At 43.3% G+C, this 263,063-nt stretch overlaps 3 protein-coding genes across 9 annotated transcripts; all 3 read left to right on the top strand.

Moving 5' to 3' along the window:
- The first annotated feature begins 57,967 nt into the window (after positions 1-57,967).
- On the top strand, positions 57,968-73,927 carry onecut1 (one cut homeobox 1). 2 transcript variants are annotated; one of them, XM_078241384.1, is made up of 2 exons: positions 57,968-59,129; positions 70,187-73,927. In XM_078241384.1, the coding sequence occupies exons 1-2, from the start codon at positions 58,037-58,039 to the stop codon at positions 70,477-70,479; spliced, it is 1,386 nt and encodes a 461-aa protein (XP_078097510.1). In that variant the 5' UTR covers positions 57,968-58,036; the 3' UTR covers positions 70,480-73,927. The 2 variants fall into 2 exon arrangements, with proteins under 2 accessions (XP_078097510.1, XP_078097511.1); XM_078241385.1 differs by lacking the exon at positions 70,187-73,927 and adding an exon at positions 60,421-60,496.
- A 61,646-nt stretch (positions 73,928-135,573) lies between these two features.
- atosa (atos homolog A) lies at positions 135,574-243,099 on the top strand. Of its 6 annotated transcripts, none has more exons than XR_013500781.1 (12): positions 135,574-136,003; positions 201,065-201,249; positions 201,437-201,642; positions 204,532-204,657; positions 207,551-209,168; positions 215,719-215,847; positions 218,747-218,826; positions 219,997-220,102; positions 224,845-225,094; positions 225,243-225,311; positions 231,294-231,493; positions 240,334-240,979. XR_013500781.1 is itself a non-coding variant. In XM_078241372.1 (12 exons), the coding sequence occupies exons 1-12, from the start codon at positions 135,988-135,990 to the stop codon at positions 240,485-240,487; spliced, it is 3,048 nt and encodes a 1,015-aa protein (XP_078097498.1). In that variant the 5' UTR covers positions 135,574-135,987; the 3' UTR covers positions 240,488-243,099. The 6 variants fall into 6 exon arrangements, 5 of the variants coding, with proteins under 5 accessions (XP_078097498.1, XP_078097499.1, XP_078097501.1 ...); XM_078241372.1 differs by having other exon boundaries at positions 224,845-225,003; positions 240,334-243,099; XM_078241373.1 differs by having other exon boundaries at positions 135,576-136,003; positions 215,722-215,847; positions 224,845-225,003; positions 240,334-243,099.
- Positions 243,100-250,045: 6,946 nt separating this feature from the next.
- On the top strand, positions 250,046-262,791 carry LOC144511251 (cAMP-regulated phosphoprotein 19-like). Its single transcript, XM_078241371.1, has 3 exons — positions 250,046-250,176; positions 257,560-257,682; positions 261,857-262,791. The coding sequence occupies exons 1-3, from the start codon at positions 250,117-250,119 to the stop codon at positions 262,025-262,027; spliced, it is 354 nt and encodes a 117-aa protein (XP_078097497.1). The 5' UTR covers positions 250,046-250,116; the 3' UTR covers positions 262,028-262,791.
- The last annotated feature ends 272 nt before the right edge of the window (positions 262,792-263,063 follow it).

Genomic DNA, 263,063 nt, shown 5'->3' with positions numbered 1-263,063 from the left:
CCTACTTATTTTGCTTCCTTTACATTTCTACATCAAGGCCGGAATTCGCCAGATGTTCACCCCCCCCCCCCCCGCCCCGCCGCTGTCAGCGAGAATGGAGAATTTGACACTTAGCCAAATCTCTGTTCACTGCAGCGGAACTGTGAATCCAGTGTTTGCAGTAAAAGTTTCCTTGCATATCAAATTGTATTGTCCTTAAACATTAGATCCATATGGGTCTCTGTTTCCCAAAGGTTCTGTGTTTCCCTGCCTAGCCCCGGTGACTCTTGTCCATCATAAAGACGTCAGCAAGCACAGAATCATACAGCGTAGAAGAGGCCCTTCAGCCCATCCAGTCTGCACTGACACATGAGAATCACCTAATCTACCTATCTAATCCCATTTACCAGCATTTGGCCTATAGCCTTCAATGTGAACAGTAATGCTATGATTATGTAAAGATAAGTTTTGGGAGAATATTTATTTGTAATGAGTCACCTTCTTGTTCAGAGAAATGGAATGGGATTCTATCTATCACTTTCCAGTTGAATATAGCTTCATAATTTATTTTGTTAATATCATCCCGTGTTAATGCTAATTTTGAATCCGTCAGGATTTAATTACTGATATTGCCCAAAGAAATGATCTATGTATCCAAATAAATGAATTATGTGCCGTGGAATTTCTGTTGCAAACTCTATTGAGGGGAGGATCTTGTTATTCTCTGTAATTTTAAAACTTGGTCTATGTGTATTTTGTTGTATAATTTAAATTAGCACACTCACCTGTGATTCAGAATCTCCCAAGGAAAATATCAATTGTGCATTGTTTCATGTTCTCTGCACGCTGGCACCTCTTCCAAGTCCTGCCAGGTATATGTCCATTCTGTAATGCCTTGCATCAGATCTTACATAACTGTGACAAAGTTTATTCGAGTTAAAATAGTTCCAGTAAAAACCAGGACCTCAGAAACAGACACTGTGGACATAATAGTGTAGGCAAGCTAAGTCAGGATAATACCTACTGCTCTTACAATGTTGCTCTGGAGTGTATAATGAATATTCCCATTCCAGTTCACTGTCAGAAAATTTTCCAGCAAATACAAACCCTATTTGATTCGCTTCTGCAGCATTTCGCAAAATAACAACTGTTCGTCTGGTTAATTCTGTAGCTAATACTATGAAGTTCAAGTTAAAGAAGGGTTGCAGGCATATTACAGTTGACCTTTCCTGATAATATTCTCCCAATTACAGACTCTATAAGGTATATTTAGTTATTTTCCATATAGGTTCTGTATCAAAGGGAGATGGTGGCATAGTGCTAATGTCATAATCATAAAGGTCTACAGCACAGAAAAAGGCCCTTCGGCCCATTGCATCTGCACTGGTCAAAGTCAATACACCCAACTATTTTAATTCCATTTTCCAGCACTTGGTCCATCGTCTTGTATGCCTCGGCATCGCAGGTGCACATCTAAACATTTCTTAAATTTCTTTTTTTATTCATTCATGGGACATAGGCGTCGCTGGCTGGCCAGCATTTATTGCCCATCTCTAATTGTCTGAGGGCAGCTGAGAGTTAACCACATAGAGTCACATGTAGGCCAGATGAGGTAAGGATAGCAGATTTCCTTCCCTGAAGGATATTAGTGAACCAGATGGGTTTTTCCAACAATCAACGCTGGTTTCATGGTCATCAGTAAATTCTTAATTCCAGATATTTTTTATTGAATTCAAATTCAATCCCGCTGTGGCAGGACTCGAACCCAAGTCCCCAACACATTAGCTGAGTTTCTGGGTTAATAGTCTAGCAATAATACCACTAGGCCATCGTCTTCCCCCGGGTCTCTACTTCCATCACCCTTTCAGAGAATGAGTTCTAGACTCCCACCACCCTCTGAAAAGGTTTTTCCTCACATCCCCTCTAAAACTCCTGCCCCTTACGTTAAATCTAAGGTTGGTCATTGATCCCTCCATCAAGGGAAAACTGGACTAGTAATCTAGGGACCCAGGCTATGCCTCAAAGGATATGAGTTCAAATCCCACCATGGCAGCTGTGAAATTAAAATTCAATTAATAAAATCTGGAATGAAAGCTAGTCTCAGAAATGATGGCCATGAAACTATCATCAATTGTCGTAAAAACCCATCTGGTTCACAACGTCCTTAAGGGAAGGAAATCATAGAAACCCTACAGCGCAGAAGGAGGCCATTTGGCCCATTGAGTCTGCACCGACCACAAACAACCCCCGCCCAGGCCATATTCCCATAACCCCTCACATTTACCCTGCTAATCCTCCTGGCACAAGGGTTAATTTAGCATGGCCAATCAACCTAACCCGCACATCTTTGGACTGTGGGAGGAAACTGGAGCACCCGGAGGAAACCCACGCAGACACGGGGAGAATGTGCAAACTCCAGACCGGCAGTGACCCGAGGCCAGAATTGAACCCGGGTCCCTGGCACTGTGAGGCAGCAGTGCTAACCACTGTGCCACTGTAAAATCTGCTGTCCTTACCCGTCTGGCCTTCATGTGACTCCAGACTCATGGCAATGTGGTTGGCTCTTAAATGCCTTCTGAAGTGGCTTAGCAAGCCACTCAATTCAAGGGCAATTAGGGGTGGGCAACAAAGGCATGGCTTTGCCTGTCATGCTCTCATCCCAGCAAAGATTCAAAAAAGTAAATGGAAAATCTTGTAATTTCTCTGAAATTAATTCTTCCCACATTAATCTATTTATATATCCAAACTGAAAACTAATTTTAGATGTCTTAAATGTTCTGTCCTACATAAGGGATGAATTGAATCTCCAGCTACGTATAAGGATGGCAACATTTAAAAAGCAATGGCATAGTATGGATACAATAGCAACATTTAAAAAACATTTGGATAAGTACATGAATGAGAAAAGATTAGAGGGATATGGGCCAAATGTGGGCAATTGGGACTAGCTAGGAGGGCACCATGGACTGGTTGGGCCGAAGGGCCTGTTTCTGTGCTGTATTGCTCTATGACTCTATGCACAGTGCTATGGATGGTGCTTTGATTGATACCGGGTTGATTTGAGATCTGAATGTTGTTTAGCTTAGCCTCTGGTTTTCCTCCTACTCATTGATAGTATTTTTGATTTTGAAGGGAGGGCTCAAGTGGGATGACGGGGAAAAGCAATATTTCTTCATTACATCTGTCAAGAACCAAATCATGCAGCTGCAGGAATTGATAGAATCAGTGTGTAATAGCTGGCAGTAATTCTACAGCTGTTGAAACAAACCAAGGTATCTTCTTAGGAATAGGACTGCAAAGATTGATTCCCTTAGTTTTTCTCATGCACTGAACTGAATATCCTCTTCAGAGTGTGTCAAATTGGGAGGGGGTGGGGGAGCGGTGTTGGGAATAGATAGAGGTAATTATTCTGAAACTTTCTTCACTATATGTGAGACAAATATTGTGTGGCTCAGGAGGGAATCGGTCCCGGAAGACGAGACTATGAGGGGGTGAAATTTGGTCTGTGCCTGAAGTATGAAGGGGCTGGTAGTAAACGGGCACTCGATCTTTCACCACAACCAACCTTCTTCCTACTGAAGTTCACAATGATAGTCCCAGTCTCTTTCTAAAGACTCTTTCCTGGTCTTACTCTCGCCTTTACTTGGTCTAAGATTAAAAGTGTTGACAATATTTGTAAACAAAAGGGAGATAAAAACTGGCCAAGTGAAAATCTAGCTGCCCATTTTGCACTGCTGGCATAGATTAGTTTCACCCCTTTTTGTTTATATCCCCACAATAGACTCAATTCAAGTCTTAGCAGAGGCGTGGAATGAAACAACTTCCACAATGCTCAACAAACATGCCTTAACTTTGGCTCCAACCTCAGTGTGGCTGAAACATTCTCTACTACAATGATGTAAAATTTTCATTTTCCACCTCGTGGTGAATGAGAGACTGCCGGTTTATAAAAAGAAAAGCTTGCATTTGTATAGCACCTTTCACCACCATTGGGCATCCCAAAGCACCTTACAGCCAATGATATACTTTCTAAAAGATAGTCACTGTTGTAAGAAACGTGGCAGCCAATTTGTGTCGGACTTACTCCCACACATTGCTTTGTGATATTGAGCAGATAACCTGTTTTTTTGTGATGTTGACTGAGGGATAAATCTTGGCAGAGTACCTGGGAAAACTCCCCTGTTCCTCTTCGAAATAATATCATTGGATCTTTTACATTCACCTGAGATTTAATGCAGCCTGTAACAGCGGGAAACCAGCCTGGCGGCTGGGCCCACATAATGCGGGAGAGGCCCTGCGTCAGTTTCCTAGTTACGGTAGAACCTTACCTCGATTATATCGGAGGGCGGAAGGGACTGACGGGGAATTCTTAGCTGTCAGTGTTGATTACGCTCATTAATAAGCCAATTATCCCTGAACCCAGCACAATTTAGCGGGTTTGCCAGCAATCCCGCACGGGCATCCTCAATATCCGGCACTCAGGGAAAGGCGTGTGCTGCTGACAACCATCACCATGTCCCCGCCTGACCCTGCAATCCCCAAGCTGCCTTCGCTCACCTTTAGTCTGGGGTCCCACAATGATCCAAGGCTCCAGGAGGTTAGTGCTCCAGTTGGCACTGGTGGCATGAGGAGTTACTTATTTCTCATTGGCTGACAGCTCTCACCAAGCAGGACATCCACTGCTGGGGACCTCAATTGCGAGGGAAGCCCTGACAGTGGACACCTAAGTGCCTGAAAGGCATTTGACTCTGTCGGGCCTTTCCCATGGAGCTGACCTCGGGTAACCTGACTGGTGTGTAAGACCCCCATTGGCCCAAGAGAACTCTGGTCATTATCCCTCCCTTTGGTTTTTGTGCCATGAAACCTTTTATCATTTGACCTCTCTTGCCCTCCACCCTATCACAGACCTCCCCTTTTGTTCTTCACAACCTTTCCTGTCACCCTCTCCCCTTTCGCTTGCTCTGAATCTACTATACAACCATAGAATCCCTACAGTGCAGGAGGAGGCTATTCGGCCCAGTCTGCACCGACTCTCTGAAAGAGCATCTTACCCAGGCCCATGAAGTCAATTGCACCGACAGAGAGCCCACACAAGCACGATGGGCCAAATGGCCTCACTCTGTGATTCCGCAATTCGATCAATTAAAGGAAACTGATTCAAGTGGACCATTTAGAATCCATGCAGTCAAAGTCAGTTGAGAGAACATATTGCAGCAAAGTCTTCCTGCTCCAGCTTAGTATTTGAGAGGAGATATTGAAGATTCACAATTTTCAATGCATTTAGTTATGGGAGAGCCGGATGCAGTGAACAGAGATTTGGCTAGCCGCCAAGTTTTCCGACTTCGCTGCAGCGGGAGCGTGGCCTGAACGGCCAGTGAGATCGCGCCCCTGGAATTTCATTTGCAAACCTGCAAGGCTTCTCTGGGTGGCTTCCATGTACTTTGCAGGACGTCAGTCCACAGTGCAGTTTTACAGTAATCTTTCTTGTTACAGTTTATCCAGTAACGAGAAAGATTAGCATTAAGTGTGCAGGATTTTAAACCTTTCAGGGTTACAGCCAGGTTGATCTCACCAGGTGATTTGGCCACATTGCTGCCCTGAAAGTCACAACAGGAGAATGTTTGTAATAACTTGAACGGGATTCATCTGTTCTAATTGTTTGGTATTTGTGGTGATAGCAACTCAAGACAATAGAACATTTCATGTAACACAGAAACCATTCTACCATCTGACTGGAGGGTAGAAAACACAAGTGTCCTGGGAGCAGAGACAACTAGGCTATATCTCCACCTGCAATCTGTCCAGATCCCTGCACTTTTAACCGCTTTTTTGGCAGTACAGTGGTTAGCACTGCTGCCTCACAACGCTAGGGACCCGGGTTTGATTCTGGCCTTGGGTGACTGTCTGTGTGGAGTCTGCACGATTTCCCCGTGTCTGCGTGGGTTTCCTCCGGGTGCTCTGGTTTCCTCCCACAGTCTAAAGATGGGCAGGTTAGGTGGATTGGCCATGCTAAATTGCCCCTTCGTGTCTCCAGATATGTAGGCCAGTGGGATTAGCGGGGTAACTAACATGGTGAGGAGGTGATTCTCCCATCCTGCTGCGCTGATTTTTTAGTGCAGCAGAATGGGAGATTTCAGCAGGGCTGGGTTAGCACGATCCACGCTGGGCGTCCAACCCCGAGCGCATCTCCCAGTGCAGATTTCCGGCATCATCAGCTCCACGTCGGATGTAGACGTCGAGCTGCATAATTTATGTTAATTTGAATTTCAATGTAATTTAAATGCTATTAGCGGGCCCGGGGCTGAAACCTCCAGGCTGGCTAGCATCTTCGCCATCCTGACTTGGAAATGTACCACCGTTCCTTCAGGCTTAAAATCTTGGAACTCCCTCCCTAACAGCACTGTGGGAGTACCTACACCTCAGGAATTGCAACTGTTCAGAAAAGTGGCTCACTCCTGCCTTCTCGAGGGCAATTAGGGATGGGAAATAAATGCTTGCCTAGCCAGCGACACCCACATCCTGTGAAATAATTATTTTTTTAAATAAAGCAAAATACTGCGGATGCTGGAATCTGAAACAAAAACAGAAAATGCTGGAAAATCTCAGCAGGTCTGGCAGCATCTGTGGAGAGAGAATAGAGCCAACATTTTGAGTCTGGATGACCCTTCGTCAGAATTTAAAAGAACTTAGCAACATACTTCTATTGTATTTTCAACAATCTTCAGCCTTCATGGTTTTCTTTGAAACATCTAGAGTTTCAGAATTCTTAATAAAATATCTCTGCACCAAATTCTTCCTGGTTTCCATTCTCACATTCAGGAAACCTCCTCCATGCCAACTGCTGGTGTTATTCCTTTCTTTAAAGTTAAAGTTTATTTATTAGTCACAAGTAGGCTTACACCAATACTGCAATGAAGTTACTGTGAAAATCCCCTAGTCGCCACACTCCGGCACCTGTTCGGGTACACGGAGGGAGAATTTAGCATGACCAATGCACCTAACCAGCATGTCTTTCGGACTGTGGGAGGAAACCGGAGCACCCGGAGGAAACCCACGCAGACACGGGGAGAACGTGCAAACTCCACACACACGCAGTCACCCGAGGCTGGAATTGAACCCGAGCCTCTGGCGCTGTGAGGCAGCAGTGCTAACCATTGTGCCACCGTGCCACCCATGTGGGGTCCCCGTGGTTTCTTCACAGATCCAGGCTTGGTTCCTCTGGGCTGCAATGTGTAACACGTAGCAAACCGCCAAATAAGTGCGCACATTTAGCAATCAATCCACCTCTGCTCGTGTTATTAAGAGTTTCAGCATCCGCAATGTGATTTTTTTTTTCTATCTCTCCCTATGTCATTGCCGTCACAGCTTCTTACGTCTCATTAGAAGAACACCCTATTGGAGTTCATGGATAATACATGCACCAAGAGTCAGGATTTTAGAGTCCAGCTGTGTTAACTCAGAAACTCAACAATGGTGTCAATCAGTTATTTGAAAACACGTGTAATATGGATTGGCTGAAAATGAAAGCGTCACGCTTTGACTCTGCAAAATCACCGTTAAAAAAACAGGTCATATTTATTTATCCGGTTTCCTCCCACAATCCAAAGATGTGCTGGTGAGGTTGATTGGCCATACTAAATTGCCCCTTAGTGTAAGGGGATTAGCAGGGTAAATAAGTGGGGTTATGGGGATAAGGCCTGGGTGGCATTGTGATCAGTGCAGACTCAATGGGCCAAATGGGCTCTTTCTGCACTGTAGGGATTCTATGATTCTATGAAAGCATCACGTTTTCACTCTGAAAAATCACCGTTAAATCACCGTTGGTATTGTATATCGTCTACATGTTCATGAAATGTTGGCAGCTGTGAATTGATGGTGCCAACATTGTATTAGGCTACATAAATCTCTGTGAGTGCAGTTCACACCCTCAAATAACGCCCAGAATCACCTAAAACAATTGGGGTGTAACTTCCTGTTCCTCAAACTCTAGAGAAGGCACGAGGCCGGAGGCCCTAATTAGCCATGCGTCCCTGACCTCCCAGTTGTAGTTTATCATGGAGCACTCCAGTGCACTCGCCCTTGGTGACTGAAATGAACCTGTCATACGGAGATTCATGGCTGGAGTTATTTTCACGGCTACAGGTAATGCAGTGGGTATCAAAGAAGGTGATTCCAGGGCAGGGTGTAACAGACGATAGGTTATCAGCGCGGGCACTCCGGTGCTGAGGTGAAAGCAACACCGGCACTGCTGCCCAGTCTGTGCCACCTTGTTACTTCTTGTTTTTGGATGCCTAGCCAAAGGTTTGCTGGATCAATGCATCCCTCGTGTACCTGGCCCCCGAATGTTCATATCGTTCACCTCAAAGTCCTCACCTCGTGTGATCCCAGACTCAGACTCATCACTGGAGTCATCCTCCCTGGCCTGTGGTCCTGCCTCAATCTCCACTGGGTCGCCCCTTTTCAGAGTTAGATTGTGCAAAGCGCAGCATGTGATAACTGTGTGGAGACGCACTATGGTGAATATTGCAGTGATCGCCTAGATCAGTCAGGGCATCAGAAGCACATCTTGAACAGTCTGATGATCCTTTCCACCACCACTCTTGTAGATACGTGACTCCTGTTGAATCTCTCCTCTGCCTCAGTTCTTGAGTGATGGAGTGAGGTCATCAGCCACCTCTTCAAGGGGTAACCTGGGTCACCCAGGAGCCACCCATCCAATCCTGTAGGAGCCAGAAACAGCCTTGGTACCTGAGAGTGCCACAGGATGTATGAATCGTGTGAGCTCCCTGGGTGACCAGGCACATACTTGCAGAATCTGTGTCTTGTGATCACAGGGAATCTGCACGTTCATTGAGTGGTGCCCCTTCCTGTTGCTGAAAGCTCCCAGCTTTCCTGCTGGTGCCCTGATGGCCACCTTTGGCCAGGCATCCAAAAACATGGAAGCCGAATCAATCCAATGACAATGTCTCACTCAGAATAAAACTTTCCTAAAGGGCCCAACCCAGAAATGCTGCACCACACAAAGCCCTCAGCTTACAAAGCTGTACAACATCTGGCCAATATACAAAGCTGTACAACATCTGGCCAATGTACAAAGCTGTACAACATCTGGCCAATGTACAAAGCTAAGTCAAGAGCACCCTGGATATGAGCGAACCCAGCCATCACCATGAACCCTCATGCTCTCTCCGTCTGACCACCCCCATCTGTCCAGTAGTTGATGAAAGTGTAGCCAAGTCTGAAGATAGCATTGGTTACTCGTGACACAACTGTGTGTGGCTGATTGAGAGATGCCACACAGATCTCCCACTGAGCCCTGAAATGAACCGGATATGTAGACATTGAGGCCCCTCTGACCTTGAACGCCACTGGCAGGGAGTGACCCCCACGCCGTTGGAGGCGATTTTGGGACTTATCATGTCACAACCTGATGTCACTGTGTCCCTGGACTTGTGGAGCCTCTTGTGGTACTGGACCCTGGACATCAGGAGGTAGATGGTGCGCTGCCTGTGTACACATACTAGCTTCTGGATAGTGGTATCTTCAGCATCCCCTCTCGCCTTCGCCACTCACCTTGGCTCTGCACCAAATGAGCCCATGCCTCTCCTCTTACAGGTATCTGTCTACACACACCTTGCCTCCTCTCCCTCCTGCCCCTCTCTTCCTTATCAGAGGGGGTGCCACCAGCAGAGTAAGCTATCTCCACTGGAGCAGATACAGAGGATCAGTGCCTTCCAAATGATGGGACAAATGAGGGAATCGCGCGCATGATGATGCTGGAAAACGCTCCCAGCATCCTTTCGTGAGATTTTACACAATTCCGTCACGCATCCAGCCCAGACATATAAAAATCAGGCCGTGGATTTAAGATAAGGTGGGAAATGTCTGGTTAAAGTCGTTTCCTCGTGTCTGCCCATGACCAGTTTTAATTTATATCACAGCTGGTTTTTTTATTCATTCATGGGCGTCGCTGGATGGTCAGCATTTATTGCCCATCCCTAGTTTCTCACAGAGGGCAGTTGCAAGTCAACCACTTTGCTGTGGGTCTGGAATCACATGTAGGCCAGACCAGGTAAGGAAGGCAGATTCCCTTCCCTAAAGGACTTTATTGAACCAGATGGGTTTTTCCGACAATCGTTTCATGGTCATCAATAGATTCTTAATTCCAGATATTTTCTTTTTAATTAAATTCAAATTCCACCATCTGCTGTGGTGGGATTCAAACCCGGGTGCCCAGAACATTAGTTGATTTTCTGGATTAATAGTCTAGCGATTATTCCACTAGGCCATCACCTTCCACGTGGGGAATGCAGTTGGCCAGTCATGCCACAGAAGAATCCACACCATAGTACATGATTTGATTTGATTTATTATTGTCACATGTATTAGTATACAGTGAAAAATATTGTTCCTTGCGCACTATACAGACAAGGCATACCGTTAATAGAGAAGGAAAGGAGAGAGTGTAGAATGTAGTGTTACAGTCATAGCTAAGTTGTAGAGAAAGATCAACTTAGTGCGAGGTAGGTCCATTCAAAAGTCTGACGGCAGCAGGGAAGAAGCTGTTCTTGAGTTGGTTGGTATGTGACCTCAGACTTCTGGATCTTTTTCCCAACGGAAGAAGGTGGAAGAAAGTATGTCCGGGGTGTGTGGGGCCCTTGATTATGCTGGCTGCTTTTCCTGAGGCAGCAGGGCAAGCGTAGACAGAGTCAATGGATGTGGTAAACGTACAGTCACGTGACTACTATGTACGTGACTGGGGAGAGCACTTCCTCAATTGTGTTAAAATCTGTACGCTGGTCTTGCTTAAACATTAAGATCTCATCAGTAGTTTATTGTCCCCTGTGTGAGTTTACGTGGTACTGTATTTATCTCGAAGACACCACTGAGGCCAGAACCCAAACATGATCTGTATATTTATTTTCCAAACAAGAATTGAATATGGCCCCAATTGCCCATTACATAAGTATCTAACAATAGCGACCTCTGCGCTATATGAAGTAATTCAATTCATTTTTAAACCCAGAAGCAGCTGTAGTGAGATAAAATGGCTCTTTGAATAAGATGTATTACTGGACAGATAACATTCATCTCACTGTATTCACTGACAGTCAGTAGAAAATACCAGTGTGATTGCAGCCCCGATATCACACTTGGATTTGAAAGACTCCTGTTGATTTAAGTTTTATAATGACTGTACATGGCTTCCACAGCCTTCAAACCACACTAATGTGGCCCCTTTTACATCGTCCAAAGTATTTATATCTGTGTAGCCAAATAGGTTAAGAAGTTTTATACATTTCTGAAATAGGAATGATTATTTGTAGCATTAGCCTGTTCAGACACCAACCCACTGCTGGCACATTCTTCCTGCTTGAATCGAGGGACAGACAATGAAGACAATTTTAATGGTGATGTTTGCTAGTGAGTTACTGCCTCCATTAAAATATGGGGCAGAGAATGTCACACAAACATATGAAGCTCACAAGACAGTCATTTCTAGGTTTGCTCTCTTTGTTTAATGCCTTACAGATTCAATTTATCAGGTGATTGTGCAAACTGTCAGACACCAAATGAATGTAGAAAGGGCAATAGATATGTTGCCTGTCATCTTGTACTAAGTGTGACATAAAATACACAAATTTAAGAAAATTCAGCGTGGAAAATTGATAAGCACGTGGAAGTCGCTCATGAAAAATAAACACACTGATTCCCTGTATTCTGTGGTGTTGCACTGTGAGCTAGCCCTATGTTTTATGCACTTTTAGTCTCCATTAAGCTACAAAATCTTAAAGAATAGTATTAAAGGTCTTTTGTGGTCCAGTCGAAGGTGTGGATACTCAAGCCACAAACAGCCGTTGCTTAATGGAATCAGACATTCTGATAAACACACACTTCGAAGTAGTTCATGAAAATAAACACACTGATCACCTCAACGTGACAGATATAGAATGAAACCAGCCTTAAGGGCGCCTGTATAGAGCGACTACCTGTCTATAGTGACAATATATGGTGACAGTCTCACCCGTTTATTAATTATTCAGTTTCGGACCTGCATTAGGAAGCCACCTGTCTATAAAAGCCACCTGAAGTCAGTCCCAGAGGTGGTCATTATAGACAGTTTTTGCTGTACTGTCAGCGCAAGATCAATTTGCTCAACCACAAAAGTGTGATAACATATTGACTCCCCGCAGCAGCAACAAAGCCGGGAGAGTCCTCTTTGGAGCAAGACCAAAGAACCTTCCATTCATTGGCAGCAATGAACTTCATTTATAGGACAGCAGGTAATACTGAACTGGAACCATTTTCCAAAAGATTGACTGTGTAACTAGCTGTTAATAGTTGTGCAATGACAATCAAAAACATACTGGTTGTAATGGCTGTAAGAAGTCTAATCGCTAAGATGGAAACTGGCACCATACAATAAAGGGTGCAAACAATTCTATACAGTGTGATCACGACAGCAAGTTTAGCATTATGAAGCTGATCTTATCTGATTACAATGTTATTTTCTGGGCCTAAGTTTCCAACTTGATAAGTAGTAGTGATTACAATGTTGCTTGTCATTCTTATCTCCAATATCTACCATTGTCCTTAGCACTTGCAGTGCATTGAGGTTTCAGGTGCGCTGGTGGTGTTTACAGCTGTCAATATGGGCTCCTGTCACAAACAGGGAACATACCATTAAGAGATCACTCTGCTTTGTCTGACATGTCAGTGATGTGATTCGAGTTTTCCAAATAATCTGACAAATTGCAGTTTCAGTTTCTACCCATTAGAGTTGTCGTTGTGGCTGTAGTAATAGGGTGTTTGGGACTGTAAGGGTTAATGTGGGACTGGGGAAACAGCACCACCTACATCATGATGTAGAGAGTCACATGACGGTAGCAGTGAGTCTAGTAGAGGTCAGCATGTAGATAGCATCTAGTCAGTTTTTTTAAATTCATTCATGGGACATGGGCACCACTGGCTGGGCCAACCTATTGCCCATCCCTAGTCATTGCTGAACTGAGTGGCTTGCTAGGCCATTTCAAAGGACAGTTGAGAATCAACCACATTACTGTGGATCTGAGTCACATGTAGGCCAGACCAGGTAAGGATGGCAAATTTCCTTCCCTTAAGGACAGTAGTGAACCAGGTGAGTTTTTCCAATAATCAACAATGGTTTCATAGTCATCAACAGATTCTTAATTTCAGATTTATTTTATTGAATTCAAATTCCACCATCTGCCATGGTGGGATTTGAACCCGGGTCACCAGAGTATTAGCTGAGTTTCTGGACTTAATTGTCCAGTGACAATATCACTAGGCCATCGCCTCCCATAACCATGTTCAACCATACACACCTCTGGATCGCTTCATGAGACAACATACAACCTTACACCAGTGGCCCCTCTCAATTGGAGCAAGCCAATATGAATTGAAGCACATTAACCAGCGGTCTGTCCATGTGTTTGAATATCCATTCATCTAGTTCTGCTGCCCCCATCCACCACCTCCCTCCCATACCACTATAAATGGAGAATGTAACTATGCTTCCTGTTCACGTTGCGGTTGAACCACTATCAAAGCTACACCAACTCAGAGTCTGGAGTAGGAATGGCAAATGGAGAACGAACAGCTCAGGCATTTCTGAGAATTGCTGTGCTCTTTCTCACTGAATAGTGTTATTGGCAGATTCACATGCAAATTCGTAATGCACAAATTCACAACCTTGACTAATGAGTGAGATATGATAGCGTGAGGTATTATGATGTTGCAAGGCAAGTTGGAGCATTTAATAAAGTTATAGCTTGGAATCAGTACCCGGAGGTCTTAGTGAACGGCAACCTCAGCCTGGAGTCAAACCTTTGACATTGCTGTAAATGAGCTAAAAATACTTTGGCTTTTCCCACTTTTCTTCAATGATAGTAAAGTTTCAATGCAATCCAAGTGTATGACAAATCGATCATCTTCAATTCCTTTGTTCCGAACTCCTGGATCCACGTGCAAATTCCTGAACAAAGTTATGAACTGGATTGCTTGCATAAAGAGGAAATGATTGAATGAAAGTTTATATGCCTGAGTATCTAGGGGCGGGAGACAGTCTCGTACTGATGCGCGATTAAATCACTCGGGAGGCTGGATCGTACCCGGGAAATAAAGGCTTTTATTAGTAACAAGAATAGAGCATACTATATAACAATACAATCCCAGACTAAAGGCTCACCCGGCAATGCAGTGACCTTTATACTCCTACAGGTAGGCGGAGCCAACCGGAGTGTACCACAGAACAATACCAACAGGTAGAACACCCCAACAGTGACAACAGTAACATATGTACAAGTACCCATAGTGCTAACCATCTATGGTTCAGTACCCATAGTGGTAACCGTCTATGGTTCACCACACGTACCAGGCAAGTATTTTTGCCAAAGGCATTGACAAGGTCTTGGATTAAGCAGCTCATACATGGCATTGGATCTGGAGACCTGGAACTTTAAGGTGGCTGGAAAATTCCAAACTATCTGGAATAAGAACACCCATCATACCAAAGACAAATGAATATTCAAAGGAAAATAGGAGGAAACTCCAAAACTTAGGATGCTTGGCATGAGAGGAGGCTGACATGTTCATAATTCAGTACATACTGGGATAAGTTTCAGAGAAATCAAAGATGCTAATAAAGGTTACCAATTTGATTGAAATAATGTAACCATGTTCTGATCTGGAGGACGCAGCAATGCAGTTCTACATTTTATTGTGAGTTATGCTGTTCACCGTATGTTTCTGAGAGCCTCCTGCTTCTAGCTGTCCGCCTGACAACACTTAAATCCATGCTTGTCAGTTGCCCCGTGGCCATCTTCACAGGGGAGTGATACGTGGAGAGGGATGATCTCTATACCAAAGAGGTCTCCAGCCTGGCACACTAATGGGACAGACCTTTCACTCCCTCTCTCACCCTTATTGTCTGAGAGTTGCTAATCATTGCTTATGCCATGATATCACAAGGTGAGGAGGCTGGCCACAAGGACAGCAAGGTTGGAATATTGCTCCCTGTATCTATAAATTTGAAATATGTAATTGCGTTCCTTCTGAGTGCTTCAGTGTGTAATCCATCCCCTCAAAATTACCATCTTCTGCAACGTGCACGTGGGATTGTGTCTGGAGGGAACATGATAAGCTGTGGTGCTCACCTAAATTGTATAACCAGTGCCTCCCTAACTCCCATAATCCGAACCACAGACAAGGTCATGTTTTTGTACCACCTCGTCCTTCTTATAGAATCATAGAATCCTACAGTGTAGAAGGAGGCCATTTGGCCCTTCGAGTCTGCACTGACCACAATCCCACCCAGGCCCTATCCCCATAACTCCATGCTTTTACCCTAGTTAGTCCCCCTGACACTAAGGGGCAATGTTTTAGCATGGCCAATCCACCTAACACACATATCTTTGGACTGTGGGAGGAAACTGGAGCACCTGGAGGAAACCCACGCAGACACGGGGAGAACGTGTAAACTCCACACAGACAGTGACCCAAGCTGGGAATCAAACCCAAGTCCTTGGCGCTGTGAGGAAGCAGTGTTAACCAAACCCACATTCTCTGCCCCCTGAACAAAACAAGTTGCTTACAATGGTATTTTTAGGGTGCCTTTGTCTCTATGTGTCCATTGTTCCCGCAGCCGATGATCTGCTTGACTATTTCCTCTTCTCCACCTTGTTCCCAGTAAAACCCATCCTGGTTATTTCTCCTGCTGTGTTTCCCTTCTTTGCTCCCTCAAATCCAAGGCTCAAACATATCTGAGCTCTACTGCTCAATCACCAGGTCTGGCTGGATCACATCATCTCTATTGCATCTCGCTCTGCTCTGCTAAAGTCATTTACAACCCAATCACTCTGGAGAGCAAAGATTACCCCACGGGCATCTTTCTGTCACTTTGAACCATTCCTTTAAACTCTTCTTTTCCACTTGTTCTGCCCTCAACAATGTGAGTTCATAGACTTTATTGGTCCAGCTGCTTCAGCTACTTTGATGCTCGCTGGGGTCAGGGCCAGAAAATCCTGGACCATAGCTTCATGTTGCTGTTCAACAAATTATAGCATACTTGTGAGGAGGTGTAGAATAAAGGATTAACAAATGGGACATTCTACTGAGTGAATCAGTGGCGGACAATATGCAGCCCAGGGATCACGTGTGACCCATTTGGATTCTGAGTGTGCCCACAAACAATTGTGTTGACCGTTGCCCATGCGCAGGATTGCCACATTACACTGATTTCCATCTGCGTAGTTTTTTCCCCAGTGGCGTGACTGAAGCGAGACGCACGTAAAGCAAGGACAAGTGAAGTGAGGTGCGGGCTGATTGCTCACAACATTGACTGTGAGAGCCGTGTGCTCCCGCTGCGTCCAAAGCTAAAATATTCATTTTGTTTTTACCATTTGAAGTTGATGGTGGTTGTTTCTATAAATATATGAATGTTTAAGCATTTTCTATAACTCGTGATGAAATATTTGGCGTGAATTCAATTTTATTCACAGGGCCATGGTTAGTCAACAAGCCCGATTTCAATCTTGCGGCCCACTAAGATAAAGGAGGACCACTCATGAGGCCCATTCACTAGCCTAGGTTGTCCACTACTGATGTAGAAGATGGTGTACCACTGACATTAATTAGCCATGTGTTAGGCTTGTGAGAGAACAAGAGAAAAATTGGAATAACTCCTAAGAGTTAAGTGCCTACTCTGTAACCTGTTTAGAAATAGCACCAATAAATAAGTGTTATGCAGATACCAGAATGTGCCTACAGTCTGTCTAGGAACCCAATCACATGCGGCACGGTGACACAGTGGTTAGCATTGCTGCCTCACAGCTCCAGGGACCCGAGTTCAATTCCAACCTTGGGTGACTGTCTGTGTGGAGTTTGTACATTCTCCCTGTGTCTGCAGCAGGTACTCCAGTTTCCTCCCACAGTCCAAAGATGTGTGGGTTAGGTGGATTGGCCATGGCAAATTGCTCCTTAGTGTCAGGGGGATTAGCAGGGTAAATACATGGGGTTATAGGGATAGGGCTTGGGTGGGATTGTTGTCGGTGCAGACTCAATGGGCCGAATGGTCTCCTTCTGCACTGTAGGGGTGTTTTCTATGATTCTATTCTATTCTATTCTATACCTAGAGTCCAAGACAGAATGACCCAATCTCAGAACAAAGCGCATTATAGAGACTTCCTTAATAACAGATTCCCAGCATTTTTCTGTTGACTGATGTCAGGCTAACTGGCCTGTCATTCTGTTTTCTCTCTCCCTCCCTTCTTTCTTTAATAGCAGTGTTACACTTGCTAACTTCCAACCAACTAGAACCATCCTAGAATCTCGGGATTTTTGGAACATCATAACCAGTGCATCCATGATCTCTGCAGCTACTTCTTTTAGAAACCTAGGCCATTAGCCCCTGGGAATTTGTCCGTTTTTAGTCCCGTAAGTTTCTCCAAAGTGTTTTCCCTGCTGATATCAATTACTTTATATTCCTCACTCTTGTTTGCCTCTTGGTTATTCTCTATTTCCGATTAGTAATTTGTGCTTTTTTCTGTGAAGACACACCGGACCAGATTTTTAAATTAGTGTGTGGTCCGGATCAGAGGTGGGCTAGTGAGCAATTTCATAGAATCATAGAATCCTACAGTGCAGAAGGAGGCCATTGAGCCCATCAAGTCTGCACCGACCACAATCCCACCCAGGCCCTATCCCCATAACACCAGGCATTTACCCTAGCTAGTCTCATTGACACTAAGAGCAATTTAACATGGCCAATCAACCTAACCCGCACATCTTTGAAGAGTGCTAGGAAACCAGAGCATCCGGAGGAAACCCACGCAGACACGGGGAGAACATACAAACCCCACACAGACAGTGACCTGAGGCCGGGGATCGAATCCAGGTCACTGGCGCTGTGAGGCAGCAGTGTTAACCACTGTGCCACCGTGCCAACCCTTGCCAGTTCACCATCACAATCCCAATCCCAACCCAGTTTCAATTGAGGATCACTTTGGGTTTGATTGGCTGCCCAACACCTGCCGTGAACAGCCGACTGAGGGCAATTATTCTGAATTGATGGACCTATTAAAGTCCTGTTCCCGTCCTGACTGCAGTCAGCAAACTGGGCAACCGACATCGACCTGGACAATGGCCAGGCCAAGGTGTTGGATTGAGGAAAACATGCGGTTGGGGATGGTCAACAGATCACCTGAGGGTCTCACATCTGACCCTCGATGTCAGATGTGCCAAAGATGTGGCCATTGGCCATCCCCTGGAGGAACTGCCCCTCCAGGATCAAGGCCGGGCAGCTGTGCCTTTTTCCCACAAATGAAAAGAACCTTTGCTGCCCTCATCACTCACAATCTTCATTCAGATCAGCAGCTCCCATCCCGATTGGTCAAACTGGAATCACTGAGTGCTCCCATTGGCCCACCAGCCAGCCCTGATAGAATGGCAAGCCCATTCCCTGGCCTTTCATTGGCTGCAGCTTTCCAAGTCCCAGTTGATTTGCCTAAAGCCGTGCAGGATCATGAGCTGGAACTCGCTCCCATTTCCAATTCCTGACTCCCGGAAATCCAGCCCAAAATATTTATTTCACATCTCTACCATCTCCTCATTGTACCTGGAGGCATCCCAAAGATCTGTGCTAGGGCCCCAACTGTTCACATTATATATTAATGATTTGGAAGAGGGAACGGAATGTATTATCTCCAAATTTGCAGATGATACAACGTTGGGTGGGAGGGTGAGCTGCGAGGAGGATGCAGAGATGCTTCAACGTGATTTGGACAGGCTGAGTGTGTGGGCATGTGTATGGCAGATCAGTATAATGTGTATAAATGAGGTTATCCACTTTGGTAACATAATAGGAGGACAGATTATTACTTGAATGGATGTAAATTGAAAGAGGTGGATACTCAATGAGACCTTGGAGTCCTCGTGCATCAGTCGCTGAAAGTAAGCATGCAGGTACAGCAGTCAATAAAGAAGACAAATGGTATGTTGGCCTTCATAGCGAGAGGATTTGAGCAGAGAGATAGGGATGTTTTGCTGCAATTGTACAGGGCGTTGGTGAGGCCACACCTGAAGTATTATGTGCAGTTTTGGTGTCCTTATCTGAGGAAGGATGTCCTTGCTATTGAGGGAGTACAGCGAAGGTTTACCAGGCTGATGCCTGGGATGGCAGGTCTGTCATATGAGGAACGACTAAGTCGGTTAGGATTATATTCACTGGAGTTTAGAAGAGTGAGAGCGATCTCATAGAAACTTATAAAATTCTAACAGGGTTAGACACGTTAGATTCATAAAGAATGTTCCCAATGATGGGGGAGTCCAGAACTAGGAGTCATAGTTTGAAGATAAGGGGTAAACCTTTTAGAACTGAGGTGAGGAGAAATTTCTTCACCCAGAGAGCGGTGAATGTGTGGAATTCACTGCCACAGAAAGTAGTTGAGGCTAAAGCGTCTAATTTTAAGGAGAAATTAGATATAGTTCTTGGGGCTAAAGAGATCAAGGGATATGCGAGGAAGAGGGATCAGGATATTGAATTCGATGATCAGCCATGATCAAGATGAATGGTGGAGCAGGCTTGAAGGGCCGAATGGCCTACTCCTGCTTCTAGATTCTATATTTCTAAAGATGCATTTTGGGACTTGCCCCCAGAATTCTGTACATAAGGATTGCATGGCAATTTCCCAGGGAGTTCAAACTTCCCATTGGGCAATTGCCCTGCACTCCAATTTAATCTCAATTTTCAGATGATTCTGACTGTTTTGCAAATAGTTACCCAGGAAGAGTTAGAAGAATTAGAACTACTTCTAAATCCTGGGAAACTGATTTACTGACGTCCCAACCACCTCCCCCTCCCCCCCTGCCTTCAACTCCTCCGACTACTCCCAGCCCTACTACTACGCCACCAACTCTCCAAATACCCTTCTGACACCCCTTGGGGAACCCCCAATCACCCCCATTTCCTGAACCACCCCTTGACCTCCTCCACCCCTTTCCATGCTACCCACTTACCTTACACAATTACCTTCTCCCTGGCTTCTCAAAATGGCTGAACCTTTAAACCTTGCTGCTTTGTGGCAGCTAGTACCATAAAAAAGAAATGGGATGTGTCTTCCTTTCCTCCAACTCGATTCCCCTGGACTGAAGACCCTCAGGAACCCACTGCATCTTTCTCACCCAGCCTGAGTATGAAGGTCGGGTGAGAAGTGTGCGGCTGCATTTTAGGGTAAGTAAATAGGAGCACAGTGGCAATGCAATTGTGATTGGCACTCTATGCAAGTTATGGGTTCCTTGTCTCCATCTTAAACTCACTCCTAATAGGCTGTAAATTCATAGTGTACAGCACAATTCGTATGACGGGGAAGGGGAAAGAATCCAGTTCTTGAATTAAGGCCACACTGAATTTTTGTACCATGTATCGTTCTTTGAAAAAATCAGATCAACAATTCAATCTACATTTCTCCCGTGCTGCTAGTAGATGTTTGATTGACAAATCCTGGGGATAGTGTCACTAACGTAAATGTCATTTATGGTATATTGTGGGCTGGTGCCAGAGAAGTCAGAATGGTAAGGTTGTATTAGCTACAGAGTTGAATTGTTTTATAAATGTAGTGATTTCTTTGTAATCACTTTCCTAATATCCATTGATTGCTCTGTGATTAATTATCCTGAGAGAATCAGCATTGGGTCTCCAATTTCACCATTGTTACAGTCACTCTGTCTACCTCATGCTGATGTAATGAAAGAAAGACAAAACCTACATTTATACAGCACCTTTCACATTTTCCCAAATCACTTTACAACTTTTGAGTTGTAGTCACTGATATACTTAGACAATCTAATCCAGTGGCAGAGTAGGCTTCAGGGGCCAAATGGTCTACTCCTGCTCATAACAGGCGCAATCTTATTGGCTCATCATACCAGTCAATCAGTGTGGCAAGCCAGTAAGATCATGAGACAGGCAAGAAAACGGGTTCGCGCCCAGTTTCTTGCCCCTCGCCATGTCACCAGCACTGCATTGCCGGCGCGATCAGCCTCATGCCCGAAAATATTTAAATATGCATGATCTGGTTTTAATAATATTAGTGAGCCCAGGACGCAATCGTCCAGGCTCACTACCTTAACGGCCTTGCTGGTGAATGTCCTCACTGGTGAAGTTCATTATTGATCCCCAGCAATGGGGACCAGACGTGGTGGCCTCGCTGGTGGAACTGGAGACCATTGAGGCCCCCTGGGTGGTTGGGGGCAGGGGGCAGTGCCCAGCAGGCAGCCTGGCACTGCCAGCTTGGCAGTCTCGCAATGCTCATGGTGAACCCTGGCACTGCATACTGAGCACCGGGCAATGCCAAGGACCGGGCCTAAGGGGAGGGGTGAGGCCTTAGGGGAGGGGCAGGGCCTGAAGGAGAGGCAGTGCCTGGAGAGCTGTGCATGCGGCAATCGGGGATCACTGGGTCAGCAATCAACCGCTGGAGGGCTGGGGGGCAGTGAAAGGGGACAGCGATTGACTGGGGTTGGATGAATGGGGGCATGGGAGCCGTGATGAACAGGGGCATGAATGGAGGCTGCGATCAACCAGGGGAGACTGCGATCGGTGGGTGGGAGGGGGAGTGTCAGATTCTCAGTGCACTAACAGTGTACACTTTACACAGTGCACTGGGAGATCATGTGCAATGGCACCCTCTAGCAGCCACCAGCCAGCTTCCTGCCAAGAAGAGACTCCATCCACTCCCCCTATTGCGCAAATCACACTTTGCCTCATATTTTTCACTAAGTGGCGTAAGATATGAATTTTTCTCTCGCTGAAAAAATGGAGGTGATTCTCTCCCATTTTCATGCTCATTTAAGACTCAGAATTATTTTTGGTAAGATCTGATTATTTCGTTGCTAAGGAAATTTTACCGTGAGCAGGTTTTGTGTGGTATAATTGCCAGGACAAGAATGTGTTATGGGCTTGTAATGAATCAATAACCTGTCTTACACTGCATATAATTCTCAAGAATCTTTTCCATTGATTTCAATCTTGTCCTTTTATTTACTTACCTATTATCCCACTCTATCTTGGTGCTTTCATGAGTTTTTTGAGGTATTGAAATGTTGTAATAAAGTTGCGTTGCATAGTAGATATTGAAAATAAGTTGTTGTGAAAAGCAGCAATCAGCAGAGTCTTTGGACTTACTGATCCAGAAAACTGTGGGCCATTCAGTTTTTGTCTTCTTAAAGGTTGTGCCACACAGAGACACCTGAGGGCTCCAATTCTTCTTACTGACTCTATTTTGTTGCCCAGGAGTCATTTGATCTTTCTATCCTGCGAGGTTACTGATAAAATAGAATCCAATTACACTCCTTGTATGAAATAAGTATATTGAATAACATCATGCTCCCAAGTAGGAGAAAGACCTTGCGCAGTTTATCTGGATTGCAAGCATTGAATCCTTCCCCCAAATATGAATTTTGTTGTCACTGCATTTAAAGTTTTAAAGTTTATTTATTCGTGTCACAAGTAGGCTTACATTAACACTGCAATGAAGTTACTGTGAAAATCCCCTAGTCGTCACATTCCGGCGCCTCTTCGGATACACTGAGGGAGAATTTAGCATGGCCAATGCTCCTAACCAGCACATCTTTCGGACTGTGGGAGGAAACTGCAGCACCCGGAGGAAACCCACGCAGACACAGGGAGAACATGCAAACTCCACATAGTCACCCAAGCCGGGAATCGAACCCTGGTCCCTGGCGCTGTGAGGCAGCAGTGCTAACCACTGTGCCACCATGCCGCCCCATTTATTTATATGCATTTATATAGTACAGTGTGGGGAATATGGTAATGAGGGCTGAGGTAGTAACCAAATCAGTGTTATCATCTGCACAGTGTTATAAATAACCAATGGGATATTTTTCTGTCAAATTAGCAATAATGCATGTTAAAGTAAAACTTGTACTCTGTTGTTGGATTAATAGTTACAGTGGGATCACCTGTAGGACACACACAGACTAACATGGTATTATATTGTTACTGGTCTTAGTGTCTATGACCCATGCTGCATTCATATCGGGTGATATCCATAACCGGATACCAACGATGGGCTTTATCATTTTACTCGGAATTTTCTGTGATTGTTTGGTGAATTGATTGGTGAATCTTGAAAAGGAAAAAGGTATCATGTATGGTGAAAGGCAGGGGCGGGGGGATAAGGGACTCAGAAACAGGAAAAGCACCAAGACCCAGGATTCTTCTCCCTGGTCTTGGTGATGTTTCACCTTTCTGCACCCAGTCATCACCCAAATGCATGACGCTTGGCCGTCAGTCAAACTGCCACCTTTCCCATTTCAGATACTATTCCTTACTGTTAGCCAGGGAGTTCAAAGAAAGACAGAGGCCGGAATTCTCCCACCCCGCCCGCCACTGCAATTGTAGCGGGTGGGTTGCGGACAATGTGAAGGCCCATTGACAGCCGGGTGGGAATCTCCGGTTTTTAGAGCAGCGTGGCCGGAGAATTCTGCCCACAATTTTTAACGCTCCGAAATGGTATCCTGGGGATCGGTCTTTAATTCCTGAAGATCCAGGGCAATCCTGCGGGATTGGCAACCTTAATTCTCATACACACTCATTGTGATTTCCACCTGAAAATTCCAATGCTCTCCTGGCTAGCCTGTAATCCTTTACCCTCTGTAAACTTGTTGCCAATATCGCATCCCACACTAAGTCCAAATTGCTCATCAGTCACTTCTGTGCTCAATTACATATAATGTTTTCCTGTCTTCTCATCTTTAAATTTCATCATGTTTTTGACCCTCCTGTCACCTCCTCCAGTCTCTACCACCTGAACCAAAATCAGCATCCTCCAACTCTGGCCTCTTGTGCACCCTCTGTCCCTTCAGCCCATCACTGAGGGCTGCGCCTTCAGCCACTTAAATCCTAGGTTCAGGAGTCTTCTCCTTAAACTTCTCTCTCCCTAAGACCCTCCAAAGCAAATATCTTATACAAAGCTTTGAACATCCCTTCCAGCATTTCTTCTTTAGGGTAATATCCATTTTTGTTTGACTATGCTTCTGTGAAATGTCTTGGAATGTTTTCTGGCACTATATAACTGAGTGCTATTGTTCCTTGTGTGGCAGCTGATATAGTGGTATTTTTAGTTGTTATTTTTATATTAGTTAATACTCGGTCTATAACTTGCTGCAATGCTGGATGTTTCCTTATTGTTCTTTCACTGCCTGTTGGTCTACTTTGGCAAGAACAGAAAAGAAGCCACAGAATAATTGAAGAGTGGAGATACTTCTGAAGCACTATGGTTTGCCCTGACACTAAAGCTGTTGAGTATTAGTTAGAATGCTCTTAAGAAACAGCATATTCTTATTACGATTATTATTGGCTATCCCTCGCTAGCAAGGATAGCTGTCTTCCATGAGACTAAAGATGGGCGTCACGGTGGCACAGTGGTTAGCACTGCTGCCCCACAGCGCAAGGGAGCTGTTTTCAATTCCTGGTTTGGGTCACTGTCTGTGTGGAGTCTGCACGTTCTCCCTGTGTCTGCATGAATTTCCTCTGGGTGCTCCGGTTTCCTCCCACAATCCGAAAGACATGCTGGTTAGGTGCATTGGCCATGCTAAATTTTCCCTCAGTGTACCTGAACAGGCGCCGGGGTGTGGTGACTCGGGGATTTTCACAGTAACTTCATTGCAGTGTTAATGTAAGCCTACTTGTGACACTAATAAATAAAATAATGTCGGATGAAACCAATTCGGGAACTGCACATTTAATGGCACTTAGGACAATTGTTGTCGTGTGGGATGTCTGGTCGTGTGTTATCAGTCTGGGTCATGACTTGATCTTTTCGGCACTTTCCCTTTTCCTCTTCATTTTGTTGCCATTGGGTCTGAAGATGCTGGGATCCTTCCCACACACTCTGCTGCTGTCTGGTTGAGTGCAAGGCGATAATTTCCCAGGAGTTGATGTCAATGTTTCATTTTTTCACGTTGGCTTTAGGCAGGTCCTTGAAGTGCTTTTTCTGTCCTTCTCTGGTGCTTCTGCCCCAACTGAGCTGGGAGAAGAGACCTGCTTTAGGAAGTTTAGGAAGAATAGACAGGAAGGAAAAGGTGGTGGGGTCGCGCTATTAATAAGAGATAATATCAGGGTAGTACTGAGGGATGACATAGGCTCTGAGGAACAAAACGTGGAATCATTATGGGTAGAGATGAGGAATAGTAGAGGGAGAAAGACACTAGTAGGTGTGGTATATAGGCCCCCGAATAATAATGTTGAGGTAGGGAGGGCTATAAACAAGCAGATAAGGGATGCGTGTAAAAACGGAACGGCAATAATCATGGGGGACTTCAACATGCACATTGACTGGCAGACTCAAGTCGGTAAGGGTGGAATGGAAAAAGAGTTCTTAGAATGCTGTCGGGATAGTTTCCTTGAACAGCATGTTACGGAACCGACGAGGGAACGAGCTATTTTGGATCTGGTATTGTGTAACGAGGTAGGTAGAATTAAGGATCTTATTGTGAAGGACCCTCTTGGGTCTAGTGACCACAATATGGTCGAATTTCTGATTCAGATGGAAGAGGAGAAAGTTTGGTCCCAAACCAGTGTCCTCTGTTTGAACAGAGGGAAATATGATAGGATGAGGGATGAATTGGCTAAGGTAGACTGGGAGAGCAGGCTGGCAGGTAGGATAGCTGAGGAACAGTGGAGGATTTTTAAGGAGATCCTTTTCAGTTCTCAGCAAAAATATATTCCAGCAAAAAACAAGGATTGTAAGAAAAGGGAGAACCAGCCGTGGATAACGAAGGAAATAAAGGAGAGTATTAAAATAAAAACAGCTGCGTACAGAGTGGCCAAAAATAGTGGAGAAACAAGTGATTGGGAAAAATTTAAGAAACAACAAAGAGAGACTAAGAAAGCGATAAAGAAAGGAAGGATAGACTATGAAGCTAGGCTAGCAATTAATATAAAAAATGATAGTAAAAGTTTTTATAAATATATAAAAAGGAATAGAGTGGCTAGAGTGAATGTTGGACCCTTGGAGGACGAGAGGGGGGAGTTAATAGTGGGAAATGAGGATATGGCTGAGTCTTTAAATAAGTTTTTTGTGTCGGTCTTCACGGTGGAGGACACAAATAGTTTGCCAAATATTAACGATAGAGGGTTGGCAGCAGGAGAAATACTTAATACAATTAATGTTACCAGAGAGGCAGTGCTGGGTAGACTAATGGGACTGAAGGTGGACAAGTCCCCGGGTCCGGATGGAATGCATCCCAGGGTATTGAAAGAAATGTCAGAGGTAATAGTGGATGCGTTAGTGATTATTTATCAAAACTCGTTGCATTCTGGGGTAGTGCCGGTTGATTGGAAAACGGCTAATGTTACGCCGCTGTTTAAAAAAGGAAGGAGACAAAAGGCGGGTAACTATAGGCCGGTCAGCTTAACGTCTGTAGTAGGGAAAATGCTGGAATCCATTATTAAAGAGGAGATAGCAGGGCATCTGGATAGAAATGGTTCGATCAATCAGACGCAGCATGGATTCATGAGGGGAAAGTCGTGCTTGACGAACATGTTGGATTTTTATGAAGATGTGACTAGGGCGGTTGATGGAGGAGAACCGGTGGATGCGGTGTTTTTGGATTTCCAAAAGGCGTTTGATAAGGTGCCCCATAAAAGGCTGCTGAAGAAGATTAGGGCACACGGAGTTGGGGGTAGTGTGTTAAAGTGGATTGGGGACTGGCTATCCGACAGGAAGCAAAGAGTCGGAATAAATGGGTGTTTTTCCGGTTGGAGGAAGGTAACTAGTGGCGTGCCGCAGGGATCGGTACTCGGGCCGCAACTGTTTACCATTTATATAGATGATCTGGAGGAGGGGACGGAGTGTAGGGTAACGAAGTTTGCAGACGACACAAAGATAAGTGGAAAAGTGAATCGTGTGGAGGACGGAGAAGATCTGCAGAGAGATTTGGACAGGCTGAGTGAGTGGGCGAGGATATGGCAAATGGAGTATAACGTTGAGAAATGCGAGGTTATACACTTTGGAGGAAATAATAACAAATGGGATTATTATCTCAATGGAAACAAATTAAAACATGCTACCGTGCAAAGGGACCTGGGGGTCCTTGTGCATGAGATGCAAAAGCCCAGTCTGCAGGTACAACAGGTGATCAAGAAGGCAAATGGGATGTTGGCCTATATTGCGAGGGGGATAGAATATAAAAGCAGGGATGTCTTGATGCACCTGTACAGGGCATTGTTGAGGCCGCAGCTGGAATACTGTGTGCCGTATTGGTCCCCTTGTATGAGGAAGGATATATTGGCATTGGAGGGAGTGCAGAGAAGGTTCACCAGGTTGATACCGGAGATGAGGGGTTTGGATTATGAGGAGAGGCTGAGGAGATTGGGTTTGTACTCGTTGGAGTTTAGAAGGATGAGGGGGGATCTTATGGAGACTTATAAGATAATGCGGGGGCTGGATAGGGTGGAGGCGGAGAGATTCTTTCCACTTAGTAAGGAAGATAAAACTAGAGGACACAGCCTCAAAATAAAGGGGGGTCGGTTTAAGACAGAGTTGAGGAGGAACTTCTTCTCCCAGAGGGTGGTGAATCTCTGGAATTCTCTGCCCACTGAGGTGGTGGAGGCTACCTCGCTGAATATGTTTAAAGCGCGGATGGATGGATTCCTGATCGGTAAGGGAATTAAGGGTTATGGGGATCAGGCGGGTAAGTGGTACTGATCCACGTCAGATCAGCCATGATCTTGTTGAATGGCGGGGCAGGCTCAAGGGGCTAGATGGCCTACTCCTGCTCCTATTTCTTATGTTCTTATGTTCTTATGCTTTGGGAGCCTAGTATCGGGCATCCAAACAATATGATCAACCCAACAAAGATGATGGCGGATGATCATCATCTCGATGCTCATGGTGTCTGGCCTGTGAGAAGACACATCTGTCCAAGTCTGAGATCACCTACCAACCGACCCAAAAACAGCTTCTTCCCTGCTGCCAACAGACTTTTGAATGGACCGACCTCACATTAAGTTGATCTTTCTCTACACCCTAGCTATGACTGTAACACTACATTCTGCATTCTCTCCTTTTGTTCTCTATGAATGGTATACTTTGTCTGTATAGTGCACAAAAAACAGGACTTTTCATTGTATACTAATACATGTGACAATAATAAATCAAAAACTTAATGTATAAGATCTTCCACGGGCAGCGTTGATAGTATGATTCAAGTCGTTTGAGGTGCCTATTAGCCTGAATCTAGTGCCAGGGCTCAGAATGATCAGCAACTCAACAGAGAGTGATTAGAACTCTTCAGTCCCTCATTCTAATGACATTTTATAATAGTAGTTTTAATATATATAACATGAAATAACTCCTCAGAGGCCGATATCCCTTCACCAGATTCCCTTTATTTACAAACTCTATTCCACTCCTAAGAGTGCTTTAGGTACAAAGTCAGTATCCAGAGTGCCAGTAGGTCTGACACTCCCCATTATATATGCAGGTGAGACTCCCTGACTGGGCAGGCAATCATTACCTCAATCAGGGAGCTCATACTCCAAGAGGCTCACGCATGGGCCTCATTGAGGTCATTACAATATGTATGAACAATACACCAATAAAAAGTTGTCCTTATCACTGCTCTTTAGCAGCAAAGAGTTTTGAATTATAAAAGGGAAAATTACTGCTGAGCAATTCCTATTTTACCAGCAGAATCGGTGATGATAAACTTGATTCTACACCAAACAGTTGGTGTAATACTGAAGTCAAAATATTTCCCAATAAATCTTTGTATTTGTATTGTTTTCACCGAAACAATCAATTAAAAGACCCTCACCCTCATGTTGGGAAAGTGAGAATTATATTCATTCCAACTTTTCTTTTGTTCAGAAGGCAGGAAAGTCTTGAAAGATTAACCTGGGAAAATTTGCCCATTATCTAATTCTGTTGGAAGTTGTGATCTGTGGAGCTTTCAAAGCTGTAAACATTGACTCTGTCTACACTTCCCGCTGCCTCGGAAAAGCAGCCAGCATTCTCTCTTCTACCTTCTTCTGTCGGGAAAAAGATATGAAAGTCTGAGATCATGTACGAATTGACTCAAAAACAGCTTCTTCCCTGCTGCCATCACACTTTTGAATGGACCTACATCATATTAAGTTGATCTTTCTCCATCCCCTAACTATGACTGTAACTCTACATTCTGCATTCCTTCTCTATGTACGGTATGCTTTGTATGTACAGCGCGCAAGAAACAATACTTTTCACTATATACTAATAGACGTGACAATAATAAATCAAATCAAAGGTGAATGGTTCAGCGAACCATAAACCCGGACTCGAAACGTTGACCCTATTCCATCCCCACAGATGCTGTCAGACCTACTGCAATTTTCCAGCATTTTCTGTTTTTGTTTCAGATTCCAGCATCTGCAGTATTTTGCTTTTATCTTAATGGTTCAGTGAAGCCTGCCTCATCATTCCAGCTATTCGAGGTGTGTTTTCACACCCTCGTCTGAAGCCCATCGCCTAATGTGCACAGCAGGTAACTGCAAGCAAAGTAGATATGGAACACAGCAGCTTTAGAGTCCAAATAAGGAATGTAATGATTTTGTTACAACATGCCAGCCTTAACCTTTTGTCTTCCCAAAGTCCAATTTTACAAATTGGATATTAACTGAGTACAACACTGTAAGGAAAAGCAGTCCTGATATGATCTACCAATTTGTGAATGTCTGTATTCAGTGTTAACTTTGCATAGAATCCTAATTTCATTAGGGATCTATCTGCAGCAAAAGACTCCTGATTGAATTATAGTGTAATTATGAAGCAGTTTTTGTGTGCTGGCAGACTGGGCAGCTCGCCACATTGTTCCAAACCCTATCGTTTGATGCACTCACTGAGAAGCTTGACATCATTGCCAACCACCACCCTCCCCAGTACACTCTCAATTAAACATTTCATCCAACTGATAGATTGGACGAGTCTCCCTCATAAAATCACAAGTCGGTAATAAAAAGTTGAAATAAACAAATGACTATTTCCATAGTGACTAAATTACCTGTGAGACCCTTCCTGTGGACAGTCAATGGATTTCACACAGGGTATATTAATTAACACCAAGAAACAGAACCTGTACAAACAAAGTTAAGGTCACTATTTCAAAATGTTTGCAGCAATTGTACCATATGTCCTTTTAATTATCTTGGTCCGGTAGCATACGGCACAACACTAGGTGCACTTGTCATAAATTACATTTAATTATCTCCCATTTGAGCGGTTGTTTCCACGAGTTAACCTAAGGTGGCAAAAGTACCCACATCAAATGATTTTCCAGATGTTTATTATATTTTCTCCTCGCAAATTTCGCTACTTTGCTGTGAGCAAGCGTGAAGTTATTTAATGTCGAATATTCTATCTTTTTCTTTTGCAGATGGTATTAAAGGCATAAAGTATCCATCAGGTGAATTGCTGCGATTGGACTGCTGAGAAGCCAGGGTGATTTGACTTTGTACAAAAGGGTCATTGAACAGAAGGTCAGGCAGCTGGGCATTTCCATTTGAAAGATGCGATCAAAAGGCCAAGAGGCAGTTGATCCAGCAGCCGTAGCAAACAAGATTTTCTCCCATTATTTATGATTTTTTTTTTATATATACTAAAATAGTTTATGGGCTTACACTGGAAGGTCTTACATTCATTTCCCCTGAACAAAACTGGACTAATGGGAAAAGATTTTGGTTATAGAGAACGAAGGAGCTTTGAGTAATGAGGAGCCATTTGGTGACCAGTTATCAGCAGACAGGCAGCAGGGCAATAAATCATTACTGGGACTCTCCACTTCAGCAGAAGACAATTGAGGAAGGTTATTACAAATTATTTCTTATCACGTCTCAAATGACAGGCCTCAGCTTCCACAAATACTTAAAATTACTGTGTACCTGTTCGCCACGCACAGTGCAATGTCTAGCCCTGCTTTGATTTAATTTCAGTTCAATGATTTTGTACATGATCTTAAATTTTAACACTGTAGTCAGCAACACTCTTAAAATATAGCATTGATTTTTTTTTAGATGACATTATGATTTATAAATTAAAAATACTTCTGGCCATTTGTTACTAAAAACCTGGCACACAATATTTATATTTATTGAAAATTCAAATCTCACATCCTTTCCAATTCGTATGTTTTCTTTCAAAAGATGTTCTACGCACCAGTTTACCTTTTTAAATGACTGCTGCACTATTCCCTGTTTTTTTCAATATATGCATTATTAATTGCAGACTTAAGCTGAATTTGCCAATTGCCAAAAGCACCCATGTGTAGGACGATTCCGTAGTCAGGCCTCTGCAGGCCAGAGATCTATTTGTCCCATCACCCCAGTCATTTAAACCTTTCCCATGTTGACAGCTTTGAAAAGACAGATATGTAAAGATGATGCGTCACCGTCACGACCTGTTACTGATGAGTTTACTGCAGCCAGCCCGGTATTCACATCAACATGTGTCAAGGGGTGACAGAGCTACATCACAGTAACTCTGGCACTTTAATTTGGTGTCAGCTATTAGTGTACACTGTGATGCCTCCGCCACTGAATGCTTGTGCCAGTAAGATTAAATACTATCACTGATTACCACTGTAATTCCCAGCAATGCCTCGAATTTAAAATTCTCCTCCTTCTGTTCAAATCCCTTAATGGCTTTGCCGCAACCGATCTCTCTAACTTCCTGCAGTCCTGCAATTCTCTGAGATATCTCGGCTCCTCCAATTCTGGTCTCCAATCACCCCATCACTGGCAGCTCTGACTTCAGCAGACTTGAAGCTCTGAATTTCCCTCCCCAGACCTCACCTCAGGGGTGGCACGCTGGCACAGTGGTTAGCACTGCTGCCTCTCAGCACCCGGGACTCGGGTTCAATTCCTGCCTTGGGTCACTGTCTGTGCAGAGTCTCCCGTTCTCCCTGTGTCTGCGTGGGTTCCCTCCGGGTGCTCCGGTTTCCTCCCACATTCCAAAAGACGTGCTGGTTAGGTGCATTGGCCATACTAAATTCTCCCTCAGTGTACCTGAACAGGTGCCGGGAGGATTTTCACAGTAACTTCATTGCAGTATTAATGTAAGCCCACTTGTGACACTGGTATATACACTAAACTAAGAAACACTTCTCTTTTCTTCTTTTGAACCCTCTTGAAAACCGACCTCTTTGATGGACCTTTGCTCACGTGTCCTAATATATCCTTACACAGCTCACCATCCTGTGAAGCACCTTAGGATGTTACTGCGTTAAAGGTGATATATAAATGCAGGCTGTTGTTGCCTTTTTTTAAAATGGGCATCTGCCAACGGCAGTCTTAATATTAACATTTCTACATTGAAATAATGAACCGAGGTTCACAGTCTTTATCTGACAAATATAAAGCATAATAATTATTCAAGACAAAGTCATTGTGCGGGAAATCTGCAGACATATTTCTCTGTAATCCGTGTTGAAGGAGACAGTGGTCAGTAGATTAGGTTCCAGTCTGTGAGGGTTCAGGAACGTACAGATTCCACATTTTTGTATATCTTTGCTTCTCCTGCCTGAAGTTAGATAAGAAAATCTATTAATCATTATTCATCGTTCTGCTGGTCAATAGCCCATCGGCTCAGAATACCAGCAGGAATTTTCTAGGTTACCAGGAAACTGCAGCTCCTCAGCCAATGATGCATTTTGGAAAGTGGAGTGTGTGATATATCAATTACTATTGCATTTGAGCAAATGTACTTTACAACCTGGCAGTGATTAGCAATAGAGGCTGAAATCCTCTATTGCTAATAGACCAAAGGCAGCTACGATAGGAGTGGCAGAAGACTATAAACAGTTGATGCAAAAACTCTACATGTACTTGATGTTTCACTGTCCTTGAGTTAATTTAAGCTGAAATTTTGAGTTCTCTGCAAATGCTTTTCTTATTTTGTTGAATAATCAACACTGTTACAATTCAGACTGAAAATGTTGTATTAAGTCGGTTATGTTCAATTGTGAAGGAAGAAATGTGCTATTTTGTTTAAAGTTTATTTATTAAGGTCACAAGTTGGCTTACATTAACACTGCAATGAAGTTACTGTGAAAATCCCCGAGTCGCCACACTCCGGTGCCTGTTCGGGTACACTGAGGAAGAATTTAGCATGGCCAATGCACCTAACCAGTACGTCTTTTGGAATGTGGGAGGAAACCGGAACACCCGGAGGAAACCCACGCAGAAAAGGGGAGAACGTGCAGACTCCGCACATACAGTAATCCAAGCCAGGAATCGAACCCAGGTGCCTGGCACTGTGAGGCAGCAGTGCTAACCACTGTGCCACCATGCCGCCCCCAACGAAGTACAGGAAGTAGTATTTGAGGAAGTAGATTGTAAAAAAATTTTTCCCAATTATGCTGAATGTTTGACATCAATTCAGTGTGTATTAGTATCCCAATTGATATGAATTGAGTGTTAACAGTAGCAACTATAGATGAAGGTATTTTTGCACACATCCGTCCCAATGTGAGAGATGGCATGGAATGATAACATTGATATCCTCCAGACAAGCTTACCCCACACTCGTTGCCAAGAAGTTGCCAGTCTATAAAGAGACCCTTCATTATTGCAATGAGAAATATTTTGAAAGATGAGAATAGGACATCGCAATCCAGGCCAAGTCAAAATAATATTAAATAATTCTATAGCCAAACAAAATTGTTTAAGAAAGTAATGCATTGAATATCATCTCTTCAGATTGTATTCTCTCAATTAATTTCCAACCATTCTGTTTTACTTTAACACCACCTACATAGGGACATAAAAAGGACAAGTCTATAATTGTGCACAGTAAGCCTGAGAAACAAATCTATGGAATGGCCACAGTGGAATCAAGGCAAAACCACAATGAAAGAAGTTAAATCGCCAACATTAATTTCCCCTGATTTTAGGTCAGTTTCATTTAGTTCCAATTAACAATGAATAAAATCTCTGCAAATTGGTTAATTAGGGGGAATAAGATCCCAAAATAAATGAACGAAAATTATTTATATATTCTAATCCCAACTACCCAGAGTGGAAACTGTGGTATTTGATAAATAGCTTTAAATTTGTCAACAAAAATGCTGGAAGTAAGATCCACGCAGTTCCGCCCATCCATGTTTATTTCTCAGAATTCAAAGTGTTTGATATCTGTAGAAGAATGATTGGAAAAGGTGACAGTGCATTGGAATTTTGAAGGTTACATTAAAAGGATCTGGCATAGATTCCCTTTGAATTGGAAACATAAGGCTTGGTAAAAATGTTAAAAGAATTTGAGAATGTTATTACAGAGAAAATATTTCCCTTGACTGGGCAAAATCAAGAATGGAACATAATCTGAAAATTAGAAATTGGCCATTCAGGAGCTGTGGTCAGGCCACACCTGGAGTGATGTGAGCAGCACTGGGCAGCACACCTTAGAAAGGATTTATTGACCATTGAGGGAGTGTGGACTTTAGCAAGGCCTTTGACAAGGTCCTGCATGGCAGGCTAGTCTGGAAAGTTAGGTCGCATGGGATCCAGAGAGAGCTTGTTAATTGGATTCAAAGTTGACTCAATGGTAGGAAGCAGAACGTGATGGTTGAAGGTTGTTCCCAGGCTGATATGGTAATGTGTGGTAATGGGATTACATTACATCATTGGTGGGGGTGGGGACAATGGGAAATCCCAGCAGCATGAAATCCATTTGGGAACTCCCATTGGATTCTCCACCCCCACCCACCGAAAACAGAGGCAGGGAATCCCAGCCATAATGTTTTGTTTGCTGAGGATATCCAGAGATATGAGGCAAAATTGGATAAGTTGAGCTTACATGTGGAGTAACTGTGATCTAATTGAATAGTGGAGCAATCTAAGGGCTGAATGGCCTACTTCTGTTCCAAAAGCCCCAATGTTCCTTACTAGAAAATCACATCTAATGCACATCAAACTCAAACCTAATCAATATTTTAGTTGATTTATTAGTGTCGCAAGTAGGCTTACATTAGCACTGCAATGAAGTCACTGTGAAAATCCCCTAGTTGCCACACTCTTTAGGTACACTGAGGAAGAATTTAGTATGGCCAATGCACCTAACCAGCACATCTTTCGGACTGTGGGAGGAAACCAGAGCACACAGAGGAAACCCACGCAGACACAGGGGGAACATGCAAACTCCGCACAGTCACCCAAGCCAGGAATCGAACCTGGGTCCCTGGCACTGTGAGGTAGCAGTGCTAACAACTGTGCCACCGTGCCATTCCTATGTTCCTTATGCTTCTAATGATAGAAACGAATGATAGTCTCATCACCTCTTTTCAATCACTAGCGGATTTCCCATGGCACAGAGCATGATAGGTTGAAGGTTATGTTGTTTAAGATGGATAGGAACATTATACCATGTAACCCACAATATATGATTCTATGTTTAAAATGTTGCTGTTTACAGCCGTGTGTGTCCTTCTAAGGCTATGAGATATAGTTGCTGTGTTCCTTCAGGTCAATTAAAGGATCTCTGCAGATGCTAAGGTCAATTTGACATCAGGCTGACATTTTTTTAACACATATTTCAATGCGCCACCTGGAATGTGACAGGTTTAAATAAGGATTAGATCCACCATATAGCATATATTTCACCGGCAGATTGAGATCTGTGAGCATAGACTAATTGATGTGCTTAATGATATATCCATGGAACTGCTATCATCTCATCAGGAGTGGTGCAATCAGGCAAAATGTCTGTCCGTTCACATAATCCACCTGACACTGAACTACTTGGTGAAGTCCAACTGGTGCATCAGTGGGCTCTGACCTTGCAGTCCCAGAAGCAAATACTGCACCTACTCATTTAGTAGAAAGGAGGCAATCTTATCTATAACATGTAAATTGTAACTTGTTCAAATTTAATTCCATTGTTCAAATCTCACTTCAGGATTGCAAATGGTTAAAAACCAGCCTTTAGAACATCGTATTGTACCCACAAGCTGCCTCAAAATCGGAAGTTTTAGAATCAGACATTTAATAATTTTAATGATTTTTGATTACACAAAGAGGATTAGATGGGTTTTGCCAATCATGAGAAATCTCATGGAAAATTGACAATAATTATGAATGTCTGCACTTACCCCAAGATAGGTTCTTCCTCCTTACAACTTAATTTTGTAAAACTAGGAGAAACAATTAATAAAGGAAAAACAATTTGGAGAATGGAACAAGTATCTTAATGAGAATTTCGGCAGCGCTGCTCTCAGATACAACAATAGCATAGCGTAAGGAATAGCATAGCACTTCTCTGCAAGTTCCAATGTTTCTGCACAAGTCTTTGGGATAATTGTCTTCAAAATCATTTATTTTTATCACATGGTCTGTATTGTCTATAAATCTTACCCTGCAAAAAAGGCATTGATTTTCCCTATAGACTTTTAGAAATCTTATAAGTATTGAATAGTTTATCCAATTGAAACCCGACTCCAATTTGTTAATGGCCTTTATAATGCTTAATGTAAGGTATCGTTGTTTTGCGATAGATTATATAAGTTTAAACGTTCAAACGTTGGCACTCAGTAGCATAAGTCGACTGGTTAAATGTACAGCAGTTTGATGTGATGGCTGGTCACAACTTAAAATGCCTTTACTGAATTGAATGAAGTACTGATTATAAAAGATGAGAGAATATGTTCCATTAATTACTTTTGAATGTCATGTTGTGCATTAAGTTAGTTTATCAGGGGAACTTCATTAAGCAGGGTCCCTTTTAGAAATTACTATTAATTTTAATATGTTAACTTGTATCTTTTTATCATAGATTCTGGATTGAAATATTTACTGATTGTGACAGATTAAGCAATTGGTTTAACAGCAATTGATATCTTCCTTGAGCAAGGGCAAGACTTTTCTGGTGGCGTGATTTCCCATCCCACCACTCAGCATCTCAGGGAAAGGATTCCAGCTGATACCAGATGCCTCACGGCTATTTAATGTTCGACTTGGCATTAATTGGCTAAGGGCAAGACTTCCACCCCCATCAAAAGAGGAAGTCTGGCCCGCCAGCCAATTGAATGTCCAACAGCCCCCCAGTAGCGCCAGGTTCCAGTGATGGGCACTGCTGGGATTACCACCTGTCCCTGAAGAAGAGATGCTAATAGCGGCTGGACTAAAGGTAAGTTTGGAGTATCAGCAGTGCCTGGCTAGCAGACAGAGCCCAGTGAGAGGAGTGAGAAGGGTTGGGAGGTTCGGTTTGAGGGGCCTTGGGAGGTGGAAGAGTTAAAGAGGATTTGACCTAGGGGTGGTGCATCTGATGGGGCACAGGGGACCACTATAGGTGGTGCATCCCCGCCTTTGCCCAACACCAGTCTGAGCAGGTAAAGCCAACTGGCTAACTGCTTAGCCTCTCCCGGCCATGGGTAAATCAGGGGCAGGATGAGGCACTTATGTGACTATGAGTTGTCCACTTAAAGGCCCCAATAGGCCCAAGGGCAGGTGGGCCATCTGATGCCTCCATCGTCCCTCAGAAAAAGGAAGGCAGGTCAGGGCGGGTCTGTAGGCCGTAGACAGCTCACAGTGCTGCATTTTACGAACCCTCCTGTCGTTAGATCTTTTGTGCGTGTCAGTACAATTCCACCCCAAAAGAATTTCAGCTTCAACTCTGTGGAAACAAAATTAGTTTTCCAGTTAAACTGAATCAGTTCTCCAAGGTGCCCGTTCAAGCTATGCCCTGAATCTTTGCCAATTTAAAAATATTTTATCAAAGATGGAGGGAGTACAGGGAAGGTTTACCAGGCTGATTCCCGGGATGTCAGGTCTGTCATATAAGGAGAGATTAAGTCGGTTAGGATTATATTCACTGGAATTTAGAAGAGTGAGAGGGGATCCCATAGAAACTTATAAAATTCTAATAGGGCGAGACAGGGTAGATTCAGAAAGAATTTTCCCAATGGTGGGGTAGTCCAGAACTAGGGGTCGTAGGGTTGAGGATAAGGGGTAAACCTTTTAGAACTGACATGAGGAGAAATTTATTCATCCAGAGGGTGGTGAATGTGTAGAATTCACTATCACAGAAAGTGGTTGAGGCCAAAACGTCCGATTTCAAGAAGAAATTAGATATAGCGCTTGGGCTAAAGGAATCAAGGGATATGGGGGGAAGGGGGGAATCGGGATATTGAATTCGATGATCAGCCATGATCAAGATGAATGGCAGAGCAGGCTCGAAGGGCTGAATGGTCTTCTAGTTTCTATGTTTCTATGTCAAACTTGCTACTAACCCTTTCAATTGGTTGTTTTTAAAGGTGTCTTAATGGCAAGACTCCATGAATATCATGATTCTGTGTATCATGAGATGCGTAGGTTAGAGGGATTAGTGGGTAAAATATGTAGGGATATGGGAGGAATGTCTGGGTGGGATTGTGGTCGGTGCAGACTCGATGGGCCGAATAGCCTCTTTCTGTACTGTAGGGTTTCTATGATCTATGATTACATAATCAGTAATACTGCCTTTACATTCTTGCACAATGTATTTCTTTTAAATTGTCATATGTAAGGAAAAATTAATAAAGCTCAATACATGTAAAGGCCTAAGTGTTAAATAGCCACAATGTTGTGCAGTATAGTTAAGCGCAAAAATGTAGAATTTTGCATTCAGAACTAACTTCTATTGATGCATCACAAACTGAAAATTAATCAGTTATCCAAAAAATAATGAGCGTGTTTTATGTTCCATTTGCTTATTTGAATCTTGTGCACCTTTGAATGCTTATTTTGTGCCATTAATTGATGTATAAATCAATTTGCATGGCATTAAAAGGCTTCAGTCACCTCGGGTTATGGTTGTAGTACCACAATGACAACCAGAATGCCTACAACATGTAACAGAATATATCCAAGGTATCAAGTGCAATGAAATGGATTATAACATATCGAGACAGGTTTACACAAACACAGTTGCAACAGTGAAGATAAGTTATTGCTGTCAAGTCCAAACAAGTAAATGTAATTGTATATGTTGTACTTGCTACTTTTTACAGTGGAATCTGTAGGCCGGTATGAATGGACACACATTATTAATAACATGCACTCTAAAAACAAACTTGATAAATCATTTTTGAAAGCTTTTGACTGTCTACGCACAGAGTTAATGGAAACCTGAGAAAGGACACATAAATGCACTTTTGGTGGATCTGGATTCTCATTCTTCGCCGCACTTTACTAGATTCTTAGCATGAAAAATTGACTCTAAGTTTAAATGTATAAAGGAAACCCAAAGACAGGTCTGAGGTTGTAGCATGTTTTGCTAATGAGGCTAATGACTGTCATCAGAAAGCTGTTAACTTGTGGATCTTTGAGCCCAGTTTGCAATGAGCTATATTTGTATCTGAGGTAAACTGAAATATATGTATACAATATATATTAAAAAACCCTCTTCATTTTCTGGTGTGGTGTATATATATTATGTGTATAGGTGAGCATATATACATTCCTTTCCCCATCATTATCTCCAGTTTTACAGAATTTACATGAATACACCTCTTAATTTACAGGTAGACAGTGCAAACAGTCATTAGATTTCATGACAGATACAGTAATGTTCATAATGGTTTACCATAAAGATGCAGTTTCAGTGTTTATACCTTTATGCACATGATGAATCTGACTGAAATGTTTTGCCCTATGCCTTGACAATACTGAAAATGGTTTTAAAATATTAATTTTATTGAAACTGTTTTACATTTCTTTCTGTAGGGCATCAAGAAAGGCAGTCACTATCTCCAAAAGCAAACCATATTTCAGCCCATTTTCCTTAAACTAAATGATTTCATGTGATCAACATTTTCACCGACGCTGCGGTTAATTATTTAATTTTAACTAAAACCACCCAAATGTTTCTATCTCAGTTTGTGCTGTGAGATTTTCAACATGGCAGCCTCCGCAGAGAAGTACAAGGTAGGTCTCATTGCTCTGTGGGGAATACTGAAGCATCATCCACACTTAGAATGGATTCAATTAGGTGGACTCTTCCATTCAAAGCATAACATTTATCCTGTTTTGTTCCTTTCACTACAATAAAATCTTGATGTAATTGTTATTAATGGCTGTACAATTTATTTGGCTGTTAACTCCAGGAAATATTTGGATAGCTCTAACTGTAGAATAACATCAAGATTAATTCCATCTTCAGCTAACAACTCTGAAAAAAATCCCTGAAGTCATAATTTAGGTTGAACACTCTTAGAAGCTAAAACTGTTATGCAACCTTTGGCTTTCCATTGATAAAATATTGTATGAATTTGGCTATAACTTGCTCCTGATAAACAAATTGTTGTGAATATTTTTTAATAGTCAATGAAGTATAACTGCAAACAGTGTGTAGGAAACTTTTATTTAATGTTTCCTGTTGTGCAACCGAAATTTCACCTTTTTAATGTAAGCAAAACTGTCCCATCCACTCAAACGTTAAAAGGAAACCAGTGGTCTGGATAATGCTAATAATGCATTTTCTCTGAGTGATCTATAATGCAGACCAAGCATTGTAACTTAGGTTGCCAGTCCTACATCACAGTAAACAAAGCATTGTTCTCAAACCTACAGTATGACTATGTCATTGCTTTCAGTCATGGGATTTAGTGAGAGCTGTTACCTCTATGAATGAATAGTTACACGTTTCAACGTGGGGGGAATCATAAATTGCTACACTGGAGGCATTGATAATTTTTAATGCCATCTGCTGCAAGTGCAGAACTATTTTTAATCAAAATGATTGTGATTTGAAATACTGATTAAGCTAAGTTGCTGTTACCCTATCAAAATGAATTATCCAACAAATTGAATGAAGCGGCATAAATAATATGGAAAGGTACCAACTCAGTACTTTAAAAATGAATTATCAGATAACTCAAATTAAATGACATTGAATTAAGCATAGAAAGTATTATTGAATTGGAGTGCTGAAACTTTTTATTAGCTCGATGCCTAACTGTAAAATTATCTTCTCTCTGTCCCTGGAATGGGTCAAATAATTTAGAATGAGAGAGGGGGAAACAGCAACATTTGATACATCGGGAAAGTAGCTCCTAATCGTTCGCTTCCTTCATACCTAATGTGCTAAAATAATATTTCCCTAGGGTACACATATGTATTTTTTCTGTACAAAGTGGCCTTATTTCATGTTTTTTCCCTCAACCAAAGGGTTATTTTGCTTTCTAAAAAAGCTATATATTTTTTAATGTGTATTGGTGTTCATCTTTCTACATAAATTGAGAACGGGAAATGTATTGGCTTCATTGGCTATTCCAATAAAACTATCTAAATATGATCCGTGGTGGCGTTTGTCATTTGTGTGTGAACTAAGAACTGGGTTTAAGTGATCAGAAGCGTTCGGTTCTGACTCCAATTCGACGCCAGAACTGGATCTTTTGCGAATTGTCGAAGCTGTCCAAGTTTAAATGCAATGGTGCTTAAAAGGAACCCGCATTATCATTCTAACAATCTTGAGAATTGGATGTGAAAGACTATCGAATCAGGATGGATTTTGTGACAAGGAAACTAGCTGAGACCCTCCACGTGACCTGAAATAATTTCTGCTGATTTTTCAATATCTCCAGCTATTAAGCGCTGAATAACACCCGGCAAATTCCCCAACAAACGTATGTGGTTCGGACTATTGACGGTTGAGTGCTTCGCCACTTGAAGGGTGGGAATGGGAAAGGGAAGCTCCTTTTCCTGGGATCCAAGAGGTGGATGGTGATTAAAATGGTCAAATTCGTCCGCCATTCGATCATGATGTAGATTTTTTTCTGTTTAAGATCCGTTCCCCACCTGCTGTGTTTATGTTAGTCCAGTTTAGGCGCAAATCAGGACAGAACATTCCTGCAAGTGGGCGAATGTAGATTAACACTGGCTGCGGATTACAAGTGTTTAAGGAGAAGCCCAGTTATACCTGCTCCAATAGGGACGCTAATTAAATATTTGTAGTGGGTAAATTAGCATTACGAAAGCTCAGTTTGTTCTGGTCTTATAAGTGAAAGCATTTGGTAACTGATTAAACATATTTTCTATAGTCTTGTGAGCACACTTTGAGAGATAGAGAATATTTATGTTTTTAAATGTTTGCAATCCAAACATTAATTTGCCGCCCCCACGGTTCCAAACTGATATTTAAAAATATTCTCGCTATTAAAGGCGCTAATTCCCATTCTGCATAAATTGGACTGTGTGGAGTTATTGGAATGAGGGGAACCTGAGAATCTAATCATAAATGGGCGGGGGAAGCTGTGATGATGATGTGATAGTAAATTTCACCGCTTACTGCCAGATCAATGAGTCACTTTCGGGTCAGTTTCATTAATTGCCGACGATTTCGCTACATCAAATCCCTGTAGCTAAGAGACTATTTCAATGAAATTTACAAAGAAATGAACAAAAAAAAAAGAGGGGGTTGCACTAATCCACTACCGTCTCCAGAAGAGTTGGATTAACTTTAAACGTGACATGGGGCGGGGGGGAGGGGGGGGGGGTGGTAGAGAGAGAAAGTGAATCTCAATCTCTGTAATCTATTGTTTGCCAAAAGAATACGATGGTCTAACTATACCGACATCTTTAGATCGAAACCTGGGCAATGCCTCCCCAGAGTACTGGATGCAAGCTTTACATAGGCAAATCTCCTCCACAGTCCACATTCTGCAAAGTGCCAGGCGTTTAACATTTGAACTTTCTCGCCTTTCTCTGGCACCACTGGGTTTGGCCTGGGGTCGCTGACCCTCCTGGTTACAGATCAGCTGCTTTAAAACGTTAATTGAATGACAGATGGTCAGCCTAGTCCAGCTATAAGCCTCAACTGGCTGCAGTTAGACCCTAAGATCATCAGGGAGGGAGAGAGAGAGAGCAAAAAGCACCTCGAAGACCACTCTCGGAGCAATCAGCCTCTCCCTTGCAATCCTCCATCAATGGGTGTTTGCCTTACGTTCCGAATGAATTAAATTCCATCATTGTTTGAGATTTTAAAAATATATAAAACGGCTGGCTCAGGTATTCTTTTAGAGCCCGAATGATTTGGTGCTATTAGGTAAAACGGCCACTGGGTCTGTTAAGTGAATAAAAGCGGCAGGCGATTTTTAAAAAAATCACTGTTCCTCCTGATCATGTAGACAAGCGGGGACAGTATTCTGTAAGAAAACTGCTCGCTGCCTAACCGCTGGGTAAAGTGGAGGGGGCCAACCCATGGATATTCAAATATCAACATGGGACGAATACATACATGTTAAAGCTTGAAAGAGATTTGCACCGTTTTATTCATGGGATGGTTGATGACCACCTATCTATCCCTGCAGTACATTTTCCCAGAATGTGATATCCTGGCTAGCACGCCAACACTTTGATTTCAAAAGATTGGGGAAATGCAGGACTGGTGTGGATTAATAGCCGCGGCGGCCTTTTTTGTTATCAGGATCTATACATTTCAGCCTTTTCTTTTACCCCCTCCAAAAATGAAATGCTCATTTGCCAGCTTGTTTGAACAGGAAACCCGGAGCTCATATATAAAGCACTGCATATCTCCATGAGCGGCTGAGTTTGCTCATGAATGATCAGGGGACCTGGGCAAATGCAATTTTAAAGAAGGTGGAGAGCGGATCAATAAAGGCTTCATTTTAGGGCGAGATCCAATCCCCCCTCCCCCACCCCCCTCCCTCTTGGCCGTGGGTTTACACCCAAAATAAAACCCACTTCCATTTTTAATTCTGAACAGAATCACCCACAAGGTCCACATCCCCAACAACCCTCGGAGGCACAGCCCTTGTGTTAGCATTGCCGCCCAGTCCCACCGATAGTACATCTGGGTTGTTTAAATGGTTTCAGAGGAGGGTCAGCAAGGGGCAATTTTAACCTATAGTAGTCCGTGCGTTACGGCAATCAAACCCATCTCTCTTTTTTTTCGGATTTGAAAGGTTGGCCCAGGTATAACTGACGTAGAGGCAGTGGGGGTTATATATACACTTGCCCCGGATAAATCGGCAACAACAAAAAAAAACCCCCACAGCAAGATAGCTGTTTCTCAGCCCATTGATTGCCTTTATTGATTGGTCAACGTTTAGATTTGGAGATTGCAGGGTGTGGGGGGAGGGGTGGAGTGGGGAGAGGGGGGAAGGTCTGAGATTCAGAACTGGGAGCCTAAATGCTTGCCTTTTCTGACTGTAAGGATTTCGCCTGTTCTAATGCATAAAACACTGCTTACAACCCATCAAATAAAGAGCAGCAGAATAATAATTGTGTTAACCGGACTGATCAACGTAATACTGAATGGAGGGGCGTTAGGAAGGGGGGGGGGGGTTGTAGTCATGTGGACAACTCTGCCTGTGTGTTTTTTTTTTAATTAACAGGAATTTAAACCCCTGCATCAGTTGGGTAGATTTATCTGGACTAATACAGAGATAGCTGACATCAACTTCCGTCGCTGGGCAGCCTCAGATCGAACCTTTCGATTGTAACTGAACCAATTTGCATACTGATCCCCTTTCATAGGCATCGGGACACATAACAAGCCAGGGCTATTCAAATACATCAGTAGCATCTGCAAATGCGAGGATATACTGTCCGGAACACGAGCTGCCTACCCCTACGGCCAAGAGATGGAGGCTATCCCGGGCTGATCAGGGTTGATTTAATTTTTGTTCTTTTTTTCTCTCTGCCGGCAACCGTTTAGGGAAAGCGAGAGAGAGGGGGGGGGGGGTGCGGGGGGGAGTGTGTGTGTTTGTATGTTTGTGTGTGTGTGTTGGGGGAGGGGGGGGGTTCTTCTGAGCTCCCAAGGATGGGGTCCAAAGGGGAACCGGAGATCACCCCGACCTCACCCCCCCCCCCCGAAGACCCAAATGGTCAGATTCTCCGGCCGATTTGCAGGCGAGGCAGCGGGCGAGCTATTGATAAAGTTTCTCATTTTAAGATAAGCGAGTGAATTTTTTTTTGTTAATGGTCTAGGAAGCAAGATTGTTACCCCCCCCCCCCCTCCCCTTCCATTGTAATTATGCAGATTTGTCTTTGCTTGGGGGCACACAGGTTATCTGACTGGCCGCCTGGATGTTTATAAGATGCAAAATACCAACCATAAACTGCAAATCGTGCCTCTGTTTTTTGTTGCACGGATTTCGGTAAGTGTATCTGAATGCACCATTTAAAAAGTCAGGAGTTGGAAAATCCACAGTGGTGGGTTGGATGGGGTGGGAGGCAACACGGTTATCAATAGCCAGCGGCTACACCCCAAGTGGCATGGGGCACCTCGCTGCGTTTGGAGCGGCCACGGGAACCAAGCTCTGCGAGGACCCCGGCGTGTGTGATGGGCGCGGAGGAGCTACAAACATCACCACTTCATGTCCAGGACGTGGGAGAGACAAGGCGCCGCAGTTCAACCCTCGTAAATATCTGTCAACATCCGGGCGGGGAAGAGGAAGCGTGCCCAAACTGAGAATATGTATCTTGTTGATGGGATCTGAGATGGAGGCGTTTATTTAAAAAAAACAAAAACTGTGGCGTTAAGACAGTTGATTACCACCCAAAAACTAAACACAGGTTTGTGTGTGTGTGTCCGTCCGAAAAATCAAACAACTTTGGCAATTTTATTATTAGAAACTTTTGACCCCCAAAAAAGTGAACTGGAATGGGAAGGAGCTGGCTGCCTATGGTCACTATGCATCGACAACTGAGCAACTCTGAGTATCTTTGACATATTTCAATAAATGTAATTCATTAATTGTTAGCCCCAGTTTCCATTCGACAGCAAAAGCAGACCTTGCAAAAACTTTTTTTCTCTGAATGGATAAAGACAGGAAGTGACGTTCTGATTCCCAGCAGTTAATATTTCATATATTTCAGAGAATTGGAGAGTCCTTCAGTACAGAAATGACAGTGCGTTTGGCGAAGAGTGCTTGTAATGGCATGTGACCACCATGATGTTCAATGTCTGCAGCGCCTTGTTCATATTTCCTGCTTCATTAAAGTACAATAATTCGACACAGGTGAACCTCGCCTCTCTGAAACTGCCCATTGCAGATATGTTGTTGATAAATATGCAACCTGTTACCGTCTTCGTGAATTGAGACTTTACAAATCAACTCATTGAGATAAACGTGCTAGATCATGCAAATCTGACTAGAGTGACCCATTGCCTCCAACTGCCTGCTCGGAATATCAAACTGGCAGAGAATTCCTTGTGTTGCATTCACAAATTGCAAACATGATGTTTGGTTATATATCTGCTGGGCTAAAGGACATTAAAATATGAAGCTGTTAGGGATTGTTGGCAAGCTGTGTGTGAATCTAGCATCTGTGTAGTTCGAACTGTAGCATCCACCTTCGATGTATGAGCATTTTCAAGTAAAAATTTTCAAGTGCGTTATCGGTTATTGGTGTAAACCACTTGGTACACGTACAGGTGGATTTTCTCCTTAAGGTGGATAATGCTGGTTATGGGAAACGATTTCATAAAGATTATCTCTAATACCTTAAGGCATTTTATATTGTTTAATAAAATGCATTCAATAAGTTGAAAATATGCGGAAATATGTGTACAGCTGTCCATAGTCAGTTCGTCTCCAATCTGTTTAAAAGCTGGGTTCTGGTGCTAACCGATTCGTTCCTTTACTAAGACCATAGCAGTATTTATTAAGTCCTGTAATTCTATTATTAATTGCGCTACAGCTCATTGGAGTACTAAGGTCTAACAGCACCTTAAGAACTAGATGCTTTACAATCCCTTAGTCATTTAGAATGTACAATTCTCCAGACTTTCGTCACAATTAACTTGTTAAATTCGTCTTGGAATATAGTGTGACTATTTTTTGAGTCCCCGGAGCTAATGTCCATTGTTGTAGATGGAGCTTGAAAACATATTTTGAATTGTAAAAGAACGGATAGCTCCCGAATGACATGCTAGTGTCAATGGTAGCGATGACATAAATGTCAAAGTTCGATGTTCAGCTGCTTCCGATTTTCACAAGACATTATTTACCCAGTGAGTAATGGGGGCAGTAAAAGATAATAGAACATTAGGAGTTTTTTAATGTTTGATTTTATTGAACAGAAATAACGCTAATTAAATATAGGCGTTGGGGGGGGGAGGCTTTCAATGCCTCTTTCTGCGTGAGTCGTCACAGGAAAACTTTGCCACTCTCACTGTCAGAATGCGCAGTAGTTAATGGCATTATGTAAGAGCTGTTTCATTATTTGATGAGAGGATTGCGCTACTTTGAAGAAGGAGGTCGATTCCTTGTCTCCTCTCTGTAATTGAGCTGGAATGACATTGGCTGAGAATGTGCCGCTCAGAAATGGAGAGGTGGAGCAACAAATGAGCTGTGTATTCCGATGGAAAAAGAGAGGAACCCAAATGCTAAATGAAAACACGGTTTATTGTAATGTAGAAATACCTTGCACTTATACAGAAAAATGCATATCCAGTCATCACTGGAAGTGTGTCTGTTGTGAATAAACCAATTCAAAAAGCATTGAATTGGCTAAAACAAAATTGATTGGGGAGCAGGAGTTTTCGATATTGCTACAGCTGAATATCTTTTAGTATTTATGTGCGGTAAAGGCCTTTATATCGATAATTACAGATTGATTGACGTCTCATGCCTCTTTGAAAACTTACACATAGTTCCTTCACTAGATCTTGGATAACACTATATGCTAACCGTTGGGCCAATGCAGAGAGAAGAAGGCAGCCCCAGTTTACTCTGACTGTATTTACAACAATTAGCATGAGTTTACAGGATCAAGGAGTGACGACAAGGAATTGTATTTTTTTGCGTGTGTGAAATGAGATCTGCATGGGGCAATTTACCATGAGCATGAAGATTGTGTTGCAGTAAAGGAGGCAGTGAGAAAATACCTCCCCGCTATTACCCCTCTGCATATGTCCGTGATATTATGTAACAGCTATTGTTCACACACTTTACCTTGTGTTTGTTTAACCCTTTGGTTGCCGGTTGTTAATGAGGCATCTAAATAGCCACATGACATTGTTTATTGGCGAATTGGCATGTTACTTTCGAAAGGCTGGGGTTAATTAATTGTGTAACCAGTTCATCTTCCCACCAATAGTATTACTCAGCTCTCTCTCTCTGCTGCTCAAATCCACACACGTATAGACGCCATTCATTAATCTGGGTTTAATCTAACTGACCCTAACTAGTTTCTTTAAGTGAATGATGTTCCAAGTTCACGCCCTCACTATTTGGGTCTGCGTTGTATTAGACAATTTTGTTTGCTTTGTGCTATTTAAACATGGGTACGTATTCTATTGTAAGATAGCGTGCCCTATTGTTGGCTACAAGGGTTGATTCAATTTTGTTTGTGTTATCATTTGGAAATAAAGTTTGGTCGGTTTGTTGACTTATTGCAGCTATGTTTAAAAAGTGGCACAATTCTTTCAACTGTCGCCCCGTGACCCGAATTAATTAGTCTCGTTTAAATTAATACCGAAAATCATATTCTAAAAATTGGTTAAGTTCTAAAGCTCTGCAATGTGATTCATTGCTAATAACACGTTGTCACCTCTGGAGCATAACTACAAGAAGAAACAAAAGTTCCTACATTACATTTCTTATCGACTTGATATAGAGGCTGTCAGGATTTTTCTCTGCATCGCTTTTATTTCGAATATTAAATTAGCAATTAATTTACTCGGGCTATTTGTTTAGCTTTTTTAAAGGGGGAGGTCTCATTATTGCTGTGTGGTATTTAAATACGAGTGTTTTTGTCACTTCTGACAATTACATATTTGCTCCTTATGGTACCTGACCTTATTGGGCCTCAATAATTTGTTTTGACCCGGTACATAAAGTAAAGGGGATCATTCTGTAAGAGATGCAAAAGTCTCTGAAACTGGCTTGATCATTCTACTTTCTACGGGAAATTGGAATGGCCTTCTCATCCCCAACCGAACACACGCTCAATATTCCGGCACACCCTATTCGCAAATGTAACCCCTTCTTATATTAATCGGCCGTCAACACCATTTAGCTCTTGTTTTTACAGGATAAGAATACACAACCTTCGGGCAGAGTTCATTTTGCTGATATATGGTTTGAAAACTATGCAGGAATGTGGTCAAAACAATGGCAGCTGCGGGAGCACAGAGATGCTTGTTTGTATATTATCAATGTTGAGTGTTTGACTGCCATTATTCTTTCCAAAATTCCTCTCACCGTTTTACAGTCAACGGACATTTCGTTTACATTTCGATACCCAGCAGAATGCGCAAAGCTTGTGAAATTAAAGTACAGACAATAGTTCAGGAAATTTAATAAAAGGATGAGCTTGGGGTATCTGGAAAGGTATTGTAGACTCGGTTATTCAGGTGGCGAAGTGTTTTTTTTAATCGTTCATTTTCTGAGTTTGTTTAAAGTTCTTTGTTTTTTGGTCTACTCATTCAGGAAAAGTAAACGTCAGCTCTAGTTATCCAGTGACACATTTCTTACGCATTATCAGCACACACCCAGCTTTGCATTCCTCCTAAATTAGTGGTGGGAGGGGAGACATTTAAAATATATGATATTCGACTTTCGCTAATCGCGGTTTACAATGGTGCTGGCTTATTTTAATATATCTTAAATAAAATAACGAAACAGATTCTTCTTTACCAGCCTTTAAAGCTTCCCCGTTTGACACACTACCAATGCCGCTGTACAAATCTCCACATCAAATTAGATAAACCAGCGGCTATTTAAATATTTAAACCCGTACCGCCATTAAGATTTCGTTACATAAATACCACACCTTGACAACTTTGGCAGGCTATGGGAATTTAACAGAGTTCCATAAAATCGAGGAGAGGCCGTTTCCCCCATTGTTCGAGAATGTGGGACTTACTTTTAATTCGAGCTTTCATTTAAGATCTGTGTGAAATTTTTTTTTTCAATATTCCCAGAATTAGGACAGCAATTGGATTTTTCGCCGATGCAACCTCGACCCTTCATTATGTTCGAACGTCTGTAACTCGGACATTATCAGCAACCTGGTTTAACCTGAAATAAAAATTAATTCTATTCCCTCATTTAAATTTCGTCCAACCCCACCAACCTCCAGAAGTCTGTCTTTCTTTCGACAAATTATTTCAGCCCCGCGAGTTCAAAACTTTAAAAATGTAAATGTTACAGGAATCAAGAGGGACATGGAAAGTTGCATTCGGTGGGTCTTTTTCGTGGCGCTGACATGATTTCAGATAATGGTGCAATGAAAACTCAAACAAGCACAAATAATCGCTCCATTTATTTTAATTTGCAAATACTATGATGTTAGCGAATAAGATGCTTCAATGTCACGGAATCTACTCTCCAATCAACCAGGGAAAGCCAATACTGCGAGTCCCTAAAATATTTCATGGACAATTCCTTCCCGAAACAAAATATTACTTTAGTGAGTACTTTTTTTAAAAATGTAACAACATCTAATCAGATGTGAATGGCGATAAATAATATATTGAATAGATTGGATAACACTGACGTTAATAACAAAACTTTTTTAATATAAATTATTTCTATAAATACAAGCAACGTTCAGTCTTAATGCGTAGAATGAAAACATCGGGAGAGGCGGGTTAATGTTACCAAAATATTTTATTTCTGTAATTTTTTTTAAAGAAACCAGCCTGATAATTGTTGCTCTGGGTTTCCGCTAATAATAGACTCGTTGCAAATTGCTGTTAAAATAGTTTAAACATCAGAAATAAATACTGTTTTCTTTTTAACACTTTGCATTGATCTTATTACAGTTGGGGTCACTTGAAATCCTTCCTATTTACAATTAGTCGTTACTCTGAGCATTTCGCTGCCATGTTCCCAGTGTTGTAGCGGCTGATATACAGCAATTTACCACTTTTAATCCTGGTGATTGTGGCTTTACTTTCTTATTTATTTTATAGTATGGAGTAATTTACATGCCTGCTATCAATAACGCTGTCATTTGCGGGTTTCCAATACGCGAGTTTCATATTATTGATCCTTAAAGCTGTTAATCTCTGACATGCAAGACATCGAATAATTTTCGCATTACAGAGGGCTGTAATAATTTGAAATCATATTTGAAGCCTCGCAGACTCTCTATTTCAACCTAAAATGACCAAAGGCGCCTAATTAATAATTTGAAACAAGAAGACATTAGAGTGTAAATATTTAATGGGAACAACTCTGCTTGCTTTGCAAATTGTTCATAAAATACGAAATAAGGGGGGGAGGGAGGGAGGGATAATGTACATGCAATAACTTCTGCTGAGCTGCAGTCTACATTAGTGGTGTTTGGGAACTATTACTCTGCAGTCAATAGCCAGATCTACCTGGACGTTTATGCTACGTGTCCCTTTTATATATATATATATATATACTTAGGCCCAACTGCAATGCGAACGATGTGTTTTGTACTCTGCTCTGCTTTTGCTTCTCGCCGCCTTCCATATTGTTAGTAAGACCGGAAGCCACCTTCATGCCCCAATGTTTAAGTGTGGCAATAACACCATTAAGGTGCAATCCCCCCCCCCCCCCCGCCCCCTCTTCCCCCGGCCAGGTGGGATGCCTCATTAAAACACGTTAATTCGAGTTCCTCACCCTCACGAATGATTCCTTTGCAAATATCCATTAACGGGGCTATAGTTTGAGAGTGTGTGTGTGAAATTGACGTGGAAACAGAAAGCAAAGTGGAACACTTGTTACCAGTTACAAAATAGTGAGCAAACACCATTTGTCGAAAATGCACGCGAAAGGTTTTAATAAATCATATCTAAAACTGATTTATACAAAAAGAAGTCCAAGGGCATCTCATTTCTGGAATATCTTAGGCGTAAGGAATGAAATGTCAAAGCTAGGTGTACACTAGACATTTTTTTAGAATGTGCCCATAATGTGTGAATTTCAGATTTGACCCGGGTGCCAATATGGCTGGTTTTTTATATGATAATTTTACAATGAAATTTCAAGTGATAACATTTACCATTGGTGTGAAATTAATTTGGGGCGATCGTTTACACCACAAGTGCATGTGTGACTACATGTTAATAACATGGGGTTTTACACCAATTAATCCCCACCAAATTAATTGTCACATGCCGTTTTTCTCTCTCTCCCTCTCCTGCTATTCTTCCTGTCTGCCGGTCTCGCTGTCGAGCTTTTGCGATGCCAAGAACGACCATCGACTCACGACCATTTTACCCATTTTAATTCAGTCACAAAACATATGCGACAAACTCGCGTTCTAACACGAATAAGATTTGCTTGAGTGCATCCCAACAAAAGTCTAATTTTCCCTTTACAAGCTGCAGAGACGGACGTGTGAATGAAAAATATCGACCAGTATGTGAATATGAACAGATGCAGTTTCAGCGCAAGGATTGGCCTCTGCTTTTGCTGTGGGAAGTCGCAATGTTCATTAATAATACTTAATACATTCTCATTTAAGGCTGGGCATTGTAGATCTATTAATTTAAGTCGGGCAAGTGTTTGAGCTTTAAGGGCATCGTTCTCAACATAATTCTCAGAATCTGATTTGAGTTTATGTACCACCCCTTCACAAGGAAGGGCAATTAAAGGTCTCTGTGTACTTCCCAAAGAAAATCGCATTTAAAAGTGCACTTATCACAGTCGGGCTTTTGACTGACACTCAAAATATTTAGCGATACCAACAGTTTCGAAATCTCATTAGTGAGATAGTTGCACTGTGGCTATGCAGTCAGCCAACGCTGAGCTGAGATCCTGGCCTGCGTTCCTCATACTCTAACCATCGCATAACACATGCTTCAAGAGACTGAAAAATACACTTACTGTGCAGCTCAGATTGTAATTCAAAACTTTCAGTGTTTGTGTTAATCCTACTCCTTAATTTCAGAATCACGTGTCTTCAGCCACTCGTCCAGCTTCACGTTTTATTTCTCCATAGATCTTTAATTAATAGGAAATTGCCAATTTGGGAAATTACATCTTATTCTTAATTTAGTTGGATTGCTCTTTCATCGTTCTGTTTGTTTATGAAAGTGCTTTGTTGAAGGTGTTTACATACCACAATAAGATTTCATTTTAATTTAGTTTACTTTATTTATTAGTCTCACAAGTAGGCTTACATTAACACTGCAGTGAAGTTACGGTGAATATCCCCTTATTTAATTCGCGGAAATACACCGGGTTTGGTATATTTCGTGCCATTTTTTTCCCCCTCGACTGACAGATGTGTGTTTTCTTGGGGCTAAATCGGTGCCAAGAAGCTCAACAGGCGAAAGTACAAAAAAAAATCTCCGGTTAATCTGTTGAAACGGCAGCTGTTGGCTCTTGGAGTCTTCAAGCTTCACCTTTGACATGTCCCTTTTCAATCAGGAAAGGCTTCGAACAACTGACCACTGCAAACACCATAAAAGAATAGCAAGAAGACGCTTGTTCAAGATGCAGCTTCAATTTACCCTTTTTAACGTTTTGTTAGAATAACTAATGTAAGCCTTTGGATGGTGGTCAGTACATTTTTGATTACCAATATGCCATCATCCCACACCCCCACCCCAATAATCACTTCAGCTAATTTATTTTCAGTGTAACACACACAGATTTTATTCTAAGAATGAATCAATGAAAGAAAGTAATGAATTTGTATTCATATGTTGTTGTATTCTAATGGAAGATAGTTTGCCAAACTCAATGTTCCAATGAAGATTTTCCTCGTCGTACAGAAACTAGGAGCAGGAGGAGGCCACTCGGCCCTTCGAGCCCGATTCATTTTGATCATGGCTGATCATCGAATTCAATATCCTGATCCCATAGAAGCTACCCTGGTTCCATAAAAACTTCAACCAGTCATCAAAGTTTAGCAAAACAAAAGCCTGTGGGCATATCGCTCTGGTAATAAAGACAATTTGTGCCCAATTCTACTCGTAAGCAAATTGCTTTTAAATTCCAGTATTTCGTGCTGACAGAGTTATATAGCCAGTCTGGTTATGTCCAACTTTTGTTCCGTTCTATTGCATCGGGTAAGATTCCACTGTATTAGTAAAATCAATAGCCAGAATACAGGCTATTAATTGATAAAACTTCAGTTCATTAATATTTGAAACATGGCAAAGTAATGCTTGTCTTTAGCAGCGATTATTTCATTGTTAGCCAAGGATACATTTCAGATAGTTACTGCTAAACACTAGTGCCCTAAAGGATAATGACTTGATGGTATAAATGATGTAATCTTAATACTGAGTGGGGTTTGATTAAACAGATCATATAGCAGATACAATGATGTGTTTTACATTCTGGTCAAGCTGTTTGTGGATGTTTTGTTTGCTGATGTTGTGTTGGGCGTTTTTTTGTGTGCCCCCGTCATAATTGCCATCATCGTTAGAGCTATCTTCTTGAAATAAAAGAGTGATTGATTGATTCCTGCTCTCGTGGGTATCTGTACGAGGGGGCTTCTGACAATAATTCGCCCCCAACACCTCCCCCCCCCCCCCCCCACACACACACACACACGTTTATACCGCCATTCGGCGCTTCTCCACCCAATCAATTTGACCGATTTCATGTAGATCTGTTCGGATTCAGTCAAATATCATAATCTATTATGTCATAATTCCTTCCCTCCTGCGGTTCGCCTGCGAGAATGGAGCCACATTTTCCCAAAAAAAAACCCCACTTGTCTGGCCTCATCCGTTATTGTTAATCTTAGAACAATGGGCACATCTGTCCCGGGTTTTTTTTCCGCTGAGCACCTTTAGCGAAACAGTGTTTAAAACAGCAGCAGTGGCGTGTGCCGCCGAGCCACCCCCTTTCAGAAACAAAACCCATTTTGCTCCTGCCGTAATTTAAATCCGCATTTATTTAAATTGTTTGCCGATAAGAATTGATGTTCTATTTTTTTTATAAAAGGGAATCCAGTTCAGTGCGAGAAAACTATTGCCGACCTAAAAATAGCTCCCTGGCTCTGAGACCCCACTCCCCCCCCCCCCCCATTTAATTTGTTTGCCAATTTTGTTGCACTGTAGTCGTCAGAAGTGACTTGTGTGGTTAATTAAATCTACATCATCTCCTTTTGTTGGCCTATCCAAGCCCAGTTTATTGATCAAACATATATTTTACAAATATAGCTAAACATGTTGCAGTTAGTGTTTGACCGCATTTTAAAACCTGCGTCACCTTGCTGGAATGTTTAGTTTATATGTCCTCCTCCAGATCAGCATGCAGGGAGCTGGCGACCCGACTGTTCCTCTTTTTAAAATTTTTTTGCAAAAACCTTCCCCCACACCCCCCGACCCCCCAACAACTAAAAAAAACAACTGACGGGGCCAGACTCTGCATTTTCAATTCCAGCCTGACTTACAGCATTATTATTACATCAACTTAATTTCAAAACCACCCCCCATCCACCCATCCCGGAAGAAGAGGAAACAAGAATGGGGGTTCAGAGATTGTGTGTGTGTGTGGCAGAGAGTGTGTGTGTTTGTGTGGCAAGGAGAGTGTGTATGTGTGTGTGTAGGGGGCAGGGAGTGTGGGTATGTGTTTGTGTGTGTGTCGGAGCAGGGTGTGTGTGTGACAAGGTGTGTGTAGGGGGCAGGGAGTGTGAGAATGTGTTTGTGTGTGCGTCAGAGCAGGGTGTGTGTGTGTGTGTAGGGGGCAGGGAGTGTGAGAATGTGTTTGTGTGTGTGTCGGAGCAGGGTGTGTGTGTGTGTGTAGGGGGCAGGGAGTGTGAGTATGTGTTTGTGTGTGTGTCGGAGCAGGGTGTGTGTGTGTGTGTGTTTGTAGGGGCAGGGAGTGTGAGTATGCGCTTGTTTGTGTGTCGGATCAGGGTGTGTGTGTAACTGGGTGTGTATGTAGGGGGCAGGGAGTGTGAGTATGTGTTTGTGTGTGTGTCGGAGCAGGGTGTGTGTGTGTGTGCGTAGGGGCAGGGAGTGTGAGTATGCGCTTGTGTGTGTGTCGGAGCAGGGTGTGTGTGTGACTGGGTGTGTGTGTAGGGGCAGGGAGTGTGTGTAGGCAGCAGGGAGTGTGTATGTGTAGGGAGAGTGTGTATATGTATGTGTGTGACAGAGATTGTATGAGTGCGGAGGAGTATGTGTGCGTGTGACAGAGAGTGTATGTGTGTGTGTACGTGTGACAGAGTGTATTTGCGTGCGTGTAAGCAATTGAACTCAGTGGAAGCAACGGGCCCGGGTATCTGAGCAGCAAGTGCATCTTCAGGGCTCTGGTGTCTGGGTTGGAGTTGATCCCAGAGTTGCCAATGAATCCCCTTTCTTCATATTGGCTGCCTTGTCAATTTCGGGTCAGTTTCAATCAATTCCTCATCAATTAGGCATTGATAAATAAGTCAGACTACACTTTGTTAAAACAATGCAGGGGTGGGGGCATTCAAATAAAATGGTCAGATGTGAAGGTTAACACCAGGAGAGAGTCATTGGTGGAGATGCAGCATTTACTGTGACTTCAATGGAGGAGTGTGTCTGTGGAGGGGTTTGTTTGTGTTTGTGTGAGAGGTTTGTTCGTGTATGTGTGTGAGAGGTGTGTGTGTGTGAGGCTTGTGTGTGTATGTGTGTGTGGAGGGGTTTGTTTGTGTTTGTGTGAGAGGTTTGTTTGTGTGTGAGAGAGAGAGGTTTGTGTGTGTTTGGAGGGGTCTGTATGTGTGTGAAGTTCGTGTGCGTGTGTGGAGGGGTTTGTGTATGTGTGGGAGGTCTGTTTGCGTGTGTGTGTGTGAGAGAGAGGGGTTTGTGTGTGTGTGTGGAGAGGTTTGTTTGTGTGGGAGGGGCTGTGCATATGTGTGTGGTGGGGGGGTTGTGTGTATATGTGTGTGTTGGGGGGTTATGTGTGTGTGTGTGTGGAGGGGATTGTGTGTGTGTGGAGGGGGGGTTGTGTATGTGTGTGTTGGGGGGGTTATGTGTATATGTGTGTGTTGGGGGTTATTGTGTGTGTGGAGGGGATTGTGTGTGTGGGGGGGTTGTGTATATGTGTGTGTTGGGGGGGTTATGTGTATATGTGTGTGTTGGGGGTTATTGTGTGTGTGGAGGGGATTGTGTGTGTGGGGGGGGTTGTGTATATGTGTGTGTTGGGGGGGTTGTGTGTATATGTGTGTGTTAGGGGGTTATTGTGTGTGTGGAGGGGATTGTGTGTGTGTGTGTGGGGGGGGGGGTTGTGTATATGTGTGTGTTAGGGGGGTTGTGTGTATATGTGTGTGTTGGGGGTTATTGTGTGTGTGGAGGGGATTGTGTGTGTGTGGAGGGGATTGTGTGTGTGTGTGGGGGGGTGTTGTGTGTGGATGGGTTTATGTGTGGGGGGCATTGTGTATATGTGCATTGGGGGTTGTGTGTGTGTGTGTGTGTGGAGGGGCTGATGTGTGTGTGAGGAGGGGGTTGGGGAGGAGGGGGGGAGAGGGAGGTGCAGTGTGAGGATGTGAAGCCAGGGCAGTGTCTGGAACAGGAGGCTGAGATTGGATCTGATTTGATTCCTCCTCTCCAGCTTCTGGGTTTTTTTGTGTGTGTTTTGACATGGGGAACCCGGAAGGCAATGGGCTATTCGGATTGGTCGCTTGACGTCAGGGAGTGCGCAGAGAGTGAGTGCGCAGGGCTGGTGGGCTGGGGGGTGAGGATGGTGTTGAGGGAGGGGGTGTAATGGGTAGTGGGTGAGGGGAGGGGGGAGGTGGGGGGCGGGGGAGAGAGAGAGAGAGAAGCTGCAGCAGGAGCAGCGGCGGCGGTGGCCGGGGCCAAAGACAAGGGGAGAGGGGGGGGGGGAGCTGAGACACACACAGGGAGGAGGACATGGCTGCAGAGGCGGCGAGGGACAGGAGCGGGCTGGAACCGCGGCTGCTGGAGCTGTGAACAAAACAAATAACAGTGTGGGAGAGGGGGAAGGAAGCAAGAGGAAAGAAATTGTGGCTTTTATATAAAAAGATATCACAGTGTTGGGGGGGGGGGGGGAACAATAGCTGGAGCTGGGAGTTAATAAATGATTGAATGAATTTCATGTGAAGTGTGAAGTGACCGTCCTGATGTGGAAAGCAGCCAGGGAGACGCCACATCGATGGTCGCTGTAAAAGCTGGAGCCAACCATGAACGCTCAGCTGACGATGGAGAACCTGGGCGATTTGCAAGGGGTGCCTCATGACCCGGTGCAGGCGGGGGAGCTGCTCAACAGCCCCAGCCCCCACAGCCGCCCTCTCGGCCACCGCAACCTGCCGGTCCACGCTCGCTCCATGGTCTCCAGCATGGCTTCGATCCTGGACGCCGCCGCCGCCGCCGGCGACTACCACCACCGGCCGCCGGAGCACAGCAGCCTGGCCGCCCCCCTGCACCCCACCATGACCATGGCTTGCGAGACGCCGCCCGGGATGAGTATGAGCAGCACCTACACCACCCTGACCCCCCTGCAGCCGCTGCCCCCCATCTCCACCGTGTCGGACAAGTTCCCCCACCATCACCATCACCACCACCACCACCACCACCAGCGGCTACCCGGCAATGTAAGCGGCAGCTTCACCCTCATGCGGGACGACCGGGGCATGTCCACCATGAACAACCTGTACAACCACTACCACAAGGAGATGGCCGGCGTGGCCCCCAGCCTCTCCCCCCTGGCCACCATCCACCCCCCGCAGCACGGACTGCCGCCTTACGGCCACTCCGGCCCCCTGCCCGGCGACAAGATGCTCACCCCCAGCGGCTTCGAGGGGCACCCGGGCATGCTGTCCCGGCCCGAGCAGCACCTGAGCCGCGGCCTCAGCCCTCCCTCCGTGGGCATGGTGCCCATCAACGGCCTCCACCATCACCCACACGTCCACCCGCACGCCCAGGGCCACGGACAGGTCCTGGGCGGCGGGCGGGGGGAGCCTCCGCCGCCTCCGCCTCCTCCTCCCCCCGCCTCCGGCGGCTCTCAGCCCGGCGGCGGCTCGGCCCCCGGGCAGCTGGAGGAGATCAACACCAAAGAGATCGCTCAGAGGATCACTACCGAACTCAAGCGTTACAGCATCCCCCAGGCCATCTTCGCGCAGCGGGTGCTGTGCCGCTCGCAGGGCACCCTGTCAGACCTGCTGAGGAACCCCAAACCCTGGAGCAAACTCAAATCCGGCCGGGAGACATTCAGGCGCATGTGGAAGTGGCTTCAAGAACCGGAATTCCAGCGGATGTCGGCTTTGAGGTTGGCAGGTAAGTGTTGGGACATTGTGTGTTGGTGTTTGTGTGTGAGAGTGTGTATCTGTGTGTCTGTGTGAGAGAGTGTGTGTCTGTGTGTGAGGGAGAGAATATTGGTGTCTGTGTGAGAGAGAATATTGGTGTCTGTGTGTGAGAAAGTGTGTGTCTGTATGAGAGAGTGTGTCTGTGTGAGAGAGAGAATATTGGTGTCTGTGTGAGAGAGAATATTGGTGTCTGTGTGTGAGAAAGTGTGTGTCTGTATGAGAGAGTGTGTCTGTGTGAGAGAGAGAATATTGGTGTCTGTGTGTGTGAGAGAGTATGTGTTGGTGTCTGTGTGTGTCTGTATGTCTGTGTGAGAGAGAGAATGGTGGTGTCTGTGTGTGTGAGAGAGTATGTGTTGGTATATGTGTGTCTATATTTGTGTGTAAGAGTGTGTCTCTGTATGTCAATGTGTGTGAGAGGGAGTGTGTTGGTATCTGTGTGTGTGAGAGAGAATATTGGTGTATGTGTGTGTGAGAGAGTATGTGTTGGTGTCTGTGTGTGTCAGTATGTCTGTGTGTGTGAGAGAGTGTCTCTATGTGTGTCTGTGTGTGTGTGTGTCTGTGTGTGTGTCTGTGTGAGCTTAACAAAGTGGATTCACACAATAATACAGAATAACAGCACATCCCAGGGAATGATTCTTTCATCCCTCAACTCTTTTGAGATGTAGTTTTAGCATTGAAAACCCCAAAGCCAGTCCCCTCAATCCCACACTCTGTTCTGCTGCAAGAGCCAATGCTATTGTCACGGCGGTATTTTCCCCCTCATCCCCCTGGAAGCCTATTTCAAAGGAGGGGAACAGTGTTGGTCTCTCTGCAGCGGCAGCAGCAGATGTGGGAACGCTTCTCCCCGAATGTCACCAGAGTTTTGTGACTCGGTTACATTCCGGGAAGGAATAAGAATTCTGAACACCGCCTAGAATTTCCTCCCAGCCCGTCAAGATGTGAACGGCAAACCGAATCTCGCCAGAATGGGCTGTCACCCAAATGTACTTTCCATGAAATGAAATGGTTAAATGTTATTTCACACAGTGCTTTGATTCCCATTTCTGTGGAGCAGATTAGGGTGTTATTTCCAGCCGGCTGTTTGCAACCAACATTTTTTTAGGCTGGGGGGAGGCTGGAGGGAGAGAGAAAGGCGTCCTGTTACTGTTGGGAACTTTCGGATTGTAATGTGCCGAGTGAGGATAGCTTGAGTTTGTTACTTCGGTGTGGCCCTGCACGAGGCTTTGTTAATTAACTGATAGGTCTCCATTAATTTTTCCCAGGAGAACGAGAGACAGTCAGAGCCCGAGTCAGGAGCAGTGATCCGTTTCACACCAAGCTCTGACGTGCAATTGCCAGCATTTCAAATTCAGACTTCCAGAACACAAAGGGAAGCTGTTTTTATTTATGCATTTGCTGGCCCTATGCATGACATTTATGTTTTGTTTGCTTGCGGAATAAATACCGTTATAATATATATATTGTATATATATATATAACTGGGTAGCAATAAATAAGCATAGTCTCTGCAGATTCCAGCTGTAAAATGTATCGGTTCAGGAGGTTTAAAATACCTGACTCTGCGTTATCACTCTCTTCCTCATTTATCTTCACTCTATCTGAGGTGTCACAATAAAGATTGCACTTTCATCCGAAAATCCACTTTCTGTGGAAAATAATTTATTTGCGAAAGTAAAATTCAGTGCTATATTGACAACCACTGAGCTTCAGCCCAAGAACTAATGCGCCTCAGTATTCGAAACTTGGACGGCGAACTCCAGGTCGCAAAGGGGCAGATGTAGCCCATCTCTGCGCATATTTATAAACTGACCTATTTTAAACTCTTGTGCTATAATTAAAACCCAAATCCAATCGCTCTGAGAGCATGCGTACGATTAAGTAAATAGCTGGCTAAGAAATCTCCATCGAACGATTGATAACATTCGCGTTGTTCGATTTTTAGACGCTGCCTTGAGTGTATTTTTACGACAATTTTGTCGACCTCAGTCTCCATTTATTTGCATGGGTCGATACTGGAAACAACCACTTGCATTAGAATATGTTGTCGAGTCTTATGGGTGTTATCTGAAGGTAAACGCTGCCAAAGGCGGGCTGGCTGATGTTGGAGCAGGTCACGTCTGCATTTCAACAGAAAATACCCCCACACTGATTTGTTTTGCTAATCGCCTCTTTAACCGCGGAGCCTTTCTGTTTACCTTATTAATATGCGTTTATTTCAGTAGGCCGGGGCCTTCCAAAGAGATTGCCACATCTCAGGCACTACAATTCTTTTTTGTTTCGGTTAGCCGTCAAGTAGTAAATGTTTACGTTTAGTCGTTTTATTTATAGATGCTCGGAACTCAACAACCTGATGGAGAGCTATCCAATTGTGTCCTAACCTGCGATGTATTATTTAGGCAATTCATCTATTATTTATTCTTATACACCGAAAAGCACAAGTCCTTTATTTAAGTAGACAATGAAATAAATGACTTGTCTGAACATATGATACATAGCTGGGTATTCTAACGGCATTTCCGCAGATAGTTTTAACAAATTGCACACCAAAATGTGTCACCCCCACAAACAATTTCCACAAAACCACAATATCTTCTTGCTCATTTTTTTTTGGGGGGGGGAGTTATTTTTGGCAGAATCGACCAACAAAATCTTGAAAACTTATTGTGTGGGAGTGATTATTTCGCAGCTGTTAATAGGGAATGATTGCTTCTAGTCTTTGCCTGAACTGTACTCCTTTTCCTAGTTTGGTTTTTTTTCAAGGTGTCACCCCCCCCCCCCCCAAAAAAAAACTCCCCGTCCTCCTGTGAAGGGGTTGAAACAATGTGATGGCTAAGTGAAATGTGTTATTCATGTGGGCTCTCTCCTCGCTTTGTCCGGCCAGCTTCTGGTGTTTGCCTCTTCCTGCGGTTCCCTCGGGGATCCTAGCACCGAGATTACATTGAACCTCCCGCAAACAGTCTAAAAATTGGTAGTTACATGTAAGGAATATTGAGGTCTTGACACTTTCTGTACTGTCTTCAAATGTAAGCAGCGAACACTAATTGCAATTCTGACCCCTCCAGCCTCCATTTTGTTCCTTCGTCATATTTCAAATCTGGATTTATCTCATTTTATCCACATTTGTTTTGGAAAATTCTCGATTTTTTAATTACCTTACATTTTTATTTGGCTTTTTAAATTAATCAAAGGTGACTAATCGTTTTGTAGTGGTCTTTAACTTCATATTTAGACAGGCGAACAATATGACACAATATAAACCTTGGACTGACCGAATTTCTGGTTTTCAAATAGTAATTTTCAAACAATGGTATTTAACTCTGGTCATGGCGCCAAATATCCCATTGCAAAAAATATATAAATTTATTGGTTCAGCAAGAAGCAATTGGGCAAACAACTTAAACGGCTTATAATACAAAACAGAAAATGCTGGATACACTCAGCAGGTCTTGCAGCTTCTGTGGAGGGAGAAACACAGTTAACTTTTCGGATCTAAATGATCCTGGAATAGAACAGAATAGAATACTGTAGAATCCCTACAGTGCAGAAGGAACCCATTCGGCCCATCGAGTCTGCACCGACTTTCTTTACAGAGTGTTTTACCCAGGCCCTATCCCCCGCCCTAATCCTATAACTCCACACATTTACCATCTTAATCTGCACATCTTTGGACACTGAGGGCAATTTAGCACGGCCAATCTCTAAGCCTGGACTGCTACAGCAACAGCCCATTCAACTGAGACTGGGCATATGTCGGCTGCAGGAATTGACCAGACGCTGGTACAAGGCTGAATGGGGTATTGGTCAAAAAAAATCTCTCCTCACAATGTTCAAAATGTGGTTTATGAACTGCTACCCAATATGCCCGCTATTTGGGGTGCAGATGTATCACATTCTCTTAGGCACTTGTCTCAGACAGACAATAGCCTCTGACGGACTATTTGCAATTTTCTTTTAGTCCAGAATATAAAAGCGTCCTTGCTGATAGCTAGGAATTTGCTTTGATTTCAGTTAAACGTTCGTTGGGAAATTCTTGAAATGCAGAGTCCTATAATTGCTGGCGGCACTGCGGGTGTCAATGATTTTCTTTTGCGAAAATATACTTGGTTGGTAAAAAGAACGCCACAAAATGACTATCAGAGAAAGCGCAGAGATATCCGAGCTTTCCGCATTAGATCATACTGTATTCTGAGGTGCTTCAATCTTTGCAAATAAGTGAATTCAATTCAAAGATTGTCGTTTCACCAAGGATTGAGAAATTTGGGAGGACTCTGGAGTTTATGTTTTTGCATATCTGGGTTGCTGGTGTTGTGCACTCAGATGTCTGGATGTGCAGTTTGTGAGAGGGCAGTTAAGACATAGAGACAGGTATCTGTCGAGGCTAGCCAAGGCACCAGCTACTCTAACCAAATTGTACCAGCAGGCCTACCTTATGTAAACAGCCTTTTCAATCGGTGTTTTGTGAATATATTAGCGCGTCAGCCCTGCAGTTTCGACCCACTTAACGGTGACGTGTGCAAACAAATGACCCCGGGTTCCAGGGGTTGCATGTAGTTTGAGATTGAATTTGTAAATGTTTCTTGTTAACGAAAGGCGGAAGCCATTATTCCAAGTGGCTGCAACCGCTGTCGGTGTTTGCAATTTTGTCTCATTTATTCAGCTGTTGATTCCGAATCATTCTGATTTCGCCAACACACACAAAAAAAACAATGATCAGCGGGGAGTGCAGTGGGTGGCTGCCGCTTTCAATACAACTGCAATTGTGGTGTACAATTTGTAAGATGCGTTATCGGAGCAGCTAAAACGTTAAGTCTATTCGAGTTGTTTCGTGGCTGTAAAATCAATATTATACGGTATAAATTTAGTGTTTCCCTCCCTCTAATTTACACAACAGCCAGTGCCTCACTGTAAATTCTATTTATATCCACGATTGTCCATACCAGCAGCTAATGTGCCCCAACAGTGTAATACATTATTTTCATTTCCTTCTGGGGTGCGATCAGACAAGCAAAGGGCGGACGGGGGGGGGGGGGGGGGATGACACCGACTGTATTTTTCTTGTTAAATTCTGGTTGTGAAACATTTACAAAGTTGTGAATCATTTCTTTGGGCTGTTCCTTTGCGTGTGTTGCTGATAAACCCCGAAATGTTTAATCATTCCATCTGTCTCCTCTAACAAGGCCTTGATATGTTTCAAGAATTATAGGACGTACTCTCCCCCTCCCCTTCCCCCACACCCCCTTTGTGATTAATTACTTTAATTAAAATCCTGACCCAGAAATTCGCCGGTATACAAGTGAACAGACGCACATTTCTAGACTCGCGCCAGTAGTGTGATTGGGGTTCCTTTGTTAGATTGGAGCAAACTCACTTTAGGTGGAAGCATTTCTGGGATCCCCATAAATTTAGGATTTTGGCAACATTTGCAAACACTAGCTCCCAGTGTTTGCACGCTGTTGGCTTGTTTGCTTTCTAACGATAAGAGACGATACGAATTCTGGAATATTTTAAGCTGAAGTGGCTGGTCTCTGGGAAAGTTCTACACCTGTGACATTTCCTGATTTTGCTTGTCAGTGTCCTTGTAACCTCATTGATTTATAACTACCTAATGCTCGGCCACATTTGTTTTACGTTAATGTTTATCTAAACTGAAGGCATTTACAAGCATTTAAACGAAGCTGCGATACTCAGGCAGGCAATGGAATCTCCTCTCTAAAAGATCAGTTTTTTAAAAAATACTTGGCCCGATTTTTGGAAATAATGAACTTGTGCTAAGACCAACGAGAGGATTCAATTCGCAACATTAGCTGAAATCTATGTATTAAAAATGAATTTATGTACAGACTTTTTTTGGGGGGGGTACAATATTTTTTTTCCAAAACGCACCGCCGATTTGCGAGTGCATTTACAAGCTGCCTTCTTTCGTTCTCTGGCCGCGTTGCAACAGGCGTGTTTCGATTAAGTTTCAGTAAATAATTAAAATCACTATTGATAGCCCTTTTTTTTGCACTTGTGAAGATGAGGACGATTGTAATTAATAGGTAAATGATGAAGCGTTAAAGTGTTATCTGTCTCTACCTAATTTGAGTGAAGTGATTGATTTAGGTCAAATGAGGTGGAAGCAATTAAGAAGGAGGCAGCGGAGTTGCGCCCTGTGGCTTCAAGGGAGTTGGCACAGAGAGTACTTCAAGCTTTTCCTTCCGAGAAACCTGTTCAAAATTTGTACAGTCGGACACTTTGCCTCTTCGCGTTAATTGGTGTAACCAAAGATTCTCAGCGGAAATGTCCACCATAAATATATTGAACAGGGTATTTCCAAATGAGATAAATAAAGCTTTATAGGACTTCAGGTGGGATTCCCTTCTCGGCTGCCACACTGCTGGTTTACCATTAAGGAGGGTGATTTTATTCGGAGTTTGAAACTGATTAAATGTAATTAACCACACTTATTCGATTTGTTAAAAAAAATAACGGCGTGGTCAAATCTAACATTAAAACCTTGCAGTGGTGAATACAGTAATACAAAGCGTTCGAATGATCTAATCTTTGTCCAAAGATTAGCTAAAGATACGGAGGTAAACGCAAATTATTGCGGATGCTGGAATCTGAAACCAAAAGAGAAAATTCTGGGAAATCTCAGCAGGTCTGGCAGCATCTTGAAAGGAGAGAAAAGAGCTGACGTTTCGAGTCCAGATGACCCTTTGTCAAAGCCCCTTGGTGTCAAGAGGTTACAGGGATAGGGCCTGGGTGGGAGTGTTGGGCCGAATGGCCTCCTGTAGGGAATTTATGACTCTATTGATGTCCTCGAATACAGCAAATTTCAAATCTGACTGAGCGTTTTTCCCGAGGAGTTAGTAAGTGATGTTTTAAAGATGATCTGCCCTATCATTCCCCTTCCACAATGAAAACAGAGCGGTATGGCACACTTTTCGTACTGGACTGAAATTAATTGAAAACACTAAGATCAAAACGAGTTACGAGTCACAGTGGAGCCGGTTCCAAAGGACCAATGCGCCACCTCATGGTGGAGTCTGTAGCCAGGCTCCCCGACGTCATGGGCTGGCATCAATATTTATAGATATAAACACTTACGTCTCCAGCAGCGAGCAGTGAGGTGAAGCTCACGTAATTTAGTACAACGCGTAAACATTAGAGGTCGGCTGGAGGCAGCAATCTCGAGGTAGGGCGCCGCTGCACTTGTTTTGTCGCCTTCAATGCGGAGTTAGCGCCAGCAGAGAGACACGGGGCAACTTTCCTAAAGACTTCAGCCAACTCTATTTTGGAAAGCAGATTGGTGATGAGTCAGTTTGTTATTTTAACTAAAGTAACCTTCCTTGCGGATTGACGCTGTGAGGTTGACGTAGAAAAGGATTTGAAAGGGAAACAGTGGCTGGTTTCCATGCAGGTGTGTTTTACATTCGCTGCGCCAGTGTAAAGGGCAGATGCCATTCAGCACCATGGACAGTTCAGTTCGTAGTGCTATTCGGTCTCCTGTTTGAAAGCGAAAGTGGCTTAAATTATGCTATCTGGTCCACATCTCTCACTCCCCCTCCACCCCCACCATTCCATCGCCCACCCCCCCCCCCCCCCCCCCCACACCCCCTGCCCCGCACCCCCTCGATTTCCCTTAGTTATTTTCATGGTAAATGCCCTTTGGCAGCTTTACCTTTAACATGGGCTTCAGGCTCGAAGGCTCCCCGTGTACATTGAGTCTCTCATCTCCCGGGATGAGACTATTCTCTGCTGAACCATTTGGACAGCCGCAGCTCATGTCTGCATTGCAGTCATTGACAGTTGATTCGTTTTTTAAAAATTAACCAGTGTTAATTTTTAAAAAGTGCAGAAAAAGTTTGTTCTTAATTGTAGTGATTACGAGCAAGAGACAAAGATTGAATTCTAAGCAGAACTGTATGCGGCACGGTGGCACAGTGGTTAGCACTGCTGTCTCACAGCACCAGGGATTCGATTCCCCGCTTGGGTCACTGTCTGTGTGGAGTTTACACGTTCACTCGATGTTTCCTCCGGGTACTCCGGTTTCTTCCCACAGTCCAAAGATGTGCAGGTTAGGTGAATTGGCCATGCTAAATTCTCCCTCAGTGTACCCGAACAGGCGCTGGAGAGTGGCGACTAGGGGATTTTCACAGTAACTTCATTGCAGTGTGAATGTCAGCCTACTTGTGACTAATAATAAATAAACTGAACAATTTGAAAAGACCTTCATTGTGGGAACTATATGATGTGATTGGAAAGTTTAAAATATTTGGTTTGTACTGTTATGTCGAACTGATTTGAGATGAAGGCATGTTGGCACAAGGCTGTTAAATCCATCATCAGAAACGATAACATTCAATTTCAGTTAGGTTGGTGTTTGATAATCTTTTTAAGACAATGGTCTGAATTTACAGTTAAGAATTGAGTTATCAAATTAATTTAGAATTTGTCTTTAATATATAGCTCATTTGTCAAAGTAGTCATTGGATTTTACTCACAGCAACGGATTTGAGTTCAGTTAGTAACACGCCATCTATCTGCTATACTGTGCTTTCCAACAGAATTTCATTTTGTTGTTATTAAGAATGGGGTAGAGACACCCCATTCCCTTAGCGGGAACAAAGATCTTTCCAACGGGTTTATACCGACACCCCTCCCCCACAACATTCTTTAAAACAAATTTTGGTATCGGTTTATTTGTTTTCCGCATGTAAACAATGTCAGATTGGGAGGAATGATGATGCCAAGCACAGGTTATCATAATTTTGTTGGAGAGAGTTAATGGGTAACAAGAGAACTGAAAATGTGTTCTCGTACTCAGGTGTTATCAAAACATTTAGCCAAGAAAACAACTCCAAAGTGAACTCTCAAAATGAGTTGCATCCATAATCCTAATCTCTCTTCCTTGTTCTCGTCCAAAGTCTGTGGCTGCAACATTCTTGTTTATAAAAGAATAAATCATTTATTCTTATGGTGGAAGTGCTTTGGCCTTACTGCTTATATATGCTGAAATGTTGCTCCCGAGATCTCTTCTACCCACTAGAGCCATTTGGTCAAAATCCCCACTCACAGCCAACTGGTTACTTTTAAACTATTGCCAGTAATCAAACCCGAAATTGACAGAGTGTGGTGAATCTTTGGAACTCCTTGCCTCTCCTCTGTGGAGGCAGAGTCTTTGTGTGTAGTCTTGCTGAGCTAGATGGAAGTTTGATCAGTAAGGGTTAAGGGGAAAGAGCAGGAAAGTGGACGTGGGGACTGTCGTCAGATCAGCCATGATCCTATTGAATGGTGGTGCAGCAGGCTCCAAGGGGTTGAATGGCCTACTCCTGCTCCTAAACAAAAACAGAACATTCTGGAAAATGTCAGCAGGTCTGGCAGCATCTGTGGAGAGAGAATAGAGCCAATGTTTTGAGGCACTATGGGTCACAGATGCTGTCAGACCTGCTGAGATTTTCCAGTATTTTCTGTTTTTGTTTCGGATTCTAGCACCTGCATTATTTTTCTTCTACTCCAGTTCCTATTTCTTATGGCCTTAGATAACTCCCTGTGGAAGAAACCTGAAATTGTCAAATGACTAATTGGGGTCTTGTTGGAAAACTAAGGAAGGTTGGTCTGGTCTGCACGGTGACACAGTGGTTAGCATTCCTGCCTCATAGCACCAGGTACCTGGATTCAATTCCAGCCTTGGGTCACTGTCTGTGCGGAGTTTCTATGTTCTCTCCTGTCTGAGTGGGTTTCCTCTGGGTGCTCTGGTTTCCTCCCACAGTCCAAAGATGTGCAGGTTAAGTGGATTGGCCGTGCTAAATTGACCCATGGGCCAGAATTTTACCGCCCCGCTCACCAGAGTAATCGGAGTAGGCGAGGGGCGGTCCATGGGAAGGTCCATTGACCTGGATTGGGATTTTACAGTTAGTGGTCGAAAGTTTACCACTCCACCTGCCACGGTAATTGGAGCGGGTGTGAGGCAGACCATGGGAAGGTCCATTTACCTGGGGCAGGATTTTACAGTTTGGGGACCAGCAAAGCCATAAAATCCCGCATTTAATATATAGTGTCCCAAGATGTGTAGGTTAGGGAGATTAGGGGTAAATGGTTGGTGTTACAGAGATGGGATGGGCCTGGGAGAGATACTCTGTGGGAGAGATGGTGCAGACTCGATGGGCCAAATGTCCTCCTTCTGCGATGTAGGAATTCTATGACAGTGCAACTCAATATTGTTTAGCCAAAAAAGAAAATGCTGGAAAATCTCAGCAGGTCTGGCAGCATCTGTAAGGAGAGAAAAAGTTTATTTATCAGACACAAGTAAAGCTTACATGCAATGAAGTTATTGTGAAATTCCTCTAGTCGCTAACACTACGGCGCCTGTTTGGGTCAATGCACCTAACCAGCACATCTTTCAGACTGTGGGGGAAAACCGGAGCACCCGGAGGAAATCCACGCAGACATGGAGAGAACGTGCAAACTCCACACAGATAGTGACGCAAGCCAGGAATCGAACCCAAGTCCCTGGCACTGTGAGGCAGCAGTGCTAACCATTGTGCCACCGTGCCACTCACGAGACCCAAAGGGTCATCTGGACTCGAAACGTCAGCTCTTTCCTCTCCTTACAGATGGGCGGCACGGTAGCACAGTGGTTAGTACTGCTGCTTCACAGCTCCAGGGATCTGGGTTCGATTCCCGGCTTGGGTCACTGCCTGTGTGGAATTTGCACATTCTCCTCGTGTCTACGTGAGTTTCCTCCGGGTGCTCCGGTTTCCTCCCACAGTCCAAAGATGTGCGGGTTAGGTTGATTGGCCATGCTAAAATTGCCCCTTAGTGTCCTGAGATGCGTAGGTTAGAGGGATTAGCGGGTAAATATGTAGGGATATGGGGGTAGGGCCTGGGTGGGATTGTGATCGGTGCAGACTCGATGGGCCAAATGGCCTCTTTCTGCACTGTAGGGTTTCTATGATTTAGATCTGTTGCCGACTATCAAACTGGCTGATGTGTAAAGCGGCTGAACGGATTCATTTTCCGCCTTGGTGTTTTTTTTTCTTGCAGCCTGCAAAAGAAAAGAGCAAGAACACGGCAAAGAGAGGGGCGCCGCGCCCAAAAAGCCTCGGCTGGTCTTCACGGACGTCCAGCGCAGAACTCTCCACGCAATATTCAAAGAAAACAAGCGTCCGTCCAAAGAATTGCAAATCACCATTTCCCAGCAGCTGGGCTTGGAGCTGAGCACGGTCAGCAACTTTTTCATGAACGCCCGCCGGAGGAGCCTGGATAAATGGCAGGATGACGGCAGCTCCAACTCAGTCAACTCTTCTTCTTCATCAAGCACTTGTACCAAAGCATGAAGGGGACCCCCGGACTAAATCTCGGTGGAATAGCTTTAAAATCAATGACCAGGACCTCCAGAGAGCAGGTTTAATTATTGAACTCAATAGACAATATAATATTTATATGTCCAACGAAACCAAAGACTTAATTGACCTGCATTAAGGATCCGTTCTACAACACTTTATTATGACTTTTCTTTGGGGCAAAAAAAAAGACAGAAGCCGCTGGTCGTACACCTTTCATCACTCAACATAGTCCAACGTGTGTGACTGTAAGTCGTTCAGAGCATCCTCATGTTGTTAAGAAAAGAACATTACTCCAAACATTTGGCCCCATTTCACTTCCACGGGAATACCATGAAGGTGTATGTTGTAAAAGTACAGTGTTGGTGTCAGTGACCAGAGACTTCAGAAGGGGCTGGTCTGTAGGTTGTGCTCAGGCATGGCGGTACAAAGGTGGAGTCATCTGTGTTCATCTCGGAATGGGACTGGATTCTCGCTCTTTGCTGTTTGAACCCGAGAGCTCCAATCTTTTTTTTTGTTTTCAGGGGCACACTATTCAATGTTCTGAGAGCTGTTCTTGTCACCTCACCACTAGTACACCCCTCTCTGTTCCACATGCGGTTGAAATGCGACAAGTATCTCACAGCTAATGGCCAAAAAGAAAGCTTTAACACCAAACACAGTATAGTACAAGAAAAAAAATACTTTGGATAACAAAGAGCAGGATAAATGACAGCGAGATTTCGCAAGAAGCACAAAATATTAATTTTATTGGAATCCCGGTAAAACTGCAAAGAAATCCACCATTTGTTATTTTCTATTCGAATGTATTTTGCACACTAAATTCATGACACGGTTTTGCATTTGAAGAACTTGATGTATCAAAAACATTGACAGGAATATTACGGCCAGTTCAGTTAGGCATCATTGTATTCCTGTTCCTTGCTATCCAAATTGCTTCACACACAAGGAAGCGTGTTTAGGGAGAGTGCGGTTTTCCGGATTGGCTGCGTATTGTCAAACACGCTAATGGAAATGAATACTCCATTCAACAGACTGTTACAACAAATCAATTATTAATAACCGGAGTCTTTTCCTGATACATCCACCAGGTGTATTCTCCCACATACTTGAAAGCAACAATAAGGTCAAATTCGCCTATATTTTGTAGAATTCCTTATGAAAGTGCCCCAGCCAAGAATCAAATGCCAGGACTACTTATTTTACAATTCTTATCGGTTATGCTTCAGGCCCGAGGTCTTTAGCTCCTTAATGTTGTACAATCTTGACTCTAAGACCCCCTCGCCTACAATATGATAATCAGAACATCAATCTTAAACAGTACTTTGTGTCCGGGAAGATAGTCAATATAGTTAATATAGTTCCCTGCACATATTGGTCCAGAAACATTTAAGTCCAGAAAAAAATGTGCCACATTGGTAAAATAAATAAATCTTGTCATTATGTATATATATTTTTTCAAAAGTCCGTATGCAGAATGCCCAGGAAAAAGCAACCCCCTTCCACACCCCTTCCGCAACCATTCAGTCCCTCAACCATTCAGTCCCTCAACCACTGAAGCACATGGCAGCAGTGTGTACCATCTACAAGATGCACTGCAGGTATTCAACAAGACGCCTTAGACCGCACCTTCCAAATTCACAACTGCTACCTTCTAGAAAGACATGGGGAGCAGATACCTGGGAAAACCACCACCTGGAGGTACCCCTCCCAGTCACTCACCATCCTGATTTATGTGTATATATATAAAACTTTCTCCACCGTCGTTGGGTCAAAATCCTGAAGCTCCCTCCCTAACATCACCGTGGGTGTACCTACCCCTCAGGGACTGCAGCAGTTCAGGAAGGCAGCTCATCACCACCTTCGCAAAGGTAACAAGGAAGGGCAATATAAGCGGGCCTAGCCAGCGAATGAATAAATAAATTGTTGGTGAAGATAGCAAGTAGCAAAAGGAGTTTTGACTCCTTCTTCAAATCATTTACACAACATTGGTCATCGGGGATGTAGGAATCTGCAGGGTTGTGAGAACGCATGATGTATAACTCCGGGACAGTACAATAACTGTTCTTTCTACACTATAATCATTAAATACTGACAGCTAATCTATCAAACAGTCCCCAATCTTAATCCCCCTTCTCTTTATTAAAATGTCGCATGCATGTATTGCCTCAATGCAAACCCCTCCCCCGAAACACACACAACCTGCCCATCTGTCATTAGTTCTTAAAGTTGCTACTCTTTTCTTGCAGTTTCCTTTGCTGTAACATTCTCCCTTCTTTCAGTTCCAATCAAGGGTCCATGCTCTGAAACATTAACTCTGTTTCTCTCCTGACGCTGCCAGACCTGCTGAGTTTTTCCAGCTTCCTCTGTTCTCGCGTCAGACTCCAGCATCCGCAGTATTTTTGCTTACCTAGCAGTCTTGTTGCAGCAATGAGACACTTTACTGTTCAAATACTGCCAGCAGTAAACATTGTCGTACGATTCAGGTTAGTTTTCCAAATAGAACAGGGACCAGACTGTGTCCAACACGAGTCTGGGATACTGGGCAAGATACCTTTCAGGTTTGGGTCAAGATGTGTATTATCCTTGATCTGTTCAGTCACCCAGTCGCAGTTACGTGCTTTAAAAAAATAATATCGTCTCTGCTAAAAAACCAAAGATAACTTTTTCTTAAAATTCAGGAACATTGCACTTGTGTCACAAGCTGTAGTGGAAAACCAGCCATTTTGTATCCCGACCAATTATTTTAATATCCTCTTTGCAGGATAGGGTACAAAGCTATGCCATCAGATGAAGTGGGTCATGGTACAGGTATGGCACTTGGCTTGGGCAACAACTTAGTGGGACTTGTGGCATGGCATACGAATAGTAAAATGTCCAATGTGAACAGGGTAGAACTTATTGGTTAAACACCGGTTCACACAACTCCAAAGAGACTTGCCCAGAGAGAGTGGAGTGATGACTCAATCTCAGGTCTTAGAAGACGAACAACCTCATGGTTTAATAGGCCTTAACAAGTCTGCTGCTTCTTGTTAACGTTGCTATATTCTGCCATGACTCTGTGATTGGTATGCCATTTCTTATAGCTTGTCCAAGTCAATGTCAAAGCTTGTCAAAGTCGTGCAGACCATGACAAAGGTGGACTATAGTCAGCAGTGGTGACAATGGCCGCTTCAAGTTCAACAACCCTATTAAAGTAACTTATTTACCTCGAGTCTAACTTAATATGCAAGCGAAATCCCAAAGCTCATCTTCAACTCTTAATGTTTGGTAACATCAATTTTAAAATGGACTGTTTTCATGGAGTAATTTTTTCAAATGGGGACTACGGAATGTACATCCCCCCAAAAAAAAAAACTATAAACATTTCTGTAAGGAGGTGAAAAAACGCGGAGGCACCTAAATGGTGCGAAGAAAATGAGAATAATTGGTGTATTGGAACTGTGTGTGTGTGCGCGGAGGTGGGGGGGCGGGGGGGGGTTGTCTCTCTCATTTTCAGAATGGAAAATGTCACATGCCTTTACACTTTATGATGATTTATCCTTAATCCAAAATTCTACTCCTTTGAAAGTGTTAAGTAGATCTTTGAGACCCTTCTATTTAAACATAAAACAGCGTTTGTTTGCAAGTATAGTATGACATTTCTAAATCCGAGATCTGTGCTGTGAAATACATAGGGATTGGAATTTAGTTTGGGTTGGAATAGTTTCTGTGTTTATTATCGACATTGGCAATCTCCCCCCCCCCCCCCCCCCCGCTTTTCCGGAAAATTAAGGTAACATGAAACATATATTTTTGTTGTTGCTTTCTTACCTTCGCACACTTCCATTCGATGAATTGTACCACTGCTAACTCCCTGTTAGAAACGTGAAGGGTTTTTGTCCCTTACAACCTCCTCCATCCCTTTTCCTTCTGTGACGACCAAAGAAAAAAAAACTGTCTAACATTTGAACAAAAGCAGCCCTTGGAACAGAGAGAATGTACTAGTGATTTTTTTTTTAAAGGTGACGTTTCGCCAGGTGCGTTCTTAACGCAGGAGGTCATAACGATGGATAACAATCCGGATTTTAACAATATTCTGGCCTTGTGTTACTTGTGGTGTGGTTAGCTTTACGATACATTTGGTAATCATTTACTAGTATTCAGACAAAGAAGCAAAGGTAAAATAGCTGCTTCCACGTGTAAAAAAATGTGTAAAGATCTACTATTTATAGTGTGAACCAAAGACGCTACCTCACTCGATTTCCATTCGTGATTTTAATCACATTGATGATACCAAAGAATACCAAAGATTTTCCTTGCACGGCCTTCGTGAGTGGGTTACTCGGCGTTCTTTCCTTAAACCTTCAATTGTCACTCAGTGTGTGAAGTTTTCTTCGTAAAAGCTATAGGCAAACATATTGCAAAACTTGTAAAATCATAGGACGAGTGCCTTGCTTAAACCAAAGTGTTAAACCGCTGTTGACCTCTTCTCACTTTACTCTTGAATACCTCAGCCTCTAGAAAGGCCACTATTGAAAAAAAAACAATGGAATAACTCTTCACCGCGGTGCTTTTGCAGTGCAACCATGCAATGAAACTTTCTTTGATACCAAAGGATATTTCCACTTTTTTGCTGACAACCAAAGCTCTTTCTTGCGTCTTGGAGTAGTCACTCAACGCAGGCCGTGCATTTCTTTAACCAATTTCCTCAAGATACCTCATAGTAATAAATCTTTAGGGTTACGTTGTATAGAAGAAAGTCTATGTGATAAGGCAGAACTTAATAGTTTGGTAATTGTTAACGTTACTTCAAAAGCTTTATAATTATTTATTTTGTAGATTTGGCAGAACTCTGATGCGCTCGAGGAAGAAGTATTTTAAGACGATGAGGGGGTGGTGGGTGGGGGGGGGGGGTGGGGGTGGTTGTGTGGGGTTGGTTGCAGTGGTTGTGGGAGGAAACCTGATTTTTCTTTTCAAATTAATCCGGGCTTTTGTGTTATGTTGAAAGTAGTCTTTTTACAGGGTAAGCCATCCTCTGCTATGGTACGTGTCAGTATTCCTTGCAAAAATGTTGGTGTGCTGTGTGATTTTTATTTTTACTTTTTAAAAATTCGGTTTGTCTGATGTAAAGAGTTATTTGATTCCTGTATTAATTTATGCAACTGTATTTGTTGAAATGATGTATATATCGTAGGTTTCTAAAGCAACCAAAGCTTTCTGATACAATCTGCAGGTAGAGTTGTGTAAAACTGATGACGGTTTAAAAACAAACCCAAAAATGCTATATTGCTGCAGAACCTAACATCTTTCCGAGAGATCTTAGCAGGCACTTCGCGTGTTAGAAACATTGCCAGATGCCAAACTAAATAACATGCCAAAAAAAAACCCCAACAAGATCCAAGATGTCACTTCGTCACTTAGAAGGCTCGTAAGCTCTGTTTAGCGTCTCTCTCTCTCTCATTTTCCTTTATTTTGAAATATATACAAAGGGAGGGTCTTTTTCGCCAGGAAGACCGTACGTCCAAAGAATTTTTAAATTTGCTTTTTTTAAGTTTGTGAAGTTATCAGTTAAAATTTGGATTTCGCACGTGCATAGGAAGTAGAGGGCGTCAAACTTTGCCGGCAACCCGACTTGACGCTGGGAACTCTCTCCACTTAATGCCCGGCTTGGTGTTGGAGGGGGTTGGGTGGTATTGTTGATCGGGGCAGTTCCCGCACTGCAGACTTCGAGACCTCCTGACGGGCGGGTTCCTGAAGTGTAAAATGCCTGTGGGGGCGAGCATTGTTGGGACAGTGGCGACCCGGTCTAAGTGACACATGAAAGGGTAATATCCGACCTTTGAGGCAATGTTTTTTTCTTTAAGTTCAGTTTCTGACAGCATGGTTTGTATATCTTTAATAAATATTTATTTGATGCACTTACCAGTAATTTTTAATGTGTATTTGTACATGTTTCTTATGAATTACTTCGCTCCCGACAGTCCTTATGTCCCCGGCAGCGTTTAACTAGTAGACTTGTTACAGGGAAGGGTCAAGGATTATTACCTGACTGATTTTCTTGATCACACTAGTGATCACACTGGGTTGGGGTACTTTGTTCATAGTCGTTTCACTTTAAGGTTTTTTTTTCTAAATGATTATATCGACCAGAATAGTTGGATGTTACCTTTTGATTTGTCCACAAACAGAATTTACCAAGGCACTACTTGACACCAATAATGAACTCGAAAATGTGTGTGATTGGTGATTTTTAAATTCTACATGCCCACAATTCAAACCGTGCAATGTACAGCGCAATATTAAACTGCACTAAGAAGATGGGCTGTACCATATTGCTAAAGGCATTATTAAGGTGAAATAAATCACGGGATGTAACCAAGATGGGATATGACACGAGTTTAATGATCAGACAACTAGGCAACTGGTGGTGCTGCATTAGTAGTTCACCAATGGAAAGAACATATTGCGACTAGTACAATAAGACACGCCACCATCACATTTATGACTGGATTTAGACGGTGTAGTTCCTCTGTGGTCCAAGGAATTCATCGTACCATCAATAATGCACACTTTCAGGTTTATTGTTGCAAATTGGAGAAAGGTTAGTTGCACAGCATTTTTGCACTTCCGCTTTCAAGTTAGATTGCCTTGGAGTTTAATACCTAGAGAGCGCCTAAGACAATCAACAGATGAAGGGTGCATAGTTAATAGTAAATCTTCCAGAGCCAGAGGGAGTTCTTCCATAACAATGAAATCAGAAAAGCTTAAAAAAAAAGGTTTTGATAAAAGACAACTTGCTGACATTTTGCGAATTAGAAAGCGGTAGTAGTTCATGCGTTTGCATCTGCATTTCCAAATAAGTGATTATTGTATATGATTACAGTTTATTGCTGATATTTTGTCTATCTTTCTCTTAGTCAAGCGCTTCTTATGTATTTTTGTGCGTAGCTGCGAGTGTAATGCAATAGGCATTGTTTTTTGTTTGTTTCTAGGTATCTTTCTTGTACTGCGTTAAGGTTTTCTTTTAATTTTTCGTTTTTTAAGCTTTGCTAATATTCTCACTATACTCCGTGCAATATCATCTGCTGTGTTTGCTAAGCAAAAAAAGCAAGTGATGATGTCATCATGCTTTTTCAGTGTTAAAATGTTTCAGCGTTTATGTAGTCACAAAATGTAGTAAATAAAATGTTGGATTTTCCAGCACTTTAAATGTAGATGGTCTTTTGTCCTTTCTGTCTCTCCCTGTAACCAGTGATTGCAGCCAGCAACCACCAGCAACCCCCTTTCATTTGGTCACCCCCGCCCCTCAGTTGGTCACACCCGCTGCCCCATGTCAAGAAGTTGTGGGCGGGTTTAAATCCCATTCAAGAGAATTGAACTCCAAATCTTGGGGCAGCACGGTGGCACAATGGTTAGCACTGCTGCCTTACAGGGGCCTGGGTTCATATTCCCAGATTAGGCTGTTTTCTGCGCGAAGTCTGCGCATTCTCCCCGATTCTGTGCGGGTTTCTCCGGCTGCTCTGGTTTCCTCCCACAGTCTGAAAGATGTGCTAGTTCGGTGTATTGGCCATGCTAAATTCTCCCTCAGTGTACCCGAACAGGCGCCGGAGTGTGGTGACTAGGGGATTTTCACAGTAACTTCATTGCAGTGTTAAATAAGCCTACTTGTGACGCTAGTAAATAAACAAACAAACATTTTAGACTGTTAGGTGCCGCACTGAGGGAGAGCCGCCTTGTCAGAGTTAAACACCTCTGCCCTCTTGGGTCCAGGTCGAAGGTCACAATGGGGCTTTCCAAAGAACAGGGGGGCGGGGGGGTGTCTCCCAAGTGTCCTGGCCAATATTTATCCCTCAATAATGATCCTGAAACTGTTTACCTGATAACAGTGTTTGTGGAAGTTCTGCTGTGTTCACTGTAGCTGCCGCATTTTCTACATTACAACACTTAGTCCATTGGCTGTAAAATCCTTTGGAATGTGGTGAAAGGTGCTACATGAAGGCAACTTTATTCCACTTGTAAATAAAGGCACCTTTATGCCACTTAGCTTTATTTTATTAGCTTCATTAAACCAGGAATTAATTGTATCGAGGCTTGAAATTATGCGTAGATTTTATCTGCTTCACACTTCATGTACTGTTTCTATGTTACTTTAGTGGAGTATTGATTCATTCATTATATTTGAGCGAATTCTTGCATTCCCATAATTGAAGAAGTTGAGGGATTTCATAGAAGGGATTGGTGAAGGGAATGAATATTGTACACATTTTCCAATAGGGTGGAAACCGAAGAATGTGGGAAGAGGTTTAATTGAGCAGACTTCTGTGACTTCTAATTAGATATAGAGTTTATCTCCACCCCCAACCCCCAATTTTTAAAAGTTTTTTTATTAGTCACAAGTAAGGCTTACATTAACACTGCAATGAAGTTACTGTGAAATTCCCCTAGTCGCCACATTTTGGCGTCTGTTCGGGTCAATGCACCTAACCAGCACATCTTTCAGACTGTGGAAGGAAACCAGGGCACCCGGAGGAAACCCATGCCAACATGGGGAGAACGTGCAAACTCTACACAGACAGTGACCCAAGTCAGGAATCGAACCCAGGTCCCTGGCGCTGTGAGGCAGCACTGTTAACCACTGTGCCACCATGCTGTAATCCAAGCTTAAAACCATATACATTTCAGCACAGAAGGAGGCAGTTGGTCCCAGTGTGCCTGTACCAATGCTATTTCCTCAGCAACCTTTTTACCTGCTTTTTCTGCACAGTCTTTAGTGTTTTGCCTCTTCAAGTGTTTATTTAATGCCCCTTTAAATGCCATGACTAACAGCTTCAAGTGTCACTTAAAGTTCCCCAATCCATATATTTATTTAGGCTACAAAATCGTGTGCAATAACAAAAGGTTGCACTGAGCTGGCAAACCTGGAATTCCATATCAACTTGGTACATTAAAAATGAGCTGTTCTGAGTAACACATGGGATGTAAAGTGCTGGGTGATATTAACTGTTCAAAAAATGGGCAAAAGCCACAGTTAAAAAGTGTGTGTGGGCTCGGGAGGGAATGTTTCACACAAATGTAAACAAATATTCATATCGCAGAATTCAGATGCAATTATGACATTGGTATGATACCAGTGGCAACTTTGAAACAATATCAAGCAACAATACTGCCTGCCCATGCTGCCTTCAAGACAGAGAAACCTCCCCTGACTTACAACTGCTGTTCTAAACTTAGTACATATTCCCATTAGTTTCTTTTCTATGATGAGCAAGGACTTTCAGCTCTTCTTTGAACTGCTTTTAATCTCAATGTTTCAAATTTTACTTTGGTTCCAGTTGTGTCTAATCACTTCCTCCAGTGTGACCCCCCCTCCCCCACATTTCAAGACAACACTGAATTAATAGGAGCTTTGCATGTTTAAGTGCTGATTATACTACCAGCATTGGGGTGTCATGCAAAAATAACGTTGCAGCAACGTATGATAAATCATATAATTCTACTCTGAAACAGTCGATAGGTTACAGATCAGATTGTACAACCACTGTGTGCACACAAGATGCCCACTAACCAAAAGCCATCCCATCAAATCCATAGACTGATCAATGAATTGGACTTTGGGGAGTAACTTGAAGTTGCATCAACTTGCTCAAAAGAAGGTGGACAAAACGCCATAAATTATTTAACCATTTTGCCATGTGTTATTCTTCCCATGGGGCATCACTGGCAAAGCCAACGTTAGCCACCCCATCCCTTATCACCCTTGAATCGAATGGCTTGCTAGAGGGTAGGTACAAGTCAATAACTGTGGGTCCAGAGTCACATATCGGCCAGGCCAGGTAAGGCTGACAGATTTCCTTCCCTAAAGGACATTAGTGAACCAGTTAAGTATTAAAGATGTGGAGATGCCGTGTTGGACTGGAGTGGACAAGAAGAGACATCACATGACACCAGGTTAAAGTCCAGCAGATTTGTTTAGAATCGCAAGGTTTCGGAGCATAGCTCCTTCATCAGGTGAAATCGCTTCACCTGACGAAGGAGCAGCGCTCTGAAAGTTTGTGATTTCAAATAAACCTGTTGGACTATAAACTGGTGTCCAGTGACCTCTCAGCTAAGTTTTAAGTTTATTTATTAGTGTCACAAGTAGGCTTATATTAACACTGCAATGTAGTTACTGTGAAAATCCCCTAGATGCCACACTCTGGTGCCTGATCGGGCATACTGAGGGAGAATTTAGCATGGCCAATGCATCTAACCAGCACATCTTTTGGACTGTGGGAGGAAACTGGAGCACCCGGAAGAAACCCATGCAGACACGGAGAGAATGTACAGACTCCACACAGACAATGACCCAAGCCAGGAGTCAAACCCAGGTCCCTGGCACTGTGAGTCAGCAGTGCTAACCACTGTGCCACCGTATGGGGCAACCAATGATAGTTTCATGATTACGTGAGACTAGCTTTTAATTCCAGATTTATTCATTTAATTCAAATTCCACTAATTTTCATGTGGGATTTGCACTCATATCCTGAGAGCATTAGATTACTCTGGCCTCTGGATTACTTATCCAATGACATCACCATCGCCCTGCAGTTTTAACTCCGTCATTATTATTATATATTTCATTCCATTCTTGCTCCAGGTGGTAAATTCTGGAACATAGTTTAAATGAAATTCACCAGCAGATTAAATTCTGGAGCTGTTTGCTAAACTGCAGATATTTAACAGGCAAGGGATTGGTTGTTGAGATTCAGGTTTTCACAAGACAGCACCTTAATTTGGCCAAACATTAACCATGTGGTATACTGATATTTCCAGATTAAACGTTGAGTGTTGTATGAAGTGAGGGATGTCTGAGGAATGGGACGTTTCTCACTTTGGCACACAGTATTGGCATCAAATAATCCCAGGTCAGATATGGCACCAGGGAGACAGAGGGCAAAGTTTCTTCTACTCTGACTCCAGAATGGACTTTAATCCAACAACAGAAAGGTTCCCCTATTAGAAGAATGTGTACTTTCCGCAACCTACATCAGCCATCCTAAGGTTCCTCTGAATGAAATTGCTGGTGTCATTTTGTCCCAAATTAAGGGCAGTTAAGTGTTGTTTGCTTTATTTCTGGCCACTCAGAACTGTTGAGAATAATCAAACTCATTTCACGTATTGCCTTTTCAACTGGTCAATTGGCAGCACGGCAGCACAGTGGTTAGCACTGTTCCCTCACAGAGCCAGGGACCCAGGTTTGATTCCCGGTTGGGTCACTGTCTGTGCGGAGTCTGCACGTTCTCCCCGTGTCTGCGTGGGTTTCCTCCGGGTGCTCCCGTTTCATCCCACAGTCCGAAAGACGTGCTGATTAGATGCATTGGCCAAGCTAAATTCTCTCTCAGTGTACCCGAACAGGCGCCAGAGTGTGGCAACTAGGGAAATTTCACAGTATTTTCATTGCAGTGTTAATGTAAGCCGACTGGTGACTAACTAAACTTTCATCCTCTCATTCAAAAGTGGGTTGTGACAATGTACCCACACAATGTAAGAATAGTGTTTAAAACCATTAAACCACCAGTCCCAACCTGCCTCAGTGTTTTAAAATAATCCTTTGGCAGAGGAGTTTTGGCTTTTAATACCAAATTCTCATATCTTTCCAGAAAATGAATTGTTACAATATACCTCTACAACCACTCATGTTATATTTAGTGGTCTGCTTAATTTCAAAGTAGCGTTGCCTTATTTTCAAGACATTTTTGTTGGCTCTTTCATCAGAGGAAAACTGTCTGACAGCAAATAATACATTTGATATTTTGAAAGGTGGAATGTTTATACAAAATCTTAGTATTTTAAACCTGAATTGTTCAACTTTTACAGGACTAGACATGATATTTAGAATAACAGCAGAGAATGATGGAGCCACTCAGCTGGTTAGTCAGCCCTATGAGAGAGAGTGAGATAGGGGTAATATTTCAGGGTCAACATTTCAGATTAAAACCATTTTAACCAGGACCAGTTGGGATGTTGACCCCATCCTCTCTTCATCATAAATGCTGCTATTCTTTATACTTTCTGTTTCACTGTGTTTTAATTATTGCTTTATGGTTACGATAATACTGAGACATTCTACACAGCTGTCAGATGTGGGTGAATTTTCTTTACTTTGAGCAGTTGAGGGTTTGACTTATCAGATTGCATGCAATTCCATTTTCAGATCTGGCAAAAGAATTACTCGGTACAAATGATCAAAACTGAACACAACAGAAAAAAATTACCTACTATAGATACAAGAACAGGTGGGATAGACAAGAATAAGTCAGCTACACAGAAAATAAGCTAATCTTTCAAATCCAATGCCATACATGTTAATATACTCATTGGCAAATTAATCACAACTCTTTTTGCAATATTCAATTATTGACAACAGTGGTTGGTTTTATAACTCTCCCAATTACACTCCAAAACAAGTAAAGTTTATTTATTAGTGTCACAAGCAGGCTTACATTAACACTGCAATGAAGTCACTGTGAAAATCCCCTAGTCGCTACACTGCGGCGCTTGTTCGGGTACACTGAGGGAGAATTTAGCACGGCCAATGCACCCTAACCAGCACGTCTTTCGGACTGTGGGAGGAAACCGGAGCACCCAAAGGAAACCCACACAGACAACGCGCAGACTCTGCACAGTGACCCAAGCCAGGAATTGCACCCAGACTCCCCGGCGCTGTGAGGCAGCAGTGCTAACCACTGTGCCATTGTGCCGCACTGTCAAGTCATTAATTTACAAACTAGCCAGAAAATTACTACTTGCATGCTCAAACTAAATATGTTTCAGAAAATGAAAAATAGTTTATTTCCATATGGTTTTAACGTAAGCAGACAAATTGTTGTATTCTGTTCCCTGCTGATGTTTCTCACTAACGTCTGTTGATCAATGAGAAAGTATTATTGAAATCATTGGTTTCAGATGTGAAAACATTTCAGGCAATGATGTTTCTAATTTGAGTTTGACCATTTAATAACTTTCAGAACTTTATTCCAAAGTAACAGAGGAAAGAGATTCTCAAATGTTGTGGAAGCTCTGGGAGAGGTTATTTACTCTCAGAAAGTGAAGACCAGTCGAGTTTGCTATGAGTATCCTCTGGCTGTCCAGCTGTTGTGTTCTTCTTCAACAATGGGAAAAATCTCAGACCAATTGAAAGAGGTATGCATTTCATTTATTTTTATATTTAGAAGAAAAAGCATGATAAAACCTGTGTAAGAACAAAGCGGCCCGCTCGATTGGCACCACATCTACGAATATCCAGTCCCTCCACTACCGATGCTCAGTAGCAGCAGTGTGTACTATCTACAAGATTCACTGCAGCAATTCACCAAAGATCCTTAGACAGCATCTTCCAAACCCACGACCACTTCCATCTAGAAGGACAAGGGCAGTAGATACATGGGAACACCACAACCTGCAAGTTCCCCTCCAAGCCACTCACCATCCTGACTTGAAAATATACCGCCATTCCTTTGTAGTCGCTGGGTCAAAATCCTGGAATTTCCTCCCTATTGGCATTGTGGGTCAACCCACAATGGACTGTAGCAATTCAAGAAGGCAGCTCACCACCACCTTCTCAAGGGCAAGTAGGGATGGGCAATAAATACTGGCCAGCCAGCCATGTCCCACAAATGAATAAAAAGAAAATATTAACTTGAGATTCATTGCATCAGTGTGAAGTTGTTTCACTTCATAATGATGCTACATTTGTGATATCAATGCACATTTGAGTTCAGAGTTGGGATCCAATCTGATACCAGAACAAAGCAGAGTAAACTCCTCAGAGGTGGGAGTTATTTTCATCTTTAAACAGGAGCCAGATACCTTATTTACACTCTGATAAAGAGTCACCCAGGTCTGAAACATTAGCTCTGTTCTCTCTCCACAGATGCTGTCAGACCTGCTGAGATTTTCCAGCATTTTCTGTTTTTGTTTCAGATTCCAGCATCTGCAGTAATTTGCTTTGAACCTAATTTACATTTCCTCTTTTAGTGCAAGTATGCTGTCATCTTGGCCTTAAACTGTAATTAAACTTGCAGAGTGTGATTCTGTTGTAAAATGCAACTGTAATTTAAACCCTTTCAGCCACTGGGCAGAAAATTTACAGTCAATTACTGGATATAATCAGACATCTTTGTAAAGGTTTAAGCAAATCAATAATGTTATGATCACAATACTTTATAAGATGGTTATGTTTTAAAATACCTCCTTTAATTCAAGATAACATGGAATAATTTGGAAAGGGGGGGGGGGGGCGGTGTGTGACCCCCTTACAAAATCTGCCTGGTTACATGTCCATGTGACATTGTCATCATGGGGATAGAGGCCCAGGTCAAAACTTATTGGAAGTAAGGTGCAAGTCTTAACATTGTGACAATCACCATAGAGACCAATAACTTTGAATTCCCAATGACCAAATTCAACAACAAGATTTCAAAGTTTTACAACTTTAACAGCAACAAACTAAAAGCAAAATTGCCTACACATTATTTTTGTAGTCAACATATATTTTAATCTACAAAACAGAACATTTCCTCTTCTAACATTTAAAACAAACAAAAATCTCACAATCTACGGTTAGAGTTTACACCCTCATTTGAATAGGCATTCAATTTTCCTGGAGTTGTCAAAAGATTATTTCCATTCTTTTCCTTTCTCAGCCGGATAACTTTTAACCCTAAAAAGAGTTAAGAGTTTCATAGTTAGTGTTCTACCTGAAGACTGTCCTCCAGCTCAAGCAAGGTGAATCTTCCAGCCTCATTTTAAATCCTCACAAATTGGTTCTTTTCAACTGGAGTCCACTCACTCTCTCTCTCTCTCAGAACTTGGTAGATTGCCTGTCTATGAAATTCAGGGATGTCTAGTAGAAAAACCTTATAATCTGATGCTACAATATGTAAAGTGCATCTGGTGTGTACAATGCATCCTCCCTACTCAAATGCCCACCTTCATGGCAATGTGAATCACTTGGGCTTTGTATCCGGGTAGAAATGTTTAATTAGATATGTGTGAAGACAGAAGTTCTATTTATCTTGGAATTAAGTGGACAGTTCTCAACACCTCTCTGGGACTTTGGAAACAAACAATCTATTCACTATCAGATGCTTCTGCTATCATCCACAAGTGTGAACACCTTGTACCTTCTTCCCAATAAAACAACCTGCACTCCCTTCAAGCTTCAAAACATCCTGCTTGATTGGCTCCCCTTCCACAAACATTGGGGCGGCACAGCAGCACAGTAGTCAGCACTACTGTCTCACAGCATCAGGGACCTGGGTTCAATTCTAGCCTCGGGTGACTGTCTGTGTGGAGTTTGCATGTTTTCCCCATGTCTGAGTGGGTTTCCTCCAGGTGCTTCAGTTTCCTCCCACAGTCCAAATATGTGCAGGTTAGCTTGATTGGCCATGCTAAATTGCCCCTTAGTGTCAGGAAGATTAGTAGGTTAAATGCATGGGTTTGTGGGGATAGGGTGTGGGTGGGACTGTTGTTGGTGCAGACTTGTTGGGCTGAATGACCTCCTTCTGCACTGTAAGGATTCTGTAACATTCACTCCCTCCACTATGGACGCACAGTAGAAGCAGTGTGTACCAGCTACACTGAAGGAACTCACCAAGGCTCCTTTGGTAGCACCTTCCAAATCCACGACCACTACTATCTGGAAGGACAAAGGCAGCAGATACATGGGGACACCACCACCTGGAGGTTCCCTTCCAAGCCACTCACCATTCTGACTTGGAAATATATGACTGTTCCTTCACTGTTGCTGGGTTAAAATCCTGGAACTCCCTCCCTATCAGCCCTGTACCTACACCACATGGATTGCACTGGTTCACAAAGGCAGCTCACCACTACCTTCTCAAGGGCAATTAGAGATGGGCAATTAGAGATGGGCTGAACCAGCGAAGCTCACATCCCTTGAATGAATTAAAAAATAAAACAAGCTGAGTGCTGTTGAGGATGGTTTCCTGTTTGAAGAGATGAGGCTTGTGGAGATTTAAAAACCAAGGAGATGCCGGAGGATGCCTTGCTACTAAAAGTCCATTCCATCATGCCCAGAAAATTGAGCGGAGAATTCTCTCAAAAGGACCTTGGAGGATTCACCTTGGTTGGGCAGCAGGTGAGAACCTGTCAAAACCAGGAGGATCTTGGGAATGTATATATAAGATTACATTTCTGCCGGGAGTATTGTGTAAATTTATAAATGTGACATGGAGTTTTTAGTTGTGCTAATCGAGAACATCTTTTCTGTGGTGTATTAGTTGCCTACTAAGTAATGTTTAGCAAATGTTACTTTTAGTTTGTTTATTACAGTAAAAGTCTTAAATTGTGAAATCCTGTCTGGCACTTCTTTGCATCGGTCTCCTGGAATTTTAAATCTTTTTAAGTTACTGGTCGTAACAATAACCATATAAAGAATTACATTTCATCACAACGGAATTTAGAAAATTTGCTAAATGTCTAAAGTAGATTAGCCTTCCTATTGTTCAAATCTCAAAAGAGTGTGTCATGGGCCAGTTACACTATCACTTCACATTGATATGAAATAGTTTAGCATAAAATGAATGATAACATTCTGAAATCGGATCAACACTTTGACTGAAAAATGCACTAAAAGTTGTGGCATTATTCCCCGAAGATGCTCTCACATTATTTGTACGTGACTATATTTTGCTGTAAAAACAAGAACAATAAGTTCTCAGGTTCCCAGTTCAATTCAACCTGCTTGTAATTTCCTTCCTCCTTTCTCTTTCATAGTTCTCACCTGAAGGTGTTGACTTTCTGCTTCAGTATGGCTCCAAAGGGATGATTTTCTCTTTTGGCATCTTGCTCATCATATGTGAGTCTAGGCAGTGACTATCAAGGTCAAGTTCACTCCTGTCCTAGCAGATGTGTTCATACAGATGGTTAATTTTCCCTCTAACCCAAGGCACTGAAAACAATTTATGTCCCCATTTCCCCCTCAACTGCAGCCCAAACTGTGATCACCTAATTCGATACAGATCGGGGACAAATCTTGTTATTTGTGGCTCAACTACCCGGAGAACTGACATTCCCAGCACCTCCCTGAGTAAAATGCAGCTGTCACTCAGAAGCATGTGAAGGCGTGTGGGGCATTCATGTACAGAGCCCCACGGCTGCTGTGCAGAAAGCTACACAGGAACCTCAAGCTGCCAGCTACAGACAGCAGCATATTGGTGCCTGTCTGAGACCACTGTCTTTGATTTGATTTGATTTGTTATTGTCACATGTAGTGTATGCAGTGAAAAGTATTGTTTCTAGCGTGCTATACAGACAAAGCACACCTTTCATAGAGAAGGAAAGATGAGGGTGCAGAATGTAATGTTACAGTCATAACTAGGGTGTAGAGAAAGATAAGGTAGGTCCATTCAAAAGTCTGATGGCAGAAAGGAAGAAGCTGTTCTTGAGTCGGTTGGTACGTGATCTCAGACTTTTGTATCATTTTTCCAACGGACGAAGGTGGAAGAGAGAATGTCCGGGATGCGTGGGGTCCTTATTTGATTTGATTTATTATTGTCACAGGTATTAGTATACAGTGGAAAGTATTGCTTCTTGTGCACTATACAGACAAAGCATACCTTTCATAGAGAAGGAAAGGAGAAGGTGCAGAATGTAGAGTTGCAGTCATAGCTAGAGTGTAGAGAAAGATCAACTTCATATAAGGTAGGTCCATTCAAAAGTCTGATGGCAGCAGGGACGAACCTGTTCTTGAGTCGGTTGGTACATGACCTCAGACTTTTGTATCTTGTTCCCGATGGAAGAAGGTGGAAGAGAGTATGCCATAGAGTCATAGAGGTTTACAGCATGGAAACAGGCCCTTCAGCCCAACTTGTCCATGCTGCACTTTTTTTTAACCCCTAAGCTAGTCCCAATTGCCCGCATTTGACCCATATCCCTCTATACCCATCTTACCCACGTAACTGTCTAAATGCTTTTTAAAAGATAAAATAGTACCCACCACTACTACTACCTCTGGCAGCTTGTGCCAGACACTCACCACTCTCTGTGTGAAACAATTGTCCCTCTGAACCCTTTTGTATCTCTCCTCTCTCACCTTAAACCTATGCCCTCTAGTTTTAGACTCCCCTACCTCTGGGAAAAGATATTGACTTTCTAGCTGATCTATGACTCTCATTATTTTATAGATCTCTATAAGATCACCCCTCAGCCTTCTACGTTCCAGAGAAAAAAGTCCCAGTCTATCCAGCCTCTCCTTATAACTTAAACCATCAAGTCCCGGTAGCATTCTAGTAAATCTCTTCTGCACTCTTTCTAGTTTAATAATATCCTTTCTATAATAGGGTGACCAGAACTGTACACAGTATTCCAAATGTGGCCTTACCAATGTCTTGTACAACTTCAACAAGACATCCCAACTCCTGTATTCTGGGGTGTATGTCTGGGGTCCTTGATATGCTGGCTGCTTTTCCGAGGCAACGGGAAGTGTAGATGGATGGCAGATTGGTTTGCATAATGGACTGGGCTTCGTTCACGATTCTTTGTAGTTTTTTGCGGTCTTGGTCAGAGTGGGAGCCATACCAAGCTGTAATACATCCATAAATGATGCTTTCTCTGGTGCATCTGTAAAAGTTGTATTTGACTGCAGCATAACTGATGTTCATTCATTCAAAGGAGCAACCCATTTGCAATTTAGATTTTGGACGGCCTTCAAGAATGTGGATATTGTTATTCTTCTGAATAAGATTCCAGCCTCGAATAGTGACAAGAAAAAAAGCCAGCCAATAACGAGAAAGTGGCGGCTTCTGAAACAAGAGGCAGTTCATTCAGGATCACAAATCCCTCTGTATCATGAACCTTTAGTTGGGAACAAAGTAAGCAATATTTAGAGATTCCGTTTTTTTTATTTGAAGCAAGCGGAATTATCACTTACAGAATTAAACCCAACCCGGAGAAGGACATTGCATTCGTAACGCTGAACAATCTTGTGTGGCTTTCAAAAGCTGAAGTGGATTTTGCTTTCTGTGAAACATCGAATAACCTTTCCAAATCTTATTAAGTCTGAGTAGTAGCGACAAGTGAGAATTCACCAGAGACGTTTGTTCTTTCTGCAGAGGGAGCTCAGCATTGTAGTACTAAGATCTATGGTGAGAATGTCAGGTTCAAGTGTAACTGATACTTGTTTTCTTCATGATCAACAACGTTCTGAGATGCTGATGTGGGAAATTGTGATGCTGGTTCCTTTGATCCACAATTTATGAAGGACATGAAGGCACTCAAATGGGAAAGAGAAATTAATTGGAATTTCGAACAGACGTGATTCAGAGGAAGTATCTACAGTGGATAAGTACAATGAACCGACCCATTCAGCCACAACCTGAACTGATCACAAATTATCATAGACTATGCAGAAAGTATATGAGTGTGTAACAATGATGTGGAGTTGCCGGCGTTGGATTGGGGTAGGCACATTAAGTAGTCTCACAACACCAGGTTAAAGTCCAACAGGTTTATTTGGTAGCACGAGCTTTCGGAGCGTTGCCCCTTCATCAGGTGAGTCTTGATGAAGGGGCAGCGCTCCGAAAGCTTGTGCTGCCAAATAAACCTGTTGGACTTTAACCTGGTGTTGTGAGACTACTTACAGTGTGCAACAAAAGAGACTTTCAATCTAATAGGCTAGCTGGCTCTTACAGGTAAATATCTCGCTGGTAATATGGCGAAATGAGTCGTCACACAAGAAGCCTACTCAGTTGCAACGAAGAGGTGTAACCAAAATGGTTTGGCCTTGTGGACTTCTGCATAAGAGGACAAATCAGCAGCATCACACAAGACGTTGTCAGTCAGAAGCTGAATCACACGCTTGAATTGTTGGAGTATACACCTGAAATCTCACAATCTATCTTCTCTTTCAGATGATCTATATCATTGCAGTGTTTTCACTTGTGCACTTTCTGAATTAGTGTAAGATTATTGGAATATCAATTTATGGGGTAATTACACAGTCCAGGGCTACTGGCCTCGTGTTTATGTTTGTCACATCCTAATTTCGGATCTACATCTGCAATCCCTCCAATTTTTTTTTATTAACGGCAGGCTTTCTTTAATATTTATTTTCAATATGCATTTTCAGGATGATGGGGCTGTAATACCACCATCTTTAGAGTCAGCGGGGAACACAATCTGATTGGCCAGCAGCTCTGCAGTTATTCCATGAACAGCGCTGTAGTGGCCAGAAGAGGCAGTGCAGCTAACTGCCTGGAACTAAGTGGCAGGAACCAGGGGAAAGGTGAGTGGCAGGAACCAGGGGAAAGGTGAGTGGCAGGAACCAGGGGAAAGGTGAGTGGCAGGAACCAGGGGAAAGGTGAGTGGCAGGAACCAGGGGAAAGGTGAGTGGCAGGAACCAGGGGAAAGGTGAGTGGCAGGAACCAGGGGAAAGGTGAGTGGCAGGAACCAGGGGAAAGGTGAGTGGCAGGAACCAGGGGAAAGGTGAGTGGCAGGAACCAGGGGAAAGGTGAGTGGCAGGAACCAGGGGAAAGGTGAGTGGCAGGAACCAGGGGAAAGGTGAGTGGCAGGAACCAGGGGAAAGGTGAGTGGCAGGAACCAGGGGAAAGGTGAGTGGCAGGAACCAGGGGAAAGGTGAGTGGCAGGAACCAGGGGAAAGGTGAGTGGCAGGGTTTGGGGGAGGTGGGGGCAGGGGGCGTAGGGAAGGCGGCGAGAAGGGAGATCAGGGTCTCAGTGGATCAATTGGGAAGGGGAAGGGAGTCACCAGGCCTGAAGGGGGCTGCTGACAGAGGCCCCCCCAACTCCTTTCCTGCCCAAGACCAAACATTGTTCAGTTTTGGTTTCCTCTATCCACCCTTCCCCCATCTATTGTCTACCCACTATATTAACTCCAGGAGTCAGCTGTAAAGGAACAGTGCTTTACTTTACAAAATAAAGTAAAGCAAATACCACAAGCCTGTGGTGAACACAATACATCCCAACTGGGACAAAAGGAATAATGGACCCACTCAGGGGCCTGCTTTATACAGGGCTCGGTATACGAGCTGCACCTGTTAAGGTAATTACCAATCCCCAGGGAGCTCATATTCAATGATTCCCACAGGGAGGTCAATCAGTGATTCCCCCTTGAAGTTATGGGGGTTATCACACCTGCTCACCTAAACATTGAAACTATCTGGGAAAAGACCACTAAATGGCCACTTAAGGGCCTTAATTAGGCCAAGAGTGAGCTTCCCGTCTGCCTGCCCCAATGTAAAACAGCAACCAGTTTGGGAGCAGGATCCAGAAAGGATCTTGTTTATGCAATTTTATGCTCCCCCTCCTGTCTCAGAACGGGGGGGGGGGGGGGGGGGGCCACTGTGTATCATTGGGGAACACTATCTTCCAACATTCAGTTTTGTAAACAATGTTGTTGCATTTAACACTCCATAAGGTCTTGGTGGTTTTATTTAGTCAGATCTTGACATATGACTAGATGGCACACATTCTGTTTGTAAAGCAACATACACTTTGGGGATGGAATGCAACATGAAACTTTAACCAAACCCCTGTCCGCTATTCTCTGACTGGTTTTCAACTTCATACACGCTCCGTGATTCCTGTTATTGACGTAATCTTTTTTAAAATTCATTCGTGGGACATGGGCATCGCTGCTTGGCCAACATTTATTGCCCATCCTTAGTTGGCCTTGAACTGAGTGGCTTTCAGAGGACAGTCAAAAGTCAAACACATTACTGTGGCTCTTTGATTTGATTTGATTCATTATTGCCACATGTATTCGTAGACAGTGAAAAGTATTGTTTCTTGCACGCTACACAGACAAAGCATACCGTTCATAGAGAAGGAAATGAGAGGGTGCAGAATGTCGTGTTACAGTTATAGCTAGGGTGTAGAGAAAGATCAACTTAATGCGGGGTAGGTCCATTCAAAAGTTTGATGGCAGCAGGGAAGAAGCTGTTCTTGAGTTGGCTGGTACGTGACCTCAGTCTTTTGTATCTTTTTCCCAACGGAAGAAGGTGGAAGAGAGAATGTCCGAGGTGCGTGGGCTCTGGCATCACATGTAGGCCAGGCCAGGTGAGGTGGCAGATTTCCTTCCCTAAAGGACATTAGTGAACCAGATGGGTTTTTACAACAATCATTTCATGGTCATTAGCAGATTCTTAATTCCACATTTTTTTATTGAGCCAGTTGGTACGTGTACCAGAGTTGTGTATCTTTTTCCCGACATAAGAAGGCGGAAGAGAGTATGTCCCGGGTGTGTGGGGTCCTTGATTATGCTGGCTGCTTTCCTGAGGCAACAGGAAGTGTAGATGGAGTCAATGGATGGGAGGCTGGTTTGCGTGATGGACTGGGCTACTTTCACAATTCTTTGTTGTTTCTTGTGGTCTTGGTCAGAGCAGGAGTCATACCAAGCTGTGATCCGACCAGAAATAATGCTTTCTATGGTGCATCTGTAAAAATTAGTGAGAATCTCAGTGGATATGCCGAATTTGCTTTGCCTTCTAAGAAAGTAGAGGCATCGATGGGCTTTCTTAACTATAGCGTTGGCGTGGAGGGACCAGGACAATGTGATATTGACTAGATAATCAGTTTTTGTGATGTTAGTTGAGGGATGAATATTGACCAGGACAACAAGGAGAATTCCCCTGTGCTTCATTGAAATAGTACCATTGATCTTTTACTTTAATGTCCCATCCAAAATCTGGCACATCTGACAGTGCAGCACCCCCTCAGTGCCACACGGGAGTGTCAGCCTTACTCTTTGTGCTTAGGTTCTGGAGTAGGACTTGAACTGAGAACCTGTAACTCAGGGGTTTGTCACTAGCTGAGTCACAGCTGACAAGATGTTAATTTTAGAAACATAGAAACATAGAAGATAGGAGCAGCAGGAGGCCATTCGGCCCTTCGAGCCTGCTCCGCCATTCATTACGATCATGGCTGATCGTCCAACTCAATAGCCTAATCCTACTTTCTCCCCATAACATAAGAACATAAGAACATAAGAAATAGGAGCAGGAGTAGGCCATCTAGCCCCTCGAGCCTGCCCCGCCATTCAATAAGATCATGGCTGATCTGACGTGGATCAGTACCACTTACCCGCCTGATCCCCATAACCCTTAATTCCCTTACCGATCAGGAATCCATCCATCCGCGCTTTAAACATATTCAGCGAGGTAGCCTCCACCACCTCAGTGGGCAGAGAATTCCAGAGATTCACCACCCTCTGGGAGAAGAAGTTTCTCCTCAACTCTGTCTTAAACCGACCCCCCTTTATTTTGAGGCTGTGTCCTCTAGTTTTAACTTCCTTACTAAGTGGAAAGAATCTCTCCGCCTCCACCCTATCCAGCCCCCGCATTATCTTATAAGTCTCCATAAGATCCCCCCTCATCCTTCTAAACTCCAACGAGTACAAACCCAATCTCCTCAGCCTCTCCTCATAATCCAAACCCCTCATCTCCGGTATCAACCTGGTGAACCTTCTCTGCACTCCCTCCAATGCCAATATATCCTTCCTCATATAAGGGGACCAATACTGCACACAGTATTCCAGCTGCGGCCTCACCAATGCCCTGTACAGGTGCATCAAGACATCCCTGCTTTTATATTCTATCCCCCTCGCAATATAGGCCAACATCCCATTTGCCTTCTTGATCACCTGTTGTACCTGCAGACTGGGCTTTTGCGTCTCATGCACAAGGACCCCCAGGTCCCTTTGCACGGTAGCATGTTTTAATTTGTTTCCATTGAGATAGTAATCCCATAACCTTTGATCCCATTCGCCCCAAGTGCTATATCCAGCCGCCTCTTGAATACATTCAATGTTTTGGCATCAACTACTTCCTGTGCTAATGAATTCCACAGGCTCACCACTCTTTGGGTGAAGAAATGTCTCCTCACCTCTGTCCTAAATGGCCTACCCCGAATCCTCAGACTGTGATCCCTGGTTCTGGACACCCCCATCATCGGGAACATCCTCCCTGCGTCTATCCTGTCTAGTCCTGTTAGAATTTAATAAGTTTCTATGAGATTGCCCCTCATTTATCCGAACTCCAGCAAAAACAATCCTAGCCTAGTCAATCTTTCCTCATACATCAATCCCGCCATCCCCGAAATCAGCCTGGTAAACTTTGTTGCACTCCCTCGTTTTAAAATTTATTCCTAATTGCATCATTTTATATTTTAACCAGCTGTTCCTTTCTGTTATGTATTTCTATCCTCTTTCAATTACTTCTGCATAAATACTGTTTAATGTTTACATCAAAGATGATGAAGTGGAGATGGTCGAGAGCTTCAGGTTCCTAGGTGTTCAGATCACCAAACGGGATGGAGTTGATTAACATATTTAAATTATAATTTAAATATCATTGGCAGGGCCGGGACTGAAGTCTCCAGGCCCGGTACCCTCTCCCCGCCCCGCCAGGAGTAGTTCACTCCAGCAGGGTTTACAACAGCTCCCCACTAATGGGGAGTTGGCAGCCCGACCCCGCTGGAGTGAAGGGGGGACCTGGAGGCCCCCCAGGAGGTCATAGTAAGGGAAGGGCCCTGGGCTTTGCCAACCTGGCAGTGCCAGCCTGGCCCCCTGGCACTGGCCAAGGGGCACCTTAGCACTGCCCACCGGCATTGGGAAGTGCCAAAGGGGGCAGGACCAGAGGGTGGGGCCTATTGGGGGCCGGGCCCTGTGGGGGAGAGATAGGTGGGGATTCTGCAGTCGGGATCGCGGGCAGAGGGAGGGCAGACAGAGATTAGGGCTGGCCATCGGGGTGCCGGGGGGGTAGGGGTTAGCTACTGAGGGGGGGTCCGGGAGATCAAGACTGCGGGGGGGGGGGGCACGAGGAGATCGAAGCAGGTCGGGGGGGGTTTGGTTCGGCGGGCCTGGAGCTGTCTGGGAGACCAGCAATTGGGGGGGATGGGGGGTTTGGAGGGTCAGTGGTGGTGGTGGGGGGTTGCGGAGCTGGCCAGCGATCTGGGGGCTGGCAGTGCGGGGCTACTTCGCATGTGCCAATCTCGGCGCTGACAGATCAATGCATGCACAGTGGTCCGCTCAGCGCAATGGGGCCCAGCCTTGGATTTTTTCGGGATTCACACTGGGGCACTCTGTGATGCACAGATGGTGGGAGATTCATTTTGAAAATCCCACTTAAAAAAACAGTGTTACTTACTCCAGGTTTTACACAAATTCAGCAGTTAGAATTTTTTTGGGAGAATTCCAGCCCATTTCTTTAAATAAATAACTGCTGGAGAAGACTGGAGGGGATTCACAGTTTATGCAGAAATTCCATATCTTTCTGCTAAATTTTGATCCTTTTGCACAAAGGGATTCAGATAAAATAACTAACATTTGACTTGAGGTGAAGGTACAACTTAACAAATTTGTACGAGGGTCAATGTGCCTCTAATAGCTTTAGGGTGTTTCATTATATTTTCAATACAGCTGTGAATAAATGAATAACTGTAAAGGTAAATATTTTATGAGAAGCTTTATAAGGGCATACCTTAAAAACACTTGGACTTTTTTTCCTTTTGAAGTTTGTACCAATTGATTCAGCACCTTACCACTATTCTAGGCTACATATTCCACCACCTTATGAAGCCCTTGGAAGCAAAGATTCTACAATCATAGAATCCCTACAGTGCAGAAGGAGGCCATTCGGCCCATCGAATCTGCACTGACCACAATCTCCCCCAGGCCCTATCCCCATAACTGCATGCATTTACCCCAACTAGCCCCCCTGACACCAAGGAATGTGGTAAATTCTTCAGGAATTCTTCAGGAATGCGGTCAATTTTCAGCTAACCCAGCATGCCCTCTGAGTTTTAAAATGTAGTCAAGTGTTAGTTACAGACTAGCATTTAAATGTAATTGCATAGGCAGAAATATCTTAACATGAAGTCTTTGCATAGACTGAAGCAATCAGGCTTAAGCATACATAGGATCTCTCAAGAAGAAAGAAGAGGAGAAGGTTACCACAACCAGAGCCGGGGATGATATTCCTCATTTCTCCACCTAAGGCACTTCCCTGGACCCTTCTCCCAATATTTGTAAATCTCCTCTTGATATGGAATTAGAGAGGAAGTTTTGGGGAATGTCATCATCTCAAACTGGTGCTCTCATTTCATTATGGCTTACCTTCCCCTTCAACTAGTGAAACTACCCAATTGTCATTATATTTTCGATGAAATTGAAGTATCAGCATATAGAGTGACAGTGTATATGTCTGTCATGCAGCTACATTCAGCATAGAGTCATTGCAGAACAGCAATTTGGACGTGATGGGCTATTTGGCCCATCACGTCCATGCCAGCTCTCTGTAGATTAATCCAATCAATGCACTTTCTCCCCACTCCCATGGCTCTGCAAGTTTATTTCATTCAGGTACCCATCCAATTTCCTTTTGAAGCAGTTCATTGTCTTTGCTTCAACTGCACTCTCAGGCAGCAACTTACCCCCTGCATAGAAACAACTTCTTCCCCACTCAGCCTTAAACCCATTTTCCGGAGACTGTGTACCTTTCAGGAACAGTTTTCCGTTGTCAACGTTATGCAAATCTACCATAATCTTACACTCTATCATATCTTCCTCAATCTCCCAACCCCAATTTCTCCAACCCAACCTTTGTAGCTAAAAACCCTCGTCCCCAAGTCAATCTGGTAAATCTCCTCTTTGCTCTCTCAAGGGCCCTCGTATCCTTCCTGTAATATGGGGACCAAAACTGGAAGCAATGCCCTAGGTGGGGCCTAACCAGAGCTTCATACAGGTTCAGTATAGCTTCCCTGCTTTTGTACTCAAAAACTTTGCACATAAAAGTTAAAGTTTATTTATTAGTCACAAGTAAAGCTTACACTGCAATGAAGCTACTGTGAAAATCCCCTAGTTGCCACACCTGTTCGGGTCAATGCACCTAACCAGCACGTCTTTGAGACTGTGGGAGGAAACTTTAACACCCGGAGGAAACCCATGCAGACACGGGGAGGACGTGCAGACTCCACATAGACAGTGCCCCAAGCTGGGAATTGAACCCAGGTCCCTGTCGCTGTGAGGCAGCAGTGCTAACCAAAGTGCCACCGTGCCTCCCAAGTAAGTGGTCTATGCACAGAAGCTCCCAGCTTTATTTGTCCTTACACGTTGTTTGGAACGGTGAAAGAATTTACTTTGTCAAAACGAATATAAGACGTGAGTGAGGAAACTCTTTGAAAGGATGTATCCTGTTGTTCAATGAGCATTCATGATAGTTCTTATAAAGTACCTGGAGACGGGGTGAGGGGGCAATAGTGGGGGAAGGTAATCTCAAGTGCTTTATATGTTTAGTACATTACCTTGACAGGGGACTTCCCTTTTAAATGAGGGTGGTAACACAGTGGTATGCTAGTAACTCAGAGGCCCAGACTGATCCTTTTCAAAGACATGAGTTGAAATCCTACCACGGCAGCTGGGGGAATTTAAATTCAATTAGTTTATAAATCTGGAATAAAATGCTCATTAATCGTGAACTACCCGGATTGATGTAAAAACCTATCTGGTTCATTAGGGAAGGAAATCTGCCGTCCTTACCTAGTCTGGCCTACGTGTAAGATCCACGCCAATGTGGTTGACTATTAACTGCTCTCTGAAACGGCTGAGCAAGCCGCCCAGTGGTAAGTGACTGAAATAACTCCCCAGAGGCCAGCATCCCTTCACTAGGTTCCCTTTATTTATGAACTCAATTCCACTCCTAAGAGTGCTTCAGGTACAAAGTCAGAATCCAGAGTGTCAGTAGCCCTGACACTCCTCAATATGTAGATACAGGTGAGAGTCCCTGATTGGGCAGGCAATCATTACCTCAATCAGGGAGCTCATACTCCAAGAGGTCCACCTCATGACCTTGTTGAGGTCATTACAGTGACACGCCATCACCTTTTCAAAGGAAGTTGGGGATGGACCATATATCCTGTTCATTCCAACAATACTCAGAATAACAAATAGGAAAAAGCTAAGGCTGTCATTAGAAATCATAGAAACCCTACAGTACAGAAAGAGGCCATTCGGCCCATCGAGTCTGCACCGACCACAATCCCACCCAGACCCTAGCCCCATATCCATACACATTTACCCACTAATGCCTCTAACCTACGCATCTCAGGACACTAAGGGCAATTTTTAGCATGGCCAATCAACCTAACCCGCACATCTTTGGACTGTGGGAGGAAACCGGAGCACCCGGAGGAAACCCACGCAGACACGAGGAGAATGTGCAAACTCCACACAGACAGTGACCCAAGCCGGGAATCGAACCCAGGTCCCTGGAGCTGTGAAGCAGCAGTGCTAACCACTGTGCTACCATGCCGCTGTCATGTTTTTGTTTTGAATTCACAAACAGCAGTTGAGTTTCAAGCCTTTTATATCTTCTAGGTTACGACTACACAAACGCGATGTTTTATTCAAAGGAATGAGAAGTTTGAATGTCTGACTGATGTGTTATGGGCAGCACGGTGGCACAGTGATTAGCACTGCTGCCTCACAGTGCCAGGGACCCAGGTACAAATCCGGCCTTGGGGTCGCTGTCGGTGTGGAGTCTCTGCAGGTTCTCCTCGTGTCTGCATGGTTTTCCTCCGGGTGCCCTGGTTTCCTCCCACACTCCAACGATCTGTGGGTTAGGTTGATTGGTCATGCTAAATTGCCCCTTAGTGTCAGGGGGACTAGGAGGGTAAATATGTGTGGTTATGGAAATAGGACCTAGGTGGGATTGTTGCATCAGGAGTTTTGAGTTAACGTGGAAATGGATTGTACCCCAAGTGCCGCCCGGCTGACCCTCATCTTTCAGTGTTCTGTACAAAGTAGGTTCTGCCTGTCTCTGTGTAGCTCAGGTCACTCAGAGCTGTCAACTCTTCTGCCTTTGCTGTGTTTCAGGCTATGTCAGAGGCTGGATTAATATTTCAATGGGAAATGAATGTTAAGTATGGAAAGAGATGGTCAAATGCTCTATTGAATAAAATATGCTGCTGAGATGATTGTAACATTGCCAAGGAGTATAGAGTTACATTGCTACTGCGGCTGCTGGTCTAAGATTGATGGTACAAGCCAGGTGATACACCATTCACTGAAAAAGCGAGTCTGCCGGACTAAAGCAGAGAAAGAACTGAAGAAATGAAGGAGACAAACTACATCTGAATTAACTCCGTGCCTCCGTCTCTGTAAACCTCCCTGCGCTGGGCGATAGGTAGGAAATATTTAATCATTTCCCCTTCAATCCCATTTTGAATGCTGCAAAATCATTGCGGGAGTTGAAAAAAAATCCCAAATGCTATCTGACTGCAAAGTGCTGCAAAATTGGAAACTGCATTGAACCCTTTCTGCCAAGTAATACCTTTCCTGCTCCATCAGCAGTATCTTTGTCCAAGAATTTGAGCCAACTCCATTATCCTGAGTCAGCATTCCATGTTCCATTCTGTGTCCCATTCCCCGCATTGTATATCCAAGGTATTGACCAAACTGCACTGCTTTCCCCATCACCTTGTGATGCCAGCCTTCACTCAGTAACAACTTTCACCTTTAGGTTTGGTCCAACTCCATTCTAAAGACGTGAGCACATAATCACCGGCCTGTCACTGCAGTGCAGTACTGAGAGAGTGCTGCATTGTCACTTTCAGTAAGCCCTCACATACTTGGCATCTGAGACACAAGGTCCTGGGTTCAAGTCCCACTCCAACTCAGTACTGAGGGAGTGCTGCATTGTCGGAGCCTTTCTAGCTGAGGCCTTGACTGGTGTCCCATCCCCTTTTCCGGTGGCTGTTAAAGACGCCAAGGCACCAAAGAATGAAGAAAGTTACAGCACAGGAACAGGCCCTTCGGCCCTCCAGCCTGCACCGACCATGCTGCCCGACTTAACTAAAACCCCCTACCCTTCCGGGGACCATATCCCTCTATTCCCATCCTATTCATGTATTTGTCAAGACGTCCCTTAAAAGTCACTACCGTATCTGCTTCCACTATCTCCCCTGGCAGCAAGTTCCAGGCACCCACCACCCTCTGTGTAAAAAACTTGCCTTCTACATCTCCTTTAAACCTTGCCCCTCGCACCTTAAATTTATGCCCCCCTAGTAATTGACTCTTCCACCCTGGGAAAAAACTTCTGACTATCCACTCTGTCCATGCCCCTCATAATCCTATAGACTTCTATTAGGCCGCCCCTCAACCTCCATCATTCCAGTGAGTACAAGCCAAGTTTCTCCAATCTCTCCTCATAGCTAATGCCTTCCATACCAGGCAACATCCTGGTAAATCTTTCCTACACCCGCTCCAAAGCCTCCACATCCTTCTGGTAGTGTGGCGACCAGTATTGAACACTTTATCCCAAGTGTGGCCTAATTAAGGCTCTATAAAGCTGCAACATGACTTGCCAATTTTTAAACTCAATGCCCCAGCCGATGAAGGCAAGCATGCCGTATGACTTCTTGACTACCTTCTCCACCTGCGTTATCACGTTCAATTACCTGTGTCCTGTGCACCCAGATCCCTCTGCCTATCAATACTCTTAAGGGTTCGGCCTTTAACTGTATATTTCCCATCTGTATTAGACCTTCCAAATGCATTACCTCACATTTATCCAGATTAAACTCCATCTGCCATCTCTCTGCCCAAGTCTCCAACTACTGTATCCTCCGATGGTCCTCATCACTATCTGCAATTCCACCAAACTTTGTGTCATCTGCAAACTTACTCATCAAACCAGTTACATTTTCCTCCAAATCATTTCTATATATTACAAACAGCAAAGGTCCCAGCACCGATCCCTGAGGAACGCCACTAACCACACCCTCCATTCAGAAACGCACCCTCCCTCTGTCTTCTATGACTGAGCCAGTTCTGTATCCACCTTGCCAGCTCACCTCTGATCCCGTGCAACTTCACCTTCTGCACCAGTCTGTCATGAGAGACCTTGTCAAAGGCTTTACTGAAGTCCATGTAGACAACATCAACTGCCCAACCTCATCAATCATCTTTGTCACTTCCTTGAAAAACTTGATCAAGTTAGTGAGACACGATCTCCCCTTCACAAAGCCATGCTGGCTCTCGCTAATACATCCACTTATTTCCAAATGGGAGTAATTCCTGTCTCGAAGAATCTTCTCCAATAATTTCTCTACCACTGACGTAACGTTAACCAGCCTGTAATCACCTGGATTATCCTTACTACCCTTCTTAAACAAAGGAACAACATTGGCTATTCTCCAATCCTCTGAGACCTCCCCTGTAGCCAGTGAGGATACAAAGATTTCTCTCAAGGCCCCAGCAATTTCTTCCTTTGCCTCTCTCAGTATTCTGGGGTATATCCCATCAGGCTCTGGGGACTTGTCTACCTTCTCAAGGAAGAGCAGGGAACTTGTCCCTGGAATCCTGGTCAATATTTGTCTCTCAGGTAATATCACAGGAGCCGGTTATCTGGCTATTATCACATTGCTGTTTGTGGAATCTTGCTGTGCACACATTGGCTGCCATGTTTCCTACATACCAACAATGACTATACTTCAATAGTACTTAATTGGCTGTAAAACCATTGCCTGGTTGTGAAAAGCACTATATGAATGATAATCCTACTTGAGGGTGAAGTCAACATCCTGGAAATGGCAGCACGGTGGCATAGTGGTTAGCACTGCTGCCTCACAGCGCCGGGGACGCGAGTTCAATTCTTGAATGTTCTCACTGCGTCTGCGAGGATTTCCTCCTACAAGGCACAAATTAGACCACACCTGGAATACTGTGAACATCTTTGATCCACTTATCTAAGGAAAGATGTGCTGGAGGCAGTCCAGAGAAGGTTCACTCGGTTATGGAGGGATCTTATTATGAGGAGAGGTTGAGTGGGTTGGGCCTGTACTCAGTGGAGTTTAGGAAAATGAGAGATGACCTTATTGAGACGTATAGGATTCTCAGGGGGCTTGATGGAGTAGATGCTGAGACATTGTTTCCCCTTGTGGGAGAGACTTGGACCAGAGGGCATTATCTCAGAGTAAGGAGCTACCCATTGAAGACAGAGATGTGGAGTCATTTCTTCTCTCAGAGGGTAGTTAATCTGTGGAATTCTTTACCGCACAGGGCAGTAGAGGCTGGGTCATTAAGTATGTTCAAGGCTGAGATAGACAGATTTTTATTCTGTAAGGGAAGCAAGGGATATGGGGATAAGGCGGGAAAGTGGAGTTAAGGAATATTACATCAGATCAGTCATGATCTCATTGAATGGCCGAGCAGGCTCGATGGGCCAAGTGGCCTGCTTCTGCTTCTGTGTCTAATGATTTTTAGCTTAATTTATTAGTGTCACAAGTAGGCTTACATTAACACTGCAATGAAGTTACTGTGAAAATCCCCTAGTCGCCACACTCCGGCACCTGTTCGGGTACACTGAGGGAGAATTTAGCATGGTCGATGGCACCTAACCAGCACATCTTTGGATGTGGGAGGAAACCGGAGCACCCGGAGAAAACCCACGCAGACACGGGGAGAATGTGCAAACTCCACACGGACAGTGACCCAAGCCGGGAATCGAACCCGGGTCCATGGCGCAGTGAGGCAGCAGTGCTAACCACTGTGCCACCATCCCCGTCCCACCTTCCCTGGGAATCGGAGCTGGTGAGGGGCAGATCATGGGAAGGTCCGTTGACCTCGGGCAGGATTTTCCAGTTTTGGGGCGAGTATGGCCGGAAAATCCCACCCCAAGTCTCGTATTTGAGTGAGAGAGCTTCACGGGATTGGGCAAAATACCAAAAGGGTGTCCAATACAATTCAAGGCTCATTTAATGGCTTTAGATTCTACCCTTGTTTATATGTAGCTGTTACCAAAACCTATGACACTATGGTTAGCACTGTGAGGCAGCAGTGCTAGCCACTATGGCATGGTGGCACAGTGGTTAGCACTGCTGCCTCACAACGCCAGGGATTTGGGTTCAATTCCCGGCTTGGCTCACTGACTGTGCGGAGTGTGCACATTCTCCCTGTCTCTGCGTGGGTTTCCTCCGGTTTCTTCCCACAGTCCAAAAGATGTGCTGGTTAGGTGCATTGCCAAATTTTCCCTCAGTATACCCAAACCGGTGCCGGAGTGTGGCAACTAGGGGATTTTCACAGTAACTTCATTGCTGTGATGGTGTAAGTCTACTTATGACAATAATAAATAAACTTTTAAAAGACTTTTGGATGCAGAGGAGTTGGAGGCAGCAATGAAGTTTCTTTGTAGCACAGAATAATGAGTTAAGGAGAAATAAAATTGAACCCTGCCAGTTCACACAAGAGGTGTGAAATTTTTAATATCCCTCTGACCATACTAGTCTGGTAGTTTTACTGATGTTTTCATTGACTAACTGTTTTGCTTGGGTGATCGGCACGGTGGCACAGTGGTCAGCACTGCTATCTCACAGTGCCAGCATCCCCGGTTCAATTCCTGCCTTGGGTCACTATCTGTGCGGAGTTTGCACGTTCTCCCTGTGTCTGCGTGGGTTTCCTCCGGGTGCTCCGGTTTCCTCCCACAGTCCAAAGATGTGCGGGTTAGGTTGATTGGCCATGTTAAATTGCCCTTTAGTGTCAGAGGAGCAAGCAGGATAAATATGTGTGGTTGCAGGAATAAGGTTTGAGTGGGATTGTTTTCTGTGTAGGCTCAATGGGCCAAATGGCCTCCTTCTGCACTGTAGGGTTTATATGAAATTCTGTCTTTATATGAAATTGTTGATAGTCTTTTGTAAATTAGATCAGCAGTCTCAACCTGTGCCAACATTTGAAGAAGATCCCCAGAGGCCGGGATGTGTTAATATTTGCAGGGGAGTTCTCAGCAGACAAGTTTGAAAGCCACTGCGATAACCCAATTGGAAGCACATTTCTTACACAGTATCTGCAACATGATTGACATTAATTGTAATATCAGCTATAGCCACAAGATGGCAGCCATGGCTTACAGATAATCCATTCTTTAAATTGGAAAAGGGAAGGGGGAGAGATAGGGTTGCCAACTGTGATTAAATACATTCCTGGATGTTTCATCGCGTGACTTGCCCAGTGCTCCAGCCTTGCCAATTCCTCTATCCTCATGATGAACTACTGCCTTCCTACACCAACTGGAAAGCAGAAAGATTCATTGGCTGATGCCCAACACTTAGCCCCTTTTTTCCCCATTTTTAATATTTTTATATCTGGCAAAGAGAAATATTACAGAAAATGAGGGAAAGAAGATCAAACTCTTTTTAATGTCCCTGTGATATTTCTCTGGCAGCGTCCTGGAGGTTGACGTGTGTCAATTGGAAAAGGTCACAGGACGAATATCGTAGAATCCCACCGCAGAAAGAGGCCATTCGGCCCATCAAGTCTGCACCGATCACAATCCCACCCAGGCCCTATCCCCATTAACCCACACATTTACCCTAACCAGTCCCCATTACACAAAGGGGCAATTTAACATGGCCAATCCACCTAACCCGGACACCTTTGGATTGTGGGAGGAAACCGGAGCACCTGGAGGAAACCCACGCAGACACGGGGAGAATGTGCAAACTCCACACAGCCCCAAGCCGGGAATCGAACCCAGGTCCCTGGCGCTGTGAGGGAGTGGTGCTAACCATGTGCAACTGTACACAACTCTGGTGCGGCCGCACTTGGAGTACTGTGTGCAGTTCTGGTCCCCACATTACAGGAAGGATGTGGAGGCTTTGGAGAGGGTGCAGAGGAGGTTTACCAGGATGTTGCCTGGTATGGAGGGGAGATCCTATGAGGAGAGGCTGAGGGATTTGGGATTGTTTTCGCTGGAAAGGCGGCGGCTAAGAGGGGATCTTATTGAAACATATAAGATGATTAGAGGTTTAGATAGGGTGGATAGTGATAGCCTTTTTCCTCTGATGGAGAAATCCAGCACGAGGGGGCATGGCTTTAAATTGAGGGGGGGTAGTTATAGAACCGATGTCAGGGGTAGGTTCTTTACCCAGAGGGTGGTGAGGGATTGGAATGCCCTGCCAGCATCAGTTGTAAATGCGCCTAGTTTGGGGGCGTTTAAGAGATCCGTAGATAGGTTCATGGACGAAAAGAAATTGGTTTAGGTTGGAGGGTCACAGTTTTTTTTTTTAACTGGTCGGTGCAACATCGTGGGCCGAAGGGCCTGTTCTGCGCTGTAATGTTCTATGTTCTATGTTCTATACTGCCTCGTGCCGAAATATGCGATGTGTTTCTGAGTTTGCGAGTAAAATTAAATCCTGATTCTGGATACTTTGCTTTGAAAAAAGGTATCCAACCATAAATAGGTGGAATTTCAGATGGAATTTCAGACGTAAATGTGTCAATATAACAAGATAATTTCAGAGTGTATTTTGAAGTCTGTATATTTCACTGATCACCTCACGATGCAATTGTATCAGAGGCAAAAATGCAGTAAGAACTTGGATGATATAAGTGCATTTTGTTTTGTCTTGTCAATTCCTGGAGACACCAAACCTGGAGGGTTGGCAACCCCAGGTAGAAATGGGCGCTGGCACAACGTGGCCGCATTGGAATTACCGTCTGCGCCACAGGGTGATAACTGTTTCATCGGAAGGAACTCTTCAAATGCAGACCATAAAAATATAACAAAACTTACTCCAGCTTATAAATCAAAGAAAGGATTTAATAAAGAAGCTTCATTACTCCAAACCTGGGGCCTCACCCTGGGCCATTCCGAGTTCCCCACAATTCCCAACAGGTTCTTATTTATGGTGAGTCAGCTGGTCAGCTGACCATCACATCATTCTGTAATTGGTTCCATGGTTTACTGGGTCAGCTGACCCTTTCAGCTCGTTACCATTGGTCACGCTGCATCCAATACAGAATTGTCACCGGTAACATTCTAACAATAGCCGACCCCATTGAAGCCTCCGACTGCCCACCACCCTCCCGCTTCTGAGCTGCCCCCTAGCCCCACCCTGCTGCCGACCAACCTTGTCCCGTTACATCCACAGACCCCTTCTCTCTCCGACTGGAAATCAGGCTTGTCAGTAAGGCTGGGAGCAATTAGTGCCCTCCAAGGGCAACTGGGAGGGCAACTTGCATTTGGAATGCTGCGGCCAGTAGTGGTCGCCACACTACCAGAAGGACGTGGAGGCTTTAGAGAGAGTGCAGAGGAGGTTTACCAGGATGTTGCCTGGTATGGAAGGGCTTAGTTATGAGGAGAGATTGGGTAAACTGGGGTTGTTCTCACTGGAAAGACGGAGGATGAGGGGTGACCTAATAGAGGTGTATAAAATTATGAAAGGCATAGATAGGGTGAACGGTGGGAAGCTTTTTCCCAGGTCGGTGGTGACGTTCACAAGGGGTCATAGGTTCAAGGTGAGGGGGGGGAGGTTTAACACGGATATCAGAAGGACGCATTTTACACAGAGGGTGGTGGGGGCCTGGAATGCGCTGCCGGGCAAGGTGGTGGAGGCGGACACACTGGGAACGTTTAATACTTATCTAGATAGCCACATGAACGGAGTGGGAATGGAGGGATACAAAAGAATGGGTGTAGTTTGGACCAGGGAGCGGGGTGGGCTTGGAGGGCCGAAGGGCCTGTTCCTGTGCTGTATTGTTCTTTGTTCTTTGTTCTTCGGGATTGGCAATAAATGCTGGCCAGCTAGCGACGCCCATGTCCCACAAATGAATAAAAAGAAACCTCAATCCTGAATGAATTAGTTTATGAATGGTAAAAATAGTAAAACGTACTTTAGGCCTTAAAAAAACAGCTTATTTTGTGACCAGATGGGTGATGTGAGCCTTAATACTTCATAGCAGTTGTAATCCACCTCCACCAATCCACTTTGACTCTGTAATTCCCCAATGTTGAAGACGTTTGTTTCCAAAAGATAGGGGCCGCTTTGAAATAATTGTGTGTTTGAGGAGTGAGGAGAAATTGGACTATTGTGCCCTTTAAACTGCTGGGGTTCAGGTCATAATCCAGCCCAAATGTTGGGCGAAAAATTTCCTCTCACAAAACCACAAGATTTTTAAGTCTGCGCATGCGCCGATCTCAGCGCTGACAGATTGGCCCATGCGCAATGGCCCACTCAGCACTGTGCTGCCGGCCTCTCCAGCGGGAATAGGTCCCGCCCACTGAGTTTTAGTGTGATTCACGCTCGGGCACTCCACAGTGCACAGAGTGTGAGAGATTCACTCTGAAAATCCGGCTGAAAACAGCCAACGTGATTTACTCCAGCTTTTGCGCGAATTCAGCACTTAGAATTTTGGGGGGAGAATCACCCCTCCCCCCCCCTATAACTTCAGAACTACCGCAGCAATGTTGTCTGGGCCCAAAGCCTTTACATAGTCAGTGCCTTCAGCCGTTTATTGATATCACGTGGAATGAATTCAATAGACTGAAGATTGGGTCGTGGATTTGTCTCATTGTATCGAATATAAATTAGGTCTTGAATGACATCTTATTCTTGAAAAATATCTGTTGTTAAACAGGAAGCAGTCTCGAAAGAAGTGCTTTACTGGGGCTAAATATTGAGGGAAAGAAATGATATGAATATTTGGATCGGGGCTATGTGCTGGAGCCTATTTTACCTCTGTAAATGTGAATGGGTTTTAAGTGAATTAATATCTTGCCCTATAATGTGTACACATGCACATAGATATAAACACAGGGGAAACGTGATCACCAAACCACATTCGTACAGTTACTTGGGCACTGAACAAAGAACAAAGAAAGTTACAGCACAGGAACAGGCCCTTCGTCCCTCCAAGCCTGCACCGACCATGCTGCCCGTCTGAACTAAAACCCCCTTACCCTTCGGGGGACCATATCCCTCTATTCCCATCCTATTCATATATTTGTCAAGACGCCCCTTAAAAGCCACTATCGTATCTGCTTTCACTACCTCCCCTGGCAGTGAGTTCCAGGCAGACACCTCCCTCTGTGTAAAAAATCTGCCTCCTACATCTCCTTTAAACCTTGTCCCTCGCACCTTAAACCTATGCCCCCTCATAATTGACTCTTCCACCCTGGGAAAAAGCTTCTGACTATCCACTCTGTCCATGCCCCTCATAATCTTGTAGAATTCTATCTGGTCACCTCTCAACTTCCATTGTCCCAGTGAGAACAAGCCAAGTTTCATAGAATCATAGAAACCCTACAGTGCAGAAAGAGGCCATCTGGCCCATCGAGTCTGCACCAACCACAATCCCACCCAAGCCCTACCCCCTTATCCCTACACATTTACCCGCTAACCCCTCTAACCTACGCATCTCAGCTCACTAAGGGGCAATTTTAGCATGGCCAATCAACCTAACCCACACATCTTTAGACTGTGGGAGGAAACCGGAGCACCCGGAGGAAACCCACGCAGACACGGGGAGAATGTGCAAACTCCACACAGACAGTGACCCAAGCCGGGAATCGAACCCGGGTCCCTGGAGCTGTGAAGCAGCAGTGCTAACCACTGTGCCACCGTGCCACCCTCCAACCCCTCCTCATAGCTAACGCCCTCCATACCAGGCAACATCCTGGTAAATCTTTTCTGTACCCTCTCCAAAGCCTCCATATCCTTCTGGTAGTGTGGCGACCAGAATTGAACACTATATTCCAAGTGCGGCCTAACTAAGTTCTATAAAGTTGCAACATGACTTGCTAATTTTTAAACTCAATGCCCCGGCCAATGAAGGCAAGCATGCCATATGCCTTCTACCTTCTTCACCTGCGTTCCCACATTCAGTGAGCTATGTATCTGTATACCCAGATCCCACTTGCCTATCTCTTAAGGGTTCTGTCATTTGCTGTATATTTCCCATCTGCTGAATCAATACACAAGTTAGCCTCCTTGTTGCCAACAGCACAGCTTGGTGCATCTGACCCCATGCCCTTTTCAATACTTTCCTCTCTATGTAGATATAGAAATCTCCAGCCTGTCATTGTTCAGCTGTATTTTCTGTCTCCTTGAAAATCGAAACAGTGAAGGTAACTAGTTTGTTACATCTGTATTCACTATCCTCTTGTATGGTGTCATGTTTCCCCCCCAATCTTTTCATTTTTTTAGAATCTTGACAGGTAATGTGACTTTGTTGTGTTGTGTATGAATGTTGACAGTTTATGCGTTGGCTCCCTTTAATATTCCATACCATTTACTTCTGCTTTAAACATCAGTGCAAACAAACTCTGCTTTGACCCTTGGTCTCTGGGCATTGAGCCACTCTTATTTGTGGTGTTCCTTCTAAACAATTCCAATGTTAAAGATAAAGTCATTACTTTGTGATAGCTTTTCATCGCAGATAGCCACAATCCTCTGGGCAGAAAAGGAATGGATTTAACTAGTTTTACACACATTCCACCAGTCCTTTCCTTGACACAGTGTTGTACATAAACACAATACTGGTTTGTTTTAATCCTTAACAAAATGGCTGCCTGATGGTGACATTCCTGGCAGCCATGTTCTCCTCCTTCTGCTTCCATTCCTGCTCTTGCCAGTGGTGTTGGGCAACATTCCTCAATCCAAGCTGCACAGGCGGGCAGTCACGGGTCAAGTGGAAATGGAAAATTCCGGAAATACTCAGTAGGTCCGGCAGCACCTCTGGATGGAGAAACTGAGGTAACAGGTGGAATTTTCCCTCAAATATGCAGGGCGCGACCTTAAAGTTCATTCACGCCATATTCTCGCTGCCGTGAGGTCGGAGAATTTGGCGGCCAGTGGGATGGGAAAATCCCGCCAGAGTGAATGGTGATAGGATTCCGGCCAATGAGTGTCACAGCAGGCAGGAAAAGCGGTGTCAAAGCCACTGGCCCCAACAGCAGCTTTCACCACCATATCATTCAACAGATTGGGGGAAGTAACCGTAAGGAGTGTGTCCCACAGCATCGCTCTGGTCAGTAATTTAGCTTTCAACGATTGAGGCGTCATCTTCAAAGGCTGTCCAAATACAAAAGATTAAAACTAGAACACCCACCTCCTTACACAGCACCACCCCCACCCACGCAGCAACCAACCCTGCCACCCACGCGCACCCCCTCCCACCTCACACAACATTGCCCAGGCACTGCCCCCTTGCCCTGCCTCCTGGCATTGCCCCAGCATGCCAATGCTGCAGCAGTGCCAGGGGGCAGTGCCTAGGCATGACCCTCACCACCTAGGGCGATGCACTCACCTGAGCTCCTCTGACGGGTTCTGCCCGCCAGGTGCACACTGTGGGAGAATTGTCGTAATTCAGGGGGTGGAGGAGGATTATCAGATGTAGAGGGCTGATAATCAGATGCTAATTTATTCTAATTGGGATCCCATCAGGATTCCTGTTATGTCACTGGCGAGAGGCGGGGACAATCGCGTCACGCCTTTGGGTTGGCATGAAATGTGATTTGATTTATTATTGTCACATGTATTGGGATACAGTGAAAAGTATTGTTTCTTGCGCGCTATACAGACAAAGCATACCGTTCATAGAGAAGGAAACGAGAGAGTGCAGAATGTAGTATTACAGTCATAGCTGTGATTTGGGTAGGATTTTCCCCACCCATCGCCAATCCCACCCACTAAAAGCAGGAGAGAAAAATCCCCAGCTCCCATCCCAAGTGTTTTGAGTCGAATGTGTGTGACTCCTCTTCAGAACTGGCAACAGTCAGCTTACAGTTCCAATTTCCGATAAAATTCACCTGTGCAATTGCAAACCTACAGTGGGCAACTTTCTCTGGATACTATTTGGGTGCTAAAGAGCCTCCGAGGTGGCCAAGATGGGATTGTGTGCTGCAGCATCAGCTTAGTGTGAGATGTCAGCTTGGTGAGGCAGTTGAAGCAGAGTGTGCCCATGAGGTGGGGCAGCAGGGTGGCACAGTGGTTAGCACTGCTGCCTCACAACACCCGGATCCCAGGTTCAATTCTGGCCTCGGGTAACTGTCTGTGTGGAGTTTGCACATTCTCCCCGTGTCTGCATGAGTTTCCTCCCGGTGCTCCAGTTTCCTCCCACAGTCCAAAGATGTGCAAGTTAGGTTGATTGGCCATGCTAAATTAACCCTTGTGTCAGGGGGATTAGCAGGGTAAATGTGTGGGGTTACGGGAATAGGACCTGGGTGGGATTGTGGTCAGTACAGACTTGATGGGCCAAATGGATTGTAGGGATTCTATGAGGTTGGGCTCATGGAGTGTAAACTCCCTGATTGAGTCATTTTCGCCTTCCGCATCCGCTGGGCACCGCAGGGGCTGGGGTGTATTATTAATGATGTGGAGATGCCAGCGTTGGACTGGGGTAAACACAGTAAGAAGTTTAACAACACCAGATTAAAGTCCAACAGGTTTATTTGGGAGCAAAAGCCACACAAGCTTTCGGAGCTCCAAGCTCCTTCTTCACCTGAAGAAGGGGCTTGGAGCTCCGAAAGCTTGTGTGGCTTTTGCTACCAAATAAACCTGTTGGACTTTAACCTGGTGTTGTTAAACTTCTTACTGTGTATTATTAACCACAATAATCACCTTTTAATTTGATGTTTTAAGTTTCGTTCCGACTTTGATCTTTGGTTCGGGCTGTTCCCCCTCCTTTTGGGGAGCTGCCCCTTTTAATTTGTCCCAAAGTTAATCTAATTTAGTTTATTTGGTTGGTATTGAAAGAAATCCGTGATTGAGTCACAATTGCCTGCCCAATCAGGGAGCCTCACCTGTATACAATATGGGAGTGTCAGGTCTACTGACACTCCGGATTCCCACTTTGTACCTGAAGCACTCTAACAGCGGAATTGAGTTTGTAAATAAAAGGAATCTGGTGAAGGGACACCGCCTCTGAGGAGTTATTTCACACAGGGCTGGGGGCAACTGCCCAGAGGATCACTAAGGGGACAATTAGCAATACGGTGCTTTTTGACATTCATTAAAGAGGCTGTACACCTCTTTAATGTAGCCATTTTGATGGCTAGTTCTCCAAATAACACTCCCCGCCCCCACTCCAGCACCAACCCCTCCTAACAGCAATCACCAGCAGACCAGAAGTTAATTGCTGAGAATTTCCAGCTACACAGAGCAGACGCACAGCAAGCTCTCTCTTTCATCTTGCTGGAGCTTTGAATAGGACTTTTGAGACAGAACTAGAGACCAGTCTTTGTCGAGACTTCACTGACACTCTTATCGAGGTTTATTCTGGAAATTCTCTCAGCAGTTCCCTTGAAGAGAGTGCATGCTGTTAGACTCTGCCTTACAGGACATTTCCTCTCAGTTTGCATCAGGAAGGAGGGGAGGAGGAGAGGTCGCAGCACCAGCTGATGCTGGAGGATGAGGTGGTCTCCTTCACATGCACCCCCCTCCCTCCACCCACCTCACTGCCTTCAATGGTTACAGAACATGCCACCTCCTACAAGACCCCCATTCAAGAACCTGTGCCCCCTTCTCCCATGGTCCATGAGCAATCAGGGAATGTGTAATTGTGTGTCAGCTGGCTGCACTCCACACCATATGACCATAAGATATAGAAGCAAAAATTAGACCATTCGGCCCATTGAGTCTGCTCCGCCATTCGGCATGGTGGCACAGTGGTTAACACTGCTGCCTCACAGTGCCAGGGACCCGGGTTCAATTCCGGCCTCAGGTCACTGTCTGTGTGGCGTTTGCACATTTTCCCCATGTCTGCGTAGGTTTCCTCCGGGTGCTCCAGTTTCCTCCCACACTCCAAAGATGTGCAGATTAGGTTGATTGGCCATGCTAAATTGGCCCTAGTGTCAGGGGGATTAGCAGGGTAAATATGTGGGGTAACAGGAATAGGGCCTGGATGGGATTGTGGTCGGTGCAGACTCGATGGGCCAAATGGCCTCCTTCTGCGCTGTAGGGATTCTATGATTCTATGATTTCCCGGTAACCTTTGTTCCCCTCCATTGGAAGTGGGATGTGTGGATCCACACGCATTGCTCTGTGAAAATTGCTTCTAATCTAAGATTGAATGAGTGCTGAACATGTTGGTGTCTTGTTTTAGCATCTCCAGACTAATTCAAATTATGTCACTCAGCAATGATGCCCAGAATTGTGTGCTAAAACTAGACTTTCGGGGAGGCATGACTTACTGTCCCAGCAGCCAAACAGAATCCAATTTCGCCTTTCCCCAAAATAGCCCCCAAAATCTTTTACTGCATAACAGAATGCAACTATATTTTTCGTCTCTCAATTTAAAAACTATTCCTTGATGTAATTAAGATTTGGAACCTGGTACAGCTTTATCAATATACAGGTACAGTGTCTCAAATCCAGCTGTTCGAAAACTAGCATTGTCCTAGACCAGACCATTTTACAATGTGTGTGATGCATTCAGTGAAGGTTTTTAACAAAAGCTAACTTAGCTGGACAATTCACCTCGGTGTTAAATTGGCACAGTGTCACACAGTGCTGGGCTAGTTATCCATTTCAATATTTGCATATCAGTTTGTTCCTGTGATCCGAGCAACCGTTGACCCCACTGGACCCAGCTTGGTCCAAACCGCCCACAGCCTGATCTGAAGTCAGACCAGGCCTCGGTCCCGAGATTTTTTTTTGAGGAGTCGCAACTTTCTTTTTATTTGAACAATTCATCCAAATACATTACAATCCAAATACATTATAAACTACGGCATTATATTACAGCACATTAAATTACAGTACATTGTAATGGCAGCACAGTGGCACAGTGGTTAGCACTGCTGTCTCACAGCGCCAGGGCCGCGGGTTCGATTCCCAGCTTGGGTGACTGTCTGTGTGGAGTTTGCATGTTCTCCCCGTGTCTGCATGGGTTTCCTCCGGGTGCTCCGGTTTCCTCCCACTTTCCGAAAGACGTGCTGGTTAGGTGCATGGCCATGCTAAATTCTCCCTCCGTGTACCCGAACAGGTGCCGGAGTGTGGCGACTAGGGGATTTTCACAGTAACTTCATTGCAGTGTTAATGTAAGCCCACTTGTGACAATAATAAATAAACTTTTATAATTTCACAATGATAAATTATTAAAACAACAAGCTGGTATAATTACAATGTTAACAACAAATATACCTTCCTTAATAAGCAGCAAACAACCTACTTTCCAATGAAAATGGAGTCCATTTTAAGTTATGTTATCTATCACATTACAGGGTTTCACCATCCAAGGTTTTGCCTTCTAGGACATATGAGTCCCCAACAGGACAACATTTCTCACACAAGTCCCAACCGAGATTGCCGCCTTTGAGACATTGTACCTGTAGTGGAAATGGATTGATCACCAGAATTAAGTACATTTAATTAGCATACGGTCCTAAATCAGTGAATGCTTATGAGGAGAGACTGAGTAGACTGGGACTATACTCATTGGAATTCAGAAGAATGAGGGAGATCTTATAGAAACATATAAGATTATGAATGGAATAGATAAGACAGAAGCAGGGAGGTTGTTCCCACTGGCAGGTGAAACTAGAACTAGGGGGTATGGCCTCAAAATAAGGGGGAGCAGATTTAGGACTGAGTTGAGGAGGAACTTCTTCACCCAAAGGGTTGTGAATCTGTGGCATTCCCTGCCCAGTGAAGCAGTTGAGGCTATCTCATTGAGTGTCTTTAAGGCAAGAATAGATACATTTTTGAACAGTGAAGGAATTAATTGTTATGGTGAGCGGGCAGGCAAGTGGAGCTGAGTCCATGAAAAGATCGGCCATGATCTTATTGAATGGCAGAGCAGGCTCGAGGTGTCAGATGGCCTACTCCTGTTCCTAGTTTTTATGTTCTTATGTTAAAAATCACTGAAAATGCTTTTAAGTAACTGTACTGAACCATTCATTGCTGTACACTGATCAGTTTCTTCATAAATGAAATATATTTTGACATGAAAAAGCTTTTAAAATGTTCCTATAAGTGCGTGTGTTGCCTAAGAACATGAGGATATTTTGAGGAGATTTCTCTAACCCATGCAATTGGCAAAATCTTGCAAAGTCAACTGAGGTGAGAATGGAGTTTTGTGAGCATGGTGTAATCCAGGCAAATTGAATCTTGCACCACAGTAAAAGATCATGGAAAACACAAACCTTAGTGTGAAACTCAATTGCGTTTAACATTCCCTAACCTTTGCGTTCATTTAACAGATTTCACCAGGATTATGCTGGCATTACCTGTATAATGAGGTGATCACATCAGCCCCAAGTAGAGACCAGGATGAGGCAAGTTATATACGGTTCAATGTGCACAGTTCCATCCCTTTGCAAAGTAGATTAAACTGAAATGGCAGAGAACATGGTAGAAAATTAAGCACTTCAGTGTGGCTGTTTCCCAAGGTAGTAGCAAGACTAGTAGCAACGGCAGAAGAAACAATTAAAAGAATGACTCAGCCTTTGTTTAAAAAAGCTGAACAGAACTGGATGAAGCTGGTCTATGTTTTGGTTGATAGGGCTCCATAGTCCGAATAACTTGTTACAAAGTCAACACGAATTTGGATCAGAGCAGAGGCAACTCTGGTTAGTGTCAATGTTTTTGATTTTTGGTTTCAGTCTTAAACATTTCCAACCAGGTTTTAATATAAGCACTTCTTATTCCCGAACCTCCCTTTCAATTCAGCATCCACACATTTTGTATGAAAGTAACACTGACCTTTGCTCTTCAGTTACTGCAGCTCTGTGGCGAAAAACTGAAACAGTGGCAAAGTTAAACCAAAGACCCATAACCTTTGTTTGCTAATGCCATTGCCCCCTGCTCTTAAGCTTTCAAACACTCACTACTTGGGTTTACATACAAAGAATGATCACATGCAAAGTACAGAGTGGACTAAACCTGAGGGACAAACTCCAATGAGGAGTTGACATCTTTGGAGAGAAGAGGGAAGAATTGTTGGAAGGGAATAAAATTATTGCAAGCATCTGGATCATAAATTTTAAAATAAAAAAATGGTGTGGTTCCATAAAACTTCAGCACCTGATTAGATGTAACTATTGTAGTTAATGTGGAATATGTACAGATTAGTTTCGAGCATTTCGAGAAAGTCCATTGCTGCTCAGGTCACAGGTACTGGAGGATTAATCTTCCAGTCATCCCATTAAATAATGACCCTTCAATAAAAGGTTTGAACATCTTTCAGGTTTAGTGCCATGTTTATTTATTGCTGTTTACAAACAAATGTTGACTTGTGCTTTCCAATATCATCCCTCAATGGTATTGAGGAATGACACATGGAACCTATTCCTGATTGGCAAACAAATCTCTCTCATTCTAGACTGGAACCGTGGTTGAGTTGAGTGAGGAGGATTAAACTGAGCTGCCTTGCATACGGCAACATGGTGACATTTTCCCATTTTATCCAAATCTCAATACATCTGTGCATGTATGAACATATATGTTAAACGTGACATTGCAGGTACCTATTGAACCATGCACAGCAGAACTGATGGTTTGAGGAAACTGGAACATCCAATGTTGTAGCCTTCTTTACCTGATTCCATACTTAAAGGATACAGTGGCACAGTTGTTAGCAAGGGGCAGCATGGTGGCACAGTGGTTGGCAACTGCTGTTTTGGATGAATGTTGCCATTTGCTTTCATTTCAATCCCTCAGTTTTCACTCTGTTCCCGACAACTTCACAATGATGAGAATGTCAAATGCCTGACTCACATCTTTTAACTTTAATTTAGACAGTGCTAGTCTGCCTCCTTGCAGACTGACAGAGTGAGGGCTTCAGACATTGCTGTTGAGGAACCTGAATCACCAGCCCATTGACCAGAAACTGAACTGGACCCAGCCATATAAACACTGTGGCTACAAGAGCAGGTCAGAATCTGGGAATCCTGCGACATTGTTCCCAGGAGCAGGCTGAGGGTAAGAGAGTGGGTTTTCTGACTGTAATTAATTATTTATTTTTTCAGTTAATTTTGGGTTTAAAATCGGAGGTTTTTTTCAAAACCGGAAGTCAGGCCAGGAGAGGCCAGGGGAAGTTTTTGGAGGGTTTAAAAGTGCACCAAAGTATACAGCGGGCAGCAGAGTGAGTGGGAAGTTGAGTGAGCTGTCAGGGCTTTGGCTCACAGGGCTTGGACGAGCAGGGGTGAGTTTTTGTTTACTTACATTCTTACTAACTTTTCACTGTCTTACTTGACATAAAGTGTCCAGTATGAGTGTGAAACCAGTGTGTTGTTCCCAGTGTAGGATGTGGGAGGTCCTGGAGGCATCTGGCCTCCCGGACATCCACATCTGTGAGGGGTGTGTCGAGCTGCGGTTCCTGAGGGACCGTGTTAGGGAGCTGGAACTACAGCTCGAGGATCTTAGGCTGATGAGGGAGAATGAGGAGGTGATAGACAAGAGCTATCATCAGGTGGTCACACCAGGGCCACGGGAGGAGGCCAAGTGGGTGACGGCCAGGAAGGGTAAGGCTAGGGTGGTTGAGAGCACCCCGGTGGATTTGCCCCTGCACAACAAGTACTCCTGCTTGAGTACTGCTGGGGGGGACAGCCCGCCTGGGGGAAGCAGCAGTGGCCGTGTCTCCGCAGTGGAGTCCAGCCCTGTAACTCAGAGGGCTAAGAAAAAGAGGAGGAAGGCGGTATTAATCGGGGACTCGATGGTGAAGGGGACAGACAGGCGTTTCTGCGGAGGTAGGCGGGATTCTCGCATGGTGGTCTGCCTCCCTGGGGCCGGGATCCAGGATGTCGCTAGTCGCGTCCCGGAAATCCTGAGGTGGGAGGGAGAGGAGCCTGAGGTAGCGGTACATATTGGTACCGCTGATGTGGGTAGGAAGGGAGAAGGGGTCATGAAAAGGGAGTACAGGGAATTAGGGAGACAGCTGAGAAAGAGGAAAGCAAAGGTAGTAATCTCAGGATTACTGCCTGTGCCACGGGAAGGTGAGGGCAGGAATGGAGTGAGGTGGAGGATGAATGTGTGGCTGAGGGACTGGTGCAGGGGGCAGGGATTCAGGTTCCTGGACCATTGGGACCTCTTTAGGGGCAGGGGTGATCTGTATACAAAAAACGGGTGGAACTTGAATCACACGGGGACCAATATCCTGGCCGGTAGGTTGGCTAAGGCTACTGGGGAGAATTTAAACTAGATAGGTTGGGGGGAGGGGAGCTAGAAGAGTTGACTAGGATCAAGGAACTAATTGATGGGGGGGAGGATGCAGGGGTAAGGGGAATTACAAAATTAATGGTAGAGGAGAGGGTGCAAGTGAATGAAGGCGGTAATTTAGATAAGGGTGTAGAGGGAGAGGGTGTTCGCGACTCATCAAAGCGGGTCCAGATAAAAGCTGGAATAAGGACACTTTGCCTGAATGCACGAAGCATTCGGAACAAGGTAAATGAGTTGATGGTGCAAATCAGCACAAGTGGGTACGATCTAGTGGCCATTACAGAAACGTGGCTGAAAGGTGACCAGGACTGGGAGATGAATATCCAGGGGTATCAGGCGTTTAGGAAGAATAGACAGGAAGGAAAAGGTGGTGGGGTCGCGCTATTAATAAGAGATAATATCAGGGTAGTACTGAGGGATGACATAGGCTCTGAGGAACAAAACGTGGAATCATTATGGGTAGAGATGAGGAATAGTAGAGGGAGAAAGACACTAGTAGGTGTGGTATATAGGCCCCCGAATAATAATGTTGAGGTAGGGAGGGCTATAAACAAGCAGATAAGGGATGCGTGTAAAAACGGAACGGCAATAATCATGGGGGACTTCAACATGCACATTGACTGGCAGACTCAAGTCGGTAAGGGTGGAATGGAGGAAGAGTTCTTAGAATGCTGTCGGGATAGTTTCCTTGAACAGCATGTTACGGAACCGACGAGGGAACGAGCTATTTTGGATCTGGTATTGTGTAACGAGGTAGGTAGAATTAAGGATCTTATTGTGAAGGACCCTCTTGGGTCTAGTGACCACAATATGGTCGAATTTCTGATTCAGATGGAAGAGGAGAAAGTTTGGTCTCAAACCAGTGTCCTCTGTTTGAACAGAGGGAAATATGATAGGATGAGGGATGAATTGGCTAAGGTAGACTGGGAGAGCAGGCTGGCAGGTAGGATAGCTGAGGAACAGTGGAGGATTTTTAAGGAGATCCTTTTCAGTTCTCAGCAAAAATATATTCCAGCAAAAAACAAGGATTGTAAGAAAAGGGAGAACCAGCCGTGGATAACGAAGGAAATAAAGGAGAGTATTAAAATAAAAACAGCTGCGTACAGAGTGGCCAAAAATAGTGGAGAAACAAGTGATTGGGAAAAATTTAAGAAACAACAAAGAGAGACTAAGAAAGCGATAAAGAAAGGAAGGATAGACTATGAAGCTAGGCTAGCAATTAATATAAAAAATGATAGTAAAAGTTTTTATAAATATATAAAAAGGAATAGAGTGGCTAGAGTGAATGTTGGACCCTTGGAGGACGAGAGGGGGGAGTTAATAGTGGGAAATGAGGATATGGCTGAGTCTTTAAATAAGTTTTTTGTGTCGGTCTTCACGGTGGAGGACACAAATAGTTTGCCAAATATTAACGATAGAGGGTTGGCAGCAGGAGAAATACTTAATACAATTAATGTTACCAGAGAGGCAGTGCTGGGTAGACTAATGGGACTGAAGGTGGACAAGTCCCCGGGTCCGGATGGAATGCATCCCAGGGTATTGAAAGAAATGTCAGAGGTAATAGTGGATGCGTTAGTGATTATTTATCAAAACTCGTTGCATTCTGGGGTAGTGCCGGTTGATTGGAAAACGGCTAATGTTACGCCGCTGTTTAAAAAAGGAAGGAGACAAAAGGCGGGTAACTATAGGCCGGTCAGCTTAACGTCTGTAGTAGGGAAAATGCTGGAATCCATTATTAAAGAGGAGATAGCAGGGCATCTGGATAGAAATGGTTCGATCAATCAGACGCAGCATGGATTCATGAGGGGAAAGTCGTGCTTGACGAACATGTTGGATTTTTATGAAGATGTGACTAGGGCGGTTGATGGAGGAGAACCGGTGGATGCGGTGTTTTTGGATTTCCAAAAGGCGTTTGATAAGGTGCCCCATAAAAGGCTGCTGAAGAAGATTAGGGCACACGGAGTTGGGGGTAGTGTGTTAAAGTGGATTGGGGACTGGCTATCCGACAGGAAGCAAAGAGTCGGAATAAATGGGTGTTTTTCCGGTTGGAGGAAGGTAACTAGTGGCGTGCCGCAGGGATCGGTACTCGGGCCGCAACTGTTTACCATTTATATAGATGATCTGGAGGAGGGGACGGAGTGTAGGGTAACGAAGTTTGCAGACGACACAAAGATAAGTGGAAAAGTGAATCGTGTGGAGGACGGAGAAGATCTGCAGAGAGATTTGGACAGGCTGAGTGAGTGGGCGAGGATATGGCAAATGGAGTATAACGTTGAGAAATGCGAGGTTATACACTTTGGAGGAAATAATAACAAATGGGATTACTATCTCAATGGAAACAAATTAAAACATGCTACCGTGCAAAGGGACCTGGGGGTCCTTGTGCATGAGACGCAAAAGCCCAGTCTGCAGGTACAACAGGTGATCAAGAAGGCAAATGGGATGTTGGCCTATGTTGCGAGGGAGATAGAATATAAAAGCAGGGATGTCTTGATGCACCTGTACAGGGCATTGGTGAGGCCGCAGCTGGAATACTGTGTGCAGTATTGGTCCCCTTATATGAGGAAGGATATATTGGCATTGGAGGGAGTGCAGAGAAGGTTCACCAGGTTGATACCGGAGATGAGGGGTTTGGATTATGAGGAGAGGCTGAGGAGATTGGGTTTGTACTCGTTGGAGTTTAGAAGGATGAGGGGGGATCTTATGGAGACTTATAAGATAATGCGGGGGCTGGATAGGGTGGAGGCGGAGAGATTCTTTCCACTTAGTAAGGAAGTTAAAACTAGAGGACACAGCCTCAAAATAAAGGGGGGTCGGTTTAAGACAGAGTTGAGGAGGAACTTCTTCTCCCAGAGGGTGGTGAATCTCTGGAATTCTCTGCCCACTGAGGTGGTGGAGGCTACCTCGCTGAATATGTTTAAAGCGCGGATGGATGGATTCCTGATCGGTAAGGGAATTAAGGGTTATGGGGATCAGGCGGGTAAGTGGTACTGATCCACGTCAGATCAGCCATGATCTTATTGAATGGCGGGGCAGGCTCGAGGGGCTAGATGGCCTACTCCTGCTCCTATTTCTTATGTTCTTATGTTCTTAAGTGACTCACCTCCTGGCTCCCCAAAGCCTGTCCCCCGGGCAGCACCGTGGCACAGTGGTTAGCACTGCTGTCTCACAGCACCAGGGACCCGGGTTTGATTCCTGGCTTGGGTCACTGTGTATGCGGAGTCTGCACGTTCTCCCTGTGTCTGCATGGGTTTCCTCCAGGTGCTCCGGTTTCCTCCCACAGTGTGAAAGACGTGCTGGTTAGTAAATTCTCCCTCAGTGTACCCGAAGAGGCGTCGGAGTGTGACGGCTAGGGATTTTCACAGTAACTTCAATACAATGTTATTGTAAGCCTACTTGTGACACAAATAAATAAACAACTTGGCAACATGAGTGGAATAGGTGTTGTGAAAATAAGGGAATAGTTTAACTCGTAAGCATCTATTTTTGGAGTGTTATTCGTAAACTCCAATTGTTTTATTGGAGTCAGAATAAAATTATTGCAGTGTCAGATCATTGTAAAGTTATGCAGGGAACTGTTTATTGTACAGTCTGACCTTGATACCTGGGCATGAGCACATTAATCTTTTGTAAGTGTCACTTGGTCACTAAATAAGATTTAATTTGTAGGGAATTGAGTATGTATATTTCCAAATAGACATGAGTTTCAGAAATCTCTTGGATGTCAGTTATCTGTACTTTCCATGTTGAGCTATTGCTACAGTTAAATTTTATTCACAAATTATTAATTAAACACGGATGGCATGATGGCACAGTGGTTAGCATTGCTGTCTCATAGCACCAGTGACCCGGATTCAATTCCCGACTTGGGTGACTGTGTGGAGTTTGCATATTCTCCCCATGTCTGCGTGGGTTTCCTCCAGGTGCTCTGGTTTCCTCCCACAGTCTGAAAGACGTGCTGGTTAGGTGCATTGGTCATGCTAAATTCTCCCTCAGTGCACCCGAACAGGTGCCGGAGTGTGGCGACTCGGGGATTTTCACAGTAACTTCATTGCAGTGTTCATGTAAGCCTACTTGTGACACTAACAAATACATTTTAAAATTAAATTCTGTTTTAAAAGATATGGCATTATAATTGCTAAGTAGATTTCATAAGATAATTTAACCAAGTAATATACGGAATGGTGGAAAGGAATAGGATTAAGGCAATCTAATTCCAGGGGTGAGTTGTGATATATGGGACAAGTTACAACGTCTTTACTCATAATCTTTTAACTTACAGTGTTTGCTTCCGCTTTGAATAGCTTAGCTCAATCAACCATATATTATCATGTAAAATGAAATGATTTGCACCGGGGTAGCATGGTGGCACAGTGGTTAGCACTGCTGCTTCATAGCGCTAGGGACCCAGGTTCGATTCCCAGCTTGGGTCACTGTCTGTGTGGAGTTTGCACGTTCTCCCTGTGTCTGCATGGGCTTCCGCCAGATGCTCCGGTTTCCTCCCACAGTCTGAAAGACATGCTGGTTAGGTGCATTCAACCGAACAGGCACCGGAGTGTGGCGACTAGGGGAATTTCACAGTAACTTCATTGCAGTGTTAATGTAAGCCTTACTTGCGACCAATAAATAAACTTTACTTCACTGATCTTGTCTACCCTCAAATCAGGTAGTGTTGGGTTCATTTTCCATTATGTTCCAAATATTAGTTTAGAAGTAAACATCTCGCCGTACTCTGGATGCAAATCAAATAGTATGTACCGCTCACACTTTACTGCAGTTAAAGGGTCTGTTGTGAATTTAGATAACTGTCTTTAATCATCATGTTGTGTTAAACCTTGGCCCAGCCAGCTTAATGTTTTGGGAAAACAGGAAATGCCTTATTTGAACTCAAATTTCACAGCCTGAAAATAACAGTGACGAAGTAATAAAGCACTGCACTGTCTGTATCAAAGCAATGTCTTCACAAGCAACTTTGTGCCTTCCAGCTGGGTAACTCTGCCAAAGCAAAGTAGTCTCTGCACATTTCCACATACTAGAATGCACCCAATTGTGAGAGGTGGCTTTGCCCCTGATTTCCACAAGTGGGAAAGGTGTTGCTTCTCATTAAGGTCATTATTTTCTTCTGACTGTGGGCAGCCTGGGTTATTTTTAATATTGGGGAAGGTACGGTAAACTTACCAACTCTGGACTTTGTTAAGTATTTGTCCACAAAATTCTACATGTCTTAGAACCATAGAATCCCTACAGTGCAGAAGGAGGCTATTCGGCCCATCGAGTCTGCACCGACAACGATCCCATCCAAGCCCTTTCCCTATAATCCCATATATTTACCCTGCTAATCCCCCTGGCACTAATAATGGACAATTTGTCATGGCCAATCCACCTAACCCACACATCTTTGGACTGTGGGAGGAAACCGGAGCACCTGGAGGAATCCCACGCAGACACGGGGAGAATGTGCAAATTCCACACAGACAGTGACCCAAGCCGGGAATCGAACCCGGGCCTCCGGCGCTGTGAGGCAGCAGTGTTAACCAATGTGCCACTGTACTGCCCCACTGTGCCACCGTGCTGCCCCACTGTGCCACCATGCCACCCCTTGCATTTGTACTGACATGCGTGAATCCATGTCTCAGTATAAATGGAAGCAGTGGGACGAATTTGGCACAAGATAATAAAAGTCAGAATGCAGAACATAATCTCCAAGGGGATAAGACATCTCTGCCTCTAGTTCCTTTAGCTTGGTCTGATGTTGTAAATGTCCCTGCTGCCCTTTGCTGGGTTCTATCAATTATTTTCTATTGGTGCGTGGAGGTAATAAATAAACATTTGCTGCAACTAAAGTTCTCTTGGCTGAGGACAGAGCAGAATTTGGGTAGATGACAAAGAATTAATTGAGGATGCAGTCAGCTGATGAAGGTTGCACAGGGGTCAAAGCCCTTTCTGAAGAGTTTGGTGTGTGGTTTAACATTTAGACAATAGGCCCCTGCACAGCTTTCCTAGCTCCAAGCCAGATACATTCTAAACAATTTAGAAGATTTTGAAAACCGGCAACTATCCCGCTTGCAAGGCCAGTTTTATTCTAAACACTTGCCTGGGTTATGCGCTCTGGTGCCAGGAGGTAGTGAACTACAACACAATTGTTAATATTTTTGCTCGATTAGGTGGCTGTAGATATGTATATTGTGAAGACCTGTACACAGGGAGTGACGTGTCAGTAGTGCAGGAGTTCTTCCCAGCATCGACACACACTCAGCATTTAAGAACTGCAAAAGAACTCTAAGGAAACCATTTGAAGTTGCTAATCCTTGGTCATCATTTCCATACAATGTTACAATGGCCTTCCTTTGAGCCTTAAGATCAGCAACTTTGAACAGATAAATCCATTGGTACTACAGTGCGTTTTTTAAAAATTCATTTACAGCATGTGGGCATTGCTGGCTAGAACAGCATTTACTGCCTATCTTTTCAGGGTGGCACAGTGGCACAGTGGTTGACACTGCTGCCTCACAGCGCCAGGGTCCCAGGTTCAATTCCAGCCTCGGGTCACTGTCTGTGTGGAGTTTGCACATTCTCCCCATGTCTGCGTGGGTTTCCTCCGGGTGGTCCTGTTTCCTTCCACAGTCCAAAGATGTGCAGGTTAGGTTGATTGGCCATGCTAAATTGACCCTAGTGTCAGGGGGATTAGCAGGGTAAATGTGTGGGAATAGGGCCTGGGTGGGATTTTAGTTGGGACAGGCTCAATGGGCTGAATGGCCTCCTACTACTGCAGGGATTTTATGATTCTAAGTTGCCCTTGAGGAGGTCGTGTTGAACTGCCTTCTTGAACTGCTGCAGTCCCGAGGTGTAAGTCCACCTACAATACTGATAGAAAGGGAATTCCAGGATATTGACCCATTCACAGTGAAGGAACGGATACATTTCCAAGTCAGGATGGTGAGTGTTTGGAGGGAAACCTCCACGTGGTAGTGTTCCCAGGTATCTGCTGCTATTGTCCTTCTAGATTGTAGGGGTTGTGGGCTTGGAGGGTGCTGCCTAGGAACCTTGGTGAGTTCCTGCAGTGCATCTTGTAGATGGTACACAGGGCTACCGCTGTATGTCAGTGGTGGAGGGATTGAATATTTGTGGAAGGGGTAGCAATCAAATGGGCTGCTTTGTCCTGGATGGTGACGAGCTTCTTAAGTGTTGTTGGAGCTGCACCCATCCAGGCAAGCACAGAGTATTTCATCGCACTCCTGACTTGTGTTGTAGATGGTGGACAGGCTTTGGGGAGTCTGGAGGTGAGTATCGCACCACAAGATTCCTAACCTTTGACCTACTCTTGCAGCCACGGTACTTGTACGTCTAGTCCAGTTCAGTTTCTGCTCAATGGTAACCTCCAGGATGTTCATAGTATCATAATTATTGCACTCGATGATGTAACCCAGGGTCACGAGCTTCATAGAAATCAAAGAAACCCTACAGTGCAGAAAGAGGCCATTTGGCCCATCGAGTCTGCACTGACCACAATCCCACCCAGGCCCTACCCCCATATTCCTACACATTTACCTGCTAATCCCTCTAACCTACACATCTCAGGACACTAAGGGGTAATTTTAGCATGGCCAATCAACCTAACCCACACATCTTTAGACTGTGGGAGGAAACCGGAGCACCCGGAGGAAACCCACGCAGACACGGGGAGAATGTGCAAACTCCACACAGACGGTGACCCAAACCGGGAATCGAATCCAGGTCCCTGGAGCTCTGAAGCAGCAGTGCTAACCACTGTGCCACCGTGCTGCCCCTTAATACCATGAACTTTAAAAATATGGTCATTGTTGATTCGCACGATTAACCATGTTGGATTGTAATATGAAAAATCTCTCTTGTTAATTAATGCTCTTCAATGTCTAGTCTACAAGTAATTCCTGGCCGAACAAGCACAACTGTTTCAGGAACATCATCCCACAAATGGTGCAGCAGCACAAGAAGGGAACCCTCAATCATTTGTGGGCTCTGGGAATGTGGTTTAAAGTTTATTTATTAGTCACAGATAGGCTTACATTAACACTGCAATGAAGTTACTGTGAAAATCCCCTCGTCAACACACTCCGGCGCCTGTTCGGGTACACTGAGGGAGAATTTAGCATGGCCAATGCAACTAACCAGCACTTGTTTCAGACTGTGAGAGGAAACCGGAGCACCCGGAGGAAACCCACGCAGACATGGGGAGAACGTGCAGACTCCACACTAACCCAAGATGAGAATTGAAACCCAGGTCCCTGGCACTCTGAGGCAGCAGTGCTAACCACTGTACCGACGTGCTGCCCCTGTTTTCCTGAGAACACTAAAGTTGTAAGACTAGTTCCACCTGTCCAAGAAGCTGTATGCTAAATATTGATCCAGTATGCCACCTCTTATGCTGCGATTCAGTAGAAGGGCTGAAGTTCCCATTACTACAGAAATTATCCTGCTTACATTGCAGAGCTGCTTTGGTAAGAGTCAGAATGTTACAGTATCCGTGAATGCAAACAAACTTCACTGAGCTATATGTCCTTGGAGAGCTTGCTGGCAGTGGATAAGCATGGCTATCTTCTGAGGCAGAAAACTACCTGATAAAACCTCTGTCTAGGCAATGTATATCATTGCAGGGGGCTGCAATGGAATTTGTTTAATGGTTTCCAGTTCAGTTTCTATCGGAGAGAAACTGGTAACGAAAAAGTATAAGTGGTAATATAAACCTGTGAATTTTACTTCAGATATAAACATTCGGAATAAAACAATTTTCTGTATTATTACAATCCTTCAAAGAGCATTCAGTTGAGAATTGCCCTCCATTAAATGGAGAAAAACTGCAGAAAGCTGCAACACAAAGGGACTTGGAGGGTACTTTTGTACGAAACACAGAAAGCTAGGACAATGGTGCAGCAGGTAATCAGGAAGGCTAATGGAATGTTGGCCCTTATTTCAAGGGGGTTCCAGTAGAATAGGGAAGTCTTGCTGCAACTCTACAAGGCACTGATGAGACCACATCTGGAGTACTGTGAGCAATTTTGATCCCCTTATTTAAGGAAAGATATTATTTCATTGGAGGCAGTTCAAACAAGGTTCACTAGGATGATTCCCAGTATGGAGGGATTGTCTTATGAAGAAAGGTTAAACAGGTTGGGACTCTACTCATTTGAATTTAGAAGAATGAGAGGTGATCTCCTTGAAAAATATAGGATTCTTAAGGGACTCGACAGGGGAAATGCTGAGAGGATGTTTTCCCTCGTGGGAGAGTCCAGGACCAGAGGACAGTCTCAGAATAAAGGGGCACCAATTTAAGACTGAAATGAGGAGAAATTTCTTCTCTGAGGGTTGTGAGTCTTTGGAACTCCTTGCCACAGAGGCAGAGTCCTTGTGTATATTCAATGCTGAGATTGATACATTTTTTATCAGTAAAAGAATCAAGGGTTACAGGGAAAGGGCAGGAAAGTAGACGTGAGCAATGTCAGACCAGCCATGATCCGATTGAATAGTGGAGCAGGCTCGAAGGGCCGAATGGCCTACTCCTGTTCCTATATCTTACCAGTTTTCATATTGGTATACGTATGACCATGTTCGTTGACATACGGCTTAATATGAAAAATGCATGGCCACAAAGTAATTTTTCAGACAAGAGGCAAGAGTGAAAAAGTTTTTATTTCAGATTTCCAGCATTGGCAATGTTTTGCTTTTATTTTTGGGTTTGAATAACCTCATGGCACTGTTTGTGTGAAAACCTTCATTATCTTTCTCACAGTGCGTACACCGATTTCAGGAAAATGTGATTGTTTCATTCCTGAACTGCACTGTTTAGTGTTAATCACTCATTGCTGAAATGTTAAAAGCTTGAATGTCTCCTTACAAGATTAGCAAGAGGAGGTCAATGATTTAATACCAAAAAGATTGAACTGAACAAAATGTTTCCAACAACAGTTGGATGTTGCGAATTGAATGGCTGGAGCAACATTAACAATAGAGCAGGGAAATGATTCACTTAATAAATAAAGGAGCATCATCACCTACATAAATCAAGCTGGCAAAATGTTCAAACTCCTGATGCAATTCATAGCCCTGACCACAATTGTCAAGGGTGCTATATTCACTGTCTGTCCAATAACAAACATTTGAGTAAAAAAAACTTCATCAACTTTCAATAGTCGACTTGCAATCATAGAAACATAGAAGATACGGGCAAGAAGAGGCCATTTGGCCCTTCGAGTCTGCTCCGCCATTCATTACTATCATGGCTGATCATCCAACTCAATAGCCTAATCTTGCTTTCTCCCCATGACCTTTGATCCCATTTGCCTCAAGTGCTCCCTGTCGCCCCAAGTGCTTGCAAATGTTTGGAATTAGCCACCTTCTGTGTTATCAGCTTTTGGCAAAAGCAAATAGTGATGGTGTGAGGCACGGGATGTAAGGTTAGGACTGTTGTTTCACGTTAATTCAATTGATATTAGCAATGTAGCTTTAACACATTAAATGCAGCATCTTGTTATAACAGAATTATCAGATACAGATGAATTTTATGCTGTTTTATTACAGCACAATACAGGTTTGCTCATCAGATTTTATACTTTTATTTGTTCATGGGATGTGAGCACTGTTGGCAAGGTCAGCATGTTGACCATCCTAATTGCCCTTGAGACGGTGGTGGTGAGCCACCTCCTTGATCCACTGCAGTTTGGTGTAGACAGACCCACAGAGTTGTTAGGGAGGGAGTTCCAGGTTTTTGACCCAATGACAGTGAAGGAACGGCAATATAGTTCCAAGTTATGATGGTGCATGGCTTGGGCAACTTTCTGCTGGTGATGTTCCCATGCCTCTGCTGCCCTTGTCATTTTAGGTGGTGGAGGTCACAAACTTGGAAGGTTCTGTCGAAGGATGTTTGGCTAGACGCTGCAGTGTATTTGTTTAGTCCAGGTTTTGGGTTTCCGTGAGCCTGCAACCTGAATTTCCACCTAATTTCAATCTTGACAGCAGAATCTTAGATCCAATTGCTCCTGAGTTTGTAAATTTGCTACTTGGATTTGGAAGTTAGATTTCATGTTAACAAGGGAAACTAAACACTGATGCCAATCGACTGATATCCAAAGTAAACACTGACACAAGAACGAAAATGCTGGAGCATTTCAAGCAGGTCAAACACCATCTGTCGAGGAAACATGACAGTTGACATTTCAGGTATAAAATCTTTCCACAAGCTGAAAGATATGACAAATGAACAGCATTTAAAAAGAAACAGAGCAAGGGAAAGGGGGCAGGAAGCAAAACACACACAGGACAAAACAGAATGGTGTGTGAATTGTTACAGTGGTGAGGGGGTGGGGGGAAATCAGGAACAAGGAACAAATGTAACAAGGAACAAAAGGAGGCATAACGAGAGAAATATAAGACACACATAAAACACTGAATGTGAGAAGAGCTAAAAGAAGGTGGATGAGAAGAATGCATTCTTCCTATCCATCCTCTTTTAGCTCTCAGCAATTTTTACAGATGCGCCATAGAAAGCATCCTTTCCGAATGTATCACAGCTTGGTATGGCTCCTGCTTTGATCAAGACCGCAAGAAATGACAAAGGGTTGTGAATGTAGCCCAGTCCACCACGCAGACCAGCCTCCCATCCACTGACTCTGTCTACACTTCCCACTGCCTCAGAAAAGCAGCCAGCATAACCAAGGACCTCACGGACATTCTCTCTTCCACCTTCTTCCGTCGGGAAAAAGATACAAAAGTCTGAAGTCACGTGCCAACTGACTCAAGAACTGCTTCTTCCCTGCTGCCATCAGACTTTTGAATGGACCTACCTTATATTAAGTTGATCTACACCCTAGCTATGACTGTAACCCTACATTCTGCACCCTCTCCCTTCCTTCTCTATGAACGGTATGTTTTGTCTGTATAGCACGCAAAAAACAATACTTTTTGCTGTATTCCAATACATGTGACAATAATAAATCAAATCAAAATCAGCTGGAAGTGTTAAAATAGGCACGTAAAGGAGACTCCAGGGGTCTAGTAATTTCATTAGTTCTTTAGAATGAAGGCAAGGCACTGCAGACCAAGTAAAAGGATGAATAGTTACCATATTGTCCTGTCTAGGTAATTGTAACCATAATTTCGACACTCATTTGTGAAATGTTGTCATAGAGGACATGCTTGCAAATAATTGTTACTGTATTTGAGGCTAACTTGAGAAGCATGGAGACATTGCTATCGGCTTGACACCAACTTCATAAACAAGTAGGCACAGGAAGCCGTGTCGCAGTGTGGCCCATGAATAACTCATGTTGGAGCTTTTTTGTGGTTTTCAAACAATACACTGCCAAGCATTTGATTATTAAGAAAATGATTAGAAAAATGTTTGAATTCACCTTACTGCTCTTCATTCATTTCCCTTGTCCCACATTTAATCTATGATATGTTAAAAATCTTAGATCTGGGTGTACCTTCTGTCAACGTTTGGTGAAATTGGTGTTTCTGTGTTCAATTTGGGGCATGACACTTTAGGAAGGACGTCAAAGCCTTAAAGAGTGTGGAAAATTATGACAACGCGACGAGAGAGATTCTGTTCTGTGCAGAAGCTGGGGTTGGTTTCCTTAGAGAAGAGGTTTAGAGGAGATTAGATAGAAGTGTTCAAAATCATAAAGCTTTGATAAGAGTAAAAGTAAAAAATAAAGTTTATTTATTAGTGTCACAAGTAGGCTTACATTAACACTGCAATGAAGTTACTGTGAAAATCCCCAAGCCGCTATACTCCGGAGCCTGTTCGGGTACACTGAAGGAGAATTTAGCATGGACAAAGCACCTAACCAGCACGTCTTTCGGACTGTGGGAGGAAACCGGAGCACCCGGACGAAACTCACGCAGACACAGGGAGAACGTGCAAACTCCACACAGACAGTGACCCAAGCCGGGAATCGAACCCAGGTCCCTGGCGCTGTGAGGCAGCAGTGCTAACCACTAAATAAGGAGAAACTGTTTGCATTAAAAGGGATACTAACTAGAGAATACAAATTTAAAGTGATAAGCAAAAGAACCAGAGATGACTTTTTTAAAAGTGCAGTGAATTGTAATCTGGAATGTATTGCCTCAGAGGGTGGTAGAAGCAGATTCAATATTAACTCGAAAGAAAAGTCGATCAACAGTTGAAGGGAATATGTTTACATGGTTATGGTGACTAGTCTGGAACGAGGGCACACCGTTTAAGAATAAGAGGTCTCTCTTGAAAGATCAAGATGAGGAGAATATTTTTTCTCTGAGGATCGTTGGTACATGGAATTCTCCTCCACAGACAGCAGTGGAGGCTGGATCACTGAATTTATTCAAGGCTAAGTGAGATAGATTTTAAGTAGACAAGGGTTATGGAGACTGAAAGGAGGGTGAAGCTGTTGTGAGACCACAACCAGATCACTCATATCGAATGGCAGAGCAGATTTGAATGGCCTACTGCTGCTTTATGTTGTTTAGGGAGTTGGGAAGCACAACTAATTAATTCGTTCAAAGAACTAGCACGGGGCGTGATGAGCCAAATGGCCACCTCCTGTACTATCATTTAATTACTGTCAACCTGAAACCTGATGCAGATTTCCTGATTTTCAAATTAAAAGCTGATCCAGATTTATAATGGATACTGCTTTTAAAACCTTCCCCCAATGCAACGGATGGGTTACAGTAACTGGCAAAGAATACAGTAAGGAAATGCAGCAGCCAATTGCATACTGCAATGAAATTAATGACCAGATTATTTGTGTGACATGAGGGTGGAGGGATAACGGGGGCGATTCTCCCATCCCGCTGCACTTATTTTTTAGTGCAGCGGGTTGGGAGATTCAAGTTATGGCTGATTTGCACGATTCGCGCTGAGCGTCCGGCCCTGAGCGCATCTCCCAGCCTAATCTTTTTCTCGTCGAAGGATCCATGCTGAAAATCAGTGTAACGACCATTAGCATGCGTTTACATACCTGACCATCTAATTAGCAGATCCGTGACAAGAATCTCTGCCTCCGCTAGTGTCTCCCCCTCACTCTGGCATGATGTCACACTGGCATGGATTACAACTGCTGTATAAAAGTCAGGACCTGGCGTGGCAACATTGAACAGGAATAAGGAGGTACATTTTATGGGGCTGCAGCCCCCAGAGTGCAGAGGAGGTGGAGGCAGTGCTTGGAAATTTTCTGCTTGCTGTGGGAAGGTCCCTGGAGAGCTGAAGTGCTGTCCCCAGGCTCAGGGATGTTCCATGTGGTCTCTATGGGGTTGGATGTGTTCCTTTACAGACTGCTGGTCAGGTTGCTGTCTGCAGCCACTGGGCTGTTACGTTGTTCTGACTGTGGGGTGTGGTGAGGGACTGGACTGAGTGCTGGGGTTTTAGGGAGGGGGGGAGTGCACCATGTGCTACTTGAGGGCTCATCCGTTCAGACAGTTGGTACTCCAAGCAGGGGTGCTCTGGTGAACATAGACATTCATGCTGCATGTATTCTGCAGTGAATAGGAACCCATCTTGTGATAAAAAGGAGTCTGTCCCTGCCCCGTATGCCTGACATGCAACACATGCCTGGAAGGAATGCTGTAGTTGCACTCATAGCAATGGTCACACCTGCACACCAACCTGCATGCTCTCCCGCCTTGCCGTGTTCACGATACCAATGGCAGGCAACCTAATCAGTTGGCGCATAGCACCACAGGTTGTGTTGTGTTGCCAGTATCCACAAGTGGGAGTACTGGTCCCAGTGAGGGATTGTGGGGGGTGGGGGTGCTGGGGTAGATGCAAGCAATGACATGTATCTGTCGATCTCTCTCTCACCCCCAGCGTGCAGAATGGATCTTATGGATCTCGGTCTTATTGATTTAGAGCTGGCCATCAGGGTGGTGGCTGAGGAGAAGGAGGCGGCTCAGGAGGTGGAGGGCATGGTGAGGCCACTCCAGGAGCAGCCAATGGCAGGCCCTCAGGAAGGAGGGCAGGGGGCTGCCGCTGACGGCCAGGAGGTGGGAGAGCAATGTCCCGAAAGGGTGGCCAGGAGAAGGAGGATGCGGAGGCCGAGGCAGTACTGGACCAGAACATCATTCGAGGGGCTGTTGGAGGTCATGTCCTGTCACTGGCTCCGCCTATCTAAGGACACGGTCCAACACACCTGTGTGAGCTGCTCTCACACCTGGCACCTGAGAAGGACAATGTAGGTATCAAAATCAGGGAGAGGGACTATGATATAACTGAACAAATTAGAATTGGGAGAGTGGAGACATTAACAGTTTTAGCGGGCTAAGAATTGGATAAATCCCCAGGCACAGACAACATGTATCCCAGGATGTTGCATGAGCCAAGGGAGGAGATTGCAGGGGCCCTCAGACTTTTGTATCATTTTCCCGATGGAAGAAGATGGAAGAGAGAATGTTCAGGGTGTGTGGGGTCCTTAATTATGCTGGCTACTTTGCCAAGGCAGCGGGAAATGTAGACAGAGTCAATGGATGGGAGGCTAGTTTGCATGATGGATTGGGCTACATTCACGACCTTTTGTAGTTTCTTGTGGTCTTGGGCAGGGCAGGAGCCAAACCAAGCTGTGATACAACCAGAAAGAATGCTTTCCATGGTACATTTGTAAAGGTTGGTGAGAATCGTAGCTGACATGCCAAATTTCCTTAGTCTTCTGAGAAAGTAGAGGCATTGGGTGCAGTAGAGAGTGCTGAATGTTGTGTTACAGTCATAGCCTGGGTGTAGAGAAAGAAGGGATTGAAATAGAGCATTGTTAGAGAGTTTAAAAGAATTAGGGTAGAGTTTTAAAAGCATAGGACGAGAGTAAAAGAATTAGAGGTTATGTTGGGGACGGCTCGCAAGAAGTTGCCTTAAGTTTTGCTACATCTTTGTTACAATGGAGCACTTGAAATGCCATAGCAAACAAGGCTATAGCCCAAATGCTGAAAAATGGGATTAGGATAGGTGCTTGACGGCTGGTGCAGACACGATGGGCCAAACAGCCACTTTTTGTGCTGGAAAACTCCATGACTGTAATCACTCCCAGCACCTACTAATCACTGACCTTCTACTCTGTTGAACTCCCTCTCACATGTTATATAATCACATTTATTCTTTGGGAGAATGAGTCATATGGACTTGAACCGCTCACTCTGTTTATCTCCCCACATATGCTGCCAGACCTCCCAAGTTTTTCAAGAACTCTCAGCTTTAGATTCCAGCATCTGTAGTATTTTGATTTTATTAAAAATAAGCCCCACTTGCCCTGAGTTTAAATTGGGATTGTATAAATCTCATCTTTAGTATGGTGATAGCACAGGAGGCTATGCGGCCCATCGTCTCACTGCCAGCTTTCTGCACAGAGTAACTCGCCTCTGGTCCCACTTCTGCCAGAACCCAACAATGTTTTAAACATTAAGATAAAGGCAACATACAATGTTTTAAACTTATGGAACTGGAGTGGGATCCTGGCACCAGTGCGCCTTGTTGGTTCCAGGTGGTTTGGACGCTATTTTACCTGAGCCCAGGTGGCCTCATGCCACCGGCAGGCCGCTGGGCCCGGTTGCTATGGTGACGCCGCGAGAATTCCGCAGGAGGCGTGGCAGTGAGGCGGGATGACGTCAAGGGGAAAACGGTTGTTGGGGCACGTGACCGGGGCGGAAGCGGGGCTAGGGATCCTCTGAGGGGGAGTCGAGGGGCGGGGCCAGTGATTGCCTCTTGTGAGGGCGGAGCTGGGAGAGTGACGAGTGATTTCCTCCGAGGGCGGGGCTGGGGGCGGGACTAATTCCACTGTGAGGGCGGGGATAGGGGCGTGGCCACCTCCTGTGGGAGTGGGGCCTATTCCTATCTTGGAGAGCGGGTCTGCGGGGCGGGGCTAAACCCTTCCATTGTGGGCGGTTCCGGGGCGGGGCCTATTCCATTTGGAGGCGGGGCCTATTCCATTGGGAGGCGGGGTCAGTTCCTTCCTCTGGGTGGGCGGGGGATAGGGGCGGAGCCTATCCCTGTGCGGGCGGGGCCTATTCCTTCCATTGAATCTGATCTGGGGGCGAGGTCTAACCCTGTGGGGGCGGGGCCTATTCCTTCCATTTGGGACGGTTCTGGGGGCGGAGCCAAATTCACCGGGGGGGCGGGGTCTTTTCCTGTAGGGGCGGGGCCAGTTCCTTCCTCTGTGCGGGTGGCGGGGGGGGGGGGTTTGTGTTTTGACAACATGGAGGCGGTGGCGGCGGGGTGACAGAGGCCGGGGGACAGGCGGACAGACACGGGCGGGCTGCCTCCCCGGCCGGCTGGTCTGCCTGCTCTCGCCGTGTAAGCACTCTCTCAGCCTCTTCTTCCCACACTCCGCCGGCTATATTTCTGTTTGGTTCCCCGTCAGTCCCGGCCGCTTTTGGGGACTCCCAAATCCGGGGGGGAGGCCTGGATGAGAACCCCGCCGTGAGGGAGTGAGGGGGGCAAGAGAAGGGGAGGGGGTCGCATCCGTTTAACCCCCCTCCCCCCTCCTCCCTCTCCCGCCTGTCAGTCCTTCTCAGAGAGGATCCGGGAGCAGCAACTCGGCGGCAGCAGCGGCGTGAGGGGGGGGAGACGAGGAGCCGCCGACAATGAAGTCCGACCGAGGTAAGGGGACATTTTTCCACAACAATTTACACCCAATCTGACCAAAATGGTGACCCCCCCCCTCTCTCTCTTTCTCTGCACCCCCAGAATCTCACCCTGAGGAGATGTATATGTGTGTGTGAGAGAGAAAAAAAACATTAACCCCAGCTCCTCAACTTTGCTCCCCTGACCTGATCTCAAAAAGAAAAAGGTCCGACGAAGGAAACTTTCAGATTATTTTCTTTCTTTTGAGACATTTAAAAGCCTGTGTAGACTACGTGGCTACGTGTCAGCGGGGACTGTCAGCAGAAATAATCGCCTGGACAAGCCCCAGCCTGTTCATTAAGAGGAGCCAGGACTGTGTGCATGGATGATGATGGCAAGTGGGTATTGTTCACTCTTGTGCATCACCCACTGCCATTTAAAGGGAAGCTGTTACTACAATAAGTGTTGGCACTGACTGCAAAGTTTGGAGCACTGTTGTGTCCCACTCTGTCTTTCCAACCCCCCCCTCCCCTTCAGAACAACTGCACTTAAAAAAGAGTGCTCCCTAAATGAAAACCGACCATGTTCCCTGCAGATGTCTGTAGTTTGAAAATTCACTGCCAGCTGAATGCCCCTCACAATAGTGCCATTTGTTAGCCTTACAACACGGAGCGACTTTGAAACTTGAATAGAACTGCAGATGGAGGGCTATGAATTTTAACAAAACTTCTAAATAGGAGTTTTGCAGTGTCTCGCAATCTATGATCCTGCAAACCAGATGGGACAAATATGTTCTTCATTCCCTCTCCCTGCCCACCCCATAACAATTTGGTTAGTGATCCCCACTGAAACCAAATAGAGATCCTGGGCACTGCATAATAACTTTCACTGGTTGCTGAAGTGCAATTGTATGTTATGTTTTGAGTCACAGTTGTGACGTGGGTTTATAAAGAAAAATGAACAAAGTCTAACTTTCCTTTCTGATGTGCTAAAATTCTGCAGGGGGAGGGGGTTGGATAGAACTAAAATGAGGTTTTTCTGTGAATGCTGGATAACCTGGTGAAAGTTTTAGATGGCAACATTTGGAAAGGCTACTGTAAGTGGAAGCAAATATCTTCTGTTTGATTTGTGATGAGAACTGTGTGGTTCTCAGTGGTGATTACAAGGCCTGCACTGTAACCCAATGTCATACCGCTGAAATGCTGGTTCATGTCTACTGGGAGTTTGGAGAAGTCTTTTGACTGATAACTATTGAAATATATATATGACAGTGTTTGTATGTTGTAGGGGATAAACAAGATGCAGAACAATTACTATCAACCCCCCACCCCCACCCCCCACACAAAGAATTCTTGACCTTCAACAGTCACTTTTACCATGTAGTCTGCAACACCTGCTGCTTCCCTGGCATTTGAAAAAAAAACCTAACAGCTGCCTCTGTGCAAGACACGTATAAAGATAACCATCAGTTTGTTTGAGGTATTGGTGAACCAGGTGTAGATAAACACCAGGATACCAGGTGAATGGATCATGATGCAAGTTAAGATACAGGTAACAAAGTTCAGAATGAAGACTAAGTTTATGGAGGTTTAATATTCAGAAATATTCAATTACATTGTGCTTAGATGGACTAGTAAATTGACAATTGTCGAAATGTTCATGACTACTGAAATCAGCTAGTAAAGTAGCTTTCAGTAGAATTGTTTATTGTCTCCACTCCAAACTCTCCCCTAGCTACCAACTCCATTCTGCTACCTGGTAACTGTTTGAGATTGTTGGGAAGGTGTTGGTTACAGGAAGGTTAAAGAAGTCTTCAGTAGGTTACCTCCTAGTCTTCATTAAGTGTGGAATGGTACAGCCAGACCCTTGTACTTCAGCTAACCTATTCACAATCTAGCTGCCACATTTAGTTCTGAAATGAGCTTTTGACCCATTTATGCCATCATTAAGACTGGCTATTTCCACCTCTGTAACATTGGCCTCTGTCTCAGCTCATCTGCTGAACCCCTCATTCATGCCTTTGTGAACTTTGGACTTAACTATTGCAACACACTCCTGGCTGACCTCCCACATTCTACCCTCCATAGACTTTAGATCATCCAAAGCTCTACTGCTCATGACTTGCAACATTCCTGTTCCCTTCCCACCCCTGTGTTTGCTGAGCCATGGATCCTGGTCAAGCAATGTCTTAAATTCAGAATTCACATCCTTGTTTTAGAATCCTTTTGTGGTTTTGCCCCTCCCCATCTCTAATCTCCACCATCCCTCAACATTCCAAGAGATCTGCACCTCTCAATTTCTGGCCTCTTGGGCATTACCAATTTAATTGTTCCACCATAGGCCCTGTCTTGAGTTGCTTAGGCCCTATTTCTGTCCACCTTTCTACCTTGCTGTTTTCTTTTAAGAAATTCCTTATTTCCTTATGTTGCTTGGTGTCATACTTGGCATGCTCTTGTGAAGCACCTTGGGACATTTCATTGTTAAAGATGCTATATTTAAATATGTGATGTTGAATGATAGTGTTTCTTTTAAACTGCTAGCTGGCAAGACAATCATAAATGTCTAATAATTAAACAGGCATTATGAACTATCGTCCTCAGTGCTAATCCAGTGTGCTTAAGGCATTTGTAAATTTGTTAAACAAAAATCTGGCAATGAAAGCATTAGAACTGAGCTTAAAGATAATCTAATTTTCCATTTGAAAAGGTAACTGGAGATTATGATTTCACTGTTTCCTTTAGGGATCATTCATGAAACTTGCTATTAAAAAAAGTGACAAGTTAATAATTTTACGTATGTGTATGTAATACTAATCATTCTGCCTGAAATTCCCAGTCTGTTCTGAAAATGAATATGACTCTAGGGTGATCCCTTTGCTTTGTCAGGATTCTGCTATCTGCAGTTTTACCCGATTGCCAATCAGGGCAATCAGTTACTCTGAATTAGAAGTGCTTTTCTTCCAACGCTTTCGGAGTAACTGAGGATGAAACCGGCAGAACTATCCAAACTTAGCGATTTAAATTGCTTTGTGGGATGGTTCCCGTCCCAGTGAACTTGTCCAGGGGCAGTTAGCCCTTCTGGACAATTGCTGGGTAAACCCTTACATGGGAACTTCCAAGAAGGATTCCTTAGCGCATCATTGGGGTAGCCCCTAACTATGATGCTGGGGAGCAGACCTATTCTGAGGGCAGCCACACTGGCTCCTTTATTATGCAATAAGATTTGAGATGTTGACTGTCCCATCAGTCAGAATGCTAAATTAGAAATATTCTCTGGACATTATGACAGAAGGCATCACTTGTTGAGGAACTGATGGGTGGTTAGAGTGACATTAACAGAAGCCTGGAATAGGGAATCTAAACCAGGAAGTAAAATAAAAATATTTAATTCAAGGAAAAATTATACAGAAAGTGAATAGAGAGGGAAAGAAAAATAAATGACAGATAAGAGACAAAGAAAAAAGCATGTTATTTTAATTCTTTAAATCTAGCAATCATTCAAATCTGAATGAATGAGATCACACTAAATTTTCAGGGCCAGAGATGTCATTTGACAGTAATTAAGATTATAACACTTAAAAATTCAGTTACACTTGAATGAAGCCTAACCTCTTCTGGCATGTTTAATGAGTAACTAGTGTTTAAGTACCACAACTTCATGTCTTTCCTGTGCTTTAACTAATCCCTTGATTAGATGTACAGTGAAACTGGCAGAAGAGAATGGCAAACTGGATAGAGACTTCCTGATTTCTGCATTTAGCTGCGTATGTGGGGAAGTGCTGTCCAATTTACTCCCACATACCACAAAATAGAGACCTTTTATTTACTAGTAGGATATTAAACTAACTGTCATTTTGAAGCCTCAAAGATTTAATGTGGCATTGAAGTAGTGATTGCATTTTAACATTGGATACATTGTAAAGGAGATTTTAGTTTGCATCAGCCCTTTGTATACTTGGGAACATTTGCTGCTAATACTTGGTACAAGATGTGGACCAAGCTCCTGAACATTGATAATCCTGCACCTTAGTGAATATTGAGCATTGAAATTGAGCCAGTCCAAAAACAATACAACAATTGTAATACTTTCCTCTTATTTTTATCGAGTGGATAACCAAGAAATAGTGGTAGTAACTTGTTGTGCTTCTGCCATTAACCCCCATAGCGAGAACTGCATAACAAATCCTGATTATTCATTTGTTCTATAAGTAATGTATTGGTCTAAGTGATCAAAACTTGCATATAACTGAAGATGGTACTCCAGTTATAAAAGTTAAGACCATAACTAGAAGGATCAAAAACATGTCCAAAGATGTGCGGGGTTAGGTGAATTGGCTATGCTAAATTGCCCCTTACTGTCGGGGGGATTAGCTAGGGTAAATGCATGGGGTTATGGGGATAGGGCCCGGGTGAGATTGTGGTCGGTGCAGATTCGATGGGCCGAATGGCCTCCTTCTGCACTGAAGGATTCTATGATTAATTAGAGTATTGGAAACCTTGTGATCGACACATTATTGCATCCTTCAGATGAGCTTGGCAAGCCAAATGGCTGCCTCCTGTGCTGTAACCATTCTGTGATTCTATTCAAGTGTAGGAAGACTTTTCAGAGAGTTTTACAATGAAAAGGAAAAGTATAATTGTGCACTGAGAACGTGGGGAGGGAGGAAGTTTTGAGTTTGTTTTAAACGAGCAGGAAAGGAGGTGACAACGAGAGGGAATTGGGTTGGCTTTTCTCGATCAGAGACAAAAGTGTTATGTGCTTCAGTGTTTTCTTTGGAGAAAATTTAGGGAGGGGCGTCTTGACATTGTGGAAGCACCTGTGGTTCATAGAGTTTTTACACAAACAACCCAATTAAGGACTAACCTTTAATGTTTATTTTTTCTTAGAAATGAATTACCATTTGTTAAAGTAACTGTTAGACCTTTGTGTTAGGTCTCACTCCAGCTGTAAAATTCTAACTTCAACAGAAGTCCGATATTTTTTCAGCTGTAACCCCTGATTCTGTAGGTTTAGCACTTGTTGCAGTGTAGAATGTAACTTATCAAAAGCAAATATTTGATATATACTTTTAAAGACTACGTGAAATATATTTATTAAATTCTAATATAAAATTATATTCTTTATTTGTACAAGAGAGTTGAATGCTTTTTTTTGTCGGAACCCTGTCAATTGTTTGGGGGAGGGGGAGGGGAGTGAGAAATGGACTGAAAGATGGGTGTGTAACAGGCTTGATTGTTTGCAGTTATGGATTGAGCAGTAAATCTGGACCAACAGAAGTATTTCCGATGCCAATCCTTTCAGAATAATAATTGTGATAATCCCCATAGAGACCAATAACTTAAGAAATTTGAACTTCCAGTTAATAGATGAAAAGGATGACACAACAAGATTTCATACTTTAAAACTTTTGTCATGTCAAATGGCCTTAAAACACTATTTACTATTTTTCTATTTTTGTAGGCAATTTATACTTTAGATTACAGAATAGAATTTTCCATTTTTCCATTTAACACAGCTGAAAAACATACTTTATTCGGTATACTTTACACTGTTCCTTGGTATAATTTGATTTTCTCAAACACAGTCCAAAGCAATTCTTCATTCGTGTGGGTTTACATCCATTCCTTTACCGCCTGGTAACTTTTCAGCAATATCTTGGAAACCCGTCCCCTCTCAAAGCCCATCTTTATGGCAATTTGAATCAAATGGGCCTTGTATCCAGGTAGAAATGCTGCTTGGCCATCCCTGTGACCCCATCTCTTGGAAGTGAGTGGGCATTTTAAATCATAATTGTTTATAATCCAAAAATCCTCAACAGCATCCTTCTGTTAATATTAAATATTAGTATATGATGGAGGAATAATACAGCAAGCTTGTCTTTTATCTTCTGCAAACTCCTTATTGTTCCCCCAAACAAACTGTTCCATCTGTGTCCACTTGTATTCTTGAGGTTGAGCCAATAGTCACCACCTGTCTTTAAAGGCAATTAGATTAACAATGTAATTGCCAAAGCATGCACTGGCTGATACATTGACAGATTCCCCTCTTTCTAAATTAATCGAAAAAAATAACATTTTTTTTCCAATCCAAACAAAATGGAAACAAAGTTATGTGCTTTAACGTTGTAGATCCCATGTTCCCTTTTCCATATTTTGGTGCAGTTATGGGTTGAGCAGTAAATCTGGGCCAACAGAAGTATTTCCCATACCAATCCTTTCAGAATAATAATTGTGACAATCCCCATAGAGACACAAATAAAAATTAGTTTTCTATTTGTTATTATAACACAAGACATCCCCCTCCCAATATATTTAGCAATTTCTTGGAGCAGGCATTTATTTTCGTAAAACTGTCTAATAATTGGTGACTTGTGTCACATCATTGTATCTTAGAAATCTCCCTTCTTTCTAACGTTTATGCTAGCTCAGTCTATTCTTAACCTTTTCTCAGTAACACTTTTTGTTGAATGGACATTGTCCCTCAGGGCTTGGTTATCAACATGGCATTCTATGTGCAGACTTTTCTCATCTTGTTCCTTGTTTCTGTCAGTATTTTGGATAAGTAAACCCCTATATCCATGGCGTCATCTATGTTCTGCAGCTTTCACTGCCCTTTTCCTTGGCTTCCCAAGCCATAGCGTAACATTTTTCATTCTTTCCAACCAAAAATATGATGAACTCTGCAGTGCTCAAAAACCTATCTGGAAGATTAGCACTGCGAAGCATCGTTAAAGATGACCAATCTCATATATTCTGGTTCACCAAGGGCTGGGAACTTGAGTGTGCATTTATCCAAGTTTAATTTATTTAATGTTTTGTTTGCTTTCAGGACTTCCTCTACCATGGCATGTTTTATCGTGGTACTCTGTTCCAATTCATCATAACTAGCATCAGGTCTAGTTTCAGTGCATAACCTAGTTTAACTGCCCAATTTATTGGATTCCTTGAATTCTGGCTCCTCTTTTGTGAAGATCTGACCCATTTTATCGGGATGCGACCAACATTTTCTCGACTCAATGTCATGCCTGCCTTGTTTTGTGTAATATTTAAACCTATGTTTTTAAAAGCCCTTGAAGCCTTGCTTCCAACCTTGAACTCCTCCTTGATTTTATCAATCATCCTTTGTTTAAATTCCCCAAAGAAAATCATCCAAATACATAATAAAGATTCCTACTTGCCTTCAGTAGAATCATAGAAACCCTACCGTGCAGAAGAGGCCATTCGGCCCACTGAGTCTGCATCTTACTCGCTGACAGAGTATCTTACCCAGGCCCCCTCTCTGTCCCTATCCCTGTAACCCCATACCATGGCTAATCCATCTAACCTACACTTTTTTCGACCCCAAGGGGCAATTTAGCACGGCCAATCCACCCAAGTCTTTAGATTATGGGAGGAAACATGCAGACACAGGGAGAATGTGTGTATGTGGGGGTTTGCACAGTCACCCAAGGCTGGAATTGAACCTGGGTCCCTGGAGCTGTGAGACAGCAGTGCCGACCACTGTGCTGCCCACCGAACATTGCAGGGTCTGCTTTTAACTGAAAGCAACCCATTTTTTTACAAGACTGACCTCTCAGAAAAATACCATACTTTTGACACATCATTTAATCTGTAAACATACTTGTTTAATTTCCAAAATTTTCCTCCTTTAGGTGGTTTAAAAAAAATACTTAAATTGCTCATCCTGCAAAAACGCTGCTCTTGTTATCTAGCAGCCTGCACTCACTGGAGTATTTTGCCAAAATGGCCAAATCAAATCTTCAAGCATACTTTCCCTGCAGTAAGGGTATACCAGATACCAAGATCTGGTTTCTTGATCGTTAAGTCTTTCCTCAAAACCCTGAACTACCAGTCCGCTTTATCTTGTATGTGCTGCCAGGGAGCATCTTTGCAGTGCACATCTATCTGTGATAAGGCCGGTAGTCCCCTATCTAGAATTTCAGTATAAACACTCCAAAATCTTTCAAACTTGCCAGCTCTTTTTGTTTGACCTCTGAGCTAATCATAGAATCCCTACAGTGCGGAAGGAGGCCATTCGTCCCATCGAGTCTGCACCAACCACAATCCCTCCCAGGCCCTATCCCCGTAACCCTACTTATTTACCCTACTGACCCCCTGACACGAGGGGTCAATTTAGCATGGACAATCCACCTAACCCGCACATCTTTGGAGTGTGGGAGAAAATCGGAGCACTCAGAGCAAACTCCATGCAGACAGTGACCCAAGCCAGGAATCAAACCTGGGCCCCTGGTGTTGTGAGGCAACAGTGACTATTGTGCCACCGTGTGCTGCTCTATCTTTGAATTTATTGGTAGCTACTAAAATTTCTCTTTCGTGAGGGCTTCTACTTCTTGTGACATTGATTTTATTCTGTAGTTCTCTTTCTCGTCAAGCTACAACCTCTATTTGCCCCTTCTCTCTTCCTGGACTGCTGCTACATGATCTTTCCTGCATGTGATCAGCGTCCTGTCTGAAAGTCTGAGATCTTTTCCTTGTATCCTTTCTGATCCATTGTCAGAACTTATACCTTATTCTCTGGCCTTCTGCACTTTTTACCTCTTTTTGCCAAACCACGGGTCTTATCTCCTGACCTTCATCTTGCCTATCTAACCAATGTTTATGTTTACCAGTGGTCTTTCCTGCTCTTCAGCATCTCTCCACGCATTAGCCTCTTCTGACATGTATGTTACCTTTGTTCGTACTTTGGGTAGTTGTCCTTTTGAATAGATAGCCTTATCCTTTGCTTCACTGTTACTTTGTTCATCATCATCATAGCCATAAAGTAATATAAAGGAAGATTGCAAGAGTTTTTTTTAGATATATAAAGGCTAAGAGGCAAGAGTGGACATTGGTCTGCTGGAAAATGATACTGGAGAAGTAGTAATGAGGGACAAAGAAATAGCAGAGGAACTGAATAGGTACTTTGTTGATTCTTCACAGTGGAAGACACCAATAACATACCAAAAATTCGAGAGGCAGAGGCCAGAGGTGAGTATGGTGGTCATTACTAAGGCAAAGGTGCTAGGGAAGCTGAAAGGTCTGGAGGTGGATAAATCACCTGGTCCAGATGGACTACACCCCAGAGTTCTGAAGGAGATAGCTCAAGAGATTGTGGAGGCATTAGTGGTGATCTTTCAGGAATCACTGGAGTCAGGAGGGTCCCAGAGGACTGGAAAATCGTAATGCAGCACTCCTGTTTAAGAAGGGAGGGAGACAAAAGCCGGGAAATTACAGGCCGGTTAGCCTGACCTCAGTCGTTGGTAGGATTTTAGAGTCCATTATTAAGGATGAGATTTCGGAATACTTGGAAGAGCATGGTAAAATAGGGTGAAGTCATCATGGTTTCGTTAAGGGGATGTCGTGCCTGACAAATCTGTTAAAATTCTTTGAGGAGGTAATGAGCAGGTTAGACAAAGGAGAGCCAGTGGTTGTCATCTTCTTGAATTTCCAGAAGGCCTTTGACAAGGTGCCGCACAGGAGGCTGCTGAGTATGATAACAACCCATGGTACTAGCATGGATAGAAGATTGGCTGACTGCCAGAAGGCAGAGTGTGTGGATAAAGGGGTCCTTTTCAGGATGGAAGCCGGTGACTGGAATTCTGCAGGGGTCAGTACTGGGACCACAATGTTTCACTTTATACATTAACAATGTAGATGAAGGAGGAACTGAGGGCATTGTGGCTAAGTTTGTAGATGATTCAAAGATAGGTGGATGATACAAAGATAGGTGGAGGGTCAAGTAGTATTGAGGAGGTGGGGAGGCTGCAGAAAGACTTGAACAAGTTAGGAGAATGGACAAAATAGTGGCAGATGGAATACAATGTGGGAGAGTGTGAGGTTATGCACTTTGGTAGGAAGAATAGAGGTGTACACTATTTTCTAAATGGGGAGAGAATTCAGAAATTGGGAGCACAAAGGGACTTGGGAGTCCTAGTTCAGGATTCTCTCAAGGTTAACTTGCAGGTTGGGTTGGTAGTTAGGTAGGCAAATGCAATGTTAGCATTCATTTTGAGAGGATAGAATACTAAAGCAGAGATGTACTGCTGAAGCTTTATAAGGTTCTGGTCAGACCACATTTGGAATATTGAGCAATTTTGGATGTGCTGGCCTTGGAGAGGGTCCAGAGGAGGTTCACGAGAATGATCCCAGGAATGAAAAGCTTGACGTATGAGAAGCATTTGAGGACTCTGGGTCTGTACTTGATGGAGTTCAGAAGACGAGGGGGGATCTCATTGAAACTTACAGAATACTGAAAGGCCTGGATAGAGTAGATGTGGGGAAGATGTTTCCAGTAGTAGGAGAGACTAGGATCCGAGGGCACAGCCTCAGATTAAAGGGACAACCCTTTAGAACTGAGATGAGAAGGAATTTCTTCGGCCAGAGGGTGGTGAATCTACGGAATTCATTTCCACAGAAGGCTGTGGAGGCCAGGTCATTGAGTGTATGTCGATAGGTTCTTGATTGGTAATAGCATCAAAGGATACAGGGAAAAGGCGGGAGAATGGGGTTGAGAAACATAGTAAGAAGTCTCACAACACCAGGTTAAAGTCCAACAGGTTTATTTGGTAGCAAATGCCACTAGCTTTCGGAGTGCTGCTCCTTCGTCAGGTGAGTGGGACCTGTTGGACTTTAACCTGGTGTTGAGACTTCTTACTGTGTTTACCCCAGTCCAACATGTTGAGAAACATGCCAGCCATGATTGAATAGCGGAGCAGACTTGATGGGCTGAATGGCCTAATTTTGCTCCTATATCTTATGGTCATATCAATCAATTCTTTATTTGCCATAGTTAGTTCCTCATACTTGCCAATTATGTGCATATGTGAAGTGTATGGCACCTCTTCATTGTCTTGTAACGGTATAGTCAGTGTCAATTACCCATATAGTATGAACCTTAACAGTTTGATTCCCATGTTGTACAATTACTACTTTTCCTTCATTGCTTATCATTTTGCCAGGGCCTTTCCATTCTTTCCCCACTTCTCCTTTGTACCAGTCTCCTGGTCCAAGCTGTATTCCTGATGGCCCTGCGCAGTGCTGTAAAGCTCACTGGATTTTCTCCGAAACCTCAGCTTTAATGAAAGTCACTCTGTTTGCAAGGAAAACATTCAGATGAGTAGAAAAGATAGAGCTAATGCTAGCCTCTTCTAGAGCCGGGGGAGTATCTCATAGGACCAAAGGCAATTTTGGATTCCTGCTGTACACCAGTTGGTACGAACTGTACCGTCCAACTATTTGCAAAGAGTTCTTTGCATGCACTGCCTATGCCAGCATTGTTTACCATTTACAATCTGGTTGATCAGCCAATATTTTATGCAACATGTCTTCTATCACTGCATGATTTCTCACACATACTTTTACTGAATGGGCTCTCCGCTGTAATGTGCATAACTATGATATTCAAGTTTTCACACATCTTTAAATTCCTCATAATGATGGGTCAGGAATTTCATTGGTGTCCTAATCCTGTTTCCACCCGTTTCTCCATGACGTTATCGATAATGGTCTGTTTGCCTTCACCATGTATTATAATGGATATGTTAGATCTGGTCACCATATCTATACATTGTAGCAAAGAGAATACTCCCTTTTTTGTCCCATACTTTTAAGTCTATTGCCAATGCATCATTAAATTCCCTAGCTAGTGGCAAACTCAACAGGACATGGTGGTGTCTTCGATACATTGTACAAATTTCAGAGCCGTGACTTTCTCAATAATGTTGTCGTATTCTTTATCAAGGCGTCGGTTAGCTTCGTTGGCTGGACGCCTTGTTCGTGATGTGGAGTGATGCCAACAGCGCGGTCTCAAATTCCCGTCCAAGTTGAGTTTATTCATCAAGCCCTTCTCAACCTTGCCCCTCACCTGAGATGCAATAACCCTCCAGGTTAAATGACCAGTCAGTTCTCTCTCAAAAAAAAGGGGAAGAGTAGCCTCTGAGACTTTGGCGACTTTCATCTCATTCTTTATCAAGCACTCCACCATCTCGCAGTAAAGCTTTGTTTTTGTGGCACTGGATGTGTAAACTGCCTATACAATTTCCAAATACATCTTCCTTTTGTCCACCAAATTCTTATTCCTACAAGTTAACAAGACATCTTGAACTCTTTGACAAGAACTTTCTTGCTTTCTTAATTGTAGACAGTAATGGCCTGAGTAAAATATAGATCCAACACGATATAAATCCCAACACAATTGCTCTGTCATTCTTAATGTATAGTGTCATCTGTGCTTTTTTTCATTGACGATCTGCTTAATAATAGAGCTATGTCGCTAGAAACTACATCTGTACTGATGAAAAGGCTGATGCCAGCAATCCTGCAAGGGAGGACTACCCCTTTGGAAGACATTAGCATGTTGTCATCTCCAAACCTGAACCACAGAGCTTTCATACTCTTTGATCTTCTGCTGATCTGCCTCAACAAGCGACTCCAGGTAGCAGTTAAATCAATCCACCCCATACACTGAAAGTGCAACTACCAACTAAAACTGCACAATTGAATGAATCGGCCACTCTGAATTATCTGTTTTATGCATTATTTCAAAAACTGGATTCTTTGGACAATGCGTTGCATAATGATACTTGAAATCACACCGATAACATCGATTCCTTGTGCGTTTCTTGGTTTTAACCACCCAAGGTTGCCATTCCAGATCCACTTTGTCTCAATTCTAATAATCAGCAAGAAGAACAACCATCTTCAGGGAACCTATCAGTAACCCTATCTTTGTATTGGAATCTGTGTTTAATGTTTTGTTGATCTCAAAACTCAGCCACCTTCGAATTCTCCATCCTTTGCTTTACCACAGAGTTGCCTGTATTCAATAGGAAAGTAGCTGCTTTCCGAATAAAAAAAAGTTAGGGCACTGGCCCTTTGTTCTAGGGAAATGTCTTTATTATGAAATTAAACCCCTATCAATACCAAAAGTCCATCAACATGGGAAATATGCACACAGCCAAGTAACCTAAATGCCAATACAGATTCCAGGATTTCAGGCTCAGATCTCTTATACCTCTGTTTTCTTAAATTTATCATAGGTTGGCTATGCTTAATATGCTTTAAATAATTATCTTTATTGTAAAATTTACCCAAAAATGTTAACAGAAGGTCCAATCTCTCTTCATTATCCAAATCATTCACTTTCATTCCTGAAAACACTTTGCTACTTACTAATCCTGCTATTTCCCAGCAATGATGAAGCGAAATCCATACCTTGCTTCTTCTAGGGCAAAGCAGTGACCCATGTCCATATTGCCACCTTGTTTTTCATTGTTCATGTCATTCAGTCTCACAGAAAATCAGTGGATAATCAAAGGTTGAGAGTTTGCATTTTCCTGCTGACATACTGTTCCTTAAAATTTGTCAACAGTAGTATACTTATTTTCCTTCAGAGGGTGAAGACAAAAACTTTTCTGCAGCAACCAATCACCAAGGCTTAATGTTCATCCTTTGTTACCATGCTAATATTAAATGTTGGTATATGATGGAGGAATGATACAGCAGCTTGTCTTTTACCTTCAAGTTTATTTTGCATCCAGCTCAATTATAGGGCCAGCACAGTGGTAAGCATTGCTGCCTCACAGCACCAGGGACCCTGGTTCGATTCCTGGTTTGGGTGACTGTCTGTGCAGAGTCTGCATGTCTGCGTGGGTTTCCTCCCACAGTCTAAATGACATGCTGGTTAGGTGCATTGGCTGTGCTAAATTCTCCCTCAGTGCATCCGAACAGGCACCAGAGTGTGGCGACTAGGGGATTTTCACAGTAACTTCATTGCAGTGTTAATGTAAGCCTACTTGTGATACTAATAAATAAACTTTAACCCTTTATCGATACAAGCTCCTTGCCATTCCCCCCACACACACACACCTACTGTTCCAGCTGTGTTTACTTATACTCTTTTGGCAGTTGGGCCAATAACCATCACCTGTCTTTAATAAGGCAATTAGCTTATCAATTTAATTTGCCAAAGCATGCACTTGCTGATACATTGGCACCTGGGACTTTGGAGGCTAGAAGTCTAACCATTATACATACAGATGTGGCTGTGATTGATTGTCTCTCAAGCATGAGCACCCTACACCTTCCCTTTAACAAAACAACCTGGGCCTCCCTTTAATCTTTAATAACCACACCACCCAGGCCGATAGTCAGGCAGACTTCAGAACAGGTCAGATGACCCCTTCATTTTACCCTTAAAGACACAGCAATCTTTCAAAAAGTTACAAAGTTGAAGAGATAAAAATGGAGTAGCATTGCTTTGAATTCAAAAAGGGCAACAGTGCAGTGTTTTTAAAGTTGAATGCCTAGCTAAACTGTTTTTCACAAGCATTAATCATCCCAGCTGCCTTCAGACATGTATTAACCCAATGTAATAGGATATGGGTTTCGCCACCTAGCAACAACTTAGTGTGTGTCTGCCATCCCGACATCACTTCCGGCTGTTTAGGCAGCTGTGAAGATTATTGTGCTGTGAAGGTCATGTAGATAACATTATGCTCCAATTTGGGGAGCTTGTTTACAAGTATAGCAATTCTGTTAAAGGAATCCAGTGGGAGGTGGGGTGCACATCAGTCTGTTTACAACTAGGAGCCACAAAGGAATGGAAATTAGTTAAAATGGTGCAGACTTTCACCTCATCACTGCCAATATTTTAATTGTGATGGAAATCAATGAGTGTCTGAGAGATTATCTCCTGTGACTGGATTTTTTTCATTTCACTAGTTTCCAATTACACTAACTTTAAGTTATTGATTTGTTAACAGTATTCCAGGCTTCATTTGGTTTCAGCAAATATGGGAACATTATACCTTCACTGAGTGAGTCTGACTGGAGCAACAGAAAACCAAAGGGGCGGTGGTTGTGAGTTTTGGCCTGCACATCAAACTTCCTGCTTGTAATCGAGCAGTTTGTTTTGCTGTAAGTCAAGACTGAGGCAGACCACATCCCCTGCCATTTTTTTTTAATAACCAGAGTTCTGCAGTTGTGTTTAATGGTTGAGGTAACAACATCTGCATAAAGACCACTGTTTAAACACTGGACAAAGTGCACTATTGAAAACAATGAAACATTTCAAATCCGCAGCTACCGCTTATAATCCTTCTATTTGAAGTCAATACATATATACTACTTCCAGAATTCCACCGCTGTTTTCACTGGCGAGACTGCAGACCACTGATAGTGACACTATAGAAGTTATGCACTAATCTATCCTCTGGGTAGATGTGGGGGCAGTGACAGATATAGAACAAATAAATGTTTGACAAATTGGCATTTTAATTGTTTTGTTCTTATCACCTGATTGGTAATTGCAAAGACCCAATTTTAAAAACTTGATGTGCAGTAAATTTTTGATTTGATTTATTATTGTCACATGTATTAATAATATACAGTGAAAAGTATTGTTCCTTGCGCACTATGTCAGTATGTACGCAAAAAGGAAATATTGGTAAATCCTGTTAGTTTATGTTAAGAATACAGGAAGTGCAAACTTGACGAGGCCTGTATCATGTATGTTGCTACCTAATTCCTCCAAAGGTTAATATGAATTACACAAGGCGCTGTTGCTGTAATTTAAGATGGTATCACTAAATCTCAATGCTGCAGTTCAGCTGATAATGGTACTGGGACTGGCTTGCTCAAAGGATGGTGACATTAAACCTGGTTACAAATCGAACTGAGACCAGTCTAAGACTTCATGGGTTCAAGCGCCATTTCAGGACAACATTATCTAGACTGATATTTGATTGTCTTAACCAAACAGTAGCACCTGTGACAATATTTTAACAAAGTAAAGTGAGGCCCTAAATGCCTTTCATTTGGTCCTGAGAGATCCTGTGGCATTGTTGAAAGTACAAGGGAGTGCTCAGTTTTTGCTATCATAACAGTTCAGAAGTACTTCAATGGCTGTAAAACGCTTTGGGGTTATGGATGGTGAGAGGTAATTGCAAGTCTTTCTTTAATAGTGTTCTGCCACCATTTATCACCTTAGCCACTACAGCCAAGACTGGTTTAGCAATGAGATTAATAACCAATTGTTGTGGAACCTCAACCTGTGTAAATTGACTGGTATATGTTTGTTTACAAACAACAGTCCCAACGGGCTGCATTTTTGCTACTGAACTGAGTAGCTTGAGTTGGGAAATTACTGACTTGGCAGACCCGTCTTGGCTTTTTTATAATTTTCACTCCAGGGAAACAGGTGCGGGCCGGAGTCAGGCCTGCTGATCCCTGAAGCAGATTCTTGGTGGCCACAAGAGCGGGCATGGCGGGAGGGTCAGTAGCCCGACTCAGTTATCTCGGATTTTGTTCCTGTTGTAACAAAAACAGTTGGGTCCTCCAGCCCTCAACCACCGACTCTGACCCTTCCATTTCATTTTGATGTTAACTGGTGTTCCTCATCATCTCCACATGACCTGTCTTGTCCTCCATGTTAGTTCACCAAATATCCACCATAGATAGAGCTCAAGAGCCATATGGAGGTGAAATAAAATAAACTTGCAAAAATCAGCTCTCATTTCATGCATTCAGTAGTGAAAAATCTCCCATTAATGAAGCCCATTGAAAGTTTTTAAATCTCAAGTTATAATCCCTTATAAAAACAAACAAACTTGATTCATTCCCACACCAATAACAACTAAAGCTTTGATAGACTCTAAGTTGTCAACAAAACTGTGAACTTGGAATCCCCTGCTGAGATAACTGTAGCTCTTGAAACTCAACCAAGCTTGCATAATGACATAATAATAGACCTTGGGGAAATGCCAACAAATAATGGACAAACAAATGCTACACCAGCTGCTGATTCAATCAAAGCAATCTAGAAGTGTTTTTAATAAAAAAACCAATTACTGACATCTGCAGCTTTATTTCATGTTTTAAAGCACTGGGGTTTTAAAAAACTTCGAAGCGTGACAGTTGAACAAACCTCATCCATCCTTCAAGAGCGATTACATCTGCACACATGAATTAATGATTTGAATTAAAGCTCTTGATGTGGATTAAGGCCCTTGCAACAGCCAAAGTTGGGTTTGTTTGAACTCAGCGCTGATTTTAAATGGCCCTGCTGAGTTTGGATTTCTCATGTGTGAGTCACATCCCATCTCTTTTCCCTACTCTCAAAAATTGGAAATAGGGATGGGACGTGCACATCAGGTCCAACTCTCCATTTTTAATGGTGTGTGGAGTCTTCCCGACTCTGAAAATCCATCCTACACCAGAAAGGTTAGCCATTGGCAGGATAGTGCTTTTGGACATCCTGAGGATATAAACAGTAGCAAATAAATACTACTTATTAGTTCTTGATGGTTTTTCTTTTGCCGGATGCACTTCGAAATTTGCACCTGTCATGATGATCTAATAACCATTAACTTTAGACGTATCTGTTAACTACATTTCCTTGCACATTTTAAATAATTTAAAGCTTTCCTTGCAGTAAAAACAATTATGAAATCCCTTAACCAGGGTAAAGCACAAAACGTGAAATAAAAAGCCAAACAGTAGCACATTTTGATTAAAAGGGAATGAAATGTTAGACCTCAGAAGTATGTGGTTACAATAGCTGATAAGGAGTTCCGTGTAAAAACTGGCAAGCATAAGGGAGTCCTCTTCTGTTGCATCTTCTATTGGAACATGTACAGTAAGTACTTGTACTGGGAATAGTCAGTCAACACTGCTGATGCTTTTGAATTCTTAAATTCTTCAGTCATTTACAAAGGCATAACAAAATATATTTCTGTATTACCATCTCTGACAGAAGTTGCTGCATCAAAACTTCCTGTCAACCAAAGGATTTAATGTCCCAATCAATTACATCTCCATTGCTTGCATAAAGAAGGCAATGCTGTGTTACCAGGAGATTCAGCAGATCTCAGTGGTACAGTTTTATTACTTGAGATGTGGATAACATATTTATAAACTAACATTTACAACTGATTTCATCATGAAGAACAATAGTAGACGTGTTTGGTTAGACTTTGAACCTTTGACTGTATAGAATTACTGCATCTATCTAAAGAAGCAGATATTTTTTCCTCTGATCAATTTAGTTGTGTTTTAATTGCTTTATATACTTCAGTGGTGAAAAAGACTTGCCATTTCAGCACTTCATTTATGGCTGTCAGCTATACGGCTGTTACTATGGTGCTTCTGATGAATTACAACTTTAGTGTCTTTGCCAGACTGGTACTGCAACTTCTTTGATCTGAAAATTAAAGGACTGATTAAACTGGATTTGTCCAGTTATAAGTGACTCCCATGATTACATTGCTGTTCCACAATTTCAGAACAGTTTTGGCCAACAATTATTTAGTTTTCCTCAAAGCTTTTAATATAAATTCTAGTGGAAAATAGTCTTTTGATTTGGATCTGTAATCTTTTGTTTACTTTTTGGGAGAGCGATGGATTTCTAAATTTAGAGTCTTGTTTGTATTTTATCCTTTTGCCTGCAGGCTATTGGATAAAATCCTCTTAAGTTGTTGGTAGTAACCACGTTTCTCCCATGAGCTAACTCGCCTTGTTATTTGCAATTTTTCCTCTTGTATTCTAATTGTTAATCACAGTATCATCACAGTAGATTCCTGCAATAATAAATAATTGATAACCCAAATTTATAGTACAAGGGGTTCAGATGATGCCAAGCACTTTTTAGTATATGTAAATCAACACCAGAAATAGCAATTTTCCTCAGAGACTTTGACTTAAAGCATTCCAAGACAAAGTATAATTAGTTTATACAAATAATTTCTCTTAACTAGCCTGTCCTGCACTGGTAAGTCTTTAAGGGCACAGCAAACTCAAGAAGAAGTAACTAATAATTTTCTTTGTGATTTGAAGAAAGCATTTTCTCAACTCTATCTGTTTTGTCGAGGCGAGAGGGTGGGTTTATTCTGATAGGCATTCTTAATGAATACTATAGGAAGTTCATCTATTGTCCATTTCCTATACAAGTCGCTATCAACTTGTTGGTTTTTATTTAGGGGTATGCTTTACTCAGGCCTAGGACCATTGTGCATTTAATGCTTTGCTGACCAGTACCCACTGCTCTCTCTCCTGAAAATATTGACTCCTGGTTTTAATATGGTTCCATAGGCACCAAATGCCATCTGATACTTCCGCACCTTGCCATTATTTATGTGTGTCTTGAGATTCTGGAGACCATCATAGCCAATCCTGATTGCAATATACACTTTTCCAGTAGGAAAATTTATGCTGACTGATTTCATCTTTCCTCGTCCGAAGATGCTGTATAACTGCCTACAGCTAAGATCATCTAACTTGGCATAGACCTGGGATTGAACCTGATGTCCTTTGCCTTAATAGCTGATCTGTAAAATCAATACATTTGCAGAGAGGCTCTTGATTTAGATCTTTACAACCACCAGAAGATCTTGAACTCCTCCACTGTGCAGTGGCTTTCAACTGAAGTTCCAGATTAAAGACAGTGTTGTAAAACACTCTACAATTCAAGATTATTTCTGTTGAGTGCTTTACAGTCATCGTGAGAACCATGATTGTATTACAGTCTTGTTGCCACTTTTATTGAAAGAAAATAGGATTAACATTGAAGTCTTCAACATTTGTGATTCATTTTCTTTGTGATTTGAAGAAAGCATTTTCTCAACTATTTTTATATAATCCCCACAGTGCAGAAAGAGTCCATTCGGCCCATCTTGCCTACACCGACAACAATCCCACCCAGGCCCTATCCCCATTACCCCTGCTAATCTCCCTGACACTAAGGGGCAATCTGCCATGGCCAATTAACCTAACCAGCACATCTTTAGACTATGGGAGGAAACCAGAGCACCTAGAGGAAACTCACACAGACACGGGGAGAACATGCAAACTCCACACAGACGAGTTACCCGAGGGTGGAATTGAACCCGGATCCCTGGCGCTGTGAGGGAGCAGTGCTAACCACTATGCCTCTATGCTACCCCCAAGGAAACTTCTTCAGTTTCCTTAATTGAATCTGTTTTGATGAGGTGAGAAAGTGGAGTTATTCTGATAATGAGCATTCTTAATGGATACCATAGGAGGTTCAACTATTGTGCAGGAAAAAAAGAAGAATCATTAGTCACTTCTTCTTGAGTTGAGTAACGTGCCCTTAAAAACTTACCATCAGGCTGGTAATTGCTTCACTTTGGGGAACTGCTTTAAGCAAACCTGCCTTTGCATATGAACATAGCTGATCAAAAGCAAGGAAGGGCAGTGAAGGCAGCTTTCTCGTAATTTAAAAATAAATATCTAGATGGCTTTTCTTTCCTTTCAGACCCATTAGGAAGTATCTATTGATTATTTTTACATTTGGGAAAATAATTTCCATGGCTTTTGTGCATTATAAGAATTATGTAACAAAGAATTGCTTAATAACTACATAAATTATAACCCCTGCTCGTTATGTACAGATCTTTTAAACTTCCAGACTGCATGTCTGGCTCTTGTATCGTTTAATATATACACTGGCTCAGTCCTATGATTGCCATTGTGATAAGTTGCTGTTGTACTCTGAACTTTATTTTACCTGTTTGCAGCTGAGAGCAGAAAAGCACTGGCTATTGCTGAGCAGGAAACTATAGTAGTTTGGACACTGGGTTTCAGTGTTGCTGCCAGCCAATCCGCTTGCACGGCTGTTGCTATGCTTGCTGTAAGTCTGCCTCATTGGAAAAACAGTGCGTTGCAGAGTGATAGGCTGGAGCTAATATGCACCACAGCAGAACATGTTGTTTTGACCATTGCAGACATCTGGTGCACTCAGATACTGACAGTACAGCCCAGCATTAGCCAGAGGCAACTTCCTTTACTCAAGGAGTCAAACATTCTTTGTTCAAAAAGGAAAATTATGGCTGCATAGAAAAGGTGTGTACTGTGAAGAGTGTTTTTCTACGTTATATTCTCATTGCTTTTCTCTCAGTTTTTTTCCCCCTTGTAACATGTTTAAGGGGGTGGAACACAAGAGTGTACACAGAAATGTTGAGTTTTCTCTAACTTTGTTTTTTATGTGATTGAGGTCAGTAGATTTATTACGTATGACTCACATTACCATCAATTATCCATGAATAGGCAAGGTTCAAGTTGTTTTCGTTATGTTTTATTTACGTTTTGTAAATCAGCTTTCTTTGATTTCTGCCTGCTGTGGAATATTTTATCTACAAAAGAATGACCTCCCTCTGAGACCTAGCAAAGCCATATCAAACCTTTGTCACTGTCTGCTTTAGGTGAGGCACAGTTTATACTCCATGCAAATAACAGACTAGAACCCTTGCAAAGGCACCTTCTAGACAGCCTTCTGCATTCACATGGCTTCCGCTCTAAGCTATGAATGTGATATATTCTCAGCCAACCTTCTCTTTGAAACAACTCCACATAAAGGTAACAAACTCAACCAGCACCTGCATTTTTCAAGATTTAACTTGCAAATTAGTGGTTTACACACCAGTGTAAAATCTATTAATCCTTTTTTGATGTCTCTCACAGCAGTATGTTTTTATTTCAAGCACTGTTTTTCTTAAGCCTACAAGCACTACAAAAAGGCAACTCAAGTTTTACACACGTTCAAATTTTATAACTGGATTTCTGACAATAGAAAGATTTTTTAAAAAGACTTTGTCTCACTGAAGCAAGGTACAATTGATCTTTTATGTTGGGGAAATAACTGACATTTAACAGCAGCACTGAGATCAGTCCTTGTGATTGTCCCCCCCCCCCCCCCTACTGTGTCCTGTTTGTGGAAACAGAATGGTCTTGCTCACTGGTAAAGCATACATTCTGGTGTGCTCTCTTCGGTAAGTGCAGTGCACAGGTTTTTCTCTCTATTGGTTTTCTCCCTTTCTTTCCACTGTACCGCCATCTTCCACTTCCCAACCCAAACGCCAACAATAAACATACCTCTTTCTTGTTTGTCTCTGTCCATTCTGACAAAATTTGCTTTTGGCTCTCTTTTCTGTTGCAGCTGTCACCACTAGGCCATTCGACCCTTCGAGCCTGCTCCACCATTCATTTTATGTGTTAGATCTAATATTTCTCACTTCACTCGCACTTCTACCTCTACCAGTGCACTCTAATTTTTTTGTAGTGCATGGGTAATTTGTTCAAGTGCATGGCCCTAGAAATTTATTGTGTGGCCACACACACACACGTCGTAAAGGGGCTGACCTGTGTGAACAGCAGCGCAGCTTAAAGGGAATATTGAACCCTGCACAAGCACCCCACCCCCAGTTCATATAGAACATAGAACAGTACAGCACAGTACAGGCCCTTCGGTCCTCGATGTTGTGCCGAGTTTAGTCCGAAACCAAGATCAAGCTATCCCACTCCCTATCATTCTGGTGTGCTCCATGTGCCTATCCAATAACCACTTGAAAGTTCCTAAAGTGTCCATGTGGATACTTATTAGAATGCTAAACATTTAGGTCCTGAAATGCGTGAGTAGGTGGCACAGTGGTTAGCACCGCTGCCTTACAGTGCTAGGGACCCGGGTTCAATATCCGGCTTCTGTCACTGTCCATGTGGAGTCTGCACGTTCTCCCCATGTCTGCGTGGGTTTCCTCCGGGTGCTCCGGTTTCCTCCCACAGTCCGAAAGACATGTTGGTTAGGTACATTGGCCATGCAAAATTCTCCCTCAGTGTACCCGAACAGGTGCCGGAGTGTGGCGACTCGGGGATTTCCACGGTAACTTCATTGCAGTGTTAATGTAAGCCTGCTTGTGACGTAAATTAAACTAATAACATTTCTGGCTGCTGGCCAGTGTGCTATGTTTGCAGCACCATCCTATCTCCTAAAGATTAAAGTTTTTTTTTCCAAGTTTATTTATTAGTGTCGCAAGTAGGCTTACATTAACACTGCAATGAAGTTACTGTGAAAATTCCCTAGTCGACACACTCCGGCACCTGTCCTGTTCAGATATATGGAGGGAGAATTTAGCATGGTCAATGCACTTAACCAGCACGCCTTTCGGACTGTGGGAGGAAATCGGAGCACCCGGAGGAAACCCACGCAGATATGGGGAGAATGTGCAAACTCCGCACAGACAGTGACCCAAGCCGGGAATCGAACCCAGGCCCCTGGCGCTGTGAGACAGCAGTGCTAAACACTGCACCACTGTGTTGTCCCCTAGACTATTTTCCCTGAGACAAAGGGGAGAGGGGGGTAGTGGATGGGGAGACTACATGTCTGTAAGTGGTGAGTCGCCAGTTAAGGATGTTTAAAGGCCTGTTGGTACCTATTTTCAGAGGCTGACTGAAAAATTCCAGTATAAGCTGCCTCCAGGTAGCCTTCCAGCAGCTGACCAAGGTGGTGGATTGGAAACAAAACTCCAGCCAGGTTCTGAGGCCTTCACAACCTGTCTGCCTTTAGCTGCAAGTCTGAGGAAGGGCGCTTCAAAATAGAGGTGTTGTCTCCTAGCTACCTGAAATAGCAGTCTCTGCTTCTTCATTGCTGGATGGCCTCTTATTGGCCAGCCTTCTGTTACTAATTAGCCAGTTTGGGGAAAGTCACAGCTGAATATAAGTTTCCCTCACTGTGCGAGCTTCTGACCCCTATTTGATCCTGACATCGGGTCTTTGAGGCCCTTACCTGTCACTGTCGGAGCTCCCTTCTCTCTGTCCCCTCCCCTGTTACTTGTTCGTGTCCTCAACTTAATATTCGTCCTTCCTTTCCTCTGTGCTACATGCCATGGTAGAAAGCTCCACCTTTACTGTGCCCACATCCTTTTTCCTTCTCTTTCACTTTTCTATCCTATTGTCATATTGAAAATTGTCCTGCATGACTGGAAGGCACTGCATTGGTGGAATGCTTCTGAAATGGATTGTCTATTGGCTTAGGCCAAAGAAACACACACTATTTACACCTTGTCTTGGATCATGGGAAGAGCTAATTAATGGACTGCCTCCTAAGCTATTACGTTGCTGCATATTTTGTACGTAAATGACTTGATGTCTTGACAGAAATAAAGCTCTCCGTTTTGTGAATTATTCTAAACTGGGAGGCATTGCAAACAACCAAGAACAGGCCGATCAAATACAGAAGGATCTGGATAGATTAGGAGTTGAGCTGAGATATTGCAGCCAGTGCCATTAAGTGTAGATTAATTCATAGTCAAGAGATTGGAAAAAGAAGAATGAAGATGGATGGAAGCCAATTGTACAGAATGTAGCAGTGGTAAAGAGAACAAACAGAACAGTGACTTCCTATCAGAGGAATAGAGTACAGGTTGGATATAATTAAATTTGTAGAACAATGCTGGTCTCCCACCCGAGTTCTAGTTCTAGTTACAGTATTGTATTATGACAAAGACACCCAATCTTACCAAAAAGATTCTAACTGCCGAACGAGTGTGAAAATGGGAGAGAATCACGCTGATTTGTTTTTGGCTAGCTTTCAGACACAATCTTATGCCACTTAGTGAAAATAAAAAGGCAAATTGTGATTCACACCAGTAGAGGGAGTGGATGGAATTTATTCTCACCGGAAAGCTGGCTGTTCACAGCTAGAGGATGTCATTTTGCATGCGTAGACCTCTGTGTTTTGTGTAAAAGGCTGGCACTGCCAACGTCGTACTGCCCAAAAAGCACTGCTGCCCCCCCCCCCCCCCCCCCCACCCCCCAGACTACCCATGGGGACTCTGGTCTTCGATCCCACCGGTGAGGCCATCATGACGGGTCCCAGTTGGTGGGGACCATATGTGATCCTTGCTGGTGTCCCGGGCCCACTATTAATATTTAAATTAGCCATGCAAGGCTGATCACACCGGCAATCCAGGACCTGTACGATCATGAGAGCCAAGAAACCGGGCATGAAGCCGGGTTTTTTTTTTGCCTCCCGGTGGACCGGCGTGATGAGCCGGTAAGATTGCGCCCACTCCCCCGCCGAAACTTCTAAAGGATTACAGTGGAGACTGGTAGTCAGTTGGACTCTTGAGTTGGCTGAAAGGCAGCAAAAAAGAAGAATGATGACAGTGAAGAGAAGCCTGAGAGATGATCCCATCGAAGTATTCCAGATCTTAAGTACCTTTAATTTTTATTTTGGTGTGCATAGGGCATTGTAGGGGAGGGTAAGGCAAGGCAAAACTTTGTAACAGGATTTTGTAACGCTGGGTCACCCTTTGATGTACTACCCATTTTGGCAGAACAGATGAAGGACAATTATTTGTATATGATGTCAGCAAAGGAAGCAGGCCAGTTGAGAAGATATGACCCAGTGTAATTTATTTTTTTCAACTTCTGGTGCCACAGGCACAGTATGAGTAGATTCTCCCATCCCGCTGCACTAATTTCTTAGCTCACCAGCCTGGGAGATTCTCATGTCGGCCGATTCGCAGAATTCATGCACGCGTTCCCTCCCCGATAGCGTCTCCCAACCCAAGTTTTTTGACGCCGACGGAACCATGCTGAAAATCAGCGTAACGGACATTTGTATGCATTTACATACCTTACCATCTGATTAGCGGGTCCGTGACAACGTTAGCGCTGCCCGTCACTCTGGCAGAGCTTACAGCTGCTATACAAAAGTCGGGAGTTGGCGTGGCAGCGATGAACAGGAGTAAGGAGATACGTTTTTTTTGTGGAGCTGCAGCCCCTGGCGTGCTGGGGAGGTTGGAAGCAGGGCCTGGGGATTTGTTGCTCGCTGTGGGGAGCTCCCTGGAGATCTTCAGTTGCTGTACCCTGGCCCTGTGGGGCAGGATAGGGCCCTTAACAGACTGCTGGTCAGGTTGCTCTCTGCAGGCACTGTGCTGTTCCTTTGTTCTGACTGTGGGGTGTGGTGAGGGACAGGACTGAGTGCTGGAGTTTTAGGGAGGGTGGTGGGGTGGGGGGGGGGGGGGGGGGTGTGAGGAGTGCACCATGTGCTGCTTGAGGGCTAATCAGTTCAAGCAGCTGGTGCTCCAAGCAGGGGTGCTCTTGTGAAACTAGACAATGATGCTGCATGAACTCTGCAGTGAATGGGAACCCAACTTGTGATAAAAAGGCGTCTGTCCCTGACATGCAACACATGCCTGGAAGGGAATGCTGTAGTTGCACTCGTGGCAATGGCTCAAGGGTGCGCAATGGTCTCACCTACACACCAACCTGCATGCTGTCCCGGCTTGCCGTGTTCATGATGCCAATGGCAGGCAACCTAATCAGGTGACACATGGCACCACAGATTGTGCTGTGTTGCCAACATCCACAAGTGGGGGTACTGGTCCCAGTGAGGGATTGGGTGGGAGGTGCTGGGGTAGATGCAAGCAATGACATGTATCTATCAATCTCTCTCTAACCCCCAGCATGCAGAATGGATCTCGGTCTTATTGATTTAGAGCTGGCCATCATGGTGGCGGCAGGGAAGGCGGAGGCGGCTCAGGAGGTGGAGCGTGTAGGGAGGCCACCGCAGGAGTAGCCAGCGGCAAGCCCTGAGGAAGGAGGGGAGGGGGCTGCCCATGAAGGTCACTAGCTGGGAGACCAGTCTCCCAAAAGGCTGGCCAGAAAGATGCAGGGGCAAAGGTAGTACCGGACCAGGCATTCATTCGAGGGGCTATCGGAGATTGTGTGCTGTTGCCGGCTCCACGTATCCAAGGACACGGTCTGGCACTTGTGTGAGGTCCTCTCGCACCTGGCAACTGAGGGGAGGGGCAGCTCCCTCTAGACGTTAAGATGTCAGCAGCCCTTAACTTCTATGCAACAGGGTCATTTCAGGCATCCAGTGGCGACCTCTGTGGGATCTCACAGGCCTCAGTACACAGATGTGTTCGTCAGGTCACGGATGCCTTGTACGCCCAGGCAAGCCAGAACATCAATTTTGATGTTGGGCAGGCTCACCAGGAGGCCTGGACTGCAGGCTTTGTGGTCATTGCAGGGATGCCCATGTCCAGGGGGCAGAGGATGGGACGCACATCACCCTGCGGTCCCCGCGAGGTGAGGGGCAGCCATTCATCAACTGCAAGGGGTTCCACTCCCTGAACGTCCAGATCATCCGTGACCACCGGATGATCATCATGCAGGTCTGTGCATGTCACCCAGGGAGTGTCCACAACAGCGATGTGCTGAGGCAGTCAGACATCCTTGGGCTCTTTGAAGACCAGCCCAGGCTGCCGGGATGGCTCGTGGGGGACAAGGGCTACCCGCTGAGGTAATGGCTGATGACGCTAGTGCGGATGTTCGAGACTGAGGTGGAGACCCGCTACAGTGAGGCCTACACTGTCACCCGGTCTGTAGTAAAGTAGGCCTGTTCAAGATGGGTTTTGCTGCCTGGACCACTCTGGTGGTGCCCTGCAGTATGACACTGGGCGTTCTTCATGCATCATAATTGTGTGCTGTGTCCTGCACAACATCTCTCAGCCATGGGGAGACCAGTTGGAGGAGAAGGAGGAGGAATGGCAACAGGCCAAAGTGGATGTCCTGCTGGAGGATGGAGGGCATGCGGCGATGGCAGGTGCCATGCAGCGAGGGAGGCCTTGATAGCAGCCCGCTTCACATAGCAGCCCCCACACTACACAGCACCAGCTTTGAACACACTTCCACCGCACCCGAGGAGCCACTACAGCCGCCAACCCCCACAACTCCAAACTGGCCTCTCAACCCACATGACCCTTCCTCTTCCCCACCCTCTCTCATTAACTTTCCCACCCTCTCTCATTGCACTAACCCAACCCTGAGAAACATCACAACCCATTAATGGGCCTAGGCTGGCGCTGGTAGCGAGTTCTTGGTGAAGGCTGGAGGATGACGATGACTCGCTGTCAGGCACACTGAGATCCTGCCCTTGGTGCCACTCAAGTCTGATTCCTACCTGTTCACCGAATGCACACTGGAACCTGGGCCCACATAGCAGTAAGAGTTGGGAACACAAGTGTGTGGGACAGTGGGTCGGGGGTGCCACCAGGGGGAGGGGGCATGACAGGGTCTGATGGATGGTGGGGAAAGTAGGGCAGGCAGTCTATAACATTTGGCCAAGTATCACGCAGCACAGCAGTCTGCGTCTCGATGCACGGGATTGGGGAGCACTCAGCTCTGTTGGGTGGGGTGGGGGGGAGAGAGTCCGAGACAGATTAGTTACAACTGTGAGGTGAAAATAACAGTTTATTGTTCTCTCAACATTCAACAAAACTTAACCCTGACTACTGGTGACCTCCTCAGTTAATTTAATTTAATTTACTTGGTTAGTCAAAATGAATGACTACTGGTGACCTTTACCCTTGCCCTCGTAGTGAACCTACAACCTTCTAATCTTGTGTGGCCTACTGCCTCATCTAGGTACTCCCCGGGATGCACATCGGAGGTCCAGCTGTGATCCACGCCTCGCTGCCTGTGATGCCCTTGGCAGCCGTCCCCTGGGTGGCCGAGACCTGGAGGACCCTGGCTGACTTGCGGATGACACTGTTTCTGTGCACCCTGTTCATCCAATTGGCACTGAGATGCTCCAGTGTGAGGAATGGGGGAATTGGAATTGGGGGATGGGTAGGCTAGCGATGATGGGGGTGGGGGAGGTGGGGGGTGGCATGAGAGGCCAGCAACATCCGTGGGGGAGGGGTGAGAGGCTAGCGAGTTTTCATGCGAATTTGACACTTAGATTTTTTGGGAAGAATTCTGGCCTATAAACCTGCAAGAACACAGTACGGCCAAACGGCCGCCTGAAACCCACCAAATTTGGAGAAGGCAATAGCCTTACAACATCTCCTTGCTAAGCTTTGGGGTGTCCTAGAGAAAGCAACGTACTTTCATATTCCTTCGCCAGAGCTGCCAAAACTCGGGTGCAGTAGCTGGCCAATGCTGTGTTTCTTCCGCCACCCAGAGTGTCCCAGTTGCATAAACAGTAGTGAATGTATACTCAATTCAAGTAGTGCGAAGCTGTGGAATTCCAGCAGGATCAAGGGTGCCATTGACCAGCATATGGAAAAGTCCCATTCCACCCTATTTAGTTGGTGGAGCAGAATTATAAATTAACATAGCATGGCCATAAATTATACAACAGGGGGCTAAAGTGCCAAATGTAGAAAAGAGAGAACGAAACGAGTAGGTTGGCGTAACATTTTTGTGTACAGTGGTATATTTACTTTTTCATGGGACGTGGGCATTGCCGGCGAGGCCAGCATTTGTTGTCCATTCCTAATTTTTTAAAAATACTTTTCCAATTCAATCAAATCAAGTCCAATTCAGAGTCTCAACAAGTTGAGACATTCCCGATCCAAGCTGACAAGACAGGGTCCGCAACCCCTGTCTTGGGCCTGATCTACCTGAGCCAAGCTGATTGGAGTAGGCGCAGGTCTTCCTCCTCCAAGGCTTGATCTCATTTGCATCTTAGCCAAAAGGCCGAGATGCTGCTTTTAAAAATTGCTTCATATGAAAATGAAGCTTAAATGTAACCTAATGACCTCAACCAAGTGCAGCATCCTATCCATACCATACTTGATCTTAGCCAAAAGGCCGTTGAACCGAGTAGCTTGCAAGGCTATTTCAGAGGTCAGTTAAAAGTCAGCCACATTGCTGAGGTTTTGGAGTCGCATGTAGGTCAGACCAGGTAAGGACGGCAGATTTCCTTCCCTGAAGGACATTAGTGAACCACGTGTGTTTTTATGACAATCAACAATGGTTTTATGGTTATCATTACCGAGACTAGCTTTTAATTGCAGATTTATAACAGAATTTAAGTTCCACATGGTGCTGTGGTGGGATTTGAATCCTTGTCTCTCCGGGCATTAGCCTGGGCCTCTGGATTACTAGCCCAGTAACATTACCACTACGCAACTGCCTCTCTCATCTGTGGAATGGACTTCAAAGGTAGGCAGTAGGTAATGATTGATTCAACAAATTTAAAAAGATTTGAATAAGTGCTATGAAAAATCAGTACAGCAGGTATTGTGGACACTGGGCAGATCAGGGGATGCACAATGGTCCCCCCCCACCCTATTTTTTTCATCTCTTCACCTGAACAGCCTTCTCTTTCTTCACCCTACAATTTTGTTTTCTTGCAAGAGTTTACACTGCCCCAACATCTACAGCAAAGCTGAAGGCAATCCAGTGAAACCGGATGTGTTTTTTTCATTCTAACTTGCTCCACGGCATTGTGTTCCCCTTAGTTAATTTCCAGTAGTCCTGTTACGGTTCCTAATTTTATTATAATCAAATCTGTTGAAGCTTCTAAAGATCTTCCACTAAAATGTAATGTCACCAATGGTAATACTTTAAAGATTTGCATTTATGTAGCACCTCTCATGTCATCCCAAAGTGACCACTAAATGCTCTTTTGTTAAGTGTACTAACCATTGTAGGAAATGCTGCAGTCAGGTTGCACACAGCAAACTCTCACAAACTCTTTTGTGATGTTGACTGAGGGATAAATATTGACTGTGACACTAGAAATAACTCAGTCTCTACTTTTTGAAATACTGTAGTGTCATGGGACCTTTTATGTTCACTTGAAAGGACAGACAAGGCTTTGGTTTGTCTCGCTTGGAAAATGGCATATCTAATATAGCTCTTTCTAAATACTGCACTGAAATGTCATCCTGGATTTTTGTGCTCCAGTCCTAGAGTGGAACTTGAAAGCACAACCTGGTGACTCTCAGGGGAGAGTGCTACAGAGTCATGGCTGGCGCTGATATATTTATTTAGTTCCAGTATTGGAATGTTGTCACGCAGGTCCTGAAAATTGTGGTATCATTAATAGTCCACTATTTTTACTTTTGTTATTTTACGTCCGTCTCATTTATTTGCCAGTGTCCACACTGCGCCCCCCCCCCCCCCCCCCCCCCCACACACACTCACACACTCACACACACATGCAATGTCCACCCTAACCCATGCTCCACACACGTACACATGCAATAGAATGAGTTAAAATGATGGTCATAGTACTCATCTTAAGCAATATAGTTTTTACCGATGTAAAGAGAAAAACGGGTCACAGAATTCTTTCAGAAAATGCAGAAAGTTTCAAGTGTAGTTGCTATGCCTCTCTAATGCCACCAGGTGTCTATTGAATTTTAGAGATTTAAAAAGCTATGGAACAGGAATACCAAAGCTTTTTGTATTTATGGACTTTTACCCATAGAGTCTGCGTGTCGAGTTTAAACACACATTGGCATCAATTTCCATATCTCAACTTAAGCTGTTAATAAAGTGCCTCAAAACTGGCAATCCCGGGATCGAGCCCATGCTGGATTTCAGATCTTGCCAGCTTCTGGGAATATAATGAATAGGGAATATGTGATTTTAAGAGAATGTTACTTTAGAGTACATGTGGAAGTCTTTTCTATCAACCTGAGCTCCTAGCCTTTCTAGAACACTTTTCCGTAAGATGCTTCACCTGTCTTTTCTATTGATGCTAACAAAGCTGGATCTGATATTGTGAATTTCTTCTGGCTTTTTTGATGTGATTGGTTTAACTTTATTGCCCTGCACAGTTATAATTATCACGACCTGCATCAGGACGGGTATTTTTTTTTAACATTCTCAATGTACAACTATCAAGACTTGTATTTTTTAAACCTAGTAAGAAGTTTAACAACACCAGGTTAAAGTCCAACAGGTTTATTTGGTAGCAAAAGCCACAAGCTTTCGGAGCCTTAAGCTCCTTCTTCAGGTGAGTGGGAATTCTGTTCACAAACAGGGCATATAAAGACACAAACTCAATTTACAGAATAATGGTTGGAATGCGAATACTTGCAGCTAATCAAGTCTTAAAGGTACAAACAATGTGAGTGGAGAGAGCGTTAAGCACAGGTTAAAGAGATGCGTATTGTCTCCAGACAGGACAGCCAGTGAGACTCTGCAAGTCCAGGCAAGCTGTGGGGATTACAGATAGTGTGACATGAACCCAAGATCCCGGTTGAGGCCGTCCTCATGTGTGCGGAACTTGGCTATCAGTTTCTGCTCAGCGACTCTGCGCCGTCGTGTGTCATGAAGGCCGCCTTGGAGAACGCTTACCCGAATATCAGAGGCCGAATGCCCGTGACCGCTGAAGTGCTCCCCAACAGGAAGTTGTTAAACTTCTTACTGTGTTTACCCCAGTCCAACGCCGGCATCTCCATATCATTTTTTAAACCTGCACAGAGCTATCCATTCTATTAGCCCTTGAGGTTGGGTTGGGTGCTCCCATGCAGTCAGGTGGTTGGGGCCAGGCTGGGCCAATCAGGCCGAGTTGGGTCAGGTGGGGTCAAGAGTCGACCAGTTGGAGTGCAGGAAATGTCAGGCACGCGAAGCGGCCAACCGTTTTGGCGTCAGCACTTTGCCGATGCAGCAAATCGCCAAACAAGCCAGTAAATTTCTCACTCATTTAATAAGAGTCAAAATCCTGCAGGGCCACTGCCAGTTTTTAGATAGTGGGATTTGAAGTACTATTAAATCCTACATCAGAATGCTAAGATCTGTCATCTGCCAATGAGACAACATTACAAAGAACAGTCACTCCCAAATCTTCAAGGCCACAAAATTCAAACAGCACAAACTAGTTTATTTATTAGTCACAAGTAAGGCTTACATTAACACTGCAATGAAGTTACTGTGAAATTCCCCATGTCACCACATTCTGGCGCCTGTTCGGGACACTGCAACTAACCAGCACGTCTTTCAGACTGTGGGAGGAAACCGAGAGCTGGACTGCCAGGGCTTGAGGGTGCATTTGGTGTGGTGTGGCTTGGACCACCTCCTTGTATCATTTTGACTAAGGGTATTTGATGAGAGTAAAAAGGTAATGGGGGTTTCTAAATGTGACACAATGCTTTATCAAATTCTTGCTTCCAATTATTGGTTTGACTTTTTGAATTCCAAAAGATACAATTATGTTGTTGTGTTAGCAGTGTTTACTCATGTAGAACTGCTATTGTTATCTCGAAGTTAAGACGGGGAGGGTCCCAGGATTGTATCAACATTTGCATGGAGCCTCCTGGGGTTAGATCCGTACTTTTGGCCAGTTCTTCCAAACAAAAGTTTGAATAGTCTTGCTGCATGTGATTTGGTTATCATGTTTGCCCTCCTTGCATGTGAGGCTGAAATAGTATCTCGCACTGATTCTGCTCAAGGGAATCAATCTTTTTATTGTGGGGGAAAAACTAGAACTTTTTGTAAAAAGGCTTTTGCAGTGAGCTTAGGCAGCAACTTTTGATTATAATGTGACCTTTTTGCTATGCTGATGTCATTGTACCACGAGGACATTTGAAAGACTGAAGCTTTGTGTTTAAGTTCATGTTTCTAAATGTGACCCATAGTAGCTCTCTCAAATCTTTTGTTTCCAATGACTGGCTCAATTTCTTAAAACAGTGCATGTGAGCTCAATAAATGACCATATATGCTAAATAATTTTACTGGGATGTTTCAATATAAAACAAATAGGACAAGGAACTGTTTCTGTCCTTTATTCAAAAGCAGCCTCTGAATTATTTTCTTCACCCACAAGCCTGTTTTTCCTCTAGTTTCTGATCTTAAACCACAGCAATTTCTAACCCCCCAATTCATTGATTATCAACCCTAGGCCACCTTTCGATCATAAGACAGTCAACCTTTGATAACTTTCCAGTTTCAGACTCTTGTGACATCTTTCAGTTCTCAATTCTGTTTGGCGGCTTACTAGACTTCTCCCCATTTGTTATTTTTAGGATTTCCATATCATATGATCCAAAGTTTCATCTCTTTGACTCTCCTAATAAGCTCTATTCCTGTCCTGATGTAAATGGTTCATAGATTTGTTTTTTTCTTTCTACTTAATCAGAATATTCCCTCCTCCTATACTCTGCTTCTTTCACTGTTAATAGCGGCTACAGTTTCTGATGTTGCCTTTGCTATCCCCACAGGGGTCTGTGCATGTGCCCCAAGGTTGCTCCTGTTTCCTCCTTTTCACTATATACGAACTATGGCATCATCTGAACAGGAGATCAAGTTTCCTATGTGTACACATAGCTTTAATCTTCTCTTTTGATTCCAAAGTTGTTACTTGAATTTGGCATCAAATCTTGGATGGGCCAGATATTTTACAGGCACAATTTGAAGCCATTTTGTTTGGCTTCTGTTGGCTCATATGTGTTTGTACCCTGAACTCCATTCATCTCCCTGACCTCACTTCAGGCTGAAAATGGTGGTGCAGAAACTGGTGTGCTGCAGAATTCCTTTCCCATATCAGCTCTATTTCCAACATTTGTAACATTATCAACCTTTAATTTAGGGAAACATAAAGTCATCGAGGTTTACAGCATGGAAACAGGCCCTTCGGCCCAACTTGTCCATGCCACCCTTTTTTTTTTAACTACTAAGCTCGTCCCAGTTGCCTGCATTTGGCCCATACCCCTCCATACCCATCTTACCCATGTTACTGTCTAAATGCTTTTTAAAAGACAAAATTGTGCCCACCTCTACTACTACCTCTGGCAGCTCGTCCCAGACACTCTCCATGCTCTGTGAAAAAATTGTCCCTCTGGACCCTTTTGTGCATCTCCCCTCTCACCTTAAACCTATGCCCTCTAGTTTTAGACTCCCTTATCTTTTGACAACAATTTTGCACTCCGCAAAATCCACAAAATAGCAAAGAGATAAATGACCAAATAATTTGTATTAATAATGTTGGTTAAGGGGAATACATTCGTGGAAATAAAGTTTTTTCCCCTGTTCATCCTTGAATAGTACCATAGGATTCTTTACACCTACCGAGAGGTAGATGTGCAGCTTCCCACTCCATGCACACGCACGTGCAGACACGCGCACACACAATTGCTCATGAGATATACTTGGTTTGTTTGGGACAATATACATCATTTTTGTATTGTCTATTTACTGCATATTTCTTGATTTTAAAAAAATATCAGTTATCTAAATAGCCTTGCATATGACAGAACTGTCTTCAGTGGTAATGTAAACATGCAGGTTGCGTGTATTGTATTGACCATACAAACAGTTGATTTCCACCCATTTCAGCGCAACTTTTTTCCCCTCTGGAATCCATTGTAACTAGGCATAACACACTGATATCACTCTATATCACTTCATCAAGGTACATGATAAAAGTGAAATAGTCACATAGTGGCAATGAACAGTTGTAATCGAACCAAACCTCCAAAAAAAACATTTTTATGGGATAACATTGTAAATCACCCAATCTTTCATTTTGTGGTTCATGGCTTATGTGTACTCAAAAGCTGTTGCAGGGTGTATCCGTCATTTATTTTCACCTAATAAAGGGAATATTGATACCAACTCTGACTGGACATACAATTGCATAAGTATTCAATAAATTTTGTATGATGTGGACATAAGACAGCACTCCATACAGCAAATTCAAGAGAGTTGTCCTGCTAGATCAAAAGGCACCACAAACTGAACAGTTTGAAAATAAATTTCCTTTGTGAATCAATAAGTGAGTAGAGTAGAAACTGTGGAGGAGCAGAAGGATGTCCAGGTAATCAAAGCACTAAAAGCTAGTGAACAGTGCAAAACAAAAAGCCTAATGTAATGTTGGTCTTCATCTCAGATGGGTTGGAATATAAAGGGGAGAGAGCTATGCTTGAACAGAGCCCTAATCAGATCCCATGTGCAGTGTGGTGTTCAGTTCTGGCACCACATCCCAGGAAGCATGTTGACATTAGGAGGAGGGGAGCTGGTGATAATATTAAGTGTTAGTATATGATGGGGTAATACAGCAGCTTGTCTTTTACCTTCAGCAAGTTTATTGTCCTTCCAACTCAGTAATGACATAAAATCGCCAAGCAACTGTTCCAGCTGTGTCCAGTTATACTCTCTTGGAGGTTGAGCCAATAACCATTACCTGTATTTAATAAGGGCAATTAGCTTAATGTAATTGTCACAACAACATACACTTGCTGACACATTGACAGGTGGATGCAGTCTGAGAAGATTTTGAAAAAAGATTAAATTACAAGATCACATTGGATAAATGTATATTGTATTCTGACGAGTTTAGAAGATTGAGGGATGATCTAGTTGATGTACTGTATTAAAAATGCTAAAGATATTTGGAAGTGTAGATTTTGAGAAGCTATTTCCTTTTCTGGGAGAATCCAGGACAGAGGAATGTAATCTCAATACTGGACCATTCAGAAGTGAATCCAGGAAGCACTTTCTTAACCCAAAGGGCAGCAGAAACAGTTATTCTCACCTTGAAAGGCTCCAGAAGCCAAATCAATTCACATTTCTAAAACTGACATTGACCAATTTTTGTTAGTATGGGGATTAAGGTTTGTGGGCCAGGAATGAGGGGTAAATGGATTTGAGTTAGATATCAGCCGTGATCTAATTAAATAACGGGATAAGCTCAATAGGCTAAGTGGTTTACACCTGTTTCTATAACTCAACCAGATTGGTAGCATTGCTGTATTTTCATTGTCAAAATAACAATTTTGACAAACGTGCAGTGCTGCTTTTTCACATTTGGGTGGGCAGAAAGAATATATCAAGTTGTTTTCTAGACATGCAGCTTTTTACTGATGCACCATCAATCGAGCAAAGACTAGTTTGTATGCAAGAACAAATAGGCTTTTATTAGCAAAAGACTTGGTGCATACCCATGCCGATTAACTGGTCCAGACTGAGGCAGGGGGGTGGGGAGCGTTGCCTTTATACCTGGACCGGGGGGGGGGGGGGAGTCTCGGGTAGGGCCGGCAGGGATGTGTCCAGGCATGTCACATATACAGGTAATAAGCCAACAGTGGTTTACCACATTTACGCCGGAAGATTTTTACATGCCTAACTGCTACATATACACTGGTTCATTTTTGCGTGATCTATTATGACAACAAAGCAGTGGTGTTTGATCAGAAGCAATTATATTAGTTCCTCCTTTTGTATTAAAATTTCTATTTTACCAATCGTTAGATTTTCAAACCCTTCTTTAGTCTCTCTTCTGGTGAGTTCCATGAATGTTAACCTCTGTTAGCTTAAAATTATTTTCTTTGACTCATGAAGACTTGTATATCATTTAAGTATTCTAACTGAATTGTAATCTAGCATATTTACGAACTGCTTGCATTGAATTTGTACAGTTAAATCTGGACAACTTTCATTTCTGAAGCACACTTATACAGAGTCATGAATGTGCTTAACAGATAGAGGGTGACTGAACATGAAGCAGAAGGAATAGGGGCTTGGATGAAGGTAAAAACATGGTCAGCGCTGGCTGGAGGGGCTGGCAGCTACCAATCAATGGTGGAGCACTGAACAATTAGCACAGTATGTTAGCATCATAGATGGTGTGCATTGCTGTATGTGGCTGAAGGCAATCATGGAGGTTGGAAGGAGTGAAACTTGAAGTGATTTTCTGGTTCTTGAAGAATTAAAGTTATTAAAATTAAATGCTAATGTTTAAAATTATTTTAGAACTGGGTAGAAGGATGGTTTATTTGAAAATACATTGGTGTATATGTAAAATTTGCATTCAACACAACTTTAGAACAGACACTTAAATAATGAAACTTTAGTTCTAAAATATTCCTAAGTATCGAGAAAATTTTTAGAGGCACTAATTAAAATCGAATGTTAGTTACATATGGCTTAAGAAAATAAGTTGCTACTGATCTGCATAGCAATTCCATATTTTACTCTGCGACATACATAATGTAGAGGAGCAAGAAAATGTAGGAGTCGAAATAAATACCCGGATTTTGCGGTCAGCAGTGAGTGAACGGCATTCGCTGTTGACCTCAAAGGGTCAGAGAGCTTTCCCGATTACAATGCAGTCTCATTCGAACATCACCTATAGGGAACCTCTGTTGTTAATGAACTGTAAATTCATCAAGCAAGCTGAGCAATCAGATTGAAGAATTCCCATACACAGCACACCAGGAAGGACAATAGCACTGATTATTATTCATATCTTAAAAATGACTTTATAGAAACTAGAAGCAGGAGTAGGCCATTCGGCCTTTCGAGCTGATTAGGGCACTCACGTGGGAGTGCAATAGAAGCTGAAATTTCAGCTTTTTGAAGTTTTGTTACCTAAAAAACCTATGGGTTTTTATTGTTGAATTAAGGGAATGATACTTCAAACTTCTAAAATATAGTCTTCCAGGGCTAGAGAAGTCATTCGGCAGTAATTATGACTTGGTACCTCATTCAACAGAGTGTAACATGTTCAATGGTTTTTAAGTTGACTTCTTAAGTTGCATCCCATATTAGAACACTGAATTTTCTGATTGTGAAAGCTTCAACAGTGCATCCTGTGTGGTGGTGGTGGTGGTGGTGGGGGGTGGAGACAGGGTATGCCTGGTATGCCTGGTGGTAACTTCCATATTTAATTGTGCCTGTATGGACTATTGAGTTTGCTGTCAGTTTTACCATCATTACAACCACAAAATCTAGGTCATTGTCTTAATGATAATGTCCAAATATTAACTCCATCTGCAATGAGATTGAGTTAAAGTGCATGTTTTTCACTTCTATGCTGTTTCATATAATTGTTTGAAAGTATAAACTCCACACTGTTAAAGGAAGGTGTAATTTCAGAGCAGTAAATTTAGAAAATGGATCATTTAATTCTTAACCTTTAGAATCCACTCAGTTTCACTTGAAACCAGTTTGGTTGTACTGATTAAAAGCTAAGTTTAGACACCCAACCAGCACAGTCACAATAATCTCAGTTTACGATCGGCTAATGAAGTATTTAACCCCTATAAATCACTGGGAAGTAATTCAAGCGGCAAAACCGTTTTTCAAAATTCTTGAACATACCATTAAAACGTCAATTTTTTTGAAGAGGTCGAACTTAATTTAGAGGCAATCCAGCCAAATTTCTGGCACGAGACTCTATGCTTTTCCCCCGCCTCTCACCAAATATTGCGCATGGAAAAGGGACTTGGAGGAGATAGCTCAGCAGTTGAATGCTGAAAGACATGACAATTCATTTGGAGCAATATTGCATTCAGCTGCTTGGCACTGAGGGCCACTGGAGAACCATAACCAATTGAGGAGCTGAAACCTTAAAGAAAATATTTTTCAGCTATTTCAATAGTTTTTGAGATCACAACAGTGGATGGTGGCTTTAACATACACTTTGATAAAGATAAACATGCACTCTGTAAAGACTTGACTACCTGTAAAGACTCACATTCCAACCATTATCTTGCCATTGAGTCTTTATATGCCCTGTTTGTGAACCCAACTCTCCACTCACCTGATGAAGGAACAGCGCTCCAAAAGCTCGTGATCCCAAATAAATCTGTTGGACTTTAACCTGGTGTTGTGAGACTTCTCACTGTGCCCACCCCAGTCCAACGCCAGCATCTCCACATCTTTGATAAAGGTGTTTTCTGTGTTTTTTCTCCTGTAAAGAATCTTGGTCAAATCCAATATTGCTATCATCTGACAGGGCATTCTGATGCAAAATATATATTAGTTGATCTGTCAATATGTAGACATGGATATTATAAAATGACACTGACATATTAGGCCTTTTCACAGATGAACCTTTGGACCATCTGAAATCTAATAACAAGTACCAAATCCTCCAGAGCTAAACACCATTCATCCATGCATCACTATAGATATTTGGGCTTCAGCACCATTAGAAGCAAAGAGGTTGCTTTTATACAGCGTATTCAATGTCCTCGGGACATCCTAAAGCCAATAGAGTAGTCAATGTTGCAATGTAAGAACACAAGAAATAGCAGGAGTAGGCCATGTGGCCTGTCATGCCTTCTCTACCATGCAATACGATCATAGCTGTCCTAGGGCTTGAACTCCACTTTCTTGCCCATTCCCCACATCCACTGATTTCCCTAAAAATCTGTCTATCCCAGCCTTAAATGTATTCAGCAATGGAGTGTCCACAAGAGTACTCCAAAGATTCATAACCCTTTGAGTGCAATTATCTCTATTCATTTCAGTCCTATCTGATCAGTCCCTTGTCCTGAGATTGTGCCCCTGTACTTTAGATTCCCCAACCAATGGAAACAAGCTCTTAGCGTCCATCCTTTCAAGGCATTTCAAAACTCTAAGTTTCAATGAGATCACCTCTCATTCTTTGTAATCTTCTAGATTCCATAGAAAAGAGATCCAATTTGCTGAGCTATCATCCCCAGGATTAATTTAGTGAACCTTTACCACTTCCAATGCAAGTATATCTTAAATATGAAAGCCAAAATTGCACCCAGCACTCTAGATGTAAAACTCTAGCAGGACTTCTTTATTTCTGCACTCCAATCCCCAGGCAATAAAGGCCAGTATGTAATTTGCATTCCTAATTGCTTGCTGTATCTGTATGTTAACCTGTTATATTCCTTTTATGAGCACACCTAAGTCTGTTGAACATCAACACTTAGAAGTTTCTCACCTTTTTAAAGATGTGTTCTGCCATCTTATTGCGCAATCACTTAAAAGGAAAGACGGCAGCCAGATAAATTGGTTTTTTGGTGGTGTGGGTTGAGAATGAATCTTGAATAGGGCACCAGGAAAACCTCACTGCTCTTCTTTGAATAATGCCGTGGGAACTTTTACATCCATTAGAGAGAGCAGTCAGAGCCTTGGTCTAACATCTCATCCAAGATATAGCACCTCTGACAGGGCAACACTGCTTCTGTATCTCACTGGAGTCATGATGTGGAGATGCCGGCATTGGACTGGGGTAAGCACAGTAAGAAGTCTCACAACACCAGGTTACAGTCCAACAGGTTTATTTGGTAGCACAAGCCACAAGTTTTCGGAGCACTGCCCCTTCATCAGTTATTCAGCCTCTGATCTTTGGGTAAGCATTCTCCAAGGCAGCCTTCACGACACATGACAATGCAGAATCGCTGAGCAGAAACTGATAGCCAAGTTCTGCACACATGAGGATGGCCTCAACCGAGATCTTGGGTTCATGTCACACTATCTGTAACCCCCACGACTTGCCTGGGCTTGCAAAATCTCACTAACTGTCCTGGCTGGAAACAATACACACCTCTTTAACCTGTGCTTAACCCTCTGTCCACTCACAAAGTCTGTACCTTTAAGACTTGATTACCTGTAAAGACTCGCATTCCAACCATTATCTTGTAAATTGAGTTTGTGTCTATATATGCCCTGTTTGTGAACACAATTCCCACTCGCCTGATGAAGGGGCAGTGCTCCGAAAGCTTGTGGCTTGTGCTACCAAATAAACCTGTTGGACTTTAACCTGGTGCTGTGAGACTTCTCACACTGGAGTGTCAGCCTAGATTGTGTGTTCATATTTCTCGATAGTGACCTTGAAGCTATGACCTAACTCTGAAGGGAAATGCTACCGTTGAATAAAGGTTGGTCCAATAGTGATTCACAACTATATTCTTTAGTAGGGGCCATGTGGCATTTCTAATAAAGGTGAAATGGAAATGTTGTGCACTTGTAGGATTTGGGTAGTAAAAAGATCAGCTAGGGGTGGGAAAACAGATGATCTTTCTGGAGAGATTCCTGGGCAAAGTATTTTTTTACTGCTGGGCAGTAAATAGGTGTGACCTAACATGCACCAATTGAGGTGACTTAACTGTTTACAGTACATACACTCCTACTCACATGCAGAAAATATTTGAATTTTAATCACTGGAAAGGGGCTTTGCATAGATTGGTAAACACTAGTTTGATGTGCTCTCTCCTGGACAAGAGAAATGCAGTTCTAGCTAGGCAATAAGAAGAAAGACTTGCATTACATACATAGAACATAGAACATTACAGCGCAGAACAGGCCCTTCGGCCCACGATGTTGCACCGACCAGTTAAAAAAAAAACTGTGACCCTCCAACCTAAACCAATTTCTTTTCGTCCATGAACCTATCTACGGATCTCTTAAACGCCCCCAAACTAGGCGCATTTACTACTGATGCTGGCAGGGCATTCCAATCCCTCACCACCCTCTGGGTAAAGAACCTACCCCTGACATCGGTTCTATAACTACCCCCCCTCAATTTAAAGCCATGCCCCCTCGTGCTGGATTTCTCCATCAGAGGAAAAAGGCTATCACTATCCACCCTATCTAAACCTCTAATCATCTTATATGTTTCAATAAGATCCCCTCTTAGCCGCCGCCAACATCAGCATAGCCCAAAGATTTACAGCTAATGAAATAACTTTCAAAGTATTAGTTCCATTTACAAACTTAAGTAATTATATCCTCACAGACAGGTTAGAGTGAACCTGAATGGCCAATTTCAGAAGGACAGTAATATGTTTACAATTCTAGAATGCCTAAACAATGAGATGATGCTGTGTTAACTTCTTGCATTGAAAACATTAAGGCGTTTAAATTATTTTACAGCTTGCATCTTGTGACAATTTGATAAACTGTCTGATTAACACTAACCATGAAACTGATTTGCTGTGGAGTCCTGTTGACCCTCCATATCTCAAACATTTTATACTATAATAATTTAAGCTTACTGTTGCGGACAGGCAGGGTTCAATTCAGATTTCTCCTCCCACCCATCTGTAAGCAGAAGGGTGTGTTTCTTTGTTTTTGATTTCCCCCTTCATAAGTGGTGACATGTTTTGTTGATGGAAGATGTCAGACAACCTCTTTTAGCTCTACAAGGAAATATTGTGTGCTCACGTGTGTGTGACATGCATACGACATGACTCACGTCCCTAAGTTGGGACAAAGGATGTATATTTCTGGTCTGGGATGGTTAATGTTCCATCTGTTAATAAGTGCGCCAAAGGTTTGGAATTTGATTGGTGCAGTCACCGGAGGCATTAATGCCTCCTTAGAGCTAATGGGTGCTACGTTACGACTGTATCGCGCCCATTTTCGAGCGCGGTCAGTCTCTCGCCAGAAATGGGTGAGAGGCTGGTTAATGTATTCAATTTTATTTAAATAGAAATTTCAATGTGATTAGCGAGCCCGGCGCACAATCGTCCGGGCTGGCCTGCCTTTATGGCCTCGCCGAGAAAGATACTCTCTAGGGAGGAATAAACTTGCTCCCCATGAATGGGAAGCAATCAACTTGGCCTCGCTGGTGGAACCGAAGGCCATTGAGGCCCCCCGGTGAGGCAAAGGGGGGTGCCATTTGGGCAGTGCCAGCCAGGCACCTTGGCAATGCCAGCCAGGCACCTTGACAATGCCCATTGGGCAGGGGCGGGCCAATAGGGAATGGGCTGATTAGGGCAGGGCCAATAGGGCCCCGCTGCCACTCTGCAGTGATCATTGGGGGGTGGGCAGCAGGGTTGCGATTGGTGGGGGGAGGGAGGGAGGGAAAGGGAGCCTGTTGCCACTCTGCAGTGATCAGTGGGGGGGAAGGCAGCGGGGCCGCAATTGGTGGGGGGAGGGAAGGGGTCCGCAATTGGTCTGGGCGGGGGTACATCGGTGGGGGCTGTATCTTGGGCCGTGCGCCCCCGCGATTGTGGGAGGGCGGGGGCTGCTTCAGGCTGCCTGCAGTAGCAGGGGCCTGACAGCTCTCTTTGTCTGCCAGACCCTGCTACTGCTAATGCGCATGTGCAGCATCAGAGGTCTGCACATGCGTATTACCTCTCTCTGCAGGCTTTTGGGCAAGTTAAGCCCCACCCACAGGCTTCTGCAGCGAGCAACAGACTTGCTAAAAATTTTGCAGCCAGAGTGTGTATGGGGGAGCCTGAAAACGCGTCCAAAAAATTGATCTGAAACTCTCCCAGTTCCATGTCCGCCCGATGCTTAGAACAAAAACGGTAAAATTCCGGCCACTGAGTTTGCTGTGGTTTTCTGAAGACTTGAAATTCTTCTTGTGCAAGTTGTAGCCAGTCATGGCTTCAGTGAGTGTCATGCCTTTGTCCATTTATAGTTTTTCTTTTAACCTAAGTAGCCAGCATGATATAGATATATATTTCTTCCATGTCTTCTTGAGTGAAAAAGTAAAAAATTTTACTTCAATTTAAAATAAATCAGCTGTAGCAAGATTGAAAATTCAATGTTTTCTTCACTTTAGAATTTGTAGGTGTAATTGTGGAAACTTACTGTCATATACAACAATTTTGTCTGTGGCCTGGTGACCTTTTAGTTAATAAACCAGCAGGATCTAGATGGATTGGACCTCAGTTTCCACTATTGATGCCAAGTTGAGAAAACACTTGATTAGTTTTAGAAACCGTGTATTGGAGTTTTATCTGCTCGGTTCATCTGCCCGCTGTGATTTTCTTTTGTTGTTTGAGTTGGGAGGAAAGATAGCATTGTCAGACTGGGCTAAACTTTCCTGGTCAAGGACATTGTGACAATTCTTGCTGATTAACAGGGCAGTTGTATTTAGTGGTAATTATTTATGAACATGCAAACATGCTCTTGAAGAGGGAGAAAGGAATACCGTCAAAGTATACACGTTCCTATTGTAGCTAAATGCAGCATGCATATTTTGTTTAAAATTAAATCAAAAGTTAATGTGGGCAAATGTTTAGGCCTCAGAAATTTAGGGCACAGGAAACAACTGAAAATGTATTCTCAAAAATGCAAGAATCGAGTCCAATGAGAGATAATGGCCAGAGTTCTCTGATGTCGTACACCCTATCACCACTGCCAGCGAGAATGGAGAATTTGGTGCTCAACCAAATCTCCATTCACTGCAGTGAGACTGGAGAATCCCAGCCATGGGTGAGAACGGAGAATCCTGGCCAATGTAGATGGTATCACTGCAAATTCTCTACAGTACTTTTAATTTCAGAAATATTAAATTAATGTTATTATATTCTAATGTATATATTACAGCCTGACAGCGCATGCGCCCGGTACAAAATGGATGGCAAATGGGGTTGACCCCAGTTGTCTTCACACATTTTCTTGTAGCCAGCACGATGGGGTAAAACAGGAGTATCGGCTTTCATGAACCCTGTCACAGTGCTATTATGCATTCAGTTCATAAAGGAGATCGTCCTGAAGTTGAACAAACAATGGACATTATTTCTGTTCCTAACACGGTAATCCGTGTATGTACTCTTTTTAAATTTTATGATTAATTTATATTAATTTCTCAAAACAGTATAACCTTGTCTCCCATCTTTTGAACTACAGTCGCTATTTTCTTGTACTTGACTGATAACTCTTTAAGATGTTGAATTGAAATTATTTAGGTATTAAGGCATCAACATATTAATGTTGCATTTAATATTGGTGAACGTTACGTGAATTTCATGGAATCGAAAAGCCAATAAAACAAAGAAAACATAGAAAACATAGAAAAACTACAGCACAAACAGGCCCTTCGGCCCACAAGTTGTACCGAACACATCCCGACCTTCTAGACCTACCTATAACCCTCCATCCTATTAAGCTCCATGTACTCATCCTGGAGTCTCTTAAAAGACCCTATTGAGTTTGCCTCCACCACCACTGACGGCAGCCGATTCCACTCGCCCACCACCCTCTGTGTGAAAAACTTACCCCTAACATCTCCCCTGTACCTACCCCCCAGCACCTTCAACCTGTGTCCTCTCGTAGCAGACATTTCCACCCTGGGAAAAAGCCTCTGAGAGTCCACCCGATCTATGCCTCTCAACATCTTATACACCTCTATTAGGTCTCCTCTCATCCTTCGTCTCTCCGAGGAGAAAAGACCGAGCTCCCTCAGCCTATCCTCAAGGCATGCCACTCAATCCAGGCAACATCCTTGTAAATCTCCTCTGCACCCTTTCAATCTTTTCCACATCCTTCCTATAGTGAGGCGACCAGAACTGAGCACAGTACTCCAAGTGGGGTCTGACGAGGGTCCTATATAGCTGCATCATTATCCCTGGACTCCGAAACTCAATCCCTCGATTGATAAAGGCCAGCACACCATACGCCTTCTTAACCACCACCTCCACCTGCGGGGCCGAATTTAGAGTCCTATGGACCCGGACCCCAAGGTCCTTCTGATCCTCTACCGTACTAAGAGTCTTTCCCTTTATATTGTACTCCTTCATCCCATTTGTCTTACCAAAATGGACCACGACGCATTTATCTGGGTTGAAGTCCATCTGCCACTTGTCCGCCCAGTCTTGCATCCTATGTCCCTCTGTAACTTCTGACATCCCTCCAGACTATCCACAACCCCACCAACCTTCGTGTTGTCGGCAAACTTACCAACCCATCCCTCCGCTTCCTCATCTAGGTCATTTATGAAAATGACAAACAGCAAGGGTCCCAGAACAGATCCCTGGGGCACACCACTGGTGACCGACCTCCATTTAGAAAAAGACCCATCTATACCCACTCTCTGCCTCCTTTGGGCAAGCCAGTTCTGGATCCACCGGGCAGCAGCCCCTTGGGTCCCATGCCCTCTCACTTTTTCTAGAAGCCTTGCATGGGGGACCTTATCGAACGCCTTGCTAAAATCCATATAAACCACATCTACCGCCTTCCCTTCGTCAATGTGTTTAGTCACATTTTCGAAGAACTCCACCAGGCTCGTAAGGCACGATCTGCCCTTGACAAAGCCATGCTGAGTATTCTTGAGCATACTAAACCTCTCTAAATGCTCATATATTCTGTCCCTCAGGATCTTCTCCATCAGTTTACCAACCACTGAGGTTAGACTCACCGGTCGGTAATTACCTGGGCTATCCCTATTCCCCTTCTTGAAAATAGGAACCACATCCGCAATCCCCTCCGGCACCTCTCCCGTCTCCATCGACGATGCAAAGATCATCGCCTGAGGCTCTGCAATCTCCTCCCTCGCCTCCCACAGTAACCTGGGGTACATCCCATCCGGACCCGGCGACTTATCTATCTTGATGCCATTCAAAGATTCCAGCACAACCTCTTTCTTAAAGTCCACATACTCAATCCTTTCAGTCCACCGCACGCCCGCAGTACATCCACCCAGGTCCTTCTCCTCTGTGAAAGAACTTGAATTAATTCCAGTTGGTGAAATTCAGTCTGCAGTTCACGGCTTCACTTGATTTCTATCCCTTTCTCCCCAACAAATCAGGACTGAGACCTGAGTTATGGATATATTTACTGAAGATCAAACTGCTTTCCAACTTCATTGTGGAGAGGCCACCACCTCATTCTCCTACCAGAAAGGTTGTCCCTTGAGTCATGATGGCTAACGCTGGTGTTGCCACGCACCAAGAATAAATTTGCAGTGTAGAGGTGCGATGTCTAAACTGACTCGAAGGTTCAGTAGAGGCCTCTCCTCCCCCCACTTAGGATTCTCCCTCCACTGGGAGATATGGCCCAACCAGGTACTCAGAGCTCAGGTTGCATTTAAATTGGAAGTGTAGCGTATGTGAAAAGTGAGGCTGCTTCACGTTATGACATTGCCATGATGGTGTAAAATAAATCCTTAATTTGAGCAGTATTTCAAAGTTTATATGCAGGAGCGTTCAGGAAGGCCCCACCTCTCAACCTTGCCCCTCATCTGAGGTGTGGTGATCCTCAGGTTAAATCACCAACAGTCACCTCTTCCCCTCAGGGGAGAGCAGCCTATGGTCATCTAGGACAATGGTGACTTTACCTTTTATATGCCCTTAAAATACAGGAAATATTTTTACAATATACAGTCAATAGATTTCCCCCTTTTCTTATACTGATGAAGTCAAATTTCTTTACAATTTATGCAGCTATTGATGCAGCTTAACTGTCTTGAGGATCATAGATACAGATGTAAAACATTGCTCACCTAAAAAAATTTTTATCCACTGTTGTAGCTGTTCACATTACAATATTCTAGATGAGATTGTAGGTGAACGAATAGCTCCAGCTGAGTCCTTTATGCGGTGCTGAGCTTGGATCGTGGGGCAATAATTAGGGTCCTTGGTATTTTGCACTTCGAATTACATTCTCTATTTACAATGCCAAATGATTTTCCATATCTAAAATGGGTCAAAGTGATAAATTGTCTTTTTAGAAACTTCTGTTGAAGTGTATGAGAAATTCCCATGATGACTGTGTGGGGTGGAATCTCTGGCCTCCCAGCCGTGTGTTTCTCGTGGCGGGAGGCGGCACGCTATTTGCCTGCGGTGGGACCTTCAGGTCCCGCTGCTGTCTGTGGGATTTCCCAATGTCTGCACGGTAGCACAGTGGTTAGCACTGCTGCTTCACAGCTCCAGGTTCCTGGGTTCGATTCCCGGCTTGGGTCACTGTCTGTGTGGAGTTTGCACATTCTCCTCGTGTCTGCGTGGGTTTTCTCCAGGTGCTCCAGTTTCCTCCCACAGTCCAAAGATGTGCGGGTTAGTTTGATTGGCCATGCTAAAATTGCCCCTTAGTGTCCTGAGATGCGTAGGTTAGAGGGATTAGTGGGTAAATATGTCGGGATATGGAGTAGGGCCTGGGTGGGATTGTGGTCGGTGCAGACTCGATGGGCCAAATGGCCTCTTTCTGCACTGTAGGATTTCTATGATTCTATGCACCTCACGCCATCACCGGGAAATACGCGGCAGGGGTGCACCATCGGCAGAACCAGAAAATCCCACTGACGTGAACAGCCGGAGAATTCTTCCTGTATCTTTCAAAGCTTGATCATTGTATCTCTTGCTCACACTTTGTTTTCAGGCAATATAAACACAGAAAATACTGGATAAGCGCAGCAGGTCCAGCAGCATCTCTGCTTAGAGAAACAGAGTTACAATTTCAAGTCCATATGACTCTTCTACAGAGCTGAAGAGGTTTGGAGAAATGTAATGAATTATATAGTTGGAGAAGGAGTGGAGGAGGTGGGGCAGAGTAGAAGGTCAGAACTAAAGAACGAGTAACCATTATGTCATGGACACGAGGCAAAGTGTTAATGGTGGCATTAAGGACTAAAGATAACTGGCATAAAGGTAAGATAGCAGAATGTGTTAATACGATACCCCCCCCCCACTTGCTGACCAGGGGAGCACCACCAACCCCTCAGCAAAGAAAGGCATCTTTCCCACCATTCAAATCAGGAGTCATTACTCCCTCAACCCCACCCACACAGACACGAGGGTGAACCGACCCAACCACACTCCCCTGCCCCCTCCTCCACAAAGGCCTCAGCCCCCTCCACCTGCCACCTCTATTCAGTCCCCCTCAAGCTTCAAGCCATGTCTGTGTAGTGTTGGAGGGGAGGGTGACCTCTTATTTGTGTGGGGGGGGGGAGGATGCCCCTCTTTGCTGAGGGTGCTACCCTAGACCCTCGGGGATCCAGTACATGGATCCACACCGGTCATTATCAGCACCAAAGCCTGCCCGGTCCACTTTCCACTGGAGAGGTGGGTGAATGCCAGGGGGCCAATGAGTGGGTCGTCAAACCCAGTAATTGTATTACAATTAGCGGGTTTGCATGATAATTGGGTTGCCACTCACCATGGGGCTCAGGGAGGGGAGGGGGGTGGTGATGATGATAGTGGTGTGGATGTATCCCAGTAGCCCTCATTTCCGGTGAGAATTCCAATGTTTGGCTGACGCCCCATTCAGAGGAGTATCAGAATTCTCAGTGGCCTTCTGATGAGGTTGGAGAATTCCGCCCCACATCTGGAATATTGTGTACATGTTCAGACTCCTTGTTTGAAAAAAGGATATAATAGCATTAAAGCAGTACAAAGGAGGTTCAGTTGACTCATTCCCGAAGGGCTTATCTTATGAGGAAAAGTTGGACCTAAACCCATTTGAGTTTAGAAGAATGGGAAGTTATCTTAAGATCCTGAGGGGACTTGATATGGTTGATTCCAGGAGGATATTTCCTTTTCTGGGGGAGACTAGAACTAGGGGGACACAGTTTAAGAATAAGAGGTCTCCCTTTTAAGACTGTGATGAGAAACCTTTCCTCTTGAGGGTTGTTAGCATGTGGAATTATCTTCCCCAAAGAGCAGTGGAGGCTGGGTCGCTGAACTTATTCAAGGCAGAGTTAGACAGATTTTTGATAGACAAGGGAGTCAGGTTATGAGGGGCAGCCAGACAAGTGCACTTGAGACCACAACCAGCTAAACCATGATCTTAATGAATAGCAGAGCAGGCTGAAAGGGCTGAATGGCCAACTCCTGCTCCTCAGACATAACTTCCTATATTTCCTTCACAATTTCCTGCCTTATTGTTTAAGGCAGTCACAATTTTCTGTCCTATGGGCTCATGAGTTCTTTGAGGTCAAACCATCTGGTGGCATTCTTTTGAAAGTTGTGTTCCCATGGAAAATGCTCAATGCAGGATTTTTAAATTAAATATATAGAATGAGGGAGAAAAATTGAAATGAGAGAAATGTGTACTTGGCGATAACTTATGTTGATACTGTGCTTTCATATAGGAAAAAAATCATCAAAGGTACTTTCTAACTGGGACTATGATCCAAGAAGGAGGGAGATTAGTGGACATGACCAGAAATGCAGTTGAAGAGGTCATTTCATTACTCAGTGAAAGACTTGGGTGTGATGACTAAAAGCATTTTTGCAGAGATCAGTTTTAAAAGTAGAGGGAAAAGTAACCAGCTGGAGAGATTCAGGCCTTCAGGGAGACATTTGCAATGAATTGAACATCTGGCTAGATTCTGACATTGGTGCTACAGCTGAGCAAGGGAAAGCTGCGCAGGATGTGAGAGTTGAAGGACCAAAGGACACGGGCTTAAACAGAGCTGGATTCAATTACGGAATTACTTGGGGGAAGGCAATGGAGTGACTTTTAAACAAGGATCAGGATTTTGAATTTATTGTATTATGGAGGCTGGCATGGAGGTATTTTGGAAGTAGAAGTTGGGCGGAATGAAACTGTGGGTAAATGTTTTGGAGACAGCAGGAATTCATCGATTGAAAGTTGACAGTGTGGTTAAGATGGATGCAAGTGGTCATCGTGATGAATGGACTTAAGACTCGGCTTAGGACATACTGGAGTTGGGACATCTTGCTGAAGTTGTATTATGACTTTGAATTGAATACAACTGTTGGGACATCATGTTGAAGTTATACAAGACATTAGTAAGGCCACACTTGGCATACTGTGCACAGTCCTGGTCACCCTATTATAGAAAGGATATTATTAACCTAGAAAGAGTACAGAAAAGATTTACTAGGATGCTACCGGGACATGATGGTTTGAGTTATAAGGAGAGGCTGGATAGAAATGTAGAAAGAAATAGAAACATAGAAAAACTACAGCGCAATACAGGCCCTTCAGCCCACAAAGTTGTGCCGAACATGTCCCTACCTGAGCGATTACTAGGCTTACCTATAACCCTCGATCTTACTAAGTTCCATGTACTTATCTAAAATAGAAACAAAGATAGACTGGGACTTTTTTTCCCTGGAGCCTACGAGGCTTAGGGGTGGTCTTATAGAGATCTATAAAATAATGAGGAGCGTAGATAGTCAACATCTTTGGGGCAGCACGGTGATACATGGTTAGCACTGCTGCCTCAGTGCCAGGGACCCAGGTTCAATTCCAGATCACTGCCTGTGTGGAGGTTGCACGTTCTCCTGGTGTCTGCGTGGCTTTCCTCCGGGTGCTTCGGTTTCCTCCCGCACTCCAAAGATGCATGGGTTAGATTGATTAGCCATTGCCCCTTGGTGTCAGTGGGATTAGTAGGGTAAATACATGGGATTATGGGGTCATGGCCTGGGTGGGATTGTTGTTGGGTGTAGGCTTGATGGGCTGAGTGGCCTCCTTCTGCGCTATAGGGATTATATGAAATTCGATCGGTTCCTGAAGATAGGGGAGTCTAAAACTAGAGGGCATAGGTTTAAGGTGAGAGGGGAGAGATACAAAAGGGTCCAGAGGGGAAACTTTTTCACACGAGAGGGTTTTGAGTGTCTGGAACGAGCTGCCAGAGGTAGTAGTAGAAGCGGGTACAATTTTGTCTTTTAAAAAGTATTTAGACAGTTACATGGGTAAGATGAGTATAGAAGGTGGGCAATTGGGAATAGCTTAGTGGTTTAAAAACTGGGTGACATGGACCAGCTGGGCCGAAGGGCCTGTTTCCATGCTGTAAACCTCTATGACAACGAGTTTGTGGTTCAGGCCTCAGCAAGCAGCCAGAGGTGGGATGGAAGCAGGGACACTGTTTCGACAACAGCTGAGTTGGATAACTTTGTCCCTTGACATTGGGTGATCAATCTTTCAACTTTGGTTGAAAGTTGATAAGTGGTAAGTGGATTGTGGGTGGACATGAATTCAGTGTAAAGTTAAACTGTACACTGCTCGACATCAAGGTAATCAACTTTAGGATGAACCCAAACACCATTGCAATTCAGATGTCAAATTAAGGAATGATCAAACTCCTCCATTTGGATTTGGAGTATTGATTATTATAGGACACCAAAATACCAGCACCAAATTCGCCCAGATATTACCAGATCTGTGTGGAAATAACTTTTTTAATCTACTCAGTTATTTTGAAACAAAAGGTTCTACTTGCCCTTCTAACTGAAGAGCCAAATATAGTAGAAAAGAAAATCAAAAGCATATGGTTGGCTGAACGAGGAGATAAATATAAGTTAGATGATGGATCATATATCCCTGATGATTTATTGTACGGCATGTATATTGCAGCAAAATAATTTGAATCAATGGTATCTGCCAGTATCTGAACTGCAAAGACTATGTGCCGCAGTAACTGCTGGAAAAAAGTGAACGTCACACTGTTTTGAGTTTAAATTGAGGTCACTGGGACAATCATTTGAGAAGCTTCGTGTACATGATTTCTATCAATAATATCCAACTTGAAAAGTCTATTTCATTGTTACTGCTCAGAGTACGTCACAGCTGTGTAGCGTGGTTTTTTAAAATATAGAGCTTAAATGGCAATTTACTGTAGTCATGAGTAAGTTTTCTATCCTATCCATTTTTTTTGAAAATCTAACCAGACTCTCTTTGCGGGGAGCTGATGTGCCACTCATGGTAAAAATAGAATGTGATGGAAGTGCACAACTGAAAACTAAAGGTTGATATTTAGTTGACCCTTCAACCTCTGAAACAGCGTATTGTGTTTGTCTAGCAGTAGCATGGGGTATTTAATATTTGTTTAGTTTAAAAGCTCCAGCAGCTACCACCTATCGTGCTTCCTTCGTCTGGAAGGAGAGTGGGTTGTACTGAAGATTGCTCTGTCGCTAATACTGATGAGAGTTTTGTGATTGGCTAATAACAGATGTGTTTTGCATACCAGAACTGGTACTGCAAGCTTTTCCTGCTCCACTCATCAGGGAGCTGGAGTGCTCTGTTGCTGTGAAGTGTTCCATTGAAGTGACCTGTCTTACTGCAAATGGAACTCGCCTGCTGTGTAAAGTTGAGTTTGATTGATAACCAAGCCTAACATCTGAACTCCTGATATCAGAATGGGACCTCAAAACCCACAAAGCCAGAAACGTATGTGGTAATCTGCTTTTTAAATATTTGCCAGAGTGGGTGTTGTACTATCGAGTCGTTGCAAAGTATTGCATCAAGTAAGCTGACATTTTCCAATTGGGCACTCAGAAATAGACAGAAGTTACGTTTGCTTTGCTAATCTTGTCAATTCCTTTCAATGTTGATATTGTATTATTGACATAACCATTCGCAGATGTTGGAGCTTTTAATAATGCTTACTACATTTTCTAAGATGCTTTACCCAAAGAAAAAATAATGGATATGGATGAAGCTCCAGAATTCCAGCCACTTGGTAACTGAGCATGTAGAAAATTCCTGTTCTTAGATTTGTTTTGAAAATATGCAAGTTTCTAAATCTTTCGTTTTAGAAATGATAGAATTCTAATACTGTTTCTAATGACTTCTAAATGTACATGTTTAATTTATCAATAATAAAAAGGGAGAGTTCAATATTTGGAATAGAAACATAGTATATTCTAGCATTACCTTTAAAAAGTGATTATGGTCATAAATACAAGTGTCCTTAAGCATTGAACAATTTGCAGCTCCAGTTATGGCCACTTACTAATTTATCGACATCTGGTTTAACATTTTATACAGTATACACTGGGCTCGTCAGTTTTGGTGAGCGTCATTACTAAAAATAAGCTTCGTGGGTACTCTTGACTATTGTCAGTGCGTGCTATTGCCAAATAAACTTCGGAGCTAGCAGATGTTTAGCTTTGTGACAAATGTTTGTGTTTACCTTTTTTCCAAGGTTATTGTCAAAGCATGTACAGAGAGTAATGATCTGTGGGCATGGACCTTGCTTGTGATTGTTATATACATTGCATCTGCCTAATTTGCTTCAGATTTTCTAGATGCTAAGATTTATATATTTTTTACAGCTGTAATGCAAAAACTCTCAAAGTTCCTACTTCAGTTCAATGCTTCCTTAGTAAGCCTATGATTTGTGTAAATAAAGTCCGTCTCCTGTACATTTAACTTGTTGACATTGAAAATTACTGTACAATATGTAAAATTGTAGGACTGCCGACTTTAAATGCACATTTCAAATCCACACTACCCAATTAGAATATTTTTATATCCCAGTACTCTAGTGTGGTTTGATTGAGGTTTAGGTTCAAAAATAAACCACTACAATCCTGATCATCATAAGAATAGTTACTTGATACCTTGCCCTTCCTCTCACAATAACCTCTTCCAGCTATACAAGCTCTATCTTGACCTGTCTGGTCTGAGTCCAGGCTCTTGGACCATAAGATATAGGGGCTAAATCAGGCCATTCAGCCCATTGAGCCTTGTCCGCCATTCAATCGTGACTGATGAGTTTCTGAGCCCCATTCTCCTGCCAAGTCCCCATTACACTCGCAGACCTTAGAGTTCAGGTTATGTCACAATGATCGAAATACTTAATCAGGCCAGCGAGTTACCCTCATCTACTGTCCGCTTTCTGAAAGACACTGAGGTCAATTATGGGGTAAAATATGGTGGGGGTGGAAGTGAGGGTTGAGGTGGATTGGTGTGAGGGTGGGGGGGTGGATTGGGGGTGAGGGTGGGGATGCAGGGCAGGAGGTGGATTGGGCTAAGGGTGGGGGTGAGGGGTGGATTGAGGGTGAGGGGTAGATTGGGGGTGAGCGATGGATTGGGGTTGAGGGTAGGGGGTGCAGGGTGAAAGGTGAATTGGGTGTGAGGGTGGGGGGGTGCCGGGTGGATTGGGCTAAGGGTGGGGGGTGCAGGGTGAGGGATGGATTGGGGGTGAGGGATGGATTGGGGGTGAGGGGTGGATTGGGGGTGAGGGGTGGATTGAGGGTGAGGGGTGGATTGAGGGTGAGGGGTGGATTGAGGGTGAGGGGTGGATTGAGGGTGAGGGGTGGATTGAGGGTGAGGGGTGGATTGAGGGTGAGGGGTGGATTGAGGGTGAGGGGTGGATTGAGGGTGAGGGGTGGATTGAGGGTGAGGGGTGGATTGAGGGTGAGGGGTGGATGGGGGTGAGGGGTGGATTGGGGGTGGGGGTGCAGGATGAGGGGTGGATTGGGGGTGCAGGGTGAGGGTGGGGGGTGCAGGGTGAGGGGTGGATTGGGCTATGGGTGGGGGGTGCAGGGTGAGGGATGGATTGGGGTGAGAGGTGGATTGAGGGTGAGGGGTGGATTGAGGGTGAGGGGTGGATGGGAGTGAGGGGTGGATTGGGGGTGAGGGTGGGGGGTGCAGGGTGAGGTGTGGATTGGGCTAACGTTGGGGGGTGTGGGTGAGGGATGGATTGGGCTACGGTTGGGGGGTGTGGGTGAGGGGTGGATTGAAGGTGAGGGGTGGATTGGGGGTGAGGGATGGATTGGGGGTGCAGGGTGAGGGTGGGGGGTGGATTGGGGGTGGGGGGTGCAGGGTAAGGGGTGGATTGGGGGTGAGGGGTGTAGGGTGAGGGTGGGGGGGTGCAGGGTGAGGGGTGGATTGGGGGTGGGGTGTGCAGGGTGAGGGGTGGATTGGGGTTGAGGGTGGGGGGTGCAGAGTGAGGGGTGGATTGGGGGTGGGGGTGCAGGGTAAGGGGTGGATTGGGGGATGAGGGTCGGGGGTTTGAGAAAGCTGAAGAGAAACCACTCCAAAGATGTGCGGGTTGGGTTGATTGGCCATGCTGGGTTGCCCCTTGGTGTCGGGGGACTAGCTAAGGTGAATGCATGGGGATAGGGCCTGGATGGGATTGTGGTCGGTGCAGACTCGATCGGCCAAATGGGCTCCCTTTGTACTGTAGGGATTCAAGAGGCAACTAGATAGATACATGAATAGGCAGGAAATAGGGATATGGACCACACACAGGCAAGAAAATATTAGAGAGGCATCTGTGTCGGCACAAACTTGGGCCGAAGGGCCTGTTCCTGTGCTGTACTTTTCTTTGTTCTTTGGATTCTTCTATGATGCTTTGAAATGTAACCGTTGACCCCTGACCAATCAAGAACCTATCTATCTCTGTCTTAAATACAACTCGTGCAGCTGCTGTCCCTTTCTATCCCTGTTGATGCCATGCCTTCGGCTTCTTAGGACCAGCAAACCCCCCCCCCCCCTGCCAACCCACACAATTCTCTTCCTAACCTCCTCCTTCTCTCCACTTTCCTTTTTACCCTTTTTAAGATTTTTTTCATCCAAATTTTCTTTTTTTTTAAACCAGCTCTCTTAACTCTCTCCTCTTCCTTTTGGTCTGTGTCCATTTTCCTTGCTCCTCTGTGGAGTACCGTGTGACATCTCCTACATTAATGGGGCTTGAGCAATGCAGGCAGGTGCTAATGTATATAATTCAAAAGATTTATGATACCAGTGTGAACACTACAGTAGCCAACTCATTTCTTCCATTTGAGTAAAGTGCTTGGATACACAGTATGTTTTGGGGTGGAGCAGGAAAACAGTTGTTCTTGTACCTGCAATATGATTCACCCGAGACAAGAGTACTTGCTATCTGAGACTCCACTAACATGAACATTTTGAAGAACCATGTACGTGAGATACTGTGAGAAGAGGTAATCTTTTTGAATTATGGCGTGTTTAAAGAATGCTCAGTTAATGATAAAAATTATGTTTAAAACAGTAGTAGTAACACACAGCCTCAAACAGCACACACCCTAAGTATTCCCAGCTGTCTACATTTACAATTACATCAACATGCATCAGTTAGCTGGTTTGTATGTTTTATTCAGTGAGAAATTCACATAACAGCACTAGTCTTGTTTTTTGCTGCCTGAACACCGTTTTATCATCTCCTATTGTGAAGAGTGAGATTGCAGTAACCCTGTTTTCAGATGTGTACAGTATTTGGTTATAATAACATGTAAAATGATGCAATTGTTATGTTTTCTTCCTTTTGCTGTTCACTGTTCTGTTGCGTTTAAGCTTATCCTATTTTATTTTTTCCTCTGAAATGATTTTTGACCGCAACGTGCAAATGATTTTTTTCAATTTCAAAAATGTGTTCAAAATTATGAAAAACTTTCCCCCCCCCCCCTCACCTTGAACCTGTGCCCTCTTGGAAAGGTCCACTCCAAGAGGGCACAGGCCCAAAGTGAGGTGGGGGGGGTGGGGGAGAAGTTTGGGGGAGAAATTTAGGAGAGCTGTGCGGCGCAGGTTTTTCACACAGAGGGTGGTGGGTACCCAGAACACACTGTCAATGGAGGTGGTGGAAGCAGGCATGTTAGCAACATTCAAGGCGTATCTTGATTGATGAGAGACAAACAGAGGGATAGAAACTGCGTATGGGCAATAAGTAGTGGGCTGAAATAAGGATTAGGAATCGGCGCAGACTTGGTGGACCGAAGGCCTGTTCCTCTCTTTGTTAGCAATTTCCAAAGAGTACAGAATACTATTCCAACGCACTTCCAAAAAATGTGGTCAAAAACATTATTACATTTGTTTAAACAGAATTCTTGTCGTCTTCACTCTGCTTAAAAATGTTTGTACACTCTTGGGTTGTTAGTAAAAAGGAAGAAGTAAGAGTGGGAGTGGGCTTTTTCGTTCTTCAATCCTGCTCCATCTCTCAGTAAGATCATGGTTGATCTTCTAACTCAACTGCACCTTCCTCCCACTATGCCTTTATCACCTGTTCATAGAACCCTTACAGTGCAGAAGGAGGCCATTCGACCCATTGAGTCTGCACTGACTCTCTGACAGAGCATCTAACCCAGGCCATATCCCCATAGCCCCACATATTTACCACATGAATACCCCTGACCTATACTTCTTGGGACACTCGGGGCCTTTTTATTATAGCCATTCCACCTAACCTTTGGACTGTGGGAGGAAACCAGAGCACCCAGACGAAACCCACGCAGACACGGGGAGAACATGCAAACTCCACACAGACAGTCACCCAAGGCCAGAATTGAACCTGGATCCTTGGTGCTGTGAGGCAGCAGTGCTAACCACTATGCCACCGTTCCGCCCTAATGGTCCACTTAGTATCCAAAAATCTGTCAAGAATATAGGGTACTGAATTCCAAAAGAAACAATTTCTGTCGATTCTAACTGGCAGACCCCTTTTTCTAAAACTCTGGATCTGGACTTCCCTGCAAAGAGAAATATCCTGCTAACATCTACCCAATCAGGACCCTTAAGAATTTTGCTTCATTGAGATCATTACTCATTGTTCTAAATGATAGGAAATATAGGCCTAGTCTACCTGCTTTCCTCATTGGTCAATTCCTTCATTCTCTGAGTCAGTCTAGTGAACCTTGCATTACTTCGAGGTAAGTGCACTTTAAAAGGAATCTAGAGTAATTATTTTCCTTTTGAATAGTTTGAGTTACCTGTGATGCAATACAAGTGAATTCCTTTAATAGTTAGATTTGCTTAAGTAAAGCTACCAATTTTTTTTTTTATTTCACCTTACGTTCCCTAGTATTTCTGGATATCTCGAGAAATGCTGAAATTAAAATGATTCCTACCATTTCACTGTGTGTTCCATTTAGGTATGTTTTTAGCATTGTACACTGGTGCTAAGGTGTGGTGTGTGCTGCCAGAACCTATAAATAGCCATACAATTAATGTAAAAGCAAAATACTGCCGATGCTGGAAAATCTCAGCAGGTCTGACAGCATCTGTGGCGAGAGAATAGAGTCAACATTTCGAGTCAGGGTGACCCATCGTCAGAGCAATTAATGATCTACTTCCTCCCTCCAGGAAATAAAGACGTTTAAAGCTCATCTATTCCTAAATGATTTTTTTCCTTGCACTATACACCCTGATCATGACCAAAATTCATTACTAATTAAATACAAACAGAAAATACTGGAAATACTTAGCAGGTTCGCAACATCTTTGAAGAGGGAGACAGAGTTAACTTTTCATGTTGATGGACTTCCATCAGAAGTAATTTCATGAGAACACAATACTTGTTGGTCAGTTTTGTGTTGGTGTCAAGACTGGAGTCAAGATATTACTCCACTCTGTATAATTTTTTATAATTTTAAATTCAATTCTTTAATTCATTTGTGGGATATTGTCGTCGCTGGCTGGCCAGAATTTATTGCTCATCCCTAGTTGCCTGAGGGCAGTTGAGAGTCAACCACACTGTTGTGGCTCTGGAGCCACATGTAGGCCAGACCGGGTAAGGAGGACAGATTTCCTTCCCTATAAGACATTAGTGAACCAAATGATTCAAAGTGAAGATTTCTCGCTGTGGACAAATTGAATTATAAAAACAGCAAAGATACTCTTCCTGATTAGATTCCTTGTTAGCAAACCTAGCTGACTATAAATGCAGCCATGATGTGGAGGTGCCGGTGTTGGACTGGGGTGGGCACAGTAAGAAGTCTCACAACACCAGGTTAAAGTCGAACAGGTTTATTTGGTATCAAGAGCTTTCTGAGCGCTGCTCCTTCATTAGATGAGTGGCTACTCGCCTGATGAAGGAGCAGCGCTCCGAAAGCTCGTGATACCAAATAAACCTGTTGGACTTTAACCTGGTGTTGTGAGACTTCATACTATAAATGCAGCATAATGGGTGTAAACTGAACAATTCTGCAGTTGAATCCATAAGGTTTTTCACATCCTACATAATAGTACACTGACTTCTCTGGTCTGAAATACTTAGGACCAAGGCATTTTTGGATTTCAGAATTTTCTGGATTTTGGAATAATGTTAGAATGCCGAACCATAATTGTGTGACCCAGATATGAACATGAATAGTACCTGAAATGTAAAAAAGTGACAAAATATTATAAAACAATTTGTTTTATTTATTCAAATACTGCATTTTGTGCTTCCAGAGTACTACTTTGGGGTTCAGGTTTCATGCCCACCTTAGCAGGTGGTTGAATTTTAATTCAGTCAAATAAATCTGGAATTAAAAGTCTAATGATGACCATGAAACCACTGACGATTTGTTGTAAAAATCCATTTGGTTCACCATTGTCTTTTAGGGGAGCAAATCTGCTGTCCTTATCTGGTCTGTCCTATATGTGACTCCAGATCCACAGCAATGTGGTTGACTTTTAAATGCCCTCTCATATGGCCTAGCAAGCCACTCCGTTATATCAAGCTGCTGAAAAGTCTTAAAGGAATTTAAGTGAATGGATTACCTGGCATCGACCAAGGCACTGGAAATGGCAGCGGCCCTGTCAACCCTGCAAAGTCCTCCTTACTAACATCTGAGGCCTTCCGCCAAACTTGCGGGAGCTGTCTCACAGATTAGTGAAGCAACCACCTGACAGTTATACTCAGAATCTACTTTACAGACAAGGTCCAGACATCACCATCCCTGGGTATGTCCTGTCTAACCGGCAGGACAGACCCAGCTAAGGTGGCGACACAGTGGTTGGTATACAGTCAGGAGGGAGTTGCCCTGGGAGTCCTTGACATCGACTCTGGACCCCATGAAGTCTTATGGCATCAGGTCAAACATGGGCAAGGACATTCCCTGCTGGTTACTACATACCACCCCCACCTGATTAATCAATACTCCTCTATGTTGAACAACACTTGAAGGAAGCGCTGTGGGTGGCAATGTTGCAGAATGTATTAGTTTTGGGGGACTTTAATGTCCAGCATAAGCAACAAGTGATAGACAGCGAAGCAAACCCACAGCCAATGGATCAGACCTAAGCTCTGAAACCCTGCCACATCCAGCCATGAATGGTGTTGGAAATTAACAATTCACTGGAGGAGGAGGCTCTACGAACATCCCCATCTTCAATGATGGGGGAGCCCAGCACATAAGTGAAAAAGAAGAGGTGGAACTAGTTGCTGCAATATTCAGCAAGCAGTGCTGAGTGGATGATCCTTTCCAACCTGCTCCGGATGTCCCCGGTATCACTGATGCCAGTCTTTAGCATCTTTCAATTCATTCCATGTGAGTCTTTCGATTCATTCCATGTGATGTCAAGAAATGGCTGAAAGCACTGGAAACTGCAAAGGCTATGAGCCCTGATGATATTCCAGCAATAATACTGAAGGCTTGTGCTCAAGAACTTGCCACACCTGCCAAGCAAGCTGTTCCAGTACAGCTACAACACTGGCATCTACCGGGTAATGTGGAAAATTGCCCAGGTGTGCCCAGTACACAAAATGAAGGACAAATCCAGCCTGGCCAATTACCACCCCCTCTGTCTACTCTCGATCATCATCAAAGTGGTGGAAAGAGTCATCAACTGTGCTGTCAAGCAGCACTTGCTTAGCCTGCTCATTGATACTCTGTTTGGGTTCCACCAAGACCACGCCTCTTCTGACCTCATCACAGCCTTGATTCAAACATGAACAACAGAGCTGAACTCCACAGGTGAGGTGAGACTAACTGCCGTTGACAATAAGGTCACGTTTGATGGAGTGTGGCATCAAGAAGCCTGAGCAAAACTGTAGTCAATGGTCATCGGGGAGAAACTGTCGACTGGTTGGAGTCATACCTTCCACAGAGGAAGATGGATGTGGCTGTTGGAGGTCAATGATCTCAGCTCCAGGACATCACTGCAGGAGTTCCTCAGGGTAGTGGCCTCAGCCCAACCATCTTCAGTCGATTCATCAATGACCACCTTTACATCGTGAGATCAAAAGTGGGGATATTTGCTGACGATTGCTCAGTGTTCAGCACCATCTGCGTGTACTCTGCTGAAGCAGTTTATTTCCAAATGCACCAAGACCTGGACAACATCTAGCCTTGGGCTAAACAAGTAACAGTAATGACGCACACCTACCAGGCAATGACAACTTCAACTAGAGATAATCTAACCATTTCCCCTTGACATTACCATTGCTGAATCCCTCCACTATCAGCATCCTGGGCGTTACCATTGACCAGAAACTCAACTGGACTAGCCACATAAATACTGTGGCTACAAGAGCAGGTCAGAGGCTAGGATTCCTGTGGTGAGTGACTCACCTCCTGACTGCCCAAAGTCTCTCCTCCACCTGCAACACAAGTCAGAAGTGTGATGGAATATTCTCCCCTTGCCTGGATGGGTGCAGCTCTAACAACACTCAAGAAGCTTGACACCATCCAGGATAAAGCAGCCTGCTTGATTGGCATCCCATCCACCAATGTTCTCTCCCTCCACCGCTGATGCATAGTAGCAGCTGTGTGTATCATCTCCTTAGTAGAGGGGTCAATGACGAAGGGGCACAGATTTGAGGTTAGGGGCAGGAGAGTAAGAAGGGATTTGAGAAAAACTTCATCTAGAGGGTTGTGGGAATCTGGAACTTGCTGTCTGAAAGGGTGGTGGAGGCTGGAAAGCTCACAACATTTAAGAAGCATTTAGATGGGCACACGAAGTGCCCTAGCATACAAGGATGCAGACCAAATGCTCCCACCAAGACGCTCAACAGCTGAAACACCCTCATAGCAGCACTGCGGGGTACCCACACCACATGGATGGCAGCAGTTCAAGAAGGCTGCTCACCATCACCTTCTTAAGGACAATTAGAGATGAGCAATAAATGCTGGCCTAGCCAGAGAAGCCCACATCCCGTGAATGAATTTAAAAAATGCATCTCGTGCTCCTCAAAAATGGTTGATTATAGAGATCCACATCATTTTTGCTCAGTTTTTAGCACTGCTGTTTCTGAAGCAGAAGATTCTGGGTTCAGTCCCCGCTCCAAGATGTGAACTTATGGGGGGAGAATTTTTAGCATTTGATGGGGACAAGTACGGAGGCAGCCGGCTCTGAAGATGGTTTCGCAACACCATTCCGTCCAGGGCCATTTTCCCAGAGACAGGACGGTGGGGCTAGGAGGGCTCCAAATGGTGGGTCAACAAATGACCCTGTTAAAATCTTATTAAGGCTTATTGTCAGTGGATGAGTAGAATTGTTTGGGGAATCGTGTAGCTCCCTGGAGGTGGCCCCCTGGCTGCGGTCCAGGAGACCCTGCCTTCAGCTGTGGCCATGGGCCACCCAGGGTGCAGAGTTTCCTCTTCACAGTGGTGGCTCAGCTGCTGAGAGCCTTTTCTATTTTCCAAACCTCTTGGGTTGCTCTTTCTTTCTCTTATACCTGAAAAGGAGCCTGTTGCTGAAGGGTTTCCTATTGGCCTTTGACTTGGGGAATCCACCTCCGATTCTTAATTGGATGGCAAACCAGGCCTTTGGCCACTAATTGGCCAATTTGGGGAAATCACAACTGGGTGACTGTTCCTCTCACAGTGCAAGCTCCGAACCTTGATGGTGGGGTCCTGAAGTCTGCAGGGAAAATCCTTCCCATGTTATTTCAGCTGGCTTTTTAATGAAGTATTCAGACAGGGCTGCATAGTTGGACATTCTACTTTGGGTGAGATGTTAAAATAAGGCATTTCCGTCTCTTCTACTCGTTTGAGCAGAGGCGCAGGTCGAAGAAGAGCAAGGAGGATTCTCAATGTCCGGACAAGCTTCCACCATTTCTAAAAACTAATCATTAATCTAATTGGCAAAAGTGGCAAGAAATAGCCAGTGTTCCAAAAAAAAAGTGACTGCATTCGAAAAATAAATACATTGGTTGCTTTTGTCTATTTTTCCACAGAAAGGATTTGAAAATGTGAGTTGCTTCAGATTTGGATGCTAATTTTCAAGGAAGGTTCTTAGATGAAAGATGCTCAGTATTCTAAATCAAAATTATTTATTTACCCCAGAGTCTAAACAGTCAGTAATGTATTAGCTTGTCTGGGTAATTGAAAAAAAGAACCTTGCGCTTAATTGTTTGATCCCCATCTGTGAAGAGAGAGGACTCAGAAAAGCCACATGATAACATGGAGGTTCTGTGAGTGTTCATTTTATATTATGCAGTGACAAGTTATACAGATTGAAATGAGTGAAATTTCCATCATAACCGTTGTCCTTTATGTTCACCTGATGTGGAGTAAAGCAGTTTAATGATCCGTATGAAGAAATATGTGTTAAAGGCGTCAGCGTGTACATGCATATGTGTAAAATAGGACCCTGCACATGAGTGTGATGCTATTGTACCATTGCTGGATTATGTTATTGTATAAGCAGTTAGGGCAGTTTAAGCCAACTCTATTAAGAGATGGTGCTCCGATAACATACATGAGTAACTGATGCTACCGAACCTGCGAAGGTATCTACCATGGCAGAGCTCAACTTTTAGCACATCGTAAAGCAAATTGAAGAAACGTATAGCACAGACAGACCATAGTTACACAGCCTCGGCTTTCTGCAGTGGGATGCACGCTGTCTTGATTGCTGCACGCGCACAATGAGTTTGAAAAAAATTTGTAAATTTTGTTACAATGAAGAAATTAATTGCCGTGCTGTACACCTGAATTTATGAACAGACAAATATCTGTGAAGAATTCCAGGACTGTTGTTTCCTATTGCATTGTTTAATTTATACAAACTGAACTCGAAAGCCACTTCTCAATGTGATGCCTTACCCCAAAAAGGTAATTTGTCCACAGAATTTACAGTAAAAACCAGAAAGGGCTCCGCGACTTGCACAGTGACAGCTGCAGTTATAATCTCCATGAGTTGCTGAATTTTAATTCCTGCTGCTAATTATTGGCTGGGTTTGGTATCAGCTGGTAACAAAGGACCTAGTGTATATTCATTATGAATTCTTCCCTGTGTGTGATGGGATGTAGGCATTGTGACATTCAAAGAAGGAACAAGGGCTTTCACAATTAGTAAATGAAGGCTTTTTAGCTCTTTCAATCTCTACTGAAGGTAATTAAGTTCCTAAGTGGTACCTGAAATAAAATATCCAATGGCCAAACTTGTATTTGATTCAAAGGAGCTTCTGGAAGGAATCATTGACTATTTTAGTTGTCATTAAACAGCTGGGATGGTCACGAATATTCCTTGTCAGTTTCCTATGTTTTCGCCCTCTGCCAACTGTGTTTATAGTTAACCCAAGTTATTGGTCTGAATTTGTTATTTACTGTGCTTCAAGAATTTACTGAACCCGTCTCCGACAGTAATCAGCATTGTTTAGTATTTCTAGTTTGTTCAGGCAAACCCTTGTGTGCAGTGAAACAAGTGACGGCCAACAATAGGATTTAGCAGGGATCCCATGTAGTTCAATACTTTTATTTCTTTTAGATACAATAGATGAGTACTTTGAATATGATGCAGAGGAGTTTTTGCTTTCCCTGACCTTGCTGATCACCGAGGGTCGGACACCAGAATGCTCAGCGAAAGGTCGCACAGAGGGGTTTCATTGCCCTCCAGCACAACTTGGGCAGTCCTTAAGTACAAAACACGAATGCATTGAAAAGGTGCCACAGGTATGTACTTTTTCTTTTTAACAATTTTCTTTTACCAGATCTAATTTCCTGACGACTGAAAAATAAATTTATTGAATAGAAACAAATCGGATACTGGTCCAGAATTGTAAGATGTTGATTTTGAAAAGTTTTATCTTCAGTTAGTCCATGATTTCCCTTTCTCTGTCCCCTGCATTTTTTTTGACAGTGTTATCAGGCCAGAAGAACCAGGTCTCAGGTTTTGCTTCTGTGGAGGAATAATATTTCCATCATGGTTGAAGTGATGTTGCTTCCTGACTGTTGCTATAGCGACGCTGACGGCCCATCCACGGAAGGGAGTGATATCAACGACCCAGCTATCAAACAGGATGCTTTGCTGCTGGAAAGGTGGTCTTTACAGTCAGTGCCCAAACAGTAAGTCTTTGTTCTTCACCAGAGTGAAATACTAAAAAGAAATGGATTAGCCAAATTCGTGGATGTCTTTTTTCCTCCCTTTTGTCTTGCGAAAAATTGAATAGTGTAATTGAAGCAAAGAATATAAACCTTTGTATGACTTCAGAATTTTTTTTGCAATTTGTTTACAATATACTACAGCCATTAGGCTTAATCATTTTGTTTCACTGAGCAAAATATTTAGCATTTTTATTGATGCAGAATAGATATCTTGACACAACTGTCTTGGGATAAATTGTTTCCTAGACTATATACTGTCAGACAATCTGTGTGAAGTGTAAAAGAGCCTCATTATGACTAAATTTGGTATTGTAAGCATCTCCAACAGTGTTTTCCCCTGGCAATTTTCTTATGTATTTTCCATTCACTCGACTCTTGTATTCTATCTCCAGAGTGAAATCTGTACTGTGCTGAGGAGTGGTACATTGATCGCTATATATGCTGATATACACAAACCTGCATGACTGGAAAAGTCTAATTTAAAGTGTTTTAGAATATAAATATGCTTGTTTTTGAGACTTTATATTAATTTGGGTATTGGAATGATATGTTTTGCTTATATGAGTATCTATAGGAGCCTACATTGCTGAACAGAGCTCCTTGTCGAAGCTCTGCAGACTTAAGTGGTGTTACACACTTGAGGATAAGGAAGTCTAGATTCTGGATTTGGTTGGGACATTCAAGTGTAGTGTACCTTCTGTTGCCTGCTGTTCACCTGAGTAGCAGTTCAAGTACTATCTAACCAGGGCACTGGAAGCAAAATTGGTAGGACAGACTGACTAATGTTAGGTAGAGCAGTCTAGCCTAAAATTGGATCCACTCACTTCAATTGTTTTGTGTGCGTCTTCACTGTTTGCAACGAAAGTAACACGCATACTGCTAAAGTCTTGGCCTGGTGTGATGATGACATTATTACCTGATGAATATACTACCAGTGTTGCCACTCTGATGCAGGAGGTGATACTCTCATACTGACTTTTTCCCTTCCTCTATTTTGAATGTGTTTATGGTGTTTCTAAAGAGGGTTCTCATTAGCCTCTAGGAAGAGGCTAATACATTACCCACATGTTTGTGTGGGGGGGTGGGGTGCAGAATGGGGTCTAGTCGCAGTACAAAAACACTCCTTAGCAAAAGCATTCAGTTTGGAGGCTTGTAATATATGTCCTTTGTGTGGACGCCATGCTCTGTTCCCCAATCTCTTGAAGGTGGATTGTCTAGTGCTATGGTTTGAGATTTGAGGGATGATCTGTCTTTCGTTTGGGTATCTGAAAGGGGGCTATTTGCAGTAGTTAATTGAAATTTAGCTTCCCCTGTCAAAATTACGGTGTTGTTCGTGAGACAGAACAAAACACACACCATTTACGGGGAGGCAGTGGCATAGTGGTATTGTTGCTGGACTAGTAATCCAGAGACCCAGGGTAATGCTCTAGGGACCCAGGTTTGAATCTTATCACGGCAGATGGTGAAATCTGAATTCAAGAAAAAACTGGAATTAAAAACCTAATGACGACCATAAAACCATCGTCGATTGTCGTAAAAGAAAACCTATTTCATTCACTAATGTCATTTAGGGAAGGAAATCTGTCATTCTTTCCCGGTCCGGCCTACGTGTGACTCCAGACCCACAGCAATGTGGTTGACTCTTAACTGCCCCTCTGAAATGGCCTAGCAAACCACTCAGTTCAAGGGGCAATTAGGGATGGGTAACCAATGCTGACCCAGCCAGCAATGCCCACATCTCACGAAAGAAAAAAGATTTTTGATCTTGACCACCCTGGGGTAATATGGATAGTTTCAGAGTTTCCTTTATTTGTGGTCAAAGATGCTGATCCCACTGGGGGATCTCGTGCAGGAGAAAGTAAAAAGACCCAATTTTAGGGAACCTTTTCCAGCCCCCTCACCATTTGAAGTAGGCAGAGGGTATCCTAAAGAGGGCTGTTCAGTCACAGATCCTGTTGCCCAAAAATACCTCCGTCCCAACAAAGGGTCAGTGACTTTCAAGCATCTGTCACCTGTTTGAGGCTCCCTGTCTAAGCAATCCCAAGTTCACAACCCTGTCCCCATCACCAATCCTCCATCACTGCTGAACTTGACCAATGAACCTGGTAGATGCCTGAATGTGACATCATTTAATGCGAGGATCTTGAGGTGCTGTCCTTATCCAAAAGATCTTGATGGGTTTGGTGATCAGATTTCAGTGATATGTCAAACAGCGATGACCGAGAACTCGCCTTGCCCCTGCAGCTAGTGAGGTGCACAGCCTTCCTTTGTTCTGCAGTTGAGGACTTTTTTTGGATTGCATTTTGGCATTCCCAACTCACCCCAGCCTGACTTTGACCCCACGAGGGTGACCCTTCCAGGAACATGGAGCTCCCGAGGACTTTTGGAATATACAAGCCTCTCCACCCATCAAGGTGGGTGATCCACGAAAAATATGGTGCTGATCGGTATGTACATTTGTTGTGAGATGGAAGAAGACTTGCTTTAAAAAACAAAATGTCGTTGTTAAGGGATTGTATTTTTTGAAGGAAGCTGAAACGTTGGTCGCATTCGGGAATCTGTATGCAGCACCTTGTGCTTGTGGAGCTTTCCCTTCTTCCCACCAACCCCTGCCCCTTCCATACAGGCTGTTCTCTATGGATATTCATATCTGTTAATATTAACATGATTAGCAGTTCTGCCTCATTTTAATATGTTCAATATGCTTTATTTATGTGCTGTGTAATTAGAAGATTAGATTTCAGTTCTTGAATGTGTTTACGAATGGTGATATTTCTATGCTGTGTGTTTAACAAATTCTGGCATTAAGTGTGCTTTATTATAACATTATTATCAACTTTAAATCTTCAGAACGGGAGATCGTTTTATCGAAGAGAAAAGCCTGCTGCAGGCTGTCCGTTCGTATGTCTTTTTTTCTCAGTTGAGTGCTTGGCTGAGTGCATCACAAGGTGCTGTTCCACGCAATATTCTGTACCGGTGAGTGTTGCAAATGTCCTCCAGTGTTTTCACTTCAGTGCATGTTTCAGAATGGTACATTTCAAAGTTATTACTCTTTTCCTTGTTATTGATGGAATCAACAGCAATATTTTAATTTGAAAATAATGCAATCAAACTTGATGCTCTACATTTTATTATTCATATTGAGACTGATTTAGTTCAGTCTGGGACAACTATCCTGCTGTAATTGCAATATAACAAAAATGGAAGAGCATAGGAATGGAAGAAGCTCATTGGCCTGGATAGAGAATTGATGAAGAGGTAGGGGACAGAAAGTAAGCAGAGTGGGTCTGTAGTCAAATTGGCAGGATGTAACTAGTGGCAACCACTAGGAATTTCTACTGGGGCATTTCAATATATTTAGAAATTACTTTGATGAAGAAATAAAGAGCATATACCTCAGTTTACTGACAACACTAAGTTAGGTGACACAGTAGTGCAGGGGGGCATCAGAAAGTTGCAGTGGGAGATTGATAGATAAAGTGAGTGGGCAGCACTGTGGCAGATGTGGTTCACTGCAGGAAAGTGTGAGGTTTTCACACTTTGGACCACAACAGTTCAGACTATTTTCTAAATTACCATAGAATAGAATCCCTACAGTGCAGAATGAGGCCATTTAGCTCATCAAGCCTGCACCAACGACAATCCCACCCAGGCCCTATTCCCCATAATCCCATGTATTTTACCCTGCTAGACCCCCTGACACTAAGGGGCAATTTTGCATGGCCAATCAACCTAACCTGCACATCTTTGGACTGTGGGAGGAAACCCACACAGACATGGGGAGAATGTGCAAACACCACACAGACCCGAGGCCGGTATTGAACCTGGGTCCCTGGTGCTGTGAGGCAGCAGTGCTAACCACTGTGCTGCCCCACCTTATTATGATAAGGTCAAACCTGTGAATGATGTCAAGAGCACAGCTGATGGTAAACGCCAGGGTATTCTAGATCCCAGAATGGAAACCTGAAACACCTGCTCTGAACTGTATTTTTTGCAATTTGGTAGAAAGTAGGAAAGACCTTACTGGAACCTTAATGTTGTATTCTCCATTGTTACCAACTTGCCTAAGGTAAACTTTTGTTTACAGGGTTGCTAGGCTTATTAACAAATCAAAAGCACTAATTCCATCAACCTAGGCGAGATGTTTCTACCCCTATCTGTTTTTAAATAGCTTTTTAAAACACATGGGGCGGAACGGTGGCACAGTGGTTAGCACTGCTGTCTCTCAGCTCCAGGGACCTGGGTTCGATTCCCGGCTTGGGTCACTGTCTGTGTGGAGTTTGCACATTCTCCCCGTGTCTGCGTGGGTTTCCTCCGGGTGCTCCAGTTTCCTTCCACAGTCCAAAGATGTGCGTGTTAGGTTGATTGGCCATGCTAGATTGTCCCTTAGTGTCCCAGGATGTGTAGGTTAGAGGGATTAGCGGGGTAAATGGGTGGGGTTAGGGCCTGAGGTGGGTTGTTGTTGGTGCAGACTCGATGGGTCGAATGGCCTCCTTCTGCACTGTAGGGTCTCTATGATTCCATGACTCTATGATTCAAACCATCAGAACACACTCCCAATTATGGGATTTCCTTAATTTTCTATGTTATCACGATTTCCTGACAATGAGCAGAGAAATTTAGGGGGCCAGAATCTCAAAAAATCAATTGACAGGTACAAATAATTAAAAAGACTGACAACAACTTATATTTATATAATCCTTTAACATAAAACATCTCCAGATGCCTCACAAGGGCATTATAAAAACAAACTTTGATACTGAGCCACACAGACAGACAAGCAAAAGCTTGATTAAAGATAAATGTTTTAAGGAACGTCTTAGAAGAGGAAAGAGATAGCGAGATGGAAGATTTAAGGGGGAGGAACCCATGGCTTAGGCAGCTTATGGCATGGTCAACCACACTAGGGCAATGAAAATCGAGGTTACTCAAGAGGACAGCACTCAGCGATTGTAGATATCTGAAAAGGTTATAGGGGCTGGAGGAGATTTCCGAGAAAGATAGGGCTGAGGCAATGAAGGGTTTCCAAAAACGAGGATGAAAATTTTAAAATCAAGGCTTTACGTAACCAAGAGCAAAGGCTCGAATTTAAAATTCGCATCCTTGTTTTAAATACTCCCCATGGCTTCAACCCAGTCTTTCTCTGCAGTCTCCTCCAGCCCCACAACTCATTTCCCTCCCCAACAAGCTTTGAAACTAGGTCAATTGAAAATGTTAAAACTGAGACTTGTAGACTTTCAGCAGACGAGGTTACTAAGAGTTCAGAACCGAGACAGGAAGATGGAGTTAAGATAAGTATCAACCATGATCTAATTGAATGACAGAACAGGCTTGAGGGCCAGAATGGCCTACGCCGATGTTCCCTGCATATCCTTGGATCTCTCCACTGCTGATGACAGTGAGTTGAATTGTGGTAACACACCATAGATACCTCCAGCTCAGTACTAACCCCTCATTTATGAGGCTGGAATGTAATGCTGCAGATGATTTTATCGCTGGAAACATTGCAGTGAAGGCTGATCCTGACTTTACCTGACAGCCAAGCATGCCCTTCTGGGAAGAGACCATAAGAAGAATATCGGGGCTGGAAAATTCCAACCTAGATAAATTTCCACCCCAGCCTAGTGATACTAAGCCAATTTTAATGTCTTGGGGCTGAATTTTACAGGGTTTTTCATGATGGGCTCAGGCTGGACAGCTGGCAAAATGTTACAGAAAACATTGGGGTTGCATGATGCCTTCCTGGCGCCATGTCATTTTGCTAGCCACGGGAACAGGGCTGTTTCTTGTAGCTTAATAATGCATTAGATATATTTTTTCACGGATTATAGTATTGTTTATAACTTTTTAATCTTGTTTTGCTTTTTAGAATAAGTGCAACAGATGAAGATATGTTGCTAAATTTTACCCAGCCACCTGTTGAACATGTCTTTCCAGTTCCTAATATTTCCCACAACCTGGCTTTGCGAGTGAGTGTCCTATCCCTGCCCAGGCAACCCAGTTACCCATTGTTGGCATGCAGTATTCATAGCACCCTCAGTTTCTATGGGAAAAATATTCCCAGTCGAGAAAAGGATGCTTCTCAACCCACCAGTGCAACAGAGCAGGACTATTCCGTGCCAGGGACACAACAGAAGTACAATAAGCAAACACTGACAGCTGTCAGAAACCAGGCATTGCTGTCAACAAGTACAGTAAACACAAGAAAATGTCCTTCTCCAGAGATCTTGGAACCAGGCAAACCAACAATGTTAAGTGATTCTGACAAAATACCTGAAATCAGAAATTCACAAACCAAAGCTCAGTGTTGTAATTGGGCAAATACTGCTGAAATAACTAAAGTACAGCCTTATGAGACCCAACCAATGAAGACATTAAAGTCATTTTCGATGACAGATTCCAATGGAACCAGCAGTACATCATCTCCTATTTCTTCTGGTGACATGAACCCTTTGATAGGAAACTTGCTTCAGGAAAGGGAAGAGGTGATTGCGCGAATTGCCCAACAACTGAGTTATTGTGATCAAACCCCTCCACATATTGCTGGAAGCCATTTTACTACGGTGCAAGAGCCAAGTTCAACTAGTGCAAAGCTGTCTCAGAGCTCTCGTGATGAAGAAAGCCTGAAAAGCAGAGGGAAAGAGACACCTTGCAGTTCGACCACCTGCGTTGAGAGTCGTTCCTTGGAAAACAGATGCGCGGAGAAGAGCAGGACCTCTTCCCAAGATACCCCCGTCACATTATGTAGAAGGGCAAAAGCTGACATTGGTAAAACAGCTAGCCCAAAGCCACAGACACGAAGAAAACTATTTCCAGTAGACTCTGTTACTGATAGCAGTGGCACATCTGAAATAAAGCATCCTACTGAAAGAACTGTCAGTAAAGATAGTAAATCAGAACTGTCACAAACCAGGTACACAGGTAAAGCGAACTGTAAGTGCCCAGTATCTGGCAACACTGTACTAGACAAAAAAACTAGAAAAGAGTCATCATGTACTGATTCCTTCCATAAAGTCACTGTGAAATGCACAGATAATTCTGAATTACATCTACATACCCCTCCTACACACCATGATATTTCAGAACTTGATAATACAAGTACATTTAGTAGGGAAAAATCAGACTGTTACTATACTAATAACTTGGACTCTGGCATTTGTACTGACAATATTACTAACAATGCAAAAAATAAACCAGCTAGTACAAATTGCTCACATCCCTGGCATTCAAACTCTACAAACCGCAGAGAGTTTGGGTATTCTCAATCCAAAAGTGAATGTAACAAATTGGATATTTCCAGTGATACATATTTTGGCACAATACAACCCATAGCCAAAGAAACTGTCAGTTCAAAAAAGAAGGACCAGGATAAAACTGACCTGCAGATTCAGAGCTGTGATTCATTACAATGTGCCCGTACTTCAGCTGCGCCAAGAAGACTTAACGGAGACAGTAAAGAAAAGCCTGGAGAATTTCAAATGCAAAATGTAAGAGCGTTTTACCTTCTATTACATTAGTAGTCATTAAATGCAATTTAGTTTGACTTAGCATGAAATGCAACAGTTTGCTTTTTCAGGAAACAGATCCATCATGTTCTTGATGCCTTGTTTAGTTATTTGCAGACTCGAACAGAAATTGCAGGAAAATCTCAGCAGATCTGGCAGCATCTGTGGAGAGAGAGAGTTAATGTTTTGAGTTCAATATGACTCCTCTTTGGAACGCAGACTCTCATTTCCTCTGTAATGAGTTTTCTGTTTTCCAAATGCTGGTAACATTTTCCTTTCATAAAACTTAGTGGAAACTGTCATTCTGTGCTTGGGAGGGAACTCGAACAATTTGTTACTCCAGTGTTGAATCCAGAGTTAGTTATCCAGGTAACTGAGTACAAGAAAAGGCTGTGTTTATTTGTGCTACAACATGATGGGGAGAACCTCCTGTACATGTGTAGTTGCAGTATCAGTGCCTGTGACTTCACTGACAGCGACATCCCAGGTCGTTGCTTGCATTAGAACCATACCATAGAAAATTACAGCTCAGAAACAGGCCTTTTGGCCCTTCTTGTCTGTGCCGAACCATTTTTTGCCTAGTCCCACTGACCTGCACTTGGACCATATCCCTCCACACCCCTCTCATCCATGAACCCGTCCAAGTTTTTCTTAAATGTTAAAAGTGACCCCGCATTTACCACTTTATCTGGCAGCTCATTCCACACTCCCACCACTCTCTGCGTGAAGAAGCCCCCCCTAATATTCCCTTTAAACTTTTCTCCTTTCACCCTTAACCCATGCCCTCTGGTTTTTTTCTCCCCTAGCCTCAGCGGAAAAAGCCTGCTTGCATTCACTCTATCTATACCCATCAAAATCTTATACACCTCTATCAAATCTCCCCTCAATCTTCTACGCTCCAGGGAATAAAGTCCCAACCTATTCAATCTCTCTCTCTAACTCAGCTTCTCAAGTCCCGGCAACATCCTTGTGAACCTTCTCTGCACTCTTTCAACCTTATTTACATCCTTCCTGTAGCTAGGTGACCAAAACTGAAAACAATACTCCAAATTCGGCCTCACCAATGCCTTATATAACCTTACCATAACACTCCAACTTTTATACTCGATACTCCGATTTATAAAGGCCAATGTACCAAAGGCACTCTACGACCCTATCCACCTGTGACGTCACTTTTAGGGAATTCTGTACCTGTATTCCCAGATCCCTCTGTTCAACTGCACTCTTCAGAGTCCTACCATTTACCCTGTACTTTCTTCTTTGGTTTGTCCTTCCAAGTGCAATATCTCACACTTGTCTGCGTTAAATTCCATTTGCCATTTTTCAGCCCATTTTTCTAGTTGGTCCAAATCCCTCTGCAAGCTTTGAAAACCTTCCTCACTGTCCACTACACCTCCAATCTTTGTATCATCAGCAAACTTGCTGATCCAATTTACCACATTATCATCCAGATCATTGATATAGATGACAAACAACAATTAGAATGAAGAAAGACAGAAATGAAAACCCAACACTCTTCTGGTTCCCCTCACTGCCTCTCCATGTGGTCCTTCACTGCTTGCTCCCATGCCCTGTGGTTCACACCTGAGGTCCCTTACATCCATTGCCCTCCCAACTCCCTTCTACTTTCCTTGCCACCCCCTTGCCACTCCTCTTGCCATATCCTTGCATCTCCCTACTCCCACTTTCCTCATGGCCTCTTCACTCTCCCTTCACTTCAGTGTTGCACCCCTCCCACCCCCTTCACCATCACACCCCCCTCTCCTCTCTTGTGATCCCTTGCCGTTTCCTTTGCCACTGGTTTGCTTCCCCTAGTCCCTCCCGCTCCCCTCACTGCCTCCTTCCCTCCTGCGACCCCTTGTTACTTCCTTCACCACTGGATCCCTTCCAGAGCAGGGAGTGGAAGGGAGAAGCAAATGGTGATTTAGAATGTTGTGTTATTGAAGTCTTAAAAGATATGAATCCAAATGATGCAAGCATTTACAAGTTAGGATGAATGAATTAACTTGCACATTTGTTTTACACTTGCAAACCCATTTTCAACGAAAGAGTGCTACCTTGTGGTATTTTAATTCAGTGTGCTATAATAATTCTTGGTCATTCTTGTTACTGTAATAAACTACTTGCAGGTGGTTTACACAGCATTTTAGTGGTAGTTTGGCAATTTATTTTTTATGAATATTGTAACTGTTTAATGATTGGACTGCAGGGTAGGTAATAAGTTCTTGCATAACTTTCATTCAGAATTCGACTGTTTCAAATTAGGTTGAAAATAACCTGAAACATCTGGACAGTTCAGGACATAGGCTCTTGAGGGAGTTATGGAAGATAATTACCTTGCTGCCACAGAATTTTACTGCAATCTCATCTGCCTATGGGACCTTCCTACCCACCACGACAAGCACTTTTTAAGAGTTTTCTTTAAAAATGCACACATACTTTTTGCAAAGAAAATTAATCATCAAAGTGAAGGATGGTAGAGTTTGAAACACCATTTTCCACTTTTTGGCAGCATGTCCAATTGCCAACTGGAAACAATGGCCCAATATTAACTTGGGAGGGCTGTTTTTTTATGATCAGGAGACCCAGAAAAATCTAACGGCAAGCCTGATTAACCCTTTTGTCTCCATTTCCCGGCCCAGCCAGCAAACGTGGGCTTCAAGACATTGGGGACCAGGAACAGATCAGGAGGCCTGCAGCCTCATTATATTTGAATGAGTCACCCACATCCTACCTCCCTCTTTTTCTCCACACCGCCTTGATTAATATGAAATGGGTCAGTTGAGATTTGTAGCATTTTTATATTTCACCCAGACCCAAACCTACCATTTTGGGGGAGTTATAATTCCCTCTGCCAAAGGATTTTGTTTTCAGCCTTGCATGAGGACCCTCTGCTAGTCCAAAGAACAGTACAGCACAGGAAACAGGCCCTTCGGCCCTCCAAGCCTGTGCCGCTCCTTGGTCCAACCAGACCAATCGTTTGTATCCTTCCATTCCCAGGCTGCTCATGTGACTATCCAGGTAAGTCTTAAACAATGTCAGTGTGCCTGCCTCCACCACCCTACTTGGCAGCGCATTCCAGGCCCCCACCACCCTCTGTGTAAAAAATATCCTTCTAATATCTGAGTTATACTTCGCCCCTCTCAGCTTGAGCCCGTGACCTCTCGTGAACGTCACTTCTGATCTGGGAAAAAGCTTCCCACCGTTCACCCTATCTATCCCCTTCACAATCTTGTACACCTCTGTTAGATCTCCCCTCATTCTCTGTCTTTCCAGGGAGAACAACCCCAGTTTACCCAATCTCTCCTCATAGCTAAGACCCTCCATACCAGGCAACATCCTGGTAAACCTTCTCTGCACTCTCTCTAACGCCTCCACGTCCTTCTGGTAGTGCGGCGACCAGAACTGGACGCAGTACTCCAAGTGTGGCCTAACCAGCGTTCTATACAGCTGCATCATCAGACTCCAGCTTTTATACTCTATACCCCGCCCTATAAAGGCAAGCATACCATATGCCTTCTTCACCACCTTCTCCACCTGTGTTGCCACCTTCAAGGATTTGTGGACTTGCACACCTAGGTCCCTCTGTGTTTCTATACTCCTGATGACTCTGCCATTTATTGTATAACTCCTCCCTACATTATTTCTTCCAAAATGCATCACTTCGCATTTATCCGGATTAAACTCCATCTGCCACCTCTCCGCCCAATTTTCCAGCCTATCTATATCCTGCTGTATTGCCCGACAATGCTCTTCGCTATCCGCAAGTCCAGCCATCTTCGTGTCATCTGCAAACTTGCTGATTACACCAGTTACACCTTCTTCCAAATCATTTATATATATCACAAATAGCAGAGGTCCCAGTATAGAGCCCTGCGGAACACCACTGGTCACAGACCTCCAGCCGGAAAAAGACCCTTCGACCACTACCCTCTGTCTCCTATGGCCAAGCCAGTTCTCCACCCATCTAGCCACTTCTCCTTGTATCCCATGAGCCTTAACCTTCTTAACCAACCTGCCATGTGGGACTTTGTCAAATGCCTTACTGAAATCCATATAGACGACATCCACAGCCCTTCCTTCATCAACCGTTTTTGTCACTTCCTCAAAAAACTCCACCGAATTTGTAGTGCACATACATCCTGTCTCTAAGAATCCTCTCCAACAACTTCCCTACCATGCACGTCAACCTCACCGGCCTATAATTTCCTGGGTTATCCCTGCTACCCTTCTTAAACAACAGGACCACATTCGCTATCCTCCAATCTTCAGGGACCTCACCCGTGTCCAAAGAAGTGACAAAGATTTCCATCAGAGGCCCAGCAATTTCATCTCTCGTCTCCCTGAGCAGTCGAGGATAGATGCCATCAGGCCCTGGGGCTTTGTCAGTTTTAATGTTCCCTAAAAAACCTAACACTTCCTCTCTTGTAATGGAGATTTTCTCTAACGGGTCAACACCTCCCTCCGAGACACTCCCGGTTAACACGCCCCTCTCCAGCATGAACTAACTATCTGCTTCTGACACCAATCACTCTTGTGGACTGAGATTGCCAAATTATGGATAGTTTTTCTACTGTGCCCTCATGCCACTCAGAGGCTCAATTATGGGTCCCTTTATAGTCAACAGAAAGAGGAAACTGCCATCTTATCATTCAGGGGTGGATTCAAACTGAGAACAACCGCATAGTAATCAATTGCAACATCCCACCATGAAAATCTTTCCCTATTTTAAAGAAAGATTTAGAAAAATTTAGTCCTTTGCCACAGTTCAGAATATTCAATGGTCCACTGCTTTCTGTTTAGTTCAGGAGCAACATAATACAAACATGGGAACAAGGAGCACGAGTAGGCCATTCAGCCCTTCAAACCTGCTCTGCCATTTAATAAGATCATGGCTGATCCGATAGTAACCTCAAATCTGCTTCCTGCCTACTCCCGATAACTTATCATCCCCTAGCTTACCAAGAATCTATCCAACTCAGTCTTAAAAATATTCAAAGACTCTGCTCCCATCCTCTTTTCAGGAAGAAAGTTCCAAAAGGCAAGATTTTCCTGGAAATTGGCAGAGGCCAATGGTGGGCTGGAAAGGCGGCATTGAAACCGCCAGCAGCAATGGCAACTTTCTCTGCCATAGAGCACAGCACTTTGAAAAACAAACTCCAAGGATCAGGTCCCACAACGAATCATTGACTTTTCGTTCACCCGCCCCACTGATAACTCAGAAGTATAAGGATCAGAGTGCCTTTCTCAAAGTCCACCCCAACACAGAGCAACTAAACCAATTAGCCCTGAAGCCCAACGGGCACCCCCTCCCCAGATACTACTGGGGCACCCACCAGGCATTGTCTGGTCAGTGCCAGGATGCCCGGACAATACCCGGACATGGCCCTCTTCCCTCATGAGTGCAACACTCACCTGAGCTCCTCTGAGAAGTCTGCTTGCCAGTTGCATGCCTTCGGAGACCAGTCATGATTCATGCCTTTCTACCATCACACTGCCCTTGATGGATTTATTGATGGGAATGTGGGGTGACTCTGGCATAGGTTAGAATCATTGAATCCTTACTGTGCAGAAAGAGGGCATTCGGTCCATCGAGTCTGCACCGACAAAACTCCCATGCAGGTCCTATTCCTGTAATCCCACATATTTACCCTGCTGATTCCCCTGACACTAATGGGCAATTTAACATGGTAAGAGTTTTAACAACACCAGGTTAAAGTCCAACAGGTTTATTTGGTAGCAAATGCCATTAGCTTTCGGAGTGCTGCTCCTTCGTCAGATGGAGTGGAAATCTGCTCTCAAACAGGGCACAGTCCACAATTTAACATGACCAGTTCATCATTGGAATATGGGAGGAAACTGGAGCACCTGGAGGAAACCCATGCAGAGAGGGGGAGAATGTGCAAACTGTTAACTTATTAATTATAATGATGTTCATGCTCCGTAATTGACAGGGGAAGGGACAATCACATCATGTTTACGACAATGTAAAATGCAACTTCGCATTTGTGATTTCTTCATCACCGAATCCTGGCCAAAGAGTCACGACCCTCTGAGACCCTCCAATTTCTGATTTATAACTGCTTCTGGGGTGTTACTTTATTCTGTATAGTGAAGACTGATGCAAAATACCTGTTCAATTCATCTGCCATTTCCTTGTTTTCCTTTATCAATTCTCCAGACTCACTTTCAATAAGGCCAGTGCTATTTATTAACTTTTCTTTTTAAAATATTTATAGAAACTCTTCTGATCTATTTTTATTTTTGGCTAGCTTTCTCTCTTTTATCATCCTTTGCTGTTTCTTATGTTTAATTTTCTGACCTTGCACCTTGCAAAAAATTATATGTTTTTTCGATACTACCTTTAACCTTTCTAGTTACCCACAGATGCATGTCCATCCCTTGGACTTTTTCTTCCTCGTTGAAATGTATCTATTCTGTGTATTCTGTAATATTCTATTAAAAACCCCCTAAAACATATACAATACTAAAAAAAATATACAAGTCAGTAATGGTGGACGTTTTTCTACAGAAGAATGTTTCAAAATCTCCTTTGAAACCTTCTGGTAACTTTTGGAAGAAGCAAAATCGACATTCGCTGGATGGGATTTCGACAAAAGTTTTTCATCCATGTACTGGATTACCCTTACTTTCAAGTCCTGTAAGTTGATATTGATTTGACATTGTTTTAACGGTTTGCAAATATTTTAATATAACTATCATTTCCGACTATAGGATGTTTGTAACAGTGCATAATTGAAGTACTATTATTAATAATTTGTAAAGTTTGGTTTGCAAGTAATCTTGACAGCATTAAATTAAGCAGACTCTGTCCCAGGTTTCCCATGAAGCATGGTGATTAATACTGACCTCTTCTAATTTTCTAACAATTAACACATATTTTTTGAAAAAAATGCTTAAAGTATTTAGACCACCTGTTCCAAATAGTAACAAGACTTGTAATACTACAATTACAGGGAACAGCTATTTGAAGCATTCATTTTTGAGTGCATCATTTGAGCCACACAAGCATATTTTGAATGACTGACTGGATTCCATTGCTATCAATTAATTTTCATTAGACTTGGTCAGATGTAGACCCAATAAAATGGTCCACTTTTATTCTTCAGACAATCTTGTTGCAACATATTTGATCAGCAAATGACTCTGTCCAGCAAAAGATTCAAAATATTAGCAGTAAATGTGACATTCTTGGTGTAGAAATCCTTTTCAAAGTTTGCTCCTCACCACCTTACCAACTCTCTCAAAAAACTGCACTTTAGTGAGTTATGTGGGCATGATAATATTTAACTTAAAGTCTGAAAATTACTCGTACTTGACATCCACTTGATGTTTGACTAGAAAACATGACCTCGGATGGGATTTTACGGCCTTGCTCGTTCCGAAACCCATAAATCCTGCCAGAAGTCAATGGACCTTCCCATTGTCCGCCCCTCGCCCGCTCTGATTCCCGTGGCAGGCAGGGCAGTAAAATTTCAGCCATAATGTCGCTACTTCCCTTTCCTTGTTAAATTTAAGATTATTTTCCTGTGCGAACTAGTACTCATCTATTTTATAAATGCAGGTTTTCAACAATTTTGGGCAAGCCTTTCCATACGGAGTTCGAGGGTGTCCTGATTTCCAGGTTCCAAAATTACATTAAAAAAATGTCTTTACAGTGGTGACACTTGCATTACTGAATTATTGCAGGTGATGCTGCTAGCACTCAGTGAGTGTGCATATGACATCTGGTGGTAGAAGCAGACTTTTGTAAAAGTTTTATGTGATATTCAACATCCTCAGTCAGTCATGTCACAAAGGAATCAATGGACCTGATCTGCACCCAAGACAGACCTCCTGACCGTTATTGCGTAGCTGGGGTCAGGGGGCATGTGGGAGGCGTGGCAGACAGACACTAAGGAAGCATGAAACACAAACTCTACAGTTATGTTGGGAACATTTTAATTCTACATTCGCCGAGACAAGTAAGACAGCCCAAGTGAAGTGGTGAATTTCTAGAATGTATTTTGGACAGTGTTATGGAATACCATTTTAGAATTAACAAGGGGACAGGTCAAACTGACCTAACTGACAAGAATTAGTTAACAACCTGACTTTATGGGACCATATTATAAATAGTGATCCTCCTGTGATTGAATTCGATATTAGCTTTTAGAGGAAGCAGGACTGACCTGACAATCAAAGAAAGTAATAAAACTTGCAAAATGGAATACAAAAAAAACTTGCCTCGGATAACAAAGATAACAGCAAAGATTTTAGAAATATATTAGAAGAAAGAGTAGTAAAGATAAATGTACATCCAGGTTTGCAGATAACACCCAAGTTAGGTATTATAGCAAGTTGTGTAAATGGAAATAGGAGGAACATCTATCATGACCATAACAAAATTAAGTTAATTATGGCATAGTGTGAAGTCATCCAGTTTGAGGTTGAGAAGGACAAACAGGAATATGTTGATTGTGAGAGACTAAGTGCAAAGGAATCTGGCTGTCCAAATGAATAGATCACTGAAAACTTGCTCACCTGAATACAGTGTAACCAAAAGGATTAATAAAATGGTGAAAGGGGGTTGGAATATAAAAGTGAGGAAGTGATGCTTCAGTTCTACTGAGCCTTGGTCAGATGGTGCTCCGTTTTATGCATGGAAATGTCACCAGAATGATAGGCTTAAAGGGTGAAACCTTTGAGGACAATTCGTATAAACTTTGTATGCCATGAGTTTAGAAGGTCAAAGGATCATCTAATCAAACTATGTTAAGATGGTAATGGGTTTTGATAAGTTTTGATGCAGAGAAATATCTATCCGCTTTGATGGGGATATTCAGAACAAGATATGATCTTCAAATTGGAGCAAGACCATTTAAACAGGATTCAGTGTTCCGCACTGAGTAGTGAAAATCTCGATTGGCTGTGAATGTTGGGTCAATTGAAATAATTAAAACCTGGATTCATAGAATTGCTTGGCTAAGGGTATTGAAGGATAAGGATCAAAGGTGGGTGAATAGATTAAGGTAAAGATTATCCATGATCTCATTGAATAGTAGAACAGACTTGAGGAACTGAATGGCCTCCTCCTGTTTATTTGTTCTTATGAACATGACATTCAATGCACTGAATGTTTTACTCTTCATATAAATTTCATAAACTAATCTGGTTATAATCATTGTGTACCTGTGCAGAAGGTAGATTTAATGTTTGGTCAAAACTGTTGAGGTGCTAGATGTTAATTGTAGAACAGTGTATTTCATTGTATCCAGGTGATGGACATTAGCTTGGGGATTTGGTTGAGGTCCTATCCATAGGAACAGGTAAACTGTGATTGTTGAGTTAGGCGATGCATGTAATATGTTATCTAAAGTGTGTAACGATTAGGTTCCACTTCTTTCACCAACTAGCTTTCTGGAATAGAAACCAAAATATAATCTATCTGGATATTACTGTTGCAGACTACATTGCAATCATAGCTGTGGTTTAGTGTCAAAGAGTCTGTAAATCAGAGTAACTTATTGTTAATAGAATTTATCTTGTTGTACACCAAGGTTCCACCAAGAAAAAAACAATCGGGATACTTTGACCTGGACACTTCATTGCAAAGACTAAAAGGGGTACCTTGCAAAAGGTATTTCTGTGTCTTTTTCTACAGTTTGACAAAAACAAAGTGGCATTCTTCAGGATTCAAGTGAAAGTGTTTTTGATACAGGATGCATACTAAATTTAATAAGCAATTCATTCCTTTACTCTAATGAATTGCATTTGAGGATTGTGCATTGTATTTAAAGTTAAATGCTGATTACACAAATTGGCTTTGGCTGTGTTCTGTTTTTAAGCAATTCCACAGTTATACCTGAGATTGTTTTGCTCCATTGACTTCTTTCCTTTCTTTAAATTCCCTAAAATAAATTGCGACTTGCGATTTCTTAGTCAAGAGACTTTGACATTAATCTTTAATCAGAATGATATTTTTAGGATGACTTATCTGGAGAGTGTTATGTGCTGTAGGAGTAATCCTCTTAAGACTTATTACTGTAACTCTAACTCATTTGAATTGGAGCACCTTGATGCCACTTTTCTTGTTGTGATATATTTAATCTATTTGTGCCCAAGTCCATGTCAGACCTTTCCCTGCTCTGTAGCATACCTTTTGCTATGAGATATCTCGTGTAGCTTCCAAAGACACTTTTATAGAAAAAACTTGGTGTTCTACAATTTTAAGGTTATATATTGTGCCTTAATAAAAGTGCTGCCAATAGTTGAATGCCATCTGCTGGCAAATTGGTGGTGCTTTTTTAATCAATATTCATTTTGTAAATTTAATGTGGCATTTTCATTTTGACATAGTTTTGTGCAAAAATATGCTTGTCAAAGCTGTTGTTGTTGCAATCCTATTGGTTACCAATAGGTACCTCAAATGGAAAGTTAGACGTACAGATTTGGAAGAACTGAATGCTGGAGGCGGGGGGGAATCTGCTAACAATTCTGAATACAGAGGGCACATTCTACACTTTGTCATTTCTGATTAATTGTATGGGCAACTTGTGTTGTCAGTGAGAAAGAAGGGTACTGTTGTAACCAATTCAGAAAGGTATTTGCTTTTTTTATTTGAACCAATTAAGAGCTAATATTTAAATAGTCATGTTTACTTGATTTTTAACAATGTATTCTGAGTCTACACAGCTTTGCATAATTTAATGCATAGAGAGGACAATGTTTGGTTTCTTCTAGTATTGAATCCATCTACCAAAGGGTAAAGAGTATTTGCTTTTATGTTATATTTTCTTTCTCTTTATAGCCAGAGACAGTATTTAAGACCAGAGAATGATGCTGGCCAAGGGAAGCAGCTCCTGAGTGTCAGTGCTCCACCAGCAACTAGTCTTAGCCTGCTTGGAAACTTTGAGGTACAAATCAGAAATGCACATGTGTCATGCAGAAAGAAATGGGCTAATCAACTGACCCAGTGTTTAGCTTATTTGAAGAAGAATTTTTTTTTGAGTGGAAGTGCTGTTTTTTGTTTTTGAGTTCCTGTGAATGACTTTTAGAGATATATTTAGATTTATTCATACCTATAGTTACTGCATCATATCTCACATCTGCCAGCAAGAGAGTTTAGAGTATAATGTGGTGAATTTTTCATGTTACACATTTGGACAGGAACATATGTATTTCCCGTTTATTACCCAATTTGTGTAGATGTTTCAAAAGATGATCAACTCCACAACGATTACTGGTGGGTATTTTTAGCGGGAAGTATGGTCGCTTGGGGAAGCAGCATGGTTTTTTCTTCAACTTGGCGTTAAGCCATGCATCGCCTCCAATTTCAAGAGTACATGTCCATGAATCTGTGCTACAGTGCTAAATAACCCCAATACTTTTCAAATGTTTGAAAATATCTAAGTAATTAAATTGCATTGTTAGAAATGGTTATTTTGAATTTGAGTAGTCGGGCCTGTTCCAGTCAGCTAGGACATCTCTCTGCTCCTGATACGCAGGAGGCAGGATTTTCTGATTACCCGTTAAGAAGATTGTTAGGAGCTCTCCATGACCGGTCAGATGGAAAGTACAACACGAGAAACGGCAGCTACCCTTCCTTCTCCACCTCATGTCCTAAAACTGATATACCATATGGGTCTAAGTGGAGATATTTATTCTTCTCACAGTGAAAAAGTGAATCTTCGGAAAATTAAGGAGGTATTTTTAAACACAACAAATGTGAAATTAAGTACCTTTTGGCTTAAGTGTTTCATGAGATTGTTGTATAACTTGAAGGTATATGTAAATATGTCATATGTTATTTGAGGTATTAACAGATTGGAGTACAGTTATAATTTTTTTGTGCCTAAAAGTCTTGGTTTCCGACATTGTAGGCACAAAATTATAATTGTACTCCAATCTGTTAATACCGAAAAGTTCCTAAATTGCAATCTCAAATTCATACATTTTTAAGTATTGGGATTGGAGGATGGGTTTTTCGTGTGTGTTTAAAAAGTGCAAAGGTATATAATTTTTTTTCTCAAATTTATAGTTGTTTGTTTTTTAACTATATATTGTGTGCGCTGTTTGGGAGGCAAGCAGTTTGTATATTATAGTGTCACTTGTAATATAACCAGGGCCGTTTTAATTTCTTGCGGAGTGTCTGTTGTATGTTAATATGGCTTCAACAATTCTAACACAGTGTAAACTAGGATACGTTTGTGGCTAGCACTGGGATTGAGATTTGAGAAATTAATGTTATGAAAAGGGATTTTAAGAAAATTTGAGTCATTAAGCATTTCTGGTTTAGTAGGAGGCCATTGAGCCCAGTGTTCATACAATCATAGAATCCTACAGTGCAGAAGGAGGCCATTCGGCCCATCAAGTCTGCACCGACCACAATCGCACTCTGACCCTAACCCCATAACCCCATGCATTTACCCTAGCTAGTCTGCCTGACACGCAGACACGGGGAGAACGTGCAAACTCCACACAGACAGTGACCCAAGCCGGGAATCGAACCTGGGTCCCTGGCACTGTGAGGCAGCAGTGCTAACCGCTGTGCCAACGTGCCACCCTTGGTGACCGTTTATCTTTTCCAGTCTCTTACCCTTTCCTGATACCCTTGTAAATATTTTAATCAAATATTTGACCCTCAGAATCTGTTACTGTTTATGAGAGGGTAAACATCTTTTAACCCCACCTTTTGTTCTTTCAGTGAAGGTCTTAAATTTATGTCATCTTGTTACCAATTTACCAACCAATTGAAATAGCTATTCCCTGTTTGCTTTCTCAAAATTTCCTCCTGTTAGGCCTCCTCTTGACCTTCTTTGTTCCAATGAGTAAAGTTCAGCTGCTCAGAGCCCCAGTTCATTTTGTAACTAAAGCCTGTCATACCAAGTCAAATTAAATGTACCTCTTTTGCATTCTGTTCATGGCCTTGACATCCTTCCTAAAGTATGCTATCCAAAATTGGACATAGGAGGTGTCAAGAAGTGGGATTGAAAGTACTGAATAACTTCTAATTTGTTTGTAACTATTCAGTTAACTGTGAGTTCAACAATGGTGTGAGATTGAAAGTTTCGGGAGGAAATTGTCAATTATAACCATTTCAGCAGCATTTTTAATCCATGACTACACTTTAATATTTTTAGATGTCCAATAAATCCAGAAATTATGTATTGAGGAACCACCAGGGAAAACTTAGTTTAAAGATGCAACTGAGTTAAGCTGCTAAAAAATATGTGCCTCAAATTAAATTTGTCACAAGTAGTGTATATTTTCCTTACGTGATGGGTTCTCAACTTGCATTCTGTTTTATATGTGTTGCGATGGGTATACATGAACATACATTGAAAAAAAATTATTATGTCAAAATGTTCGACAAACCCACCAGTGTTGATATTTGTAGAGATTGCAGTGTGGTGCATATTGCTGTATGTCATGAACCCGGCTGGATGTTGCACCTCCTGATGAGTCTGGAAGTTACAAGATGCATTAATGATGCATTGCCATTTACAACAATGGTTTTCCAAATAATTGCTGCTGACCTTGCAATACATGAACAACCAGAATAGACAGAAATCTAGGCATGTGCCTCCAAATGTCCACTTCATACACTAACTTGCTGCAATAGAGATTTTTTTGTACATACCCTTAGTAATGATCTAAACCACATTGGATACATGCCTCCAATTTTTAGAAGCCAAGACCTTTTGAGAGATGTTTTCTGCATCTAAAAACCAGTTACTCAGCTTGCTATTTTTAGTTTTAACAGTAAGTGATAGAAGCACTAATTACTTGTGTTTTGTTCTTGGTGGATTGATTTGATGATATTTGTTAATTAGTCCTTTGATTTCCTTTTTGTTAATCTTGTCATCAGAAATATGACCGGTAAGATCTTGCCTGCAAGAATCACCAGTGTACACCTCTCTGCATCCACTTAACTGGTCAAGGAACAGCTCCAAACATTAGGAGCTTAAAAATTAAACAGAACAGAACATTTATACAGTGTTTAAAAGACTGAATTGTGGAATCATAATTTCAGAGCCAAAGTGTATTTGAGTCCGAAACTAAGAAATACAAATTAAACTCAATTAGAAGTTTTCAAAATTATGCACACCGCTTGAATGGTTAGTTTCTTGGTTGGTTCTGGCCTTTTCTGCTGCTTGTAATAACATATCCACACACAACTTTGAAAGGACCAAATGGAGCATTTTATCAGGGCTTTTCAACAGTTCACACTGCTTATCCATTTCAACTGTCCACAGGCAAATGATGCTCAGCTGAATGCAGTAAACTTGAAATTATAGGTGAGACAGGTGCTGGGTCTTCTGTAAATGGCACAAAGTGGTGATCACTGTTGCCGCACGGTGCACAGGATGCAGGTTCAATTCGAGCCTCGGGTGACTGGAGTTTGCATGTTCTCCCCGTGTCCGTGTGGGTTTCCCCCGGGTGCTCCGGTTTCCTCCCACAGTCCAAGTTAGGTGGATTGGCCATGCTAAATTGCCCCTTAGTGTCAGGGGGTTTAGTAGGGGCAAATATGTGGAATTATGGGGATAGGGATTGTTGTTGGTGCGGGCTCAATGGGCCAAGTGACTTCCTTCTGCACTGTCGGGATTGTGATTACGCTCTGGGTTGGTCCTCTTCTTCCAATCAGATTCTGAATCTGTTAATAGAACAATTACAGCAAAGTCTTTGTTAAACAGATGCTGTGCCAAAGAATTTAGCTGCACCATTGTTAACTTAACTAAGGCTCTGCAGGTAAGTATTATTCCATTGTTTTAAATGCCCCCCCCAGTGCAAACCCGCCACATTTATTTGAATGCCAATATAGGAGGCCTTAAAAAAAAACCCAGATTTTTGCAAAAAATGTTTTTCACTAAATTCATATTTTTTGATCAGAAAAAAGGGAGTAGCATACCAAAGCAAAAAATGCCTGGTGGCTCAAGCTAATTTCCCAGTCCCCCTGTGATATTGCCACATGTGTCCAGCATAATTATCATTAATCAGCAACAGGAGACAGTCTCAATGCAATTTGGTTCAACCGAAATATTAAAAGCTACGTTTATCCTGAAATACTTGAAAGTTGCCATAAACAGTCCTGATTTACCCAAGTCACTTTATATCAAAAGTTTTTGTAAATCCTTCTGAGATTTTAGCTCGTGTAGAGAATAATTATGTGACAAAATTAAGGAGGGGTAAGGTGCAAAACAACCTAAAACTAGATTGCAGGTATAATTCTGTTTGTTAGGATCAGGTCATTATTGTGGAACTATAAAAAAATAATAAAGATACGTGGCTGCAAATAAACTGAACAGTTCTGATGATATTTTTATAAATACAGATTAAAACATTTTATGATCATCTTTAGATCTAGCTGGGTTTCAGCTTTCTACACAGCATCAGTTATTTCATAGAATATTATACAGAAGCAGAAGAAAATGGGAACCGTTATTTGGTGGATCACTTAGTGATGGTTAAACATTTGTCATAATAGGATTTTGTTAAATGCTGGGACATTGTGCTGTTTGATTAATGAAAGAACTTGATCAGATATGTTGTAATTACTTGCTGTGAAGCATTTGTGTATAGAATCTGAATAAAATTATGCAATTTGATCCAAGCTGCCTAGCAATTCTAACCTCAGTATATTTTTAATGTTCTCCAGGAATCCATCCTGAATTTCCGCTTGGAACCTTTAGGATCTGTTGATGGTTTCACAGCCGAGGTGGGAGCAAGTGGAACATTCTGTCCCAGTCACATGACTCTTCCAGTTGAAGTGTCATTCTACAGTGTCTCTGATGATAATGCACCATCACCCTACATGGTATGTGTTATTACACATTCCTGTAGTTAAAGACTTGTGATCAAGGTCATGGTGTAGCAGTAATTGGTTAGGACCCATATCTCTCTGACTGGTAAATCACTCATTTATTCATTTGTTAATTTTTGCTCTTTATGGGTATGTTCAAATTGATTTTTCATCAGAAAATAAGTTGCGTGATTTTTTTGCACAACTGAAACTTCCAGTTTCAATGTTTTGAACTGAGGATTATTTGTTTGTAGGGTGTGATTAATTTGGAAACCTTGGGAAAACGAGGCTATCGAGTACCCCCATCTGGAACAATACAATTGGTAAGTTAGTGTTCTATCTGCATTGTAAATTGCTCCTTCATTTGCGATACAGACTTGTGAAGTCATATAGAGCCATCTTAAAAAGCGGTAATATCTGTGATATCCCGCAGTAGTTTCAGGGCTTCCTGTGGCTGGAAATTACAAGTGTTTTTCATCAATTTCAACAAGTTAGGTAATAATATCAGTGAAATTCCTGGAATCTTTAGCTAAGAAATGCTCAATGAAGCTGTTAGTTTTGTTTGATACTTTAAAATCAAGTCAGCACCTCCCCTCCCCCAGATCTGCAATTGGTTACTGTTAGAAAGCATTAATTACTCACTTATAGGTGCCTATAAGGGGTGACACAACTCTAGGAATGTTGTATCATTTGCATCATGAATGTGTAGTTTTGTTATTACAGAGTTTAAGGACAACTCCTTAAACTGGGGCGCAACTCCTTAAATGGTGGCACAGTGGTTAGCACTGCTGCCTCACAGCACCAGGGACCTGGGTTCGATTTCTGGCTTGGGTCACTGTCTGTGTGGAGTTTGCACATTCTCCCCGTGTCTGCGTGGGTTTCCTCCGGGTGCTCCACAGTCCAAAGATGTGCGGGTTAGGTGGATTGGCCATGCTAAATTGCCCCTTGGTGTAAGGGGGACTAGCTATGATACCAGATACAGAATCCAGATACGATCCAAGGAGATCCCTCAAAGATGCCAAAAGACGGTACTGGACCAAGTTGGAGTCCCAGGCTAGCGCCACAGACCCCCGCCGACTATGGCACGGTCTGCAAGACATAACAGGCTATAAGATGAAGGCATGTAAAATCGCCGGCTCCAACACCCCCCCCCCCCCCCCCGCCCCCCGAAGAGCTCAATGCATTCTATGCCTGTTTTGAGCAAGAGGTTAGTGAGAGCATGCCCTCTACCCTGGAAGCCTTGGATCTAAGGTCACCATTGCAGATGTCAAAGCAGCTTTCTCGAAGGTCAACCCACGGAAAGCAACTGGCCCGGATGGGGTACCCGGACAAGCACTCAGATCTTGCGCGGATCAGCTGGCGGGGGTATTCACAGACATTTTCAACCTCTCTTTACAACAATCTGAGGTCCCTATCTGCTTCAAGAAGACGACCATCATCCCAATATCAAAGAAAGGTCAAGCAGCGTGCCTTAATGACTATCAGCTGGTGGCTGTGACATCCATCATTATGGTCCCTTAGCTTCGGGATTTTAAAAAAAGGGCGGCATGGACAAGTTGGGCTAAAGGGCCTGTTTCCATGCTGTAAACCTCGATGACTAAGTGCTTTGAAAGGCTAGACATGGCACAAATCAATTCCAGCCTCCCGGTCTGCCTGGATCCACTGCAGTTTGCCTACAACAGGTCCACAGCAGATGCCATCTCCCTGGCCCTGCACTCAACTCTGGAACACCTAGATAACAAAGACACCTATGTCAGATTCCTATTTATTGACTACAGCTCAGCCTTCATAGAACATAGAACATAGAACATTACAGCGCAGAACAGGCCCTTCGGCCCACGATGTTGCACCGACCAGTTAAAAAAAAAAAAACTGTGACCCTCCAACCTAAACCAATTTCTTTTCGTCCATGAACCTATCTACGGATCTCTTAAACGCCCCCAAACTAGGCGCATTTACTACTGATGCTGGCAGGGCATTCCAATCCCTCACCACCCTCTGGGTAAAGAACCTACCCCTGACATCGGTTCTATAACTACCCCCCCTCAATTTAAAGCCATGCCCCCTCGTGCTGGATTTCTCCATCAGAGGAAAAAGGCTATCACTATCCACCCTATCTAATATCACTATCCACCCTATCTAAAATATCACTATCCACCCTTCTTCAACACCATTATTCCTACAAAACTCATCTCCAAACTCAGTGGCCTGGGCCTCAGCTCCTCTCTCTGCGACTGGATTCCGAACTTCCAACCCACAGACGACAATCAGTAAGGAGAGGCAAAATACCTCCTCCACGATCATCCTCAACACCGGTGCCCCACAAGGCTGTGTTCTCAGCCCCTACTATACTCCTTATACACCTATGACTGTGTGACCAAATTTCCCTCCAATTTGATTTTCAAGTTTGCTGACAACATCACCGTAGTGGGTCGGATCTCAAACAATGACGAGATACAGTTCAGGAATGAGATAGAGAATCTGGTGAACTGGTGCGGTGACAATCTTTCCCTCAATGTCAACAAAACTAAGGAGATTGTCATTGACTTCAGGAAGCGTAGAGGAGAACATGCTCCTATCTATCATAGGGGACGAAGTAGAAAGGGTCAAGAGCTTCAGGGTTTTAGGTGCCCAGATCACCAACAACCTATCCTGGTCCCCCTGTGCCGACACTATAATTAAGAAAGCCCACCAACATCTCTACTTTCTCAGAAGACTAAGGAAATTTGGCATGTCAGCTACAACTCCAACTTTTACAGATGCACCATAGAAAGCATTCTTTTTGGTTATACCACAGCTTGGTATGGCTCCTGCTCTGCCCAAGACCGCAAGAAACTACAAAAGGTCGTGAATGTAGCCCAATCCATCACGCAAACCAGCCTCCCATCCAAGCAGCCAGCATAATTAAGGACCTCATGCACCCCGGACATTCTCTCTTCCACCTTCTTCTGTTGGGAAAAAGATACAAAAGTCTGAGGTCACGTACCAACCAACTCGAGAACAGCTTCTTCCCTACTGCCGTCAGACTTTTGAATGGACCTACCTTGCGTTAAGCTGATCTTTCTCTACCCCCTAGCTTGACTGTAACACTACATTCTGCACTCTCTCGTTTCCTTCTCTATGAACAGTATGCTTTATCTGTATAGCATGCAAGAAACAATACTTTTCACTGTATGCTAATATATGTGACAATAATAAATCAAATCAAATGCATGGGGTTATGGGGATAGGGCCTGGGTGGGACTGTGGTTGGTGCAGACTCGATGGGCCGAATGGCCTCCTTCTTCACTGTCGGATTGTATGATTCTATGACAACTGTTTTAAGACACATGTTTGATTTCAAACCTTTGCATTCAGCTTTAAAACATTTTTCAAGAGGGAAATATAGATGGACAATATGGCATCTTTCTGTGATAGTTCAAACCTTGTTAGACTGATGTTTCTCTAGAGCTGGCCGTGAAGACTCACTCAAATGCAAATGAGTCCTCCATGGATGTTCATTGTATCCTGTAAGAGGTGTGAAAACCCCAGGCTTCTGAAAGAACAGGAGACAGAAAGAGGCTAAAGTAAAGTTTGTTTATTAGTCACAAGTAGTCTTATATTAACACTGCAATGAAGTTACTGTGAAAATACCCTAGTCGCCACACTCCAGCGCCTGTTCAGGAACACTGAGGGAGAATTTGGCATGGCCAATTCGTCTAACCTGCACATCTTTGGATTTCAACATAATGAACTTTTCTGCCTGATGGAATAATGATTCATTGAAATTAACATAGCAGCCATTTTGTTCTTGCTTGCTTATAAAAACAGTCTGCGAAAGCCAGATGTGCTGAACCCCCAGGAAGAACACTGAGCAACATCATCAGAGGAGTTTCCTCTCTGCCACTGGGAGTCAAAGTGGAAGATATTGAGAAATCAGCTGTTGTTCTGCTGAAAAGTCCAGGCAATCTTCAAGTGTCACATGTGGCAGAACTAGTGAGGAACAAGAAACCCCTCACTCCCAGGACCTGCTTAACCTGCGAGTCCATCTGAAAAAGGCAAATACTGATTAGTGGCAGAAGCCATTGCCACTGCTAAACAAAACCTTAACTTTCAGCCCTCCACTTCAGCGAGAAGGAATTTGAGCTTCGGGCCTGCAATATCTCTCGATGACTGATTTGAAAATCTGATTTTGAATTGTCTTGTTCTGCACTTCAGACTTTGTACATGTATTTTAGTTAGTAATTTTATCACTGCTTTACTTAAATAACTTCCAGCTGTTTCAGAATAAAGCCCGACTGCTGAGTTATTTTTAAATGTAATCACTCACAAAAGGGGGCTACATTCACACACACATTCTTAGTTCATGGACCACTTTAAGAAACCACCATTTATGTGGTCATGACAAGTGACACAGATTAATAAAACAAAATTTTTGCAAGTATGTTAAAGAAAGAACTCATTAATTAGTCTCTGATTGTGGCCTCAGAGAATTCTAAAGTACTATGCATTACTTTTGAAATGCAGTTAGCTGTTAAGGTACTGGTAATATGGAAACCAGTTTGCATACAAGAAATAAAATCAGTGATGAGGTAATCTGTTTTAAATGATGTTGGTGAAGGGAATGATGCTGACCATAGCTCTGTGGGATCTTCAAAGACATCTGAAGGCTTTGATTTAAAGTCTTGTCTGATAGATGGTGCTGGTGACAAGTTTATTTACTAGTGTCACAAGAAGACTTACTTTAACACTGCAATGAACTTTTTGTGAAAATCCCCGAGTCGCTCCACTCCGGTGCCTGTTTGGACACACGGAGGGAGAATTTAGCACAGCCAACGCACCCTAACCTTGTAACACTTCATTGATACTGGGCTTGAATTTCACAACTTTCTGACTCGGATGCAAGAATTAAACATTTTTCATTAAATTAGGCAGCCATTCGGGAACTACATCCTAATTGTTCACTTAGTTTGTTGCAACATAATTTTCAGTAGCTTTATGGAACGGCAGGACAGACTGACTCCATGTGGTCCGGGAACTAAACATGGAATTCAGTGTTCCCTTTAAAAGTAGGTTTAAAAAAACAGGACCCAAGCGGGTTCCGGAGAATAGTCATACTCGACTCGAAATGTTAACTCTCACTCCACAAATGCTGCCAGACCTGCTGAGTTTTACCAGCACTTTATTTTTATATCCCATATAGCTTAACAACTTGATAGCAATTGTTATCACAATTTAACAAAATACATTAATGTATCATTTGTTTTAAGAGTAATGTCGGATTATTGTAAACTATCATACTTGGGATTGCATTATTTAATATATTTCATTGCAATCCTAAATGGACCTAGATAACTCATCATCTTATATTGTGGAGCTATTTTCACATTGTAATTTACAGTAGGGCAAGTATGCACTCCTAAAAGTCCTATAATTTTTAGAACTTTATTGTCCTTTTAGAATTAATTGACTTTGTGTGACTGGAGGTTAGCATGGTAATTCTCCACACTGGAGGACCAGCTTAAGACACGCATACTGATAGGATGCATGTGTGATTTTCTACCACTTTGAGACTTGCCAACTGGCACATGTGAGGTGACACAGTGGTTAGAATAGCTGCCTCACAGCCCCAGGGACCGGGGTTCAATTCCAGCCTCAGGTGACTGTGTGGAATTTGTGCATTCTCCTCATGTCTGCGTGGGTTTCCTCTAGGTGTCCGGTTTCCCCTCCCACTCCAAAGACATGTGGGTTAAGCAGATTGGCCATGCTAAATTGCTCCTTAGTGTCAAAGGGACTAGCAGGGTAAATGCATGGGATTACGGGGATAGCACCTGGGTGGGATTGTTGTCAGTGCAAGCTCGATGGGCTGAATGGCCCCCTTCTGCACTGTAGGATTCTATGAAATGCAGGAAAGCCCTCCACCGTGACTGTGAGGATCTTTGAAAAATCAGAACAGTTATCACTATGCTATCCTTTTATATATTGTACTTACCAGCTTGAAGTGCTATTAGCAAAGGGGAAGAAATTTCTAGCATGTATGTTCAACCTCAAGATAGTAAGTAGATGGTCTTGGGTGAATAGAAATCATGCTTGTAGAAGAATTTTGGAATGTTATTGTACAGCTGTAAGTGATCAATAAAATTAAACAGATCATTGTGCAGTGTTGCCAGGTATTAAAATCATTTTGCCTCGATTTCCAAATTGTGCACATTAGGTCTGCTTTTGATCAAATTTGTTCATGACCCATACAATCTTTTGTCATTTTTGTGAGCTAGATTATGCAAACCTTCTGTTTTTATAGCTGATAAATGTGAATTATCTTTCAGACTTTATTCAACCCAAACAAGACAGTGATTAAGATGTTTGTAGTGATTTATGACTTGAGAGATATGCCAGCCAATCACCAAACATTCCTACGACAGAGGACGTTTTCTGTTCCTGTAAAACGTGAAACTGTTGGACATGCCAATAAAGAAAATGTAATCCAGACTGAAGAAAGGATACTTCGCTACCTCGTACACTTGAGGTAACGCAATATACTGTATAGCAATCAGTGTTAACTGTGATGAGTAAGGTATTTGTAACAATCTCTGCTTGAACAGCTGTGCATTATTCATAATTCTGTTGGTTTCCACGCAAAACAAAATACCTTAATATAGAGTGTCCAAAGATTTTAATATTCAAGTTCATAAACTGAAATAATTCTGGGTTTTTTAATTACTTTGTTGCTTGGACCCAACGGACACTATTGTAGATGGACATAAACCCTGAGCCTTGGTTCCTTTTAACCTGGGACTTAGTTAAAATTGGGTGACAACACAGGACAACTAATGTTTCCTTAGCCTGGGATAGAACTGGAGCAGTAATTTTTAATGAACTCCATGGTTGTACAATGAGCACCAAATGAATAGTTTCAGCACCAAAAGAAAAAATCAAATGAAATCTGAAGAGTAACATTGGACTCGCAACGTTGACTGGGATTTTCTGGCCCTGTCATGGTGGGTGTGCCGCGAGCCAGCCAAAAGTCTATTGATTTTGGTGGCACTGGTAAATTCCACCGGCGGGCGGGACCGGAATCTCCTGCTCTCTAACTTTGTTTATCTCTCCTCAGATGTTGCCAGACCTGTTGTGTTTTTCCAGTATTCTGTTTCCATTATAAATGAAAATCCCTATTAGGAGATGGGGTACGAACATATTGTGGTTCAAGGCTTCTGCTAATGAAGTTGGCCTCTTGTGCATAGTGTAATATGTATTGCATATTACGTGCGATATTCCACCTGCAATATTGTATTAACATGTGTAAAATGTGTCATGCTGAAAGAAGGGGAAAATTATTGTAGTATTTAGTTCTCCTTTTAACCCAAAATCCACATCAAAAACTCAATTCTGCTAAAGCACTTAATGCAGATTCCTTCTACATTGACCCAACAGACTCCCTAAGGCCTGGCCTGAAATAAAGTTGGTGTCACAACATCTAGAATATATTTATCTAGAGGAGTTTATGTCTATAAGAGGAATATTGTTTGAATTGGAACAAGTAAAGATAGGCTAGCAGTAAAGAATATTGCCATGTTTAAATATTTCAACTGGTAATCATTAATCCATTATAGTTAATGGATTGTTAAATAAAGTTTGGTTAGATAAAAACTTCCTAGTGTGTCAATAGTTTCACATCTGGAATGAAACACCTTATCCTCACACTAATGCCAAAATAGAAAAACTGTTGGGGTCTAGTTGGTGAAACAGCTGAAAGTGGCTTTAACTCGAGGAGCAAGAAAGGTGGAGTTAATTTCAGTGATAGCTCAGCATTTAAAATTGCAGAAATACAGTCAGAAGTATTGGAATTGGCTAGAACTCAGTAACAAATGAAACAGCTTGAATTAGAAGCGCGAGAGAGAGAAAAGCAAAAGCGAGAGAGGCAATCACAGTGGAACTATTGGGAATGGAGGGATACAAAAGAATGTTCTAGTTTGGACCAGGGAGCGGCGCGGGCTTGGAGGGCCGAAGGGCCTGTTCCTGTGCTGTATTGTTCTTTGTTTGTTCTTTGAACAAAGAGAAAAATAATTAAAATCGTTTAAAAAGGAAAAAGAATTGAGACAGTTGAATTGCAATTAAAAGCAGCGGAAAAAGAAAGAATAGCCCTGGCAAAAGAGAAAGAGGGTATTTGAACTATGGAAACTGGAACTGTAAAGCAAAAGTCAACTTAAACTGATGGAGGCAAAGATAAAAGTTGGGAGTAGTGATGAGGACAGTGAGGAAGAACGAAGCCATCATAGTCAAAGACCTCGTGGGGATCTGTTTAACTATGTTCAATCGCTGCCAAGGTTTGATGAGAAGGATGTAGAAGCCTTTTTCATTTCATTTGAAGAGGTAGCTGAACAAGTAAAATAGCCACAGACCATGTGGGTATTGTTGGTTCAAACAAAATTGGTAGGTGGAGATAGTGAGGTGACTGTGTCACTATCAGAGGAGGTATCGAGGTGTTTTTTAAAAAAAACATCTTAAATGCATATAAATGAGCGCCAGAAGCCTACAGACAGAAGTTTAGAAATCTGAGGAAGGAACCAGGTCAAACATATATAGAATTTGAAAGAATTAAACAAAGTAACTTTGACAGCTGGATAAGAGCTTTAAATGGAGAACAAACGTATGATCCTCTAAGGGAAACGGTTATCTTAGACGTTAAAAGTTCACTTCCTGAAGTAGTGAGAACCCATGTGGAACAACAGAGGGTGAAGACTGTGAGATTGGCAGATGATTATGAGTTCATAAATCAAGATTTGGGTTTCGACATCAATTTTAATTTGTGATGGATAGAATCCCTACAGTGCAGAAGGAGGTCATTCGGCCCATTACGCCTGCAGTGAGCACAATCCCACCCAGGCCTTATTCCTGTAACCCCTCATATTTATTCTGCTAATCACCCTGACGCTAGGGTCAATTTAGCATGACATCTTTGGACTGGGGAAAAGAGAAATCCTCAGGTGGTAAAGGCAAAGGGGATTTTGTTGGAGATAGTAAGGATAGTTTACCTCAGGTTAGAAAGGAAATATGAAGGTGGAAGTAAAATAAAGTGTTGGATGTTTTCATTGTAATAAAGTGGACATATGAAATTTCTGTGTTGGTGGCTTAAGAAAAACACTGAGAAGACAGATGTGGTCAAACATAGAACATAGAACATAGAACATTACAGCGCAGAACAGGCCCTTCGGCCCACGATGTTGCACCGACCAGTTATAAAAAAAAAACTGTGACCCTCCAACCTAAACCAATTTCTTTTCGTCCATGAACCTATCTACGGATCTCTTAAACGCCCCCAAACTAGGCGCATTTACTACTGATGCTGGCAGGGCATTCCAATCCCTCACCACCCTCTGGGTAAAGAACCTACCCCTGACATCGGTTCTATAACTACCCCCCCTCAATTTAAAGCCATGCCCCCTCGTGCTGGATTTCTCCATCAGAGGAAAAAGGCTATCACTATCCACCCTATCTAAACCTCTAATCATCTTATATGTTTCAATAAGATCCCCTCTTAGCCGCCGCCTTTCCAGCGAAAACAATCCCAAATCCCTCAGCCTCTCCTCATAGGATCTCCCCTCCATACCAGGCAACATCCTGGTAAACCTCCTCTGCACCCTCTCCAAAGCCTCCACATCCTTCCTGTAATGTGGGGACCAGAACTGCACACAGTACTCCAAGTGCGGCCGCACCAGAGTTGTGTACAGTTGCAACATAACGCTACGACTCCTAAATTCAATCCCCCTACCAATAAACGCCAAGACACCATATGCCTTCTTAACAACCTTATCTACTTGATTCCCAACTTTCAGGGATCTATGCACACATACACCTAGATCCCTCTGCTCCTCCACACTATTCAAAGTCCTCCCGTTAGCCCTATACTCAACACATCTGTTATTCCTACCAAAGTGAATTACCTCACACTTCTCCGCATTAAACTCCATCCGCCACCTCTCGGCCCAACTTTGCAACCTGTCTAAGTCTTCCTGCAAACTACGACACCCTTCCTCACTGTCTACCACACCACCGACTTTGGTGTCATCAGCAAATTTGCTAATCCACCCAACTATACCCTCATCCAGATCATTAATAAATATTACAAACAGCAGTGGCCCCAAAACAGATCCCTGAGGTACACCACTTGTAACCGCACTCCATGATGAATATTTACTATCAACCACCACCCTCTGTTTCCTATCCGCTAGCCAATTCCTGATCCAATTTCCTAGATCACCCCCAATCCCATACATCTGCATTTTCTGCAGAAGCCTACCATGGTGAACCTTATCAAACGCCTTACTAAAATCCATATATACCACGTCCACTGCCTTGCCCCCATCCACCTCCTTGGTCACTTTCTCAAAAAACTCAATAAAGTTAGTAAGGCACGACCTACCTGCCACAAAACCATGCTGACTATCACCTATCAATTCATTACTCTCCAAATAACTATAAATCCTATCCCTTATAATTTTTTCCAACATCTTGCCGACAACAGAAGTGAGACTCACCGGTCTATAATTCCCGGGGAAGTCTCTGTTCCCCTTCTTAAACAATGGGACAACATTCGCTAACCTCCAATCTTCTGGTACTATACCAGAGGCCAACGACGACCTGAAGATCAGAGCCAGAGGCTCTGCAATCACTTCTCTTGCCTCCCAGAGAATCCTTGGATAAATCCCATCCGGACCAGGGGATTTATCTATTTTCAGACCCTCCAGAATATCCTGCACATCCTCCTTATCAACTGTAATACTGTCTATTCTACTCCCTTGCAACCCAGTGTCCTCCTCAGCTATATTCATGTCCCCTTGCGTGAACACCGAAGAGAAATATTGGTTCAATGCTTCACCAATCTCCTCCGGTTCCACACATAACTTCCCTCTGCCATCTATAACTGGCCCTAAACTTGCCCTAACCAACCTTCTGTTCTTGACATACCTATAGAACGCCTTAGGATTCTCTTTAACCCTATCCGCCAAAGTCTTCTCATGTCCCCTTTTAGCCCTTCTAAGCTCGCTCTTCAACTCCCTCTTAGCCAATCTAAAGCTTTCTAGTGCACTACCCGAGTGCTCACGTCTCATCCGAACATAAGCCTCCTTTTTCTTTTTAACCAACAAAGAAACTTTTTTGGTGCACCACGGTTCCCTAGCCCTACCAATTCCTCCTTGCCTGACAGGGACATACCTATCACAGACTCGCAGTAGCTGCTCCTTGAAAAAACTCCACATGTCGGACGTTCCCAGTCCCTGTAATCTCCTAGTCCAACCTATGTTTCCTAATTCTCTCCTAATAGCCTCATAATTACCCTTCCCCCAGCTAAAACCACTGGCCCGAGGTTCATGCCTATCCCTTTCCATCACTAAGGTGAACGTAACCGAATTGTGGTCACTATCACCAAAATGCACACCAACTTCCAAGTCTAGCACCTGGTCTGGCTCATTTCCCAGCACCAGATCCAATATAGCCTCACCTCTAGTTGGCCTGTCTACATACTGAGTCAAAAAACCTTCCTGCACGCTTTGAACAAAAACTGACCCCTCTAACGAGCTAGAGCTATAACAATTCCAGTCAATATTAGTCAAGTTAAAATCCCCCATAACAATTGCCCTATTACTTTCACTCCTAAGCAGGATTGACTCCGCAATCCTTTCCTCAACCTCTCTAGAACTTTTAGGAGGTCTATAAAAGACTCCCAACAGGGTGACCTCTCCTCTCCTATTTCTAATCTCCGCCCATACTACCTCAACAGATAAGTCCTCATCAAACCTCCTCTCTGACACTGTGATACAATCTCTGACCAATAATGCTACCCCTCCCCCTCTTCTACCTCCTTCCCTACTTCGACTAAAACATTTGAACCCCGGGACCTGCAGCATCCATTCCTGCCCCTGCTCTATCCATGTCTCTGAAATAGCCACAACATCGAAGTCCCAGGTACTGATCCACGCTGCAAGTTCACCCACTTTATTGCGAATACTCCTGGCATTGAAGTATACACATTTCAAACCCTGCTCCACCCCACCTCTGCAATGCCGTGCATTGCAGTCCCCATCCATGCATCCCTCACTTTCAGCCCCACTACTCAGGATCCCTCCCCCCCCCCGAATCAGTTTAAACCTCCTTGCATGGCCTTAGCAAATTTACCCCCCAGGATATTGGTCCCCTTCTGATTAAGGTGTAGACCATCCTTCTCATAGAGGTCACACCTTCCCCAGTACGAGCCCCAATTGCTTAAGTACCTGAACCCCTCCCTCCTGCACCATCCCCTCAGCCATGAATTCAAACCTTCCCTCTCCCTATTCCTCTCTAAACTATCCCGTGGTACAGGCAAGAGTCCAGAGATAACCACTCTGTCAGTCTTGGCCTTTAGTTTCCACCCCAACTCCATAAATCCCTGCCTAATATCCCCTTCCCCTATCCTCCCTATGTCGTGTGTCCCCACATGTACAATAACTTGTGGTTTATCTCCCTCCCCCCTAAGAATCCTGAATACCCTGTCAGACACATCCCGGACCCCAGCCCCTGGTAGGCAACACACCAACCCTGAGTCCCTACCTTTAGTTCCGACCCTCCTATCTGTCCCCTTAATTGTGGAGTCCCCAATCACAAGGCCCAGTCTTTTACAGCCCCTAACCACCTGAGCTTTCTCACTCGGCTCACCCCCAGAGATCTGCTCTCTATGCTCAGTTGATTCCTCCTCAACTGTAGCCTCCAGCACCGAAAACCTATTATGGAGGGGAACCGCCCCAGGGGATTGTCTTCCCGATTGCTTCTTACCCCTCCTCCTGGCATTGACCCAAGCCTCATTTCTAGGAGTTACTATTTCTCTATAACTCCTATCAACTTCCACCTCCGCCTCCCGAATTATGCGGAGTTCCTCTACCTCCCCCTCCAGCTCCTTTACACGCTCCTCCAGAAGCTGCAATCTAATGCACTTCTTACAACTAAAATCTCCTGAAACACTACTGGATTTCCTCACCACATACATCCCACAGGAGATGCAGCATACTGCCTGAACTGCCATCCCTGAAGCCATTACCAGCAAGAAAAAAAGAAAAAAAAAAAAAAAAAACTTCCCCACACTTCCCCAACTGTCACTCTCCACTGCAGCCCGAGCAGCACTCCCTCACTGAGACACCAACTGTCACTCCTTACAACTAAAATCTCCTGAAACAGGATAAGTCAGTGGGATTTGTTAAAGTGATAAAGGAAACCACGGTTGAAGCTAAAGAGGTGCAAAAGAATGTACAGCCTGTTCAGGGATTGGTTGATAAGCAACTACCAGATCTCTTTCAAGAATTTATAAATGTGGGTAAGGTTTACTTGTGTACAAGTAGATAAAGAAGTTAAGATCTTGATATAAGGGAGCAAGTTGGTCTTTAATGGTGAGAGATATAGATATGTAGTTTAGAAGGCGTATTGCCAGAAAAGGTGGTAATATGTGGAATTTGTGGTGAAAATTACATAAGGTAAAGTTGGAGAGTCTGGTGAGAAGTGGTAGGAGTAAAAGATACAGGGATACAGTTTATCCTGGTAATGATATAGCTGGATCATGGGTGGGAATGATGCCCACTGGTTGAAAAACCAGTGGAAAATCATATCCTGGGATATTTCCTAACTGTGGTAACAAGATCACAAAGTCGCACGTTGAGACAGGAGGAGATAGGCTGACAGAGAGCAGCCTCTCGCCTCTCAGAGCCTCTCAGCCGCTCAGCTGGAGGAGTAGGCTCTAAGGGTCAGATGACCTACTACTCCTAGTTCTTACGCTATTATGTTCTTAAATCAAAGAGCAAAGATAAGGAGGTTGAAGTTCAGTTATAAGAAACAATTTTTGACACGATGGTTCAAAAAGAACAAGAACAGGTGGGGGACGAAGTGGATATCTTTAGTTCAAGAAAGTTGGCACAATTATAACAGAAAGATGTCAAGATAAAGCAGTTGTATCAGAAAGCATACAGGTATAGCTGCAACAAATGACCAAATTACTGATTTATGTGCTAAAACCTCTAAGTTTCTAACAGACTGCATTTACAGAAATTCGTGTCCGATGACATCAAAAAAGATTGAATGAGAAATTACTCAAAACTTTGTCCCCCTTCAATGCAATCTTGCTGCTCCTGCATTGGAAAATATTTTTAATCATGTCTTTGTTCTGAATACAAAGCCTCAACTACCTGATATTTTGCGACTGGAATTTGCATTTTTCTATCCAAATCTTAATTTTTTGGAAATGTGGCTGCTACATTCAGCACCATTACATTTCCCTTTGTACAACTGTTGGTAACACAAAATGAAAGTGAACTTGGAATGACAAAAACTGTGCTGAAATGATAGCAGTAGTATAAAAACTGAAAATCCAACAATACATTCTTAATTCATCAGTTGTCCACTTGTGTAGCTCTAGAGGGACCATCCCTGCATAAAACGCCAGCAGTCATGACTTTGCTGACTATTAATACACAATGGAAGTCGTTAAGGCAGTCCCAACTCCAATTTGATGTGAGGAAAGGAGGGGAGACAAATATTGTGGAGTGAATTTATATTTCATGATGCCATATGTACATTCAGTCAGGTCCAACTAGACTGACGTTCTGCAAGTCTACAATAAAAGCAAAATACTGTGGATGCTGCAAGTCTATTACTTGCTTAGCCATAGGGTTCAGCTGTTTAGACTTGATGAAAAATGGACTAAAGGCAAAAATAGTTTTGAAGTTGAAAGATACTCCTCCAAACAAGATGCAAAATGGAAAGCATGTTTTTCATACAGTGCATCTTGTGAATACTCCCTTTTTTAGTCCAATGCAGTTCTTCCATCAGAGCAATTTCAGTGGCATTCCAAGATTGAATTTTAATAGAGAAAGACTTGCATAATTCTCAAGACCTTGAAGGGAAGCACTTTGCTTCTATCAGTTATGAATTGATTATATTCCACTTCAACTTGTTTCGTTGCAGGGTTTTTTATCAAACCACTGGAATCTTTGCATTGGACCATCACCGAACAGCTCCGCATTCACTCAAACTTAATAGCTAACTGATGTGGGCAGGACCATAGAAAAATGCAGGGGTCAGTGTAGTCAAAGTTGAAATGTAGTGGTCAAGTTGACAAAGGCATTTAAATGCAACTCTCGGTTTATTCACAAGAGTTGTTGCATTATAAAAACCAAGATTGAACTCCTGTCATGCATAGAAGAATGAATGTGAGGTCAGTCCACCTCCATGTTATAAAGGGGAAATTTATCTATGTTTTCCAGTAGGTGGGCAGGCAAATTAGATATTTGGTCTATTTGTAATAATGTAGGCTTGAATGAATGAATAATGGGAATGTTTTCTTTGTTCTAGGTTCCAGAGTTCAAAATCTGGAAAGATCTACCTCCATAGAGATGTCAGACTCCTTTTTTCTCGAAAGTCGATGGAAGTTGATAGCGGTGCTGCATATGAATTAAAATCTTACACAGAGATTCCAACAAATCCTCATTTTTCAGCACGATGTTAGCAACCTTTGTATTGTTTAGGACTTTTTTTCCCCTGTTTTGTTTTCTGGAGAATGGCACATGTTCAGCTAATTAATGGAAATAAAATAATGCACAATACATGATTGTGAGAATTTATTGGTACTAGTCTCTTAGAGCCCCACAACCTATTAGACAGTGGACCAGTCTTGTGTAAGTGTTTTTGAATAAATTCCCTTGTACTTAAAGCGAGCAGTAGACTGGAATGAAAACCATATTATCTGTACTGTTACAACGGAAGTCACAAACCACTTTATTGGATGTGTTGCAATAGTAAAAACCAGAAGTAGTTTAGTGTTCAAACATTTTTATTTTATTTGTCTTTTTATTTAATATTTAAATTAATGTTTCACTTATTGCACAGGTAATTTTTTTGTCCTGTTTAGTGTTATTATGTAGCAAAGTTATGTAAGATCATACTCTGTATTTCTTTTGACGTGAATAATACACAAATATATAAAATATATGTAAACCTCTGTGTCTTGTCTGTCTGTCCATGACTGTGTGTGTGCGGAAGTATTAGGTTTTAATTGGTGTGTAAAATTCCAGTCTTCTCGTGCTGTCCCAGAATCATGCTTTCTTGAACTGGCCCAATACTGTAGTACAGCAGTTTAAGCAATTGTTCTCTTCCCCCTGTTCCCCAAAGGCACTGACTTACACTGGTGTACAATTCCAGAAGCATTGACAGACCTCCAGTCCCATGCCCAAGTAGTCATTTTTCACATAGAATGTCCTTGGATAATGAATTATCAGGCTGTTCGATTGTGGAGCGTGACACAACTGAACATTGCATTTTTCACATCAATTGTTCAAACATGACATTGTCCAGGAAGTTTGATTTAATGTCAGTCCTCAATAGGTAACTTCCATCAGAAGCACAAGGCCACTGATGGAAATTTATAAAAATTGGCTGTCTTTATACACCCATTGTTAACAGATATCAGTATCAATCATCGTCTTTATGTTCTCCCGCAATACTACAACAATTTGTACTGATATAATATCTCTAATGTAGTACATGACCCAATACATTTTTCAGTAGGAGAATTAGGGAAGGTAGCACATTAAGTTACAGTCCAAGATGTGGGTTTGAGGAAACTTTTGTCAGTGGGAAAGAATTAACAAGCAAAAACGTTTAGGAAGAGAGTTCCAAAATAAAAGGCATAGAGGGATTCGGTATGAAATGAGATACAGACTTTGCTGGTTCCCATTTACGTAGAGTGGAGCAAGGAGGTCTATTAGCCACGTATTGAAGTTAAGCCTGAAGATGACAACATAAACAAGAATTTCATTAGCAGTGGAATAGAGGTAGGGGCAGAAATGGTTAATAACCCACGTTAGTGATGGTTGGGGTATGTGGCTTGAAGCTTGGCTTAGAATTAACTTTGTTACTGAAGTTGTATGCCATAGTTTAGCTTGAGCAGGACGCTGAGAAGGGGTGGACTTCTGGCAAAAGTTGAACAGTATTACTTTGGGTTTGCTGATGTTTGAAAGACAATCTGGTCAAGCGTGGTGGCAGAGAGGTAGAGCTGTGTATCATTGAAGTGCTTCTGGAAGATGGGGCAGACCATGCAATTGAAAGCCGCATATAGACTGAACGGGAATGGTTCAGAATGGAACCCATTCCACTTACAAGGTGACTGGGAAGATGAGAGCTATGTTGATGCAAGCAGGAATGAAACAAACTAAGGATTGTTCGAGGAAGGTGGCCAAGAAGAGAGCTGGTGGAGAGGATGGACTGGTTAATTGTGTTGAAGTAAGTATAGAGGTTAAGAAAAATGAAGAGGAATGATGTGTCTCAGTTGAACTCTCAAATAGATCTTGGTGCTACAAGTAGGGTAGAAACTGGATTGAAATGATTGTATCTGCGAGAATGGGAGAGATGTGTACAGAGCTGTGTGTGTGTTTAATAGATGTTGGGAAAGGGATGTTACAGATGAGGTGGTAGTCAGAGGTTGAGGATGTGGATTTTAGAGTGACGATCATTTTGAAAAATGGCAAAACTGAGGAAAGGAATTGATTGATAACACAATGGAGTATTTAGCTAAAGAAATGCAGTTGCATAGCTGAGAGTTGGTTAGGAATGAGGGGAGGAGGTAGATCACATAGAGAATGTGAGATAAATGGGGTCCTGGGGTGGGATACTTCTATTGATAGATTGTAAAAGGTTGTGGTGGAGACATGCTTGAACTTGTATCTATCGTGAAGGGTGGTGATGGTGGTATCTCTGTCGGAAAACAAAGCGAACGTAGCAACTCTGGAAAGTGGAGAATTGAAATCTTCACTGTCATTTTTTGATGCTGTGTGTAAACTGACTTCCCTTTATTTAGACAATTATGAATTTGAAGAGAATATAAAATATGCAGTGACAATGATGGGAAAACTGTCAACCCAACATGCACAACTTAGATTGTTTAAATAGTGTTTGCATTATTGTTCATTAATGAAAGTTAACAAATGATGTAATCTTATCTTGAGTTTCATCATGTGATTTCCATGGATTCATTAACCTGCTATTGGTAATGCCCCAGGAGACACATCAAAAATAGTCTGAAAAAAGTTGAATTCTGGAAAGTAAAAATGGTTGAAAAGATCCAAATACTGATGTTTGTGCTTATTGGAGGGTGACTTGTTTATTACCAATGAAAATATACAGCAGTGATTCAAATACAGTCATGTAGTCTTAATTGGATTGTTGTTGATATACCTGCACACACTTCAATATTTGGCAGCTATGGTATCACCTAACCTCTACACTTTTCATTAATTAATACATATGCAATTAATAGTCATATTCCTGTACAAACATCTAGTTGAAAGCAATGGAAATCACTTTGCTGAAAATCCACCAGTCCACCGCTGTAACTCCAGCTAAAGGCTGGTGCAATCGAATGGAAGATAGTAGCCCAGTTGCATCCCTAACATTTGTTGGACCCTCTGTCCCCTTACAAGGCAAGTGCCATCAGATTGGAATGAAGTATGGGGACCCACAATGGTGAGAGTTCTTGCTTTGCCTGGTTCAGTTGTGACCCTGTGTTTCAGCTGGCCAGTATTCCAATCGATCTGAAGCTCCAAGCAAGAGGAAGGGAGTCTGGTGCACAGACCAATGAAGGTCCCTGAATAGAGTACTATACATCTTCATGAGGGAACTAAGGCGTATACTGTGTATTGCCATGTGAGGTCTGGGCGACTCATCCCCTCTCAATAAGCAAGGCAGGTACTTGTGTTCCCTTAATGACAGTTGTGCTGCCTGTCTCATGTCAATTAGCTATTCTTCTATTAATCATGTGAATTCTGACAACTTTGCTGGAAGTTAGTAGATTGGACTAGTAATTGGAAAACTGCTAGAATCTTATTATTAGGGAATTGGTAACAGTAATATAATAGAGATAAGTCTCTTATATTTGCTTTTTATTTCAGATTTCCTACATTAACTGTTTTTCCCTTTTCATTTGTCCCATTAGTGGGTGGCACGGTGGTTAGCGCTGTTGCCTCACCACCAGGCACCCGGATTCAATTCCAGCCTCGGGTAACTGTGGAGTTTGCACTTTCTCCCCGTATCTGTGTGGGTTTTCTCCCACAATCCAAAGATGTGCAGGTTAGGTCGATTGGTCATGCTAAAATTGCCCTTTAGTGTTGGGGGACTAGCAGGGTAAATACATGGGGTTACAGGGATAGAGCCTGGGTCGGTGGAGGCTTGATGGGCCAAATGGCTTCCTTCTGCACTGTAGAGATTCTATGATCTTTCTTGTCTGCTGGTTTGACCTTTCCTGGGTCTTTTCACTGCCCTAATTTTTTTTGTAGCCTTTCAATTTCTTTTGCTGCCTCAAAGAAATAATCTTTGGACATCATGCACAGGTCTCAATATAACCATTTACTGGACATTAAAGACAGGCTCCCGAGCTCTAGCTGTTGTTTGTCATTCCATATCCCACACAATGTTTATTCCTGTCAATTAACCAAAGGGTGCAGCAGTCTTGTAGCACAGTGGGTAATACCCCTATCTCTGGACCAGAAGCTTTAGGTTCAAGTCCAACACCAGGACTTGTTGGCCATGGAAGGAGCATTCATAACATGGTTCAATGGGCTGGTAATCAGGTCAGGAATCCTTCCACTATTTCCCCCACTAATCCCCAAAGGGAAAAAACAGTGTGTGGGTGTGAAGATACACCAAAAAACCCCCAAAGGGTCTTTATCTGGAACAAACCCACCTTTATTCTTCTCAGCTGCTGATGGACCTGCTGCACACGTTTAACTTTAATTCCAATTTTCAGGTTGATTTTCTAATTGTCTCTTCCATTCCTGATCTCCATTTCACAATGCTATATTCCTGTAGTGAGCAAATGAAGAGTCTGTTAGCTACAAACCGACTTGTCAAACCAGTTACTGCCACACATCATGCTGTTGAAATTACATTGCATCCTGTAACCCTACAAGTCCAACCATTGTCTTGTGAATGGAGTAATGACATAGTATGATCTCTGCTTGCTCACTATGCAATTTATCATTCATAACTTGCTGCATTCCTATTAACGTTGTTCATAAGTCCACATATATGGCACAATGGTTTAGAACGCAATCAGAACATTTGTGCAATCCGGTTTAGAATTCGATGGAAAGGGAGGAAAATTCGACAGGAGAAAACTTGGTATATTACTTGAGACTAAGTTTTCCATTCTAACAATGATTTCAGAACTTAGATGTGATACCTATCAGGAACATTAAATAGGTTTCAATAACAACTTGTATTTAAATTGCATCTTTAAGATAATAAACCATTCCAAGGCATTTCAAGGATTATAATGAGGTAAAATTAGACACCAAGTCACATAAGGTGATATTGAGGCAGATGGCCAAAAGCTTAGTCAAAAGAAGTAGATTTTGAGGAGTCTCCCTCAACTGTCATCTCAAGTGGATGTAAAGGATCCTATTTCACTAGTTTGAAGAGCAGTAGAGTTATCCCTGGTGTTCTGGACAATATGTATCCCGCAGTCAACACCCCAAAAACAGATTATCTGGTCATTGTTGGGGCTTGCAATGCGCAAATTGACTGCTATGTTTCTATATTACAACAGACCTCAAAATAACACTTGGAGATTTTACTAGGCCTCAAGCACTCGAAAACCAATTTTTTTTTCTCCTGAATCCGCATGAAAATATATTTTATTTCATCTTAATTTAGCGTGAAAATGTTTGTGATTATTCTTTTTCTCATATTAACCTTTTATCAAGAGTGCAACAAGCACTCTAAGCCAGGCATGGCTACAACAACTTTATTTATATATAGCACCTCGCTCATAGAAAAGTGCCCAAGATGCATTGCAAAACAATTGTTTTTTATTGAACCACTAAAGAAGATGTTAGAACCGATGACCAAAAACTTGATAAACCAGGTTAAAGTTCAACAGGTTTATTTGGAATCATGAGCTTTTGGAGCACTGTTCCTGCATCAGGCAATGAATGAGACTTCTTACTGTGCCTACCCCAGTCCAATGCCAGCATCTCCACATTACAAAAACTTGATCAAAGAGGAAGTTTTAAAAAGTGTCACAAAGGAGGAACGAGAGGCGAAGAGGTTTGCGAAGGGAATTCCAGAGCCAAGAAGCTGCAGGCACAGACACCAATGGTAAAGAAATTAAAATTTGGGATGCTCAAGCGGTCAGAATCGGAGGAACGTAGCTAATTGTTGAGAGTTGTGGGATTGGAAATGATGACCGATTTAAAGAGTGTCAAGGCCATGGAGGCATTTGGAAACAAGAATGAGAATTGTCACATCAAGTCATTGTTCATCCAGGAGCCAAAGTAAGTCAGTGAGCAAAGGAGTGAACAAGTCTTGGTGAGAGTTAGGACATGTGCAGCTAGAATTTTGGATGCAGTCAGGTTTACAGAGGATAGAAATGGGACGCTGGCTGGGAGTGTGTTGGCAAAGGCATGAATGAGGGTTTCAGCAGTTGCTGTCCCTTACTTTGAACTCTTTTTTTTGATTTGATTTGGTTTGATTTATTATTGTCACATTTATTAGTATACAGTGAAAAGTATTGTTTCTTGCACACTATACAGACAAAGCATACGGTTCATAGAGAAGGAAATGAGAGAATGCAGAATGTAGTGTAACAGTCATAGCTAGGGTGTAGAGAAAGATCAACTTAATGCGAGGTAGGTCCATTCAAAAGTCTGACGGCAGCAGGGAAGAAGCTGTTCTTGAGTCGATATAAAACTAGAAAATTCTGTAAACACTCAGCAGGTTTCTCAGTATTTGCGGAGAGAGGAACATAGCTGTTTATCATAGAATAGAATCTCTGCACTGCAGAAGAGGCCATTCAGCCCATTGAGTCTGCAACCCAGCTCTCTGGAAGAGTATCTTACCCAAGCCCTCTCCCCCATCCTATCCCTGTAACCCCACATATTTATCATGGCTAATCCATCTAACCTACACATCTTGGAACACCAAGGAGGAATTTAGCATGGCCAATCCACCTAACCTGCACACCTTTGGACTGTGGGAGGAAACCGGAGCAGCCGGAGGAAACCCACGCAAACATGGAGAATGTGCAAACTCCACACAGTCACCCAAGGTCAGAATTGAACCCAGGTCCCTGGAGCTGTGAGGCAGCAGTGCTAATCACTGCACCACCCTACCACCCTCCAGTTGCTGCCAGACCTGCAGAGCACAGAATTTTCTGTTTTTATTTCATATTTCTAATTTACACAGTACTTTGCTTTTACTTTGAACTGCTTTGGAACACTGCAGGAACAAAGGCAGCGAGGTCAAAGTGGGAATGAACTGAGAATTAAAATGGCTGCTTGCCATAGATTGTATGGCAGTATTCTTAAATTCAGTCACAATCTGTGTTTGGTCTCCCCAGTAAAGAGGACACTGCATTGGAAAGCAGGATAGTATTGAAATGGAAAGAATTATGGTTGAAATTTAGTCGGAGCACTTGGTAGGAATGTTCAGAATCCTGGACATTGAGAATGAAGGAGGTAAAAGATCGGGTATTGTTGCTTGTATGCGAAGATGCTGTTGAAGTGGGGTTACTGCTGGAAATTATTGTGGAGTGAACCACTTTGTGACAACCTGATCCATTCCTCTCATCACCCCAAACAACCCCTCCTTTCCCAGCCACCTCCCATTAGAGTGTAGGAGATGCAACCAGATGTCCTTTCTCACCATCCAGAGCCCCAAACATTCCTTCCAGGTTTTTATTCATTCATGGGACGTGGGCGTCACAGGCTGGCCAGCATTTATTGCCTATCCCTAGTTGCCCGAGGACAGTTGAGAGTCAACCACATTGCTGTGGCTCTGGAGTCACATGTAGGCCAGACTAGGTAAGGACAACTAGATTTCCTTCCCTAAAGGACAATAATGAACCAGATGGGTTTTTCCTGACAATTGACAATGGTTTCATGGTCATCAGTAGATTCATAATTCCAGATATTTTTATTGAATTCAAATTCCACCATCTGTCGTTGGTGGGATTCGAACCCAGGTCCCCAGAACATTAGCTGAGTTTCTGGATTAATAGTCCAGCAATAATACCACTAGGCCATCACCTCCCCATAGGTGGAGCAGTCATTTCAGTAATTTACTTGTCCTTCTTTCAACTTGGTATACCATATTGGCTGCTCATGATGTGGTCTCCTCCGCACCAGGGAGAGCAAACACCTTTGCTCCACCTGCAAGCATGACCCTGAATTCACTGCTGCCCAGAATTGTAATTCGATGCCTCACTCCATCTCTTGCCTCTCCATCCTTGGTTTCATGCACCGTTCCAATGAAGCTCAATGGAAAGTTTGAGGAACTGCAGGCTCATTTTTTGTGTAAGCATTTTATAGTCTTCTAGGTTCAACATTGAGTTTACTGACCTTTTTTTTGGACAGCAGCTAGTGGCAGGATTACCAACTATCTCGGATTTAATGGGCTCATTCCATGTCCCAGGTTGTATGATGCTGGGATGCTGTTTTTCTTTACATCTCTGTTCAGATTCCTTTTGCAAAAATATACTTTATTCATAAATTATCTGAAAGAACATTACAAACATTTCAAAATGTTCAGGTTCTCTACTTACATCATGTTGCCCTCTTGAGGTGCTTCAGTACAGCCAAAGAAATGTTACAGGCATTCCAAAATGGTCACTACAAATGTTGCAAAGATTATCTACCGAGAACAAGTTGCATTCTTGGGTGCTTCCATACAATTGTGATACATGTAATATTCACTGTATACATTTTCCCCTGTATTTCAGATCTGCACAAGTTCCCAGCGTCCCTTTCTGCTTTCATAGGGTCTCTAGCAACCCCTACCCACTTGAATGGTTCCCCCACGTCAAAGTGTCCCTTAATTTTCTCCCCACAGAGTGGATCACCCTGGCTTTTGGTGATGAATCCATTATCCGCATTCGCACCTCGAGATCTATCTATATGTTTCTTTACTTGCTCCATTCCCATCACCTTGTACCACCTCCTTTAATCTCTCCTGCACTCCACCCTTTCACAGACCTTCCCTTTTGATCCTTTCTCCTTTTTCCTTAGCCCCTGTATTGATCAAAACCTGTTGCTTCTCAAACTTTTTCCACTTCAGATTAAAGATCATTGCCCTGAAACATTGGCCGGAATTTTACCGTCCCACTCACCAAGGAAGGGCGACGTGGTGGCACAATCGGTTAGCACTGCTGCCTCACAGCTGCAGGGACCCAGGTTCAATTCTGGCCTTGGGTCACTGTTTGTGTGGAGCTTGCATGTTCTCCCCGTGTCTGAGTGGGTTTCCTCCGGGTGCTCCGGTTTCCTCCCACAGTCCGAAAGATGTGTAGGTTAGGTGGATTGGCCATGCTAAATTGCCCCTTAGTGCCCAAAGACATGTAGGTTAGGGGGATTCGTGGGGTAAATGAATGGGGTTACAGGGAAAGGGCACGAGGTGGGCCTGTTTGAGATGTCAGGAGAGTCGACGCAGACTAGATGGGCTGAATGGCCTCCTTCTGCTCTGTAGGGATTCTATGAAATCGGAGGGAGCGAGGGGCGGACTGTGGAAAAGTCTGTTGACCTCGGGCAGGATTTTACAGTTTTGGGATGAGCAAGAATGTAAAATCCTGCTAATTAACTCTGTTCCCTTCTCCTCACACCCTACATGATCTGCTGAATATTTCCAACCAACTGTAACTCTATATTCTGCACCCTCTCCTTTCCTCCTCCCCTATGCACTCTATGAACGGTATGCTTTGTCTGTATAACGTGCAAGAAACAATACTTTTCACTGCATGCCAATACATGTGACAATAATAAATCAAATCAAATCAATAACTGAATGGGATGGGGGAAAACTACAACTCCCAGAATGCAATGTGCATGACGTCACCGAGAGGAATAAATAAAGTATTAATCTGAGATAAAGAATAAACAAGAACCTTTTCAAGAGGAATGCATCTGAAAGAAAGTATATTTTAACGGAGGTTCAGAAAATAAAAGGCCGGTTTAAACAAAAACAGGGTATTTTCTAGAACAGGATGACGTTATAAATGTGGGCGGGTCCGGGGCTGGGTAACGCAGTGCGCGTGCGCGGGAGGGCAGGTGTGGAGGGATACGGTCTCGCTCAGACCGTGTGACTGAGCTGGCGGCGATGTCATCCAGAAACGAGGCGGTGAGGCGGCCCCAGGAACCTTCGGCTGAAGAGCGGCAGGTAAGGAGGAGGAGAGTGAGAGCGGGGCCGCAGCACGAGCAGCGGTCCCGGCGCCTTCAGGCCCAGCCCCAGAGGGCGGCCATCGCCTGGTATTGGAGTCTGGACTCTGGCCTGGGAGAGGCCTGACTGAGCCGGGAGGGAGAGGCTGCAGTGCCGCCGCCTGCTCCATGCTGCTGCAGCAAGAAGCAGCACTGCACCAACTGGCCACTGCAGCTCCTCTGGAGAAGGGAGGGAATGTGAAGGGGGAGGAAATGTGGGAAGGGGGAGGAAATGTGATGGGGGGGGAAGAGAAGGGTGTGGGAGGGGGGGAGAGAAGGGAGGAAATGTGGGAGGGGGAAGAGAAGGGGGGGGGAAATGTGGGAGGAGGGGGGGGGAAATGTGGGAGGAGGGGGGGGGGAAATGAGAAAAAAGGGGTGGGGAGGGATAGGACCAGTGCTGAACCCAGCTTTACCCCAGAGTCAATATTCTGATAAGTGCACCTCCCATGCCCTGGGGAGAATGCTCTGTGCCCCTGTGATGCCACTAACCTGGAGTTAACCCACTGACCATCTAATGTTGCTCCAGTGCTACTGCGTCCATCTAACTCTCTGCAGCACAATTGATCCAATCCCCAACTGGAAGGTGAATGAGGGTGGGTGGGAGAAAGGGGAATGAAATGGAAGCATCAACATGCAGGCTTGCATACGTGTTGGTTTACTTTTTAATTTAAGTTTACTCTATCTGCTGAGCTGATTTTTGCTGGTGCATTGATACTGTACAATGTGCCCAAACATCTGTGTTCTGTTATCAGGTGCCTTTTTACTGCAAGGAACATGTGGGTTTTTTATTGGGTTCTGTTTTTTTACCATCGTCTATGCTGGTAATTAAAGATTATTATGTATTTTTGGTCCACTTGTAAAGAGCAGGTCAAATTCAACTAGTTGCTGCCCCATTGGTCTCCTCTCTCCCAATTATTAGTGAAATGTTCGAAGGCCTTGTCAGGCAGTGCGATCTAATGGTTCCCCAATAACCCGCTCATCAATGCTTTTTGTTTTGTTTCTGACAGAGCCTCTCCGCTTCAGGTTGTAATACATCCATGGGCTGAATGTGATGAAGTGGTGAGGTGACTCAGTATGATAGCAGGAAGTCCTAGCAAAACTGAAGTTGATGGTCATAAGGCACATGCCTCCAGTGGCTGGTGTCATACCAGGTCATAAGAGGGCATGCTGCCAGGGGCCGGTGTCATACCAGGCACAAAGGGAAATGGTTGTAGGCCAATCATCTCAGCTCCAGAATTTTACTGCATGACATTTCGGGACAGAGTCCCGGGTGTAATTATTTTCAGCTGCTTCAATCAATGATGTTCCCTCCCTCAAGGTCAGAGATGGGGCTGTTGGCTGATAATTGCAGTGTTCAGCAATTCCTCAGATAATGAAGCAGTCAGTTATGCAGGACGTACGCATCTAGGCTTGGGCTGATAAGTGGCAAGTAATATTTATGCTGTACAAATGCCAGGCAGTGGCCATCTCCAACTTGAGAGCAAAACTAATACTCTTGCCGTTCAGTGACATTGCCATTGCTAGATTCCCCACTGTCAATATCCTGAGGATGAGTGGGTTGCTTTTTTAATAACTGGATATTCTATGGTGAGTAGTTCACCCTGACGCCAAAGCTTTTCTACCATTTACAAAGTGCAAGTCAGTGCGTTTTGAGGTACTCTTGTGGTGGTGAGCTGTCGCCTTGTACCACTGCAGTCCATGCGTTGTAGGAAACAGTGCAGTTGGGGAGGGAATTCCAGGACTTTGACCCAGTGACAGTGAAGAAATGTTAATATAGTGCCAAATCAGGGTGGCGTGTGGCTTGGAGGAGGAGGGGGAGGCGGGGGGGGGGTTGCTTGCAGGTGATGGTGTTCCCATATGTTTACTGCCCTCGTCCTTCTAGTTGGTAGATGTTGCAGGTTTGGAAGGTGTCGTTGAAGGAGTCTTGGTGAGTTGCTGCATTGCATCTTGTAGATAGTAAACACTGCTGTCACTGGTGCAGGGAGTGGATGTTAGAGGTGGTGATTGCTGTGCCAAATTCAAGCAGGCTGCTTTGTCTGAGTAGTGTTGAGCTGCTTGTGTTGATTGAACTGCACTGCCAGGGTGGCACAGTGGTTAGCACTACTGACTCAGTGCAAGGGACCTGCGTTCGATTCTCGGCTTGGGTCGCTGTCTGTGTAGAGTTTGCACATTCTCCCTGTGTCTGCGTGGGTTTCCTCTGGGTGCTCCAGTTTCCTCCCACAGTCCAAAGATGTGCAGAGTAGATGGATTGCCCATGCTAAATTGCCCCTTGGTGTCAGGGGGACTAGCTTGGGTAAATGCATGGTATTATGGGGATAGGGCCTGGGTGGGATTGTGATTGGTACAGACTCAATGGGCCAAATGGCCTCCTCCTGCACTGTAAGGATTCTATGATTCTATCCAGACAAGAGGAGAGAATTTCATCTCGATCCTGATTTGTGCCTTGTAAATGGTAGACAGGCTCTGGTGAGTTAATCTTTAAGGTTCCTGGTATCTTGTAACCACGGTATTTATATGGCCAGTTCAGTTTCTGGTAACTGTCAGGAAGTTGGTAGTGGGGGATTCAGTGATGGTAATGCCATTGAATGTCAAGGTTAGATGCTTTCTTGTTGGAGATGGTCATTGCCTGGCACTTTTGTGGCATGAATGTTACTTGCTGCTCATCAGCCCAAGCCTGAATGTCGTCCATGTCTTGGTACATATGAGCATGGACTGCTTTAGCATCTGAGGAGTCATTAAGAGTTCTAAACATTGTGTAACCATCAGCGAATACCTCCACCTCTGACTGGAGGGATGGACATTGATGAAGTAGCTGAAGATGGTTGGGCTTAGGATTCTCTGAGGAATTCCTGCAGTGGTGGCCTGGCACTGAGATGATTCACCTCCCAACAACTACAACCATCTTCCTTTGTGCTAGGTATGACTCCAACCAGTGAAGAGTTTTCCTCCAGTTCTCATTGACTTCAGTTTTGCTCAGGCTTCTTGATGTCCCACTTGTTCAAATGCAGCCTTATGTCAAGGGCAGTCACACATTTCAACCCTGGGATTAATTTCTTTTGCCCATGTTTGAACTAGGGCTGTAATGAAATCAGAAGCTGAATGGCGTGGCAGAATCCAAACCGTGTCAATGAGCAAGTTATTTCTGATTAAGTGCCATTTGATCATGCTGTTAGTGACCCCTTCCATCACCTTTGTTGATGATCAAGGATGGACTGGTAACTGGCCAGGTTGGTTCTGTCATTTTTTATGGACAGGGCATACCTGGGCAGATTTCTATATTACTGGGTTGATGCCACAGGACACACATTTAAGGAATTTGTAAAACGAATCCGAAGCAATATGAGGCTAAATTAATAAATTCTCAGTGTGAGCAACACCAGTAAGGCCAATATTTGTTGCTCATCCCTGGTCATCTTCAAGACGGTGGAGGTGAGTCTGCTCCAACTGCTGAAAGTCCATCTGGCACTGTTGGTCCCAAGAAGCAGTGCAGGAAATGTTTCTTCAGCAGCATCTCAAACCTGTGACCTCCACTCCCTAGAATGCCAAAGAAGCATGTTTGTGTAAACACTATTGCCTCTGTCACATGCTCTCCTCACTCGGGTTGGATTTGCAGTTCCTTTATTGTTGTGTCAAAATCCTGGAGCTCCCCATGGAGCCACAGGTAACCTCGTGGACTTTCAGCAGTTGGAGCAGACTCGCCTCCACTGTCTTGTAGCCCTCCTTTTTGGGGAGCTGCCCCTTTTACTTTGTCCTGATTTAATCTGAGTTTGTTTACTTGGTTTGGTTTGACCTGAAAAGAGGACAACTAGGGATGAGCAATAAATACTGGCCTTACTGGTGTTGCTCACATTGAGAATTTATTAATTTAGCCTCGTATTGCCTCAGATTTCTTTGACAAATCAAATCTGTGTCCTCTGACCCTTCTGCCTCTGGAAACAACAACTTTTACTCGCAAATGCTTCATGATGTTGAACATGTCTATCAAATCTCGCCTCCTTTCCTGTTATAAGAAGCGCAGTCCCAGTTTCTCTAATCTGAGTAACCAGTCTTTCATTCCTGGTACAATTCTATTAAATCTCCTTCACTGTTTTTGACATCCTTCTTAAAGCAGGATGTGCAAAATTAAACGCCGTATTCCAGCTAGTCTTCCTTTTTAAGAGGCTTCTGAACTTTTTCCCAGGCCTCTATTTCTCTTTAAAATTGTACCATTTCATTTATATTGTCGTCTCATCGTTCCCACCAAAATGAATCGCTTTGCACTTGTTAAATTTCATCTGCCTGGTTTACTTGTCTGCTTGGGCAGTATTTAATGATGGCAGTCAAGGGGGTCTTGTCTGAAGAGCCCTGCGTGGCCTGCTGAATGAAGTACCAGTAAGGCAGTTAACTTGGCAGTGGCAAGCCTTCATAGATCCAGGTCATTGGAGTGGGTACAATTGTTTTTCGTCTTTTAAAAAGAGGTTAGACAATTACATGGGTAAGATGGGTATAGAGGATATGGGCCAACTGCGGGCAATTGGGACTAGCTTAGGGGTTTAAAAAAAAGGGCGGCATGGACAAGTTGGGCCGAAGGACCTGTTTCAATGCTGTAAACCTCTGACTCAGGCACAGGTGAGCGATGGCAGGGGGAGAGGGGGGGGTGGATTGCAAGGAGGGTTTGACAGCAAGCGTGGGGATTGGCTCTGTGGTCCCCTCACCCCGATGGATGGTCCCTAGATCAGACATTGATTGCCTTTGAATGAGGGATCCCTCCGGGGAGCCCGCAAGCAGCTTCGATGGCTTGCTTTTCCTGCCTCCTGTGTGGCAGGACAAGGCCCTTCAGTGGGCATTAATGGCAGAATTGAGGGCCTTAATTAGCAGCAGGGAGGAAAGACTGTCGCAGGCCTTCCAGCCACTGGATTCCATTAGGACAGTGGTGGGACTGGCAGGGCTCCTCCTGCCTGATGAGATGTGCCCCCTTCCACCAAACACGCCACGGGGATGATGCAAGTTCCACGCCTTGTCTTTTTGAAGTCATTATATCCTCACAGTTGACTACCGTTTTGTTGTCTACATACTTGATCCCAACACTGACCCCTGGGCGACACTGCTGCACACTTCCCTTCGTTCCAGGAAAACCATTGTTCCTCGCTTTCTGTCCCTTAGCCAGTTTCACAATTATGCAGCTGCTGCCCCTTTATTCCCTTGAGTTTCGATATTGCTCACAAGTCTCTTTCTTTCACGGGAGGTAAGCTTGCTGGTAAGGGCAGTATTTATTGCCCTTGAAGCTGGTGCTAAGCAGTTATGCTGTGTAGTTTTGTGGATCTGGAGTCGCACACGGGCGAGACTGGGCAAGGATGGCAATTTCCAACCCTTGGACATCAGTGAACCAGGGTTTTTTTATGACGATCCAGTAAATTCATGGCCATGATGACTTCTGGTCGCTTTTTATTCCAGATTTTTAATAGATGGAATTTGAATTTGCCAGTTACCAGAGTGGAATTTAAACTAATTCGTTCAGGCCACTAGATTACTAGTTAGTAACATAACCACTATACTGCCATGCCTCATTAAATTATCTTTTGAGCTCCATATACGTAAACCACAATACGTTCATCAACCCCTCTCTGTTACTTCATCAAAGAACTCCAAGTTGGTCAAACACAGTTTGCCTTTAACATATCAGTGTTGACTTCCACTTAACCCATATTTTCCAAGTGCCAATTAATTGTCTCCAAAAATAACTAAACTATTATTTTTCAGGCTAAGATGGCCTCTTTATTCCCCAACCAAAATACCACCTCGCTATTAATTTGTCATTTACAGAGCCATTTCCCAGTTTTTGTCTTGTACTTTGTCGCAATCCTCCTTGGTTTTAGTTACACCCTCCCCAGATTTGATGTCTGTGATATTTAACAATGATTTGCCTTCAAAGCAGAAGTATATTTATGAAATTGATAGTGGGTTCAGCCCTATAGAAAACAGCTTCTTGCCTTCGACCAGTCTGAGTAAGTGCCTTTAAACCCTTAATTTGTTCTCTCTTCGTGGATAGATTGCATTGCACCATATTAATTCAAATTTGATACTTGGGCCACTTGCTTTGCAAAATATTCAAGCTAGGCACCTATTTAAATTTTCAATTTGTTTCAACATGTGAACCTACTCATAATTTGGTTGTATGAATTAAACTATAATTTTTGAGCAGTGGAGCATAACATGTTTTTCTGTACTTCTGTGAACTTCCTAAAATCAGTTTGGTAGCAGTGGAATTAATTGCTCACCTCAGTTGTTGCTGAATGTACTGCCACCTCTGGGTTTTAAAGTGAAACTTCAAACTCAAACTAGTGCTGCAGTACAACGGCGACCACTGTCGATGTGGGCATTCTTAACAAGACTGCCTTGTTCCCATCCATCTGCAAACTGACTCCGTTTTGTAGGCAACATGCAGCACTGACCAGAATAAGGAAGCTCGCTGTCTTTCTCCAACTAAGGTGCAGGATGATGAGACCAGTTTCTTGAGGTCCTCTTCTCTTTTTCTTGATAGAATCTCCAATTCCAGGGTCACAAAACTGTGACTTTATGCCATGAAATTTAAAGTAATTGGCAACAAAAAGCATGTTCAGGTTCAAGTAAAGCATGTGTAAGGGAAGTTGGCTGTTATCTGAAAACTGCGCAGGATTATGGGGAGAGCCAGTGCAGACAAGATGAGCTGAATGGCCTCATGCGCTGTAATGTTCCTATGACGTTTTTTAAACTATGGGGCAATGCAAAGAGGAGGCAGGCCTCTGGTTTACCTCGGGGCTTAAACCTCATGTTGGCACTAATCTGATCCATATGCTAGCTGCCTAGCTAACTTGGCTAACAGGTCCCTTTTATTAGTGGGTTTCATAAAGAAGTAGAACATGAAGTTGTATTGCGATCCTTCTCAATAGACCTGATGTCTTGGTAATGGCTGTAGAATCAGATGGTACACGGTCAGTCAGGGACAAGGAGGAAAGCTGAAATGGTTTATATATGCACTCGCTTTCTTTCTCACTCCGAAACAAAACTAAGTCCAGAGTTTGATTCATCAGATCTTTTAATTCAGTTAGTTTGGGGTGGGGGGCTGGACATTTTCTTCTGAATTGTGGTTATTTTTCTGTTTTCTCTGTCGGAGATTATTTTGTCAACTGGAATTCATTCAACAGGGGCCATTCTCCAGTGTCCAAACATATTTTAATTGCTGATGGTGTGCTGCAGTAGGTGGCGATGAGACATAATGAAATTTTGTGTTAGAGATGGTGATTTTGAGGAGTTACCATAAGAGTTCCAATGGTGTTTGAACTAGATACTGTTCACTGAAGTTGTTTTATTTCTGTTTGCTTTTCAGGAAATGGATGACACAGTGATCAGTCCTGAAAAGGCTGAGGAAGCAAAACTGAAGTTGAAGTATCCGAAGTTGGGGCAGAAGCCTGGTGGGTCAGAGTTTTTGAGGAAACGTCTACAGAAGGATGTAAGTATTTGTAAGAAATAATTTCTGACATCTGTGAACCCTGTGGTTGTTCTTGGATTATGATCTGAGTTGTATGTTTTTGTATGTTAGATATATGATTAGTTGGATATTTTTATGTATACTGCTGTATGTATACCCATTTTATCCAAATGTCTTTAAAGTCATATGGTTATTCAAGTTTAAGTTCATTAAATCTAATTGACAATGTAGTAAGCAGATCTGAGGAGGTGGTGGCAGTGTGTTATTGTCATTGGACTAGTAACCCAGAAATTTGGGCTAATGCTCTGGGGACCTGGTTTTGAATTCAATAAAAATTTGGAATTGAAAGTGTAATGATGACCCTGAAATATTGTTGATCTTTAAAAACCATCTTTAAAAACCATGAACCAAAAAGGTTCACCAATATCCTTTAGGGAAGGACAAAACTGCCATCCTTACCTGGTCTGGCCTACGTGTGACTCCTGATCCACACCAATCTGGTTGACTCTAATGACCTCTGAAATGGCCTAGCAAGCCACTCGATTTGAGGGCAATTTGGGATGGGCAATGTGTTTGTCCAGCCAGTGATGCCCACATTCCATGAATGAATAGCCAAAAAAAAAATCTAAATGCAAATCTGCTAAACTAAGATTGAGAACTTGAATCTTGTGAACTTTGACGGCATGTCTGTCGCTTTTAAAAGAGAAATCTCCAGGATTTGCAGTGCCGTTTCGCAAGGAACACGGATTAGCCTTGTAGATAAGATATTGCATTCTTGTTTCTTTCAACCTTTTAATAGTGGTGTAACCACACCTGTTTTTTTTTTGCTTTCCAAATTCTGGAGTTCTTTGCTCCCTACATTTTTTATAAAAACCTATAAATTATTTAGTGACTCTTGGGTATAATATCTGCACATTGCAAAGACGCATTAAATGTTTTAGCATTGTGATGATCTGCCTAAGTACTTGTGTAATAGTTGCTTGGTGGTACTGAACTTTTAGTGATGTGAAGAAAGACGTGCTGTTGAAGCTTTTCATCTTGCACTCATCAGGACAGAGGCAAGAATACCAAATTTTAAAAGGAGCAACATTTAATACTGCATGGGAAAGGGTCTATTGGTTGAGGTATTGCTGTGGAGAGTGCATCAGGGAACTGTTCCCCATGCTTGTTAAATTCAGAAAAGACTCAAGCGATGCACATGTTCTTTCCGTCTTGAAGAGGAGGGGGCTCTGTAGCCTTTAGCAAGTGTATTTCATTTGAAATTCATACTCTTGCATATATTCTAAGTGCAAAGCAAAAGGCTTTGACGGCATGTCTGTCTTGTAGTACAAAGAACAATACAGCACAGGAACAGGCCCTTCGACCCTCCAAGCCTGCGCCACTCATGTGCCCAACTAGACCATTCATTTGTATCCCTCTGTTCCCAGTCTGTTCATCTAGATAAGTCTTAAACGATAGTAGTAGTTTGTTCCTGATCTTTAATGTTATGGGCTGCAAGCACCATATATATAAGCACATGTGCAGTGAGAGTCTCGAGTGTACAAAATCCAGCAGTGCCTCAGTTGGGATTGAGTTCCACTGATGCTAGTCTGTCTCACTGTTGCACAACCTTTGGTCAATGCAGATATCTGAATTAATGGCTGAAGGCTGTAGGTTCTTGAGCTACCAGAATTTTGCTTGGTCTGCTGTCTACCGGCATTGAGTGACTTTCAGCAAAATTGCTTCCTCATTTGTTGGAAGGTCGTTGTGTTCAAACAATCTAATTCCTGCAACAAAAGGGTCCAGAGGTGCAATTGTTTCACTCAGGTGGTGAGTGTCTGGGACGAGCTGCCAGAGGTAGTGGGTAGAGGCGGTACAATTTTGTCTTTTAAGAAGCATTTAGACAGTTACATGGGTATAGAGGGACATGGGCCAAATGCAGGTAATTTGGACTAGCTTAGTGGTTAAAAACTGTGTGGCATGGACAAGTTGGGCTGAAGGGTCTGTTTCCATGTTGTAAGCCTCTAAAATTAAAACTCTTTGACTCTAACTTGCTACTGTTTTTTGGGGAATGCTAAAATGGTTCATCTCAATGAGGTAATGGCCCTGGTTCTGACATTTTGTCTATAGGGAAAATTCTGTTTAGAAAACATCTGAACCAGGAAAAATACCTGTTGACCTTCCTGTTTCCAAGCAGTTGACGAATTCCGCTAATAGTGTTTATGGATTCTTGCTGTGGTCCCTATTTTAATTACTAAATATATTTTGTCAACTTGAGTTTGTGCATTCCCATTGATTATTTCTCTCTGCCCTTTGGAAATAGTACATTGCTCATCACCTTATCTTCATTTGCCTTGATCTCTGCAACCTTTTGCACTTCTCCCAGTTGGGAAGGAAAGATTGAGACCTTTACTTATCTGATCACTCCAAAACTAAGTCATCTCTCGTGACCTGATGAATCCACACTTGCATTTTTTCCATTTCTCTTATCGGATGCTCAGAGCTACAGAATGACCTACTTAGCAATGTACTTAGTAATTTCATCTTATTTTACTCCTTTTCCAATAGAAGCAAGATTATCTGGCTTGTGATTATCACCATATATTGTCTGAATTGGGGTGTTACACTTGCTGCCGCAGAACCATTGAATCCCTACAGTCATTTAGCCTATTGAGTCTGCACTAACTCTCAAAAGCAGGCCCACCTTATCTCCATAACCCTGTGCATTTACCATGGCTAATCCACCTAACCTACACATCTTTGGATTGTGGGAGAAAACCAGAGCACTTGGAAGAAGTTCATGCAGACACTGGGAGTGTGCGCACAATCTTGAGTTCTCTGAAATATTTCTTTCTATAGAATTTTGCTAGTCAGTCTCTTCTCTTGTTTCCTTGGATTAAATTTTTAAAAAATATTTCAAAAATTAATATATTTTTGACTTTGCATGTCCTACACTAACTGCTCTACATCCACCTCCTGAAATTGAGCTGAGGTTTTTTATAATTTCCTCATTTGACATCAAAAATTGCCTCCTTCATCTTTGTTACCAGATTTCTGACTGTCCTCTTAGTGCTGATGTATCCAATAGTATTTCTTTTTAATTGGATTCTTATTTCACTGATTTTTCCCCTCAGCAGCCTAAAAGAACTTTAGTATTTGGCATTCATTTTTTGTGTCCTATCATCAGTGCTTAAATTTTTTAAAATTATGTTTTAGTTGTTCCTTCCATCCATGGACAATCCGCTTACTGTGTGCTCTTTCTTACTGCATGCTCTTGATTTGTACCCTTCCATCTGTTTCGATTTTAAAGTGTTTCCCTCCATTTTGACCTGGGCACGATTGTTTGTTGCTGTCCTCAGTATTTGCTTTTCCCTCAACCTTTCCTTCTATTGACCTAGTTTTTAAGTATATTTATTAGTGTCATAAGTAGGCTTACATTAACACTGCAATGCAGTTACTGTGAAAATCCCCTATTCACCACACTCCAGCATCTGTTCAGGTAGACTGAGGGAGAATTTAGCATGACCAGTGCACCTAACCAGCATGTCTTTTGGAGTGTGGGAGGAAACCCGTGCAGACACTGGGAGAAAGTGCAGACTCCGCACAGACAGTGACCCAAGCTGGGAATCGAACCCAGGTCCCTGATGCTGTGAGGCAGCAGTGCTAACCTCCGTGCCATTGTGCTGGCCCAATTAGGTTGTGGTTAATTCTCTCAAGTGTTCCCCCATTTGCTGTGATTCATTATCCAGACCCAGAGCAACCAATGATGCTCTCGCTGCAGTAATATTATGACTTGGTGAGGGGGGGGGGGAATGAAACAACACTTGTGCATAATGCCCTTTTTCATTCAAAACCAAACACTTTCCTGTCCCAGTTTGTTTGAATAATTTTTACTTACAGCTAATTGATCTAAAAGCTTTTGGTCTCTCTCTCCCCTCGCGTGTTTCGATCGATAATGCACCATCTGTAATGTGTTGTGTATTTGTTGGGTCAAGTGCACGTGCGCCTTTTAGATCAGCGGCAGAAATTAGTGTTTTAATTTGCGTCCTTTTTGTAAAATCAATTGCAAAAGGGTGTTTTACAATGCAACAATGGAATTGATGGTGTGACTTTCCAAATTGACTGTCAGGAGCTAAACTTTTAATGGTAATTTTGATTGAGGCTTTGAAAATGGAATGATTGCTTCAGTGCGAACTAATTCTGTTTTATGTTGCAGCCAAAGTACTTTGATTCAGGAGATTACAATATGGCTAAAGCTAAAATCAAGAACAAGCAGCTACCAAACAGTGGAGCGGACAAGAACCAAGTGACTGGGGAACATATTCCCACCCCACAAGACCTGCCTCAGAGAAAACCTTCTCTTGTTGCTAGCAAACTGGCTGTCTGAGACCTCATGAAGAATGCATAAAACTCTTGTCATTCCTCTTTCTTGCTATTTATTCCTGTGTTTTAGCTTTTTTCCTTGTACCATTACATCATGACTGACAGCTTAGATAACTACAGTGCCAAGCTGTTGCTGCAAGAAAGTCCTTTAAACGCAAACTGAGGACCAGCCTGAGATTTCATAAACTATAAACGTGCACTGATGACTAGGATTTTGATGTAAAAGTAGGAAGTAGTCAATTACAATACTGAGGCACAAATGTATATATAGTAACTTCATGTAGAAGCAGTCCCATTGAGTATTTAACATTTTTACAGTTTCCAGTTTCCCATAAATTCATGTAAAGATAGTTTAAAGTCTAGATTAAATTGGGTAAGTCTCTGATTGTTTCTCTCTTTTTCCATGCTCTGTGTAATGCTGATCTTAATATTGCAATTAACCATCCTTGTGGATGTTAACACTAAAATGGAAATAGCATGTTTGAAAACCAGGATAGCTGGCTGCCCATCCCTCAGCTAATCTTGAGAAACCTTCGAGCTTTAAACCTATTTAAATGTCTGTTAATTGGACAATATTTGTCCACTCTGACGCAGCCCTCCTGGAGGTATTTCAATTAATGACCGTGCCTCTAGCATTTCTGAATGGTGTTGATTAAAGATTGGTAGGTTAGGGCTGTTGTATATCCAAGGTGATTGAAATGTGCATGAGCATAGACTGTGCAGTCACTTTGTGCCATTTTTTTGTAAATAAAATAGTTTTGGACAATATGTGCTAATGGCTGCCTCGAGCATTGGGGAGTTATTTGTAATTTATTGCTACATACCTTGAGCTTGGCAAATCAACTGAGATCTCTGCACTGTTGGAGTTCCTCTGCTGTCGTGTATTTCCAAGTGCCCCAGACATCCCTGGGGCAAGTTCAGCTATCACATTACGGCAGGCTGACAGTGCTATCAGGTGTGGGTGTCATGGTGAGACTTGTGTTACCTCACAATTGAAATCTTGCTTTCAAACATTCAAATGATCAGATACAATAATTCAT

This window comes from Mustelus asterias, chromosome 24 (genome assembly GCF_964213995.1).
Source record: "Mustelus asterias chromosome 24, sMusAst1.hap1.1, whole genome shotgun sequence".
In the NCBI taxonomy this organism is placed as follows: domain Eukaryota; kingdom Metazoa; phylum Chordata; class Chondrichthyes; order Carcharhiniformes; family Triakidae; genus Mustelus; species Mustelus asterias.
This window is presented reverse-complemented; position numbering and strand designations above follow the sequence as displayed.

Excerpts from the sequence above, each read along its gene's own strand:
- onecut1 (XM_078241384.1), top strand. The coding sequence starts at position 58,037 with ATGAACGCTCAGCTGACGATGGAGAACCTGGGCGATTTGCAAGGGGTG. Across the intron at positions 59,130-70,186 it reads GTCGGCTTTGAGGTTGGCAG|CCTGCAAAAGAAAAGAGCAA; the intron begins GTAAGTGTTGGG and ends TTTTTCTTGCAG.
- atosa (XM_078241372.1), top strand. Across the intron at positions 204,658-207,550 it reads CCACGCAATATTCTGTACCG|AATAAGTGCAACAGATGAAG; the intron begins GTGAGTGTTGCA and ends TTTGCTTTTTAG. Across the intron at positions 231,494-240,333 it reads CGCTACCTCGTACACTTGAG|GTTCCAGAGTTCAAAATCTG; the intron begins GTAACGCAATAT and ends TCTTTGTTCTAG.
- LOC144511251 (XM_078241371.1), top strand. The coding sequence starts at position 250,117 with ATGTCATCCAGAAACGAGGCGGTGAGGCGGCCCCAGGAACCTTCGGCT. Across the intron at positions 250,177-257,559 it reads CTTCGGCTGAAGAGCGGCAG|GAAATGGATGACACAGTGAT; the intron begins GTAAGGAGGAGG and ends TTTGCTTTTCAG. Across the intron at positions 257,683-261,856 it reads GGAAACGTCTACAGAAGGAT|CCAAAGTACTTTGATTCAGG; the intron begins GTAAGTATTTGT and ends TTTATGTTGCAG.